Here is a 266767-nt window from a genome sequence, read left to right as displayed (position 1 = left end):
GACTTGAGGTTGCTGGAAATTAGGGGATTAACCCCTTGGTGAGCCCTGGGCCATGATCTGCAGAGTCAGGACAGAACCAGAGGGGTGTTTCCTTTGCCTCTTTCATTTCAGAAGACAGTTTGGGGTGCGCTGGCTATCCTGGCCCACGGGGCTGGGCTGGAGTTGGGAATTAAGAGGCAGCAGTATAATCCCAGCCCCTGACCACTCAGGGACATGCAGGGCTGGGCCTGTGGACCCCTGGGGTAAGGGTCCAAGACCAGTCCTGTCCCATTGGGCTTCCTAGAGCAGGAGCAGCAGCTTGTCCCTTAAACAAGGGATGGAACCCTGTGTTCTCCACAGCTTTCTCTCTCTCTGGCCCCTCTGTAACCCCTGCAGTCTGAGTGCTGTTAGAGTAAGTGGGTGAGCCCCTCAGACCCCCCTTCCAGAGAGGACAGCCCTAAGGCCCGAATATCAAATGTTAAATGGTGACTCAAGTGGCAGGGCTTGACCCCTAATGGGAGATAAGTCAGTCAGGATGTCATGAGGAGATTTCTGCCTTTACCAGGCAGCCTCTGGGGGCAGCTGTACCCCTGAGGTCCTGGGTGGTCCTTTGCGCACCGGGGTCTTGGAAGCTGCACGTTCCCCAGCCTTTCCACCTGTGGCTGGCACCCACTCCCCCCAACCCCCTTCTTCAGCCTGGGCCTCTGACAGCTGCACCTCTACCTTCTCCCCACCTCCCCAGACCACAGGCTCCGGTAGGGGCCTCCATGGGCTTCTGGAGAACACTGGGTACTGGCCTTCTTTCTGGGGCACACGGTGCTGGATCTGGCTGGGAGACACAGCCCAGGAAGCCTCATCTGGGTGGCAGACGGCCAGCAGCTGGGCTCTAGGCCTGAAGCACAAAGACCCTTGGCTTTCTCTTCCCGTCAGGGAAAAGGCAGCTGTTCAGGGCAGAAAAAGAAGCCCAGATCTCCATAAAAGCCTAGAGCTGGTGTGTGTGATACGGAAGCTCAAGTCTCTCTCAGGGCTCCAGGTCACCCAGGAAGTCTTGAGTTCCTTTCGGGAGAGGGAGGCTCAGCTTTGCAGGTGGTTGAGTTCCTCTAACTTGGGCCATATTCGAAGTGAAAATTCAGAATTTTATACTTTCCCCACCCGCTGGAGAAACAAGGTTTTTTTGGGTCAACACTGTTTATATGAAACTAGAGTCTATTTGTTAATAGTTCCTGCTAAACCGGTGAATAAAAACTCAAGGAGCAACTACTGTATGCTTAGTTTTTGTCTGCAACCCCCTAGAAACCTCCCCTCCAAGTAACATTACCTGATCCCCGTCCCACAGCGAAGCTGGTTTCCTGCCCTCAGGGTTTCCCAGCCAGGGTCCCTCCGATCCCGTGCAGGGGGTGCCCAGCCAGCACAGGTTAAGGCGTCTCATGCCACCTCCTGTGTCATCACTGCATCACCGTATTCATTCTGCAGCACGCCGCCCAGAGGTAGGCATTCCTAGCAAACCCACGTCACACATGGAGACCCTGAGGCCCGAAGTGGGATGGGAGTGTGGCCGAGGGCACCTGGCTGGCAGGTGGCTTCAGAGTGTGCCCCCTCCATCATCTGGCGTTTGTGCCCCTTGTCCTCGCCTGGTTCCTTCTGCTGCCCCTCCCTGCGTGTTGTCTGCAGTAAGCCTGGCACGAGGCAGGCGCTCGTGCAGTATTTGTCAGCCGGTTCAGTGACTGAAGTGAGGTGAGTGAATGAAGGGGGTTGGTTGGCAGAGACAAGCCAGGCCTTCAGTGGGTGCACGTTTCCCTTCACACGTCCCGTGAGGAGAGTTAACAGACCATCGTTTAGATGAGAGATCGTCCCCGCAGGAGCCCCCGGGATTGTCCCTGCAGGAGCCCCCGGAGAGGTCGTCCTGGGGTGTGGTCAGAGCAGGCGGTGGGGAGGGGGTCAGCTCTGGGGAAACGTCCCGATCAGGCTGAGGAGGGGGAGACTGCAGAAAGAGGTTTCTGGTGACACCCCGACACAAGACAGGCTGACCAGGGCGCCAGGAAGGATAGACCTGGGAGTGTGGCAGAGAGAGGAGACCCGTGCTCTAGAGGCTATTGCCTGGGCTGTGCAATGACTACATTTCCTAGAAAATAATACACGTAAGAACACATATAAATAAAAAGATGCGCGTGAGCCGTGTTAGGATATGTGCCCGGGAGGGAAGGTGGTAGAAGAATGGCTCTGTGGGCATCAAAGGCCGAATAATTAGTGAAAGCAAGGAGGGGAAGCCCTTTCTGGGCCATGAAGTTCCCAAGTGTCAAAGTGTCAGGGAAATGAAATAGCAAAGGAGATGGGAAGTGGGGGGAGGGGGTGGCGCGGGGGAAGGGGGAAGCCAGGAGAGTTGTGGGAGTGGGGAGCGTCCTTGGGAGCTAAGTGAAGATGAGCGCGGGTCTCCCACGTGGAATGACACCAGTGGCTTACGTGACATGAGGCCTCCGAGTGCCCAGGGACTTCAGCCACATGGAGGTTGTCGGTGACCTGGGGAAAGGAGACTCCTTAAAATGTAAATGTGGCCGTGTTTCACACCCCAGTTGTAATCCTTGAGTACCTCTAATACACCAGGTATTAGCTGTCAGTGTCCCACGTGCCTGCCCACTACCCATCTGTCTGCCCTCATTCTGGGCTCTCCCACCCACCCCACTCCAGACTCCCTGGCTTCACCAAACAGGCCCCACTCACTCCTGCCCCAGGACCTTTGCAAATGCCATTCTTTCTGTGATGCTCTTCTTCTGTCTTTGGATGGATGCTCTGTCTCATCCTGTAGGTTTCAGATGAAACTTCTGTGTTTCTGAAAAACCCCTTCCTTGATAACCTCCCCTTTCTCCTCCCATTTTTTGTTTCTTGTTCAGTGTGTATAATGTGTAAATATGTGATTTCCTTGTTTAACCTTGGGGCCCAAACCCCTTGTGTCTCCTTAGATACCCACCCACCCTTTCGTCTCTTCACAGGTGGTTCCTCCGAACTCTTCCAGTCTCAGTTTACTAATCACCCCCCAGAAAGACTCTCCCAAACATCCTCCATAAATGATGGCCATCTTACTCTGGTCCTGAGCCATCAAAAGCTGTAATTCCTTGTGGGTGGCAGTGCTTGCTTGTTCATGCCTGTCGCATCCATAGGACTCAGAATTCTTTTTATTTATTTATTTGTTTATTTATTTATTTATGGCTGCGTTGGGTCTTTGTTGCTGTGTGCGGACTTTCTCTGGTTGCGGTGAGTGGGGGCTACCCTTCGTTGTGGTGTGCAGTGGTGGCTTCTCTTGTTGCAGAGCACGGGCTCTAGGCACATGGGCTTCAGGAGTTGTGGCTCGCGGGCTCTGGAGCGCAGGCTCAGTAGTTGTGGCGCACAGGTTTAGTTGGTCCGCAGCATGTGGGATCTTCCCAGACCAGGGCTCAAACCCGTGTCCCCTGCATCAGCAGGTGGATTCTTAGCCACTGCGCCACCAGGGAAGCCCCGGACTCAGAATTCTTGAGGTTTTGCCTTGGCTGCTCTGTTTGCCATTTCATATCTGGCTCCAGTGCCGGGCCTGGCACAGAGTAGGTGCTCAATGTAGTCGTATCAGAATGAATCCTAGGTGTGCCCATCTCTCCTGCTCCCTGAGCTCCCCTTATCAAAGAGGTTCTGCAGGCGCTGAGAATCCTGCTTGCCCTCCGGTGGGTTCTGTGTCAGGCTCAGGTGCCCAGAGATGTAGATGTAGATTACCATCCTTCATCAGAGTTGTGTGGGGTTTTTTTTGTTTTTGTTTTGTTCTGTCTTGTTTTTCTTGTATGTGTGTGTGTGTTTTAGCACTTGTTAAGAAGTAGCACTGTAACCGTGAGTAGTTATACAGCAATCACTTGGCAATTTAATGTTTCAACATGAAGTGAACAGGGAATGAATGACACGATATGACAAAGCCCATTTCCCACAGAGGGTCCAGAGGAAGGTGACATCAGATGGGGAGGCACTCGGAGGCGGGTGTCGAGGAAGGGGAGTTGGGAGTTTGGTCTGAGAGGTGGTGGTGGATGGAGGGGTGGGGGAATGAGAGGCGATTGGGAGAAACAGCAGCCCAGCAGTGGGTGGCTGGTGTGAAAGGCTTGGAAATTGAAACTTCAGGAGAAATTTTGGCCTGGGACAAATTCCCCAGAGCAGATGTGACCCAGGCACAGTGTAAGAAGCGGTGACACAATAGCCAAGATATGGAAACCACCTAAGTGTCCACCAATGGAAGAATAAATAAAGAAGATGTGTCATATATGTGCAGTGGAATATCACTCATGAGCAAGAAGGAAGTCCTGCTATTTGCAACAACATGGAGGAACCTGGAGGTCATTATGCTGAGTGAGGTAAGTCGGAGAGAGACACACACTGTATGACGTCACTTACCTGTGGGATCTACAAAAGCCGAACTCACAGAAGAGAGTAGAATGGTGGTTACCAGGGGCTCGAGGGGGTGGGAGGGTGAGTGGATGGGGGAATGGGGAGATGTTGGTTAAAGGGTACACACTTCCAGTTAAAAGATAAGTTCTGGGGATCTAATGTATAGCATGGTGATTATAGCTAAGAGCACTGTATTATATACTTAAAAATTGCTAAGAGACTAGATCTTAAATGTTCCCACCACAAAAAAGAAATGGTAACTACGTGACATGATGGAGGTGTTAGCTAATGCTCTGGTAATCATTTTGCAATGTATCAGGTGTACCAAATCAGCACTTTGCACACCTTAAACTTATACAATGTTATATGTCAATTATATCTCATTAAGTCTGGGGGAAAAAAACTGAGACAGACACCTGGTTCCTGGGCTCTGAGGTCTACTGCCTTGACATCTTCATGAAAGAAGTTTTGGAGAAATAAGGAAGAGGGGCTGTGTTCTGAGTTCTGTTTGTATCAGCCCTAGATGCAAAAAAATGTGGGTAGGAAAATAATTCATTGGAAGAGGAAACCAACCAGGGGGAACAGGGGAGATTACAACCCCCAAAATCTGCATCAAAGGTGGCATTGGACGTCCCCTTACAATATGGGAGGTTACAGCAGACCCATTTGATGTGACTGTCACAGGACAGTGTGAGACTCAAAAGGCATAAGGGAAATAATTCGCTAAATCTGATGTCATAAAAAAAATTCTTTTGCATTAGGGGAAAAAACCCACAAAGATAAAAGATAACTGACAAATGGAAAATATTTACAATGTCAAATTTAATGAACCACAGATCAATAAGAAAGCAGCCAAAACCCCAGAGGTAAAGGGACAAAGTATAAGGACAGGAATAAACATGTAATTAAAGAAATGGAAGAAACCACAAGAAATGAAAGTTGCTCAATGGCACATATTTCAAGGAATAACTTTTTAAAAATGCAATATTGTATTTTGGCGAACAAATGGCTTGGGGGAAAATGTTCTTAAAATCCAGGGCTGGCAAAGATGTAAGGAAATGTGCATTTCCAAATACGGTTGGTGTTACTTGTTACAAACTTTCTGGAGGGTACTTCGTTCTTTTTTCTTGAACTTAACTGCCATGTTTGTCAGGTTTGACCCTTGGGTCAGAGGTGCCATCAAGATAGGGAGGGAGTGCTTTGCTCCCAGACCTATGGATCAGGAGGCCACAACCTGTCCTGAGGAGGGCAGGAGGGCAAGGTCGGTGTGGGCTGACCGGATCAAGGTGGTCGCGGGGAGGGGGGACTCTCAGGAAGCCTACGTCTGTTCTTGGCCTCCTTAGAGCAGGGCTCCCCGCCTTGCTGCCAAGGCTGAGGGGGCTACCTCTAGGGTGTTTTGTGGAGCCCCCAAAAGATGGCCCTGGGACACAGGGGCTGGGAGGAGCCCTCGTCCTGCACAAGCCAAGGCTGCAACTGCTGAGGCGATCATGGCAGCCTAAGAGGACCATTCAGATCCCCAGGTTACAGAGGAGGAAACTGAGGCTCAGGTGGGTGAGACCACTTCTGAGGATCCCCACTCAGTAAAGGGCAGACCCTGTCCCCGGGCAGGATGGGAACCACAGGTGTGGTGACATGATTCCCCTTCCCTGCGTCGGGAGAAGTGGCTGGATCGTGTCCTCACCCAGCACTGGGCCTCGTCCTGCTGCTCTGGAGGGGTGTGAGGACCCTCGGAGCTGTGCATGTTCTCCAGCAGGAGGGGCAGCCCCTAGGGGAGGAGTAGGAGACCGCTTCCCTTCAGTCCTGGACCCACCCCTCACCTCCAGGGCCCCTGACCCCAACCGCTGTGCTCACCTCACTCCTCCCGACAGGAGGTTGGATGGCTTGTTCTAGTCTCAACTCTGGGCTGAGGGATCCCCTAAGACAGTCCCAGGGGGAGCACCTAGCCAGCGTGACCCTGCCCCCTCCCCCTCACCTCCTCCAGGGCTGCTCCAACCTCCCAAGAGGCACTGTGGGTCCATCCATCTCCCTACACAGAACTCTGAAAGGCAGCTCTGAACATTCGCCCTTTAAAAAAAAAAAGAAAGAAAGAAAGAAGGAAGGAAGGGAAGAAAGGAAGAAAGAAGGAGAAGGGAAGGGAGGGAGGGAGGAAAGAAAGGAAAGAAAAGGAATATCACCTTGTAATTAGCTCTGATTTTGGCATCAAAGCATCCCGAGGTTATGAGTTCTAAGATATTTCATTTGTTTTGACCTCATTTCTATTTCTCTGCTTTCCTTGTGTTATATTTTCCATTTCTTTTTTTTCTTTCTTTCTTTTTTTTTTTTTTTTGCGGTACGTGGGCCTCTCACTGTTGTGGCCTCTCCTGTTGCGGAGCACAGGCTCCGGATGTGCAGGCTCAGCGGCCATGGCTCACGGGCCCAGCCGCTCCGCGGCATGTGGGATCTTCCCGGACCGGGGCACGAACCTGTGTCCCCTGCATCGGCAGGCGGACTCTCAACCACTGCGTCACCAGGGAAGCCCTCATTTTCCATTTCTAACTTTCTGAGCTGCATGTAGGCTCAGCTGCTTCTAGATCCAAAATTTACCCCAGAGGCAGTTCTAAAATTTCCACATGGTTGTTTTTGCTTGAATTTTTTCACTTGTTCCTAGTTTCACTGACAGGCAATTATAGAAAATAATCTCTGTTATTTGTACTTTTCAAAAATTTATGAGGTTTTTGTTGTATAACAGTCCAAAATGGTGAATTCTAATGTTATGTGGTCACCTGATGTTATTAGCATGTAGATTTGCATTTATTTTAACTTGTTGGATATTTAAATTTATATAACATGTATTTATATTTTAAATTATGTAATTTGTAATTCAGATACTCTTGTGGACAGTAATTTTAAGCTTTCCTTAGGGAAAGCCACAGACAAGAGAGGAGAACAGAAACGTGTGAATGCTCAGGAATGGCAAACGGTGGTTTCCTCCCTCCCTGATTTCCTCCCTCCCTCCTTCCCTTCCTCCCTCCCTCCCTCATGCCATCCAAGACTTGCATGGATCGTGGAGCACCGTGCCACGGGCCCTGGGGACATGGGCCGGGGAACCCAGGGGTTACGTGTGGGAACGTGCTCACAGCATGAGCAGTGAGAGGAAGGGCTCACCAGACAGAGGGGACAGTATGGGCAGAGGATGGGAGATGGGTCCTCAGAGACCACAGAAGCAAGGCTTCCGTAGAAGGCAGGAGGGTTGAGGGTGTGTGCCTTTATTGTTGCTGTCCTTCCCTGCCCCCCTGTAGTGCTGGTCTACCCTGGTTATCAGGCGCAGGTTTGTTCCCTGGTCTCCTCCCTGTTTTGGCCCAGCAGACCATTGAGGATGGGGGCCCTTCATCAGCCTGGGGAACTAGGGAGGACTTAGCCTCCCGTGAAGCTGTTACAGCGGCAAACCTAGGAGATGCTGAAGAGTTTCATGACAGGAGAACCTTCCGTATGATATGAGGCCAAGTCTAACTCTCCCTGGATCTCAGTGGGAGATGCTGGAGGGTGCTGTGGTAGGTGTCCTGGTAATAGTTCTCTTGTTTCTGATGGACTCGTTCAACCAGACGTTCTTTACAGGGAGCTGAGAAGCATGCCAGTAGCAGTTCAGCACTAATTCTAGGAAGATGTAAAGCCCTCATCAGGTTTTGTCCTGGAATAGAAGACCAAAGCGCAGAAAGGTCAGATGTCCTGGACATGTCCAAAATGGATCTGGAACTACAGAGAGTGATTCAAAGATCTTGGAACATCCCAGTGCAGGGTGCCCGGGCTTGATCCCTGGTCAGGGAACTAAATCCCACATGCCACAACTAAAGATCCCGCCTGCCGCAGCTAAGACCCGGCGCAGCCAAACAAATAATTAATTAATTAATTAATTAATTAATATTTTTTAAAAAACACACAAAGATCTTGGAACAAAAGCTGGAAAGATCCGTTTCTTCTTCTCAAAACAGGATTCTGTCCCTTGAACTGAAAACTCATGATCGTTGAAGGCTGAAAAGAAACAACATCACCTCCAGACAGGAGGTGCAGGCCCAAGACAAAGAATATCAGAAACAGTGATTAAACCAGAGTTTCCAGCAGGGAGATCAGGATGGTGGAGTAAGTAGGAGGACACTGAGCTCACCTCCCCCCATGAGCACATCTGTAATACATGTGGAGCAGCTCTCACTGAAAACTAACAGGACTTGCAGAAAGGCTCTTCCCCAATCAAGGCTGTAAAGAAAGATCCACATGGAGTTGGGCAGAAGGGAGAAGTGATCAGGTCAGGAGCTGTGCCCCTAGCAGGGGACACAGAAGAGGAAGAGGATTGCATGGGCTTGGAGATCCTCCCTGGGGAGCGAGGGGTTTGAGCCACACATTGGACGCCCCAGCTCTGGGGTCTGATGTGGGGAAGACGAGTACGCTTAGCTGGTTTGAAAACCAGTGGGACTTACTGGAGGGCTGTAAGAGACCTAGACACCACCCTTGAAGAGCGCACACATACTCGTGCTTAGTCCTGGGAACAAGGCAGAGGAAGCAGATGGAAACGTCCCCCGGGCTCTGGCCAGTTTCATGCGTACCCCAGCCCACAGTGGGAGCCTGCCCAGCCACTCTTGGCTCTGGCGCAGCTGTCCCCCAGGGCAAAGGCTGCCATTGCTAAGGAGAGAGCACACTTGGGGGGGATGAAGATGGCTTGAACCTGGCCCTGCCTGCAATAGGGTGAGGGCTCCTGTAGGTGGCGAGCGTGCAGAGACAGCAGATCAGCAACAACCAGGGCTCTGATGGGCTTGCTGAAACTGTCCCGGAGCGTACCCCAGCCCACAGCGGGCACCTTCTCCAGCCTGTCTTGCTCCAGTGCTGCTCTCCACTAGGGTGGAGGTGCTGTTGCTGGGTGGAGGGCACACACTTAGAGGGAATGGAACCAGCTCGGACCTGACCCTCAGGGCTTCTGCACCAGCACCTGGGGCCCTGACCATGCCCCCAATAGGGACTGATGGCCATTGAGCAGAGGAGACACCCCTGCTCACAGCTGGCTCCAGCTCTAGCCCCTCCATCTCCAGCCCTACCCCCCACCGAGGCGGTAGCTGCCAGCACACCCTGAGGGAAGATGTGACCCACACTCACTTCCACCAGAGCCACCGGGCACACGCAAACTGCTTAGGAGCGCTCTCACACAAGGACACACCTTCAAGACGGGGATAGGTTACTAACTTTCACCTAATTTTATAGAGACAGTTAAACAGAATGAGAAGACAGAGGAATTTGTTTCAAACAAAATAACAAGAAAAAAAATGCTGGTGAAACAGAGAGATTTACCAGATAAAGAGTTCAAAGCATTACTAATAAGAATGCTAACTAAACTAGGGAAAAGAATAGATGAACACAGCGAGAATTTTAACAGAAAATATAAAAAAGAACCAGTCAGAGAAGAATACAATAACTGAAATGAAAAACAGAAGGAATTAACAGCACACTAGGTGATACAGCAGACCAGGCGATACAGAAGAACGCATAAACAATCTGGAGGATAGAATGATGGAAGTCAACCGATAAGAACAAGAAAAAGAAATGTTTTAAAAAGGAGGATTGTTTAAGGGGGCCTTAGGGACAACATCAAGTGTACTAACGTTCACATTATGGGAGTCCCAGAAGGAGAAGAGAGAGTGAAAGGGGTAGAAAATGTATTTGATGAAATTATGGCTGAAAATTTCCCAAAGCTGAAGAAGGAAACAGATTTCCAGGTACAGAAAGCACAGAGGGTCCCAAACAAGATAAACCCAAACAGACCCACACCAAGGTATATCAAGATAATTAAAATGGCAAAAGTTAAAGAGAATTTTAAGGGCAGCAAGAGACAAAAAAAGATTCACATACAAGGGAACCCTCATCAGCCAATTTTTCTGCAGAAACTTCACAGGCCAGAAGGGAGCTCTTAACAACTCAATATAAAAAAACCCAAACAATCCAATTAAAAAAAAATGGACAGAAGACCTGAATAGACATTTTTCCAAAGAACACATACAGGTGGCCAACATTCACATGAAAAGATGCTCAACATCACTAAGCATCAGGAGATGAAAATCACAACCACAGTGAGATATCACCTTGAACCTGTCATAATGGCTATGATCAAAAAGAGAATAAATAAGGAGTTCCTTGGTAGTCCAGTGGTTAGGACTCGGTGCTTTCACTGCCATGGCCCGGGTTCAACCCCTGGTCCGGGAACTAAGATCTCGCAAGCTGTGCAGCATGACTGAAAAAAAAAATCCACAGAGAGAGAGAGAATAAATAATAAATGTTGGTGAGGATGTGGAGAAGAGGGAACCCTAGTACATATACCATTTGTGGGAATGTACATTGGTATAGCCACTGTGGAAAACAGTATGGAGGTTCCTCAAAAAATTAAAAATAGAACTACCATATGATTCAGCAATTCCACTCCTGGGTAGTAATCTGAAGAAAACAAAAACACTAATTCAAAAAGATATATGCATCCTAATATTCATAGCTGCATTATTTACAGCAGCTAAGATAAGGGGCAAACTAAGTGTCCATCAACAGAGGAATGGAAAAGAAGATGTGGTACGTATTTACAATGGAATATTATTCAGCCATAAAAAGGAATGGAATTTTGCCATTTGCAGCAACATGAATGGACCTGGAGAGTATTATGCTTAGTGAAATAAATCAAACAGAGAAAGACAAATACTGTATGTTGTCACTGATATTTGAAATCTAAAAAACAAAACAAATGAATATAACAAAAAGGAAACAGACTTACAGATACAGAGAACAAACTAGCGGTTACCATAGTAGAGAGAGAAGCGGGAAGGGGCAAGATAGGGGCAGGATTAAGAGGTAAAACACTATCTTTAATATAAATAGATGACAAGGGAATATTGTACAGCACAGGGAATATAGACAATATTTTATAATAACTTTAAATGGAGTATAATCTATAAAAATATTGAATCACCGTTGTATACCTGAAGCTAATACAATGTTACAAATCAACTATAGTTTAATTAAAAAAAAAACAAACAGAGCTTCTAGACTTGGGTCACACATCTGATGATCCAGATGGAGCGCTTATCAGGGAGCACATGCTACCCGAGCCCTGGGCCCTTGTTTTTCTCCCCCCACTTTTTTCCTCCATGGCTGCCATGCGTTCCCTGCCCCTCCTCTTCCTCCACGCTGTCCAGTGAATCCACATGTGGAGCTCACGGTGGGAGGATGTTCTCTTTCACCCCTTCCTCCAGGAGGGCCCCTGAGCTGGCTTTTTACCAAGGGGTCTTTGTCCTCCCCGTCATCCTCCCTCAGGGGCTGGGTCTTCCCTGAACACGCTCATCCAGAACGTGGAGATGAGTGACCTCCTAGCTTCGTGACCAAATCCCAAATCACCCCAAGGCCCACTATAATAGCTCACCTTTGTCCAAATGTATTTTTGAATTATCTATATTTGCTTTTAGTTTAAAGAACTCTTTTTACATAAGTCTTTTACTTTCTCTCAGATTGTGTCTCAATAGTGTTCTAAACAAACTTCTGGATAGTATTTAGTAAATAGTGGTTTGTTTTTTTGGTTTTTGTTTTTTGCTGTATGCGGGCCTCTCACCACTGCGGCCTCTCCCGTTGCGGAGCACAGGCTCCGGACGCACAGGCTCAGCGGCCATGGCTCATGGGCCCAGCTGCTCCGCAGCATGTGGGATCTTCCCGGACCGGGGCACGAAACCGTGTCCCCTGCATCGGCAGGCGGACTCTCAACCACTGCGCCACCAGGGAAGCCCAGTAGTGGCTTTTTAAATGATTCTCTTCATATTTTAATTTCTAGAAAATATAATGGGTTAAATTTAAGTTGATGACACAATTCACTATTTCTTAAACAACTATTCTCTGGGAGGAGTTCAACCACCAGAGACACTGGAGATATCAGAACACTTTCTCTCTGCCGATGCTTCTGTGTTGCTGGGTAATAAGAGAACGGTAGGGATGATGTCATGGTCTCTGTAAATAGTAGCTGATTAAAGAATGGCTGGGCTGTGAGCATTGTGTGGGGAGCAGGTGTGTGGAATGAGGGGCCCAGGGGGCTCCTGGTGTTCTGGGCCCAGTAGAGCTGCTGCCCTCTTGTTGTCAGGGCCCCTGGCCAGGGCTGGACTGAACTCAGTTACTCAGGGCTGCAGAAGGTGGGTACAGGTTGGGATTCTCAGCTCTGTTCCACCTCTCCAGGGCATAGGGGTCTTTTCAGCTAGAGCGAAGAGCCTGCTCCAGTGGCACCACCGGCTGTACAGTGCACCTGCTGAGGGCCTTGGGGGCAGCCTGTACCAAGCTCTGGGCCAGCAGCCTTGGGGCTGAAGGCTGGGGTATAAGTTGCTGAGCTCAGTCTAGCTGAGCCAGGATCAAGCATGTCCAGGGATGGATGTGGATTCTAGGCAAAGAGCAAGGCTGGAGCTCCTGGGGGATACAGTAAGCCGTCCTGGCACCTGAGGCTTGGATGAGGTCCACCTTGCCAGAGTGACAGTCCAAGAGGAGCCCATCCAGGGCCTGAGCCATGGCTGTGGGCAAAGGATGCACTGGATCGTCAGCGAAACCATGCCTAAGATGCTGTGGGATCAGATGGAAAGACGTTTAAACCAGGCTCTAGAACCTGCAGGTTGTGCCACTTCTAGTAAGTTATGGGAACCTCACTGAGACTCAGTTTCCTTCTCTGCTATAAGGGGGTAAAGATGGCCCTGTCTTCCAGTGAGCCTGGGAGGGATACGGTAGATGTAAAGGTACCTAGCAGGTGCTCAGGAATGGACACTGGTTTATATCAGCCTTCTCTGGGGCACAGCCCTGAGTCAGCCTCTGTGGACAAACAGGGATGGGACGATTAGCAAGAAGAGCCCTGACAAAGGGAGGTGCACAAGGGTGAAGACTCTGTATCAGACTAGGTCAGGAGGAAGCAGGGAATAATCCTCATGGATACATCCAGGGGAGTCAGAGGATTAAGTCAGGGCCTATCACAGCACCTGATACAAAGTAGCCCTCCGTGAAGGTGGAATCAATGAACATGGAGGGTGATGTGTGATGTTTGTCTGCACATCCTCTCCTTTGACTGCAGTTTTTCATGCAGCCACCGGAGGGCAGAGCTGACCTATACATTCCTTGTGGGATCGAGGCCAGGCTCCCTCTTGTGAGTTCTACTGGGGATGATAAACCTCAGAACTCAGGGACCACCATTCTTCTCTGTAGGCACAGAAGCCATTCACAGCCCCTGAGAGGTCCGAACCCTTTTCTCAACATTCCATCCCTCTAGAACAAAAAAGTCCAGTTGAGGCAAATGTTCCTGCGTCAGTCTGATCAGATTTCTCAGGGCTTTGGTGTGCCTGTGGCCCCTCTCATCCCAGGGAGTACCCCCTTCTTTCTCCTTTGTTAGGGGTGTACTGTTCTGGGGGGGGAAGGATTATGCACATGAGAAATTGACCCTCAGTTTCTTCAGGAAACCATGGGGGACACAGATGCCACCCAACATTTGTGTCTGCTCTTAAGTGGAACTTAGAAGGGAATGGGAATTCCTGATCAAGGACACTGAAGCCCTGGGCCCAGGAGCCATCCCCCCCCCCACCCCCCCGCCGCAGCAAGCCAGGCCTCAGGGGCACAGCTGGGAACCGCGGGCTTCCTGAGTGAGGATTCTCCCCAGGGTCATAAGAGTCTGAGGCACAGGCAGCAGCGTTTGTGGCACTGTGTCCTACCACTCCCTGGCCTTTTGTGACGTATACCAGCCTGGGTCTCCTTCCCGCCGTGGGCCCCTCTATTCCTCTCATGTGTCTCTCCCAATCTGGCTAACTCTCCTTGGTTCTCCTTGGTCCTCTGGGGTGGACCTCAAGCTGTGTGCAACGGCTCTCTGCTGGTCTCTCAGTTCCCTCTGCATCCGCAGGGTGTGCTTGCATCCTTGTGGGTCTCTGTGATTAGTCACCTGCTCCCTTCCCTGGTTCATGTTTATCCGAGACACTCATCCTCAGGTTACCCTTCCACACTTCACAGGCGGAGGCTCTTTCTCCTCCAGCTTCAGTATCCCTGTTGCTCATAGGCTGGATGCTGGGTCAGGATCTCATGCAGATTCCGTGTTTGTCCTATGGATGTCTGCAGGGCTGTGTACAGACAAGCCACGGCAGTGGGCACAGCCCCAGGACAGTACCGCTGGGTTGCTGGGACAAGGCTTTGTGGTGGAAGCAGATGCGGCTGGTGGCCAGTGGCCCTGCAGTGGTCACCTTCCATAGTTGCACTCCTGAAGGCCCTGCCTCTCTGAATGTCCCTGCAGGCCTGGCTCCTGACGTGGGGCAGTGTGGGGTCCATGGCCCAGCATGTGCCCTCTGGTCTTGAGTTGGGGCACAGCCATGTAGCTTAGGAGAGTCCCAGCTCTGGCACGTGGTGGGGCTGTGCTCGCTTTGCAGAGGGCTGAGTTCCTCTGGCTCGGGTCATATATGAAGCACAAATTCAGTTTTTTATATTTATATTCACAGTCATAATTTTTATATTAACACCATCTCCCAGTAAACCAAGACGTGTTTGGTCGAAGCTGTTTTAAATACATGTTGACTGGAAGCTGGAGTCTTTATTTGTTCCTAGTCAGTTTCTCCTGGGTCAGTGAGTAACAACTCCAGCACCCACCCAACAGATCCTCTGCTAGAAGGGGAATGGAAAGCAGCAACCACACACCAGGGGGTAGTTTCAGAAGGAGACCCTAGAGTTAGGAGTGAGGCAGATGCCAGGGAAGCCCTGCCTGCCCCCGCAGAGGACGGGCATTGGACGGGTGCCTGAGGAGCTGGTCCCTTCACCTCTACAGATGTGGGACACTCCAGCAAGGATCAGACTTTCCCCACACCAGTCACCCTGCCAGGAGCTCTACCTGAACTGTCATCTTTTATCATCTCTTCAGCCCAATGAGGTGGAGTAGCCTGTGGTCTGGCTGCCCTTCAGGATGCCGTGAGGGAGCAGGGTGGGCGGTGCTGAGACCTCCTTCTCGGCCCCATTCTTGAGCCACTTGTAAGCTGAAAGCTCCAGAGAATGCCCTCTCTTCTTGAACATTCAGGTCTTTTAGAAAATGAAACCCAGACCATAGCCAGTCTTAGGCCCACAACTTGGCCTGAGGGGACATTGCTCCGACATCCCAGATCACTGGGACAAGCATTGCAGGCCTAAATGCCGAGACGCTTTGGTCCCTTCTGAAATGTTTTCAAAAGTCTAGAATGAATGTGTTGAGGTATTCTTGCTGTAATCTGAGGTTAGTTAAATATAGGAGGACTCACAGAAGGGCACTGCACACGAGGGAGTAGAACGCATCCAGGCTGTAGGGCCAGGAAGAAGGAGCCTCTTTAGAGAGCTCTGTGGACACTCCCACAGCTGACTCCACGGTGTTCCGGGGCCTGGCTCCTGGGTGATCCAGGAGGGGGCCAAGGCTGTCACGGGAGGGTCATGTGGGTGTCAGGATGTGGACTCAGGTGTTCTCTGAGGACAGTGGAAGCCCCGGATGAATGTAGTGAATGTGGGGGAGGAATGGGGAGATCCATGATGGGGAAAGTCCCTTCAGTTCCAGTGTAAACACGAGGCTGGGATCAGACCAGAAGCTGGTTGTTCCGTGAAGCAGGGCGAAAAGAATCCCATGTTGTCCTGAGCCTGGAATTCCTCCCAGGGGAACAGCTGTGGCTGCGTAGAGCACATGCTAATGTACCTGTTGGATTCTGAAGACCAGGGCCTCCTTGATCCTGTGATGCACTGGAGTTAAACTAAAGTGTTGTCCATGAAGAAGCTTGCAGGCCATTGAAAGTTCTCTCCTCTCACAGTGTACGTGGCAGACGGTTTCTCTAGCTCCCTCAGGCTGGGATCCAGGTGCAGCCCATTCTGCATCTTTCCTGGGGAGAACCCCAGCCTGCTTGCTGCTAACCCCTCCCTGCCCCTGCTGTCTGCCTGTCCTGTCCTGTCCCACCGGCTGCTCTCAGCTTTGTCTCCACCAGGCAGCCTCATGTAAACAACCACCAGAGCCTGAGCCCTGGCTGGTGCCTCCTCTCTGGGCTTTGCCCGTGTGGTTTGCAAGGTGTCTGGAGCCCACTGCCCCAGAGAAAGGGACACTTAGACTCTGTGACAAGCCTCTGCACTTGGTCAACATCCCTGCTTTGATGGACACTCATCCCCAGGAAGGCTGGTCGGGACCTCCAGCCGCACTTGGTCCCTTCCTTTGCTCTGTCCTACTGTGTCTTACCTTGCTGTCCTCCCTCCCAATGTAGCCATGGAAACTCCCTCGAGAGAGTCATTCTTGTCCAGGTGGAGGCATGGATAAAGCAAATCCTGAGCTTTCTCACCCCTGGCTCCCGGATGTTCCCTGCCACTTCAGGAGAGCTGGGGTTTGTTTTAAATACCAGCCCCATTTGTAACCCATACACTCCACACTACAGCCCCTGCTCGATAGCCACACAGAGGTCAGGAAGACTTTTCATCTGTATCTGAGCCAAAAATCAGCAACTTTGACAATGTGGGCCCAGACTAAACCTATAAGATGACAACAAGCCAAAGGAGTTCTCTCCTGCCTCACCCAAAGCCTCTGCTTGATGGTCCCTGCAGGTAGGTTTGCCAGATAAAATATAAGATGCCCAACTACACCTGAACTTCAGGTAAACAATGAATAATTTTTTAGTATAAGTACATCCCAAATGCTGCATACTTACAGTAAAAAATTATTTGTTCCCTTGTGCACTGTTGGTGGGATTATAAACTGGTAAATGGGTCTAGCCACTATGGGTAACAGTATGGAGGTCCCTCAAAAATTTAAAAATAGAACTACTATATGATCCAGCCATCCCAGTTTTGGGTATATATCCAAAGGAAATGAAAACAGGTTTTCATGGAGCTATCTTCACTCCCATGTTTATTGCAGCATTATTCACAAGTATGGAAACAACCTAAGTGTCCACTGATACATGAATGGATAAAGAAGATGTGTATACATACAACGGAATATTATTCACCCACGAAAAAAAGGAAATCCTGTCATTTGCAGCAACATGGATAGTCCTTGAGGACATTATGCTAAGTGAGAAGTTAGACAGAGAAAGACAAATATTGTATGACATCCACCCTTTTTTGTGTGTGGCAGAAAAGGCAGTCAGAACACTCCAGACAAGAGAAGAATCATGCTCAGAGAAAGAGTGACATGGAAAGCACCCCTCAGTTCCGTGAACTTGGAGCATGCTCTTAGAAGCTGCAGAAGGAGAGTGGTGGAACACAGGATGAAGAAGGAGGTAAGGCCAGGTAAATAATTAATTAGTCATTTTATTAGAATTTTTATGACACACTTTAATATATTGGCATTAAGCCATGTGAGTGACTTAAGTTAAACAGGTGACTTCAAAGATTAAGTAAAATACCCCATGATACTCTTTCATGTTTTTAAATAAAAATAAGATCTGAACCAGTGTTAATTTCTTGATTTTGATGGTTATATTGGAAAACATCTTCATATGAAATATAAACTAATATACTAGGGTGATGGAGTATCATGTTTGCAACCTACTCTCATAGGTTCAGAAAAAAAATTTGTAGTGCACCTGCATCTTTCCTGTAGGTTTATTATTTATTTATTATTATTATTATTTCAAAATAATAATTTTTAAAAAACCCCAGAAAGCCATGGCTCAGGAAGTTATATAACCTGACCTTGGCCACAGGGAAAACAAGTGTCAGCTCCAAAGTGCAACTCAGGTGTGTCTGACTCCTTAGTCCACACCTTTCCCCACCAGCCATGGCCCGGACCTCCAGGCTGCCTCCTCCCAGACCCTTTAAAATCTGGCCAAGAAGACCCCTGCTCCCATTCCTTCACCTGCAGAACCGCATTCCCTTCAAGCCGAGTTGTGGTCCTTAAGCTAGAGCTGCTCCCTAGTTGCCCCAAACCTGCGCTGGCCCTGGCTCCCCATCCTGTGCCCCACAGAGTCGCAGGGTACATGACAGGCAGCAGCAGGGCAGCTGAAGGCACTCAGGGCTCCAGAGAGGCTCTGACGGGCTCCCTGCTCCTGGGAAAGGGATTCCATTAGCTGAGCTCCCACTCTCCCTGAGGATCTCAGGATTCTTCAGACCACTCACAGGTAAGCATGGCAATTTCTTCCTGTCTCTGTTCCCCATCGTTACCATCCCTACGTTAGAGATTCCCTCCTCATCAAGTGGCTTGAAGAGGGAATCTTATCAATTAAGGCTTCACGTGTCATTCCACTACTTAAAGAAATCACCACTGCAGGTCATCAGACATCACCAAGGCCAAGACAGAAACTGCTGCCCTCCTGTGACCTTCCAGCCCCTCCCTGCTTCCCCACCTCTGAGCCTGCCTTGGCGGGAGGAATGGAGAACCCACCAAGGGTTCACCTGTACCTGTGAACCATGGTCCATCAACTCAGCTGCAGGCCCCAGAAGCAAGAGCTGGGGGCTCAGTGGTGAGCCACGCCCCATGACAGACAGTTTGTTCCAGCTCAACCTGACCACCCTTTGGCTTCAGGCATGACCTCTGTACACTCTGGAGCCCTATGGACACTTCCAAGAGCCAAAGAGGCTCTGGAGCTGGAATGGCCCCAGGAGACAGCCCTGTATGTCACTGATCTGCCTCTTTGCTCCCCTGGGAAAAGAGTCCAGCCCTGGTATGTTCTCTCCAGCTGGTGGGCTTTTGGGGGATCATGATTCTGGGGCTGCGAATGTATCACTAGCCAGGATCGGGAGGCCAAGGCCCAAGAGGGAGAGGACTCCCTTTGCCACGTGCTTCCATCGGTTCCCGTGTAAGTGCTCTTGTCCTTCACTGCTTTTGGGAAACTGGATGGAGGGAGAGTGGGTGGCCGCCGGTCCATGGGAATTTTCCCTTCTTACCGATCTGGAGTTTCTCTTTAGTGGGTTTCCTAAGTGGCCCTCCAGCCTGAGTGCCCTGTGGGGAAATGTACTGGGTAAACAAGATGGCAGCTTCCTGCCTGGCTGTCCTGGAGTAGAGGCCCTTGTGGCAGGCCCCTCTCTGGGGTGGAGAGGAAGCCTGGTAGCCTACATCAGTATAAATGTTGCTGTCCACCTCGCCACCCTGATCTGGAGGCAGAGAGCCACACAGGCTCTGTTCGTGTGGGTGAGTTTAGCCCCATCCCCTGGGTCTTCCCCAGGGTTGCAGCAGCATGAAGCAGCCCAGCAGCCACAGGCTTCACTATGGGTCAGGCAGGGAAGGAGGGACCCTCCCTGGGTACCACTGGGACTTGTTCCACAGAACCCTAACTATGGGTGCAGGAAGATGGGCTTGCAAATATCCTCATACTTCACTGTGCTCCTGTGCCGGGCCCATTGGCCCCAGGGATTCAGCAGGGCCTGCAGGGTGGAGGCAGGGGGAGAAACAGCCTGCCAAAGAGTAAACCTCCCAAGAAAGCAGGGAGGAGGGGATTCCCTATCATTGACCACCGTGGGGTGGCCAAGATGTGGGCCCTGGTCATCTCTGCTCATCCTCAGGATCATGATCCCTTAGAACTCAAAAGGAGGGTAGCTGAGAGGATGAGGGACAGATGGAGCGAGTGAATGTTGACCACATCCTTCCTCCCAACAGCCTGGGAGGGACAGGCCAGGATTGCCTCCAGGACAGAAGTTTCAGCTGAAGCCAAGAGAGGTGAAGTGAGCTCCCCACGGTCACACAGCGAGGAACAAACAGAGACTCCATTAGAACCCAGGTCCTCTGACTCTCCAGAGCTCTTTACAACTCCTCACCTGCCCAGGTACCACTCCACCTCCAGCCAGAGGGATGGGGCATGAGGCCATGTTAGATACCAGATGATGCTGGGAGTTTCCAAGGATAGTCTGGGTCTTTCCAGAGCTCCTGTCTGTACCTGCCCTGGCCCTCAGGCTCCATCACATGCCTGAATCTTGACAAAGCACAGCAAGGGGAGACCTTGGCAAATGCTTCAGGTGGGCCACAGCCTTTCCCTTCTACAGAAGGAGCCGCTGGAGCAGACGCCATGCTGCTGTGCTCTTTGACCCTCACCCTCATCTGGCTGGTGGTTTCTGGCCTTGAGTGTGACATGAAGGAAGTTTGTCCTGGAAGTCCTGGCATCCCTGGTACTCCTGGATCCCATGGCCTGCCAGGAAGAGACGGGAGAGATGGCGTCAAAGGAGACCCTGGACCTCCAGGTACTGAGTGGGAGCTGAGGGACAGTGACCTGTTTTCAGAGGGACTTGCTGTCCAGGGTCCGGGCTGGGTTCAAGGGTCAGCTGGATGGTGGGAGTTTCCCGGGACTCTTAGACTGGAGCAGCCCTGGAGGGTCTACCCTCAAGGTGCCCGTGGAGTGACAGGTGAGTCAGCCTGGCTGATAATGGAGGTCCAGTCCCATCAGCCCCAACCCACTGTGGGTGATAGATAGCATACATCCTTGTCCCCTTCTCTCTGCAGGCCCCATGGGCCCCCCTGGAGGAATGCCAGGCCCCCCTGGGTGTGATGGGATGACTGGAGCCCCTGGCCTCACTGGAGAACGTGGAGAAAAGGGCGAGCCTGGTGAGAGGGGCCCTCCAGGTGAGCAGGATATGGCCAGTGGACAGAAGCAACTAGACACCGTGCCCATGTGGTCAGTTACATGAGGGATGATGGGGATCAGACGAAACCATGGAAGTCCCCAAAGGGTATATTTTTCAACCTAGATAAGAGAATATGAGGTTGAGAAATCAGAGGGGTCTGGGTCGTGGGTCACAGCGCAGGAACTGGTGGGTATTGGAAGTGTTCCATGCATCACAACCGCTGATGGAGAGACACAGGGCGTCAGGTGTGGGAAATGGGACAGCACTGCGAGGAGGGGAGGTACTTCCTAGTGCTGAGGCATAGGGGCATTCTGAGGGTGCAGGGGGTTATGTGGACCAAGGACCGTCTGGTCCTTGGTGATATCACTGGGAACCCCGCATGTCCAGGGGAACTCTGGAGCTCTGAGCAGTAATCAAGGTCCATCACGAGAGTCAGAGAGAACCAGATTTGCTCTTAATGGAGGGTGGGGAAGGGGGCCTTGCCCAGAAACTAGAAAACCCCACAGAAGTGGACAGAGTCATGAAAGGATATGGCAGGAAAGAAGAGCAGAGAGGGGGCTGAGCAAGTGCAAGGCTGCATTAAAGGACGAGTGTGTAGGGAGTAGGAAACACATTCCAACCTCGTGGACCCTTATGACCTGGGACCTGGACAGTGGCTCTAGACAAGTGAAGGGCAGAATGCCAGGCTTGCAGCTGGCCTTGCGCCTGCTTGGCATAAGTGGGTGTTTTTGTTGGCCTGCCCCTCTTCTTGCTGGGGATCTCTCTACAGGGCTTCCAGCTTATCTAGACGAGGAGTTCCAGAGCACACTCCATGAGATCAGGCATCAAATCCTGCAGTCGATGAGCGGTAAGGGGATCCCTTGGGGCCTTATAGGGTAGGGGGTTCCCATAAGTTCTCCTCATCCTCAGCATCAGGCTCCAGAATCTAGAGACTCGACAAACAAGTGTGGACATGGAGGTCCTTTTTCAGATGTTCTTGAACGGCTCAGAGGAGACCAAAGTGGATATGGATTATCTCCCTATATCCTGGGGAAGCAATGTTCCTGGCTATACTGCTTTCTATTGAATCCCAGGAAATTGCACAGTTTCATGCACATAATAGACAGTCAATAAGTATTGTTAAATGGGTGAATGGATAATTAAATGATGGGAGCATGGAGGGGAATCCAGAAAGAGTAGGATTGGAAGAGGGAGGGAAGAAGGAGAGAGAGGAAGAGGTGAAGAGATTGAAAAGCACATAAAGGCAGAGAGCATAAAGGGAAGGAAAAGGATTTGGAAACAAAGAGGCCTGTGGCCTGACCCGGATTCCTCTGCTGTCAGTCCTCAGTCTGCAGGGGTCCATGCTGGCAGTGGGAGAGAAGGTCTTCTCCACCAATGGGCAGTCGGTCAATTTTGATGCCATTAGAGAGACGTGTGCCAGAGTAGGTGGATGCATTGCTGCCCCAAGTAGTCCAGAGGAGAATGAGGCCATTGCAAGCATCGTGAGGAAGCACAATACTTATGCTTTACCTGGGCCTGGCTGAGGGTCCTACTGCTGGAGACTTCTACTACCTGGATGGAACCCCTGTGAATTACACCAACTGGTACCCAGGGGAGCCCAGAGGTCGGGGCAAAGAGCAGTGTGTGGAGATGTACACAGATGGCCAGTGGAATGACAAGAACTGCCTGAAGTACCGACTGGCCATCTGTGAGTTTTGAGCAGGCACCAAGCCCACAGGATGGAGAGGGTCCTGCCTTGCCTTTCAGCCCACGTCCTGGGGAATCCACCTGGTCTATGAGGTGCTGTAACACCTTTGTGGCTATAAGAGTTGGAGGTATCTTAGCCACTGCACTCCCAGGTGGGCCCTGACTCCTCCCCCTTGATTACTAATCAGTCTGACTCCCCCTGGAGCCCCTTCTCAGCTTTGCACTCTAGATAGCCACTCTAACTTCGCCCTTTGGCAAGAGAGGGAGGCTTCTTTCTTCCTCTTCTTGTCCAACTCCTTCATTTATAGATGGCAACAGTGAGGTCCTGGGATGGAGGTTCCCTCCAAAAGCACACACAGGGTTCCTGCTTCCTGGCCCCTCTATTTCTTTGCAGCCCACTGCCTGCCCAGCCTTATCAAGATTTAGCAGTGCTGCTCAAGCATAATGATAGATGGGTGGACTTCTGGGAAATTCCAAATGTGTGGAGTTAAGGATACATTTGGGATTATCTGGCAGCCTGAGGTCTGTGGGGCACATCTGCTCAGGCTCTCCATGAGGTCAGAGGGCTGGATGGTGCCCCAGCATGGTGGAGGCCAACCCACCCCTAGTGGGTTGGCATGCATTATCCACTCCCTTGACTCTTGGGGTGCCAACTCAACTCCCTGACCTAAAAGCAGCCAGCCTATGCCTCTAGGGAAGATCTCACCCCCCGCCTCAGACATTACCCAAGTAACTTCCTGCTGATGAACACATCCCCACCACTTCAGACCTCAGTGAGGTGTTTATTGAGCATGTACTATATACCAAGCACCTTGACAAGCACTTCTAAGACATCTTATAAACTATGATTTAATCTTCACACAGCGCCATGGGACAAGCATTATTTTCCCCATTTTTTATACAAGAACACTGAAACTTAAAGAAGTTAAATGTTTTGGGTTTTGTTACACGGAGCAAGGGACAGAGGCTGGTTTCAAACCCATCTACCTGAACCTGAAGCTTGTGCTCATCACCACCCCACCCTCTCACTGAACAGAGATGATTCAAGTGTAATAAATCATGAATATGTTAACATGAGTTTCCATTGCTTTGGTTTCAAGAAATATTTCTGTGTTTTTAGAAATCAATTTAACTCTGGCTCTGAGACCCCACTTATCTGAAAAGTGGAAAGTTCAATCTCAGGTTAAGCTTTCTTTGTTGGGTGGAAGGGGCAACCTGCTCCCATCCTCAGGTTGTATGGGCAGATGGGGAGTTACAGAAATGTCTGGAGGAACAGGTGAGCATTAGTGTTGATGGCTGGCATCAAGATAGCTCCTGATCTAAGTCTACATGTTCCATTTGAGGGTGGTGATATCATGCCTTCCGTTCCCCACTCAGCCCCCTGGATGTTTTCCATAGCCCAATAGTGGTGGCATTCAGGGCTCTGTGAGCCACCTCAGTCTCAGGTCTGCATGGAAAGGGACCATGGTCCCCATGTCCCAAGGCTGTGTGGGAATTGGATCATGTCTCTACTTGTTTGAGGAGGTGACCATATATATGTCCCATCTCCAGAAAGGTCCCCACTTCTCCCACCTTCACATAATGCTCTCCCTCACTGCATATACTTCCTTTTTGGGACAAGAGGAAGTTCTGGATCACAATCCACAAAACCAGATGGGAATGAGCAGAAATATTTCTCATTCTTTCATGAATGTCAATTTTTAATCTGGTCACCCTGCCACTTGAGCTTAGGGCCCAGCACACAAATTATTGAGTCTTCTCCAAAATTCAAAAAAGTAAGGAGAAACATATTTCCCATATTTTACAGAGGAACAGTCTAAGTCTCTGAAAATTGTTGTCTTCTCATTTCTTGTTAGGTTTATTTTTACTTCCTTTATGGTGTTATTTGCAATTGTTATTACATTATTGTTATCACATTTTAAATTAATTATTGCTGGTTTATAAGAAAACTATTGATTTATTTTTGGTTGATTATATATCCAACCATCATTTTGGATTCTCACTTTCCCCCTAATATTTCTAATAATTGATTCTCACATTTTATAAATATATGCTTATATTTACAAATGACAGAAATTTTGCCTGTTCCTCATGATATTTATATTTCTTATATATCATTCTTATCTTTTTATAGGGGCCAGGAGACCCTATATATTGTTGAAGACACTCAGTGATAAATGTTATCTTTCGGGGGGCATTGAATGTATAATGAGAACATTTCCAGTATTTCAGCATTGAGTTGCTTGTTTTAGGTTTCTGATGCCTTTTATCAAGGCAAAGTTCCCTCTTTTTCATAGTTTGCTGAGATTCATTTTCATCATGAATGTGTACTGAGCTTTATCAGATGAATTTTTTTGGCATTTCCTTTAAACTGTTAACATGAAAAGGGTGTCAAGTGTGAGTTGAGTCATTTCCTGTTCCTGGGCACTGCCATCTAGAGCCCACAGGTGAGAAAAAGGGTCATCTTTTAATGATTCCAGGGGGTTCCAGGGACCCCACCATGGAACCTGCAAGGTGAGGGCCATTCAACATGAGGGGTTTAGTAATTCGCATTCTGTTCGTCAGTATAAGGAAGACTAAAGAGGCGAAAGCAAGCTGACCTTCCATGGGTGACATCTGTACTCTCACAATGGAATTTATCCCTTCCTCTCCTCTCCCTGTGGCATGGGGGAGGGGACTGTCCTATCCTCCTCCTAATCTTTGCAAATAGGGATGCCCAAATTACTTTGCCTTCCTTCCCTGATTAAGTCACCTAAGGCAGGAATCTCCTGTTCTAAAATTGCTGAAGAGCTGAACCAGCAGAGGACCTGATCTTGCTGAGGCATGGGGAGATGGAGAAGGGGGAGAATAGAACTGTGAGCAGGTGTGTTCTGGGGCAATGTGGATTTCCACCACTTGGATGGAATTTCCCAGGGGCTGCCAATGTCGATGTCATGGAAGCTAGCCAGAGTTTAAGCACTACTCATGAGCAGATTGCTTCTTGGAACACAGGGACTTGAAGAGCAAGAGACTATGAAGTGAAATGTTCACTGATGTCATGTTGAGGGTAGGAGCCATGCAGCTGGAGGCTTTTACAGAGCCCCTTATCTGAAGGACCAGCTCCTGAGAGGAGCTGTCATTTATAATCAGTCATACAGAGGAACCCAACAACCAGTTAGGATGGGCCGAGAAGCAGCAGTGTTCCCACTGATATATGGTGCCTACTGTGAGCAGGTATTGCCACCCTGGGCACCATCACTCTCTCTACCAACTGTACATGCAAAAAAAATAAGAGAGAAGGCACTGTCCACCCTTCACTTCAAGAAGCCACCACTCTATGGCCAGGATGGTGATGAATCAGAGATAAAACAGATTTTAATGACAAAACTAAGGGACAGGGCTTCCCTGGTGGCACAGTGGTTGAGAGTCCGCCTGACGATGCAGGGTACGTGGGTTCGTGCCCCGGTCCGGGAGGATCCCACATGCCGCGGAGCGGCTGGGCCTGTGAGCCATGGCCGCTGAGCCTGCGCGTCCGGAACCTGTGCTCCGCACCAGGAGAGGCCGCAACAGTGAGAGGCCCGCGTACAGCAAAACAAAAAAAAAAAAACAAAAAAAAAAAACTAAGGGACAATAATCATTTGGACTATATTTTAACTCAACCCTAGAAAGTTTGTATTCCAGGGGAAGAATATGTATGAAGAATTTTGAGAGCATGTATTAGTTTTGAGAAAAGGGTGAGCTTCAAGCCTCAAGATTGTACGTATCTGCATTAAGATTCTTAAACTTGTTATATATTAAATTAGTGAGTTAACTGGACTATGTTTTGATGTTGAACCATCTTTGCATTCCTGGGATACCCTACTTGGTCTAATGGCTGATACTCTCATCACACTTACCACGTGCCAGGTATTATACTTCCATTAACTCATATAATCCTCATTAACCCTATTATGTAGACGTTATTATTATGCCCAATTTACAAATGAGAATATTGAGGCACGTAGAGATTAAAGTGATTTTCCAAAGATCATGCAGCCAGTTCATGGCAGAAGTGGCCTTGAATACAGGAAGTCAGATTCCAGGGACTGTGCTATTAACCATGGATGCATGGCTGACTTTAATAGCTATTTTTTTACTTCAAGCTTTCAGGGGAGTTCCTGTTCGCTCCACATCATTTCATTATTCTGATATTAGTGGCTACTAGGGACATATTCTTCCCACATTTAAAGCTGCTGCTCCCTTAGTGTCCGCTCAAGGTCACATGGCCAAGCCAAATATCAAAGGGGTTGAGGTGTTTACTCCACGTACTCTAGTGGGAGGCATTGCAAAGTACCATGGCAAAGAGCATGGATATATATTTCTACGAAAAGAAAATGTGGAAATCAGGACAGTAATTCAAACCACCAGGGTTATGTTTGCCAAATTTATTTTTGCAAAGAACGAGCGTTTCTGAAATTTTATTAATAGCTCTATAGTTATTTCCTTATTCTAGTTCGAGTTTCACTGTTTAATTTGTATTTAGTCCTTATTTATTTATTATTCCTTCTTTATTTATTCCTTATTTATACTGTCTTTTTTAAAAATTAAATTTATTATTTATTTTTGGCTGTGTTGGGTCTTCGTTGCTTTGAGCGGGCTTTCTCTAGTTGCGGCGAGCGGGGGCTACTCTTCCTTGTGGTACGCGGGTTTCTCATTGTCGTGGCTTCTCTTGTTGCAGAGCACAGGCTCTAGGCACGCGGGCTTCAGTAGCTGTGGCTCACGGGCTCTAGAGCGCAGGCTTGGTAGTTGTGGCGCACGGGCTTAGTTGTTCCGCTGCATGTGGGATCTTCCTGGTCCAGGGATCGAACCCGTGTCCCCTGCATTGGCAGGCAGATTCTTAACCACTGCGCCACCAGGGAGGCCCTATACTGTTTTTTTAAAACTATCAATTTATCTGTTGTCTAGAGTTGACAGCATTCCGAGGGCTATTTTTGAGTCTTGTGTCAATCAGATTTCACTCTACTTATTTTTTACTCTCTTCGGTAGTTTTTATAAGGTGAATTCAAATTTACCTGATCTCCATCTGAGAAAATCCTGAGGTCCCTGGGTTAAGGTTAAGGTCCTCCATTGCTTTTATGTCCCCATGGTACACTAGATTGTGATGAGCTGGGACACTTGAAAAACAATTTTTCATCTTGGCATGAAGGGAAAATTTTAAGAATAATAATAATAATAGCAAAATAATACTAATAAGCATAAATTCAAAGCCCAGATCTATGACAGGACAGACTTAATGGATATGCATCCTCAAAGGGGGTCTTTTTCCCACCAGAGTCAAGTATTTCTTATTGTCCCTTTGCTCACAGTGCATATCCCTCCCTCCTCCCGTTCTATCCTCTTCCCTCCTTCTAAAGCCGTCTTTCCTCTAAGTCTGTAGGACATATAGGGTCCTGGTTGTATGTAAATCTCTCAGCTTCAGATTTCCACCTTTCTGGAAGGTCTGCTCATTTGCCGTAGGGTTTGAGAGTTCTTTGTCCTCTGAGCCTATGGGCCCTTCGGAGTTGTGTCAATGGCATCAGGAAACACAGCCCTGAGAGGGGTCTTCTTTACAATGGGCCTCTCTCAGTGTGTGGCAGCCTCCTTGATAACAGGAATCTGGGAGGCTTGCTGAACAGGGCACAGTGACTTGAGTACACAAGGGCCTATGTCTCTTGAGGAACCAAAGCACCAATCACAAGGCAGAGTCAAAGGGAAGTGGCCCTACCCCTGCTCCACCGCAGGGAAAAAGCAAACCTCTAGAGTTGTTTGGTGAGACTAAGTGTTTTAAAGAGTGGGTGTAAGCTTGGGGGAAGGCAGGAATCAAAAGTTATATCAGGGACTTGAAAAAGGCCGCTTGATCAGGCTCTGGAGATAAGAACTGGACACTCCTGGAAACCCAGGCGTGGAGGAGCCGCAGACTGATCTGGTGTCTGCCCTGCTCAGGGTCTCTGCTTCCCTTCTCACTCTCTCAGTGGATCCTCCCCACGTGCCCAGCCCTGAGTTACACCCTGGAGACAAGGAGGTGAATCAAATGTAGCTCCTGCCCTAGAAAAGTATTAAAAGCACTGGGAGAGTGGGCACAGATGTTAGCTCTAGCTGGAGGCAAGTCAAGAGGGCCACTTTTTTTTTTCCCCAGAAATAACCAAATTTATTATTTAAGTGTTTCTGCCAGTTTTGGGCTTCAGCAACTTCTCCAGATAAACAGTCTCCGCCTTGACTCTCCATGTTTTCTCGTCTCTGCAGATTTCTGGGTGGTGATTGCCCTGAGACCTCAGTTCTCTGATGGGTCCAAGACTAGTCAGTGACTTTCAGTTAGTCCAGGCTTTTCTCATGGTAAAGATGGATGTGACAACTTCCAAGCTCTTTTCATGTTGGAGCTGAATCTGGAAACCCCTTCATATGCTATTTCAGTTACAGTTAGTGGTTAACAGTCAGGAATTTTTAAAGGTAGATGTCCTTGAAATTTGAAATGAAAGATTGGAAAGCTAAATAAATGTCATATGATCCATTTATTGTTGGAACCAGTGAGAATCTCAATGCTGCTGCCTTGAAGCATTCAGTGTGCTTGGTCCTTGTCTTCAAGGATGTTGAGAGAGTGATGTATCTAACCAGGAGGTATAAACGGTAGCTAGCATTTACTGAGCACTTACTATGTATGAGATACTGCTTTGACAGCTATATTCGTATATTAATTCATTAATTAAACCCCTAAGAAAACCCAATGTGATACATACCATTGTTCTCCTCATTTTTCAGATAAGGACACTGAGGCCCAAGATGCTTAAGTAACTTGCTCAAAGTCACATGACTCAAGATTCTAAAACAAGCGCCAGACCTCATGCTCTTAACCACTGTGCTTTGCCTCTATTTTTTTTTTTTACATCTTTATTGGAGTATAATTGCTTTACAATGGTGTGTTAGTTTCTGCTTTATAACAAAGTGAATCAGTTATACATATACATATATCCCCATATCCCCTCCCTCTTGCATCTCCCTCCCTCCCACCCTCCCTATCCCACCCCTCTAGGTGGTCACAAAGCACTTTAAGGACATGATGCTGGAGGATTCCTTTGTTCCACAAATGTTTGAGCGTTGATTCCGTTTCCAGGCCCTCTGAGAGGTGGGGAAGCAAGATGCCTGTTCTCATGAAGTTCCTGTTCTAAAGGAGTGAGATGGTCAATAAATATGCAACCAAAGAAATAAGACAGTTTTACATAGAGAAGAATTATAAGCAGATAACTAAAACAGAGAATTATAATTTTGTGATGGAATGGTTAGGGAAAGCCCTTTCTCCAGCAATAATATTTAAGATGAAATCTGAATGACAACAAGCAATTATGCAAAGATGGAGAGAAGTGTCCTAGGCTGGAAGAGCTAGTGCAAATGCCCATGTTCAGCTTTGAATTTGAGTTGTCTACAAACACTTCCTTTCCTTGTGCCTAGCGCTGTGATGTGCCCAGAGAGGACAGCTGATGAATGTTCTGAATGACAAGGGAGGAATGAAGTGACTCAGTGTTGTAGGTGTTTAACCCCTTCCCTCCTGCTCCTAGTAAATTAAATATGAATGGAAGGGGGAACTAGGCAGAACAACTGATACACAGGTGTGTTCCTGTACATGTGTGTCTGCATGAGCATGTGTTTGGTAGGATGTCTATGCACGTCCCTTCCAGAGACAAATATTTGGAAAGAACTATCCTCTGGGATTCTGATCTATGATCTGAGAATCTGTGATTCTAGAGTATCAGATAGCTGAGCTGTAGAGACAGATGCATGGAAGGGAGCAGTGGGAGGAGTCTGGGGTGTTGCAGTAGAGAGCTGCCCAGTGCTAAGCTGGAGACCCCACCAGCAGCCCTGGAGAACTGCCCAGGATACAGCGGTTCTAAGGATGGTTGTTTATTAATCTGGGGCCGAAGGCCAGTCCAGCACTGTCCCTAGTCACCAGACTAATTGGGGCTGACATTGCTGAGGCATCTGCCAGAGGCCTAGGTTGGAGGACCAGCTTCCCTGCCATAGCCTCTGTGCTCTGAGGAGGCCCCTAGTAAGTCATTTCTGAGAACAGAAGAGGAGGCCTCGGCCAAGAGTCTGGCCACTTGGCTTGATCCTGGTGAGTTCCAGGCAGGGGCTGTGGTGGGGTTGTCAGGCCCCCTGAGGGCCTCTGTCTCTCTGACCTGGGGCCTTGTGCCCTTCCTGGATCCAGGTTACCATCTGCAAACTAAAGGTGGTCTTTTCAGCCACACAGAAGAATGGAAGTGGGGCGTGTATGCCAGCAATATGTTTAGCTCTGGCTTTGGCCTCCCACATAATCAGGAGAGGTTAAGAAAGAGGGAAGGTGGAGATTTGATCAAGAAAATTCCCGTCCGGGACTTCCCTGGCAGTCCAGTGGTTAAGAATCCGTGCTTGGGCTTCCCTGGTGGCACAGTGGTTGAGAGTCCGCCTGCCGATGCAGGGGACACGGGTTCGTGGCCCGGTCCGGGAAGATCCCACATGCCGCGGAGCGGCTAGGCCCGTGAGCCATGGCCGCTGAGCCTGCATGTCCGGAGCCTGTGCTCTGCAGTGGGAGAGGCCACAACAGTGAGAGGCCTGCATACGGCAAAAAAAAAAAGAATCCGTGCTTCCACGGCAGAGGGCATGTGTTCCATCCCTGGTCAGAGAACTGGGATCCCACATGCCACACAGTGCAACCAAAACAAAATAAACAAACAAACAACAAAAAAACCAAAACAAAAAAGAGAGAGAAAATAAGTAAATTAAAAAATTAAAAATCCTAAAAAAAAAAAAGAAAGAAGGAAAGAAAGAAAATTCCCTCCCAACTTGCTACTTCTCACTGAGTCCTGGAGGAAAGGAAGGGTTAAGGGAGCTGACAGGCCAGGGTGGCCAAGGACAGATGCAGTAGTTATGCAGCAAAGGCAGGGACATTGGAATTAGAGGCCAAAGAGGAGCAGAGGGATAGGCCCATGGGGGCTGGGCTGTGAGGCTTCCTGGAAGGGGACCAGCTCAAGCAAAGGCTGGATGGGAATCTGATGGCTGGATGGGGGCACAGAGCCGGAGAGGCATCTCAGAAGCATGCAGAGAATCCTGCCAGGAGGAGGAGTGTGAGCTGACCCTGCTGGGCCCAGGGTGAACAGAAATTTTAGGAGCCTGGTTTCTGGTTGGAAAAATGGCCTCTCAGTGGAAAATCTCAAACCAAAGGAAGGAGGTAAATCTAAGTGTCAACTGGCCAGGATCAATGACAAAAGAAGGTTCCATTCTCAGGGTCAGAATAAGTTTCCATACCTCAGGGTACTCTGGGTCCCGAGTCCCAGCAAGTGCCTGTCACAAAGTAGAGACTTTATTAAACAGGATGACTGACGGGCTGTTGGGGAAACAGCTGTGATTCTGGGGGTGGTTGGGGCCCTGAGGTGTAAAACAGAGATTTTTATGTGACATGAGACAATGGATGTTGTAAAACAAGTCCCGCCAAGCAATGGGTCACATGCTATAGTTTGAGTCTACCTTTAGCGTCCATAGGAAGGAGAAGAAGAGGGAAATTTAGGCTACTTAGGCCCTCAAGAAAGGGAGTTGAGAAGAGAGCAGCCAAAGGTCATGCAAGAAATGAGCTCTTTTTGCCAGGCCATCAGGACCAGGGCTTGTGTGTCATTTGTAGACCCTGTGGGCTTTCGTGCTTAGGGCTGCCTGACCAACTACGCCTTGGGCCCACAGGGCATGAGAGCCCCAGGGAAAGTGGGCCCCTATTATATTACTCTTGCATCTATATTTGTTTTAGCACTGATGTGACTCTAATACATTTTGCTTGTGCTGGTAGTAGTTTTCCTAGTAGCCTGGGAGCAACTCAGGGCCAAAAGTGGTGATATCCCCCTCTGTGTCAGCTGCCCTGAGCACAGGGTCCAACACATCAGAGATGGTAGCAAACGCTGACTAAACCAAATGAGATGGAATTATTTTCTTTGACTTTCTCCACTCTAAGGTAAGGACCATGTTCCTGTTTTTGTCACTTCCGGTCCTCCTTCTGTGTGTGGTGACAGCATCCTGCCCGGAAACAGAAGCCTGTGAGGATGCCCAGAAGACCTGTTCAGTGGTGACCTGTGGCATCCCGGTCACCAACGGCACCCCAGGCAGAGATGGGCGAGATGGACCCAAGGGAGAAAAGGGAGAACCAGGTATAGGACAGGCCGCTCTGGCTTCTTAAATCTTTTACCCCAACGGGAGAGTGTTCTCTATAAGGGATCTAGCACAGAGACATGAGGAGGCTCACCTTTCATTTCGGTAGGTGATGATTCACTCAGAAAAATTCCTGTAAAAGGGCATTCTCTCCAAAATAAAGATGCTTCTCTGGCTCTCCAGGATCCCTCTTGGCCACCCAGGCATTGGTGATGCGTGGTTGTCCTTAGAGAAGGGGTGTCTTTTCTGCTCAGGGAGCTTGCCCTTAGGACAGGCCATCCCCTGAGACGCAGGAGGATCTTTCTGCTTTGGATCACGACTAGCTGAGTGGTGGTTTCTTGGGGTCAATCAAATATTGAGCTTTTGGAGAAAGAGAATGAGCGACAGACACTGGGTCACATTTCCTTCCTCTTCCAACAGGGCAAGGGCTCAGAGGCTTGCAGGGCCCTCCAGGGAAAATGGGGCCTCAAGGACATATAGGGAATCCTGGGCTTCCAGGACCAAAGGGCCACAAAGGAGATCGTGGAGACAGTTCGGGTAAGGAGCTCACCACAGCAAGTGATGTGGGCTGAGGGGACCCAGGACCTGGGAACTCCAGGGCCAGGTGGGAGGTGCCCCGTCTCCTGCTGCCCCACTGGAACGTGCTCAGCTCTGCTTCCTGACCCAGCGCCCTCATTCCTCTCAGTTCCTTGGGGCCCAAGGGGATTCCCACTGGTGCCCGGGTATAGACTTCCGAACCCTGCCCGCCTCGCCCTCAGTAGACCTCCGTAGGACATGTGCCCTGGCCCTTCCTCAGCTGCAACAGTCCAGTGCGTGGTTCCAGGCTGCAAGGGAGGAAACTGGTCCTCTCTGCTGTTGGATTATGTCTGTTGTCACAAGAGTGGCATGAAAAGGGTTGGCCTCAAAGGAGGGGGACATCACAGCAACTTAGTTCAGAGAAAAATAAATTCAGTAACAACAAAACCAAAAGGATGACCTCTTACTTATATTTGTCCACTGGCCTATCAAAATAATAAAGGTATTAAAGAGTTTGCCTAGAATAGGAAATGAAAATATGATTAAGAAAAATTTTCAAAAAGGAGAATAATTAGCTGGGCCTTTTCTTATAAATAATTATAATATTGCAATATTTAAGCAGTATATGAAGAAAAGGATCCAGAGTTATAGTTTTTTTTTTGTTTGTTTGTTTGTTTGTTTGTTTTCGGTATGCGGGCCTCTCTCTGTTGTGGCCTCTCCCGTTGCGGAGCACAGGCTCCGGACGCGCAGGCTCAGTGGCCATGGCTCATGGGCCCAGCCGCTCCGCGGCATGTGGGATCTTCCCGGACCGGGGCACGAACTCGTGTCCCCTGCATCGGCAGGCGGACTCTCAACCACTGCGCCACCAGGGAAGCCCCCAGAGTTATAGTTTATGGTATTATTATTATTATTTCCAGAGTTATAGTTTACAATAGTTACTAAGTATATCTGAGAAGGCAGGAATACAGTTTTTTCCTTTTGCTTCTTTTTGTTTTCTCATTTTTCTGGAATAAGAATACTTTTCAGTAAGCTAATTTTTGTTTTCAAAATACTCTGCTCTCCAATTGAGGGTCTTCTTCCAAATAAATATCCTCTCCCTATTGTTTTATAGTTGCCGAGGCTAAGCTGGCTGACTTAGAGGGACAGATCAGGAGCCTGAAATCACAACTGGATCACATCAGAAAGTGTAAGCTTTTTTTCTGTCCCCATGTGTTCTTGACTCTTTTTTCTCCAGAGTGCTCTAGGTTTTGGGGGGACGGTGGAAAAGAACTTACACTTATGACGACTTATTATATACTAGGTTGGAATTTTCTCATGGTGTGGTTTTATTCAATCCTCTTGCCATCCCTATGTGTGGGTATTACACCCATTTTATTTACAGGTGAGAAAAAAAATAGGTCCAGGAAGTATAGATAATTCGTTCAACAGCATACAGTTAGGAAGTGGGAAGGAGGATGGCGTGGAGGTCTGCTGACTCTGGAATCTTTGCTCCTTCCTTAGCACCCACGGGCCTCAGATGGCGGTCCACGCCTCTTTCTCATCCTGGTGCCCACGTCTGGCAGTGGGGCTCAAGCATGTTTCCCTAGGTCTACATGTACTGGGACAGTTTTTAACAGATATTTGTCCTAAGGATGGGATATGCCAGGTGAGCTCCGGCTTGCTGCCAGGGACTTGCCTTCCACCTTCTTACTAGGATCTCACCAGAGGTGGTAGAGAATGGGGCTCAACCCAGACTCCCAAGTTCCCAGAGAAGGGCTTTTTCATCTGCTGGGCTTGAAGCCAAGTCAACCTCACCTACATTTTGTGATTTCAGTGCAAAGCTTCTCCTTGGGTAAAAAGTCTGGAAAGATGCTCTACGTGACCAATGGTGAAAAGATGCCTTTTTCCAAAGTGAAGGCTCTGTGCGCTGAGCTTGGGGCCACCGTGGCCACCCCCAAGAATGCTGAGGAGAACAAAGCCATCCAGGACATGGCCCCTGACATTGCTTTCCTGGGCATCACAGATGAGGTGACCGAAGGCCAGTTTATGTATGTAACAGGAGGGAGGATGGGCTACAGCAACTGGAAGGAGGGTGAGCCTAATAACAGCGGCTCAGGGGAGGACTGTGTCCTCCTCCTAAGAGATGGGCTCTGGAATGACATCTCCTGCTCTTCCTCCTTCTTGGCCATCTGTGAATTCCCAGCCTGAAGAGGCAGGTTCCTCCGCCCCCTCCTTGCCTCCCTGCTGAGGTCCCTGCTGCTCTGAAAGAGAATTCAGTGCCAATTTCCCCATGTCCAGTGTCTATTCATTCCTTCATGGGGATGGGAGAAAAGTAAGGGGACATATTTGACTGTGGGAGGATGAAGTGAAAAGAGACTGACAGTGGGGCATGAGGGTTTCTGGTCCAGTCCAGTCCATGGCAAAGGACACCTTCTGTCCTGCCAAAGAGCACAGCATTGGGTCAGAGTCAATCTCAGAAAAAGCACATTCAAACCCTCTCCTTTTTTAGTGAGGACACTGCAGCCCAGCAGATGGATCAATGGAGGACCACATCCGTGTCCGAGCAGGCAGTGTCTCAGCTTCCAAGAAATCCAATTCCCATTTTTCCAAGTTGCCACTACCTGGTGCCAGAGTCTCCTTCCCATGGCTAGCCCAGCCCTGTCTACAACATGAGCGTTGTTTTTAGCTGTTCATGAGCTATACACTGAAACTGTAACACTTGGCAGTGTCCTACGTGGGCAACAGCAAATAGTCCTAGGAATCCCCTCACTTGCCCAAGTGACTGTGGCCTCCCGATAGTCACTAGGGTGTTCTTGAGAACAAAGGGCAGCTTTCTCTTCCCACATACTTTTAGGAGACTCTTTGGATATTGTGGCCTATGCCAGTATCGTGGGTGGAGGCAAATGGTCAGGCAGGCTGGGTCCTTCCTTACAGGGCATCATTGGTCTTAATGCCTCCATGTTCAACATCCCCTTTCTTCTGTGACATCCTCATCCCATTAGAGGTCAATGAGTCCATTATTCATAGAGACAAGTGGGAAGATCTCCCTAAAGGTGTATTTCATACACATGCAGCACCATCCAGTCAGCAAATAAAACCTCCCCTCTGAGCAGAGTTCTGACACCATCTTGACCCACAATCAAGCTCATGACTGTGGATGTTCTTGAGCAATCTCAGGGTGGATGGAGCTGGGATTATATGGAGCCCAGGCAGCAAACTGGGGGAAGAGAGTGAATTCCGGTTCCAGCTGTATGCCCATCACAAAATGAGATTGAAAATATTTCATGAATGGGCTAAGGGCCACTTTAACTTAATGAAATATCTTTGTTAAATTAGTTTCCATTTTATTTTTCTTTGTATCCGAACTACCAGAGGGAGCGCCTCACACTTGGTAAGTAAGTGCTTGATGAGTATTTGTTGCATGGGTGCACCAAAGAATTACCAAATGGACAAGTGGGTGGGATACTGTGAATTGAATATTATAGGGTACAGTTCTCTCTGAGGTGTGCTTCTTCTGTGAGGCTATCGGGTGGGGGTGGGATGTGCTGAAGACATTGGGGCTGGCAGGGTGAGGGGGACAGTACCTGTGTCCTCAGCCTCTGGCCCACCTAGACTGTCACATCACTGAATTTTCAACCTCATGAAGCTCTTCTTCAGACACTGCACTTGGGGGCAGTGAGAAGGGTACTTTTGTGATGTACAGCAGAACAATTCACTATTTGCACTTCAAATCCAGACTGCTTGCCAAAGGAATGGGAAACTGCCTAAAATTTAAAGGCACATATGAAACCTAGGTAACGTAGGTTATGGCAAATAGAAAAAGGAAAGACCAGAAAGTTTTTAGAAGGAAAGAAGATACATGTAAGACAACCCAGAACAAGAGAATTATCATGATCAAGCATGAAAGTTACACCTGAATTTTCTCATTGCCAAGACAAAAATGAGGAAATGGACAGGTAACCATTATATAATTCTTTCTATTTTATGTAAGGGGGGGCGGGGACCATATCTACCCTGAGATGATTGTCTCCTTTGTTTATACTGTGCATAAAGGTCAGCGTACAAGACGCAGTCCTGTGCTTCACAGGAATTGTTTCCCAGCATGTAATGAGTGCCCCCTCAGTCAGGGAAATGCAATAAAAATGTGTGGATGAGCTCAAATTCTTCCATTTCCCTTTCAGTCTTCTCCTTCTAGTTCCTTCCATGGTGCTCCCTTCTCCCTTCATCCCTCAATCACTAGAGCCTCACATTCCTACTCTGAGAGCTTTCTATGCCACCCAAGACCTGACCCTGCTCCCCTACCCTTAAGTCATCCCCAGTGGACATGAAGCTTTCTCCCCAGGCTCTTGGACATGTAGAGTTTGTTCTTCCCCTGATCTAGCACCTGATCGTCTTTTCAGATCTCCTCTCTCTAAATGTATCCCCTGGCCGGCATTCTTCCCTCAGTCTAGGATTGAGGCAACAACCTCCCTATATTTACTTCCCAATTCTTACCAGCAAGCAGTGGGGCCCCAGGCAAATCAGCTCAAGAGAAGGTGGAGTTAACCTAAAAATGGATTCTCATGAGAGTCCAAAGATAGAAACTACAGTTCATTCAGGCTTCCCAAGACCTAAAACAAGAGGGAAATTATGGATTCAAGAATACTGTCCAGATCATCTCTTTCACTCTCTCAAGGGCTGAGGGCAGGCTGTTTTCCTTTGCTAAGGGACATATGATGATCGACATCTCTTGCACAGGGGACCTAATGAAGCCAGGTGCTCCAAGGACAGACCTCAGGGGCCTCGGACAGCACATTCCCCTTGGGACTTCAGGACTCTGAGCAACTTCTTGAGCCCCGTTGTTTGTTCTCGTGAAATAGGAGTCTTCGCCATGGCATACTGGTTCCCTGGGCCTCAGTTTCCCTATCTGTAAATTGGTCAGTAATGGCTTCTCCCTTTTAAAGCTGGATGAATCAATGATCACACACAGATGCAGACCTGCAGGGCCTATTTCAGGGGCAAAGCTGCAAGATCCAAGAACTGTCTTCCGTTTTTGTTACCTGCCAATTTTTTCCAAACTCACTGTGCCCTGAACACTTACCACCAATTTCTCAGTTCCATAGAAAGTCAGTCTGAGTGAGTTAGAATGGCAAACACACCCTGCTCTTGAGATGGGGCCTTTGAGTTTAAATTATGTCTATAAGTCAACAGTCTCCCATGAAGGTATATAGATACAGCCAATGTGATTGAAATTTGCTTCCTGTACTAGAATGAAAATAACTACCAAAACTCGCAACATACAAGGCCCGGGCTCTGGCCTGGATTCTGGATCCTGGTACGGCAAGGCCTTGTTCCCACAGGACAGTCTTTCTTTGGAGTCTTCCAGCTCTACTGTTCTCACTTTTTAGCCATGCCCAAGCCAGAGGACAGGGGCTTGGGGTACCAGCTGAAGGCCTAGCATCCACACTCCTCAAATCCCCTTTCTGCCCAGGACCAGCCTGCCTCCCTTCTCTGGTTGTCAGAGGTGGGCGGGAACCAGGATTCACAGTTTGCTCATTGCTGTCAAGGTTTGCTCATTATTGTGTAACTGAACTATGCTTTAGAACCTGCCAGGAATCAGGGATTTGTTTTTTCTTTTCTTTTCTCATTAACCAGGAAGGGATTGAACATTATCATGGAGTGTGGGCTGGAGATGCCGGGAAGTGGACTTTGAAAATTGATGTTGTCCTCCTAACCCTAAGTGGCTGGTGGGGTGCTGGGAAACGAGGAGGATCTCGGGGGGTGGGGTCCACCTGGACTGGGTGCTCTTAGCCCTGGTGGCAACCTGTGTTGGGAGGAGAACAGTATCTCTAACTACGGAGCCGTGGTTTGTCTAAGCAAATACAAGTGTCATGCTCAAAAGCAGTGAAATGCAAGTAGCCATTTATCAGCCTAACAAACGCCTTGGGCTGGGCCAGCCACCACCGACCCCAAATCCAGCCTGCCCTGTCCTGGCAAGCACAGCGCTTATGCCACCTGTTGGCAGCTCTCAGAGCAGCAACCCGCAGAATTGCCTGGAATGCTAGCCAAAGTCATAGGCTCTCAGCTCCACCCTGCACCCAGTGAATCAAAATCTCAGAAATCAGTTACCTTCGCGAGCCCCCTAGGTGACCCGGGTTTTTTGTCAGTTTGGGAAAGGACTGCTCTAAGAAATATAGTCACCATAGCTGCTTTCTGCCTCCCCCTCACTTTTGCAGGAGGGCCTAGAACCAGGAAGCCAGGCTTCTCCTTTCCTTGCAGACCCTTCATGAGGTGAAGGGCGTCCTGCTTCACTCTGTATATTTTTTCTTCCATTTTTGTTGAGATATAACTGACATATAGCACTGTGTAAGTTTAAGGCGTACAGCCTGATGATCTGACTTACATACATCATGAAATGATTACCACAACAAATTTAGGGAACATCCATCATCACATATAAATAGTGCTTCACCCTATATTGTCAGACCTGAAATAATCTCCTGTCAGCTGATCGATGCCACTGGTAAAAAGCAGCTGCTGACTGAAATCCTTCCCTATGCATTTCCAGGGTCTTCTTGTGACCCTTGGGAGTGGGTCTGGGCCTGGAACAGCCCTGGGGAGCGTCAGAGAAGGTGAGGCCCTGGGCAGGTGAGACTCTGAGTGGGGAATTGTGTGTACATGGACTTGGGGGTATTCGCGTGTATTTTTGAGCATGTGTGAGCGTCTGTAGGAAAACCAACAGACCCAGAGCTTGAAGTTCCCAATATCCTGTTGTTAGGGGGCTCAGCCTCTGCCCCAGCCTGTGTCCAAGCTACTCTCTGCACACCCTTCACTGAGGACCACTGGCTCTGAGTGGTTCCAGGGGCTCTGGGTAAGGTGTGTGGGTGCTTGGTTATGGACTAAAGGGTCCACAAGTGGCTGTGAGTTGTGTGCTGGGGCCCGCTAGGGCTCAACAGAGACTGTCTGGGTGCTAATATGATCCTCCGCCCCTGCCAGGTTTGGATTGTATGTCACCACTACCCCCCACCCCAAAATCCTTATCTGACCACTGAATCAAGGTTGACCCAACCCCAGTCACCATTATGATGCCTTATTTTATTTTCTTATTAGCAATTATGGTCACCTGAAATCATCTTGACCATTTACTTGTTTAAGATATGTCAGTGTAGCAAAGTCAATGAAGAGCCAGACTGCCTGGATTCAAACCCTGGCTCTACCACATTGTAGCTGTGTGACCCTGGGCAAGTCACATACACTCTCTGTGCTTTAGTTGCCTTCTTGGTAAAATTGGAATAATAATAGTGCTCACCCCACAGGGTTGTCATGAGGGACAAATGAAGATACAAATAAGGCACTGAGGTTAGCACTGGCCTGCAGTAACTGCCATGCAGGCATTCATTCTTGCTGCTCTTGTGATTATTATGAAATTCTATCACTCACCTCTGCAGTCCCAGGGCCTAGAAAAGGACTGGGAACCACATGCACACTCAATAACTGTTGAATAAATAAAAGAATGAACAAATGAATGACTGAATCTAAGTCCTCCCCCGAAGTGTGTGTGACCCAACTTCCTTCTCTGGAGCTTGACTCAGCTCCAAGCTGGATCAATGAGAGAAGCAGCCAAATTTATTTTGGAATACGGCTGTGGGCACAGCCTCCGTTCTCGGGTTATTGGGTTCAGTGGCTTTGTACCCCGCGAGCTACAGCCTCCTGCTGCCCTCTGCTGGTGTCTCTAAGACAGGGCCAGCAAACTCAGAGATCATATGGCGAGCCAGGTGAGAGGTGGGGTCCCGTGAGCCCCTTGTCTGCGACTTCAGATGATCCTGTTTTCCTCCCCTCCCCCTTTCCCCTGGTTGCTACACTCCCTTGGAATGCCTTTCCCTAAAAGTCCCTACCCTGCAGGACCAGATGTCCTCGCCTGCTGGGTGACCACATGTCTCCGGCACCCTGGACCCAGACAGCTTAAGACCATGCTCACAGTTACATGGTCATTCTAGATCAATGCACTGAGGCTATGGGCTAAATTCCAGATAAGAGAAAAAGCATTGCCACTTTCCTCCTCCCTGGACTAGGGAGCTGTAAACCACCTAGAGCCCCGAGGCAACAGGTGTCAAATCTGACCCCAGGCCACAAAGTAAAGGTTAAGGGAGGGCTGAGGAGAGATGCCAAATTCCCTTCATCCTTGCCCTGTTTAATTATGACCAGTGCCTGAAAGGAGATGAATATATTGTTCTAAAGTTCTTTTAATCTTTTTCATGTTTGTGGTTATAGCACCTGTTTTATCTCTACTACTCTGCCTTTTGGTGTTGTGTCTTTTTGTTTTTTTATATATATTTATCAGGATACATTTTTCTAATTTGCCTTTTAAAACGTCTGGTTTCTGGGTTAGTTTATCATTTCTTTCTTTTATTTTTTAAATATTTCATTAATTTCACTTTTATATTTATTTGTTTTGGCCTTTATTTTTTGTTGTTTTTAAAATTTGTTTTAAAAAGATGAACACTCAATTCAATTATTTTCAGTGCACCTTTTTATGGTTTTTTAATTTTTAATAACAAAAGTAAAGTATATTTTCCTCTGACTATAGCTTTAACTATAGCTCATAGATTTTGGATACTTATTACTGATTAATTTGAGTTTCTTTAATTACTACTAAGATAGTGCATTTTTTCATGTTTCCGTACTATTGGCCATCAGTATTTCTTCTTTTATGAATTCCCTCTTCTCATTCTTACTTATCCCATTTTTTCTACTTAGATATTTTCTTATTGATTTATCTGTTATGTACTTTGCAAATAAATCAGACTTTTAATTTTGATTTTATGTTGTGTTTTACTTTTTGGCAGAGACGTTTTATATATTTTTTGTGTAGATATATCAATATTTTATTTGGATTTTCTTCTCTGACAGTCTTAGATAGCTCTTTTCCCTTCTAAGACTACATAAATCATTACTTACATTTTCTTCTGATTTTGATTTTTATATATAACTAAAAGAATCTGATTTCATTTTTCTTCCAAAAGCTTAACTTTTTAATTCAGCATTACTAATTGAACAATTCATTATTCTCCTACAATTTGGGTATTCTATTTCTATCTTCTATCAGGCATATATAAGATATATATGTATATTTGGACCCATTTTTGGAGTCTGTGGTTTTTTACATTGTTTTATCTAGTCCTGTGTCAGTAATACACTGTTGTAATTATGTTAGCTTTCTAAAACCCTTTAAAATAAAATGACCATGTCCATTCTCCTTATGTTTTTAAATTAATGTTTATGACTGTTCTAGGATATTTATTCTTTCATCAGAGCTCTGGAATCATTTGATGAAGTCCTCACAGCCTCAATCACTCTTTTTTGGGGGGATTGAATCTTTGGAGAATTCACATCCCTCTCAGACTCTCTGTAGCTGGGGACCAGGCATCCCAGGTTTGCTCAAAACCCACCACTGGTTTTCTTCCCTTTCCTGCCCTGGTCCATCCTTCTGGTTACAGGATGCGTTTGCTTGGCCTGAAGTTGTCATCTGACCTTTTGGCCCTGGCCTGGCCCCAGCCACTTACCCATGAAATGAATGAAGTATTCAGTGGTTTAATAAATGTGCAGAAAGTCTAGCAGTGAGGTCATGGCGCTATTTCCTCATATCAAAGAGCCTGGAAACATCTTGAAGGCGCTTTCTTCAGGCCTACGAATAGATATATAAGTAGGAATTAAGGATTTCATTCATTCAACTCTTCTACTTATTCACTTCATTCATTCTGTCTCCTTACTAAATAAATAGGAAAAGTACCATTTTGCTCAGGCAGGGCCCTCTTGAGTCCTTCTGTGGCTCCAAGTTGTTTCAGCCAGGCAGTCTGAGAGAGGCTATACTGCTTAAGTAAATGGAGATCAAATATGTGAGTATTCAAAATGTATCCAGTAAGGATGGGCTACACATGCTGCAGTAACAACCCCCAAACCCCACTCAAAATCCAAGTGGATCTGGGTGATCCCCAAGGGCAGTTGTTTTCCATCCATTTGCTCAGGTGTCCAGAATCCTGGATCGTCCAACCTTATAACCACCAACACTTCTGTGCTCACCAGGGCAGCAGAAAATTGGGCATTTCAGAAATGTGCACTTGCTCTCAACTGCTTCCATCCAGAAGGAATACATGTCACAGGGTAATGCCTGCCTCCACAAGGCCTCTTTTATTGAAACAGTGAAAAACAATAAAATCTACCAAAAGATACCAGTTATTAGCTATACAGAGGCCTAATAGTCACAGGCAATTAGATTGAACAATAATAAGTGTCTTGGTCTCTGAGTACTTGGTGCCTTCACAAGAAGATGGCTCTCCTCTATTCTCCTGGTTAAAAGGCTCTATAATCCATCCACTCATTCTCAATCTACCCCTTGAGCACCTTTACTGCCCGTTGCTGAAGCACAATTCTACAGCTGATCTCTAATGTTAAGGAAGTTCAGGGCTGTAGCATATGTGAGGGCATGACCAGCTGTTTCCATCTGTGTATCCAGTGCCTGGATAAGTATTTGGCATATAAATTAATATTTTATTTCTTCTGATAGGTACCTGGTATCCTTGCTCTACTATATAAAACACAAGTAACCAAAAAAGGTCCAGTACACCATTAAACTTGAATTAAGGACATCTGGAAGGTAATAGTGATCGAAAATGCTCTGAATGTAAGCAACTCAAATGCCAGTGATTTATTTGTTTGTTTTTTAAAGTTAAGTATTTTTAAAATTAATTAATTAATATATTTTTTGGCTGTGTTGGGTCTTCACTGCTGCACACGGGCTTTCTCTAGTTGCGGCAAGCGGGGGCTACTCTTTGTTGCAGAGCGCGGGCTTCTCTTTGCGGTGGCTTCTCTTGTTGTGGAGCACGGGCTCTAGGCATCTGGACTTCAGTAGTTGTGGTGTGTGGGCTCAGTAGTTGTGGCTTGCGGGCTCAGTTGTTCCACAGCACGTGGAATCTTCCCGGACCAGGGATTTAACCCATGTCCCCTTCATTGTCAGGTGGATTCTTAACCACTGCGCCACCAGGGAAATCCCAATACCCGTGTTTTATGTCAGTGGAATTCAGAGCAAAGATAGAATCCTAGAAAAGTAAACATCAGAGGGCTTCCCATAGGCTGTTCAGTATGGGATGTGGGCTGATCTGGTGACAGGAGGGTTGAGAACCAGGAGGCAACTTGAGAATATACTATAAAACAGGGACTTCCTTGTGTGGTTGTCCCCTCTCCAGGTATGGAAGGCTCCCAGCTTGCTCCCATGAGGTCACCTGGCATTGCGAGTGTCATAACATCTCTTGAGAATAAGGGTCACACAGCTCTGGCTTCATTTGGCACCTAGGCTACCAAACTAGGGACATGGCTACTATGGTTGGGGTGGGGCTGACATTGTTTAAGATCTATGTTGACCTTTGCCCATGAATGATGGTGTAGGAGAGACCTCTGTGCTCAAGAATGGGTAAGGACCTGCATTTTCTGAAATACTTGCCTCGGTCCTCTGCTTTAATTGGGTTGTGTCTGCAGAACCCAAAGGACCCTCCTTACTTATTCTCTGTGCTGGAAAGCAAACCAGAACCCCGTGGCCCATGGTGCAGGTTGATCTGAAGCTTCTTCCTAGGCTTTGGGGTCTCAGCATTCCCGGCCTTCACCAACACAGGAGATTTTTTTTTCTTCCTATGGAGTCACATAGTTCTGCCACTCTTTCCTTCCCTCTTGTCAAGAAATAAGCTTGGCTTACATATTGGGATGAGTAGTGATCACCCATAGAGCGTTGTCCAGACCACCATGACCTCGCAAGGATCCCAGTGGCCATATTGTACAATGTGGCTCCTCCCCAGCCCCCAGGGTGAGTTGACTGGATCAGAGGTGGGCATCTGAGACAAGTAGATGCATTTCTACATAGTTTTGAATTGATATCAAGCAAGAGTTTCTGACCTCTGGGACACACGAGAGACCTGGATGTGGAGGAAGCTGGTGTGTAAAGGAGGGAAAGAGGTGAGGATGGGCAGAGAGAGGCAGAAGCCAGGGAGGTGGCACAGCGGTGCCTGTGCACCCCCAGCCCTTTGTAAGTCAATTCAGAATTCTCTGTTCTTTAAAAACACCCTCTCTTTGGCTTAACTAGATCCAGTTGTTTTTCTTATTTGCAATAAAAGCAGTCTGTTCTAAGCTCCAGGCCTTTGTACTGGAGAGTTGTTTGCTCATTATTGTGTAACTGTTTATATTTCAGAGGCTACCAGGAATTGGGGATTTTTTCAAGTAACAGGGGAGAGATATGAACAGGGAGGCTGAGCTGCATGCTGTTGAGACGTGTGGCTTTTGTTTTCAGATGTGCTGTCCCATATATGAAGTGTGGCTGCAAGAGTGTTGGGAAGATGGGTAGGGCTCGGGGGTCCCATTCAGAAAGGGCCAGAGAGGGCAGTCCTCCTGGTCCCTGGGAACAAAGGAAAGAGTGGTAGTTTTCCTGTCTGGGGGAGGGGTATTTGTTGCCCCCTCACATGAGCCTATGGTTCATCCAGGCGTCATTCCAATTTTTTAAGCACAGACGTCATTTAAATCTTTCTTTGCAGCAGTGTGTCAATAAAATCAACTAAATGTACAGAGGCCTTTGGCCTAAAAATTTACAGGCCAGAAGTATAAGCTCTGGGGTCAGATGGCCTTTTTCATGAGCAAGCTGTAGCACCGGTACTACCTGTGAAAGGTCCCTCCCTCTCTGTGTCTTAGTTTCCATGTCTGTAAAATGAGAAGGGTTTGAGTAGATTATCTCTGAGGCAGAGTGGAGAAGACCATCCCCGGAACTGCCAGGCAAGAAGAGGTTTGGGGATGAATTTGAACATGGCTGGGCACTCTCTGTGCCTGACATTTCAGAAGGGATTAGGATTGTGCAGATGGTATGTTCTCCCCGAGCCAACCACAGTCACACTGTCATGGGTAGAGAGAGATCCTAGGCGGTCAAGGGTGAGGGGAGTCTACTGGGTGTAAGGCCACTCAATCTGGCCAGAGAGGCAGGTGCCCCCCTGCCAGGTCATCCTTCTGTAACTGTGCAGCTTCCTAGGCTCAGGGCTTGAAGCAAGAGGCAGACACTGAGACCTCCCAGCCCCGGGGCTCCAGCTTGCATTGGCTGGAGGAGCCTGGGGTTCGGGGAGAGGTCTTGAACAGGGTTCTACATGGGGGAGGCATCAATAGAAAGGATTTGAAGCCATGGGAGAGAATGAGCCCAAGCCTGGAGAGAGAATAAGGAGAGAGGGGAACTGGAGCTGAGGCTCCCGTGCTCCTCTGTGGAGCAGTCCAGGAGAGGAGGAGGGATGAGACTGATGCAGAGCAGCCAGAAGGATAAGAAAATTGCAAGCAGAAGAGGAAAAGGGAAGGAGGAGGCAGTGATCAGCTGGGTCAAATGAGGCCGATGGCTGGAGGAGGCGGAGGGCAGAGGAGGAGACGCTGGATTTTGCAACAGGGAGGTCTTGGAGACCTCATTTTAGCCCTTGCCCTGGGAAAGCAGGCTGCCCCCCTTTTCCTCTGATAGGTCTTCCTGGTGTGAAGCCAGTTTCAAACTTTATTCTGAGGGAGGCGTTCCATAGCAGCCCTGCCTTCTGGGCTCACCCATGGCTCTGTAGAGAAGCCCTGGCCATCAGAGGGTCACCTTATTTTTCTTTTTTCTTTTTTATAAAATTAATTAATTAACTAATTTATTTATTTATTTATTTTTGGCTGTGCTGGGTCTTCATTGTGGTGCGCGGGCTTCTCATTGCGGTGGCTTCTCTTGTTGCAGAGCACAGGCTCTAGGTGTGTGGGCTTCAGTAGTTGTGGCACGTGGGCTCAGTAGTTGTGGCTCACGGGCTTAGTTGCTCTGCGGCACATGGGATCTTCCCGGACCAAGGTGGGAACCCGTGTCCCCTGTATTGGCAGGCGGATTCTTAACCACTGCGCCACCAGGGAAGCCCGAGGGTCACCTTTTTATTGGGACATTGGCAGCACACAGCTCTGGGCAGTACCCCACCCTCCCCAGGGGCTCAGAACTCGCAGATCACGAGGCACTGGTCTCCGCAGGCCTTGTCGTTCCACTTGCCATTGGAATAGATCTCCACACAGTTCTCTGCGTCTCTGCTGTTGTTGGGCTCCCCGGGGGCCCAGTTAGAATACACCAGGGGCTCCCCTGTGGGGTAGGTGAACGTGCCTTCCTTCTTCTCGTCGGTCATGCTCAGGAAAGCAGCCTTGTTCTGGTATGCGACCAGCTGTCTCAAGGCCTCGTTCTCGGCTGCAGAGCGTGGGGAGGCCATCTGTCCCCCAGCCTGTGTGCATACCTGCTGTGCATTCTGAAAAGTTTTTTCAAAACCTCCCGTCTTGAAGATCTTCTCCCCGACACCCCGGCCACTGGGGAAGAGCTCCACTAGGGGAAGAGGATAGTCAGGTTGGGGTGTGGCAGCACCTGGACCTTTGTGCTCCAACCAGAGCCCCCCAGCCTCCCATGCAGGGTACCAGGGCACCAGATAGGATGAAAGCGAGGCACTGGTTCCAGAGCAGCCCTGGCTCCACGATGCGCCCTGTGAGTGGTGCTGTGGTCTCCAGTTACAGGTGAGGACCCTGGAACTCAGGGAGCTTACATAAGAGGCCCAAAGTCACACAGCTGTCAAATGTAGAGTGAGGATCAAACCTTGTTGGATGTAACACTAAAGCTTAGATGTGCACTTTCTGTTCCTCCCTATGTCGTATGCCAGAATTGGTTTTTCAATTACTGTGTAGATTGGAATGATTTTGGCCAGGGAAATGACACGGTGCTGCCCGGGGCAGTTCCTAACAGTGTGGAAAACACCACGCAGGGGGCTCGCTCTCACCCCTGCATGATGGCTGGGCATGTGGGGTTGTCAGAAGGGGGTCTGTGCTGTGTGAAGGGGTGAGGGGAAAGGAGAGGAGAGGGTGGGGCATCTGAGAGCAGCGACATGCTAATCTCTGCACTGGGGACAGCCCAGTGTTGGCCTCTTGATATGCTTACGGGTGATGCCCCAGCCAGTCAGCCTCCCTGGACCGCTGGGCAGGGGATGAAGGCATCTGAGAGGTGTGTGTGGGAATGGGGGGCAGGAGTGGGATGGGTGCTGGAGAGACCCCTGTTTGGGAGTCAGAAGGCCACGTGTTCAGCCCCAACCTGACAATGACGGTCCAGGTGGGCAAGGGAAAGTCACTTCCCTTTTCAGGGTTTCCCATTCCTTATTTCTAAAGTAGGTGTACACGACATAAAAGCATCACCTGTGTGACATGTTAAATATCTCTTATTACTCCATCCTATCCCCATCCCTTTGACTTCTAGGCTCATGCATGGAAATCTTCAGGGCTCCTAAGAGGGTTCACTGGACTGGGTAGGAACCCAGACTACACCCTGACCCACTGCCCTTCTCCTCTGAGTAGTTTCAACAAGGACTCAGAGGCCAGATTCTCCACGGGGTCAGGATGGCACCCAGAGCAGCCCTGGGCAAGGTCAGTGCAAGTTCATGTGCCATAATTGGGTTTATGTCCCATGCATCTGGGTGGGTATGCATGTGCATGCGTGAATATGTCCATATATCCATCTGAAGGTACGCAGGTGGACTTAAGGTCCATCTGGATGGGTGTGCATATTTGTGTGTGCATATGTGTGCATGTGTGCTCATGTATGTAGATGGTGTGGAGTGAGTGATGGTGTTTAAGTACCCACACATGTGGCCGGTGCATATGCCCATGTTCTCCTTTGTTTGCATCAGTGTGCATATGAGCAAGTGAATGGGTATGCAAATATGTTTATGGAGGGAGGAAAACATCAAATGCTGGAAACTCTCATCCTTACTACTTAGGTACTTAGTTGGCTTGAGTCCTTAGGAACCAACCCTATATCTCACCCCTTTATGCTCTATTCCTTCAGAAAAGTCTTCTTTTTTTGCATCATGAGGTTTGATGAATGATGTGGACTCAAAGCTGATGATGTCAGGGAGAGCAGAGAAGGGGGAGGGGCAGTTGGGGACTGAGGCAGAATCCCAAAGGCACCGGGCACTCAGGTGCGCACTCCAGGAGGCCTCTGCCTCCTTAGGATTCCAGGCTTAGGGAAGAATCTCTGCTTTAAACACCCAAGGAGATGCAGGGAGAGTCCAGCACTGACCAGAGACTGGAGGCAGCCTTCCCCTGCCAGACCCAGGGGCATCTTTAGGGTGAGATACTCAGTGGCCACACAGCAAGGTTGGGCCCCACCAGACTTGAACCCCATGAGCAGCATCCCAGCCCCTGCTCACAGGACTATGTCTGGATTCTCTGCTGCCTGGGCTGTGTAGCTGCATCTCTGGGTACTTGCATACCTGGCTCCACAGAGGGAAGAGATGCATCGTGGGTTGGGTGTCCCCTTGTCTATCATAGGGACATGCCCAGAGTAGGCAGGGGTGAAGGTCTACTGCACTGGTGACAAGGACTGCATCCTCCTCCTTTTCCCTTGCATCTACTTGCAGCTCCTGGAGCATGTGGCTGCACTGCTGTGCCCCAGCCCATCCTTAGCCCCACTCCCTGCCCCAGTTCCAGGTCCAGCCCTAAACATGGTCCCAGCCAAGTTCAATTTTAGACCCAAGCCCAGCCAACTCCAAGCCAAGACCCAGACCTAGTATGAGGCCCACCCTTGGAGTCCAGCTCAGGTTCAGGTCCAGGAACTCACCTTTCTTATACTGAGAGAAAGCATTCTGGAGGCGTTGTAGCTGCCCCTGTAAGGTCTCCACCTGCTGCCGGAGAGCAGTGATGTCTGCAGGGCAGAGAGGTCGAGTGAAGACAGGTCCAGCACAGCCTGGGATCAGCTCAGAGCCCGGGCCTCAAGGGAAGGGTGCCCAGTTGCAGACACATATTGGGGTGGGGGTAAAGAACTGGGATGGACCCCTAGGAAGCCCACATCTGCTGACATAGGTGGGCCTCTGCTGCCCACAGGATTTTCTGTGGTTCTGCTATGAACACTGTTCTCTGAGCAGGTCCCTGCACCACACTGACACTGAACCAGGTGACACTGTAATTCCAAATTCTAGGAACCTGATAACACTTCCTTTTGGGGGGTGGGAGTAGAGGAATACATGTAGCTCAAGTACTTCCCATCCACTGGGTTATTTGAAGTTCAAAGCTATCTGATGAATTGGGAAGGGAGGTGTGCTCGTCCCAAAGATCAGATGGAAAAACTGCTCAGGTTGCCCTCCAGCGAGTCATAGAGGCTAAGACCAGCATCTGCTTTGACTTCCAGCCCCCCACCTGTAACTAAGGGGGACACCTGAGAGGAGGGCCTGGGAGGGCCTCCTCCCACCCTCCGTCCCCACCCGCGCCCTGGTGTGGCCCCCAGAGCTTCCTTACCTAGGAGTCCACTCTCTCCCTTCGCTCCTCTGTCTCCAGGAGCACCTCTGTCCCCCTTCAGTCCTTGGGGGCCCCTGGCACCTGCAGGTCCCTGTGGACCCATGGCTCCAGAAGGCCCTGGGATCAGAGAAGAAGAGCTGGGTGAGTTCTGACCACATTTTCTAGCATTTTCACCTCCCCCAGTACATGGACTATCTTATCACCCAGCAGTACACCCTCCCCATATACATATGACCCTCTGTGCCCTGAACCCAGCCTTGCATCCTCTCTGTATCCTGACTGTCCCCATCACCCAACAACCAACCTTCCCTGTACATAGACGGTCCCTGCTACTCGCCCTACCCTCTCCCTAGAGACAGACAGTTCCCAGAGTCCAACACTGGCTGTCGCCCTGGAGTGCTAGCTCTGACCTGGCGGGTGGTGATGGGGGGCACAGGGGAACAGGAGCCCAGCCCGGCTTCCATCGCTCACCTGCTGCCCCAGCACTTCCAGGGGCTCCGCGTTCACCGGGGGCACCTCTCTCTCCTTTAAGACCTGCGGGGCCTCTTGTCCCTGGGGAGCCCTGCATGCCTGTGGCACCCACTTCTCCTGAGGAAGGAACAAATTGGGACGAAAAAGGCTGAGAGTGCGCTCAGCACTTATCATTGCCTCGGAAGTGGAGCTTTTCACCCACAGCTCCAGGTGAGAGAATGAACTGGGAGACGGTGCTCCTTACTGCCTGGCCTCCTCTGGGGAGGGTATCGGGGAAATACGGTCAGTGTGGGAATCTGCGGGGAGAGGCCCTGGCAAGGCCTACCCGCTGCAGATGGTCTGGGCTTTTCCAGGCACTGTGCACATGCCTTAGGCCCCATCACAGACTGCCACGCCTCCTCCCCACACCTGTCACATACCAGCCACCTACCACTGGGTCCAGTCTCGCCTTTGGGGCCTGGTGCACCTGCAGGTCCTATGTTCCCCTGCCTCCCTGAGGGACCGTCTCTTCCAGCTGGACCAGGTATACCTCGAGGTCCTGGAGGCCCTGGGGAAAAGGACCAGCCCAGTTAGTGACACTGAATCTCCTTGGAAGTGGGAGTGCGTAAACGGTGAGGGCAGTAATAGAAGTCTGAGAGGCAGCATCCTCCTAAAGGTGTTGCACCACAGCAGCTCCAGTCTTCCCTGAAATAACCCAGTGCCACCTTGAAAACAACCTTCTGCCTCCTTCCTGGGGTAGAATCTGTGCATGCCTACCGGCATGTCCTAGCGACAGCACACCACCTGCAGACATCTGCATTACATGCCCAGCTGCTCACCAGATGGTCCAGTGTCTCCCTTTGGCCCGGGTTCTCCAGCAGAGCCATTGTCGCCTTTGGGCCCAACTGGGCCAGCGGGTCCAGGCATCCCTGCTCCTCCTACAGGTCCTGGTAAACCTGTGGCAGCAGAAGAAATGGGCATAAACCTGGCCCCAGGCCCCGGAGCCAGATGACATTCCTTCAGGGTTCTATAAGGTGTAGACACTTCGCCTCCACAAGACCCGGTCCAGTGGTGATCCAGGAAATGGGCGTCCACATCCCCATTTTACAGGTGAAGAAACAGGCTTGCCAGATTTGGAGGCAGATGGAACCAAGACCTGCCTGACTTTCCATACAATGCACCTTCCCCTGCCCCAAGGCCACAGTATTTATGGCAGGCAAGTCTGTTAGCTTTTGCCCTTGATCATGGACTCCTTGCCCTCCCCCTTCCCAGAACCAAAGTTTATATCAGAAATGACACCTGATGCTAATCACCAGAGAAATATAAATAAAAACCACAATGAGCTATCACCTTACACCTGTGAGAATGGCTATTATCAAAAAGACAGCAAATAACAGGTGTTGGAGGATGTGGAGAAAAGGGAACCCTCTTGCACGGTTGGTGGGAATGTAAACTGGTACAGCCACTATGGAGAACAGTATGGAAGTTCCTTAAAAAATTAAAAATAGAACTACCATGCAATCCAGCAATTCCACTTCTGAATATTTAACCAAAGAAAAGGAAAACACTAACGCAAAAAGATTTATGTGCCTCCAAGTTCATTGCAGCATTGTTTATAGTAGCTAAGACCTGGAGGTGGCCTAGAGCCTAAGTATCCATGGATAGATGAATAGATGGAGAAAATGCAAGGCATATATACAATGGAACATTATTCAGCTGTAAAAAGGAATGAAATCTTGCCATTTGCAACAAACTGGGTGAACCTTGAGGGCATTATGCTAAGTGAAATATGTCAGACAGAGAAAGGTACCATACGATCTCACTTATATGTAGAATCTAAAAAACAGCATGCTCATAGATACAGAGGACAGATTGGTAGTTGCTAGAGGTGGGGTTGGGGAGTGAGCAGAACGGGTGGAAGTAGTCAAAAGGTACAAACTTCCAGTTATAAAATAAATGAGTCCTAGGAATGTAATGTACAGCGAGGTTACTATAGTAAATAATACTGTGTTGCATGCTTGAAAGTTGTTAACGGCATAGATCATAAAAATTCTCATCACGCACACAAAAAATTGTAGCTCTGTGTGTTGATGGATTTTGATAAGCCTTATGGTCATCATCATTTCACAATATATACAAATATAAAATCATTATGTTGTTCACCTGAAAGTAATATAATATTATATATCAATTATACTGTAATAAAAAGATGAGAAAAAACTATGTAACATGCTCTTAAAACTATAGAAATTAGACCAAATTATTATGCATCATTAAGTGATAAAAGTATGCTATAAACACTCTATTTAATATGATTCTGTTTCCTAAATATGCCCATGAATGTGTAGGGTGTGTGTACACATAAAACACATTGGAAAAACCACAAGAACAGCACATACAAAAGTGTTAACAGTTGTTGTTTCTAAGTGGTAAAATTAAAGTATTTTTAATTTTCTTCCTTTTATCTTTAGTGACCACATATTATTATTTTTTACACATATTATTTTTTATTGGAAAAATGACCAAATATTTTCAACTTGTTACCTCAAGAAAGACTGCCTAAGTCTGAAATTATATGAGATCTACCTCAATTTAAGAATTTTACACTCAATTCTGTGAGTTTGGTTATTTTTTCATTGAGATGAAATTCACATAATATAAAATTAACCTTTTTTTTTTGGCTGCGCGTGTAGCTCGCGGGATCTCAGTTCCCTGACCAGGGATCGAACCTGGGGCCCGGCAGTGAGAGGGCTGAGTCCCAACCGCTGGACCGCCAGGGAATTCCCTAAAACTAACCTTTTTAAATTTTACAAGTCATTGGCGTTTAGCACATTCACAACGGTGTGCAACTACCACCTCTATTTAGTTCAAAACTATTTCACCAACCCCAAAGAAGACCTCATATCTGTTATCACTCTGTTCCTGCTTCTTCCCAGGCCTGACTACCGCTATTCTGCTTCTGTCTCTATTACCTATTCTGGATATTTTATGTAAATACGTACAATATATGAGCTTTTGTGTCTGGCTTTTTTAACTCGGAGTGACGTTCTTTTTTTTTTTTACGGTACGCGGGCCTCTCACTGTTGTGGCCTCTTCTGTTGTGGAGCACAGGCTCCGGACGTGCAGGCTCAGCGGCCATGGCTCACGGGCCCAGCCTCTCCACGGCATGTGGGATCTTCCCGGACTGGGGCACGAACCCGCATCCCCTGCATCGGCAGGCGGACTCTCAACCACTGCGCCACCAGGGAAGCCCTGGAGTGATGTTCTTGAGGCTCATCCAATTCGTAGCACGTCTCAGCACTTCATTCCTTTGTGTGACTGAGCAATGTTCTAGTGTATGAACACAACGCGTTTTGTTTATCCATTCACCACGGATAAACGTTGATGGACACATGGGTTGTTTCCGTCCTTTGGCTGTTGTGAATAAAGCATTCATGTGCAAAAAGACAAGAGAAGAAGTGACACATGTCAGGTGCTGCTAACTATTCATTCACTTATTTGTTCATGTCCTCATTGTTTCATTTATTTGTTCGCTGGGAAACGAACTATGGAACATAACTTTCTGCTTAGCACTGAGCAGGATGTAAATGTTAGCACAAGGTCCTGGTCTGCAAGGGATTTGTCACTGAATTTTAAACTGTGAGGCATGGGTAACGAGCAAGGAAGACAGTTTATGAGATGTCCCTCATCCCATCCCAGCACCTCCAACCCCAGCACACACACATAGTCGGAGGAAACAGGACTTCAAGGCTGAAGAGGATTTAGAGAGACTTGGAGAAGAGAGGTGACATTTCAGATTTGGAAACCGTGCTCCAGGGTAAGAAAGGCCAGGGCCTGCCTGGGCCAAGCATGTGCTGGTGGTGGGAGACTGTGCATTTGATGGGTGGCTGAGAGCTTCTGTGCTGGGCATTGTGTTCTGCTTTTAGTTACGATCCTCACTAGGTGTGAAATGGAAGCATAGAGGGTGGGCCCTGCATCCCAATCCCACAGTGCGCCGTGCTCAGGCAGAGATACCCTGGTCCCAGGCCAAGCCTCTCTTGGGCTCCCCACTGGCCGGGGCGACAGCAGGTACATGGGAAAAAAGCCACTCCTTAGAGGGGAGCGTTAGAGGTTGCCCATCCTTGTGCACAAACTGTGGAGGCCATGAGAGCACCCTTTTCAGCAGCAAGCACCATGCCTCCCAAAGCACTCATTTTGCATCCTAGCATCCCCCGAAGTCCTAGCCCTGTACCTTACTGCCACCCGAAGTGAAGCTTTATGCACCGCCGATTTGGCCAGTCTTAACTGTATTAAAATTCCTCCTCTCTTGGCAATTTACATTCATTTATTCCACAAGTATTCACTGAGCTTCTACTAGGTACAAGGCACTGTCCTAAATGCTGGGATTTTATTAGTGAAAAAAACAGACAAAAACCAAATCCCTTCCTCACGGAACTTAAACTCAACTGCATAGAAATAGATAATCAAAATTAAAATGTACAACATATGATAATTTATCAGATCAGAATAAGTGCCACAGAGGAAAAATAAAGCATAGAGTATTGGTGGGGCTTTGCAGTGTTCTCTCTCCAATAAGAGGGCCAGAGAAGGACTCTGTCTGTGACTAAAGCCATGAAGGAGGTGAAGAGTGAGCCATGGGGATGTGTATGGAAAGAGCAAGGTCCTGAGGAGGCAGGGGGCCAAGCGTGCTTAGGGACCAGCGACAAGCCAGTGTGGTCAGAGCCCAGGGAGAGTGAGAGGAGTGGAAGGAAGTGAGATCAGAGAGATCAGCGGGGGTGGAGGGTGGCCTTGGGGACTGCTGTGGGGTGTGAGGTTTTACTCCAAGGGAGATGTGCACCCCTGGAAGGACTCTCTCACTGAATCCTTTCGGGCGGGGGTCTTGGAGGTGCTGAGGAATGAGGGAATGGTCCTTGGAAATTTAGCCCCCCAAGCAGGGTCCAGGTCTTACTGGCCCTGCATGAAATGTCTGGAGCATCACCAAGTGATCCAGCTCCACCCTCTACCTCTGCCCAAGGGTCTCTCCTCTCAGGCCCATCTTGTCCTTTACAGCAGGTTCTTGGGACCACGTACATCAGAATCTTGTCACCAGTGCAGACTCTGGTCCCACCCAGACCTACTGGGTCAGGATTCTGAGGATGCTCTGATCTCCAGGAAATCCTCAGACCCATAACAGTTGAATAACTAAAGTGCCTGGGACTGAGGAGCCAGAGCGGAGCCTGTCCTTGGTCCAGCTGTGCAGTGTTCTCTCTCCAAGCACCGACTCAAGGCCAGGCTTGGAATGCACAAGAAGCGGAGGGCTCAGCCACATCCATGCTGCTCAGAGGGCCACTGTAGGAAAGGCTCCCTACCCCACACCCTGCCCAGGATTCAATTCAGGGCCCCACTGGGAGCTAGAGAGAGCTGGCACCTTGAATACCACCCTTCTCCTGAGTTCACTTCCAGGCAACCTTCTCCAAGCCCCAGCCCAGTTATGTTGGAAACTACTTTCTGTCTGTTAAGGACAGACAGATAATTATCCCTTATCCTACAAAGCCTGGGGATGTTACCTATTCTCTCCAGCTTAAATGCTGTTCATTTTCTTCCTCCCCAGCCAAAATGCAAACTCCAGAAAGATAAAGACCTCAGTTGATCCCTGCATAACCCTGGCCTAGTGGCCCCTTGTTCTTGTTGCTGGTTCATTGAATTCCCACTTCTTGCCGGTAAGACCCAGATCCTCCCCAGTGGGGCAGTATTTCTCGGACAATTCCCTTAATAATCAGTACCTTTGGAAACCTCAGGAGAATTCACCTGATTGATTGGTACAGCAAGAAGATGCAACTTTATCCTGAAGACTCAACAGGAAAATGAAGCCTTGGCTCAATTATTTGTCACTGTATGGTAGATATTATTCCCATCTACAGATGAGCAAACTGAGACTCAGAGACACTGAGTGGCTTGTCTCTGGGGGTCCCTGCTGTGGAGCTGGAGCTAGCAGTCAAGCACAGATGTGTCTGATGCAGAAGCCATGTCCTTTTCATCTTCCAGTTTGGGTTTCACGTAGCATCTTTGTGTCACAATTTCCCTACCTATCAAATGAGATTAATACATCCCTTATAAGACTTTCGGTGAGATTAAATAAACCGCTCAAGTGAACACCCAAGCACGGGGCTGAACAAAGAAATGTCAGCTGCCTTTCCTTCTCTCCTCTCTCCATAATGTATTTAGGGAAAATCCTTTTGACCAGGCCTGAGTATGGGGCCACAGAGCCTCATCCTTTCCCACCCCTCATGGAGTACAGTTTAATTGCATATTAAAAATATTTAACATTCTGCAGAGGCACCATTTAAGCAGAATGAACAACAGTTAAGTTCTGGAGTACGGTTCTAGAGGACCCCAAATACCAGTCATTTACTCACTGTTTGCTCATTCTTGGGGTGGGTGGAGTCAAGATCCTAGGGGAGGAATCAGGGCAGCTGCTGATGGAGCTGGGGGCTCGGGGCAGCCCGTCTTTGCCAACCAGTAAGGCTGTGTTTTAAGTGGGCTGAATATCTGGGGGAAACCCCCCCATGCAGGATGAAGAAGACCATCTCCAAGGTCTACACAGCAGAAAATCCAGAGTTTCTGGGTTGGTTACAATTCCAATGCCCACCCCTTCCCACCAGGACAAGCCCATGGTCCCAGCTCTACCTGGATCCCCCTTCTCGCCCCGGGGGCCTTCTCTCCCATCTCGTCCATCACGACCAGGCAGGCCGTTCTCCGGGGGGCTACACATGACCAGGGTGCAGGCGTTGGCCAGTGTTTCCTGGGAATAGGTCTTCATTTCGGCCCCCAGAGACCTTGGGGGCTGTGAGAGCAGGATCAGCATTGAGAGAGGGAGGAGAAGCATGTCCTAGGCAGAGGAACAGAAAAAAAGGGGACATGCTTTTGGTGAGAGGATGTGGATTTTAGGGCTTGGCCTAGCTCCTGGAGGTGAGGAGAAGCACTTCCTCCACCTCCTCTCCTCTGCTCTGGGGCCAAGAGCAGCAGAGCTCTGAAAGCAGTTTAGGGACAAGGTGGGCATAAGGTCTGGACTGGGAGGGCATGAGTTGACCAGCTGGACTTCTGACAGGGGTGACCAGCAGCAAGAACCTATTCTTAGATGCTCTGTGTCATCCCTTCTTGTGCCTCCCCTTGGGCACTGCCTTGGGCAATGCCATGGGCACTGTGGCAAGGATGTAGAATTCCTCACTGAGGCCATCTGTCACACCAGGAAGGACTCACTGAGAGCTCTCGGGAGGGACCCTTCCCATCTCTGGACCTCCTTCTCCCTTTCTGTACCAGTAAGTTGGTTGACTTAATTCCAACAAGGCAAACTTGTTTCCTCTCACTTGCTGCCTTGGATGGACTAGTACTGGTGGTCTCAAGTGCTGCCTGAGAAAAAGCCAGAGTCCCGAGCACTGGATGGGTGCATGACTGCATGTTTGCCAGGCGATTTGCCATTCCCGGGCTCCATGAGGAAAGTCCATGGGGCACCTAGAGTCCTGTCCAGGCCTCCTGAGAGGACTTGGAACAGGGGCCTCATGGAGGAAGGGGACGTGTGAGACGGGCACAGTCAGGGGAAGGCTAGTCTGGGGGAGGAAAGAGCAGATGTCCAAGAGTGCATCCGGTTACCATCGGAAAGGGACTCAGGCACTAAGTGAGGTCAGGGTGGGTGCAGGACCTAGCTCACTCCCAATATTGGGCTTCTTTCCTCTCTCAGAAACTGTAAAGTTACGAGCATGGTAAGGGCTCATGGGAGTTGCAGAGGCTGGGAACAAAGCCTGAGGACCTGTGCAAAGGACAGGGGTTCACCAGGCAGGCTGAGGTAGAGGGAGGGGAGAGGCTTCCTGGCCAGAGAAGTGTCTCCTTCCAAGAGGAAGATGAATTGCATTTTCCACAGGGGCTTCCAGACAATGGCATCTGAGGTCTGGTTGGTTGTTACATCCAACTCACGCAACCTCTCCCAGCCCAGGAAACACATCTCCTACCGAGCAAAGGGAGCAGAATGAAGAACGCTACTTAGTACTCCATTGTGCCCTCACCTCCAACAGCTACCCTCCGAGACGGGAGCAGCTACACAGACCTGCCTTCCTCAACACCACTAGGGTAAACCACCCAGACAGGCAGGAAGATATTCACCAGACATTGGGAAAACAGAATGAGAGGCAAGGACAGACACACTCACGGTTGCTTCCTCTAGGGCTCCAGAATCTCCAGGCAAATTAGAGTTCCCTGGGCAGGCACTGGCTATTTATTCACGCCCTGTAACGTAAGCCTCCCAGCCCCGGTGTCCTGAGAACTCTCATCAAGAAGTAGGGCAATTTACTTTCTTGTTGACACACTCAATTTCACCCCACCTGGGTTCCGGACACCTGACATTCATGTTGATAAAACTACACACACATCACCTTAGAGTTCATAGTGCACCCTCAGCCCACGATTTCATCTGCACCTCACTGCAGCCCTGTGAGTTAAGTGGCAACATCAGTGTCTGTATTTCACAGATGTCCAGGAATCCAAGGTCCAGAGAAGACCAGCAAGTTGTACAATTACCTCCACCTCTTGCAAAAGCAGCTTGCATCTGCAGGGTCCAAGAGCCAGCACCTGCTGTGCCCACTCCTCTTTCTCCTTCATGTCCACATTACGTCTCAGATATTAGGAAAGAGGTGGGGGCTCCTTGGCATAACTGAGCAGTGGTGGGGCAGGTGGAAGGGCTGCCAAGGCAGCAGCCTGTGGGAGTCGGTGGCTGGGAGAGCTGCCACCCGGCAGGGGTCACTCTTTTGCTTCCTGCTGTAGATGTAGGACAGCCTCCCACTTGCCTTTTATGGGATGGCCTTCTCTTAACTTGGTTGCCCGAATCTCTCCACTTTTTTAGCCAGTGTTTGTCCATTACATGGCTCTAGTGGCCAGTTTGGATCCCTGAGCTGCTGATATACTGTTGTAACCATCCCCAAGGAAACTCTAACTTCCAGTGACTGTGGGGCAGTTGCTGGCATCTCTGCTTGCTTTTAGATCCCTGTGACTTTATCTCTTCCATCAACCCTTCGTCTAGGTCTACACACCAGCAACCCCAGGTCTCCAATCCTCTCCTTTGGCCACCCCACTGGAGGTGCTGACTTGCTCCTGGGTTTTGATGAGCCTTGTAGATTATGGAATCTATAATGCCAGCTTTCCTCAGTTGGTAGGGAAAGGTCTTCTCTTTTCCATACTGCAGTTTTTTGAAGGAGGATCCCATAGTAGAGAACCTGGGCCCCTAATGCTTGAGCTCTTCCATTATTAACACACAGCCCTCTGTATTCTAGGATGTTCATGTGCCCCCTAGAGATGTAGGTCAGCATGGAGGTTGAACTGAACATTTGCTCTTCTCTCCCCACAAAGCCTAATTGTCAAGTCTTATCCCGGTGGCTAGACAAACTCTCCTTATTTATGGTGACTTTTATTTCAGGAGTCCTATACTTTGTCTCTTCCTGCAAGCTGGCTTCTATTAACTGCCACCTCCTAGACTGTCAAATACATCCCTCATGATGCCCTCAGGCCCCATTATAGCACAGAATATGGTGTTTCCTTTGTCTAACTTCACATTCCAACAGAATCCAGTTCTATTTATGATCCAGCCCAGACACTCGTGTTGCAATGATAACCTTTGCTTTTCTCAGTTCCACCAACACAAGTGAGAAGAATCACAATGGCTTTCATGCAGAGGATCACTGGACCACGCTCTCTTCCCAATACAAAGTCCAGGCTGACTGCACAGTTTCTCTGGGAGCTGGTCACTGGTGCTGTACTGCAGCCGCAGAAATATCTGCACCCCATGGTGGACTTCACCAGCTGCACTTTTGCCAGAGCTAAGCTGTAGCCTCTGGTATTTTACCGGCTGCTTGTCCACATTACTGTTGAAACACCCAGCTCAGTGGGCCCATGTAGGGTTAGGCCATTCAAGATGGCTGTTCTCTCGCTCTCTCTACATTCCCCCTGCTCGACCAGTCCCTGCTTCACTCACATGACTATCCAATCCTTTTAATTATAGGACTTAATTAGGAACTGCCTACCCACTGCCCCAGCTGTTGGTTTCCTTGGTAACTGATGAGCCAACCTCCCCCTATAAATGGTAGCCTCCTCCCCCGAGTGAGGATTGTTACATCTTTCCTCCTCTCTGCCGAACACGGTATGTTGTTGCTCTGGGACCCTTCTGCTTTGGACGTGTAAGATCCCTTGTCCAATAAGCCACTGATGTTTTTGTCACTATCTCCGGGCACTTTCTTCGGTCACAAGGCTAGGCATCAACAAGGCTTGCAGGCCTGCAGGGTGCAGCCCAACAAATGGTGAGTCAGCCAAAACGCTGAGGAAACTCCCGGGAGAGCTGAGATGCCGGGGAGTAAGGACGGGGAATGGGGGCTTCCTTGGTGGTGCAGTGGTTGAGAGTCCGCCTGCCGATGCAGGGGACACGGGTTCGTGCCCCATTCCGGGAGGATCCCACATGCCGCGGAGCGGCCGGGCCCGTGAACCATGGCTGCTGAGCCTGCGCGTCCGGAGCCTGTGCTCCGCAGCGGGAGAGGCCACAACAGTGAGAGGCCCGAGTACCGCAAAAAAAAAAAAAAAAAAGGACGGAGAATGGAAAGTTGCGGGGGTAATCCTGGGGTGGCCGTCCACCAGCGTGTGGGGCCCCATGGCAGCTGACTGCTGTGAGAGTTGTCTTTCTGTTGCATCGTATTGATGACATCCTGTTAACCTTAGAGTCTCTTTCCAGTTTAAAAGCAGCAGCCCGGTGCTTGTGGTTCATCTGACTGCACGAGGAGGGCTGGTGCATACAGACAAAATGCAAGAGCCTTTCTGGGTTTTTTTGTTGTTGTTATCTACAAAATACAAACATACCCCTGATCTGCCACCCCCAAACAATTACAGACACAAGCTTTAAGGATATTAACTGAGGGACAGGCTTGTGAATTGGACGTGGCCAGTTACCCTGAAGGGTTTGTTTGGGACCTGTGACAATGGCAAAACAATAAGGGGCTCTGGACGCGCAGGCTCAGCGGCCATGGCTCACGGGCCCAGCCGCTCCACGGCATGTGGGATCTTCCCGGACCGGGGCACAAACCTGTGTCCCCTGCATCGGCAGGCGGACTCTCAACCACTGCACCACCAGGGAAGCCCCTGCTTGTGGTTTTTGGTAGGCCCTCTCTTGGGCTTCTGGTCCCAGCTATGGCAGGGTGCAGAGCAGCGATACAGGGTGATGGAGCAAAGCTATATGCAGCCTCCAAGGCCTTACAACAGGTGGAAGATGTTACAAAAGGCCTACCCGAGTTGTCAAGCAATGCGAAAACCCCCACTTTAGTGGCCATGCAGTTCAGGCCTGGGCTGATAAAATGCCATACACTGGCGTTTTCAGCTGTTCTTCAACCCCACTGCTGCCAGGCTAATTGAAGGATGAGCGGCCTACGTAAACAACATGTGAGACAGGAGACCTGCTGTCCCAACCTGTGGACCAGGAGGCTAACTCAGCTCATACAAACTTATAGCTAAACATCCCAGCAGCAATCATCCCAGTGCCTATGCCGTGTTAACCCAGAGGCAACTAGTCAACACCATCCGAGTTCAACTGTTGAGCACCCCAGGACCGTTGCCAACTAATGATCAGGACAGTAACTCACTTTTGCCCTTCCCACAGGATCTGCCCCCAGGGGAACATATTATAAATGGCCCTGGGACTGGCAGCTAAGTCCCCGGTGGTTTGGGTTTGCCGGCCCATGGAGATTAGGACTAGAAAGGAATTTATAGATTTCACCTTTCTTCTACCCAGCCCCACCTAAGACTACTAAGGTAATAAATCCAGGCCACTTACTGTAGAAAGGCGCCATTATATTAACCCTATGGTCTGTTAAACCCCCTCTCCAGTATTTGGCACCGGCCGTGGGGACTGAGGGTGGACAGGTGGTATGGTACTGCAGCTCAAGACAAAAACCACAAGCAGGGGCTTCCCTGGTGGCACAGTGGTTGAGAGTCCGCCTGCCAATGCAGGGGACACGGGTTCGTGCCCCGGTCCGGGAAGATCCCACATGCCGTGGAGCGGCTGGGCCTGTGAGCCATGGCCGCTGAGCCTGCGTGTCCAGAGCCTGTGCTCCGCAGCGGGAGAGGCCACAACAGTGAGAGGCCCGCGTACAGAAAAAAAAAAAACAAAACAAAACAACAAAACCCCACAGGCAGGGGTGCTGCTATGTCAGAATGCTGTTACCACTTGTATTTTGCTTAATGGTCGTGATCTTCCCTGTATCGAGTTGGTTAGACATCTTACATTTCGTCTCTAGTCTGAGCGGAGGGAATCTGTTTGCAGACTGGGTGACAACGGTGGCCTCACTGCAAAATGAGTCTGATTGGTGGGTCTACAGTGAGATACCACTGTTGTCCTCCTCTGGAATTCCATGAACAACTGACCCGATAAGCGCCTGGCCCCAAAGTTTACCCACATTTTGGGCTCTCAGTACTCTCTAGCTGCTGTTGTCTGTATCGCATTTGTGGTATCTGGTAGCAGTTCACCTCTATGTAGCTGACCCCAGGGATATTGTGGAAGAGGGGCGGACTAAGATTACAAGGGTCATGTGGGATATGTAGGGGGGGAGTGTATGGTCAGGTCGTTCAAGATGGCTGTTCTCTTGCTCTCTCTACATCCCCCCTGCTCCAACAGTCCCTGCTTCACTCACATGACTATCCAATCCTCTTAATTATAGGGCTTAACTAGTATCTGCCTACATGCTTGCCCCTGCCCAGCTGCTGGTTTCCACAGTAACTGATAAGCCAACCTGATGTCAATTCCCCCTATAAATGGTAGCCTCCTTCTCCCCCAGTGTCAAAGATTGCAGCCATGTCCTGCTGCTGTACATGGTGGGGTGTTGCTCTAGGACACTTCTGCTTTGGATGTGTAAGATCCCCTGTCCAATAAACCATTGATGTCTTTGTCACTGTCTCTGGCTCTTTCTTGAGTCTCAAGGCTGGGTATCTACAAGGCTTGCAGGCCTGTGAGGTACAGCCCAACAATGGTGGACAGGTTGCTTTGGTTTTGGTCCCAGGGAACAGTCAGGGGAGGTCTGGCATTGCGGCCTTCTGCCGGGGCATTCATGGACCCACTTCTGCTCTGCTCTGGGTGCTGAGCTCTTTGGTTCTGAAACCATATCTAGTGTAGAAAAAAGGAGACATGGACCTCAGAATAAGTAAGATTCCAGCTTAGTTGCCCTCTGATCTGTCAGGCAGAGGGCAATGTCTGTTAGGCCTAATCTTGGGGATCCTATTTATATCTTTCACCTGGTCCTTTCAAACTAGGTGCAAATTCAGAACAACTCTCCACACCTGGCTAGGAGTGGCTCCTACGTTGGTTGGCTAGAATGCCGGGCTCCTCATACACTATTACCTCTCTTGCCCTTTCGTTTCCTGAAAGTTGATGTCTTAATATCTCCCACTTAATGAGTCCTAGGGCAAATAGTGATCTGCTTCCCCTTCCCTACCCAGAATACTCAAGTCCTCAGGTATAGAAGCATTCCTTAAAACCTTTCCCCCGTCTGCTAAGAGCGGTGATCCAAATGAAAAATCACCTTCTCTGGCTCACATGGATGTCCCAGTTCAGGCATGGTTGAAATTCATGCCTTCAGTGAATGTGCCCACTTGATATGACTACAAGCCCATCTCTTATGGACAGACGTTCAGACACAGGCAGCCACCAAGTCCAGATGAAAAACAACTGAGTCTAGAATCAACACTCTTCTTTCAGGGTTGTATCAGGAAAGGAGCTCTCCTGATGAGGTTGAATTTCCTCTCCATCCATGGAGAACAGAGGTAAGGACACCTGGTCTTGCAAGCCAGTTGAAGCACAGTCACAGGTTCTTGGATACAAATGAGTCTTTCGAGACTCTGATATACCCAAAACCACTATCTTCATAACTTATGGAGAACAAATGTTCTCAACCAGGGGCAATTGTGTCTCTACCCCCAACCAAGGATAAGGTCAATGACCCTATATGATTAGGTTATTAGGGGTAGGGGAGGTTGGATGTGGGCAGGGTCTGTATGGGCCCCTAGGCCCCTCAGGCCCAAGATGCTGATAAACAAATATTACCTCTGCTTTTCATAATAACTTCAGAACTTACCAGAGATGCAGTCTTCAGCACAGGTAGTACCTTGGAGATGGACATATTTTTTATTTCTTTATTCCTAACGAGCCTAATCCTTCATTATTTCATGGACTTTCCTTTTGGACCATCCATTCAAATGGGCCTGGAGCCACTCAGCCACCTATGGCCATGTGTTCCCAAGGGATGCACATTCACTACTAGGATTTGAGTAAATGCTGTCTCAGACACCCAAAAGGGGAGCATGAAGAGAAATACGTCATCTTGGGAGTTCCCTGGTGTCCTAGTGGTTAGGATTCCGGGCTTTCACTGCCGTGGCCAGGGTTCAACCCCTGGTCAGGGAACTGAGATCCCACAAGCCATGTGGTGCAACCCCCGCCCAAAAAAAACAAAAACCAGAAATGTCTTCTCCCCAGCATGCCCTCAGATTGAAGTGTCTGTAACCTGTAGCTTATTGGGAACTATAACATTTGAAAAAACCCTATCTCTAATAAGTTGCTTTACTTTATTTGTTGGTAGTCTGAATATGGCTTCTCCTAGAATAACTATTATCTTTCTAGCTGTCTCTTTGATCTCTAGATGCATTGCTTTCTTTCTTTTTTATATTGATTATTTCATTCAAAATTATTCTACTGGTCTGTAAACTGTCCTGTGTCAAAAAAGTAGTACAAAAAAGGAATCCTGGTCTGAAAACTGGGAATATGGGTATTATTTTCATCCAGAGTCCTTATACTCTATATTGTTCATTATTCTGTAGTATTGATTGCAGTGATCAATGACAATGTACCATGATCAAGTTGACCCTATTGCTTACATTCTCTACAGTGTCCACATGTGACTTAATTTTCTGTTGTGAAGTGAATATCCAGTACAGTTCCCTTCCCCCATCAGTGAATGCCCCAAACCAAGTTTTCCTCCATTGGTAGAAGATATAGACAAATTTATTTTTTGTATTTAATCCTTCACATTGTATGATATAACATGCAAAAATTTCTTAGCAAAATACCTGATATAAGGTATTGAGTCAAAATTGCTAGCCCAGGTTGTCTCTTTATCTTGACCCTGAGACATAATGAAAGAGAAATTCAAGCACACCTGGATTCTAGTTTCTGGAAAGCCAATTTCTTTTTTTTTTAATTGGAATATACTTAACATACAGCATTGTATAAATTTAAGGTGTACAACATGTTAATTTGATACATTTATATATTGTAATATGATTACCATTGTAGTGGTAATTAGCCCCTTTAACATAAAACATAATTATAATTTCTTTATAGTGGATGGAATATTAGGTTCTAGTCTCTTAGCATGTTTGATTACAATATACTGTTGTCTATATTCACTATACTATGTATTTGATCTCAAGGATGTATTTACTGCTTGTTGCAAGTTTGTACACTTAAAAAAACATGTTCTAACTCCCCCCTCATTATCCCCTAGTAACCATTTACTCTGTTTTTATGAGTTAGGCTTTTTTTAGATTCCATGTATAAGTGATGTCATACAGTATTTGTCTTTCTCTGTCTGACTATGTCATTCTGTCTAATGTCCCCAAGATCCATCCATGTTGTTGCAAGTGGCAGGATATACTTCTTTCTCATGGCTGAATAGTATTTCATTGCACATATGTGTATACCTCATCTTCTTTATCCATTCATTTGTTGATGGGCACCTAGGTTGTTTCTATATCTGAGCTATTAAGAATAATGCTATAAAAAACATATATATATATGCATATATCTCTTAAAAAACCTCTTTTCATTTCCTTATGATATATACCCAGAAATGGAATTGCTATATCATAGAGTAGATTTGTTTATTTTTTTGAGAAACTTCTATATTGATTTCCATAGTAGCTGAACCGACTTGCATTCCCAGTGTACACGATGTGTTCCCTTTTCTCTTCATCCTTGCCAACACTTGCCATCCCTTGTCTTCCTGGTGATAGCCATTCTTAAAGGTGTGAGGTGATAGCTTATTGTGCTTTTGATTTATATTTCTCTTTTCGTGTACCTATTAACAAGTACATGTTTCATGTACATCTTTTCATGTACCTATTAACCATTTGCATGTTTTCTTTGGGGAAATGTCTGTTTCATCCCTTTGCCTATTTAAAAATCAGATTGTTATTGAGTTGTATGGGTTCTTTATATGTTTTGGATATTAACCCCTATACATGGTTTGCAAAAATTTTCTCCCATTCTGTAGGTTGCCTTTTCATTTAATTGTTTCCTTTGCTGTGCAGAGGCTTTTAAGTTTGATGTAGTCACATTGGTTGTGTTTTTGCTTTTATCGTTTGTGCTTTTGGTGTTATATCTAAAAAATCATTGCCAAGACCGATGTTGAGGAACTTCTATCCCATGTTTTCTTCCAGGAGTTTTATGATATCAGATCTTATGTCTATGATTGATTTCAAGTTAATTTTTGTGAGTATTGTAAGATAGGGGTCCAATTTCATTATTCTGCATGTGTTGGTCCGGTTTTCTCAACACCACTGATTGAAGAGACCATCGTTTGTCCATTGAGTGTTCTTGGCTCCCTTGTCAAATATTTTGACCATATTAGGAGGGTTTCATCCTGGGCTCTCTATTCTGCTCTACTGGTCTGTGTGTCTATTTTTAGTCTAGTACCATATTGTTTTTATGACTATAGCTTTGTAGTGTATTTTGAAATCAGGAGGTGTGATACCTCCAACTTTGTTCTTCTTTCTCAGGATTGCTTTGGCTATTCAGGATGTTTTGTGGTTCCCTACAAATTTGGGGATTTTTTTTTCTATTTCTGTGAAGAATACCATTAGAATTCTGATAGGGATAGAATTGAATCTATCGATGGTGACCTATATCTATAAATCTGTTATCTATATCTAAATCTATGACCATTCTAACAATATTAAATCTTTCAATTCATGAACATCAAATGTCTCTCCATTTGTTTTTGCCTCTGATTTCTTTCAACAAAGTCTTGTACTTTTCATTGTACAGATCTTTCACTTAAGTGGTTAAAATCTTTGCTAGGCATTTTATTGTTTTTAAAGCTATTAAAATGGGCTAGTTTCCTTCTTTTTTAGATGTTTCATTATTCATATATAGAAATGCTGATTTCTGTATGTTGATTTTTTTTCTTTTTTTTATCTTTCAACTTTACTGATTTTGTTATTTCCAACAGTTTTGGGTTGAGTCTTTGGGACTTTCTATATGTAAAATTATATCATCCGCAAATGGTGGCAATTTACTTCTTTTTGATTTGGAAGCCTTTCATTTCTTTGTCGTGCCTAATTGCTCTAGCTAGGACTTCCAGTGCTGTATTGAATAAGAGTGATGAGAGTGGGTACCCTTGTCTTGACAATGATCTTAGCGAAAAATTTTTCAATTTTTCACCATTGAGTAGATTGTTAGCTGTGGGTTTGTCATATTTGGCCTTTATTATGTTAAGGTGTGTTTCTCGTATACACAGTAGATTAAGGGTTTTTATCACGAAAGGATGTTATATTTTGTCAAATGCTTTTCCTGCATCTATGGAGGTGATCATGTAATTTTTATCTTTCATTCTATTAATGGGATGTATCATATTTATTGATATGCATATATTGAACCATCCTTGCATCCCAGGGATAAATCTCCTTTGCTCATCATGTATAATCCTTTTAATGTGTTCTTGAATTTGGTTTACTAATATTCTTTGCATCTATATTCATCAGGGATATTGGTCTGTAGTTTTCTTTCCTCGTACTGTCCTTATCTGGCTTTGGTATCAGGGTAATGCTGGTCTTGTAGAATATGTTTGGAAGTATTCCCTTCTCTTCAATCATTTGGAAGAGTTTGAGAAGATTTGGCATTAATTCTTTAAATGTTTGGTAGTATTCATTAGTGAAGCCATCTGGTCCTGGGGTTTTCTGTGTTGGGTTTTTAAAAATTACTGTTTCAGTTTCTTATTACTGGTCTGTTTAAATTTTCTATTTCCTCCTGATTCAGTCTTAGTAGGTTGTGTGTCTCTAGGGATTTATTCATTTCTTCTAGGTTATCTAATTTGTTGGCATATAATTGTTTATAGCCTCTTATGATCTTAAGTATTTCTATAGTGTCAGTTGTAATGTCTTCTCTTTCATTTATAAGTTTAGTCTTTTTTTCTTTAACTAAATGTTTATTGATTTTTTTAAATGTTTTTGAAAAACCAGATCTTTGTTTTGTTGACTCTTTTTTATTGTTTTTCTGGTCTTTATTTCATTTAATTCTGCTCTGATCTTTATTATTTCCTTCCTTCTACTAAGTTTGAGCTTAATTTGTTCTTTTCTAGTTCCTTGAGGTGTAAAGTTAGCTTGTTTATTTGAGATCTTTTTAATTTCTTAATATTTGCAGTTATCTCTAAAACTTTCCTTTCAGAACTGATTTTGCCACACCCCCAAGGATTCAATATGTGTGTTTCCACTTTCATTTGTTTTGAGATAATCTTTTATTTCCCTTTTGATTTCTTCTTTGGCCCATTGGTTGTTCAGAAAGCTGATGTTTAGTTTCCACATATTTGTAGATTTTCCAGCTTTTCTCTTGTTGTTGATTTCTAGTTTCTAACCACTGTGTCAGAAAATATAATTGGTATAATTTTTTTAACATCTTTATTGGAGTACAATTTCTTTACAATGTTGTGTTAGTTTCTGCTGTATAACAAAGTGAATCAGCTATATATATACTTATATGCCTATATCCCCTCCCTCGTGCATCTCCCTCCCACCCTCCCTATCCCACCCCTCTAGGTGATCACAAAGCACCAAGCTGATCTCCCGGTGCTCTGCAGCTGCTTCCCACTAGCTATTTTACATTTGGTAGTGTATATATGTCCATGCCACTCTCTCACTTCATCCCAGCTTCCCCTTCCCCTTCCCCCTGTCCTCAAGTCCATTCTCTATGTCTCTGTCTTTATTCCTGTCCTGCCCCTAGGTTCTACAGAACCTTTTTTGTTTATAGATTCCATATATATATATATATATATATATATTATATATATATATATAATATATATATATATATATATATATATATATATATATATATATATGTTAGCATACAGTATTTGTTTTTCTCTTTCTGACTTACTTCACCCTGTATGACAGACTCTAGGTCCATCCACCTCACTACAAATGACTCAATTTCATTTCTTTTTATGGCTGAGCAATATTCCATTGTATATATGTGCCACATCTTCTTTATCCATTCATCTGTTGGTGGACACTTAGGTTGCTTCCATGTCCTGACTATTGTCAATAGAGATGCAATGAACATTGTGGTACATGACTCTTTTTGAATTATGTTTTTCTCAGGGTATATGCCCAGTAGTGGAATTGCTGGGTCGTATGGTAGTTCTATTTGTAGTTTTTTAAGGAAACTCCATACTGTTCTCCATAGTGGCTGTATCAATTTACATTCCCACCAACAGTGCAAGAGGGTTCCCTTTTCTCCACACCCTCTCCAGCATTTATTTGTAGATTTTTTGATGATGGCCATTCTGACTGGTGTGAGGTGATACCTTATTGTAGTTTTGATTTGCATTTCTCTAATGATTAGTGATGTTGAGCATTCTTTCATGTGTTTTTTTGCAATCTGCATATCCTCTTTGGAGATATGTCTATTTAGGTCTTCTGCCAATTTTTGGATTGGGTTGTTTGTTTTTTTGATATTGAGCTGCATAAGTTGCTTGTAAATTTTGGAGATTGATCCTTTGTCAGTTGCTTCATTTGCAAATATTTTCTCCCATTCTCAGGGTTGTCTTTTCATCTTGTTTATGTTTTTCTTTGCTGTGCAAATGTTTTAAGTTTCATTAGGTCCCATTTGTTTATTTTTGTTTTTATTTCCTTTTTTCTAGGAGGTGGATCAAAAAGGATCTTGCTGTGATTTATGTTGTAGAGTGTTCTGCCTGTTTTCCTCTAAGAGTTTGATAGTGTCTGGCCTTACATTTAGGTCTTTAATCCATTTTGAGTTTATTTTTGTGTATGGTGTTAGGGAGTGTTCTAATTTCTTGCTTTTACATGTAGCTGTCCAGTTTTCACAGCTCCACTTATTGAAGAGGCTGTCTTTTCTCCATTGTATATTCTTGCCTCCTTTATCAAAAATAAGGTGACCATATGTGCATGGGTTTATCGCTGGGCTTTCTATCCTGTTCCATTGATCTATATTTCTGTTTTTGTGCAGTACCATACTGTCTTGATGACTGTAGCTTTGTAGTATAGTCTGAAGTCTGGGAGCCTGATTCCTCCAGCTCCGTTTTTTCTTTCTCAACATTGTTTTGGCTATTTAGGGTCTTTTGTGTTTCCATACAAACTGTGAAATTTTTTGTTCTGGTTCTGTGAAAAATGCCACTGGTAGTTTGATAGGGATTGCATTGAATCTGTAGATTGCTTTGGGTAATATAGTCATTTTCACAATGTTGATTCTTCCAATCCAAGAACATGCCATATCTCTACATCTGTTTGTATCATCTTTAATTTCTTTCATCAGTGTCTTATAGTTTTCTGCATACAGGTCTTTTGTCTCCTTAGGTAGATTTATTCCTAGGTATTTTATTCTTTTTGTTGTAGTGGTAAATGGGAGTGTTTCCTTAATTTCTCTTTCAGATTTTTCATCATTAGTGTATAGGAATGCCAGAGATTTCTGTGCATTAATTTTGTATCCTGCTACTTTACCAAATTCGTTGATTAGCTCTAGTACTTTTCTGGTAGCATCTTTAGGATTCTCTATGTATAGTATCATGTCATCTGCAAACAGTGACAGTTTACTTCTTTTCTGATTTGGATTCTCTTTATTTCTTTTTCTTCTGATTGCTGTGGTTAAAACTTCCAAAACTATGTTTAATAAGAATGGTGAGAGTGGACAACCTTGTCTTGTTCCTGATCTTAGTGGAAATGGTTTCAGTTTTTCACCATTGAGAATGATGTTGGCTGTGGGCTTGTCATCTATGGCCTTTATTATGTTGAGGTAAGTTCTCTCTATGCCTACTTTCTGGAGGGTTTTTATCATAAATGGGTGTTAAATTTTGTCAAAAGCTTTTTCTGGGGTTTCCCTGGTGGTGCAGTGGTTGAGGACTGCCAATGCAGGGGACACAGGTTCGTGCCCCGGTCTGGGAAGATTCCCACATGCTGCGGAGCAGCTGGGCCCATGAGCCATGGTCAATGGGCATGTGCGTCCGGAGCCTGTGCTCTGCAATGGGAGAGGCCACAAGAGTGAGAGGCCCATGTACCTCCCCCCCCACCAAAAAAAAAACAAAACAACTTTTTCTGCATCTATTGAGATGATCATATAGTTTTTATCCTTTGGTTTGTTAATATGGTGTATCCACTGATTGATTTGCATATATTGAAGAATCCTTGCATTCCTGGGATAAACCCCACTTGATTGTGTTGTATGATCCTTTTATTGTGCTGTTGGATTCTGTTTGCTAGTATTTTGTTGAGGATTTTTGCATCTATGTTCATCAGTGATATTGGCCTGTAGTTTTATTTCTTTGTGACATCTTTGGTTTTGATATCAGGGTGATGGTGGCCTCGTGGAATGAGTTTGGGAGTGTTCCTCCTCTGCTATACTTTGGAAGAGTTTGAGAAGGATAGGTGTTAGCTCTTCTCTAAATGTTTGATAGAATTCAACTGTGAAGCCATGTGGTCCTGGGCTTTTGTTTGTTGGAAGATTTTTAATCACAGTTTCAATTTCAGTGCTTGTGATTGGTCTGTTTATATTTTCTATTTCTTCCTGGTTCAGTCTTGGAAGTTAGTGCTTTACTAAGAATTTGTCCATTTCTTCCAGGTTGTCCATTTTATTGGCATTTAAAGCTTGTGTTTTCTTTTTTATTTTCAGTCTGGATGATCTGTCCATTGGTGAAAGTGTGGTGTTAAAGTCCCCTACTCTGATTGTGTTACTCTCAATTTCCCCTTTTATGGCTGTTAGCATTTGCTTTATGTATTGAGGTGCTCCTATATTGGGTGCATAAATATTTACAATTGTTATATCTTCTTCTTGGATTGATCCCTTGATCATTATGTAGTGTCCTTCTTTGTCTCTTGTAATAGTCTTTATTTTAAAGTCTATTTTGTTTGATATGTGAATTGCTGCTCCAGCTTTCTTTTGATTTCCATTTGCATGGAATATCTTTTTCCATCCCCTCACTTTCAGTCTATATGTGTCCCTAGGTCTGAAGTGGGTCTCTTTTAGACAGCCTATATACGGGTCTTATTTTTTGTATCCATTCAGCCAGTCTATGTCTTTTGGTTGGAGCACTTAATCCATTTACATTTAAGGTAATTATCAATATGTATGTTCCTGTTGCCATTTTCTTAATTGTTTTGGGTTTGTTATTGTAGGTCTTTTCCTTCTCTTGTGTTTCCTGCCTAGAGAAGTTCCTTTTGTATTTGTTGTAAAGCTGGTTTGGTGGTGCTGAATTCTCTTAGCTTTTGCTTGTCTGTAAAGGTTTTAATTTCTCTGTAGAATCTGAATGAGATCCTTGCTGGGTAGAGTAATCTTGGTTGTAGGTTTTTCCCTTTCATCACTTTAAATATGTCCTGCCACCCCCTTGTGGCTTGCAGAGTTTCTGCTGAATGATCAGTTGTTAACCTTATGGGGATTCCCTTGTATGTTATTTGTTGTTTTTCCCTTGCTGCTTTTAATATTTTTTCTTTGTACTTAATTTTTTTTTTTTTTTTGGTGTGGTATGCAGGCCTCTCACTGCTGTGGCCTCTCCCATTGCGGAGCACAGGCTCTGGATGCGCAGGCTCAGTGGCCATGGCTCATGGGCCCAGGTGCTCCGCAGCATGTGGGATTCTCCCGGACCGGGGCACAAACCCGCATCCCCTGCATCGGCAGGCAGACTCTCAACCACTGCGCCACCAGGGAAGCCCTGTATTTAATTTTTGATAGTTTGATTAATATGTGTCTTGGTGTGCTTCTCCTTGGATTTATCCTGTATGGGACTCTTTGCATTTCCTGGATTTGATTGACTATTTCCTTTCCCATATTAAGGAAGTTTTCAACTATAATCTCTTCACATATTTTCTCAGTCTCGTTCTTTTTCTCTTCTTCTCCTGGGACCCGTATAATTCGAATGTTGGTGTGTTTAATGTTGTCCCAGAGGTCTCTGAGACTGTCCTCAATTCTTTTCATTCTTTTTTCTTTATTCTGCTCTGTGGTATTATTTCCACTATTTTATCTTCCAGGTCACTTATCCGTTCTTCTGCCTCAGTTGTTCTGCTATTGATTCCTTCTAGAGAATTTTTAATTTCATTTATTGTGTTGCTCATCATTGTTTGCTCTTTCATTCTTCTAGGTCCTTGTTAAACGTTTCTTCTATTTTTTCCATTCTATTTCTAAGATTTTGGATCATCTTTACTATCATTACTCTGAATTCTTTTTCAGGTAGACTGCCTATTTCCTCTTTGTTTGGTGTGATGGGTTTTTACCTTGCTCCTTCATCTGCTGTGTGTTTCTCTGTCTTCTCATTTTGCTTAAATTACTGTGTTTGTGGCCTCCTTTTCGCAGGCTGCAAGTTCGTAGTTCCCATTGTTTTTGGTGTCTGCCCCCAGTGGCTAAGTTTGGTTCACTGGGTTGTGTAGGTTTCCTGGTGGAGGGGACTGGTGCCTGTGTTGTGGTGGATGAGGCTGGATCTTGTCTTTCTGGTGGGCAGGACCGTATCTGGTGGTGTGTTTTGGGGTGTCTGTGACCTTATTATGATTTTAGGCAGCCTCTCTGCTAATGGGTGGGGTTGTGTCCCTGTCTTGCTAGTTGTTTGGCATAGGGTGTCCAGCACTGTAGCTTGCTGGTTATTGAGTGGAACTCGGTCTTAGCATTGAGATGGAGATCTCTGGGAGAGCTTTAGTTGTTTGATATTACATGGAGCTGGGAGGTCTCTGGTGGACCAATGTCCTGAACTTAGCTCTCCCACCTCAGAGGCACAGGCCTGACAGCCAGTTAGAGCACCAAGACCCTGTCAGCCACACAGCTCAGAAGAAAAGGGAGAAAGAAAAGAAAGAAAAGAAAAGAAAAGAAAGAAAACATACAGTTATTAAAATAAAAAAATATTAAAAATAAATTAAAAGGTAATTAAAAAAAAAAAATGGACAGACAGAACCCTAGGACAAATGGTAAAAGCAAAGCTATCCAGACAAAATCACACAAAGAAGCATACATATACACACTCACAAAAAGAGAAAAAGGAAAAAAATATATATTTTTTTTAAAAGAAGGAAGAGGACAACGAAATCAATAAACAAATCTACCAATGATAATAAACTCTAAGTACTAAACTAAGATAAACATAAAACCAGAAACAAATTAGATGTAGAAAGCAAACTCCAAGTCCACAGTTGCTCCCAAAGTCCACCACCTCAATTTGGGATGATTCGTTGTCTATTCAGGTATTCCACCGATGCAGGGTACATTAAGTTGATTGTGGAGCTTTAATCCACTGCTCGTGAGGCTGCTGGGAGAGATTTCCCTTTCTCTTCTTTGTTCGCACAGCTCTCGGGATTCAGCTTTGGATTTGGCCCCGCCTCTGCGTGTAGGTCACCTGGGGGCATCTGTTCCCCCCTCAGACAGGACGCGGTTAAAGTAGCAGCTGATTCGGGGGCTCTGGCTCACTCAGGCCTTGGGGAGGGAGGGGTATGGAATGCGGGGCGAGTCTGTGGCGGCAGAGGCCGACATGACATTGCAACAGCCTGAGGCACGCCATGTGTTCTCCCGGAGACGTTGTCCCTGGATCATGGGACCCTGGCAGTGGCAGGCTGCACAGACTCCCGGGAGGGGAGGTGTGGATAGTGACCTGTCCTTGCACACAGGCTTCTTTGTGGCTGCAGCAGGAGCCTTAGCGTCTCATGCCCATCTCTGTTGTCCACACTGATAGCCATGGCTCATGCCTGTCTCTGGAGCTCGTTTAGGTGGTGCTCTGAATCCCCTCTCCTTGCGCACCCTGAAACAACAGTCTGTTGCCTCTTAGGCAGGTCCAGACATTTTCCCGGACACCCTCCCAGCTAGCTGTGGCGCACTAGCCCCCTTCAGGCTGTGTTCATGCAGCCAACCCCAGTCCTCTCCCTGGCATCTAACCTCCGAAGCTGAAGCTTCAGCTCTCAGCCCCCACCCGCCCCCGCAGGTGAGCAGACAAGCCTCTCAGGCTGGTGAGTGCTCATTGGCACCGATCCTCTGTGCGGGAATCTGTTTTGCCCTCTGCACCCCTGCTGCTGTGCTGTCCTCCATAGCTCCAAAGCTTCCCCCCCCCCCCACCCTCCATCTCCGCCAGTGAAGGGGCTTTGTAGTGTGTGGAAACTTTTCCTCCTTCACAGCTCCCCCCAAGAGGTGCAGGTCCTGTCCCTATTCTTTTGTCTCTGTTTTTTCTTTTTTCTTTTGCCCTACCCAGGTATGTGGGGAGTTTCTTGCTTTTGGGGAAGTCTGAGGTCTTCTGCCAGCATTCAGTAGGTGTTCTGTTGTTTTTCCACATGTAGATGTATTTCTGATGTATTTGTGGGAAGGAAAGTGATCGCCACGGCTTACTCCTTCACCATCTTGAAGGTCTCTTTATAATTTCAAACTTCTTAAATTTGCTAAGATTCGTTTTGTGTCGTATCATATGCTCTACCCTGGAGAATGTTACATGTACAATCGAGAAGTGTGTGTATTTTGCTACTGTTGGATGGAATGCTCTATATATGTTACATTCACTTGGTCTAAAGTGTGGTTCAACTCCAACGTTTTCTTGTTAATTTTCTGTCTGGATGGTCTATCCATTGCTGACAGTGCAGTACAGAAGTCCCCTACTATTGTGTTTGTTTGTTTTTTGGGGGTTTTGTGTTTGTTTTTTGCCTGCACCGCACAGCTTGTGGGATCTTATTTCCCTGACCAGGGATGGAACCCATACCGCCTGCAGTGGAGTGTGGAGGCCTAACCACTGGAATGCCAGGGAATTCCTCCCCTACTATTATTATATTGTTTTCTATTTCTCCCTTCTTTTTCATTCAGCCAGCCAATCTGTGACTTTTGGTTGATAAATTGAATCCATTTATATTTAGAGTGATTTTGATATGTAAGGACTAACTACTGCCATCTTATTGTTTTTCTTCTGGTTGGTTCACATCTCTTGTTTCTTTTCCCCTCTGTTTCTGCCTACATTTATACATTGGTGGTTTCCCATGGTGGTATGCTCTGCCTCCCTGTTTTTTTGCGTTTCATGAATCTACTCTACATTTTTGCTTTTGGTTACCATGAGGGGTAATATAAAACATCTCCTTGATAAATTGCTATCAGCATAAAATGTAGTTTTATCTTTATTCACCTATAAAGTCTCCATCCTTTTACTTCTCTCCATTTATATAATTGATATCAAAATTTGCCTCTTTATGTTGTATATTTGTTAACAAATTATAACTGTAGTTGTTAATACTTTTTAAACCTTTATACTATATACTTAAGATACCATTCTAATATAGAAAAACAGTTTTCAGATTCTGTCTGTATTTTTCCTTTATCAGATTGTTATGTACTTTCATATGTTTTCATGTTATTAATTAGCATCTTTTTATTTCAATTCAAGGAACTCCTTTCGGAATTTCTTGCATGGCAAATCTAATGTTGCTGAACTCCCTTAGCTTTTGTTTAGGAAAACCTTTATTTCTCCATATATCAAGGGTAATTTGGCCAGATAAAGTATTCCTGGGTGAAAATGTTCATTTTCAGCACTTTGAATATGTCATTTCACTCTCCCCTGGTATGTAGAATTTCTGCTGAGAAATCCACTGATAGCCTAATAGGGGTTCCTTTGTAGGTTACATTTCTTTTTCCTGGCTGCCTGGTGAGCTGGGGTAGGACAGGTTCAACAACTCCTTTGGATCCACAGTCCTTTCCGAGGTCTTATTTATTTTTGGATGCACAGGTAGGCTAGAAACCTCAAGGATCCATTGGTGTAATGTGCGGAGGCACTTTTGTTTCATTATGGACATTTAATGTTTTGCTTAAAAAAGAAGAGGGAAAATGATTTATGCCACATGATGCTGACATTAGTCCTTTGGAATGCCCATTTCTTTTTTTTTTAATTTTTATTTTTTAAAGGAATGCCCATTTCTTTGATCAATCATTCTCTGGTAGATAGCCCAGGGTAGGGGTTCTGTGAAATAATGCTGCAGAGTGCTCTTTGGTTAAACTTCAAAACAATCTTCCTTCATCAGGATCTTCTCGGGAGTGAGCCTGTTTTAAAGAAAAGGTAAGATTATTAGAAAGACTTCAGTTGATATCTATTCAAATTTGTGGTGTGAGCCCATGCCTTCTATTTATGCCATGTGGAAACCTTCAAACTCTAATGGAATCTATTTTTACTGTATGGATACACCTTATGTCATGCTGAATTGCACACAGGGTGTGATATATGTATATTAGAAAGGGTAACTATCAGTGAACTAGGTATTGATACCAACCACTAACAAACAGTCCATAAAGTAACATGGAAAGAAAAAGGGAAGCAAAAAGAAAAGCCATCAATGAAAGGAAAATGTAACAAGTTTAAATTTTTAAGAAACTATAAAATATGGTTTATGACGTTAAACTTGTATTTTTATAAAGTTTAAAATGTTGATAATCATGTCCTGTTCTCTGTATGTAGAGTACCAACTTCTAAAAAATTTATTTGTTTGTTTATTTTTGGCTGCATTGGGTCTTCGTTGTTGTGCGCAAGCATTCTCTAGTTGTGGCGAGTGGGGGCTACTCTTCGTTGTGGTGCGTGGGCTTCTCATTGCAGTGGCTTCTCTTGTTGCAGAGCTCGGGCTCTAGGTACATGAGCTTCAGTAGTTGTGGCATGCAGTCTCAGTAGTTGTGGTGCACGGGCTCCAGAAAATTAGAAAAATAACATGGTGTGTATACTTTTGCCCCAGAGAACTGAGAAACTCAAGTTACATGTACTAAGATGAATACAAGGAAACATATCCAGAATCAGTTGGGGATAGGACTAATTACACCAGGGACTAAATGTATTCCATTAGATTACAGTAATGCTAGGGGTGTGTGTGGGTGTGTGTGTGTGTTTAAGTACCAGAATTAGCCCCTGCTTTAACTAAAGGAAACATTATTAGTTTAAATAAAAGTATGTCCTCTGGGAGGGGGAAGGGTAAGCTGGGACGAAGTCAGAGAGTGGCATTGACATATATACACTACCAAATGTAAAATAGCTAGCTAGTGGGAAGCAGCTGCATAGCACAGGGAGATCAGCTTGGTCCTTTGTGACCACCTAGAGAGGTGGGATAGGGAGCGTAGGAGAGGGACACAAGAAGGAGGGGATATGGGGATATATGTATACGTATAGCTGATTCACTTTGTTATACAGCAGAAACTAACACAACATTGTAAAGCAATTATACTCCAATAAAGATGTTAAAAAATTTTTTTTAAAGTAATGTCCTCTGGAACCAGTAGGTCACTCTCCAAACTTAGTTTTCAGCTGGGGCTTGTTTAAATGATGTTTACAGCACAGCAAGTCCTGTGGGTGGGAGGCCTCTAAGCAGGTTGTAATAAACGTTTTTAATGGAAAATTTGAGGCCCCTCTATTAAGAAAAGAGAGATGTTGTGTAAGTTGTGTGTTGAGGAGCTGCATGATGGAAAATCTTCTCATTGTTTACTTTTTGCCAACATTTTGGGTTCTTTTAAAGCACTTTATTTAGGTATGTTTGACATGTAATTATATCTTCAATGTATTCAATGAAATAAGACTGGAGATAATTATACATCCATGGATACATGGATAAGTATACATCCATGGTGGATACATATCACCACCATCAAGTATATAGACATTCATCACCTGCCAAAGTTTCCTTCCACACAATTTTTTTTTTTTTAGGGTAAGAACACTTATTATAATATCTACTTCTTAGCGAGTTTGAAGTATACAATACAGTACTGTTAGCTTAACCGCTCTTGTTGTTTAATAGATCTCCAGAATTTATATTATATATGTGAAACTTTGTACCTTTTAACCATCACCTCACCTCCTCATTTCTCACTATCTCTATTCCCTGGCAACTACCATTCGACTCTGTTTCTTTCGTGTTTGACTATTTTAGATTCCATTTATAACTAAGATCATGCAGCATTTGTCTTTCTGTATCTGGCTTATTTTCACCTAGCATCATGCCCTCTAGTTCCATCCAAGTTCTTGCAAATGGTAGGATTCTCCTGTTTTTTTTAGGCTTAATAATCCATTTTATGTATATACTACATTTCTTTATCCACTTATCAATGAGAATTTAAGTAGTTTCTGTTTTGGCTACTGTGAATAATGATGCAATGAACATGGGAATACAGATATCTCTTCAACATCCTGACTTCAATTCTTTTAAATTCCCAGAAGTGATATTGATAGATCATGTAACAGTTTTTTAAATGTTTTGAAGAAACTGTTTTTTCCTAAAGGTTTTACTAATTTTCATTTCCACAAACAGTATACAAAGTTTCCCTGTCCACCACCATCATTATCTTTGCTTTTTGATAATAGCCATTCTAACAGGTGTGAGTTGATCTCCTGTTTGTGTGTGTGTGTGTGTTCCTGTTGATTAGTGATGTTGAGTATCTTTCCACATATCTGCTGTTCATTTGTATGTCTCCTCTGAGAAATACCTACTGAGGTCTTCTGCCCACTTTTAAACTGGGTTAAATGTTTTCTTTCATTTAGCTGTTGAGTTGTATGAGTTGATTACGTATTTAGGATATTAACCCCTTATCAGATACATTGTTTGCAAACATTTTCTCCCATTCCATAGATTGCCTTTCCCTTTTTTGATTATTTCTTTTGCTGTGCAGAATATTTCTAGTTTAATGTAGTCCCACTTTAGTTTTGCTTTCTTTGCCTGAGAGTTTAGCAACATAACCAAAAAATCATAGCCAAAACCAACGTCAAGGAAATTTTTCTGTATGTTTTTCCTAGGAGTTTTATGGTTCAGGTCTTATGTTTTAAGCCTTTAATCCATTTCAGATGATTTTGTGAATGGTGTCAGTTAAGTGTCCACTTTCATTCTTTTGTATGTGGATATCCAAGTCTTTCCAACACCGTTTATTGAAGAGACTATCCTGTCCCCATTGTGTATTCTCAGCACCCTTGTGAAAGATTAGTTGACCATATATGTAAGGGTTTATTTCTAGGCTCTCTATTCTGTTCCAATGGTCTATGTGAGTATTTTTATGACAGTAGAACACTTTTAAAAAATTTCTATATCTTTGTTACACACCTGAAACTAACACAACATTGTAAATCAAATATACTTAAATTTTTTTAAAAATAGGTTAAAAAATTACTATGGCTTTGCAATATAATTTGAAATCAGGAAGTGTGACGCCCCTGACCTTGGTTCTTTGTCAAGTTTGCTTTGGCTATTTGGAGTGTTTTACAGTTTCATATAAAGATTTAGGATTTTTCTATGGATGTGAAAAAATGCCATTGTAATATTGAAAAGGATTGTTGTGATCTGTAAATCACTTTTGGATAGCAGGGACATTTTAACAATATTAATTCTGTCAATCCAAGAACTCAGGATAACTTTTCATTTACTTGTATCCTCCTAAAACGTTATATAGTTTCCAGTTTACAGATCTTTCACCTCCTTGGTTAAATTTATTCCTATGTAGTTTATTCTATTTAAAGTTTTTGTAACTGAGAAAGATTTCTTAAATTATTGTTTATAATGTACATTTTAGTGTATAGAAACACAACTTATTTCTGTATATTGATTTTCTATTCTGCAACTTTACCATATTCATTCATTAGATCTGTTTTCGGTGGAGTCTTGGGTTTTTTCTTCATAAAACATCATGTCATCTGCAAACAGACAGTTTTACTTCTTCCGTTCTGATCTGAACGCCTTTTATTCCTTTTTTTCTTGCCTAACTTATCAAGCTAGGACTTCCAGTACCATATTGAACAGAAGTGGCTAGAGTGAGCATCTTATCTTGTTCATGATCTTAGAGGAAAAGCTTTCAGCTTTTCACTGTCCAGTATAATGTTAGCTGTAGGCTTGTTATACAAAACCTTTATTATGTTGAGGTGCACTCCTTATATGCCTAATTTCTTCAGAGTTTGTATCATTAAAGGATCTTGCATTTTGTCAAATGCTTCATCTCCATCTATTGTTATAATATATTCTACATTCTGTTAATACTTACTTACAAATGTCAATCCATCCTTGCGTTCCAGGCATGAATCCCACTTGATCATGGTGTACGATCCTTTTAATGTGCTGCTGAATTAGGTTTGCTAGTATTTGGAAGATTTTTGTGTCTATGTTCATTAGGGCCTATAATTTTCCTTTCTGATCCTTATACGGCTTTGGTATCAGGGTAATGCAGGCCTCTTAAAATGATTGTGGAAGAGTTCCTTCTCAATTTTTGAAGACTCTGAAAAGGATTGGTATTAATTCTTCTTTAAATGTTTGGTAGAACTCACCACTCTAGCCATCTGGTCCTGGAATTTTTCTTTGTTGGGAGGTTTTTGACTAATGATTCAAACTCCTTATTCTTTATTGGTCTGTTCAGACTTCTTTTTCGTGACTCAGCATTAGTAGGTTTCCAGGAATTTATCCATTTCTTCATTGTCCATTTCAATAAATTATTTCAATTTGTTGGAATATATTTTTTATTGTAGTCCCTTATGACCCTCTGTATTTCTGTGGTATCTGTTGTAATTTCTCCTTTTGTTTATAATTTTGAGTATTCTCTTTTTTAGTTCAGCTAAGTGTTATTTTTGTCTATTTTTTTAAAAAGCCAACTTTAAATTTTGTTGACCTTTTCTATTTTTCTAATCTTTATTTCATTTATTTCTCCTCTATTATTTCCTACCTTCTGCTAATTTTGGACTGAGTTTATATTTTTCTAGCTTCTTAAAGTGTAAAGTTTTTGTGTTTTAGTAAAAGTATTTGGGTTTTTTCTTAATGTAAGTGTCTATCATTATAAACTTTCCTCTTAGAATTGTTTTTGTTGCATTCTATAAGTTTTGGTATGTTCTGTTTTCATTCTCATTCTTTACAAGATACTTTTCAATTTCCCTTTTGATTTTTCTCTAACCCAGTGGTTGTTCAAGAGTATGCTGTTCAATTTTAACCTACTGTGAATTTTCAGTTTTTCCTTGTTATTCATTTCTAGTTTCATACCACTGTAGTTGAAGTTATTCTGTATAATATAAATCTTTTGAAATTTGTTAAGACTTATGTTATGGCTTAACATATGATCCATGCTGGAGAATGTCCTGTGTGTGCTTGAGAATATGTATTCTGATACTGTTGCATGGATGTTCTGTATAGTTTGTTAGGTCCATTTTGTCTATAGTGTTGTTCAAGTCCATTTTTTTCCTCATTATTCTGTCTGGATGATCTATCCATTGCTGAAACTGATGTATTTAAGGTCCCCTACTATTATTGTATTGCTGCCTATTTCTCCCTTCAGTTCTGTTAATATTTAGGTATTTTGGTACTCAGCTATTTGGTTTTTATACTCTCATGATGAATTGCCCCATTATCATAAATATAATGACCTTCTTTGTCTCTTGTGACAGCTTTTGACTCCTACTCTATTTTATCCAGTATAATTATGACTACCCTGCTCTCTCTTATTAACATTTGCTTGGAATAACTTTTTACATTCCTTCGCTTTCCCCTGGATGTGCCCTTCAAGCTAAAGTGAGTTTCTTATAGGAAGCATATAGTTGGCTCTTGTGGTTTGTTTTTTTAAAACCCATTCAGTCATTCTTTGTTTAGGTTGGAGAATTTAATCCATTTACATTAAATAATTATTGATAGATATGGACTTATTTCTTTCATTTTGTTCATTATTTTCTTACTTTTTTTTTGCTACTGTTTTGTTGTTCCTTTCTTGCCAGCATGTTGAGGGGTGATGAATTCCTTCAGTTTTTATTTGTCTGAGAAAGACTATCTCTTTCCTTTGAAAAGATTAGTTTCTGGGTATAGTCTTCTTGGTTGAAAATTTTTTCTTTCAGTATTTTGAGTATATCATGCCACTTTCTCCTAGACTGCAAGGTTTTGCTGAAAAATTTGCTGATAGTTTTATGGGGGTTCTTCTATATATGACACGTAGCTTTTCTATTACTATTTTCAAAATTCTCTGTCCTTGACTTTGACAATTTGATTACAATATGTCTCCGTGTAATCTTCTTTGGGTTGATTCTATTTGGGGTCATTTGAGGTTCATTAGTCTGCTTGTCCATTTTTCCTCCCAAGATTTGGGAAATTTTCAACCATTTTCCCTTTAAATAAACATCTCCTTTTTCTCTCTCTGGGACTCCCATAATGTGCAGCAGTCCTTTGATGGTATTCCATAAATCATGCAAGATTTCTTTTCTTTATTCTCTTTTCTCCTCTGCTTGGATGATTTCAAATTACTTGTCTTCGAGTTCACAGATATTTTTCTTCTGCTTGATTGAGTCTGCTATTGAATCTCTCCATTGCATTTTTCATTTTATTTATTGTATTCGTCAGCTTCAGAATTTCTGTTTGGTTCATGTTATAACTTCTCTTTGAATTTCTCATTTGGTTCGCATTGTTTTCCTGATTCCATCGAGCAGTCTGTGTTTTCTTAAAATTTACTGAACTCCTTTAAAAGAGTTATTCTGAAGGTTTTGCAAAGCAGTTTATAGATCTCCATTTCTTTGGGGTCAGTCAGTGGAAACTTAATGTGTTTTTTTGGTAGTGTCATATTTCCCTGATTTGTGTGTGTTACTTGTGTCCATGCATCTGAAGGGAGGGCCCCCTCATACAGACATTATGGTCCAGTTTCAGTACAGAAAGACCTTCACTTATGATTGGGTGTGAGGGAACCAGATGCGTGGGGTGCAGCAGCTCCAGGCCCAACGGGGGCACATTGGTGACTCTCACTCCTGGGGAGGTGCAGCAGTTAGACTCTGGGCATCTCCATCAGCTGGCATCAGCACTGGCAAAGACTTCACCAGTCCTGACTGAGGGGGGCCATGGTGATGACTAGGGCTTTTAAGTCCTTGGTGGCAAAGGACACTGAGAGTCTCCTTTTCTCCTTCTCCCTGCACGGGGAACTCACTGTGGAAGGGAGCTGTCTTTGCACTGGGGTCTGGGCACATGCGTGCCCTGACCTAGGCAGCACTAGGACTGGAGTGGATGGGTGTGGTGGCCCAGGCCCCAGGTATGCACAGTAGTGGCTCCAGCTCTCAGGAGAGTGCCCCAGTGAGGACTAGAGGGAATTACATTGGCTCAGGTCAGTATCGTGAAGGCATATGGGAGTCCTCAGTGGCAAAAGCTGTGGGTGTCCACAGTGATGCCATGGGTTACTGCAGGCCTATGTCATTAAAGGCTCTTTCAGTCCCCCTGTTCTCCTTTTCCCTCAAATGAGGAAGTAGTGGCTGAGGGGAATCCCTCATGGCACTGGGCAATACCAGCTTGGAAGACAGGTTGATGCTAGTAGAGTGCTTCCTACACTTTTTATATAACTATCCTCAATGTTTGTGCTTCATCGGTCTGATGCAGCATTTTAATTGTAATCCAGAGCTCTCCAAGAGAGATTTTTGACATACAAGAGGTATTTTTTGACCTACATAGTTATATTGTTTTCATGGGAGTATGAGGGTTAGGACCTCCTGGTCTGACATCTTGCTGACATCATTCTCTTTAATCATAATTAAGTTTCATGCCTTATGGTTATAAGATCTGTGTCATAACTGAATCTTGTTGTGTTGCTTGCTTTGTCTCTTCAGCTTGGTTTCTTGCCTTTGGGTATGCCCTGTTACATTTGGTTGAAAGACAAACATGTTCTATCAGATAATAGAAACTGATAAGTTCTCACACCTGATTTATGTTAATTATGTTAAACTGTCTAAGAGTTTGGCTTTGTTCATGTTTCCTGCAGACTTAGGTTCCATAAACTCCAAATTCAACCAGTGTTTTTTTTTTTTTTCTGTCTCCCCTCTTGACTTTGAGCTTCTTCAAATACTCCTCTTTAGAAAGTGTCAGTCTTTTGCAGCTCTTTCAGCTGTAATCCACTATTGTTATACTGAAGCTCTGTTGATGTGGTGGTAAGATGAATGGGGGGGAGGCACCCTATTATCTAATTAAATCCTTTCTTTTGTGTCTGTGACCTTCACAAGCATTTTTTCCTGTATAGCCCTCTACCCCTTAGGTGAGATAGGGATGCTAGCATCTAGAGTGAGAAAATACCTTTTTCTCAATTGGGATAAAGTTCTGGCAAAGTCTTTTACCCTGGAGTATAGACCTTTGTATGGAGAAGATTCTGGGTATATATCGCTTTCCAGAGCCATGAGAGGATCTTTCTCTGGTCTTTACTCTGAGAACCTGATGTGTTTCCCTAAGGTACAGCCCATGTCTATGTGGGAACTTGCCTGAGACTATGGCATCTAGGAGTTTTCTCACTCTCACTTTAGCTCACACACAGTTCCAGTAATTCCTCAACATTATCATTTAAGTGTTCCTACCAGTTTATAATTCCAGTTATAAATAGGCTGCATAGATATGCTCCAAGTAAGCATATCTTGGCTGTAACTCTGGATCTATCTTTCTGTCAAGATTCAGATTCTTGTTTCTCTGAATACTCAGTTCTCTGATGGGTACAAGGAAGTTGTTGATTTTCAGTTTGACTGCCTTATTTTTCTTGTGGTTACTTCCAAGTTCTTTACATGGTGGTTTTGAAATCAGAAGTCTTCTCTTTCTTCAAGTATTTTTTGTCTGCATTAGTATTGATCCTCTCCTTCTGTGACTCCAATGACATGAATATTAGACTTTTGATAATTTACCACGTGTCCCTTAGGCTCTGTTCATTTTTTTTTTTTTTTTTTTAGTTTTTTTACTGTTTGCTCAGATTGGATAATTCTTAGTAAACCATCTGCAAGTTAATTGACTCTTTCCTCTGCTATTTCCATTCATTCCCTCCAGTGAATATTTTTACTTCTGTTATTGCATATTTTCCCCTGGATTAGAGATGTCAGGTCATGATTTCTGTTTAGACTCAATTTGACTAAGTAGCGCTAGTTTACTTTTCAGAATGTCTATACCAATCTACGTTTCCACCAGAAGTATATGAGGATGCCTATATCCTCATATGTCTACCAACATGGGGTACTACAGATTTCCTATTTTTGCAAACCTAATAGGTATAAAGTATTATCTTTTTATTTTTTATAAATATTCTTCTTTCTTTTTGCCCTTTCCAAATTAAGATATAATTTATACACAATAAAATGAATACATTTAACCAAACAGTTTGTTTTGACATACATGTACACTTATGTAAGAAGGTCAGGCTCAATAATTAGAACATTTTTATAACCTCAGAAAGTTTCCTTAACCTTTTCCAGTTCATTCCCCATCCAGGGCAACCACTGTTATGATTTTTTTATTGGAATATATTTGATTTACAACGTTGTGTTAGTTTCAGGTATACAGGTATAAGTGAATCAGTTATTCTTTTCCCATATAGGTCATTACAGAGTACTGAGTAGAGTTCCCTGTGCTATATAGTAGGTCTTCATTAGTTACCTATTTTATATATAGTAGAGTATATATGTCAATCCTAGTCTTCCAATTTATCCCTTGTCCCTGCTTTCCTCTTGGTAACCATAGGTTTGTTTTCTACATCTGTGACTCTATTTATGTTTTGTAAATAAGTTCATTTGTTTCAGTTTTCAGATATAAGTGATATCATATGATATTTGTCTTTCTCTGTGTGATTTACTTCACTCAGTATGACAATCTCTACGTCTATCCATGTTGCTGCAAATGACATTATTTCATTCTTTTTTAGGACTGAGTCATATTCCACTGTATATATGTACCACATCTTCTTTATCCACTCCTCTATTGAGGGACATTTAGGTTGCTTCCACATCTCGGCTATTGTAAATAATGCTGCAATCAACATTGGGTTGCCGGTATCTTTTCAAATTATGGTTTTCTCCAGATATATGCCCAGGAGTGGGATTGCTGCATTATATATTAGTTCTTTATTTAGTTTTTTAAGGAACCTCCATACTGTTCTCCATAATGGCTGTACCAATTTAGATTTCACCAATAGTGTAGGAGGGTTCCCTTTTCTCCATACCCTCTCCAGCATTTATTGTTTTGTAGATTTTTTGATGATGGCCATTCTGACCAGTGTGAGGTGATACCTCATTGTAGTTTTGATTTGCATTTCTCTAATAACTAGTGATGTTGAGCATCTTTTCATGTGCTTTCTGGCCATCTGTATGTCTTCTTTGGAGAAGTGTCTAGATATTCCACCCACTGTTATGATTTTTGTCACCACCATTACCCTGTACTTAAACTTTATGCAAATAGAATCTTGCATTGTTCTTTGTGTGCAAGGCTTCTTTTGCTTAATATAAGGTTTCTAAGATTCACCTAAATTGATATATTTACCTCTATTCATTGCTTTTGATTTTGGAGTATTCTGCACAGTTTGCTTACCCATTCATCTGTTAATGGACATTTAGGTTTTTTCCATTGTGGAGTATTATGAATAAAAGTGTTATGAATGATGTACAGTCTTTTCACATTTTCATTTTTTATAGGCATCTTCACAGATTCATAGTGAAAGTGTACACTTAACTTTGGGATAGCTTCTTGTAAAGTTTTTCAGAGTGGTTGTAACACTTCATACTCTCAAAAGAAGTGTATGGGAGCCTCAGATGCTCTACACCCTCATCAACACTTGGTATTGTCAGTCTTTCTAATTTGGGCTATTCTATAAGCAGGCAGCAGAATTTCAGTGTGGTTTTATTTTCACTTTTCCTAATAATGTTGAGAACTTTCCATGTGCATATTAGCAGTTTGTATATCTTATTTATGAAGTATGTGTTCAAATTATAATGTTTCACTGGTTTCACCTATTTATTACTGATTTGAAGTAGTGATTATATATTCTGAATACATGCCCTTATAAAGATATATATATATCACAAATATTTTCTCCTAGTCAGTGCCTTGTTTTTTCATTTTATTAACATTGTATTTTCATGATCAGAAATTTTAAATCTTGATAAAGTAAATTTATGCAGATTTTCTTTATTGTTAGTACATTAGCATCCTGCTAAAAAAAATTCTTCGAGTACTCCAAGGTCACAAAAATATCCTTTTATGTTTAATTCTACATTATGTTGTTTTAGCCTTTACATTTAATTTTATGATCCATCTCAAATGAATTTGTTTACAGTGTGAAATATGGTGAAAGCGATTTTTTTTTTCTCAAATGGACATCTAGTTAACAGGTAATTGAAAAGAATTTTCTTTTCCTGCTGAATTATATTGGTGACACTGTCAAAATCAACTGGCCATGTGTATTTCTGGGCTTTGTATTATGTTACATTAATCCATATGTCTATGCTTACAAGTAAACCAGACTGAATTGATTCCAACAAACTTAAAAGACTGGAAATCAGGTGGTGTAAGACCTCTGACTTTTAAAGATTCTTTTGACAATGCTGAGATTTAAAATTTTCTATATAATTTTTAGAACAGGCTTGCCAATTTTTATTAGAAAGGCTGTTCGGATTTTATTCACTGAATCAATAGACTGGTTTGAAGAGTACTGACATCTTAACAGTACTGAGTCTTCCAATATGTAACCCTGGTATATTTCTCCACTTATTTAGATTGTCTTTAATTTCTCTTAACAATGTCTTGTAAATTTCAGCATCCAGCTTTGTTTTTAGAGTGACACTGGCCTCATAAAGTAAGTTAAAATACTCCTTTCTCATCTATTTCATGAAAGAGTTTTTATAAGACTGTTCTTTATTTCTTAAAACTTTTGATAGGTTTCACTGGTAAAAGGATCTTATCCTAGAATTTTACTTGTAGAAAGTTTATAAAAGCAGTACTTCTTATTGGTATAGGCCAATTCAGATTTCTTTTTCATCTTCTCTCAGTTTTCATAAGTTGGGTTTTCACAGAATTTATCTATTTCATTTAAGTTGTTGGATTTAATGACATGGAGTTGTTCAGATTACTCTTTTTTTTTTAGTTTCTGTAGAATAATTAATGGTTCTTGTTTTATTCCTGATATTACTAATGTTTTTGTCCTTTTTCTCAATCAATCTTGGTAGTCTTATAAATTTTACTAAACTTTTAAAGAGCCTACTTTTCTTTGATTCCCTGTTCATTTTTTATTTCATTGATCTCTGGTTTATCTCTACTTCCTTTGGTTTTATTTCATACTTGAAGTTCTTTTTCTATTTATCTTCTTTGTTCTTACTCCTTTATTTCTCCTATCTTATTTTGTATTGAATGAGCGCAAAAATTTTTCTAAGCATTTTGAACTTTGTAAACATTCATACAAAGTTGCAAGAATTTATGATTGAGGAGGAGGAAAGATGGCAGAGTAGAAGGATGTGAGCTCACCCCTTCTTATGGAAACACCAAAATCACAACTAACTGCTGAACAACCATTGACAAAATAAATGCTGGAACCTACCAAAAAAGATACCCTACATCCAAAGACAAAGAAGAAGCCACAACAAGATGGTACGAGGGGCACTATCACGATAAAATCAAATCCCATATACACCAGGTGGGCAACCCCAAAACTGGAAGATAATTACACCACAAAAGTTCTCCCACAGGAGTGATGTTCTGAGCCCCACGTTGGCTTCCCAGCCTGTGGGTATGGCAACAGGAGGAGGAGTCACCAGAGTCTGGCTTTGAAGGCCAGCAGGGTTTGACAGCAGGAATTCCACAGGACTGGGGTAAATAGAAACTCCACTCTTGGAGGGTGCATGTGAGGTCTCGTGCACATCAGAACCCAGAGAAAAAAGCAGTGACCTCATAAGAGATTGGGCTGGACTTAACCTGTGAGTGTTGGAGGGTGCCCTGTGGAGGCGGAGGGGGGGCAGCTATGGCTCACTGTGGGGACAGGGACACTGGAGATTCACATTATAGGGGTCTCAGAAGGAGAAGAGAAAGGACCTGAAAAAATATTTGAAGAGATAATAGCTGAAGACTTCCCTAACATGGGAAAGGAAACAGTCATCCAAGTCCAGGAAGCACAGAGAGTCCCAGGCAGGATGAACCCAAGGATGAACATGCTGAGACACACAGTAATCAAACTGACTAAAGACAAAGAAAAAATATTAAAAGCAACAAGGGAAAAACAACAAATACATAGAAAGGAACTCCCACAAGGTTATCAGCTGATTTCTCAGCAGAAACTCTGCAGGCCAGAAGGGAGTGGCACAATATATTTAAAGCAATGAAAGGGAAAAGCCTACAACCAAGAATACTCTACCCAGCAAGGCTGTCATTCATATTTGATGGAGAAAACAAATGTTCTGCAGACAAGCAAAAGCTAAGAGAATTCAGCACCACCAGACCAGCTTTGTAACAAATGCTAAAGGAACTTCTCTAGACAGAAAAGGTAACAACTATAAATTTAAAAATTACGAATGGAAGAGCTCACCAGTAAAGACAAACATACAGTAAAGGTAGGAAATTATCTGCCCACAAATATGATATCAAAACCAGGTACTGTGAGAAGAGGAGAGCACAAATGCATGATATTGGAAATGCATTTGAAACTAAAAGACCAGCAACTTAAAAGAATCTTGTTTATGTACAGACTGCCATATCGGAACCTCATGGTAACCACAAACTGAAAATCTACAGTAGGTACACACAAAAAAGAAAAAGGAATCCAAACACAACACTAAAGTTGGTCATCAAATCACAAGAGAAGAGAACAAAAGAGGCAGGGAAGAAAAAACACCAACAAAAACAAATCCAAAACAGTGAACAAAATGGCAATAAGAACATACATATCTATAATTACCTTAAATGTAAATGGATTAAATGCTCCACCCAAAAGACATAGACTGGCTGAATGGATACAAAAACAAGATCTGTATATATGTTGTCTACAAGAGACCCACTTCAGATCAAGGGACACACACAGACTGAAAGTGAGAGTATGGAAAAAGGTAGTCCATGCAAATGGAAATCAAAAGAAAACTGGAGTAGCAACACTCAGACAAAATAGACTTTAAAATAAAGACTGTTATGGGACTATCCTGGCAGTCCAGTGGTTAAGACCCCGTGCTTCCAACGCAGGGGGCAGGGGTTCCATCCTTGGTCAGGGAACTAGGATCCCACATGCCACACAGCACAGCCAAAAAATAAAATGAACGTTTTTTTTAAAAAAAAGACTGTTACAAGAGACAAAGAAGGACACTACATAATGATCAAGGGATCAATCCAAGAAGATATAACAATTGTAAATATATATGCACGCAACATAGGAGCACTTCAATACATAAGGCAAATACTAACAACCATAAAAGGAGAAACCAACAGTAACACAGTAATACTGGGGAACTTTAACACCCCACTTTCATCAATGGACAGATCATCCAGACAGCAAATCAGTAAGGAAACACAGGCCTTAAATGACACATTACACCACATGGACTTAATTGATATTTATAGAGCACTCCATCCCGAAGCAGCAGAACACACTTCTCTAATGCACATGGAACATTCACCCCAATTGATCATATGCTGGACCACAAAGCAAGCCTTCACAAATTTAAGAAAATTGAAATCATATCAAGCATCTTTTCCGACCACAGTCCTATGAGATTAGAAATTAACTACAAGAAAAAAACTGTTAAAACACAAACGCATGGAGGCTAAACAGTATGCTACTAAACAACCAATGGATCACTGAAGAAATCAAAGAGGATATCAAAAAATACCTAGAGACAAATGAAAATGAAAGCATGATGATCCAAAACCTATGGGATGCAGCAAAAACAGTTCTAAGAGGGAAGTTTATAACAGTACAATCTTACATCAGGAAATAAGAAAAATCTAAAATAAACAACCTGACCTTACACCTAAATGAACTAGAGAAAGAAGAACAAACAAAACCCAAAGTTAGTAGAAGGAAAGAAATCATAAAGATCAGAGCTGAAATAAATGAAATAGAAATGAAGAAAACAATATCAAAGATCAATAAAGCTAAAAGCTGGTTCTTTGAAAAGAAACAAAGTTGATAAACCTTTAGTGAGATACATCAAGAAAAAGAAGGAGAGGGCTCAAATCAATAAAATTAGAAACGAAAAAGGAGAAGTTACAAGGGACACCACAGAAATACACAGGATCATAAGAGGCTACTACAAGCAACCATATACCAATAAAATGGACAACCTAGAAGAAATGGACAAATTCTTAGAAAGGTACAATCTCCCAAGACTGAACCAGGAAGAAATAGAAAATATGAACAGACCAATCACAAGTACTAAAATTGAAACTGTGATTTAAAAACTTCCAACAAACAAAAGTCCAGGACCAGATAGCTTTGCTGGCAAATTCTATCAAACATTTAGAGAAGAGTTAAAACCTATCCATCTGAAACTATTCCAAGAATATCTGAGGAAGGAACAAGCTCAAACTCATTCTGAGGCCACCATCACTCTGATACCAAAACCAAAGATACTACACACACACAGGCCAATATCACTGATGAACAAAGACACAAAAATCCTCAACAAACTCCTAGCACACCAAATCCAACAATACATTAAAAGGATCATACACCATGATCAAGTGGGATTTATCCCAGGAATGCAAAGATTTTTCAATATCCACAAATCAATCAGTGTGATACACCACATCAACAAATTGAAGAATAGGCCCGGAGGAAGATGGCGGAAGAGTAAGACGCGGACATCACCTTCCTCCCCACAGATACATCAGAAATTCACCTACACGTGGAACAACTCCTACAGAACACCTACTGAACGCTGACAGAAGACCTCAGACCCCCCAAAAGGCAAGAAACTCCCCACATACCTGGGTAGGGCAAAAGAAAAACAGAATAAACAGAGAATATAGGATAGGGACGGGACCTGCACCAGTGGGAGGGAGCCGTGAAGGAGGGAAGGTTTCTACACACTACAAGCCCCTTCGCGGGCGGAGACTGCAGGTGGCGGAGGGGGAAAGCTTCGGAGTAGCGGAGGAGAGCACAGCAACAGGGGTGCGGAGGGCAAAGCGGAGAGGTTCTGGCACAGAGGATCGGTGCCCTCAGGCACACACCAGCCCGAGAGGCTTGTCTGCTCGGCCGCCGGGGCGGGCGGGGCTGGGAGCTGAGGCTCGGGTATCGGCTTTCAGTCGGAGCGCAGGGAGAGGACTGGGGCTGGCGGCAGGAAGAGAGCCTGAAGGGGTTAGTGCACCACGGCTAGCCCGGAGGGAGTCCGGGGAAAGGGTCTGGAGCTGCCGAAGAGGCAAGAGACTTTTTTCCCTTTTGTTTCCTGGTGCGCGAGGAGAGGGCATTAAGAGGGCTGCTTGGACTGTATGCTAACACATATATATGGAATTTAAGAAAAAAAAAATGTCATGAAGAACATAGGGTTAAGACAGGAATAAAGACACAGACCTACTAGAGAATGGACTTGAGGATATGGGGAGGGGGAAGGGTAAGCTGTGACAAAGTGAAAGAGCGGCATGGACATATATACACTACCAAACGTAAGGTAGATAGCTAGTGGGAAGCAGCCGCATAGCTCAGGGAGATCAGCTCGGTGCTTTGTGACCGCCTGGAGGGGTGGGATAGGGAGGATGGGAGGGAGACGCAAAAGGGAGGGGATATGGAAACATATGTATATGTATAACTGATTAAATTTGTTATAAAGCAAAAAAAAAAAAAAAGAGGGCTGCTTGGGGAAGCACCGGAGACAGGCGCGAGCCGCGGGTAAGGCGCGGACCTCGGAGACGGGCGTGGGACGCTGAGGCCGCCGCCGCGCCTGTGTGCGAGCACGGGTCCCTGTCCGCCCCGCCCTCCGGGGGGCCTGTGCACCCCGCCACTGCCGGGGTCCCGGGACCCGGGGACGGATTTCCCGGGAAAGCGCACGGAGCGCCATGGGCTGCTGCAACGTCACGCCGGCCTCTGCCGCCGCAGGCCCGCCCCACACTGCGCGCCCCTCCCTCCCCTCTGCCTGAGTGAGCCAGAGCCCCCGAATCAGCGGCTCCTTTAAACCCGTCCTGTCTGAGCGAAGAACGGACGCCCTCCAGCGACCTACGCGCAGAGGCGAGGCCAGGTCCAAGGCTGAGACCCGGGAGCTGTGAGAGCAGAGACAGGGAAATCTCTCTGTGCAGCCTCGGAGGCAGCGGATTAAAGCTCCACGGTCCATTTGATGTGCCCTGCGTCTGTGGAGTGCATGAATGGACAGCGAATCATCCCAAATTGAGGAAGTGGACTTTGAGGACAAGATTTAAGACTTTCCCCCCTTTTCCCCTTTTTACAACGAATTATCCCAAATTAAGGAGGTGGACTTAGAGAGCAAGATTTCAGACTTCTCGCCCTTTTCCTCTTTTTACAACGAATTATCCCAAATTGAGGAGGTGGACATGGAGAGCAAGATTTTTGATTTTTCCCCCTGCTCTCTTTTTGTGAATGTGTATGTGTAATCTTCTGTGTAAGATTCTCTCTGTATAGCTTTGCTTCCACCATATGTCCCAAGGTTCTATCGGTCCGTTTTTTTTTCAATAATTACTTTTTAATTTTAATAACGCTACTATATTTCATACTTTATTCTATTTTACTTTACCTGCTCTTTCTTTTTTTCCTACCTTCCCATCCTCCCTCCCACCCTTCTTCCTTCCACTTTCTGTTTCTTTCCTTCCTCCCTCCCTCCCTCCTGTCTTTCTTTCTTTCTTTCCTTCCTCCCTCCCTCCCTTCTTCCATTCACTCTTCCTTTTGCTTTCATTCCTCCCTCCCTCCCTCCTTTCTTTCCTTCTTTCTTTCCATCCTTCCTCCCTCCCTCCCTCCTTTCTTTCTTCCATCCTTCCTTCCTTTCTTCCCTTCATCCTTTCTTTCCCTCTCTCTTTCTTCTACTAATTCTTTCTTTCTACTTTTTCTCCCTGTTATTCTGAGCCGGGTGGATGAAAGGCTTTTGGTGCTGCAGCCAGGAGTCAGTGCTGTACCTCTGAAGTGGGAGAGCCAACTTCAGGACACGGGTCCACAAGAGACCTCCCAGCTCCACATAATATCAAGCAGTGAAAATCTCCCAGAGATCTCCATCTCAACACCAGCACCCAGCTTCAGTCAACGACCAGCAAGCTACAGTGCTGGTCACCCTATGCCAAGCAACTAGCAAGGCAGGAACACAACCCCACCCATTAGCAGAGAGGCTACCTAAAAACATAATAAGGCCATAGGCACCCCAAAACACACCACCAGACGTGAACCTGTCCACCAGAAAGACAAGATCGAGCCTCAACCACCAGAACACAGGCATTAGTTCCCCCCACCAGGAAGCCTACACAACCTACTGAAACAACCTTAGCCACTGGGGACAGACACCAAAAACAACGGGAACTACGAATCTGCAGCCTGCAAAAAGGAGACCCCAAACACAGTAACATAAGCAAAATGAGAAGACAGAAAAACACACAGCAGGTGAAGGAGCAAGATAAAAACCTACCAGACCTAACAAATGAAGAGGTAATAGTCAGTCTACCTGAAAAAGAATTCAGAATAATGATAGTAAAGCTGATCCAAGATTCTATTTCCAAGATCCATAATCTTGGAAATAGAATAGACAAAATGCAAGAAACAGTTAACAAGGACCTAGAAGAACTAAAGATGAATCAAGCATCGATTAAAAACACAATAAATGAAATGAAAAATACTCTAGATGGGATCAATAGCAGAATAACTGAGGCAGAAGAACGGATAAGTGAGGTGGAAGATAAAATAGTGGAAATAACTGATGCAGAGCAAAATAAAGAAAAAAGAATGAAAAGAACAGAGGACAGTCTCAGAGACCTCTGGGACAACATTAAATGCACCAACATTCGAATTATAGGGGTTCCAGAAGAAGAAGAGAAAAAGAAAGGGACTGAGAAAATATTTGAAGAGATTATAGTTGAAAACTTCCCTAATATGGGAAAGGAAATAGTTAATCAAGTCCAGGAGGCACAGAGAGTCCCATACAGAATAAATCCAAGGAGAAATACGCCAAGACACATATTAATCAAACTGTCAAAAATTAAACACAAAGAAATCATATTAAAAGCAGCAAGGGAAAAACAACAAATAACACACAAGGGAATCCCCATCAGGATAACAGCTGATCTCTCAGCAGAAACTCTACAAGCCAGAAGGGAGTGGCAGGACATAATTAAAGTGATGAAGGAGAGAAACCTGCAACCAAGATTACTCTACCCAGCAAGGATCTCATTCAGATTTGATGGAGAAATTAAAACCTTTACAGACAAGCAAAAGCTGAGAGAGTTCAGCACCACCAAACCAGCTTTACAACAAATGCTAAAAGAACTTCTCTAGGCAAGAAACACAACAGAAGGAATATACCTACAATAACGAACCCAAAGCAATTAAGGAAATGGGAATAGGAACATACATATCAATAATTACCTTAAAGCATTTAAATGGACTAAATGCTCCCACCAAAAGACACAGATTGGCTGAATGGATACAAAAACAAGACCCATATATATGCTGTCTACAAGAGACCCACTTCAGACCTAGAGACACATACAGATTGAAAGTAAGGGGATGGAAAAAGATATTCCATGCAAATGGAAATCAAAAGAAAGCTGGAGTAACAATTCTTATATCAGACAAAATAGACTTTAAAATAAAGACTATTAGAAGAGACAAAGAAGGACACTACCTAACAATAAAGGGATCGATCCAAGAAGAAGATATAACAATTGTAAATATTTATGCACCCAACATAGGAGCACCTCAATACATAAGGCAAATACTAACAGCCATAAAAGGGGAAATCGACAGTAACACAATCATAGTAGGGGACTTTAACACCCCACTTTCACCAATGGACAGATCATCCAAAATGAAAATAAATAAGGAAACACAAGCTTTAAATGATACATTAAACAAGATGGACTTAGTTGATATTTATAGGACATTCCATCCAAAAACAACAGAATACACATTTTTCTCAAGTGCTCATGGAACATTCTCCAGGATAGATCCTATCTTGGGTCACAAATCAAGCCTTGGTAAATTTAAGAAAATTGAAATTGTATCAAGTATCTTTTCTGACCACAATGCTATGAGACTAGACATCAATTACAGGAAAAGATCTGTAAAAAATACAAACACATGGAGGCTAAACAATACACTACTCAATAACGAAGTGATCACTGAAGAAATCAAAGAGGAAATTTAAAAATACCTAGAAACAAATGACAATGGAGACACGACGACCCAAAACCTATGGGATGCAGCAAAAGCAGTTCTAAGGGGGAAGTTTATAGCAATACAATCCCACCTTAAGAAACAGGAAACATTTCGAGTAAACAACCTGACCCTGCACCTAAAGCAATTAGAGAAAGAAGAACAAAAAACCCCCAAAGTTAGCAGAAGGAAAGAAATCATAAAGATCAGATCAGAAATAAATGAAAAAGAAATGAAGGAAACGATAGCAAAGTTCAACCAAACTAAAAGCTGGTTCTTTGAGAAGATAAACAAAATTGACAACCCATTAGCCAGACTCATCAAGAAAAAAAGGGAGAAGACTCAAATCAATAGAATTAGAAATGAAAAAGGAGAAGTAACAACTGACACTGCAGAAATACAAAAGATCATGAAAGATTACTATAAGCAACTCTATGCCAATAAAATGGACAACCTGGAAGAAATGGACAAATTCTTAGAAATGCACAACCTGCCAAGACTGACTCAGGAAGAAATAGAAAATATGAATAGACCAATCACAAGCACTGAAATTGAAACTGTGATTAAAAATCTTCCATCAAACAAAAGCCCAGGACCAGATGGCTTCACAGGCGAATTCTATCAAACATTTAGAGAAGAGCTAACACCTATCCTTCTCAAACTCTTCCAAACAATATCAGAGAAAGGAACACTCCCAAACTCATTCTACGAGGCCACCATCACCTTGATACCAAAACCAGGCAAGGATGTCACAAAGAAAGAAAACTACAGGCCAATATCACTGATGAACATAGATGCAAAAATCCTCAACAAAATACTAGCAAACAGAATCCAACAGCACATTAAAAGGATCATACACCATGATCAAGTGGGGTTTATTCCAGGAATGCAAGGATTCTTCAATATACGCAAATCAATCAATGTGATACACCATATTAACAAGTTGAAGGAGAAAAACCATATGATCATCTCAATAGATGCAGAGAAAGCTTTCGACAAAATTCAACACCCATTTATGATAAAAACCCTGCAGCAAGTAGGCATAGAGGGAAATTTCCTCAACATAATAAAGGCCATATATGACAAACCCACAGCCAACATTGTCCTCAATGGTGAAAAACTGAAACCATTTCCACTAAGATCAGGAACAAGACAAGGCTGCCCACTCTCACCACTCTTATTCAACATAGTTTTGGAAGTTTTAGCCACAGCAATCAGAGAAGAAAAGGAAATAAAAGGAATCCAAATTGGAAAAGAAGAAGTAAAGCTGTCACTGTTTGCAGATGACATGATACTATACATAGAGAATCCTAAAGATGCTACCGAAAAACTACTAGAGCTAATCAATGAATTTAGTAAAGTAGTAGGCTACAAAATTAATGCACAGAAATCTCTGGCATTCCTGTACACTAAGGATGAAAAATCTGAAAATGAAATCAAGAAAACACTCCCATTTACCATTGCAACAAAAAAAATAAAATATCTAGGAATAAACCTACCTAAGGAGACAAAAGACCTGTATGCAGAAAATTATAAGACACTGATGAAAGAAATTAAAGATGACACAAATAGATGGAGAGATATACCATGCTCCTGGATTGGAAGACTCAATATTGTGAAAATGACTCTACTACCCAAAGCAATCTACAGATTCAATGCAATCCCTATCAAACTACCACTGGCATTTTTCACAGAACTAGAACAAAAAATTTCAAAATTTGTTTGGAAAAAAAAAAGACCCCAAATAGCCAAAGCAATCTTGAGAACGAAAAATGGAGCTGGAGGAATCAGGCTCCCTGACTTCAGACTATACTACAGAGCTACAGTAATTAAGACAGTGTGGTACTGGCATAAAAACAGAAAGATAGATCAGTGGATCAGGATAGAAAGCCCAGAGATAAACCCACGCACATATGGCCAACTTATCTTTGATAAAGGAGGCAGGAATGTACAGTGGAGAAAGGACAGCCTCTTCAATAAGTGGTGCTGGGAAAACTGGACAGGGACATGTAAAAGTTTGAGATTAGATCATTCCCTAACACCATACACAAAAATAAGCTCAAAATGGATTAAAGACTTAAATGTAAGGCCAGAAACTATCAAACTCTTAGAGGAAAACATAGGTAGAACACTCTATGACATAAATCACAGCAAGATCCTTTTGGACCCACCTCCTAGAGAAATGGAAATAAAAACAAAGATAAACAAATGGGACCTAATGAAACTTCAAAGCTTTTGCACAGCAAAGGAAACCATAAACAAGACCAGAAGACAACCCTCAGAATGGGAGAAAATATTTGCAAATGAAGCAACTGACAAAGGATTAATCTCCAAAATTTATAAACAGCTCATGCAGCTCAATAGCAAAAAAACAAACAACCCAATCCATAAATGGGCAGAAGACTTAAATAGGCATTTCTCCAAAGAAGATATACAGACTGCCAACAAACACATGAAAGAATGCTCAACATCATTAACCATTAGAGAAATGCAAATCAAAACTACAATGAGATATCATCTCACACCAGTCAGAATGGCCATCATCAAGAAATCTAGAAACAATAAATGCTGGAGAGGGTGTGGAGAAAAGGGAACACTCTTGCACTGCTGGTGGGAATGTGAATTGGTACAGCCACTATGGAGAACAGTATGGAGGTTCCTTAAAAAACTAAAAATAGAACTACCATATGATCCAGCAATCCCACTACTAGGCATATACCCTGAGAAAACCATAATTCAAAAAGAGACATGTACCAAAATGTTCATTGCAGCTCTATTCACAATAGCCTGGAGCTGGAAACAACCTAAGTGTCCATCATCGGATGAATGGTTAAAGAAGATGTGGCACATATATACAATGGAATATTACTCAGCCATAAAAAGAAACGAAACTGAGCTATTTGTAATGAGGTGGATAGACCTAGAGTCTGTCATACAGAGTGAAGTAAGTCAGAAAGAGAAAGACAAATACCGTATGCTAACACATATATACGGAATTAAAAAAAAAATGTCATGAAGAACCTAGGGGTAAAACGGGAATAAAGACACAGACCTACTTGAGAATGGACTTGAGGATATGGGGAGGGGGAAGGGTAAGCTGTGACAAAGCGAAAGAGAGGCATGGACATATATACACTACCAAACGTAAGGTAGATAGATAGTGGGAAGCAGCCGCAGAGCACAGGGAGATCAGCTCGGCGCTTTGTGACCGCCTGGAGGGGTGGGATGGGGAGGGTGGGAGGGAGGGAGATGCATGAGGGAAGGGATGTGGGAACAGATGTATATGTATGACTGATTCACTTTGTTATAAAGCAGAAACTAATAAAAAAACAAAAAAAAACAAATTGAAGAATAAAAACCATATGATCATTTCAACAGATGAAGAAAAAGCTTTTGATAAAATTCAATACCCATTTATGATAAAAACTCTCCAGAAAGTGGGCATAGAGGGAAACTACCTCAACTTAATAAAGGTCATATATGACAAACCTAAAGCTAACATTATACTCAATGGTGAAAAGCTGAAAGCATTTCCTCTAAGATCAGGAAAAAGACAAGGATGTCCTCTCTCTTGCCACTTTTATTCAACATAGTTTTGGAAGTCCTAGCCATGGCAATCAGAGAAGAAAAACAAATAAAGGGAATCCAAATTGGAAAAGAAGTAAACCTGTCACTGTTTGCGGATGACATGATACTATACATAGAAAATCCTAAAGATGCCACCAGAAAACTTCTAGAGCTCATCAGTGAATTGGGTAAAGTTGCTGGATACAAAATTAATATATAGAAATCTGCTGCATTTCTATACACTGACATTGAAATGTCGAAAGAGAAATTACGGAAATGATCGCATTTACCATTGCATCAAAAAGAATAAAATACCTAGGAATAAACTTACCCAAGGAGGCAAAAGACCTGTACTCTGAAAAGTATAGGATGCTGAAGAAAGAAACTGAAGACAATACAAACAGACGGAAAGATATACTGTGTTCTAGGATTGGAAGAATCAATATTGTTAAAATGACTGTACTATCAAAGGCAATCTACAGATTCAATGCAATGCATATCAAATTACCAATGGCATTTTTCACAGAACTGGAACAAAATTTTAAAATCTGTATGGAAACACAAAAGACTCCGAATAGCCAAAACAGTCTTGAGAAAGAAGAGAGCTGGAGGAATCAGGGTCCCTGACTTCACACTATATTACAAAGCTACAGTAATCAAAACACTGTTGTACTGACACAAAAACAGACACATAGAGCAATGGAACAGGATAGAAACCCCAGAAATAAACCCACACTCTTATGGTCAATTAATCTATGACAAAGAAGGCAAGAATATACAATGGAGAAAAGACAGTCTCTTCAGTGAGTGGTGCTGGGAAAACTGGACAGCTACTTGTAAAAGAATGAAATTAGAACATTCTCTAACACCATATATACAAAAACAAAATCAAAATTGATTAAAGACCTAAATGTAAGACCAAATACTATAAAACTCCTAGAGGAAAACATAGGCAGAACACTCTTTGACATAAATCACAGCAATATTTTTTTGGATCCATCTCCTAGAGTATGGAAGTAGAAACAAAAATAAACAAATAGGACCTAATTAAACTTAAAATCTTTTGCACAGCAAAAGAAACCATAAACAAAATGAAAAGACAACCTACAGAACGGGAGAAAATATTTGCAAATGATTCAACCAACAAGGGATTAATTTCCAAAATATACAAACAGCCCATACAGCTTAATATCAAAAAACCAAACAACCCAATCAAAAAGTGGGCAGAAGATCTAAACAGATATTTCTCCAAAGAAGACATACAGATGACCAAGAGGCACGTGAAAAGATGCTCAACATCGCCAATTATTAGAGAAATGCAAATCAAAACCACAATGAGGTATCACCTCACACGGGTCAGAATGGCCATCATCAAAAAATCTACAAGCAATAAATGCTGAAGAGGGTGTGGAGAAAAGGGAACCCTCTTGCACTCTTGGTGGCAATGTAAATTGGTACAGCCACTATAGAGGACAGTATGGAGGTTCCTTAAAAACAAACCTAAAAATAGCTACCATATGATCCTGCAATCCCACTCCTGGGCATAAATCCAGAGAAAACTATAATTCGAAAAGATACATGCACCCCAATGTTCATTACAGTATTATTTACAATAGCCAAGACATGGAAATAACCTAAATGTCCATTGACAGAGGAGTGGATAAAGAAGATGTGGTACATATATACAATGGAATATTAGCCATAAAAAAGACATTATTTCAATGTCACTTGCAGCAACATGGATGGACCTAGAGATTATTATACTAAATGAGTAAGCCAGACAGAAAGGCCAATATCATATGATATCACTTATATATGGAATCTAGAAAAACAATACAAATGAACTTATTTACAAAACAGAAATATACCCACAGACATAGAAAACAAACTTATGGTTACTGGGGGAATAGCAAGGGAGGAGGCATAGCAGGGGATGGGGGAATAAATTAGGAGTTTGGGATTAACATATACAGACTGCTATGTATAAAATAGATAAACGAGGACCTACTGTATAGCACAAAGAACCATATTCAGTATCTTGTAATAACCTATAATAGAAAAGAATCTGAAAAAAATATATATGTATATATGTATGTATGTATAACTGAATCACTTTGCTGTACACCTAAAATTAACACAACATTGTAAACTAACTATACTTCAGTTTTAAAAAAAGTTTAAAAAAGTTAACAGGGAACTAGGTAAAGTGGGAAGATTTATACTTTAAAATTATTTTGAAAAAAAGGTGCTAATTACAATGATAAAACTAAACATATTTAGGTATAAATCCAGAACTGATGTTCTCTTCTATACTGAATACTAGGTAACATCACTTAGTAAGATTAAGGAAGACTTAAATAAGGAAGAGATATAACGAAGTACTGAAATTCTCAGTATTGAAGACAGGCTGTTCTGTAGCTTTCATAAACTTCCAGTAATTTTTATTGATATGGCCTGCACCTCTATTTTTCATCGTTTTCTGTTAAATTATCATTAGCTGTTAATTAAATCACTTATACTATGTGGTAGGATTAGAAAACATTGCATTGGTAAATTTAACACCAAAGCTAACAATTGATTCAACGATTTAAGGTAGTCTTTCATTGACATAAAATAATCACACCTTTAAATGTCTCATTCAGTTGCCTCAAAGAGTCTACCCAGACTCTATTGCTTGTACCATTCCAAAACTTTACCTTCAATTCCGTTGGTGAGTGAAAAATCTCCTGAAAACACCTCTACAGGAATTAGAGACATAAGAGAACAGGTATGTCTATTAAAATTCTGTGTGCTGAAACTTTCCTTATCATGATAAAGAAGAATTTTGCTCCTCATGGACCCCTTAGATGCAACTTAACTGATGAATGATATTCAAAATCTTTATCTACTTTTGAGGCTACCTTCTTCTCTTTGGAAGAGCACAGAGCACTTTGAAAACCCTGCTGTCACTATTCATCAGCACCAAAGGGCAGAGCACTGAGGATGAGAAAAAGACACTGATGCCCTATTGATTAAAATCTTTGTGATGTGAAAAGGAAATGTGCATAATGAGGAAAGAATTAATTTAAAAAAAAACAAACATGTCACCAGGTAAAGGATTGTTTGAGTGGCTCTCTACTCTGGGGAGATTTTCTGGGTTTTCTTGCTCTTGGACCAAACCTGGACTTTCTTCTGCTGTCTGTGTAGGAGAGTCACCATGTAAATACTGGTCCAGACCATAAGGAACACAAAGAGAATGTCATTAGTAAGAATAACTCTTATAAATGCAACACGAGGTCCAAATGTTGTACAGTATTTCAGAGGAAATCCATGCCCAAGAAAAGGGACATTTTTTGATGCCATACTACCTCTTATGATCTGGATGTTGAGCAAGATGTTGAAGGTCCAAAAGAAGAGGAAAGAAGATAAAATTAAACTGGATGCTTTGAGTTTGAGCCATAGCAGGATGCAGTGTCTGGGACTGATGGTGATGGCCTGGAAGATGCTCAGGAGACATGTGGAGCAGATAGAAAGTCCACATGAAACTCTATAATAATGAATAGCACTGCCTTACATCCAACATCATCTAGAATATGTTTAATTCCAAAATAAACATCACTTCTGGAATGCCTCTACAAATTATGATAACCATTACAAAAAGTCAGATCGATGAGAATATTATCTGTGGCCTTCTTCTGACATGTGTTGAAGAAAATGTAAGCATATGCAGTGAACAATGAGTTCCCTAAAACTCCAATGCAGGTTTGGGAGAGGAACAAAATTCCAAGGATCACATTGCTTGAAAACATTTTTTTGCGCCTTTGTTAGGATTAAAAACAATGCCCAAATACCTAGAAGTAGAATTAGATATAAGTTGATAAAATCAATTGATACACAGAAAATAAAATAGTGGAAAATTGTACTAAGGCTAAAGAAAACACTATCCCAGATCTTGAAACACTATATGCTACATAAGGGAACATATTTTTTGGCATTTGTGAGATCACTAGAGGACCAGATTATAAGATAATCAGAAATAACTAGATCTGTAAATATCACACAATTTTATTTGCTTCGACAAGAAAGCAGACTACAGAGAAAAGCAAACATTTGTGATCAATGCATGGATTAAAATAATATTATGTTCTAAGAGTTATTAAAATTAAAATTGTAGAAATTTGGGGAAAAAAGAATTACAATGTGATATTTTATTTTATTTTATTTTATTATTATTATTTTTTTAAATCTGATCCATGTCCTAACTTCACCAGTAAGTTAGGAGAGCTCAGTTTTTTGTTTTGTTTTGTTTTATTTTTTTTGCGGTACATGGGTCTCTCACTGTTGTGGCCTCTCCCGCCGCGGAGCACAGGCTCCGGACGCGCAGGCTCAGCAGCCACGGCTCACGGGCCCAGCCGCTCCGTGGCATGTGGGATCTTACCGGACCGGGGCATGAACCCATGTCCCCTGCATCGGCAGGCAGACTCTCAACCACTGCGCCACCAGGGAAGCCCTGATATTTTAAAATATACATAATCCTACCCATATAGAGGTAAACACATTTAACATTTGATACTTAACTGCAGCTTTTTATAATTTTTTTTAAAAAATGATAACATAACAGAATTTTGTATCATGTTTGTAATTGAGAACAGAAGCATTCTCCGTGTAGAGTGCCTTGTAAACATAATTTTAAATATATTTTTTAAAAAAATATTTAATATTTCATAATTTCTGACAGTGTTTTCATATTTGAAATTTCCTCACTAGAAATACTGCTGTGTTCTTCAGATACAAAGCTTTATGTATAAATGGCAATAATTGCCAAGTTATTTCCAGAAAAGTTATACCCAAATAAACTCGTATTCAACAAAGTATCTAACTAACTCTAAACAAACTGGCATAGAGTAACTTTTGATAATCTTTGCCAATTTTTCTTTGAAGAAAAATATGTCTTTGCTGCTGTAATTTGATTAATTTTGTATTAGGTTGAGCTTTTAAAACAAACTTGTTGATTTGCCTTGCATCTTGTTAAATGTCAATTCAAAGTGTTGATTTTAGAAGAGGAACCAAGATGGCAGAGTAGAAGGACGTGCTCTCACTCCCTCTTGTTAGAACACCAGAATCACAACTAGCTGCTGGACAGTCATTGACAGGAAGACACTGGAACTCACAAAAAAAGATACCCCACATCCAAAGACAAAGGAGAAGCCACAATCAGATGGTAGGAGGGGCGCAATCACAGTGAAATCAAATCCCATAACTGGTGGGAGGGTGACTCACAGACTGGAGAACACTTATACCACAGAAGTCCACACACTGGAGTGAAGTTTCTGAGCCCCACATTAGGCTTCCCAACCAGGGGGTCTGGCAAAGGGAGGAGGAATTCCTAGAGAATCAGACTTTGAAGCCTAGTGGGAATTGATTTTGACAGGACTGGGGGAAACAGAGACTCTACTCTTGGGGGGCACACACAAAGTAGCATGTGCATCAGGACCCAGGGGAAGGAGCAGCGAACCCAGGGGAGACTGAACCAGACCTACCTGCTAGTGTTGGAGGGTCTCCTGCAGAGGCATGGGGGGGTGGCTCTGTCTCACCGTGAGGATAAGGACACTGGCAGCAGAACTTCTGGGAAATTCTCCTTGGCGAGAGCCCTCCCAGAGTCTGCCATTAGCCCCCTAAAGAACCCAAGTAGGCTCCAGTGTTGGGTTGCCTCAGGCCAAACAACCAACAGGGAGGGAACCCAGCCCCACCCATCAACAGTCAAGTGGATTAAAGTTTTACTGAGCTCTGTCCACCAGAGCAACAATCAGCTCTACCCACCACCATTTCCTCCCATCAAGCCTCTGAGATAGCCTCATCCACCAGAGGGCAGACAGCAGAAGCAAGAAGAACTACAATCCTGCGGCCTGTGGAACACAAACCACATTCACAGAAAGATAGACAAGATGAAAAGGCAGAGGGCTATGTACCAGATGAAGGAATGAGATAAGACCCCAGAAAAAACAACTAAATGAAGTGGAGATAGGCAACCTTCCAGAAAAAGAATTCAGAATAATGATAGTGAAGATGATCCCAGACCTCAAAAAAAGAATGGAGGCAAAGATCGAGAAGATGCAAGAAATGTTTAACAAAGACCTAGGAGAATTAAAGAACAAACAGAGATGAACAATACAATAAATGAAATGAAAACTACACTAGAAGGAATCAATAGCAGAATAACCAAGGCAGGAGAATGGATAAGTGACCTGGAAGACAGAATGGTGGAATTCACTGCTGTGGAACAGACTAAAGAGAAAAGTGAAAAGAAATGAACACAGCCCAAGAGACCTCTGGGACAACATTAAATGCAACAACATTCATATTATAGGGGTCCCAGAAGGAGAAGAGAGAGAGAAAGGACCAGAGAAAATATTTGAAGAGATTGTAGTCGAAAACTTCCCTAACGTGGGAAAGGAAATAGCCACTCAAGTCCAGGAAGCGCAGCAAGTCCCATACAGGATAAACCCAAGGAGAAACATGCCAAGACACATAGTAATCAAACTGGCAAAAATTAAAGACAAAGATAAATTATTGAAAGCAGCAAGGGAAAAATGACAAATAACATACAAGGGAACTCCCATAAGGTTAACAGCTGATTTCTCAGCAGAAACTAAAAACAAGCCAGAAGGGAGTGGAATGATATACTTCAAGTGATGAAAGGGAAGAACCTACAACCAAGTTTACTCTACCTGGCAAGGACCTCATTCAGATTCAATGGAGAAATCAAAAGCTTTTCAGACAAACAAAAGCTAAGAGAATTCAGCACCAGCAAACCAGCTCTACAACAAATGCTAAAGGAACTTCTCTAAGTGGGAAACACAAGAAAAGGAGCTACAAAAACAAACCCAAAACAATTAAGAACATGGTCATAGGAACATACATATCCATAATTACCTTAAACGTGAATGGATTAAATGCTCCAACTAAAAGACACAGGCTTGCTGAATGGATACAAAAACAAGACCCATATATATGCTGTCTACAAGAGACCCACTTCAGACCTAGGGACACATACAGACTGAAAGTGAGGGGATGGAAAAAGATATTTCATGCAAATGGAAATCAGAAGAAAGCTGGAGTATACTCATATCAGATAAAATAGACCTTAAAATAAAGAATGTTACAAGAGACAAGGAAGGACAATACATAATGATCAAGGGATCAATCCAAAAAGAAGATATAAAAATTATAAATATATATGCACCCAATATAGGAGCAACTCAATACATAAGGCAACTGCTGAGAGCTATAAAACAGGAAATCGACAGTAACACAATAATAGTGGGGGACTTTAACATCTCACTTACCCCAATGGACAGATCATCCAAAATGAAAATAAATAAGGAAACAAAAGCTTTAAATGACACAATAGACCAGATAGACTTAATTAATATTTATAGGACATTCCATCCAAAAACAGCAGATTACACTTTCTTCTCAAGTGGGCATGGAACATTCTCCAGGATAGATCACATCTTGGGTCACAAATCAAGCCTCAGTAAATTTAAGAAAATTAAAATCATACCAAGCATCTTTTCTGACCACAACGCTATGAGATTAAAAATGAATTACAGGGAAAAAAATGTAAAAAACACAAACACATGGAGGCTAAACAATACATTACTAAATAACCAAGAGATCACTAAAGAAATCAAAGAGGAAATCAAAAAATACCTAGAGACAAATGACAATAAAAACACGACAATCCAAAACCTATGGGATACAGCAAAAGCAGTTCTAAGAGGGAAGTTTATAGCTATAAAAGCCTACCTCAAGTAACAAGAAAAATCTCAAGTAAACAATCTAAACTTACACCTAAAGGAACTAGAGAAAGAAGAACAAACAAAACCAAAAGTTAGTAGAAGGAAAGAAATCATAAAGATCAGAGCAGAAATAAATGAAATAGAAACAAAGAAAATAATAGCAAAGATCAATAAAACTAGAAGTTGGTTCTTCAAGAAGATAAACAACATTGATAAACCATTAGCGAGGCTCATCAAGAAAAAGAGGGAGAGGACTCAAATCAATAAAATTAGAAATGAAAAAGGAGAAGTTACAACAGACACCACAGAAATACAAAGCATCCTAAGAGACTACTACAAGCAACTCTATGACATTAAAATGGACAACCTGGAAGAAATGGACAAATTCGTAGAAAGGTATAAACTTCCAAGACTGAACCAGGAAGAAACAGAAAATATGAACAGACCAATCACAAGTAATGAAATTGAAACTGTGATTAAAAATCGTCCAACAAACAAAAGCCCAGGATCAGATGGCTTCACAGGTGAATTCTATCAAACATTTAGAGAAGAGCTAACACCCATTCTTCTCAAACTCTTCCAAAAAATTGCCGAGGAAGGAAAAGTCCCAAACTCATTCTATGAGGCCACCATCACCCTGATACCAAAACCAGACAGATACTACAAAAAAAGAAAATTACAGACCAATATCACTGATGAATATAGATGCAAACATCCTCAACAAAATACTAGCGAGCAGAATCCAACACATTAAAAGCATCATACACCATGATCAAGTGGGATTTATCCCAGGAATGCAAGAATTCTTCAATATATGCAAATCAATCAATGTGATACACCATATTAATAAATTGAAGAATAAAAACCATATGATCATCTCAATAGATGCAGAAAAAACTTTTGACAAAATTCAACACCATTTATGATAAAAACTCTCCAGAAAGCGAGCATAGAGGGAACCTACCTCAACATAATAAAGACCATATATGACAAACCCACAGCAAACATCATTTTCAATGATGAAAAACTGAAAGCATTTCCTCTAAGATCAGGAACGAGACAAGGATGTCCACTCTCACCACTGTTATTCAACATAGTTTTGGAAGTCCTAGCCATGGCAGTCAGAGAAGAAAAAGAAATAAAAGGAATACAAATTGGGAAAGAAGAAGTAAAACTGTCACTGTTTGCAGAGGACATGATACTATACATAGAGAATCCTAAAGATACTACCAGAAAACTACTAGAATTAATCAATGAATTTGGTAAAGTTGCAGGATACAAACTTAATGCACAGAAATCTCTTGCATTACTATACATTAATGATGAAAAATCTGAAGCAGAAATTATGGAAACACTCCCATTTAACATTGCAACAAAAAAATATAATACCTAGGAATAAACCTACCTAAGGAGACAAAAGACCTGTATGCAGAAAATTATAAGACACTGATGAAAGAAATTAAAGATGATACAAATAGATGGAGAGATATACCATGCTCCTGGATTGGAAGAATCAATATTGTGAAAATGACCCTACTACCCAAAGCAATCTACAGATTCAATGCAATCCCTATCAAACTACCACTGGCATTTTTCACAGAACTAGAACAAAAAATTTCAAAATTTGTTTGGAGAAACAAAAGACCCCAAATAGCCAAAGCCATCTTGAGAACGAAAAATGGAGCTGGAGGAATCAGGCTCCCTGACTTCAGACTATACTACAAAGCTACAGTAATCAAGACAGTGTGGTACTGGCACAAAAACAGAAAGATAGATCAATGGAACAGGATAGAAAGCCCAGAGATAAACCCACGCACATATATGGTCAACTTATCTTTGATAAAGGAGGCAGGAATGTACAGTGGAGAAAGGACAGCCTCTTCAATAAGTGGTGCTGGGAAAACTGGACAGGGACATGTAAAAGTATGAGATTAGATCATTCCCTAACACCATACACAAAAATAAGCTCAAAATGGATTAAAGACCTAAATGTAAGGCCAGAAACTATCAAACTCTTAGAGGAAAACATAGGCAGAACACTCTATGACATAAATCACAGCAAGATCCTTTTAGACCCACCTCCTAGAGAAATGGAAATAAAAACAAAGATAAACAAATGGGACCTAATGAAACTTCAAAGCTTTTGCACAGCAAAGGAAACCATAAACAAGACCAAAAGACAACCCTCAGAATGGGAAAAAATATTTGCAAATGAAGCAACTGACAAAGGATTAATCTCCAAAATTTATAAACAGCTCATGCAGCTCAAAAGCAAAAAAAAAAAAAAAACAACCCAATCCAAAAATGGGCAGAAGACTTAAATAGGCATTTCTCCAAAGAAGATATACAGACTGCCAACAAACACATGAAAGAATGCTCAACATCATTAACCATTAGAGAAATGCAAATCAAAACTACAATAAGATATCATCTCACACCAGTCAGAATGGCCATCATCAAGAAATCTAGAAACAATAAATGCTGGAGAGGGTGTGGAGAAAAGGGAACACTCTTGCACTGCTGGTGGGAATGTGAATTGGTACAGCCACTATGGAGAACAGTATGGAGGTTCCTTAAAAAACTAAAAATAGAACTACCATATGATCCAGCAATCCCACTACTAGGCATATACCCTGAGAAAACCATAATTCAAAAAGAGACATGTACCAAAATGTTCATTGCAGCTCTATTCACAATAGCCTGGAGCTGGAAACAACCTAAGTGTCCATCATCGGATGAATGGTTAAAGAAGATGTGGCACATATATACAATGGAATATTACTCAGCCATAAAAAGAAACGAAACTGAGCTATTTGTAATGAGGTGGATAGACCTAGAGTCTGTCATACAGAGTGAAGTAAGTCAGAAAGAGAAAGACAAATACCGTATGCTAACACATATATATGGAATTAAAAAAAAATGTCATGAAGAACCTAGGGGTAAAACGGGAATAAAGACACAGACCTACTTGAGAATGGACCTGAGGATATGGGGAGGGGGAAGGGTAAGCTGTGACAAAGCGAAAGAGAGGCATGGACATATATACACTACCAAATGTAAGGTAGATAGATAGTGGGAAGCAGCCGCAGAGCACAGGGAGATCAGCTCGGTGCTTTGTGACCGCCTGGAGGGGTGGGATGGGGAGGGTGGGAGGGAGGGAGATGCATGAGGGAAGGGATGTGGGAACAGATGTATGTGTATGACTGATTCACTTTGTTATAAAGCAGAAACTAATAAAAAAATTAAAAAATAAAAAAAAAATAGAGACCATATATGACAAACCCACAGCAAACATCATTTTCAATGATGAAAAACTGAAAGCATTTCCTCTAAGATCAGGAACGAGACAAGGATGTCCACTCTCACCACTGTTATTCAACATAGTTTTGGAAGTCCTAGCCATGGCAGTCAGAGAAGAAAAAGAAATAAAAGGAATACAAATTGGGAAAGAAGAAGTAAAACTGTCACTGTTTGCAGAGGACATGATACTATACATAGAGAATCCTAAAGATGCTACCAGAAAACTACTAGAACTAACCAATGAATTTGGTAAAGTTGCAGGATACAAACTTAATGCACAGAAATCTCTTGCATTACAAAAATTAATGATGAAAAATCTGAAGCAGAAATTATGGAAACACTCCCATTTAACATTGCAACAAAAAAATATAATACTTAGGAATAAACCTACCTAAGGAGACAAAAGACCTGTATGCAGAAAATTATAAGACACTGATGAAAGAAATTAAAGATGATACAAATAGAAGGAGAAATATACCATGTTCCTGGATTGGAAGAATCAATATTGTGGAAATGACTCTACTACTCAAAGCAATCTACAGATTCAATGCAATCCCTATCAAACTACCACTGGCATTTTTCACAGAACTAGAACAAAAAATTTCAAAATTTGTTTGGAGAAACAAAAGACCCCGAATAGCCAAAGCCATCTTGAGAACGAAAAATGGAGCTGGAGGAACCAGGCTCCCTGACTTCAGACTATACTACAAAGCTACAGTAATCAAGACAGTATGGTACTGGCACAAAAACAGAAAGATAGATCAATGGAACAGGATAGAAAGCCCAGAGATAAACCCACGCACATATATGGTCAACTTATCTTTGATAAAGGAGGCAGGAATGTACAGTGGAGAAAGGACAGCCTCTTCAATAAGTGGTGCTGGGAAAACTGGACAGGGACATGTAAAAGTATGAGATTAGATCATTCCCTAACACCATACACAAAAATAAGCTCAAAATGGATTAAAGACCTAAATGTAAGGCCAGAAACTATCAAACTCTTACAGGAAAACATAGAAAGAACACTCTTTGACATAAATCACAGCAAGATCCTTTTTCACCCACGTCCTAGAGAAATGGAAATAAAAATAAAGATAAACACATGGGACCTAATGAAACTTCAAAGCTTTTGAACAGCAAAGGAAACCATAAACAAGACCAAAAGACAACCCTCAGAATGGGAGAAAATATTTGCAAATGAAGCAACTGACAAAGGATTAATCTCCAAAATTTATAAACAGCTCATGCAGCTCAATAGCCAAAAAACAAACAACCCAATCTAAAAATGGGCAGAAGACCTAAATAGACAAAGAAGATACACAGACTGCCAACAAACACATGAAAGAATGCTCAACATCATTAACCATTAGAGAAATGCAAATCAAAACTACAATGAGATATCATCTCACACCAGTCAGAATGGCCATCATCAAAAACTCTAGAAACAATAAATGCTGGAGAGGGTGTGAAGAAAAGGGAACACTCTTGCACTGCTGGTGGGAATGTGAATTGGTACAGCCACTATGGAGAACAGTATGGAGGTTCCTTAAAAAACTAAAAATAGAACTACCATATGATCCAGCAATCCCACTACTAGGCATATACCCTGAGAAAACCATAATTCAAAAAGAGACATGTACCAAAATGTTCACTGCAGCTCTATTTACGATAGCCAGGAGATGGAAACAACCTAAGTGTCCATCATCGGATGAATGGATAAAGAAGATGTGGCACATATATACAATGGAATATTACTCAGCCATAAAAAGAAACGAAATTGAGCTATTTGTAATGAGGTGGATAGACCTAGAGTCTGTCATACAGAGTGAAGTAAGTCAGAAAGAGAAAGACAAATACCGTATGCTAACACATATATATGGAATTTAAGAAAAAAATGTCATGAAGAACCTAGGGGTAAAACAGAAATAAAGACACAGACCTACTTGAGAATGGACTTGAGGATATGGGGAGGGGGAAGGGTAAGCTGTGACAAAGTGAGAGAGTGGCATGGACATATATACACTACCAAACATAAGGTAGATAGCTAGTGGGAAGCAGCCACATATCACAGGGAGATCAGCTTGGTGCTTTGTGACCACCTGGAGGGGTGGGATGGGGAGGGTGGGAGGGAGGGAGACGCAAGAGGAAAGGGATATGGGAACACATGTATATGTATAACTGATTCACTTTGTTATAAAGCAGAAACAAAACAAAACAAAAAAAACCTACCTAGGGAGACAAAAGACCTGTATGCAGAAAACTGTAAGACACTGATGAAAGAAATTAAAGATGATACCAACAGATGGAGAGATATACCATGTTCTTGGATTGGAAGAATCAATATTGTAAAAATGACTATACTACCCAAAGCAGTCTACAGATTCAATGCAATCCCTATCAAATTACCAATGGCATTTTTTATGGAAATAGAACAAATCCTCTTAAAACTTGTATGGAGATACAAAATACCCCGAACAGCCAAAGCAGTCTTGAGGGATAAAAACGGAGGTGGAGGAATCAGACTCCCTGGCTTCAGACTATACTACAAAGCTACAGTAATCAAAACACTATGGTACTGGCACAAAAACAGAAACATATATCAATGGAACAAGATAGAAAGCCCAGAGCTAAACCCACCCACCTATGGTCAACTAATCTATGACAAAGGAGGAAAAGATATACAGTGGAGAAAAGACAGTCTCTTCAGTAAGTGGTGCTGGGAAAACTGTACAGGTACATGTAAAAGAATGAAATTAGAACACTCCCTAACACCATACACAAAAATAAACTCAAAATGGATTCGAGACCTAAATGTAAGACCGGACACTATAAAACTCTTAGAGGAAAACATAGAAAGAACACTCTTTGACATAAATCACAGCAAGATCTTTTTTGATCCACCTCCTAGAGTAATGGAAATAAAAACAAAAATAAACAAATGGGACCTAATGAAACTTCAAAGCTTTTGCACAGCAAAGGAAACCATAAACAAGACGAAAAGACAACCCTCAGAATGGGAGAAAATATTTGCAAACGCATCACCAGACAAAGGATTAATCTCCAAAATATATAAACAGCTCATGCAGCTCAATATTAAAGAAACAAACAACTGAATCCAAAATGGGCAGAAGATCTAAATAGACATTTCTCCAAAGAAGACATACAGATGGCCAGGAAGCACATGAAAAGCTGCTCAACATCACTAAATATTAGAAAAATGCAAATCAAAACTTCAATGAGGTATCACCTCACACCAGTTAGAATGGGCATCATCAGAAAATGTACAAACAACAAATGCTGGAGAGGGTGTGGAGAAAAGGGAACCCTCTTGCACTGTTTGTGGGAATGTAAATTGATACAGCCACTATGGCGAACAGTATGGAGGTTCCTTAAAAAACTAAAAATAAAATTACCATATGATCCAGCAATCCCACTACTGGGCATATACCCAGAGAAAACCATAATTCAAAAAGACACATGCACCCCAATGTTCATTGCAGCACTATTTACAATAGCCAGGTCATGGAAGCAACCTAAATGCCCATTGACAGATGAATGGATAAAGAAGATGTGGTACATATATACAATGGAATATTACTCAGCCATAAAAAGGAAAGAAATTCAGTCATTTTTTGAGACGTGAATGGACCTAGAGACTGTCATACAGAGTGAAGTAAGTCAGAAAGAGAAAAACAAATATCGCATATTAACGCATGTATGTGGAACCTAGAAAAATGGTACAGATGAACCAGTTTGCAGGGTAGAAGTTGAGATACAGATGTAGAGAACAAACGTATGGACACCAAGGGGGGAAAACCATGGTGGGGTGGGGATGGTGATGTGCTGAATCAGGCAATTGGGATTGACATGTATATACTGATGTGTATAAAACTGATGATTAATAAGAACATGCAGTATAAAAAAACAAACAAAAAACAGCTAATACTAAACTTTCTTTGGGTTATTTGTATGGAAATATGTTAATATGTTTCAGACATTACATGAAATTTCTAAAAATCTTATGTGTTCTGGTATAATAAGTTATAATTCTAGTTATTACTTTAAAATGTATACCTCAGAAATAACTAAATTTCCTTGTCAATTGCATTATTATGAACTTTCATCAAATCTTTAACCGTGGTCATTTTTAAGTCTTTTGGCACTTACAGACAGTTCTGGGTGTACTCTGATGTTTTTGAAAAAATGTTTCTATAAAAGTGTTTCATCTTCAAGGAATTGATGCAAAAGACTCTGACAAGTACAGGTTTCTGGTAACTGACTATACTGCTGAACTGAATGAATAAGCATTTTCAGAACTCTAATGGAAAACTGATGAATTCATAAAAGTGCTAACAAAAGATCAAGATGAAAAAAAATTAATTACATGGGACTGAGTGAACTGATGAGGATGATTATAATTTTTGTGACTTTCTGTTTGAATAAAAAAAAATCCCATAAGGACTCAGAGGCAAAAAATATACAAATCAATTTTACTGCAAAGTAAAGGAGCTGTTACAGTGGAGGATTACTGGACTGAATGTCAATATTATGACATAGTATGAGTGTGTTTCGTGTTTGGTAATTGCAATCATTGTTGCTTTTGTTGTGGTCATCCATTTACAATGCTTGGTGTCAGTTTATTTGTCTCTTGTAAAAATAAAATATAGTGTGTGTGTGTGTGTGTGTGTGTGAAAAAAATTAAAAAAACAGTGTTGATTTTAAATGATTTGCACATTTGTATGGCTGATATATTTTTGCATATTTAATAAAATAAATTTATTAAATATATTCAATTTATGAATATATTCAATTCAATAAATATATTCAATTCAATAAATATATTCAATTTATTGAATAAATATATTCAATTCAATTTATATATTTCAATATATGTTGCCATTAAATTTTGTTCATATATTTTTTCTAAGTTATTGAACCTAATCTACTATACACAAAATTATTTTGTCCTTTGGCATTTGTTGATTTTAAAATAAGAAAGTTACCTGCTAACTTCTGAGATTTATTTCTAAGATTTCTATCAGTTATTTAGTAACAATTAACCTGATTTTAATCTGGAATTATTAGTGTGTGTATATATTAGTATATATGTGTACATATACATACATATATATTTATGTGTATATATGTACATATATGTGTGTATGTATATGTTCATGTAAAATATCCCCTACCAAGAGTTATGCAATGGAAAATCAAAAAGTAGGAGACACAGTGAAATATTTGCAATGCATCCTGAACTGAAAATGTATTATTCTTATCTCCTCAATATGCTAATATCTCCTTTAAATCTGTAAGAGAAAGACAGGGTACCCAAAGACAACTGGAGAATCTATGGAATAATTCATAGAAGGGGTTACCCAATGATCAAATAAGCTCTGAAACTATATTTAACTCCAGTAGCAGTTAAAAAATGCATATTAGAAGAACAGGAAGATATTGTACTTCATCATCATGCTGACAAGAACATCAGTCAGATAATCTCAAGAGCTAGTGAGGATGTGGGAAAATAGAAACTGTCAGATACTATTAGTGGTGTAGTAAACTAGTATGTTAATTCTAGAGTGTAATTTGGAAATGTTTATTGAATTTAATATGTACATACCATCTGATACATCAGTTTTATGCTTGAATGTATATTCAGTATAGACAGCTTTACAAGGACATGAAACAACTATTCACCAATTCAGATATAGATGAATATAAGTGTGAATGCTGCAAATAAAAAAATGTGCAGAAGTTAGAATGATTTAGACTTAAATCATTAATATATAAAGATCTGAAAAAATAGCACTGAATAAAAAGACAAAATCAGACCAAGAATATCACACAAAATTCGTGCACATTAAATAGAATTCTGAATTACTATACAAGAGAAAAGGATTTGAGGAATGAATTTACAGGAACTGATTATGTATTAATATGTAGATGTCTGCACATACTTCTGGACTGATGAAAGCAGTGTGCTTTAAGTGGGGCATATGATGGTGAACCCAATACAAAGGAGATAGAGACACATCATCTCACCTACAATTATCTAGCACTGCACTATTCAATAATAAAATATGTAAGTTATATTGTCATTTTAAGTTTATACTAGATACATTTAAAAACATAAATAGAAACGGGGGGAGGGATAAATTAGGAGTTTGGGATTAACATATACAGACTGCTCTGTATAAAATAGATAAATGAGGACCTACTGTATAGCACAAAGAACCATATTCAGTACCTTGTAATAACCTATAATGGAAAAGAATCTGAAGAAGAATAGATTTAAATACATATGTATAACTGAACCACTTTGCTGCACACCTGAAACTAACATTGTAAATCAACTATCCTTCAATTAAAAAATAAAGGGAAAAAATAAGTGGAAATAAAATAATTTAACCATGTATTTTATTTGACTCAATATATCCAAATATTATTTCAACATATAATCAATATAAAAATAGAGATGTTTTAGATTCTTTTTCAATTCTAAGTCTCCAAAATTCAGTGTGTATTTTATACTGAAAGCACATCTTGGTTTGATTTAGCCACATTTCAGGTACTCACTGGCTAGTGGTTACCATTCTGGACAGCACACATATAGAGACTATCCTTTCCTAATACTTAATGCTAAATTATTATATACAGGTTGCTTATAATTCCTCTGATCTCCTTCTTAATGAACTACTTCTTTCCATTGAATAATTGAATTGTTAGCTAATCATCATTACACATGTTTATTTATTGTTGCTTAAATGTAGTCAAATATCTGGCAGGGTAAGTTATCAAATTTGAAAATTTCCTTTTAGTTTTTTAAAATGGTAATCCTCACATTTACATTTTACTTTCAAAGTTTTAAGAACAATACTGTATTATGAATTTCATCTCCTTAAAAAGTGTGATAATTTCAATTGTAACAGTAATTCACAAAGTCCTCTATGCAGTCTATAGAATATATCTTTATTTAGAATTTAGAATGTTATTAATATAAATTTCTATAGCACTATAGATATTCTTCTATGGAATAGAAATATTTACTCCTAGGGTAATGGAATATTTAATGGAAAAAAATAAGTATAAAAAAGGAAAATAAATTAGGTGAAATAATTTAACACTAAAAGTTAGAAACTGTTCCATGTAAGACTTATCTTCTTGAGGAATTTTCATCTATATTTCCCATAGCATTTATCACACTACTAAATGTATCTGGGGTTTCTGCTGCTTCTACTGGAAACTGAGCTCCATATAGGAAAGATCTGTTTCTGAGCTAACAGAGATATGATTATCCCATAGAAGATATTTTTTAACCTGTCAACATAATAAGAAAAAATATAGGTGATAATTTAAAACATTTAAGAGCAAATATTGAGAGCAAGTGGGAAGTCAAATTATAATGGAGAAAAAAGAGGAGAGAAAAGAATGTGAAAAATATAGGGGGAATATGGGTAAAGAATATAAGGTAAAGGGGGTTTGTGAGATAAGAAAAAAATAGACTCTCTAGAGAAACAAATTTATTGAATTGAAAATAAGATAGGATAAAGTGATCAAGAGTGATTTGGGGAAAAAACACAGCAAATGATAGAAGAAAACATATATTCAAAGAAATAAAGAAGATAGAAGTACTCATACATAGAAATATCTCAAGATAAATAAATGAAAGAAGAAAAACATCAATAAAAATGTAAAATAATAGAAGATATATAACATTATAAAACTATAAAGGGAATGGGAGATGGGGGAGCAGAAATGAAATGTAAAACACACAAGAGAATATGTGAAAAAATGTCACCTCTAAGGATAACTAAGCCAGATTACTAAATGATGGATAAACAATAAAAGAAGAGATTTTAAAACAAACAATATACTAAATGTAAAACCTAGAGAAGGCTGCATTCCTATGATGAATAAAATGGACTTAAGGACATTAAAGAGAGGTGAAGAATTAGAGAAAGGGCTTCCCTGGTGGCGCAGTGGTTGAGAATCTGCCTGCCAATGCAGGGGACACGGGTTCAAGCCCTGGTCTGGGAAGATCCCACATGCCGCGGAGCAACTGGGCCCATGAGCCACAATTACTGAGCCTGCGTGTCTGGAGCCTGTGCTCCGCAATGAGAGGCCGCGATAGTGAGAGGCCCACGCACCGTGATGAAGAGTGGCCCCCGCTTGCCACAACTAGAGAAAGCTCTCACACAGAAACGAAGACCCAACACAGCCATAAATAAATAAATTTAATAAAACAAACAAAAAACCCCACAAACCTGTTAAAAATAAATTAGAGAAAGGAAATTATAACTGTAAAAGTTTTCTGTGCACAGGAAAAGATAGAAATGAAGTAAAAGAGCAAAAAAGAGTGTAATAGAACACAAGTAAAAGCAAAGCAATTTAAAAAATAAACCCATGTTAGGCTATCAACAGAGGAAAAAAAGGTGTAGCTGAAGAAAATGACAGAGGTGCTGAAGAGAATTAAAAGGAGCTACAAATAAAGGGTGTAAAGCAATGAGAATATTAATAGTAGACCCTTATGGGACAAGCACACTTCTAAACAATTTATCTGTAATAATTTATTTAATCTTCACAACAACTTTAGGGGGGAATTACTGTTTTTATTCCTGTTTTACAGATAAGAACATATATCTTGCCCAAGGTCATACATCTAGTAAGTGGTAGAAGTGAGATTTAACCCAGAAAACCTGATGCTAGATACAGTTCTTCTAATATTGTGCTATGACACCTCAAAGAAAAGAGAATGAGATAAAATCAGAAAAAAAATTTAAAATGATGGAGAGATGTGGATGAGAAAAGGAAGCATGAAAGAGACTAAGAAAAGATATGCAATGTGGTAAAAAAAAATGAAATAAAAAAACGAGAAAAAGAGGAAAGAAAACAGGACACATCAATGATAACTGATGGTAAAGAAGATGACATATATAGAAAAAATAGAAGGAAAAATGAGAAAAACATGACAATAAGCATCAAAGGAGAAAAAAGAAAAAATTTCAGAAGAGTCTGTCTCTATCATTCCCTTTAAGAGCTGAGGCAGAAGTGACTCATCTGAATGGGATTCCTCTCCCCTGTGCAGGTGGGAAGTGAATGACAGGCTAGTTCTGGTGAGGAACCATCAGGCCCATGCTTATAAGGAATAGGTGGTGTTCTCATTTCCCATTTGGGATGCGATTACCATGTTACCTGCACTGGCCATGACAGACTCTAGGGTGAATCTCTGAGATGGTGTTAAAAAAAAATAGACAAATTATATTTGCTGCAGCAAATTATTCTACTAATGCTTTATTGTGACAATTAGCTGCCAAGCCAAAATAATCCTCTAGGGATACAAACTTTTCCAGAAATAAACATGGCATTAACAGAAAATCAGGGATATGAAAGAGGAATGGAAATCAAGTACTGAGAATTCTTCTGGTGAAAGAATAAATTAACTAGTAAGTTTCAGCATATCAACCTAATGGAATACAATGTAATATTTTAAATTACTATTTAAGAAGACAATATAAATGAAAATAAATGACATATTAGGGACTTCCTTGGTTGTCCAGTGTAAAGAATCTGCCTTACAAGGCAGGGGACGTGGGTTCGATCCCTGGTCAGGGAGCTAAGATCCCACATGCTGCAGGGCAATTAAGCCAGCATGCCACAATTACTGAGCTCATGCGCCTCAACTAGAGCCCGCATGTCGCAAACTACAGAGCCCACACACTGGAACCTGTGTGTCACAACTACAGAGCCCTTGCATGCTGGAGCCTGCACGCCACAACTAGAGAAGAGAAAACTGGCATGCCAAAACTAGAGAGAAGCCCACACACCACAAGGAAGAGCCTCTAAGCCGCAACAAAAGATCCCACATGCCTCAACAAAGATCCTGTGTGCTGCAACTAAGACCCAACGCAGGCAAAAATAAGTTAAATAAATAAAATCTTTTTATAAAATAAATAAATGACATATTAGTGTTAAAAGCAAAACATAAAATAGGTTCTAAAGTCTAAATGTTGATTATCATTATTTAAGACAATATACATCCAAGTTATTATAGACCAAGGAAAATGTATAATATTTCTGATTGTAGGTGATCCATGAATTTGTTCATTTAAAACTTTCTTTAGTGGGTGTGGGGAAGGGATGGAGTGGGAGTTTGGGGCTAGCAGATGCAAACTATTATATATAGAATGGATAAACAGCAAGGTCCTACTGTAGAGCACAGGGAACTATATTCAATATCCTATGATAAACCATAATGGAAAATATGAAAAACAATGTATATATATGTATAACTGAATCACTTGGCTGTACAGCAGAAATTAACACAACATTGTAAATCAACTATACTTCCATTAAAAAAACTTTCCTTAAATGATATTGTCCCTTAGATAAAAAATAATAGAAAGGAAGAAACAGTATTCTTGCCAAATGCTTCTGCCAAGAAAAATATTATATTTCTCTGTGATTTAATTGGTGGTACTTTCTAAATTACATGAGTAGAAGTGCCTTAGGTTACATATCACAAAGTCAGTAAGAAAGTTAAAATGAAAAATAAAATGGTAATTAAAAAAAAAGTAAGTAGTAAAAATATCTTCAACCGTGAAACTACTAAGTTTACTAGCATTACATTTCCTTTCAAAACTAAAGCAGAGGAGACGGAATCAAGATGACAGCATGGGAAGACATGGAGTTAGCGTCTCCCCATAACTAGAGCAGCTGCCGGCCACTTGTGGGGAACTCTAACGCCCAAGGAGATGGGAGGAACCCCAAAGTGAACCAGTAGACTGTAGGGGGACTGACAGGGGAGGAGAAGTGAAGGCCAGACAGAATCGGGCCCCCTGAGGCTGGGGAAATCAGGAGAGGCAGGCGGAAGGGACTCTCTGGAAAGAGGAGGAGAGGAGCAGAGGGCGATTGCCTGGCCACTCAGGCCGGGGAGTCTGCTGAGCTCCCAAGCCAGTACCCGCCACCCCCCCAAGCCCCATCCATGCTGCATGGGTCCTTGGGGGCACAGGAAGGAGGCCAAGGGGGGAACAGGAGAGGCAGGCAGGAGGGGCCCTCCGGGAGGAACAGGACATGAGCAGAAGGGGTTTACGCCACCCACTCAGGCCCAGGGAGCCTGCTGAGCTCCCAGGCCAGTTCCTTGCCCTCCAAGGCCTCCCCCCACCCTCCGGCCGAATTGGTTCTGGGGCATAGGCCGGGGAGATCAGGAGAGGCAGGTGGGTGGGGTGTTCCCAGGCCGGAGGAGCAAGAGAGGAGAGGAGGGCATTTACCCTGACCACTCAAGCCCAGGAAGCCTGTTGTGCTCCCAGGTGAGGTCCCCTGTCCTCTGAGACCAGGGGTGGGGGGCATGCCTGGGCCTCTGCTGTTCCTTAAGCCTAAGCTCCACACCCCACAGCCCCCAGGGCCTTTTCCAGCCCTGTGAGTCCTAAGCATAGGCCTCACCCACCACCCAAACCTCACCCTTGCTTAGGCACCACACTCCACAGCCAAGGTCTTTCCCCCCCTGTTTTTTCCTTTTTTGTTTTTTACGATTGTGGTACTGATGTACCTTTTGGCTGCGCATTCATCTATATTTTCATTTTTATATTCTTTCTAACACATCTGTTAGCTTCCTAGTCTAATTTTATTTTTTACTTTGTTATTGTTCTCTCTCTCTCTCTCTCTCTCTCTTTTTTTTACTTTGTTATTGTTCTCTCTCTCTCTCTCTCTTTTTTTCTTTGGCCAACCCACGCAGCTTGCAGAATCTTGGTTCATGAGCCAGGGGTCAGGCCGAAGCTCCTGCAATGGGAGCTTCGAGTCTGAAGCACTGGACTAACAGAGAACCTCAGACCCCAGGGAATATTCAATGGAGTAAGGTCTCACAGAGTTCCTCATCTCAGCACCAAGACCCAGCTCTACCCAACAGCCTACAAACTCCAGTGTTGGAAGCCTCAGGCCAAACAACCAGTAAGACAGAAACACAATCCCACTCATTAAAAAAAAAAAAAAATGAGACAGCAAAAAAATATGTCACAGATGAAGGAGCAAGGTTAAAAACAATAAGACCAAAGAAATGAAGAGGAAATAGGTGATCTGCCTGAAAAAGAATTCAAAGTAATGATAGTAAAGATGATCCAGAATCTCGAAAATAGAATGGAGGCAGGGATTGAGAAAATACGAGAAATGTTTAACAAAGAACTAGAAGAACTAAAGAACAAACAAACAGAGGTGAACAATACAATAACTGAAATAAAAAATACACTAGAAGGAATCAATAACAGAATAACTGAGGCAGCAGAACGAGTAAGTAAGCTGGAAGACAAAATGGTGGAAATAACTGCCAAGGGGCAGAAAGAAAAGAGAATGAAAAGAATTGAAGATAATCTCAGAGACCACTGGGACTACACTAAATGTACCAACATTCGAATTATGTGGTCCCAGAAAAAGAAGAGAAAAAGAAAGGGTCTGAGAAAATATTTGAAGAGATTATAGTCGAAAACTTCCTTAACATGGGAAAGGAAATGGCCACCCAAGTCCAGGAAGCACAGAGTCCCATACAGGAGAAACCCCAGGAAAAAAACACCAAGACACATATTAATCAAACTAACAAAAATTAAATTCAAAGAAAAATATTAAAAGCAGCAAGGGCAAAACAAACAACATACAAAGGAATCCCCATAAGGTCATCAGCTGAATTTTCAGTGGAAACTCTACAGGTCAGAAGGCAGTGGCAGGATATACTTAAAGTGATGAAAGAGAAAAAACTACAACCAAGTTTACTCTACCGAGCAAGGATCTCATTCAGATTCCATGGAGAAGTCAAAAGCTTTTCAGACAAGCAAAAGCTAAGAGAATTCAGCACCACCAAACCAGCTTTACAACAAATGCTAATGAAACTTCTCTAGGCGGGAAACACAACAGAAGAAAAAGACGCACAAAAACAAACACAAAACAAATAAGAAAATGGTGATAGGAACATAACCTTGAATGTAAATGGATTAAATGCCCCAACCAAAAGACACAGACTGGCTGAATGGATACAAAAACAAGACCCATGTATATGCTGTCTACAAGAGACCCACTCCAGACCTAGGGACACATACAGACTGAAAGTGAAAGGATGGAAAAAGATATTCCATACAAATGGAAATCAAAAGAAAGCTGGAATAGCAATACTCGTATCAGATAGAATAGACTTTAAAATAAAGACAGTTGCAAGATATAAGGAGGGACACTACATAATGAACAAAGGATCAATCCAAGAAGAAGATATAACAATCATAAATGTTTAGGCACCCAACACAGGAGCACCTCAATACATAAGGCAAATACTAACAACCATGAAAGGAGAAATTGACAGTAACACAATAATAGTAGGGGACTTTAATACCCCACTTACACCAATGGACAGATCATCCAAACAGAAAATAAACAAGGAAACACAAGCTTTAAATGACACAGTAGACCAGATAGATTTAACTGATATTTCTAGAATATTCCACCCAAAAGTGGCAGAATACACTGTCTTCTCAAGTACACATGGAACATTCTCCAGGAGAGATCACATCTTGGGTCACAAATCAAGCCTCAGAAAATTTAAGAAAATTGAAATCGTATCAAGCACCTTTTCTGACCACAATGCTATGAGACTGGAAATCAATTACAGGAAAAAAACTGTAAAAAACACAAATACATGGAGGCTAAACAGTGCACTACTAAATAACCAAGACATCACTGAAGAAATAAAAGAAGAAATTAAAAAATACATAGAAACAAATGACAATGAAAACATGATGACCCAAAACCTGTGGGACAGAGCAAAAGCAGTTCTAAGAGGGAAGTTTATAGCAATTCAATCTCACCTCAAGAAACAAGAAAAATCTCAAATAAACAATCTAACCCTACACTTAAAACAACTAGACAAAGAAGAACAAAGAAACCCCAAAGTCAGTAGAAGGAAAGAAATCATAAATATCAGAGCAGAAATAAATGAAATAGAAACGAAGAAAACAATAGCAAAGATCAATAAAACTAAAAGCTGGTTCTTTGAGAAGATAAATAAAATTGATAAACCCTTAGCCAGACTCATCAAGAACAAAAGGGAAAGGACACAAATCAATAAAATTAGAAATCAAAAAGGAGAAATCACAACTGACATTGCAGAAATAAAAAGGATTATAAGAGACTCCTACAAACAACTATATGCCAATAAAATGGACAACCATGATGAAATGGACAAATTCTTGGAAAGGTACAATTTTCCAAGACTGAACCAGGAAGAACTAGAAAATATAAACAGACCTATCACAAGTAATGAAATTGAAACTGTAATTAAAAATCTCCCAACAAACAAAAGTCCAGGACCAGATAGCTTCACAGGCGAATTCTATCAAACTTTTAGAGAAGAGCTAACACCCATCCTTCTCAAACACTTCCAAAAAAATTGCAGAGGGAGAAACACTCCGAAATTCATTCTACAAAGCCACCATCACCCTGATACCAAAACCAGAAAAAGATATCACAAAAAAGAAAATTATAGACCGATATCACTGATGAACATAGATGCAAAAATCCTGAACAAGATACTAGCAAACAGAATCCAACAATACATTAAAAGGATCATACACCATGATCAAGTGGGATTTATCCCAGGGATGCAAGGATTCTTCAATATATGCAAATCAATCAATGTGATACACCACATTAACAAATTAAGGAATAAAAACAATATGATCATCTCAATAGATGAGGAAAAAGCTTTTGACAAAATTCAACCCCCGTTTATGATAAAAATACTCTCTAGAAAATGGGCATAAAGGGAACATACCTCAACATAATAAAGGCCATATATGACAAACCCACAGCAAGCATCATACTCAATGGTGAAAAACTGAAAGCATTTCCACTAAGATCAGGAACAGGACAAGGTTGCCCACTCTCACCACTCTTATTCAACATAGTTTTGGAAGTCCTAGCCACAGCAGTCAGAGAAGAAAAAGAAATAAAAGGAATACAAATTGGAAAAGAAGTAAAACTGTCACTGTTTGCAGATGACATGATACTATACATAGAAAATCCTAAACATGCCACCAGAAAACTACTAGAACTAATCAGTGAATTTGGTAAGACTGCAGGATACAAAATTAATGCACAGAAATCTCTGGCATTCCCATACACCAACAACCAAAAATCAGAAAGAGAAATTAAGGAAACAATCCTATTCACCATCACAACAAAAAGAATAAAATAGCTAGGAATAAACCTACCTAAGGAGACAAAAGACCTGTATGCAGAAAACTATAAGACACTGATGAAAGAAATCAAAGATGACATAAACAGATGGAGAAATATACCATGTTCTTGGATTGGAAGAATCAATATTGTGAAAATGACTATACTACGCAAAGCAATCTACAGATTCAATGCAATCCCCTATCAAACTACCAATGGCATTCTTCACAGAATTAGAACAAAAAATTGTACAATTCGTATGGACACACAAAAGACCCCGAAAAGCCAAAACAATCTTGAGAAAGAAAAACAGAGTTGGAGGAATCAGACTCCCAGACTTCAAACTATACCACAAAGCCACAGTAATCAACACAGTATGGTCCTGGCACAAAAACAGAAATATAGATCAACAGTACAGGATAGAATGCCCAAAGATAAACCCACGCACATATGGGCACCTAATTTATGATAAAGGAGCAAGAACATAAAATGGAAAAAAGACAACCTCTTCAATAATTAGTGTTGGAAAAACTGGACAGCTACATGTAAAAGAATAAAATTAGAACACTACCTAACACCATACACAAAAATAAACTCAAAATGGATTAAAGACCTAAACGTAAGACCAGACACTATAAAACTCTTGGAGGAAAACAAAGGAAAAATCACTCTTTGACATAAACCACAGCAAGACCTTTTTTGACCCACCTCCTAAAGTAATGGAAATAAAAACAAAATAAACAAATGGGACTTAATTAAACTTAAAAGCTTTTGCACAGCAAAGGAAACCATAACAAGACAAAAAGACAACCCTCAGAATGGGAGAAAATATTTTCAAATGAAACAACAGACAAAGGATTAATCTCCCAAATATACAAACAGCTCATGGAGCTCAATATCAAAAACACAAACAATCTAGTTAAAAAATGGGCAGAAGGGCCTCCCTGGTGGCGCAGTGGTTGAGAGTCCGCCTGCCGATGCAGGGGATACGGGTTCGTGCCCCGGTCTGGGAGGATCCCATATGCCGCGGAGCGGCTGGGCCCGTGAGCCATGGCCGCTGAGCCTGCGCGTCCGGAGCCTGTGCTCCGCAACGGGAGAGGCCACAACAGTGAGAGGCCCGCGTACCGCAAAAAAAAAAAAAAAAAAAAAAAAAAAAAATGGGCAGAAAACATAGACATTTCACCAAGGAAGACATACAGATGGCCAAGAGGCACATGAAAAGATGCTCAACATCACTAATTATTAGAGAAATGCAAATCAAAACTACAATGAGGTATCCACCTCACGCTAGTCAGAATGGCCATTATCAAAAAATCTAGAAACAATAAACGCAGGAAAGTGTGTGTTGAAAAGTGTTTCCCTCCTGCACTGTTGGTGGGAATGTAAATTGATACAACCACTATGGAAAACAGTATGGAGGTTCTTTAAAAAACTAAAAACAGAACTACCATATGACCCAGCAATCCCACTACTGGGCATATACCCTGAGAAAACCATAATTGAAAAAGAGACATGTGCCACAGTGTTCACTGCAGCTCTATTTACAACAGCCAGGACATGGAACCAACCTAAATGTCCACTGACAGATGAATGGATAAAGAAAATGTGGCACATATATACAAGGGAATATTACTCAGCTGTAAAAATAAACAAAACTGAGTTATTTGTAATGAGGTGGATGGGCCTAGAGTCTGTCATACGGAGGGAAGTCAGAAAGAGAAAAACAAATACCGTATGCTAACGCATATATATGGAATCTAAAAAAAAAAAAAGATACTGCTGAACCTAGTTGCAGGGCAGGAATAAAGATGTAGACATAAGAGAATGGACTTGAGGACACAGGGTGGGAGGGGGAAGCTGGGGCAAAGTGAGAGAAGCATCAACATATATACACTACCGAATGTAAAAGAGATAGCTAGTGGGAAGCAGCAGCATAGCACCGGGTGATCAGCTCGGTGCTTTGCAATGACCTAGAGGGGTGGGACAGGGAGGATGGGAGGGAGGCTCAAGAGGGAGGGGATATGGGGATATATGTATTCATATGGTTGATTCACTCTGGTGTACAACAGAAACTAAGACAGTATTGTGAAACAATTATACTCCAATAAAGATCTATTTTAAAAACTGGCACAGAAACCAAGGAAAGCAAAAACAAAAAACAGGGACTTGAAATAATATTTGTTCACCCATGATTGTAGCAGCAATATTCACAGTAACCAACAGATCAAAGCAACCCTCGTTTCCACTGAAGGATAAATAAATGAAATGTCATATAAACATACAATAGTATATTATTTACCTTTAAAAATGAAGAAAAATTTTCGTAGGTCCTACTGTATAGCCCAGGGAAGTATCTATATTCAATATCCTGTGATACACCATAATAGAAAAGAATATGAAAAAGTATATATGTATAACTGACTCACCTTGCTGTACAGCAGAAATTAATCACAACATTGTAAATCAACTATACTTCAATAAAATTTTTTAAAAAAGAAAAATTTTCTATTGTTTTATTTGTATTTCTAGCTTTATTAAGATATAATTGACAAATAAAATTGTATACATTTATAAGTGATACTTTCATATGGGTATATATTACGAAATGATTAACACAACTAAAGTAATTAACACATCCATCATCCCACATAGTTACTTTTGTGTGTACTGTAAGAACACTTATGATTTACTCTTAGCAAGTTTCAAAAATACAACACACGGGCTTCCCTGGTGGCGCAGTGGTTGAGAGTCCGCCTGCCGATGCAGGGGACATGGGTTCATGCCCCAGAGCGGCTGGGCCCGTGAGCCATGGCCGCTGAGCCTGCACGTCCAGAGCCTGTGCTCCACAACGGGAGAGGCCACAGCAGTGAGAGGCCCGCATGTTATTTATTTTGTAAATAACAAAACAAAAAAACAGTATTATTAGCTATTATTAGCTATAGTTACCCTTTTGTACATTAGAGCATCAGAAATTATTTATGTATAATAGAAAATCTGTATCCTTTGACCAATATCTCATTTCCTCCATGCTCCCAGCCCCTGGCAACCATCATTCTTCTGTTTCCATAAATTCAATTTTTGTTTTTAGATTCCAGATATAAGTGATATCACACAGTATTTGTCTTCCTCTGTCTGACTTAAGCATCTGCTTCATCCATCTTGCTGCAAAGGTGAGATTTCCTTAATTGTTAAATTATGTGTGTGTGTATATATATATATATATATATATATATAAAACACATACACACACACACACACAATGGAATATCACATTTTCTTTATTGATGGACACTGGGGTTGTTTCCATGTCTTACCCTATTGTAAATAATGCTGTAATGAAGATCAGGGTGCAGATATCTCTTTGAGATAGTGATTTCACTTCCTTTGGATATATACACAGAAGTGGAAATGCTGGATCAAATGACAATTTTTAATTTTTTGAAGAGTCTCCATACTGTTTTCTATTATGACTGTACCAATTTACATTCCCATCTACCACATACAAGGGTTCCCTTTTCTCCACATCCTTGTCAAGCTTTATTTATCTCTTTTATTTTTTTTATAATAGCCATCCTGACAGGTGAGAGGTAATATCTCATTGTGGTTTTGATTTGCATTTCCTTGATGATTCATAATGTTACACATCTTTTCATGTACTATTGGTTACTTGCTCGTCTTCTTTGGAGAAACGTCTATTCAGGTCATTTGCTCATTTTTTATTCAAGTTACTCTTTTTAACCATTGAGCTGTATGAGTTCTTTATATATTTAGGTTACTAAGCCCTTATCAGATGTATGGTTTGAAAATTTTTCTCCCATTCTGTAGGTTGCCTTTTCATTTTGTTGTTTCTTTTGCTGTGCAGAAGGACTGTAGTTTACTGTAGTCCCACACACATATTTTTGCTTTTATTGCAATGTGCTTTTGGTGTCATGTGCAAAGATTATTGTCAAGACCAATATCAAGAAGGTTTTTTCCTATGTTTTCTTTCAGGGGTTTTCAGGTTTCAGGTCTTACAATAAAGTCTTTAACCCACTGAATTAATTTTTGTGAGTGGTGTAATTTAGGGGTCCAATTTCATTCTTTTGCATGTGGGTATCCAGTTTTCCCAAAACCATTTATTGAAGAATTTATCCTTTCCCCATTGATTTTTCTTTGCTCACTTCTTAAATACTAATTTACCTTATATACATGGGTTTATTTCTAGGCTCTCAATTCTGTTCCATTGTTATATGTGTCTGTTTTTAATGCCAGTACCATACTGTTTTGATTACTATAGCTCTGTAGTATATATTGAAATCAGGCACTGTGGTGCCTCCAGCTTTATTTTTCTTGTGCTAGATTGCTTTGGCTATTTGGAGTCTTCTATGGTTCTGTATTTATTTTATTTTAGGATTTTTTTTTCTATTTCTAAGAATAATGTCATTGGAATTTTGAAAGGAATTACATTGAATCTGTAGATGGCTTTGGGTAGTATGGACATTTTACCAATATTAATTCTTCTGATTCATGAACATGGGATATCTTTGCATTTATTTGTATCTTCAATTTCTTTCACTATTTTTAATAGTTTTCAATGTACAGGTCTTTCACCTCCTTGATTAAATTTATTCCTAAAGTATTTTATTCTTTTTGATGCTATTGTAAATGAGATTGTTTTATTTATTTCTTTTTCAGATAAAATGCATTTCTATAACAATGAAGTATATGATGATTTCATATCCTGCAACTTCACTGAATTTTAAGGGTTTTTCCCTCCTAGAAAATAAGTCATTTTCTCTGTAAAAGTTATAGATATAACAATTCCCATGTAACAGTGTGGGCTTTTGTTTTAAGTGATGAGACATTTTTCTGAACACTGGAGCATATGCAGAATCTTTTTTTTTTAATTGACATATATATCTGTATGTTGTATGTAAGTCAGTTATAACACAATGATTTGATATTTATATGCACTGCAAAATTATCACAATAAATTGAATTAACATCCTCTATAACACACAGTTATATTTTTTTTCTTGTGGTGAGAACTTTTGAGGTCTACTCTTGAATTTATTATTTTTTATAAATTTATTTATTTTATTTTTATTTATTTTGGCTGCATTGGGTCTTTGTTGCTGCATGCGGGCTTTCTCTAGTTGTGGTGAGCGGGGGCTACTCCTGTTGCGGAGCATGGGCTCTAGGCTCACAGGCTCAGTAGTTGTGGCACACGGGCTTAGTTGCTCCGCGGCATGTGGGATCTTCCCAGACCAGGGCTCGAACCTGTGTCCCCTGCATTGGCAGGCGGATTCTTAACCACTGCACCACCAGGGAAGTCCTTGAATTTATTATTGATAACAATTTTTTTGTTTGAGTCTTCAGGGTTTCCTTTATATAAGATCATGCCATTTGCAAACAGAAAATTTTACTTATTCCCTCCCATTTTGGATGCCTTTTATTTCTTTTACTTACCTAATTTCTTTGGTTAAAATTTCCGGTACTATGTTGAATAGGATTGGTGAGAGTGGTCATTCTTGTCTTGTTCCTGAACTTAGAGGAAAAACTTTCACCCTTTCACTCTTAGGTACAATTTAAGCTATGGGCTTGTCATATACAGCCTTTATTATGTTGAAGTACATTCCTTCTACACCTAATTTGTTGAGAGTCTCTATCAAGAAATAATGTTGTGTTTCATCAAATGCAATGTTTGTCAAATTTTTGTCAAATGTATTGAGATGATCATATGATTTTTTTCTTTCTTCTGTTAAGGTAGTATATCACATTTATTGATTTGTGTATGTTGAATCATCCCTGCATCCCAAGGACGAATCCTAATTGATCATGGTGTATGATCCTTTTAATATGCTGTTGAATTTGGTTTGCTGGTATTTTGTTGAGGGGCACCACAGTGTTGTGAGATTTACCTCCAGGAGCTCAGTCAGGTTCCCATAATAAATATAGAAAAATCTCCTTGTGCTTTTGCCAGGAGGATGGCAAAGGAAACCATTTTGAAATACATTAGAGCATTCTGTTATTCTTAATAAGGCCTGCACTCAGGAGAAACTAGTTAACCAGATCCTAGGCTGCTGAGGTATGATCAAAACCTAAGTGACCTGGGGGGAGACAAATCCCTAACTAAAGCCAACTCTAGCCTTCCATGTGGGAGAAGGGAAATACCAACTGTAGCCCACTCTACCCATCCTCTCCTACCGAAAGGTGAACAAAAGAAACTGAGAAATTGTGAAGCTCACAGTCCAGAGGCATAGGCTTACTAAAAGGTTGAGACCTTAGGATGATAGAATGCTTCCCCTAGTTCCATGCCCTATTACCACATTACTAAAGGTTTATCTACAGGAGTTCTTTTACACAGTACATCATTTCCAGCTATTAAGTTAAAAATTACATACTGTATGATTTCACTTACATGTGGAATCATAAGAAAGCTGAACAAATAGAAACATAGTGTAGATAACTGGTTGCCAGGGGCTGGAGGGTGGGGGCAATGAGGAGATGTTGGCCAAAGGGAATGAGCTTCCAGTTATGAAAAGAGTAACTTCTAGGGATCTAATGTACAGCATGGTGACTATATAATTAATACTGTATTATATGCTTGAACTTTGCTAAGAGAGTAAATCTTAAATGTTCTCGGCACAACAAAAAATGGTAATTATGAGGTGATGGATGTGTTAACTAACCTTATTTTGGTAATCATTTCCCAATATATACATGTATCAAATCATTGTATACCATATAATTAACATATAACTCTGTAAATTTATCTCAAAAAAAGCTAGAAAAAAATACAAAGGATACCAAAAGACCAAAACCAAACAACCCCCCTCAATTTAAAAACACAGAGTAAGCATCAGAATCAGACTTGATTCTGCCAATCAGGGGACACAGGTTTGATCCCTGGTCTGGGAAGATCCCACATGCCACGGAGCAACTAAGCCTGTGCACCACAACAATTGAGCCTGCGCTCAAGAGCCCACAAGCCACAACTATTGAGCCCATGCACCACAACTGCTGAAGCCCATGCATCTAGACCCCGTGCTCCACAACAAGAGAAGCCAGCACACCACAACGAGGAGTAGACTCCGCTCAACACAACTAGAGGGAGCCGGCACACAGCAACAAAGACCCAATGCAGCCAAAAATAAATAAAAATAAATAATTTTTAAAAAAAGAAAAAATAAACCAAAAGTCAAAGAGGATGTCAGCAAGAGAGAGGGCTTGAAGGTCCCAATGCTCATCTCCCCCAGAAAAAAACAAAAACAACATATAACTACAGGCCAAAGAAAATAGTCCAGAGAAAGCACTGAACTACAAAGCAGAAGCATCAAAACCCCTGTGGAGCTCAAAAATTGAGGAAGGTCACTTAGAAAAGTATAGGAATCATATTACTTTGTGTCATCCCATTATACAGTCAAAAGCAGCATGGCACCACAAGGGTTGCCCTCAGAGGAATTTCACATCAGGGGAAATGGAGAGCAGAAGACCCCAGAAGGCCTCACCATCATGGACATTTGCAGCCTTTGCTATAGAGGTCTCTGACAGTCTTCACCAACACTGAGCCCAACTGATGGAGCTGCCTGGTGTTCCTTTAACTGCATCTACTCCTCCTGACTAGAACCGACTCTGGTGAGATTTGCCTTCAGGGATCCCAGTCGCTGCTATGCCCCATTCTCTGGGATCAGAACACCACAGCACCTCACCATATATGGTCTGGAGCTGTCATGGTTTGGTACCCCATCCCCAGGTCATATCTTTGTCCCATTACAGGGCAGCCTCTGCTCCTTCAGCCCCACTCCCTGCATCCCAAGTAGCAGCTCTGAACCATCATTGCTGGGACTAGCCAGCTGCTGCCCTGAGCCCTACACCTAGGTCCCAGGTCATGGCTTTGACCCATCATTGCTGCAACAATGCTTCTGCTCCCTTGAGCTCCAAGACCCATCCCAGGTTGCAGCTCTTATATGTCATTGCCCAGAAGCACTCTTGTTGTCCTCTATCAAACACCAATCCATTCTCTGTATCTATGAGTCTGTTTTTGTTTTGTTTATTGTTTGTTTTGTTTTCTAGATTCCACATATATGTGAAATCATGTGGTATTTGTCTTTCTCTGATTTATTTCACTTAGCATAATACCCTCTAGGTCCATCCATGTTGTCACCAATGGTAAGATTTCATTCTTTTTTATGGCTGCGTAGTATTCCATTGTAGATAGATAGATCACATCTTCTTTATTCATTCATCCATTGATAGACACTTAGGTTGTGTCCATGTAGTGGTTACTGTAAATAACGTTGCAACAATTGATAGACACTTAGGTTGTGTCCATGTCGTGGTTACTGTAAATAACGTTGCAACAAAATGTTAGCAAACCAAGTCCAATGACATATAAAAAGGATCATACATCATGATCAAGTTGGATTCATTCTCAGGATGCAGGAATGTTTCAATATTTGCAAATCAATGGGATACACTATGTTAATAAAAAGAAAAAAAAACACATGATCATCTCAACAGATGCAGAAAAAGCATTTGACAAAATACAACAACCATTCATGATAAAAACTCTCACCGAAGTGGGCATTGAGGGAAGATATCCCAACATGATAAAGGCCATTTATGACAAACCCACAGTGACATAATACTAATGGTGAAGAGCTGAAAGCCTTCCCACTAAATTCAAAAACAAGACAAGGATGCCCATTCTCAACATTTCTATTCAACATAGTGTTGGAAGTCCTAGCCACAGCGCTCAGACAAGGAATAAAAGGTATCCAAGTTGGAAGGGAAGAGGTAAACCTGTCACTATTTGCAGATGACAAGATACTCTAAAGAGAATCCTAAACTCCACACAAAAACTATTAGAACTAGTAAATGAGTTCAGCAAGCTAGCAGGATATAAGATTAATATCCAGAAATCTGTTGAATTTCTTTACACTAACAATGAAATGTCAGAAAGAGAAAGTAGAAAAACCAATCCTGTTTACCACTGGGTCAAAAAAAAAAAAAAAAAAAAAAAAAAACCACAACCTAGGAATAAACTTAACTGAGGAGGTAAAAGATCTATAACCTGAAAACTATAAAACATTGATTTAAAAAAACTGAAGATGATTCAAAGAAATGGAAAGATACCCATGCTCTTGGATTGGAAGAATTAATATTGTTAAAATGGCCATACTACCCAAAGCAATCAACAGATTTAATGCAATCCCTATCAAAATACCCATGACATTTTTCACAGAACTAGAACAAATAATCCTAAACTTTATATGGACCCACAAAAGACCCAGAATTGCCAAAGAAATGCTGAGGAAAAAGAACACAGCTGGAGGCATAACCTTTCCAGATGTTAGACAACACTACAAAGCTACAGTAATCAAAACAGCATGGTACTGACACAAAAACAGACATATAGATCAATGGAATCCAATAAAGAACCCAGAAATAAACCCACACACCTATGGTCAATTAATCTTTAACAAAGGAGGTTAGAATATACAATGGAGAAAAGACAGCCTCTTCAGCAAGTGGTGTTGGGAAAGCTGGACAGCCTCATGTAAATCAATGAAATTAGAACACTCCCTTACACCATATATAACAATAAACTCAAAATGGTTCAAAGACCTAAATATAAGACACCATAAAACTCCTAGAAGAGAACATAGGCAAGATATTCTGACACATATGGCAGCAATATTTTCTTAGATCAGTCTCCTAAGGCAAAATAATTAAAAGAAAAAATAAACAAATGGGACCAAATCAAACTTAAAAGCTTATGCATAGCAAAGGAAATGATCAACAAAATGAAAAGACAACCTACGGAAGGGGAAAAGGTATTGCAAAGGATGTGACTGACAAGGGGTTAGTATCCAAGATATATAAACAGCTCAATAACTCAATGTCAAAAAAACAAACTACCAATCAAAAAATGGGCAGAAGGATACATGCACCCCAATGTTCATAGCAGCACTATTTACAATAGCCAAGACATGGAAGCAACTTCAATGTCCATCAAGAGAGGAATGGATTAAGAAGATGTGGTGGTGGTGGTGGTGTGTGTGTGTGTGTGTATGTATGTATATGTGTGTGTGTGTGTGTGTGTATAGTGGAATACTACTCAGCCATTAAAAAAGAATGAAATAATGCTATTTGCAGCCACATGAATGGACCTAGAGATTATCATTCTAAGTGAAGTCAGACAGAGAAAGGCAAATATCACATGATATCACTTATATGTGGAATCTAAAAAAATGATACAAATGAACTTATTTACAAAACAGATACAGACACAGAAAACAAATTTATGGTTACCAAAGGGGAAATGGGGAGGAGGGATAAATTAGGAGTTTGGGACTAACATACATACTACTATAAGTAAAACAGATAAACAACAAGGACCTGCTGCACAGGGAACTGTATGCTTTTAAAAAAAAAGGGGGCAGAAGACCTAAATAGACATCTCTCCAGAGAAGACATACAGATGTCCAACAGGCACATGAAAAGATGCACAACATCACTAATTATTAGAGAAGTACAAATCAAAATTACAATGAAGTATCACCTCACACCTGTCAGAATGGCTATCATCAAAAAGTGTACAAATAATAAATGCTTGAGAGGGTGTGGAAAAAAGGGAACCCTCCTACACTGTTGGTGGGAATGTAAATTGGTGTAACCACTATGGAGAACAGTATGGAGGTTCCTTTAAAAACTAAAAATAGAGCTACCATCTGATTCAGAAATCCCACTACTGGGCATATACCCAGAAAATATGAAAACTAATTCAAAAAGATACATGCACCCCAAAGTTCATAGCAACAGTATTTACAATAGCCAAGACATGGAAAACCACCCAAGTGCCCATCAACAGACGACTGGTTTAAGAAGATGTGGTATATACATACACATATATACATACATATATACACACACATATATATAATGGGATATTACTTAGCCATAAAAAAGAATGAAGTATTGCCATTTGCAGCAACAGGGATGGACCTAGAGAATATCATACTAAGTGAAGAAAATCAGACAGAGAAAGACAAATATTATATGATATCACTTATGCATGGATTCTAAAAAATAATACAAATGAATCTATATGCAAAACAGAAACAGACTCACAGACATAGAAAACAAACTTATGGTTACCAAAGGGGAAAGGAGGGAGGCAGGGGATGGATAAATTAGGAATATGGGATTAACAGATACAAACTACTATACATAAAATAGATAAACAACAAGGATTTACTGTATAGCACAGGGAACTATATTCAATGTCTTGTAATAACCTATCATGGAAAAGAATCTGGAAAAAATACATATATAGCTGAATCACTTTGCTGTACACCTGAAACTAACACAATATTGTAAATCAACTATCCTTTAAAAAAAATACAAAGCCCAGAAATAAACCAAGGCACCTATTGTCAATTAATCTACCACAAAGGAGGCAAGAATATACAATGGGGAAAAGACAGTCTCTTCAATAAGTGATGCTGGGAAAACTGGACAGCTACATGTAAATATATGAAAATAGAATATTTTTTCACATCATATACAAAAATAAACTCAAAATGGATTAAAGACCTAAGTGTAAGATATGAAACATAAAACTCCTAGAGGAAAGCATACTTAAAAGCTTTTGCACAGCCAAGTAAACCAACAAAAAGGTAACCTACTGAATGGAAGAAGATATTTGCAAACAATATGTTTGATTAGGGGTTAATGTCCAAAATATATAAAGAACACATACAACTTAATATCAGAAAAACACAACCTGGTTTTTTTTTTTTTTTTTTTTTTTTTTTTTTCTTTTTGCGGTATGCGGGCCTCTCACTGTTGCGGCCCCTCTCGCTGCGGAGCACAGGCCCCGGACGCGCAGGCCCAGCGGCCACGGCTCACGGGCCCAGCCGCTCCGCGGCACACGGGATCCCCCCAGACCGGGGCACGAACCCGCATCCCCTGCATCGGCAGGCGGACTCCCAACCACTGCGCCACCAGGGAGGCCCCCACAACCTGGTTTTAAGATGGGCAGAAGACCTGAATCGTCATTTTTCCAAAGAAAACATACAGATGGCCAATAGGCACATGAAAAGATGTTCAACATCATGAATCATCAGGGAAATGCAAATCAAAACCACAATGAATGAGGTATCACCTCACACCTGTCAGAATTGCTATTGTCAAAAAGACAAGAAATGACAAGTATTGGCAAGAATGTGGAGAAAAGGAAACCCTTATGCATTGCTAGTGGGAATGTAAATTGGTGCAGCCATTATGGAAAACAGTATGGAGGTCCCTCAGAAAACTAAAAATAGAGTTGCCATATGATCCAGCAATCCCACTCCTGGGCATATACCCAGGCAAAACTATATTTTGAAAAGATACATGCACCCCTATGTTCATAGCAGCACTATTTAGAATAGTTAAGACATGGAAACAACCTAAATGTCCATCCACAGATGAATGGATAAAGAAGATGTGGTATATATATATACAATAGGATATCACTTAGCCATAAAAAAGAATGAAATAATGCCATTTGCAGCAACATAGATGGACCTAGAGATTATCATACTAAGCAAAGTAAGTCAGAAAGAGAAAGACAAATACCATATGATATCACTTACATGTAGAATCTAAAATATGACACAAATGAACATATCTATGAAACAGAAACAGACTCACAGACACAGAGACAGACTTGTGGTTGCCAAGGTGTGTTGGGGGGGAGGATTGTGAGTTTGGGATTAGCAGATACAAAGTAGTATACATCAGATAGATAAACAACAAGGTCCTATATTCAATAGGGATACTGAACTATATGCAATAGCCTGTGATAAACTATAATGGAAAAGAATATGAAAAAGAATATATAGAGATCTATAACCGAGCCACTTTGCTGTACAGCAGAAATTAACACAACATTGTAAATCAACTATACTTCAATAAAAATTTTTAAAGAAAATATACTAATTAGACCAACATAAAAAATAAAATTAAAATGCCATCATTCAATCAGATGCTAGACTTAATCACATTTATATAAGCTGTTTCATAACTTAAAAGGTATATTTTATACCTTTGCTTTTCCTACTTGCCCAAATGCAACTGTCTAGTGAATATAAACTCAGTCTAATTTTTAAAATTTTTGCTGTGTATGTATACATGTATTTGTATCCAAGAAGAATCAGTATTATTTACTATTTTATCCCTTATTTGCATAATTATCACACTATAAAACTATTTAGGCAACTTGATGTTTCACTGAACATGATTCTGTATCTTAAAGCTCAAAATTATGAAAACCATTTTAAAGTTAGAGGTTCACAGACGCCAGGCTTTTCCTCAAAAACTCAGGTTACCAATGTGGTATTCAGATGCTCAACTAGGTACTCTCAGATCTTGTGACATATTGTTGCTCCACATCCACAGGTGACTTGGTCACAACACTTGAGTCCCATGCACCAGCTCTCAGCTAAAGGGATGCTGTGGGCTGCACAGCTGATCCAACATCCTCCTGGGGCTCTTTAGAGTGCAACAGCTGGGCCTGCAGCTCCATTGGAAGTTCCTACCTTAACTGGAGAAAGCTCAAGAGGCCTCAGTGAAGGGGCTGCTTCCAGATGTATGGAGACCAACTGATGTTGTTGGTCCTTCACAGTCAGGGCTTCAGTGAAACTGGCTGCAGGAAGACATGCAGCTGCTGCCCCGGCTCCACGGAGTAGAGAGCTTTGCAACAGCAGCCTTGTAGGCCTCTCATCCAAAGGCTACTGCAGTTGTTCCCTTCATGTTGCTTGTAATTGCTTTGGATTCAGCAACTTCTGTTGGATGGTTGTCTTGTTGCTATTGTGTTTGTTGGTTTTGTGTTCCATACTCCAGCCCAGCTTTCCACACATTGCTATAAGCTGTTGGTTAGGGGCTATAACACTGCTGGGCACGGCTACCCTACAAGAAAGGATCAACAGCTCTTGGAGCTTTCCCAAAGACGGTATTTGTGGGCTCTGGAGAGGCCTTTGCCTTCAGCTGCTGTGGATGACTGTGGGATGACCTATGGCTATTATTTCAGAAGCTTAGAATCATTTCCTAGAGCCAATTCTTGGTCCCAGCAGTTGACCTTTGTAGACCCTTCATTCCAAGGCTGCTGCATTTGGGAACGGGGTTGCTCTGCAGCTCCTTGCTGTATATCTTGCCCAAGAGGCATTGGCAGAGACCTGACCATTATTTGCCAAGGTACATGCTGAAGCTGAGAACAGAGAGGCTCTCCATTAGTCTGGGAACACACCCCCCCAGGCTGTTATGACTGAAGCACGGGCACCTGCTGCCCTAAACTCCCATGATTCAGGTGCATTAGACGCTGTCCTGGGACTACCGTTTCTCTTGGTGATTCTGAGGCTGTTGAGGCAGCTGTAGAGAACATAAGCAAACCACTTTGCTGCTGTCCTTGAAATAGTGAGTAATGACAATGGACCTTCTGCTTCTGTTGCTGCTGCCTTTCCTGCACAGTACAAACATGGTGAAGAATGAAGGGCCTTGTATGCTGGCTTTCCCCTCTCTCAGGCCAGTCCCTCTCAAAACACTGCACAGAAGATGTAGGAGGATGAAGAAGGAGTGCTGATTTGTAACTGGCAAATGGATAGGCAGGACCAAGTTTACTTCCCATGTCACCTTGGTAGTCCAAAGCACAGCTTGGTTCCTTTTTAATACCTGGGACCAGAGTGTCACATGAGCCATCCTGTTGACTGGGAACTCCCTGTGTCTCCAGAGAAGGATAGTCAGCTCTACCCAGCAGAGCCTCCTGGGTGGAAGAGAAGGTCTGTTCAGTGATGTAGTTGGGAGATTCTACCTGGAGGCTTAAAAGTGAATGACCTTGGAGAAGGAACTCACATGCTTTCCTAGCAGCAAACGTTCTGTGTCTCTCTCTAGGTGGTAGTTGGGCATTTTTGTTCTGGAACCAGTTCTGAAGAGAATAGTGTTTTATCAAATTTACTTATCTGGTTATATTCCACAATGTATTTCCATAATGTAGGAGAGGATTTTGTAGTTAAGCCTAGGCTCAGCATTATCACTGACTATCCTCCTGACCTTGAGTAAGACAAAAAATAATGGCAATCTTTCCTGCGGCTGCACATGTGATTATGGAAGTCATGTTGTACACAGTTCCAAAATCCCACCCCCTCCACCATATGTAGTGGTCCTTCTGTACTTGCAAACCTAGGCCTTTCAAAATCTCCCTTCAACCTGTTTGTAATCCTCTGAATTTAGACAAAACTGACTCTCAGCTGTTCTCTAAACCCAGCAAAATTTCCCCACAATTTTTAAATTTTACTCAGGGTGCTTCACCAGAATGAATTCATGACTGAATGTATTCTAAATTATGTTCTTAAATCCATTGTTTTCAAAGGCTACATATAAACAAGCAAGAGACTGAGTCATAATTTGACTGTTTATTTTATACGTGACCCTAAGTATTTCATTTAACATCTCTAGTCTCCATTTTTTTTTTTATCCTCCCTAAAATGAGGATGATTATACAGGCCAACCATAATCACTAGAACTTTGTGGGAGGTGGAAATGATAAAATTCTCTTTTGGACAATCCATCCCAATAAGCCATGGTTGCTATAAGGCAGTTAAGAGTCATGAAGCATAGGCCATAGTGTCAGGGGGCCTTTTGTAATTTGCTCACTCCTGGAACTGCACCCCCTCCCACCATCTCCAAGTTCAGAACTGCTTTAGGCCGGGAGTAGCACTGAAGCTAGAAGGATTTCCGGTACACTCATGATGACTGTTTAAGGCAAAACTCTGACTGGGAACAATGAACCAGACACCTCCAAACACGCTCTCATTTTCTCTTCACAACTCCACAACATAGATAATTTTACAAAAAGTTGAGTTGCAAAAGTTGAGTTGCAACCCAATTTATCAAATGTTACAGAGCCAATTAGAAGGTTGATCTCATGAGGACCCAACTGAAAAACACATGCTCACTTTTTCTGATCTAACAGGCTCCCATGATCCTCCCCCCAGTTGTGCTTGCTTCCTGAACACATCCTGGGCACTTTCTCTAAACACATGGAACTCAATTCAATTGAACATATTTGGACGGCTGTATCTGTGAACTTCCTGTTATAAGTCTCTCTCTCTAATAAGTATGGAGGATTAAGAAATGATTAAAAAAGCAGTTTGACCTTGCAAAACCCAAATGATCATAAATCTGAAAATGTATAGTATTAACAGTGTTTAAATACATTATCTTATTCAGATTTTCTACTTATTTGTATAAATTGTAGAAAATACCTTTAGACAAATGAAAATGAAAAACATAACACCAAAGATTATTTTCCTTGAAATGTTTCCAGCTCATGAAACTTTTATAATATGATTACATCATTACATACATAGTATTTGCCTATACTTTTATCCTCCAAAGCTACTCTTTCATGCCCTTTCTTATTTCCACTAAGATAATTTATTCCTATTGTCAAGCAACCAATTCAACGACCTACAAACAATTATAGAAGAAATATGGAAATTCGTAATTGTGTATATAATAAAAAAAAGTACAACTCTAATGAAATTTCATGTAGCTACTGCCAATCATTTCCAAAAACAATTGTATCAGAGTTCTCCAAACAAAGAGTCATGAAGCACATACATACTAAAGCTGTGAGGTATTGTGCCAAATGGTGGGACACTATCAAACCTAGTCCCTTCTCTAGCACTTCAGACTTGTGTATCCAACTGTTCACTTTCTATCTCCTCTGGGAGGTCTAACTGGCATACTAAACTTAGTATGTTCAAAGTGAAACTCCTAATGCCTCTGGTAAAAAATGACTCCATTCCCAGGCCACCCTATCTTAAAAGTGACTCCAATCTTTGGTTTGCTTAAGCCAAAATTTTGGGGCTCTCTTTGTTGGATATGCAGTGGGAAAATGCAGAGATCTCTCAGCAAGCTATCATCTCCACCTTCAAAATAATGAAAATCTTCCCAGTTCTCTATACTTCTACAGCCAGCACCCTAGTCCAAACCATGATTGTCCCTATCCCAGATAGTTACAATAGATTCTTAACTGATTTCTGCTTCCAGACTTGCCTCATAATAGTATATTCTCCCATAAAACTCATACATAACATATTCTACCCACATTGAGATGAACAAGGAAAGTGACCAGATATCAACCCTTTGTTCTACATGATAAAATGTTATTAAACTTCTATAATTCTTTACATTTTCCATACTGTCTATAAAAAAGACATATCCAGATGCATCAAGAAAAAAAGGCAGGGGGCTTCCCTGGTGGCAGAGTGGCTGGGAATCTGCCTGCCAGTGCAGGGGACACGGGTTCGAGCCCTGGTCCAGGAGGATCCCACATGCTGCAGAACAGCTAGGCCCGTGTGCCACCACTACTGAGCCTGCGCTCTAGAGCCCACGAGCCACAACTACTGAGGCTGTGTGCCACAACTACTGAGACCGCATGCCACAACTACTGAAGCCCACGCACCTAGAGCCTGTGCTCCGCAACAAGAGAGGCCATCTCAATGAGAGGCCTGTGCACTGCAACGGGGAGGGCCCCTGCTCACCGCAAATGGAGAAGGCCCATGCACAGTGACAAAGACCCAATGCAACCAAAAATAAATAATAACTTTTTAAAAATTAATAAAGAAAAAAGAAAAAGAAAAACAGAGAGAGAACCCAAATCAATAAAATTAGAAATGAAAAAGAAGTTACAAAGGATCATAAGAGTCTACTACAAATAACTACACCAATAAAATGGACAATCTAAAAGAAATAGACAAATTCTTAGAAAGGTACAAATTCACAACACAAATTCTTAGAGAGGTACAATCTCTCAAGACTGAACCAGGAAGAAATAGAAAATATGAACAGACCAATTACTAGTAATGAAATTGAATCAGTAATTTTTAAACTCCTAACAAACAAAAGTCCAGGACCAGATGACTTCACAGGTGAATTCTACCAAACATTTAGAGAAGAGTTAACATCTATCCTCTGAAACTATTCTGAAAGATTACAGAGGAAGGAACACTTCTGAACTTATTCTATGAGGCCACCATCACCCGCCCTGATACCAAAACCAGACAAAGATATCACAAAAATAGAAAATTACAGGCCAATATCATTGATTAACATAGATGCAAAAAGCCTCAACAAAATACTAGCAAACCAAATCCAACAATACTTTAAAAGGATCATACACCATGATCAAGTGGGATTTATCCCAGGGTTGCAAGGATTTTTCAATATCCACAAATCAATCAATTTGTTAATATGGTATATCATATTGAAGAATAAAAACCATATGATCATCTCAATAGATGCAGAAAAAGCTTTTGATAAAATTGAACATTCATTTATGATAAAAACTCTCCAGAAAGCAGGAATAGAGGGAACATACCTCAACATAATAAAGATCATATGTGACAAACACACAGCTAACATCATACTCAACAGTGAAAAGCTGAAAACATTTCCTCTAAGATCAGGAACAAGACAAGGAACCCACCCTCACCACTTTTACTCAACATAGTTTTGGAAGTTCTAGCCACAGTTATCAGAGAAGTAAAGGAAATAAAAGGAATCCAAGTGGGAAAGAAAGAAGTTTGCAGATGACATAATACTATACATAGAAAATCCTAAAGATGCTACCAGCAAACTACTAGAGCTCATCAATGAATTCAGTAAAGTTGCAGGATCTAAAATTAGTATACAGAAATCTGTTGCATTTCTATACACTGACAATGAAATATCAGAAAGAGAAATTAAGGAAACAATCCCATTTACCACCATATCAAAAAATAATACCTAGGAATAAAACTACCTAAGGAGGCAAAAAAACTTATACCCCTAAAACTATTAAGATGCTGATGAAAGAAATTGAAGACCACACAAACAGATGGAAAGATATACTGTATTCTACGATTGAAAGAATCAATTTTGTTGAAATGACCATACTACCCACAGCCATCTACAGATTCAACACAATCCCTATCAAAATACCAATGGCTTTTTTCACAAAACTAGAATAATTCTTAAAAACTATTTCCTTTTTCTAAATTATTTTATTATTCTTATTGTTATTTTATTTATTTTTATTTTGTGGCCGTGTTGTGCAGCACACAGGACCTTAGTCCCCCAGCCAGGGATTGAACCTGCACCCCCTGCATTGGAAGTGCGGAGTCTTAACCACTGGACCACTGGGGAAGTCTCTGGAATAATTTTTAAATATGTATGGGAACACAAAAGACACAATGATCTTGAGAAAGAAAAACAGAGCTAGAGGAATCAGGCTCCCTGACTTCAGACTATACTACACAGCTACAGTAATCAGAACAGTATGGTATTGGTACCAAAACAGATACATAGATCAATGTAACAGGACAGAGAGTCCAGAAATAACCTCATGCACTTACAGTCAATTAATCTATAACAAAGGAGGCAAAAACATACAATGGAGAAAAAACAGCCTCTTCAATAAGCAGTGCTGGGAAAACTAGACAGCTACATGTAAAAGAATGAAATTAGAACATTCTCTAACACCATATACAAAAACAAACTCAAAATGGATTAAAGCCTAAATGTAGGACCAGATACTCCCAGAGGAAAACATAGACAGAACACTCTTTGACATAAATTGCAGCAATATTTTTTTGGATCTGTCTCCTAAAGTAAAGGAAATAAAAGCAAAAATAAACAATAAGACCTAATTAAACTTAAAATCTTTTGCACAACAAAGGAAACCATCAACAAAACAGATTGAAAAGACAACTTACTGAACGGGAGAATATATCTCTTCAAATGATATGACTGATAATGGATTAATATACCACATTTACAAACAGCTCATACAACTCTACATCCAAAAAAAAAAGCAAACAACTCAATTAAAAAATGGGCAGAAGAACAGACATTTTTCCAAAGAAGAAATGCAGATGGCCAAAAGACATATGAAAAGATGCTCAACATCACTAATCATCAGGGAAATGCTAATCAAAGACACAATGAGATATCACCTCACACCTGTCAGAATGGCTATCATCAAAAAGAACACAAATAACAAATGTTGGTGAGGATATGGAGAAAAAGGAACACTTGTACACTGCTGGTGGGAATGTAAATTGGTGCAGTCAATGTGGAAAACAATATGGGGGTTTCTCAAAAAACTAAAACTAGATCTACCATATGATCTAGCAATTCCACTCCTGGGTACATATCTAAAAACCCAAGAACACTAATTCGAAAAGATACATGCCTCCCGATGTTCCTAGGAGCATTATGTACGATCGCCAAGATATGGAAGCAACCTGAGTGTCCATCAACAGATGAATGGATAAAGATGTGGTGTGTGTATATATACATACATACACACACACACACACACACACACAATGGAATACTACTCAGCTAAGAACAAAATTTTGCCACTTGCAGCAACATAGATGGACTTGGAGGGCATTATCCTAAGTGAAAGAAGTCAGAGAAAGACAAATACTCTACAATATCAATTATATGTGGAATCTAAAAAATACAGCAAACTAGTGTATATAACAAAGAATCAGACTCGTAGATATAGAGAACAAACTTGTGGTTATCAGTGTGGGGGAGGAGGGGCAATACAGGAGTAGAGGAGTGGGAGGTACAAGCTATTGGGTGTAAAATAGTCTCAAGGATGTACTGTACAACACAGGGAAGATAGCCAATATTTTGCAATAACTGTAAATGGAAAGTAACTTTTAAATTGTAGAAAAACTTTAAAAAATAGTTGCATATCAACAAAAACATATGAACGCATAGCTTTCACTATTTCACTTACTTCAATTACATACACTTTGCATTGTAGTTTTGCCAGTTATTTTCAAATGGTAAAACTAGGGTAAGGATTGTCTTCAAATGTCTGATTGGGATGCACAATTCATCATTAGTAAATGTACGTTCTTTTTCTTCTCTTCATTTTGTTCCTTTTATTTCACGATGACCACTTTCTTTAATTGGAGATCATGAAAAATGTATAAATGGAAAGAGAAAAGCATTGGGGAATACTGGTAATATCTAGAAAAAGATGGTTAACCATTCGTAAAAGATGTTTTTAAAGTACAGCCCTACCTCATACCTATTCATAATAAAACTAACGATGGGTTAAAGGTCTATCTTTAAAATTATGATAAAAAAATGAGATTTATGATCTTCAAAGTAGGAAAAGATTTCTTTAGTCTAACAAAAAGTCACACATTATAAAGGGAAAGGACTGATGAAAAGATGCTCAGCCTCAATTGTAATTGAAGTAAACCAGCTCACACCCATCTGATAATTAACAATTTAAATGTGTGGGGGTGAAATGGGAGAAGAATGACAAAGATGAAAGGAAACAGGAAACTAGTGTCAGGGTTAATATCAACTGTTAGAACCATTTTGGAAGTAATTTTATTATACAAAATCAAATTCAAAATGTAGCATACCCTTTACAGCAATCAAATAAAGGGCATTTGAAAACAGTAGGAAAGTTCTGTAGTGAGTTTATATATGAATGATAAAAACAACAAAAAACAGGATTCAACTATATGCTGTCTACAAGAGACATATTTTAGATCTAAGGACACACATTGGCTCAAAGTGAAAAGATGGAAAAAGATATTCCATGTAAATGGTCACCAAAAGAGAACAAGGGTAGCTATACTAATCAAATAAAATATACTTTAAGTTAAAACCTGTTGTTAGAGACAAAGAAGGACATTATATAATGATAAAAGGGTCAATTCACCAAGGAGATATAACAATTTAAAATATTTATGCACCAAACTTCAGAGCTCCCAAATATATGAAGCAAATATTGACAGAATTGAAGGGAGAAATAGGCAACAACATAACAGTAGAACACTTCAATGCCCCACTTTCAATAATGGATTAAAAAACCCCAGAAAATCAATAAGGAAATACTGAACTTGAACAACACTACAGACTAATTGAACATAACAGTCATATACAAAACATGCCACCTAATAGAGTATACATTCTTCTCAACTACACATGAACACATCACATGTTAGGCCACAAAACAAGGTTTAACAAATTCAAGAACCCTGAAATTATACAAAGTATATTTTCCAATCACAATGGAATGAAACAAGAAATCTAAGAATCTAAAAAGATGAATGGATAAAGAAGATGTGGCACATACATACGATGGAATATTACTCAGCCATAAAAAGGAACGAAATTGAGTTATTTGTAATGAGGTGGATGGACCTAGAGTCTGTCATACAGAGTGAAGTAAGTCAGAAAGAGAAAAACAAATACTGTATGCTAATGCACATATATGGAATCTAAAAAAATGGTACTGATGAAACTAGTGGCAGGGCAGGAATAAAGACGCAGACATATAGAAAGGACTTGAGGACACAGAGGGGGAAGGGGAAGCTGGGACGAAGTGAGAGAGTAGCACTGACATATATACACTACCAAAGGTAAAATGGATGGCTAGTGGGAAGCTGCTGCATAGCACAGGGAAATCAGCTTGATGTTTTGTGATGACCTAGAGGGGTAGGATAGGGAGGGTGGGAGGGAGGCTCAAGAGGGAGGGGATATGGGGGTATATGTATACATATAGCTGATACGCTCTGTTGTACAGCAGAAAACACAACATTGTAAATCAATTATACTTCAATAAAGATATTTTAAAAAGTAAAAAAAATAAAATAAAAGAGTGGATATATGTATTTGTATAACAGGTTCACTTTACTGTACACCTGAAACTAACACAACATTGTTTATCAATTATACCCCAATAAAATTTTTTTTAAAAACTACTAGGTGTAAGATAGGCTAGAAGGATGTGTAGTACAAACAGGGAATATAGCCAATATTTTGTAATAACTCTAAATGGAGTATAACCTTTAAACATTTTATAAAAAATTAAAAATTCAAAAAAATCATAAACTTTTTAAAATAATAAATAATAAATTCCCTTCTATTAAAAAAATCAATAGCGGAAGGACACCTGGAAGATCCATAAATCTGTGGAAATCAATCAACACACTCTTAAACAACCAATGGGTCAAAGAAGTTGCAAGGGAAATTAGAAAATACCTTGAGACAGGGCTTCCCTGGTGGTGCAGTGGTTGAGAGTCCTCCTGTCGATGCAGGGGACGCGGGTTCATGCCCCGGTCCGGGAGGATCCCACATGCCGTGGAGCGGCTGGGCCTGTGAGCCAATGGCCACTGAGCCTGCGCGTCCGGAGCCTGTGCTCCGCAATGGGAGAGGCCACAGTAGTGAGAGGCCCGCATACTGCAAAAAAAAAAAAAAAAAAAAAAAATACCTTGAGACAAATGAAAATGAAAAACATAACACCAAAAATTATGGGATGCAGTGAAAACAGTGCTAAAGGAAGTTTTATAGCTGTGAATGTTTATAGCTATAAATATTTTAAAACCTTAAATCAACAATCTAACTTTATACCTCAAGAGACTAGAAAAAGAACTAAACCCAGACTTAGAAGATGAAAGGATATAACAAAGCAGAGAGAGATAAATAAAATAGAGAATTTTTTAAAAATTGAGAAGGTCAACAAAACGAATACAGTCATCCCTCAGTATCCACAGGGGATTGGTTCCAGGAACCCACACAAATGTCAAAATTCGAGGAAGCTCAATACTTTATACAAAATGATGTAGAACAGCATGAAGCAAAACCCATGAATATGGAGGGTCAACCGTATATTTACTGAAAAAAATCCACAGATAAGTGGACCCACACAGTTCAAACTCATGTTGTTCAAGGGTTAACTGTAGTTGATTTTTGAAGGAATAAAATTGACAAGTCCTTGACTAGATAAAAAAAAGATTCAAATAAAAATCAGAAATGAGAGCATTACAACTAATGTCACAGAAATGAAAGTGATTACAAGTGAATGCTATGAACAACTGTACACCAACAAATTGGATAACCTAGAAGAATGGATAAATTTCTGGAAACACATAACCTACCAAGACTGAATCATGAAGAAAATCTGAACAGACCAATAACAAGTAATGAGACTGAATAAGTAATCAATAATCAAAAATCTCCCAACAAAGGAAAAGCCATCTCCAGACGGCTTCACTGGTGAATTCTACCAAACATTTTAAAAATTAATGCCAATCCATTTCAAGCTCTTCCTAAAAAGACCAAAGAGGAGAGAACACTTCCAAACTCATTTTAGAGGCCAGCATTACCCTGAAACCAAAACCAGACCGCCCCACCCCCCCAAAAAAACACTGGAAGAAAACTACAGAACAATATCCCTAATGAATATTGATGCAAAATCCTTAAAATACTAATGAACCAAATTCAACAGCACATTAAACAGTTTTACACCATGACCAAGTGGGATTTATAAGGACGGTTTAATATACTCCCCCAAATCAATGTAATACACCACATTAACAGAAAGAAAAAAACATATTATCATCTAAACTGATGCAGAAAAAGCATTTGACAAATTTCAACACCCATTCATCATAAAAACACTCAACAAACTATGAATAGAAGGAAACTACCTCCACATAAAAGCAATATGTGAAAAACCCACAACAAACATAATACTCAAGGGTGAAAGACTGAAAGCTTTTCCTCTAAGATCAGGAACAAGACAAGGATGCCTGCTTTCACTTCTATTCAACATAGTACTGCAAGTTCTAGCCAGAGCAATTAGGTTAGAAGAATAAATTAAAAAGGCATCCACATAAGAAAGGAAGAAGTAAAATTATCTCTGTTCACAGATGACATGATCTCATATGTAGAAAAACCTAAAGATCACACACACTCACACACACACACAGTGTTAAAACTAACAAATTCAGCAAAATTGCAGGATACAAAAATCAATGCACAGGGCTTCCCTGGTGGCGCAGTGGTTGGGAGTCCGCCTGCCGGTGCAGGGGACATGGGTTCGTGCCCCGGTCCGGGAAGATCCCACATGCCGCGGAGCGGCTGGGCCCGTGAGCCATGGCCGCTGAGCCTGCGCGTCTGGAGCCTGTGCTCCGCAACGGGAGAGGCCACAGCAGTGAGAGGCCCGCATATCGCAAAAAAAAAAAAAAAAAAATCAATGCACAAAAATAACTTGCATTTTTATATACTAACAATGAACAACCCAAAAACAATTTTTTAAAAATCTCATTTACAACAGCATCAAAAGAATAAATTATGAATAAATCTAACCAAGGAGGTATACACTGAAAACTACGAAACATTGCTGAAGGAAATTAAAGAAGACACAAATAAATAGAAAGATATACGTGTTTGTGGATTGGAAGACTAATACTGGTAGGATGTCCATACTACCCAAAGTGACCTATAGAGTCAATGCAACCCCTACTAAAATCCCAATGGGATTTCTTTTACAGATAAAGAAAAATTCATTTGGAATCTCAAGGGCCCCTGAGTAGCCAAAACAACCTTGAAAAATAAGAACTTGGAGATCTCACACTTTCTGATTTCAAAACTTATTACACAGCTTACCCTTCCCCCTCCCCAAAGCTACAGTGATCAGAACAGTGTGGTGCTGGCATAAAAACAGACATATAGGGGTTTCCCTGGTGGCTCAGTGGTTGAGAATCTGCCTGCCAATGCAGGGTACATGGTTCGAGCCCTGGTCTGGGAAGATCCCACATGCCGCAGAGCAATTAGGCCTGTGAGCCACAACTACTGAGCCTGCGTGTCTGGAGCTTGTGCTCCGCAATAGGAGAGGCCGCGACAGTGAGAGGCCTGCGCACCGCGATGAAGAGTGGCCCCCGCTCGCCACAACTGGAAAAGCCCATGCACAGAAACGAAGACCCAACACAGCCACAAATAAATAAATAAATAAATAAAAATTTAAAAAAAAACCCAGACATATAGACCAATGGAACAGAACAGACCGCCCAGAAATAAACCCTCACATGTATATTCAAATAATTTTTGACAAGGGTGCCAAGGCCATTCAATGGAGGAAGATTAGTCTTTTCAGTAAATGGTCCTGGGAAAACTGGATATTCACATGCAAACGAATGAAGTCAGACACTAACATCATATACAAAATCAACTCAAAAATGGATCAAAGGGGTAAATGTAAGAACTAAAACTATAAAATTTCTAGAAGAAAAACAGGGCAAAATCTTCATGTCATCGGATTTGGTAATGATTTCTTAGACACCAAAAGCACAGGCAACAAGAGAAAAAATAAGTTGGACTACATCAAAATTTAAAACTGTGCATCAAAAGACACAATCCTCAGATTGAAAAGGCAACCTAAGGAATGGGAGAAAATATCTCCATATATGATAAAGGGTTAATATTCAGAATACATGAAGCTCCTGCAACTCAACAACATTAAAACAAATAACCTGATTTTCTAAATGGGCAAATCACTTGAATAAATATTTCTCAAAAAAAGATATACAAATGGCTATTAAGTACATGAAAAGATGTTTAATATTACTAATCATTAGGAAAATGCAAATCAAAACCATCATGAGATACCACCTTGCACCCTTCAGGATGGCTACTATCAAAAAAAAAGAAAAGAAAATAACTGTAGTGTTGGCAAGGACATGGATAAATTGGAACCCATGTGCACCGTCACTGGGACTCTAAAAAGGTGTAGCCACTATGAAAAAACAGTATGGCAGTTTCTCAAAAATTAAAAATAAAATTACGATATGATCTTGCAATTCCACTTTGGGGCATATACACAAAAGAAGTGAAAGCAGGTACTTGAACAGAAATTTGTACACCCATGTTCACAGCAGCATTATTCACAATAGCCAATAGATAGACACCCAGGGTCCATAAACGGATGAATGGATAAACAAAATGTGGTATATACATAAAATGAAATATTATTCAGCCTGAAAAAGAAAAAAATCTGACACATGCTACAACACGGACAAACCTTGAGGACATTATGCTAAGTGAAATCAGCCGGTCACAAAAAGAAAATACTGTATGATTCAACTTACATGGGGTATCTAGAGTGATCAAATTTATAGAAACCTAAAGTAGAATGTTGGTTGCCAGGAGCTGAGGGAAGAGGACAATGAGGTATTATTGTTTAATGAGTGCAAAGTTTCAGTTTTTCAAGAAGAGTTCTGTAGATGGATGGTGATGATGGTAACACAACAATGTGAACATACTTAATGCCACTGAACTGAACACCTAACGGTTTGGATGGTAAATTTTGTTAATGTGTTTTATCATAATAAAGTAATCCAAGAAAATATTCCAGAAATAGAAGACCTGAATCTACTGAACGAATCAAGTGTACTGAAGAAAATTAACTCAGGATGATTAACACCAAGACATATCCTAAAAAAAACTATTAGACTGTAAAGATAAAAATTCCTCAGTGGGGGCTTCCCTTGTGGCGCAGTGCTTGAGAGTCCGCCTGCCAATGCAGGGGACGCGGGTTCGTGCCCGGTCCAGGAGGATCCCACATGCCGCGGAGCGGCTGGGCCCGTGAGCCATGGCCGCTGAGCCTGCGCGTCCGGAGCCTGTGCTCCGCAACGGGAGAGGCCACAACAGTGAGAGGCCCGCGTACCGCAAAAAAAAAAAAAAAAAAAAAAATATTCCTCAGTGCTTCCAGGAAAAAAAAAAATTTTTTTAAGGGAATTTATATAGAATATTGGATTTATAAAAAACATACAAATTAAGGCAATGTTAGCACAGGATTTTCAAGAAACTTAAGGAAAGAATATGTGAACTAAAGATATTATATTGAGCCGAGGGGGAATTGGCCTCCTTCCTCAGCTGAGGCTCTTCCTCAGCTGAGGTGCAGAGCAGAACACTGCCCCGTCTGGTCTGAAAGTTAGATTTGACCTCCAGCCTCTGTCTCTTTCTGCTCATGCCCTTGGGCGAGGCACTTAATGTCTTCCAACTTCTGTTACATCCCAAGGTAAAGGAGGTATAACTTATGGCACTGTCTCCAAGGGGTGAAATGACATGCTTATGGTCACAAAAAGACAGAAAAGATTTGTCCCAAAGAGATGGATTTTACAAAACTGGGGCTTCTTTCCCTAATTGTCTTCTGACACTTCCTGTTGATTGTGGGATTGGGCTCAACCCAGATGAGATTAACAACATTCCCTGCCACATCTCTGCACAAACTGGAGGGTTAACCTCCAGTTTGTGCAGAGTTCACTCTATACTATTCTCATTTCCTAGTCTTCATTGAGGAAACATTTACGGGGAATGGGAAGGAAATTACCATTATTTGTGTTTGAGACATTCCTTGACCACTGTCTGGATTTTTGTCCCCATACAGTAACTAATCTAATCTTCACACTCCAGCAAGTTGAAGTGTCTGAGTATTATTATAGGTTGTGAGCTGTTCTCACTGGGCAGTCCCCTCACTGCAGACTGAGAGACTCCAAATCTGGATCTCTGCTTACACAAAGTGAAGAGGAGCTCTTCATAAAGAAGTTTTAATTTGGAAATTCCAGGGTAACTTTTCCCATTAAGCAATCTTTAGTCTTTATCGACTGCTTTGGGATTATTTCAGACCAAGTTAGGGAGGCCTGGATCTTTTTCTACTTTGCTGAGCTGATGAAAATAATTAACTTGATGACCGCATCACTCAACTCTGATATATAGCAACACATGGCCAATTTCACTTCATCCACCCACCCATTCCACTCATCTCCTCAACAAACTCCCGCCCCCATTATTCTGAAGTGAATCCCAGACATATCATTTCACTCAAAAATACTTCTATATATATATATATATATAATATAGAAATCTTTTTTAAACCAGCTCCATGTTGTTGAATATTTAGGTTGGTTCTACTTTTTCTTTTTTTCCAGTTTTGAGCTATACTTGACAAGAAATCCCTTTTTTTTTTTTTTCTCGGTACGCGGGCCTCTCACTGTTGTGGCCTCTCCCGTTGTGGAGCACAGGCTCCAGACGCGCAGGCTCAGCGGCCATGGCTCACGGGCCCAGCCGCTCCGCAGCATGTGGGATCTTCCCGGACCAGGGCACAAACCCATGTCCCCTGCATTGGCAGGCGGACTCTCAAACACTGCACCACCAGGGAAGCCCAAGAAATCCCTTTTAATGTAACAGAAAGTTCATTTTTAAATCCCCGAGCCTCTCAGAAAGTCCTACTGCCAAATTCCACTGTACAGAAACCACAGACAATTACATCAGTGACATGAGCTGTCCCCAGCCTATAAATCTATGTTTTTTAAAGATGCAAGCTCAGACCCCTGCAAAACACTAGTACCCCAGGTAGGCCGCCTCCCACCAAAGAAACTCACCATTGGAACCCATATTGAATCTCTAATCCAGGGTCTTTTGGAGTGAAAAAGTGATGAGCTCTGGAGCAGCACCAATACACCCCTGAGGTGCGCACCGTATATAAACCTTAGATGCAGCCCCAGACATGGCTCCGCCTCAGACACGCCTCTCAATCACTTTACTGGAACCACCTTTTCAAAACCCCACCTAATCTACCTTTTCAAAACCCAGCTTCTGTTCATTGATAACCAACTGAATCTAATTTTCTTATTTAATCCCCATTATACCCTTATAAACTAGGTATTATTTTATCCCCAGTTAGACTTGAGAACACTGGGGGCAGAGAGGTTTAGGCAATGCTTTGAGATAACCAAAACCTCCATTTTACAGATGAGGAAACTTCAGGCCTTTGGGGTTTTCTTCCCAAATGTATGGGAGGTTATTTTATACCCTAGGTATGGAAAGAAAAAACCAAACAAACATCATATGCTTGACAGCTGTTTCACATTAATTCATCTGACTTCAGAAGGATTCACATGTCCCCCTTTCTACTTAAATAAATCACTACAAATTTATGTGGCAAGCCCAAAGAATAAATCTTTCACACATAACCTTACTTAAATCTTATAGCAGCCCTATATAGATATATAGCATTTATATCCATCGATTCTCAGAAGAGGAAAATTCCTAGAGGACCATAAAGCAGATAAAAGTAAGGTTTTTTAAAATAAGCAAGTTAATAGCTGAGATGCAGGTGGAGGGAGAGCCCGTGTTTCTGATTTGATTCCAAAATAGATCATGACTCACCAACCAAAATAAAGAAAAAGCACGAGGAACAGACTTGATGGGCAGATGAGATCCTGGGTGGTCACATTAGTGAGTTATGACTATAGTTGGGTCCTATGCCGTCTGTTTGGAGTCAGAGGCATTGATAGCCCAACCAGTCCATTTGGGCGGTACCAGGTGCTTTGAGGTAGTTGAAGAGAATATTCTGGGGGCTGGAAGTGTTGAAGAAGTTAGGAGACCAAGAGAGCAGAGCAAACCAAAATAAGGTGGACCTAACCAGATTTCTCTGGCTTTTTTTCCCCCAATAATTCAAAGTTCAGATCAACTTTTTTTTTTTTTGGTTTTATTTTTTCTCTCAGAAGCTTGAATTCACACTCGGTGGCCTCCTCCATGAAGCTGCTTCCAAACACCATTTTTACCAGACACTTTCACTTCCTTGCTTTACATTTTTTTCTCAATTCCAGTCAATCCTGCCTCCCTTCCCACTCCATTATTTAGAGGTTGCTGGCAAAAGCCAACAAATCAGTGCCTCAAATGCCCAAGCTTATGGTTAATCTTCCCCACTAAGTCATCAAACATTATTGGCCATTTTTTTTTATTCTTACACTCTCTTACTTCAGATTCTCTAAATTAACCTTGGCTTCAAAGGATATCCACTGAGACTTTTATACTTTTAAAAAACACCTCATAACAGTAAGAGCCCAACATATACCAGGTCCTGCGTAACAGCTGTGAACAGCACAAATGCAGTCTCTGCTCTCAAAAAACCAACATTCAGGTTGAACTTTTAAAAGTACTTACCTCCCAATGATCACTTGCAAGGAAATGTCAGAACTTTCTAGAATGCCTAAAAAGGAGTTTCATGACCTGGCCACAACTTCCATTTCAGCCTCACTTCTGAGACTCCGTGGTGTCCTGCAAACTCTTAGCTCCAACCAGGCTAGGCCATTTCCAGGCACTGAGATACCCTCTGCCCTCCTGGCCTATACATCTGCTTCAAGTGCTATGAAGAGCTCCAGGTGACTTTAGAAGAAAATAACCAAAAGCAAATTCATTTTTTTCTGTTTTTATTTTTACAAGGATGTTGCGTTTGCCTCTAGACAATACTTTTTTTCTTTCTCAATGTATGTGATCAAAGGGAAATTTTCAGACAATTTCAATTTCTCTCACCCCTTACCCTATTCTGAAATATTGGTTATTCATGATGAGAGTTGATCTCTGTCAAACTGTATGCCATGTGCAGCAATATTGCACAAAAAGGAGTAAAATTATTCACACAGACATGAGGCTGTCTGGGAAGGTTAATCACAAGGCCACAAGCCTAGTGGGGTCAAAAGAGAACAGGCCAAAGGGCCCCATGGGAGCCCCCAAACCAGCCCTGGAAGTCCACACCTCGATTTGTGAGAGCCAAATCTAATCATAATAACAAATACAATGTACTGTCTGAGAAATTGGTTTTAAAATCCCTTAAAAATTCTAAGTCAACAAAACAGGAAATGACATGTTAAAAGATTCACAAAATATTAGTATAAACAGAAAAGTTCATCTGTGACCAAAAATAAACATGTCTGACAGAGCTATCTAATGGCCCTATTGAAGTATTAAAGCCACATTCCATAAATGGTGAATTTGGCAAACTGATGATCAGCAAATTGGCTCTGAGCACACTGGGTTTTGTTGAGATGATTTTATGTAAATTGCCCATTGAATGAATTGGATTTTCTCAGACTGAATTCTAGCCATTTGCTTGCTTCTTTTTCTCATATAGAAGAACCAATAGATGGTTCACTGAACAATCAAAAGAAGAAGAATAGCTAACATTTATTTTTTACTTTACGCTACCTCTAAACTAACCACTTCCCAAGCACATAAAAAAATCAGTGTCCTATAGGCCAAAATCCTGCAAAAAAAATCTAATCATCATAACCACCACCATCATCATCATCAATCATCACCATTATTTGAATTTGAAGATTTTTTAGGTGAGGACAAACACACCCTGGCTCCCCCAGTGTTTACCACACCCTACTAGGTTACTTCTACCTCCTTCATTCAATTTAATGTCATGAGGATATTTCTGTTTGCAACCCTTGAATGCATGATCTCATAAGGTCAAAATGGTTGTACTAAAACATTAAATTATGCTGCTCATAGTACATCCCTATTGATTTGCCTGTCATCAGAACTACACTGTGCCCAACCTGAAGCCTGGACTGCACTTGTCTTGTTCACAGGTGTATCTCCAGGGCCTACCAAATGTTTATTGAATATTCGAATGAGCGATGCAAATTTTTCTCTATTCACTTTGTATTGCTCCATCAATCTTTCATCTTCTCTGCTTTCCCTGCTTCAAATTTTACCTCCAATGTACACCAGACATTTTTGCTCCACTGATTTAAAAAAAATCATCACTGACTCACCTTGGCTAAGGGATCAAGTCAAAACTCCTCAGTTTGACACCTAATGCCATTCATGATCAGACCCTACCTGCCCTTCCAGACTCACCTTCCTTCATTCAATTTCACATTGTTCCTTCTTGCAACAACAAACTGCTCCTAATTCTCTGGATACACAATACTCTATTCATATTTCCATAGATTTGTTTATATTGCTCTCCTCTGTTCCCCATGATCCTGGGAAAGTGTGAGGGGTTTCCTATATCAGCACATGCTCATTCTACCCTACAGCCATGTCATCAGAACTTGCTTAGGGGTACTATTATCTCTGTACCTTGTGATACTGCATTATTTGTGTATTTGTATTGGGGGGGTTAGAGTTTAAAATATTTTTTCCCAAATAGATAACCAATCAATAGTTTATTTGTTCCTCCTTAATTTGAAATGTTGCTGAAGGGGAGCAGAATTTGTCACCCCAAAATATGGCACCTTGGCACAAGGATTATTTTCTGCTAAAGGCAATCAAATTTCCGAAGATTCAGGAAAAGTTCTTTTCCTCTCCCTCAACTGCCTAAATTTACACTGGCAAGGCAGACTGTACCAGAAAGAGAGCTATTACCAGAGATATATTTTTACCAGGAAACTTACTTGTGTAACAGGGCAGCCTTGGTTTTCCAAACATCTCCTCTGCCTTCCTGTGAATGGCCTTCCTCACCACTGTATCCCCAAACCCCTGCCCCTTTCCTCATGTCAGGATGTTATATGAGTTTCAATGACCTGACTACCCTTTGAGTTTTCAAATCTGTACGGGGACTTGTATAATTTTGTTTGCTTTTTTATCCTGTTAATCTTGTTACCAATCCCCAACAGGTCAGTGACCCCTCAGTGGGTTCTTTCTTTGCCCAGAGTCACAAAGGCCAATCAAACAAAACCAGTTTCTGTATAGCAGAGGAGAAATTTTATTCATTGATCAGGGAATGGAGAAGAGAGAGCTCATGCTCTCAAAACACCTTCTCTCTCTAAGAGAGGGGGGGAATTTTAAGGGGTAGGAGGCAGGCATATCATCAGGGCTCTAGGAAAGGGGCAGAGATTTCCAGAGCCAGCCTGGGGCAGCTGGAGCATGCGCAGTCTTCCATGCTTCTTTGCACAATGCATGAATTGTGCCTAGCAGAGTATAGATCTCCCGCTTGGGGCAGAGATCTTAGCATGGTAATGAAGCAAAGGTAACTTTCCAGACACCTCCAGGTCTCATCTATGCAGATATGTTCCTGTGGTCAAGTCAGAGCCAGTTCAGGGTGGCTGACCACTACATATCTCTAAGCACAGCTGCAAAACATCTCTCTCAAATACCAGGTGCTTTTGAAACAAACACAGAGATAAATCAAGGCAAGGATCCTTTAGCCCTCAGGGGCTGATATGGGTGACAATCTGTTTTAAATCAGTTTAAATTATTAGATCAGCCAAAAAACCTAGAAGGGAAGAAGAGAATATTTTTCTGCCCGCACATTATCTTTATCATAAAATAAATGCTTGAGTATATATCAGATCTGTCTCTGGAGTATCATTTTCCATTGGTTTATTTGATTTGCATGTCGAATACCAAATGCTTTTAATTATTATAGTTTATCATCATGTGTCTTCATACCTAGTAGGCCAATCTAATGGGGGACAAAAGTATCTTATTTTTGCTTTATTTTGCACATCCCAAATTGCCATTAAGGTTGAACACCTTTTCATGTTCCTTGGCTGTTCAAGCTTCCTTCTTAAGGATTTCCAATTCATGTCTTTTACTTATTTATCTATCATATATATTGAAGAATTCCTCTTCCAGGTCTTTCAACTTTATTTATTGTGCCTTTCAGAAGAATGAAGTTTTATTTTATTTTATTTTTAATAGAAATTTCTTTAATATGTGGTTAACTATTAAAATGTTTAATTATATTTGTACTCTACATTATAATGTTTTCATTTTCATTTAGGTGATTTGAACTGTTACTCAAAATGTTATGACTTTTTTCCCCTTTCAGGTGTGATTGGGATAGGATACTACTGTACCCAAAGGGGCTTCTTAGAAGAAGTGAGAGATTCAGTGACGAAACTGGTTCCCCTGACGCTCCGACTATGGCAGATGACTAAGATTCAAATGCTCCCTATCCCTGCAAAATTCCATTACATTTTTAACCTTCGAGATCTTTCTAGGATCTGGCAGGGAATGCTGAACACTACTTCAGAGGTTATCAAGGAACCAGATGTAAGTGATACATAAGAGAGTAAAACAAGTAACTTTGTTATTTATTATAAACTCTAAATAAGGAATGAAGTTTTAAATTGAGAAGAAGTTAAATTTTTTCTTTCCCTCTACAGTGTATAATTTTAATATCTTGCTAAGAAGTCTCTTTCCCTATTCTCTAAGGTTGTAAAATTCTTCTCTCATATTTTCTTTATTGTTTTCAATGTTTAGGTCATTAATACACCCAAAGGGGAGAGAGAGAGAGAGAGATAAAATGTAAAGGAGTGAAAGATTTCTCTGCCAACCCGTAGGGGATGGAGGTCTAGGATACCTGGAGGATAAAAAAAAATTAGCTACTCCTGTTACATGGGGAGCGGGTGAGTTAAATACAAGAGAGAAACACCTTCTGAATCTCCAGCTGACATCTCCAGTTGACTGTGGGTTTCTTATAGATTGACATAAACTACTCACGTCTGAGTAAAGATCTTCTGGCTCCTTCTTCTGGATTCCTTATGTGTGCATGACGGGTTAATGGTAAGACCCTTTGGTCATGGGCTGTACTACTCTTCCCTTTCATAGTAAGAGGAGGCACAGGACGCTAAGTAACTTGCTGGGCTCAGAGAAAAGTGGTGGAAGATATGAAACCTAGCTTCCAATAGTCCTCTGATCCAAGCCATTTTGTCTTCAACAACTTTTATTCTAACATGAGTTACTTTCCAATAACTTCCTCACTGCAGATTTAACACCTGAAGAGAAATACTAAACAAAAATAGCTTGAAATTAGGGAATTTCTTGAAAAGTTTTGGTAAGGTAAAGGCTTGATCAGAACTGTACTTGTGGGGATTTCCCTGGTGGCGCAGTGGCTAAGAATCCGCCTGCCAATGCAGGGGACACGGGTTCGAGCTCTGGTCTAGGGAGATCCCACATGCTACGGAGCAACTAAGCCCGTGTGCCACAACTACTGAGCCTGTGCTCTAGAGCCCGCGAGCCACAACTACTGAGCCCACGCACCACTACTACTGAAGCCCGCTCACCTAGAGCCCATGCTCCACAACAAGAGAAGCCACCGTAAAGAGAAACCTGCGCACCACAACGAAGAGTAGTCCCCGCTTGCCGCAGCGAGAGAAAGCCCGTGTGCAGCAACGAAGACCCAATGCAGCCAAAAATAAATAAAGAAATAAATAAATTTTTTTTAAAAAAACTGTACTTGTGGAAGATTACCCTGTCACTTGTAGGACAAATTTGAAAAAGAGATTATTGAAGTGGTAGAACATACCTCACTTGGGATGACCCAGGGAGGCAGTAAAAATTAAACCATGGTTTTGTAACCAGCAAAGGCTCATGTGCCTGTGGCATAGAAAGCCAAACTCTGGCATCAGGTGTTTGCAGCAAGGTCAGGGTTTATTACAAGTCTCAGAACCACTCCATTTTTTTTTTTTTTTTTGCCATACGCGGGCCTCTCACTGTTGTGGCCTCTCCCGTTATGGAGCACAGGCTCCGGACACGCAGGCTCAGTGGCCATGGCTCACGGGCCCAGCCGCTCTGCGGCATGTGGGATCCTCCCGGACCAGGGCACAAACCCGTGTCCCCTGCATCGGCAGGCGGACTCTCAACCACTGCGCTACCAGGGAAGCCCTGAGTGACGGGTTTTTTAAAGGGGAAGAACAGAGAGGCTGGGATTAATCATCATTCTGTGATATTTCTGTGACATTTCTTAATCATAGTTTGGGGAATCAGGATGTCCCTGGCTTATGATTCTCAGACAAGTGGTCCATGGCTCTGGGGTGTATTAGCTTTTCTCACCCTGGAGAAACAACCTGAGTTTGTACGTTAACAGTGATATCTACAACAGCAATTTTAGTCATCTGACTCTGGTTGATTAGTGTTCAGTTAGTTAGTTCATTAGATTAATGGTCAGATGGGAAAAAGAAAAGAAAGTTTTGGATAGAGAGATTAATCATAAATTCAATTCAGTATCTTGTAATAACCTATAATGGAAAAGAATCTAAAAAAGAATATATATGTATAACTGAATCACTTTGCTGTACACCTGAAACAACATTGTAACTCAATTATATTTCAATAAAAATTTCAAAAATAAAAAAATCATAAATTCAGCAAGGTAACTTGATTTTAGGGGCACTTGGCTTCAGTTTAATCCAGAAAGATGAGATATCATGTTACTTAATCAACAGAACTCTTGACAGATGACTAGATATGAGGGCAGCCAAAGGGAAGAGTCTGGGTGCCTGGAAGAATGAAGATGATATTAATGTAAATAGGGGAGTCTTGGCGAGGACTGACTCTGGATAATAGTGGACTTCTTGTCTGTAAGGTGTGGTGCCGTACCTAGTAAAGGTGACCAGCAGGCAACTGAAGAGAGGCTGAGCCTGGAGAGATTGCTTTAGAGTCATCCGGAGGTGAAAAAGTTCAAAAAGACTGTAAACACAGAGAAGATAATAGGAAACACCTGTATGTAGGGGACAAGCAGTAAAAGAAAAGCTGAGAAAATAGAAGTATTCAGAGAGGGAGGAGAACCAAGAGGGTGATGTGATGAAGAAAGATTAGAACTAGGCAAAGCTGCTGAGCCCTGGTAAACCTGATATTGACAGGCACTGTGGTTTATCTGGGAAATGGACTGTGTCACACATTCTGGAAACCATTCTTTAAAACATACCCAGGGCCTCCCTGGTGGCGCAGTGGTTGAGAGTCCGCCTGCCGATGCAGGGGATACGGGTTCGTGCCCCGGTCTGGGAGGATCCCATATGCCGCGGAGCGGCTGGGCCCGTGAGCCATGGCCGCTGAGCCTGTGCGTCCGGAGCCTGTGCTCCGCAACGGGAGAGGCCACAACAGTGAGAGGCCCGCGTACAGCAAAAAAAAAAAAAAACATACCCAAATACAGTCATGAAAAAAATTAGGAAACAACTTTGGCTGTTTCCATGTCAACTGAAAAAGTTCTGGAAATATCCCATACGTTATATATAGAGTAGTCCTTAAGAGTACTGGAACACTCAGCTACCACCTGACTTCCAGTATACCTACCCATTTACATGACTTCGGGTACTTCTCTGTGCTATTTCCTGTCTTTCAAATGAAGGACAATAGTCTACAGCATAGAGCTGTTTTGAGAATTAAGTGAGCTAATACTTCTAAAACAATGCCTGGAACATAGTAAGTGCTCAATAAATATCAGCTATTGCTTTCACAATAGCTTTTAAAGCCCAGGTGAAACCACCTTTCTCTCCTGAAGTCTCATCAGAACACTTTGGCTTGATGTGCCTACCACCTAGCATTGATGATACAGCACTTAGCACAGGGGCCTGGCAAAGACGCCAAAGGCTCAGTAATATTAATAACCAAAACTTATAAAGCACTATGGGCTGGACACTTTTGTGAGTGCTGAAAGAAAAATGCACAATGTAAGAGCACTTTTGACTGAAAGAAAAATGCACAATGTAAGAGCTACGAGTTGAGTTTATGCAGTGCCTTACTGGGGACTACAGACCAAGAGACAACCTCTCAGATAGCTCTGAGGAGGTAGGGGGAGAGGCCAGCATATATGATTTTGGGTAATGAGCACATGCAATCAAGCACACCTCTCAGTAGAAGGTTACTGCTAGTCAAGAGGAACAGATATCTCAGATAATGATTGTAGTGCTTTTCTAAGTATGGGAAAATGCAAGAATCTGAGTTCATAAAATTTTTTTCCTGAAATATATCTAACCATCTAAGGGCCTGTTTTGCCTGTTTTCCCAAAGCACTGAGTGCGTCATGCTATTCTTCATCCTGAATTCCTTTCAGGGTGTCCTGTAGGTCAGCAACTGCAGTGGCTAATGACTTGCTCCTTGTACAACTGGATGGTGGGAAACATTCTTTGCTTTACAGCGGTTTTATTACAAGTACTAACTCATTTAATTCGCCCAAAAGCTCTGAGGTAGGAACCAATGTATCCCCACTTTACAGATAGAGAAATTAAGGCACAGGTGGGTAATGTAACTAGTGTAAGCTTACACAAAAAGTTACTGGCAGAGCCAGGAGGTAAAAGTAAACCCAGGTATCTGTTCCACAGCCCCTTCTCTTAAGTGCTGTACCATATCAGTCCATACATCTTTACTAATGAAGAGAAAGAGCACTATTTCTATTGACCTGAAACAAACAGACTGCCAAATACTTCTCCAGGAAAGATGGGTTTATTCTGCGATAAGCAAAGAATTACACTTTAGGGTCTGCAACCACAGTGAGCCACAGCACAAATCATGTGCCCCCCCCCGCCCCGCCCAGGGACATTGTTGTTCTTCTTACACTTGTAAGAAGAAAAGGAAGTTGGGAGGGCTATAAAAAACAAAAGGGTCCATGGGTCTTCTTTGGCTGAGTCGTTGCCAGTAAAGAAGACTGGTCTTCTCCCTATCAGCCTCTGCTAACGTCACAGAGTGTGAGAGTTCCCCCTTCCAGTATCCCAAGTCTGTTTAATTGCAGTTTCTATTTATTAATTTTTTTTACATTTCCCACAGAGCACAGCAGAGCTGAAGTTCAAAAATTAGATCCATAGTCATTAAGAGCATAAAGCACCATCTATTCCAACACCATTATCTTAAGCCCCAGCAAGTGACACTCAGTGAGGGCTCTCCCCTGCAAGGTGATAACCAGCCCACCAGGCCAGAGCCGATGGAGATTCGTTTTCAGAGTTCCAGGCCCACAGACTCTTCTTCCTCTGGGGAGGTAGGTGAGAGGAGGGAGGAGTGTTTTCCATGGCCCCGCCCCCATCCTTGCCTTCCTCCAGAGCAGAGGTGGCCTGCTCGGCATTCCCTGGGACGTGCTGCAGCGATGGGGAAGGCAGGAGAAGATGAGACGTACTTCCAGAGGAGCAGTCTGTTCTGGGTCACCGTCATCACCCTCTCCTTTGGCTATTACACGGTAAGGGTAGCGGGCCCTGGGCAAGGCCATGCGAGGGGATAGAGTGCTGCCTTGAGCCACAAGATCCGCACCTACGACCAAGGAGAGGTCGCGCAGGCGCAATCGCGGCTCTCGAGCGCTCTAAGCCAGGGGACTAGACCCAGGAAGAAGACGCAGGCGCAGCCGTCTGCCCGCGCCTTTCGCCTGTGTTGAGATCTTGAGAAACCGGCTGCCCACGCTTTCCCTATATGAAGGCAGGGAATACTCCCCACCCCATGACTCGGTGTCTAGATCTTTCAAGATGGTGGTAGCGAAGTCGAATGCCGGTGGGGCTGCTACCTCCTATTTCCGTACAGCCAAACCCCTGCCCTCGCTGGTCACGGTCCTGGGGCTGGGATATTTCGGGGTAAGGTGTAGCGCGGGGTGCATCTATTTTGGCCCGCCAGGCTCCCGTAGGGCGAGGGGCGCTGTTGAGGGGGGGCGGGGCCTGGCGCTTGCGCGCCTGGCGCTTGCCTAGGTTATCGGCGTAAGCGGAAGGTCGGTGGGCTTGCAAGCTTTCTGCTTGAAAATGTACCTGTCTTTGCGTCCGCACGGTTACTAGGGCTTAGCCAGGTTTGAGTAGAACTCAAAAAGAAGGAGGTCAAGTTGATGGACAGTTCTAGGCCTGCCAAGTCAGGATAGGGCTTACAAAGCAGAATGTTTGAGGCAGTTGGAATTGCTTGGAAAATGGGGGTAAACCTAAAGGATGGGTAGAATTTAATGGGTAAGAAGGGTTAGAGAGGATATCCATGTTATGACATAGATGTGGAATCAAAAAGACAGAGAATCTCTACTGAGAGGAGCAGCGACTTTTGTTTGGTAGACAGAATTCATTTAAAGGATACAGGAAAGATACCCAGAAAAGTAGGTTGGGGACTAAATTGTGTAATTCATTAATAACAGAAGTCAGCCAACCTGTGCACTAAGTCTGATAACCACAGAGTTTCCTCAGCATAAATCTCCCAGTAGAATCGCTTTCAGAAAATAGAAGTAAAGAATGGAAGCCCAGATGACTTAGTTCAGAGTTTCTTTGGTCTGTTTCTGTTTGGTCTGATTCTTATAGAATCAGGATTATTTAATAGCCTCGGTTAAAAATAGATTTAAGTGACCTAATAAGCATTCTGTGCTTCTGGTTCTCTTTCAGTGGATGATCTTCTGGCCTGAGGCTATTCCTTATCAGAGCCTAGGGCCGCTGGGCCCCTTCACTCAGTACTTGCTGGAGCATCATCACACCCTCGTGCACAGTTGGTAAGGAGAGCTGCAGAAATGGGGTGTGGACCCTGCAGCTCCAGTGTCCCTGTAGACCTGGAAGGCCCCTGGTTGCCTTCTAAGAGTGGTGCTAGTTCACATTAAAGCATCTTTCTCTTGGGGGTTTCTGTTTTAGATTTCATCAGCAGAGAACCATCACCTTGAACTAGGCTGACTTTTGTTTCAGGTATTGGCTTGCCTGGCTGATTCACGTGGGAGAGTCCTTGTATGCCATTGTATTGTGCAGGTAAGTGTTTTTAATAGGTCTTTGTCGCTTTTCTCTTGGTATCTAATATAAGTTGAGAGTAGCCACATGTAAATAATTCATGCGCTTGTAGGCCGAGAACACTCTCAGGTAGAGTCGAATCCCCACACCTAATACTGAGCCTCTCTCAGTACTCAGAGGGAGTACTCAGTAAATAGTTAATGAATGAATTCATTTGTGTTAATGAGTCAATTATTTAGTCATTTAATTTAGATGATTTTTCTTCTTTTTTTCAAAAGTCTCTATATAGCCCCAACTAGAAGAAAAGATTAGGAGGCTGGCCTTATAGTTTGAAAAAGAGCTGTATTGACCTAGCCCAATGATTCTCAGCCTAGTTTCACAACTGAATCATGTGAGGAGCCTTCTCAACATTCACTTGTCTGGTTTCCAGGCCCAGAGATCCTAATGTAGTAGCCTTGCTTCAGAGGTAGGAACATGTCATTTTTTCAAGGTCTGTAGGTGATTCTGGGATGCGTTGCAAGCTAAAAGTCCTGCGACTAGACCCTACTCTGCAGTTGCCAGTGCAGGATAATACAATGTGAGAGAACTGAAAAAGCTTTTCTTTACATTTAGACTTTATGTAAGCATACAGAAAGTATGGTGTAATGAAAGAGATGGTTATAGTAATGCCAGATTGCTTTGCAATTGATTTTTTTTCTTCTGGTCAAGATTAATTACCACCTCTGTTTCTGTGGTATTCTAAAAGTGGAAAATAAGATACTTTATTGTTTTAATAATAAAAGTAATTAATATTTCTTGGGTGCACACTATGCCAGACAGTGCTAACTGATTTAAATAGATTATGTTCCTCCACCTTCTGGTTTATTAAACAAGCTGGACTTTCTAGGAGAGGAGGAGAAAGCAGCTTTATTTTTTCGCCCGTCTCCACTCCCCCAAGGATTACTGTCTGTCTCCCACCCTAGCCCTGGACGATATCTGAAGCAGGTCCATAGATTTTCCAGTCACTATTTCATATTATCTGGTCAAGTCCAGTCTATTCATTAAAACTATGAACTTTTATCTAATTCAGAACATCTGTTCTCCTCCAGCTGGGGCTCAGCAGCCTGCTGTGGGGAAGAGGGGGTAGTTGATGGCTTCCCTCTCATTCCAGCTTTGTTCCCTGTTCACTAGCGACAGCTGCCTGTGGCCCCTTGGGGTCCTGGGAGTAGTTAGCGGAAGCAGAGCACAGTCTGCTGGGTGCTGTGGTGGTTGCAAACCCATTGTTGACTCTTTCTCTCCAAAGGAGCCTTGGTGGATTTTTGAGAAACCGCCCATCACTAGGGATCTCCCTTCTGCAGTTCCCTTGATGGTTCCTTCAGACCTCAGTCAGTATGTCACTTGCAGTTTTCCCTTAGGATCTGTAATGGGGGTCGTGGTGGGGGGCAGTTTCCCTTTTATTGAGATCTCTTCTACCCTTTAGTTAGGCCTCTGGGGCGGGGTTGCTTTTAAGCTCACCCATGCCAGTGCCCTTCCACAAGACCTGTAAGGGTCACGATGACAGCTTCCTTATCCGTCCAGCAGGATAAATGCAAGTGCGTGCAGTTCCCTGGGCAGCCATGTACCAGTAGTTAAACGTCTGAGTTAGCTATTAAGCCTCCCCCAAATTACTGGGGACTCTTGTTAGGCTGCGTGGTTCCGTTGAAGCTGTTCTTTGGGCTGACTTGGGATAGGAAGTGCCGCAGCAGTAGTACCTCTGTCTGACGACCTCTTCAGGCTCTCAGTGAGAGCTTAGCTCGGAGGTGTGTGGTCCAGCCCTCCACATTATAGTGTCGGAGTACTTTACACCTATTTTGTTATCGTCGTTTGCAGCCTCTAATGAAAACGAAAAGACTCAAATTGAACATCCTGCTCTCAAGTTCTTTGATAGGCAGTGGGAGAAAAGGCATAGAGAGGTTAGGGCACTATTCTCACGTTCCTGAAATCATTTTTTTATGGTCTAACGTGTTGCAGTGTATCATTGGTGACTGTAAACCAGAATCAATATTCCTTTTGACTTATGAACGTAATACATTTAAGTGAAAGAATCATGAAGACATGTAGAACAATTGGAAGCCCTACCCCACATCCCACTATCCAGCAATAAAAAGAAATTGATGAATTCCATTTAACCAGACATAAGACTGGACTGAACATTCGACTTTATAGCCACCATATCTATATACATATAGATATAAACTCTTGTATAACTTTTTTCTATTGTCATATATGCCTGTTTTCCTGTGTCTATACCTATGAATTTACCTCATTTCACTAGTACATAGTATTCTATTATATAGATGTGCCTTAATGTATTTAACAAATCCTCCTTCTGACAGACTTTTAAGCCTCTAGTTTTTTGGGTTTTTCTTTTTTTTTTTTTTGACTATTATAAATAATGCTGCGTAAACGTGAATTTCTTGTACATCCTGGCCCACTTTGATATATATTTCATTTTTCTATTGTTTGGTGGTAGAATGTATGAATATAGTTGATTCTACTGACCTCACACCTAGTGACCTTGATACATTCATTTTTTAGTTCGAATAGTTCATCTGTTCATCTAATAGTTCATCATTAATAATTTAAAAGATTCCTTTTCATTTTCTAGGTACACAATTGTCTCTAGAAATAAAGACAGTTTTATTTCTTCCTTTCAATTCCGTATACCTTTTATTTATGTTTTTTCCCTCGTTGCACTGGCTAGTACGTCCAGTCCAGTGTCAACCAGAAGTGGTGATAGTAGGCATCCTGGCCTTGTTCCTAATCAAAGGGAAAGCTTTCAGCATTCTGCCTCGTGTTTTTTCTAGAGTTGTGTAGACCTTCTCTGTCAGAATAAAGAAGTTCCATTCTCTTTCTAAGTTTTCTGAGAACTTGTATTGAGAATGGATGTTGAAATTTTCAAATGCTTTTTCTGCATTTATTAAGATGATTATATAATTTTTCTCCTTTAATCTGTTAGTGTAGAAAATTATATATTTTTTACATATATTTTTAAAAATTTTGTTTTAAATTAAAAGTCATCCACATGAGACTTATTTATATACAGATGAGACTGTAGCAAACCATTCACTTCATCTGGGCCATTTTCTTTTGAGCTTGGTGTTAAGCAGTTTAGTTTGAATGGCTGTATAAACAGGTATTTATTATTACCATGTGCCAGGCCCTTTACTAATCACTTTGGATAACTTATCTCAAAAATCATCTCAAAACTTGGTGAGATAAATATTATTATTCCTATTTTTCAGACGAAAAAACTGATTCTGAGAGAGAGTGAGTGACTTGCCCAAGGTCAAGCTGGTAGTTGGCCAAGATAGATTTACATCTGGTCCAAAACACTTGCTTTGAAGCCATCCCAGTGCTTTCTAACCCTATATGCTCATCAGAATCACTTGAGAAACAGTTTCACAATACCATGTCCTAGGCAATAGCCAGATTGCTTCCCAGGGAAGTACCATTCTAAATGCACAAGAAAAACGAAAATAAATAAACTAAGCATTCAAGTTAATAAGCTGGAGGAAAGCGCAAAATAAGTCCCATGAAAATAGATAGAAGGAATAAGTTTTTTAAAAACTATAGAAGACAATAACTCCTGTGAAACCATAACATTAAAATTCTGGTGGATAAATTTTTCTCTTTTTTTAGGTCTAAAGGCATCACGAATAGTTGGACTCAACTACTCTGGTTCCTGCAGACGTTCCTTTTTGGGATGGCGTCTCTCTATTACTTGATTGATTACAGACCAAGACACCATAAACAAACTTAAAAAAGATATCCAAAAAAGCCTGAATCACTATTTTGTACACTTGAAACTAATATAATATTGTAAACCAACTATACTTCAATTTATAAAAAAGAGAGAAAATATAGCATATAAAGTTCCTAGGAGAAAAAAAAGATGTTCAAAAGCTCTCTCTACAGTGACATTCAGCCTCACCTTTTTTGGGGGGTGCTGTGTTTATTTGCTCTTTCTAGAAAGTTATGACCCTCTAGTTATTCATTGTTTCTTCATCTGCTCTGGTTAAACTTGAGTAGATAGTAGGAAAAGATTTTAGCTTCCCAGTTCTGCAGACTAACCTATTTGGCAGAGGGCTTCCAGCTACCTTCTTGCGGTCCTTGGCTGTGTTGGCATTCTCCCTGTCACCTGGTTTAAGCCACATACTAAGTTTGCTTGTTGGGATATCTTTGCTCCTACCTTCTGATTAAAACACCTTACCCTTACCACCACCATCTTATCAGCTCTCCTTTCCCCAAATTTTTTTTCCACCCACCTGGACCAAAATAGAGTGACACTTCCATAACACATCAGTTCCACCCACATTTGTTAGACACCTGTGAGATGGGATCTTCTCCTCCCAGGCTTCCATTTCAGATTATGGAGAAAGATAAGACAAGCAGGTGCCTGGAATGGGGTGGGCCAAGAGGTGACACAGAGGCACAGAGGACATTCTGGGAACCAAGAAGGAATGACTGGGGAATGCTTTCTCTGCTGCTGCCAGCCAGAAGTGATGCTTCCCTCCACTCGGACCCTCCGACATAGTACTCTGTATGTGCAGGGTCTGATGGCCACCTTCAGGTCAGGACCACATCTTAAAGACAGCTTCGTTTTTTCCTCTAGCACCTGTCCCATTGCCTCACACACAGGTGTTCTCTCAGTGTTTACCAAACAAAGGAGGGAAACTCTGATTTCACTTTGCACTTGTTCAGCATCATTCCAATTTTTATCTGAAAGCTGCAGAACCCATTCAGTGTACCCTTGCATCAGAGAAAAGCGCAGGACGGCCCTTGACTGGTACCGCCATGTTTCTGTGGGTCCCCTGGTGGGAAACCCATATCTTTTTCACACTTTCCTATTCTTGGTCACTTTTTCCAGACACTGTAGATGTCTCCCTCCAGTTCTGACTCACTCAGCCATTCCTGTTCTAGAGAGTCTACACCATGGGTTCTCCAACTAGTTACTACCTCTCTCATTCACCTGGTTATAACTTAACTACTGACTGGTTGGGACAGGAGGGTTACTGACTCACCTCAAGGAATCTTTAGGGCTCCTTTCCTGGAGGACCCCCTGCTTGTTCACTAGGGACTAGACCTTATTTTCCTTCCATGACAGTAAGTCATGTTATTTATTTTAAGCAAACACGAGAAACAGTCCCCCTCCCCCCAAGAAAGAGGCCTCAAGTAAAAGCATAACCATGAATGATGATGGACTATGAATTGGTTTTGGTGGAAATCAACTTCTACACATAAATCCCAGTCTTTGTTTCTCTTGTGATTAAGGGGTTATTATTAATGGTGCCAAGGATAATACGGCAGATTACTGAATGAAATGTATTAACTTGAATAAAATGTTGTGAATTGTGTCTCCAATCAAATGCTTTTTTTGGTCAGTTTTGATAGTATTGTCACACATTTGATTCTACTCTTTCTCAAAAAGACTCCATTCTGGAACTTTGTATCAGGGATTTTTTTTCCCACTGATAAAGAAATGCAGAATGCCCTAGTTGTAGAACATATGGTCTTCCTCACGTTTCTAGAGCTGTCTATAGTCCACTTAAGTCCTCCACATACACCAAGTTGTGGGTGGACATGAGCATCTCCTTTCATTACAGGATTGGCCTCCTGTTTCCACTACATTTCATTCAGTGTTTGATGTAGTCTGCAGCAAGTGAAAGGAGTACTCTGATTTTTTTAAATGCCAAAAGTATAAAATGCTGTAATCTTATTTGGGGTATTATCATGGCTTAGAGCAAAAAAGGATCTTAGTGGGCAAATGGTGCAGGTCATTCATTTTATAGACCCATAAGCTGCATCCCAGGGAGGTGAAGTAACCCACAGAGGCCAGACTAACTGGATCTCATGTTCCCCCTCTTCCTTCCCCACAGTCCAGGAGCCTAGAAGTAAGTCTGAAGCAAAAAATAAAAAGAAACAGCTTAGCTTTGTGTTGCAGTCACAGTGGTGATACAGGGGAAACATCTGTGTTGAGTTTGGATGAGAAAAGGCCAGAGGCATCTTGTTGGAAACAACCATGGAGGGCAAACAGACTAAAACCCCAAATACATCAAGGGCAAGTATAATTTGGAAGAACAAAAAAGCAAGGACCAATGGCGGGAACAAAAACAAAAAACTAATGACCTCACAACCTAAAAACAGGCCAGATTTATAAACTAACACTATTTCCTACATTCAACATGTTTATGAGTCCATTGCAATCCAACTCCAAACGTTTTATAAGCCACGGTTTTAAAACAAGTTTTGAGTTTAAGAGGCTATACTCTAGATGTGTAGAGAGGTTCTTTAGCAAAACAACTGGTCATCTGGGAGCCTGTATGTATTTACATGGAGGGCCTGAAAACACCAAAGAAACGTTGGAGACCTGCCTTTAAGGTTAGAGCACAGAATGCAATCACATTGTTATTGTTGCTCAGGGCACTTGCTGGAACCTTAACTAAATCTCTTAGTTGAGCAGCCTGGGTTGTAAATATCATTTTTCCTTTCCTCTTACCAGCACAGACAAAAAAGAATCTAGGGCACCTGAGTAATATATTTGTAAGTCTACGAGACCCTTCTCTCTGCAAGGCTCCTTGTCCACATCGAATTGGAAATTATGGTTCCTTTTTTGTCAACGTTGGACAATGAGAGTGTGTACTTATCATTTCACATTTCTCTTTATGAAGATCTATAGTCTGATTCCACGGTGGACACTTGAAAATCCTATCCAAAATACTGTATTTGCAATTCTATCAACAAACATTTTAAGATGGCTCTTAAGGGACTTCCCTGGTGGCACAGTGGTTAAGAATCCTCCTGCCAATGCAGGGGACACGGGTTCAAGCCCTGGTCTGGGAAGATCCCACATGCCACAGAGCAACTAAGCCCATGCTCCAAAACTACTGAGCCTGTGCTCTAGAGCCAGTGAACCACAACTACTGAAGCCCACGTGCCAGAACTACTGAAGCCCATGCACTTAGAGCCCGTGCTCCGCAACAAGAGAAGCCACTGCAGTGAGAAGCCTGCGCACCACAACAAAGAGTAGCCCCTGCTCTCCTTAACTAGAGAAAGGCCGTGCGCAGCAAGAAAGACCCAACGCAGCCAAAAATAAATAAATAAATAATAAAATAAAATAAATTTATTTAAAAAAATGATGGCTCTTAAGCTTTCTGAATAGGATTGAGTATACTAATTGCTCCATTTCTGTTTATAGTAAGGCATAAAGTTGGATTATGGAAAATACTTTTGGTATACTAATACTGTTCAGGGAAATATTCATGAAAGAACTTTTACTTTTTCCTGTACCAACACATTGCACTGGATGTATGTAGTAAATAAAAAATTACTCAATATAAATTGTCACTGAAATTGAAATCTTGACATTGCTGTAAATAAGAGGAATGACATCTATAATATAAAGTAGAGAAATGTTCCCTGAACCTCGGACATGGAAGGACCACCCTCACAACACAAATCTTCTTAAGCAATAATAACTATGAAACGCCACACCTGGTTACTTTGTTCATTATATTTTTCTCTAATACATATGAGAATAAAGCATACTTTATATCGATACCTAAAATCATCATGCATACTAATGCTACATTCAGCACACTATTAATAATCAAAAGTATTCTACTATCCACTGAGACTGAAGTTGGGATTTACCTGGCTCCAGACACAGGATTTTAGGCACGTCTGTCACCTTCCTGGATCTCAATTTCATCATTAAAAAGAATAAGGGGCTTCCCTGGTGGCGCAGTGGTTGAGAGTTCGCCTGCCGATGCAGGGGACGCGGGTTCGTGCCCCGGTCCAGGAGGATCCCACATGCCGTGGAGCAGCTGGGCCCGTGAGCCATGGCCGCTGGGCCTGCGCGTCCAGAGCCTGTGCTCCGCAACGGGAGAGGCCACAACAGTGAGAGGCCCGTGTACCGCAAAAAAAAAAAAAAAAAAAAGAATAAGAATAATTTTACATTGTGGCTGGGATGAAGATAAAATAGTAAATTTAAATGAAATCATCTATGTAAACCAGCTTTGTAAACTGTAAAATTAATCAAGAGTATAGTTTTTACTGGAAGGTTGGTCATAGATGATGATGTATCCTGAATTTCTAAAACTTGACCATGCAGATGGATTCTGTGAGATCTTGTGAAAATTCAGGTTCTGATTCAGTGAGTGTAGAGTGGGTCCAAGATTCTGCATGTCCAGCAAGCTCCCTGGTGATCTTCAGACCACTTTGAGTAGAAAGATTTTTAGAGAAAATTTAGAATAAGAACCCAATTGGTTTGACCCTGATTTCATGAGGCTTGGGGTTGATTTCTATACATGACAACATGTTTGTGTCAATAAGAAGCACAGCTAAACACCCTCACTGGGAGCTCAGCACTCAAGTGTAAACAATACCTGGAGTCCTGACAATCAGCGAAAAGCACTGCTGTGGGGCTAAAAATGCTATGAATATAACAAAACAGAAACAGACTCACAGATACAGAGAGCAATCTAGTGATCACCGGTGGGGACAGGGAAAGGGGGAGGGACAAGATGGGATGGGGAATTAAAAGGTATAAACTACTATATAAAATAGATCAGCTACAAGGGTATATTGTACAGCACAAGAAATATAGCCAGTACCTTATAATAACTTTAAATGGAGTATAATCTATAAAAATTTTGAATCATTATGTTGTACACCTGAAACTAATATATATTGTAAATCAAGTATACTTCGATTTTTAAAAAGCTGATGAAATTAGCCAATTGGCATATCTGCATACTCCTCCCTCCTTGAGAATAAAAGTTTGGGATTGAGGTCTTTTGAAAGTAAAAAAGAACTCAATATTTTTCAAATATTTATTTTTATTCTAGACACTGATATGAAATACCTAACATCCACAACTCTTTGAGGTAACAATTTAAAGTTGAGGACACTGAGGGGAGATCCCTGCCCAAATGGCTGACTAGCTCAGGCCACTGACTCCTTCTCCAAAGATCAAACTTGAAGAAACAGTAAACACATGAGAGAAGTATGAATTCCTAAAACCAAAGGGAAAATGTAGGGAACGTTCCCCCCCACCATCCCGGACAGAAGACTAGAATTGGTGTAGAGGTGGAGAAAGGGGAGCCTTGGGCAGCAGGGAGAACTAGGTTGGTGGAGAACTTTTCATCTTCTGTTCTTGTCTCTCCCTCAAGTTGAGCAGACAGTTATGGGCCTGACCCTTCAGCAAAGAAGTGGGCAGTAGCAGGGTCCATGGCAGCTTCTCCTGATATTAGCAACACAAAACCCCACTGGGTGATGGGGGAGAGTTCATGAAAACAGGCTGACAGCCCTCAGGCAATCACTCCCCTACACTCCCAATCAAATCACAAGGACTGTGGACTACATTGTTATTTCTTCCTAAAGATTCAAAAGTGAAAACCTCAGGCAAAACAGTGACCAGTGGAATGGTATCAAACAGAGACTCTTAAAGGGTTCTGTGGTTCCTGAATTCTCATCTTTAAATCATTGATTTCAGTGTAGACTAAGGCCTGGCCTTAGCCCTCCCCCAATGCATTATCAGACCTGCTGGTTGATGCCCCAGGGGAAAAGAAGATCACAAGCCCAAAGAACTGGACAGCAGAGAATGACAAGCATAAAGCTGAGCCACACCTGTCATCTGAAACAGAAGTGTTGGAACATAAGGACCCGGAGTCTAAAAATCCTCTTTAAGTAGGACATAAGGAGTTAATAAGAGAATATGTTAACAATATGATATACAAATAAGAAATCACACACAAAAAAAGAACTAGGTGAAAATATTAGGCATGAAAAATAAAATAGTTGAAATAAAGAACCTATTAAATGAAAATAGAACAAGTGAAATAGAATGGATGTAGTTGAAGAAAGAATTTGTAGACTCAAGCTTGTGGATGTCTCACAGTAGGAAAATACAAAACATAAAATACAAAAGAAAAGCCTGGAAATGTGGATGATAAACATAGAAATGCCAACGCCTAGGGGTATTAGTTCCAGTTGGAGAGAAAAATAAAATGGAATGGAAGAAAAATTTGAAGAAATAATGGAGAGAAATTTCCCCCAAATTACCTTATTTGAAATGACTTATAAAGGGCCAAACAAAAGAGATAAGGCATACCAATCCCTAGGCATAACAATAAAATTTGAGAAAAATCAAGACAGAGAAAATTCTAAGTTTCCAGAGAGAAAGAACAGATCACCTCCAAAGGAATGACAATGAACAGACAACAAACAACTACACTGGATGCTAGAAGACAGTGAAAAATAGTTTAAAAGTACTGGGGAAGAATTACTTTGAATGTAGAATTTTATATTCAGCCAAATTATCATTCAAATAGGAGAAAGTGATGGGAAAAAGATTCCCTGCCTTCAAGGGCTCAGAATGTTTGCCACACAAAAAGACCCACATTGAAAACACTTTTGGGAAAAGTCCTTAAATAATAAAAGGGAAAAAAGTCAGGCAATGCTGCCAGAGATATAGGGTAGGGAGGGAGGAGAGGCATCAAAGAAAAATAAAAGGATATAAACAGGCCCAAATTTAAATTATATACATTCTAGCCAATTTCCATGATGGGTATATGTGTATGTGTGTATGGGGTGGAGGGCAGTAGGATAAGTGAACTGGGCATGAGAGTAAGTTGAAATATAGAGCTTCTTCAGTTATGTCGCAATAAACCCACTGTACATTGAACTGTAAATCGAAAATGTATTTAGGGGCTTCCCTGGTGGCGCAGTGGTTAAGAATCTGTCTGCCAATGCAGGGGACACAGTTTCAAGCCCTGTTCTGGGAAGATCCCACATGCCGCGGAGCAACTAAGCCCGTGCACCACAACTACTGAGCCTGCGCTCTAGAGCCCGCATGCCACAGCTACTGAAGCCCGTGCACCTAGAACCCATGCTCCACAACAAGAGAAGCCACCACAATGAGAAGCCCACGCACTGCAACGAAGAGTAGCCCCCACTCACCACAACTATAGAAAGCCCGCACGCAGCAACGAAGCCCAGTGCAGCCAAAAATAAATAAATAAATTTTAAAAAAAAGAAAATGCATTTAATACAACTAACCTACCTAGCCTACCTTAAACATGCTCAGAACACTTACATTAGCCTACAGTTGGGCAAAATCATCTAGTACAAAGCCTATTTTATAATAAAGTGTTAAATATGTCATGTAATTTGATGAATACTGTACTGAATGATTGTGTGGATATGGAATGGTTGTAAGTGTATCAGTTGTTTACCCTTGTGATCTCCTGGTTGACTGGGAGCTGCAGCTGCTGCCATTGCTCAGCATAACCAGCAAACTAGTGGTTACCAAAGGGAGAGGGTTGGGAGGAGGGGCAAAATAGATGAAAAGGATTAAGAGGTACAAACTTCTAGGTATAAAATGAATGTTAACAAGGTTGTAATGTACAACACAGGGAATTAGTCAATATTTCATAATAACTTTGTATGGAGTATACTCTATAAAAATATTGAATGATTATGTTCTACACCTGAAACTAATATAATATTGTAAGTCAACCATACATAAATTTTTCTAAAAAGAACCAAAGTTTGAGGAACTTTCCACTTTCTAACCCTCTAGAGTCCTCTAAAATCTCAATGAACTAGAATTTTTCACCTTGATACAACCTCAGAAAACCCGAGATGAATTAACCTTATCTTTCCTGCTACTAGGAAATGAAATCACCCCAAAAAGATAAGATCTGAAAAAGAGAAAGCTCCCTAAGAGGGAATCTTGCAGGTATTCTACTTTCTAAGGGAAAAGTAATAACATAGCAACCCTCTGAGAGAATTGATAAATAACAAGTCACATTTCAATCTTTTCTATAATGGGTGTTTCCACTTAAGAGCAAAAGGCAGCAGGGTGTAATGGAATAGCACCCTTGGCTTTTTTTTAATCTCTTTTTTTTAACATCTTTATTGGAGTATACTTGCTTTACAATGTTGTGTTAGTTTCTGCTGTGTAACAAAGTGAATCCGCTATATGTATACATATATCCCCATATCCCCTCCCTCTTGAGCCTCCCTCCCACCCTCCCTATCCCACCCCTCTAGGTGGTCACAAAGCACCAAGCCGATCTCCCTGTGCTATGCGGCTGCTTCCCACTAGCTATCTATTTTACATTTGGTAGTGTATATATGTCCATGTCACTCTCTCACTTTGTCCCAGCTTACCCTTCCCCTTCCCCGTGTCCTCAAGTCCATTCTCTATGTCTGCATCTTTATTCCTGTCTTGCCCCTAGGTTCATCAGAACCATATTTTTTTAGATTCCATATATATGTGTTGCACCCTTGGCTTTTGAGTGACAACTATGTTCAAATTGTTACCCATTACTTACTAGGAATATTACCCTAGATAAATCTCATGTCTTTGAGTCCCAGTGTCTACTCCCTTCTTGTTTTGTTTATTTCCTTTTATCTCCATCTCCCTGCTGCCCCCACTTCCAGGCAACAATTCCAAGGTGTTTGCTGTGCCTGTTCTTTGAAAATGTACACTGTTGTTTTGTGAGCAAGTATTTCTGATTTAAATGAAATTGCCATATGTCAGTTGCTACTAAACTTTGGCATCTTGAGAAGGACTCCCAGGACAGTGTGAGTTTGGTGACTTAATCTGATTTCCAGTTAATTTTTGACAATTTGCCAAAAAAGAGCTGAGTTGCCCACATTCCCTGTTGCTCCCTTGGAGGGGAAAAAAATAATCTCTAAGACAGTGCGAGAGCCAACTGGAACTCACAAGGCTTTTGAACAAGACAGGAAACAATAGAAAAAGAAAGTCCAGGCTGGCCAACTAGTATAGCTCATCTTGGATGCCTCCAAAAATCTGTCTTATCTTTGTTCAACTTAGCCAGAATTGCATTTAACTACACAGGATATGAGACCAAATGATGTCTGTGGTCAACTCGTAATTAGAATGCTGGAACGGACTGCAGAAATCTTCAGATAGACACCCCCCACCATCATTTTACACTGGGAGAAACTGAGCGCCTACAAAGAAAGGTAACCACCAATGTCACACAATCAATTTGCTGTCAGACCTGGGTCTCTGACTCCTTGCTATTTCACCAAGCTGCCTGTCAGCAGTATTGGATGAAACATCCAAAGTAATGTTCTCAACAGCATGGCTCACCTCCCAAATATTTTACAAATATTATCCAAGAAAGATGCATTAAGAGTGAGAGTAGTTTCCATCATTGTTGTTAGTGGCCCTAAACCCCTACATCCTGTTCATGTTACTGGCCCCTGCCTTTGATACTGTATCCATAGCAATGTACAAATATTGTAAACATTCTGCAGACCTAGGGGTGTTCTTGCCATTGGTTAAAGGTGCAGCAGTAATACATTGCACATGTACACCGAAAAGGTTATTTATAGCATTTATGAAGCTTTAACGTCTGCATAGCAAAAGAATTTGCTGGGCTTATGTTCTGGGTATTACAGAATATTTCCTAGGAAACTGAAAATAAATATATTATGAAATTTCAATTTTGAAACATATTTAGTATTGTCCTGGCATCCTGTAATGGCTGTTGCAAAACACACTGTAGGCCAGAGACAGGCATTCCTTGTGTAAACCCACTAAATCCTTTGAATCTGCAGGAATCCCACAGAATGTTGCTTCTATGTTAATAATAATAAGAGTAACATTAATTGAACAGTCAGTGGGTGGCCAGGCATTATGCTTAGAGCCTTGTTTGCATTCTTTCATTTAATCCTCACTTTAACCCCTAGGACGTATGCCCTGGCATCCCATTTTCCCAATTAGAAAACTGAGGCCTAATGAAATTAAGTAGCTCATTAACAATCAGAGCTAGTGAGGGGTAGAACCAAGAGTCAAGAGATAGCTGTGACTCCCAAACCTATGTTTGTTACATGTGTGTTTGTTGCCTATTGGTTGTAAATTACAGATGCAACCATAGCGTAAAATCTCTCTGGCATCCATACATTCACAGTGAAATATTTTGCTCTGTGAAATACCTATTTAAAGTGGACTCCACCATCTAAATCCTTGTGTAGAAATCATTTGAATTCTACTTCAAGTAAGCAATCCATTCAAATATCCCTTTGAAATGGCATCTGGAAGGAAAAGATGTTTCCATCTGAACGTGAGTCTAACCAGGGACTGGTTAGAGAGGCCTCCTCTGAAACCACTGGAGCTTGGCCTTAGAAAGATCACAGTGATGCTTCCTGATTAATTCAAGAGGGGGAGGGGAAGAGGCTAGATCAGGAGCACAGAGCTAGTGAGCTGGGTAGGAGGGCTGTTGTTGATGATGCTATGAGGCATCATCCAAGGTCAAGTCAGTGGCACTGAGGGCTTCTGGGGGTGGGGGTGGCCAGGCCCCTCGCCTGATCAGGTACACATGCTGTTTTTCTGGAATCACTGTGGGGAAGATAGCTCCATTCAGGACAGCTATAACTGTCCCCAGGGGTACCACTTCTGGTGTGACGATACATCCAGACTAGGTGGAGCAGGTAGGGAAATGGGCATTGGCCTTTAGGGCCTGTGAGACCAGGCATATTCAAACAGCATCAGGATGGAGATTAAGAGGCCAGTGGGACTAGTGAGGGCTGGGCAACCAAAGGGCTGTGCTGAGGAATGGGGCGGAGCTGAATCATCCCAGTGACATTGGGGTGGGGGGAGGGGACTGTCTTGTAAAATGCAGCAAGGAGAACTCAGCCTTCATTATTCGGAAGTTCTAAAATAGAGGTTTTTATCCCAGCATCCATGGGTGAGTCAATGAACCTTTAACATTATCTGGGATCCAAAGAGACCCAGCAACAGACAGCCTGGGGCCTCCAGGAATTGTTCTTTGGGGAGAGTGGGGGGCATTGGTGGATGCAGTATCAAAGCTCTCAGATGCACTAAGGAAAATGGACTTAGTGAATGAGATTGGAAGGCAGGGGACTTGCCTGGTGGTCCAGTGGGTAAGACTCCGTGCTCCCAGTGCAGGGCGGGGTGGGGGAGGGGGGCCTGGGTTCGATCCCTGGTCGGGGAACTAGATCCCACAGGCATGTTGCAACTAAGAGTTCACATGCCACAATTAAGTATTCCACATGCCGCAGTGGGGATCCCACGTGCCGCAGCTAGGACCCGGCACAGCCAAAATAAATAAAAATATAAATAAATCTATTTAAAAGGTTGGAAGGCAGAAGAAGGGAGCAGCTGCCACCTAATTAGCCATGCAGCCTTGAGCAAATCTTTTATTGATACCTCTTGAACTTGGGTTTCCTCATGAGGCAGTTAAACCTGAGATTTATATAAGGTACCAGCTTTAAAATTCCATAAAATTCCAAAAGCACTATCCACTCGTGAAACAATTTACTGGGAGAAATAGTGAGCTTCCTGTCACTGGAAGTATTCAAGAAGAGTGAGAATAGCCACTTGTCTCGTATGCCATAGAAAGAATTCCTATATTAGGTAGGAAGTTAAGATTTGATTTTGAGTAATAAAAACAACAAAAATAATAATAGTTAACATTGATTGAATACATAATATGTGCCCAGCACTGTTCTAGGCATTTATACACATCTCATCTGATTCTCTCAACAAGCCCAAGAGTCATGGGTAATATTAACATCCCCATTTTACAGAGGACACTCAGATCAGAGACGCAAGTTACCAGAGATCTCACGTCTAGAAAGAGGTAGAGCTGAGGTTGGAGACCAGGTTTCTCTGACTCCCCCAAGTCTTAACCACTGCCCAGTTCTGCCTTCAGCACCTGCTGCAGCCAGGATAGGCATGCCTTCTGCCGGCCTGGGCTCTGAGTACAAGGCAACGTGACTGCCTCCAACTTCATCTTCCTCCAAGGTGGGCAATTGAGTATGGAATGCAGACAGCCAGCTTGCCAACAAGGCTGCTTTCCTAAGGCTTGTGACGCGAGCAGAAAGGAGCTGCCATCACTGCTGAGGACCTCAGCTCCTCTGGTCTCCTTACACCCACCACTTCATTTTGCAGAAGAGGAAACGAATGCCCAGAAAGTGTGAGCTAACAACCCAAACAAACACAGCAAATAAGCAGCAGAGCTGGGAAACAGCTACCTTGAGCCTTAACTTCCAGGCCAGTTCTCAATGTCATTCTGTTTTTTAGCTTGTTAACTCACACACACACACACACACACACACACACACACACACACACACACACACACAAACACACAACATAAGAGCTGTGAGTTGAGTTTATTTACTGTCTTACTGAGGACTGTAGCCCAGGAGGCAGCCCCTCAAATTGCTCTGAGGAACTGCTCTGAAGAGGTATGTGATTTTGGAGAAGGGATATGTACAATCAAGTACACATCTCTGTAGAAGGTTGCTACCAGTCACAAGGATCAGATATCTCAGTTAATGATTTTAGTACTTTTCTAAGCATGGGACAGTGCAAGAATTTGGGTTCATAAAAATTTCTCCTGAAAATATGTAACTACCTGAGGGCCTGTTCTTGCAGTTTTCCCAGAGCACAGAGTGCCTCATTCCTAAGCTTCACCCTGAATTCTTTCCAGAGTGTGCTATACGTCAGTAACTGCAGTGGCTAGTAACTTGATTCCTGTAGAACTGGATGGCAAGCAACATTCCTTAGTTGGCAAGTTAATCCCTATGACCGTGGTTGCTTTCATGTCCCTCAGTTTTGAGATCTGATATATACACATTTTTTTCTGATGAAGGCCTATAGATCAGGCACAACAAATTAGAGATTCACAAGAGTAGCAATTATTTAAAATTAAATCAAAAAGATACATGCACCCCAGTGTTCATTGCAGCACTATTTACAATAGCCAGGACATGGAAGCAACCTAAATGTCCATCAACAGAGGAATGGATAAAGAAGATGTGGTACATATATACAATGGGATATTACTCAGCCACAGAAAGGAATGAAATTGTGTCATTTGCAGAGATATGGATGGACCTAGAGACTGTCATACAGAGTAAGGCAAGTCAGAAAGAGAAAACCAATATCGTATATTAATGCATAAGTGTGGAATCTAGAAAAAATGGTATAGAGGATCTTATTTGCAAAGCAGAAATAGAGACACAGATGTAGAGAACAAATGTATGGATACCAAGGGGGAAGCGGTGGGTGAGATGAATTGTGAGATTGGGATTGACGTATATACACGACTATGTTTAAAATAGATAACTAATGAAAACCTATTGTATAGCACAGGGAACTCTACTCAGTGCTCTGTGGTGACCTAAGTGGGAGAGAAATCCAAAAAAGAGGGGATATATGTATATGTACAGCTGATTCACTTTGCTGTACAGCAGAAACTAACACAACATTGTAAAGCAACAATACTCCAATAAAAATTAATTTACAAAAACAAAAAAAAGTTAAATTCTCTGGCTCTTCTAAAAATTCTAATCTAACCTTGCCCCACACAACCAAATTTCCCTCTTATTGATCCTGAATCGGCATTTCTCCCCCTTTTCGGCAAATTTCTTCACTAACATTGACCCAAAAGTACATATCCCAGCTACTAACCTTTTTCCGAGCCATCACTCTAGCAGAATTCCCTCCCAAATCCTCTCTTCTTTATCTGGGCAGATTGGAAATTCAGTCTCAAGTGGCAACCCTGAGGAGACAGCAATCATTTGAACATTTAGTTTACAAACTAAATTTATACCTCAGTCAGAAATGTGAAACCCCACTCCCTCCCCATTTAAGCTTTACAACAACATACAAAATTTTCATTATATTTTAGATTTACAAAGGAATAAAATCTGAAGACTGGTTGGAACAGTTTAGAATTCTGCACTCATCTATATCTCTTAGTCCTAGGAAACTGAGTTAAAGCAGAATTGTTCCAGAGCTAAGATATTTGCATATACCTTCTTTTCTCTTTTCCTTCCTTCCTTTTTCTTTTTTCTTTTCTGTTCTATTTTGGTTTTGTTCCTTCTTAGTCAAGTTCAGTGGTGTTCAAATTTTGGTTGCAAAATTCTCAATTTAAGTGTGGGTTTTTTTATAAAGGATGTTCAAGGCCTAGGTAAGTGTAGGTCACACGCTAGTTTGGGATAGCCTGAGGGACGTCCGCAGTGAAGAGCAGCCTTTGGAGTCCAGTGTGACCTTGGGCAGGTTTCTTATCTGTTCTCAATCCCATTTGTAAAACGGGGGCGATGAAGGTGGAAACAGTGGGTCCCAGGCTGTTCCACCTTGATCTCTGGCACCCACTCCCTATCTCACTCAGAGGCAGTTAGATTGTCCTCGGCATCATTTCCTCAATCTGCATCATGGTCACCTCCACCAGGTCCTTCACACTCAGGGACTGTGTCCTATGCTGGGTCTCAAAACTCTGTTCTCCACTTTCTCAGGGATGAGGGAGCTCTCAGAGTTTGGGGAGGCTAGGCCCAGCCCCTCTTCTCCCTTAACACTCAGCACGTTTTCTACACAGTCTCCCCAGCTGGGCCTTGTTTGCTCACCTCTGGTCCCTCCCAGTCTTGCTCTCTCGTCTGCTTCCCACCGCCCTGCTAACCTCCTGGCTGCTAACCTCCTGGCTGGACTTGGGCAAGGCCCTTTCTCTGGACGTCAGTTTCCTCTTCTGGACAAAGATGAATGTGGCTGCAACAGGAGTTGTTACTGCTATTACAAATGTATCCTGTGCTTGTTGTGAAACATCAAATCATTCAACAATGAGAATGTCTAACATAAAGTTCCCAGTTACATTAATACCCTCACTCTCATCCTAATCCCTGTGCATGTGCATTCTTCTAGATTTCAGCTATATATATATATAATATATATATATAAATAAACTAGTGTATAATATACATGCACACAGACTCACAGACATTCTGTTGTTCATGATGAGACTGTATTATGCACATCTTTCTGCAACTTGCTTTCTTTATTCAACAGTAAATCTTGGAGGTAATTCCATGCTGGTGTACATAGATAGAATTCATTCATTTAATTAATTTATTTATTTACTTACAGTAAGTATTTATTTACTTACAGTTTTATTGACATATAGCACTGTATAAGTTTAAGGTGTACAGCATAATGATTTGACTTACATATATCATGAAATGATTATTGCAATAAGTTTAGAGAACATCCATCATCTCATATAGATTCAAAATTAAATGGATAGAGAAAAAAATTTTTTCCTTAATGAGAACTCATAGGATTTACTCTCCAAACAACTTTCACACAATATATAACATACAGCAGTGTTAATTATATTTATCATGTTGTACATTACATCCTTAGTATTTATTTGTCTTATAATTGGGATTTGTACATTTTGACTACCTTCATCTAATTCCCCCTCCAACCACCCCCCATGTCTGGTAACCACACATCTGATCTCTTTTTCAATGAGTTTCTGTGATTGGGTTTTTTGAACTATAATTGACCTACAACACTGTATTAGTTCCTGTTACTCAACATAGTGACTTGATATTTCTATACATTTCAAAATGAACACCATGATAAGTCTAGTTGTCATCTGTCACCATGCAAAGATATTACATAATTATTGACTATATTCCCCACACTGTACATTTCATATTGTTGCAGTAAAAACAGAAATGAGACATTTCTTTTCTGATAAACAAGTAAAATAAGGAAACAATGAACAGGCTGGGGAAATAGCATAAACAGGCCTAAAAGAGTTAAGCAATCCTGGTTATTCTTTAGCTGTTACTACTAACAAACACTTGTAGCTAGATTTGTTCTTCACAAAGCTGATTACTCTCTGACTCCATATGAATCACCCTTTGCACCTGGCATTTCTTCTCCCCCTATACTCCCTTGTAGCACTCTTCATTTCAGAAAGAAGGTCACTGGCCAATAACTTTAGGGACACCAGACCCCAGTGATGAGCCACCTGACGCCAGCTTTGGCCATGAATTTGCTGAAGAAAAAAAATGCAAGTCCTTCATTGCTTTGAGCCTTATCACCTACCTGCACACCATGAGCCCCAGGATAGAAACCTCTCTTTATTCCTAGAAAAGGGGGGGGCGCAGTTCTTGAGGTGCTAGCCTGCTGTTACCCCCTTTGCCAGGCAAAGATTAAAGCCATTTTCCTCATTACTCCAAAACTCGGTCTCCGTATTTCTTTTTGGCATCGGTGCACAGAGAGCCAAGACTTTTGGCATCAATACCTGCCACTCATTTATTCTGCATCTGGAAGTTTGTACCTTTTACCCTCTCTCCTATTTCTTTCCTCCCCCAACCCCCATCCCCTCTGGCAACCACCTTTTTGTTCTCTGTATCTATAATTCTGCTTCTATTTTGCTATATTTGTTCATTTGTTTTGTTGTTTAGATTCCACATATACGTGAAATCATACAGTATTTGTCTTTCTCTGTCTGACTACTTTCACTAAGCATAATACCCTCTAGGTGGATCCATGTTGTCACAAATGGCAAGATTTCATTATTTTATGGCTGAGCAATATTCCACTGTGTGTGTGTGTGTGTGTATACACACACATAGATATATATCATATCTTCTTTATCCATTCATCTATTAATGGACACTTAGGTTGCTTCTGTATCTTGGCTACTGTAAATAATGCTGTAATAAACACAGGGGTGCATGTATCCTTTCTAATTAATGTTTTTGTTTTCTTCAGATAACTACCCAGGAGTGGAATTGCTGGATCATGTGGCAATTCTATTTTTAATCTTTTGAGGAATCTCTATATGGTTTTCCATAGTGACTACAGATTCAGTGCAACACTTATTAAAATATCAAGAGCATTTTTCACAGAACTAGAACAATTAATTCTAAAATTTGTATGGAAACACAAAGACCCAGAATAGCCAAAACAATCTTGAGAAAGGAGAACAAAGATGGAGGTATTATGTGCCCTGATTTCAAACTATACTACAAAGCTACAGTAATCAAAACAGTGTGGTATTGGCACAAAAACAAACACATAGATCAAGGGAACTGAATAGAGAGCCCAGAAATGAACCTACACAATCTATGTCAAAGGAGGCAAGAATATACAATGGAGAAAAGATAGCCTCTTTAAAAAACGGTGTTGGGAAAACCGGACAGCTACATTCAAAAGAATCAAACTAGACTACTCTCTCCCACCATGCACAAAAGTAAATTCAATACGGATCACAGACTTAAATGTAAGACTCGATTCTAGAAGAAAACATAGGCAATAAGCTCTGTGTCATCAGTATTAGTAAATTTTTTTTTTGGATATGTCTCAGGCAAAAGAAACAAAAATAAACAAATGGGACTATATCAAACTAAAAAGCTTTTGCACAGTGAAGGAAACTATGAACAAAATGAAAAAGCCACCTACGAATTGGGAGTAGATATTTGTAAATGTTAATATCCAAAATATATGAAGAACTCATAGAACTCAATAGCAAAAAACCAAACAAGCTGATTTTAAAATGTGCAGATCTGGATAGACATTTTTCCAAAGAAGACATAGAGATGGTCAACAGACACATGAAAAGATGCTTAACATCATTAATCATGAGGGAAATGCAAATCAAACCACAATGAGATATTATTTCCCACTGTCAGAATGGCTATTGTCAAAAAGGGAACAGGGGCTTCCCTGGTGGCGCAGTGGTTGAGAGTCTGCCTGCAAATGCAGGGGAAACGGGTTCGAGCCCTGGTCTGGGAGGATCCCACATGCCGCGGAGCAGCTGGGCCCGTGAGCCACAACTACTGAGCCTGCGCGTCTGGAGCCTGTGCTCCACAACAAGAGAGGCTGCAATAGTGAGAGGCCCACGCACCATGATGAAGAGTGGCCCCTGCTTGCCACAACTAGAGAAAGCCCTTGCACAGAAACTAAGACCCAACACAGCAAAAAATAAATTTAAAAAAAAAAAGGAACAAATAACAAGCATTGGCAAGGATGTGGAGAAAAGGGAAATTCATTTACTATAACATTTCCTTAGTACACCATATGTCATCTGTGTGTTTCATTGTCTAAGTGAAACTGTAAAGTCAAAGTGTATACACATATAAAATTGTTGTAGACATTGGCAAATGGCCCTCCACAAAGGCTGTACAAATTTGTATTCCCAACAACAGTCAATGAGGCTTACATCATGGAAAGGTAGAGCCGTCAGAAGAAACAAATTTGAGGAGATAGGTCATTTTAGGCCCACTGGAGCCTGAAAAGATGATCCTCAGCCCAGAGGACTGGGAGAAGGGCTACCTCCACCAGGCTGAGGATGGGTATAATAGTGACCTCCCCACAAGATACTCATTAGTTGCAAAAGGGAAAGCAGTAATTTGGCAATGGAAAAACCTGGCAGACATCACCTTTATCACATCGTCTTTTCAAAGGTAACATCACCAATAATAAGACAGAGCAATATCATAAGTGTCTTCTGATGTGGTGCACTGGAGGAACACAACATCACTCATACGAGATTCTCAACAAAAGTGCATAAACTCAAACTCTTCATGAAAAAGTTCAAGTTGAGGGACATTCTACAAAATAATTGGACAATATTCTTCAGAAGTGTCAAGGTTATGAAGACAAAACTCACTAGCCTGGACTCTTAAAACTGTCAAATTATGAGAGACAAAAAAAAAGACAGGAGCTGTTCTAGATTAAAGAAGCCTAAAGAGACATGACAACTGAATCAATGCGGGATCCTGGATCACATCCTGGGCCAGAAAAAGAACAGTAGTGAGACAACTGGCAACATATGAATAAAGTCTGTAGCTTCTTTAATAGCATTGTATTAATGTTAATTTCCTGACTTTGATAATTCTACTGCAGTTCATAAGATGTTAATATGTGGGGAAGCTGGTGAAAAATATTCAATAACTCGCTGTATTATTTTTGTAAATCTAAACTTATTTCAAAACAAAAAGTTTTTTTTAAAAAAAAGAAGAGGGTTGGCATGATTGAGTCATCCTTCAGCCAAAAACCCTGCCGGCACCTCTGCCTACGGCACAAAGGCTGACTCTCCTGAGAGTGGCATTCGAGGCTCTCAATAATCTGGCCAAACATCACCCCAGACTTATGGCTCCCCACTCTCCTGTAAACCACTCACACCCCACTAATCTCCATGGCACACAGTACCTCTTGCTTAGCAAAACCCTACTCATGTTCAAAGGCTCCCTTCATGGGGCCTTAACTCTGCACTTACTTCAGGAAGCAGAGTCAGCAGCTGGCTCTTACTTGGTCAGCAGTTGACTTTCCTGACTCCCTGTGTAATAGGGAACAACAAATCTGACTCCATACTGGATCTGTTTCTTTTTCTTTAACCTTTGTATTCTACCGCTTTTGCTACACGTTAATCGCTAAAGGGATGTGGGCTATACATTAAAGTATACATAATAGCCCATCTCTGAAAACCCTGCCTGCCATGCCTGAGGGTTAAGCTAAAATACCTTTGTTTAAGCTCACAGGAAACATCCTGACCAAGCCCACCTGTGAATGGCTCCAGGAATGAAGAAATGAACGCAGCCCCTCCAGAAGTCTGGCCAGAACCAGGAAATATATCTCCTTTTTTTACTTTACATCCTCACCTCCCCCTCTTTGTTCCATAAAAGAAACTAGCATCCAAACCTGGGCAAGATGGTTCTTTGGGAAACTAGTCCATGCAGTCTGCTGGCTTTCTGAATAAAGTCACTATTCCTTGCCCCCAACAACTCCTCTCTCGAATTTATTGGCCTGTCCTGTTGCGAGCAGTGTGAGCTTGTACTTGGTAACACCTGGAAACCCTTAACTCCACCTGAGGGCCTCTGCAGGCCTGTGCATTGCTCACACCCTTTCTACCCTCAGGGAACTCCCAACCTGCAGATAAATAAGGTGATGAAACAACAGTGACCACCTCAGGAAAGCTCTTCAGAGGCAGGCAAGGAAATTCACATTTTCTGCCATGAGGTAGGAGTTATTGTTACCCCCTCTTTGCAACAATGACCTGGCTGGGGAAACAACATAAACAGGCCTGAAAGGGTTAAGCAATCTTGGTTATTCTTTAGCTGTTACTACTAACAAACACTTGTAGCTAGACTCGTCCTTCACAATGCTGATTGCTCTCTGACTCCATGTGAATCACCCTTTGTACCTGGCATTTCTTCTCCCCCTACCCTCCGTTGTAGCACTCTTCATTTCAGAAAGAAGGTCATGGTGATAACTTCAGGGACACCAGACCTGGTTGCTGAGCCACCTGACGCCAGCTTTGGCCATGAACTTGCAGAAGAAAAGAAATGCAAGACCTTCATTACTTTGAGCCTTATCACCTACCCCAGACCAGGAGCCCCGGGCTATATAACCTTTCCCTATTCCCCAGGGAAGGGGGCACAGTTCTTGAGGCTCTAGCCTACTGTGTTTCCCTTTTGCCTGGCAACAGGATAAAGCTACTCTTTTCTACTGCCTCCAAACTGTCTCAGTATTTCTATTCGGCATTGGTGGACAGGGAGCCAAGATTCTGGCATCAACCACATTTAAAGGACCAGCTCGCCCTCCCTCAGGGAGTGAGCAAGGACACCCATTACTTGTTCTCACTCCCTCATGCTGCAGCACAAGTCCCAGTAAAGCCTTGCCTGCAGCACAAGGCCCAGTAAAGCCTTGCCTGAATTTCTTGTCTGCACTCTTATCAATTTCTATTGATTAAAGAGTCCAAGAACCCAGGAGTCCAAGAACACACAAGGAATGTTCTCAGTTTATATTTTACCCCAACTCCGGTCTCAAGGAGCAAAATGAGATCATCTCCCTAGAGAACATTGCAGACAAGGTTCTCACAGAACTAGGGGAAATGCCAATTGACTACCTACCCTCCCAAGCCCACAAAGATCCCGGAGTCATAAATGAACACATTCTTGGGAAATGTCTATGGCTTTAACAATGAACTGAATTAACACTGAGCAAAGTGAATCTGTGCAAAGATATCTCAGAACTGAGCAGGTGGACCCTGTTAGGCTGTTTTCCTCCACCTTTAATGTGGATTCATCACACTTCAAAAAACACTGGGTGGAAAACTGCTCTTGCCAACCTCTGGGATAACCACAGAACCCTGCTCATACAGTACCAGCCGAGATTAACTGAGAAACAAGCATGTGGTGCTTGGAACAGCGCCTGACGCAAAGTCGGAATCAATGAATGTCAGCATCAATGAATGTTGGCCTTTACGACTATAATTATTGATATAATAGTTGTTAACATTAGGCCTCTACCCCCATCCCCACTTCACTCCTCCCTGTACCCGGCAGATTTCCCTATCTTCCTACATCTTCCCCTACCTGGGAGAATTTGGGACTGCTTGCCAGAAAGGGGGTAGATTTTTTAAAAAAACAAAAACCTTCTTAAATCTCACCTTATTAGGTCCCCCACACCTTCCATCCCCTACAGAGGCATCTATAGCCACACTCCACTGGTTCACTCTCTCTGCCTGTAACTTGTGTGGCCCTGGGCTAGCAGCCCTGCTCCATCTGTGCCGAGAGGGGGTGGCCGGGCCCATGCGGGGCTGAAGGCTGCCTGGAACTGGTCTTATCTGAACCAAGACAAGAAGACAAGGAGGCTTTGTGTGGCTCCAACCCTCCCAGCCACTGAGGCCCTTTCAGTGGATGGCCCCTCTCTCCCGCCTCCAGCCCCAGAGGGATGGCCAGCCCCTACTTCCTGTTTGCCTTGGCCCCTTGCCTTTGGGTGTGGACTAGGAGAACAAACCCTGCCAGATGCCCTCTGCCCCCATTTTCCGCACAACACGGCCAGGCTGGGAGGCCGTGCACATCCTGCAGCGTTTCCTATGGGGGCACTGGCACCCTGGGAGCAAATCCCCACATTTCTATGTGACCTTAGGCCACCACCTAACTTCTCCAAGCCTCAAAGTGTGTGTGCTCACCGTGGATCTTGGTGCTACCTGCCAGGGTGACAGAAGCATTAGAGGAAAGGAAAGCTTGCACATTATGGCACTTCAACTATGCAGGCAGTTAGGGGTCATCTCCCCCTAACTGCTTAAGGACTCGCCACTCTGAGCCCACAAATACCCGATTTGTCCTCTTCCACCTCCACCTCCACCTCCCTCCAGATTTCCTCACTACTTAGTTACTCACCTGGGGCCTGATAATGCTTAAGAGAGTGAGTTTTAGAATCAGATCCACCTGCCTTCCAACCTGGGCTCTGCAGCCATCTGACCTAATCAAATATATCTTATCTGAAGAGGAGATAAAGACACCTTCCTTTTAGGTTTCTTGGGGCAATGATTAAATGAAATAACATATGGACAGCCTGAGCACAACCTGTTTCAAAGAAGTTTAGCAAATATCAGAGTAATAATAAATAATGATACTTCATTGTCAACAGCCCCAACTGGCCACCAACTTGCTTTGAGGCCCAGCATATGGTTGGCATATTTACCTAGTTTCCCCTATTTTTAACTTCATTGGTCATTTCTAGAGAACACTGGAAGGAGGACATTAGCAAACTGGATCCTTATCATCCTGCCCAGAAGTTTTCCTCCATATGTTTGGGCTGGCTTCTGTTGGTATCAGGAAATAAATTGATTGCCAAACACTTATCTTAAATCAAGCCCATTTATTGAGTAATTCAAGTAGTTCTTTTAGCTCTACTGGATTTTTTGAGAAAGCAATAGAATCTTCTACTAATATCAGTATTTTGTCTCCTTTACGATAACTATTCTTTTCACTAGTACTTTATTGCATCATTCAGACTACAGATAATTAATAGTGGTGATGGATGGTGTCTTTACCTCATTCCTGGCTTCATAAAGGATGCCACTCTCCTTTCTCCTGCAGGTATGTGCAAACCAGTTGTGTAAGGTAAAAGTAGTTATCTTATGAAGAAAATGTACTTTTATTTTCTTTATTTCTACCTCTTAGAGTTTGTTGTTGTTTTTAAGTCTGGGATGGCTACTTAATTTCATAAAATAATAGTTTCAGTATTTATTGAAATGATAAGCTTATTTTAGTTTTGTTTCTCTGACCTTATAACAGACATGATGGTGAGAGATTTTTTTGGACCTCCACTTGGGAATCAATAGCTAAACCAACAACTTGTTTTATGTTCAAATTAGTGGCTAAAGGATGGACTATGCAATAAAGAGCAGGCTATTTAGATGTCCATGTGGGAAAATAATTTAAGCTTGAATCGCTCCTTGGATCCACATAAAAATTCTAGAAGTATTAGAGGTTACATCTTTTAAAAAACTTTAAGCTATTTGAAGAAAATGTTGGAAAATACTTTTATAGTCCTGATGGGAGGAATCATAAGCAAGTTGTAAAATCTAGAAACCATAAAAGAAAATATTGAGAAATTTGGCTACCTAAATAAATATATAAAACTTCTGTATGATGAAAGATATCACAAAGACAATAGAAGAATGGAAGAAAACATTGCCAACATATCTATCAGGCATTACTGGATTAATAATCAGAATATGTAAAGAAAAGAGGGAAAAATAGAAAAAAGTATTTGACTAGGCAAATAAAGCTCATCTTCACTCAATAAATAGCATGTAAATAGAAGCAAAAGGGTAACATTTTTTTCATCATCAAACTGTAAAAATATCAAAAGATAAATATTCAGTGTTGGAGAATGTACAGGGCTGCCAGATCTACTTCAGCTCTTCCCACTCCAGATGTATTTTATGTAAATGGCGCCCCCTGCAGCACAACTGCAACATAAACTACAATGTAACTGGGTGCGCCTTGGAGCCTTGCTCTCAGTGCCCCGCCCCTCCTTTGGGCTTAGTAAGAGCCTTTGGCATATCTAGCAAAATTTAAAAGGCCCTCTGAATCACTGATTCCTCTTCCAGGAAAAAGGCCTTTCAGAAATACAGAATTATGTAATATATACATAAAGATATACGCAAAAGGATGTTCACTGAAGCATGCTTTACATTGGAAAAAAACACAAGGAAACAAACTCCATGTCCATCAACAGGGGATCATCTGGACAAATAATAGTGCCTTCAATCATGAGATATTTTGCCTGTCTCAGATTTAGGTGTACTAACAGAGAATGATCTTTAAGATTTGGTGTTATGACTGAGATGAACATGAAGGTGAAAGCAAATCCCAAAAATATATTATTTAATCCTATGTTTATATATTTGTGTCTGAATTTATATTAGATCGATAGGGAATGCACAGACAAGGAGCTGGAAGAGTCCACCAAGCTGAGGGAACTTGACTGGAATTGAGACAGGCTGGGAACTGGGACCTGGGACCCAGGACTCTTTGCTGCAGTGCTTGCACCTGGACGAATGTCTCCTCCAGCAACATAATACAAAGAAACTATACGGGACTAAAAATAACTGCACGCATGGGCAGTTGGGGCAAATTAGGAACAACAAAATACAAAAGGACCAAAACGCAACTGCCACGTCTGAGGAACCGGGAGCAAAAGCAGGGTACTATGCATGTGCCCTGCACTCAGCACCACCAAGGGGGTGGGCAGACCACCTGACCACCCCTCCAGCAAGACCCCTGGACCCACCGCTACCCTCACGCCACATAAGGAACCAGCTCAGCCTCCCCTCCCCCCCAGGGAGTACGCAAGGGAAACTGTTACTTGTTTTCACTCCCTTGTGCTGCAGCACCAGTCCCAGTAAAGCCTTGCCTGAACTTCTTGTCTGGCTTCTTATCAATTTCTGTTAAGAAGGCCAAGAAGCCTGGTCTGTAACAGAATCACCTGGTAGGGGGAGTTTGTGACAGGAAGGAGTTTTACCCTGCATGCTTTATTACATTTGTGCCTCTACCACAATAAGAAAGTATTGTATATATGTTGTTTTTATTGCAAATTCAAAATATTAGGCAGCCCACTCATTCTGAGCTGCAAAGCTGTGGGTTTAACTGTTCTTTGACAACTTCCTACTGAGGTAAACTACCAAGGAAGTCCTATTACCAAGTGTGAAAACTTCTTGGCATTTCTGAAATAAATCCTTCTTTTGAGCTAGTTCATGTGGGCATCCCAATTCCCAAGAGAGCTTTTTAAAAATTTAGATCCAAGTCTCTGTCCAAGATCTGCTGACTCAAAACCTGAATTTCTGTTCCTGAGGCTATTATCTGGAGGAAGAAGTGAGAAGGAGGGATTATTGCTTAGTGTGGTGGCTATATTTGTACAATTGCACAGCCACAGTCAGTAATAGAGAAGGCAGAGGTGCAGCCTTGATCTGCAAGGGCTCCAGTTAACCCTAAAGGGGCCCCTTGATGGATAAGAACATACTCCTGGGCTTGGCGATGAAGGGGCTCCACTGGCAGCCAGGACATGCACTCAAGGCTCTGCAGTGCAGATGTTAGGGCTGTGGCTTTTGCTTTTTGTTTTCCCAAATCTTAACTTTTTTTTTTTGTTCATGTGTTGAGTGGGTGTGTCCCATAGGTGAAGGTTCAACTACTGTGTTTTAAACTGGAGGGAGGTGGAGATGATTTGAAGTTAACTGAAAAACCCACCTAGCCCTTACTCTGGGTTTGCTTAGAATGGAGAAAGTACCCGGCTCTCACTAATACGTTGTATCAATATATTATTATCTACCAGTAACAGAACTGGATTCAAATCCTGACTCCACATTACACCAGGTGTGTGACTATTGGCAAGGGTCTTAACATCTCTAAGCCTCAATTTCTTGGTCTGCAGAATGGACGTAATGATGCACTCCTGATGGGGCTGCAGTGAAGATCAGAGAGATGGCGTATGTGGAATAAATCAAACAAAGCTTAGTTACTGTTCATTAATACTAGGGTGGTCACTAGACCACGTACTCCTCAAGTGCAGACATGTGAATATAAGAATTATTTCGTTTTCTCCCCCCTCCAAACTTTACCTAACACTAACTAGTACCGACCTTAAGTATGTGCTGAACACTCTGTCCGATGTCATGAGAGTTGATTACTTGTTCCTGGTGGGCAGAGAAAAGCTTCCACACTCCGTGCAGTCTGGAATTCAGACCCCGTGCCACAGGTGTGGGTGGCACTTCTCTCGAAACTGCAGTCCGCCCGTCTGTGAAATGGGCTCATAACGGATCACTGGACCCCCGGCTGCATCGCCCACTCTTCTGCGCTCGGGCCCGGGGGAGGCGCGTGGGCTCAGAGCGCGGCCCCTTCCAGGGGAGGCGCCCAGCCTGGCGCGTCGCCCCTCCGCCCGCGGGGTCTCTGGAGGGGGCGGGCTCGCTCGAGCCAGAAAGCCCGGAGCCGCCCAGGAATCTTGGCGGGGACTGCGAGCATTTCCTCCCGGGCGGGCCGGCGCGATCCCGGGGAGGGCGGGGAGGGCGGGAGCGGGCAGACACGGCGCTGCGCTCCGCCAGCCGGCAGCATGCGGCCCCTGCTCTGCGCGCTGGCCGGGCTTGCCCTGCTCCGCGCCTCGGGTGCCTTCACCGGTGAGTGGGGCCCGGGCGCGGGGCGAGGGTCGGGGAGACCGCGGACCGAGAGGAAGGAGCAGGAGAGAGGGAGGGAAGAGGGAGGGAGATGGGAACGAAGCCAGATGGAGAGGGATGGAGAAAGAGGGAGATGCAGGGAGGGAGAGAGATAAATAGATGATGAGAGAAATTGGAGAGAAAGATGGAGACAAAAAAGGCAGAGAGATAAAGGCAGAGGAACAGAGAGAATTACAAAGGAGAGAGGGAAGAATACAGAGAGCAAGGGAGAGGCTGGGACAGAAAGAAACTTTGGAGGTAGACAGATGGGTCTGAATTATGAATGAGGATAGAGAGAAAGAGGAGTTTGAGAGGCAAACGGAACAAGAAGGAAGGAAATAGAGGAACTAAAATGGCAAGAGAAAGGGGGTGGGGGAGAGAGAAAGGGTGAGAGGATACTGAGGAAGAGAGGCCGATTTGAGAGACACAAAAAGGGAGAGAGGGAGTGGAGAAACCCACTGCCCCAGGTCGACAGGAAAGAGAGGAGGAGACCAGGATCACCAGGTGGATGGTCAAGTCTGCAGGGTGGGGCAGCCCCGGCTCCCCACCCTCCAGACCAGCCCTGCCCAGAGGGCCTGCAGAGACACCCAGGCCTGGTTTTCCTGGGGGCATTTCCTGGGAAGCGGAGCTCCAACAAGCAGAGGACCCAGGCCTGGCCCAGCACAGCCGGTCAGGGCCCAGGCAGGCGGCCCCTGGAGGCTGCGGTTTTACCTGCCAGGTAGTCTGAGGGGCTTCTGCAGTCTGTGGAGGAGGCAGTTGTCAGCCTTTTGGAGAGCTTCCCTGAGGGCCCGAGCTGCCTTGGGTGGGTGGGAGGAGGCTGCGGGAAGGAGAGGCCCTCTGGGTGCTCCACTGGCTGGGTTCCTTGCTGTGCCGTCCCTTCTACCCTTCCCTGACAGCAGTCTTAGTGCTGCTCCTTCACAGGTGAGGCTCGGACAAGGTGGCTGCAGATAGACTTACTGTGTACACAGGTGTTCCTTCCACCACCCCAAGACTGCACTTTATAGGGCACTTTACACAGCACTTTACAAGCCACGTTCCCATTTACCCAAGGTCTCTTGCTGGCCTCAACCAGAGGTAGCTGATGCCCATCCCAGTTGTACGGGTGGGCGAGGGGAAGGCTCAGTCTCTCCAGGCATCCAGGGACCCTGCCCCCTCAGCCAGGCCCTTGTCCACACTTAAGGCTGCTCCCCCATCAACCTGGAGCCGGTGGCTATGAGTCATCCTGCCCTGGATTAAGATGGAAGCTCCCCTGACCCCTGGCCCAGCCCCTTTCAGGCACAGGGAACTGTGGGAGTGAGCATCCAGGGAAAGGGTTGAGGCCAGTCTTGATCCTGGGCAGCCCCTGGCTGAGTGAACTTGGGTGAGTCATGTCTCACCCAAATAGCTTCACCTCTCTGAAGCTATTTCCTCTTCTGTAACGTGGGGAGAATGGTACCCACCAGCAGAGCTGGATGAAAGGGAAGTACCCAGCATGGAACACCTGTCAACACACATTGGCTCCTTCTCTCGTCCCCTCGGACAGCTCCACTGAGCTCTCTGAGGCCCAGTTCTCCACTGAGGTTGGCTAAGAAGGACCAGCAACCCTTTCCTCACAGTCTTCGTGAGGAGCGTCTGGGACCATGCAGCACAGAGCCCCGCCCAGGTGCTGTCCTTTTTCCCTGCCTCCACGCCCCGCTCCATCTTGCTGGAGTCCCCACCTCCAGGAGCTGAGGGGACAAAGCCGAGTCTGTGCTCCCCCAGAGGGAGGAGCTGGCCACCCGCAGTGGCAGACTTTTTGTGGCCCCTTTAGCTATGACTGGTATATACATTTTAGCTTAAAGCCATTTTTAAACATTATTTTCCTCCTGATCATCTTCATTGCTCCAGATTAAGAAAAAAAAAAGAGGAGAGTATAAACATATTAATGTAATTTCACACTGAGTTCACACATTTTTGTGTATAACCTTTCAGACTTCAGACAATATACCATGGTTTTTCTTAACTGTTGATTATCAAATCTGTTGGATATAAGCACAGAATAGAGACCTAGAGATTGTCATACTGAGTGAAGTAAGTCAGACAGAGAAAGACAAATATGATATTGCTTATATGCGGGATCTAAAAGAAAATGATAAAAATGAACTTGTTTATAAAACAGAAACAGACTCACAGACTTAGAGAACTACGAACTTATGGTTGGGAGGTGGGGGAGGGATACTTAGGGAGTTTGGGAGTGACATGTACATACTGCTGTATTTAAAATGGATACCCAACAAGGACCTATTGTACAGCACAGGGAACGCTGCTCAATATTATGTAACAACCTAAATGGGAAAAGAATTTGAAAAAGAATAATGAAGAATAGAATAGTATAGTGAACCCCCATGTGCCCATCACTCTGTTTCAACAAGAATGGATTCCTGACAGATCTGGATTCATCTATCATCCCCACCTTCTCTCCCCTCCCTCAGATTATTTTAAAGGAAATTCCAGGCATTATATATTTTTATCTGTAAGTATTGCCTTATGTATTTCTAAAAGATAAATAATCTTTTAATAACAATACCATTATCACTCCCTAAAAATGGACAATAATTGTGTAATGTCATCAAATATCCAGTCAGCGTTCAACTGTCCCTGATTGTGTGATGTTTTTATATTTGGTTTGTTTGATCCAAATAAGGTACACACGTTGCTTTTGGTTGATATATCTGTTAAGTTTCTTTTAGTAAGTTTTAAATTTCTTTAGTAAGTTCTTTTTCCCCTCTATTTTCTTAAAATTTATTTCTTGAAGAAACTGGGTTGTTAGTCTTATAAAGTTTTTCCCATTTAAATTTTAGCTGATTGCATCCCCCAGGTGTCATTTAAATTGTTCTCTCCCCTCTATTGTCTATAAACTGGTAGTTAGATCTAGAAGCTTCAGCTAATTCCAGTTAGGTTTTTTTTTTTTTTTTGCAAGAATACTTTAAGATGGTTTATTGATTTAATTTTCATTTCTTTGATTACTACCAAGGTTGGATTTTTCTTCAAAGGCATATTGGTCATTTCTGCTAATTCTTGTGAATTGTCTTAGACTTTTCCATCGTGGTACTGGGATTTTTTCATATCGATCTATAAAAGTTCTTTATGTGTTGAGTGAAGCAGACTGTTTTGTGCTACTTGTAGAGAATTTTTTTTTTAAGTTAAGGCTTCAGTTAAGTTCCTTTCCTATTTTGCTATCAGAGGGATATCAAGTCCTAGAGCCTAGTCCTATTAGCCATTCTCACCCATGCCTTGGGGCCCACGGGGGGAAGCTCTCACTGTCCACCACCATTCCAGGTCTCTGTGGACGTCTGTCTTCCATTGGGATTCTGCTTTTTGCTTTGGGTGGAAGAGGAAGACGCTGAAGGGCTATGGTGAGGATCACTGCATTTCTTCTTACAAAAATGGATGGAGGGGCTTCCTTGGTGGCGCAGTGGTTGAGAGTCCCCCTGCCGATGCAGGGGACACGGGTTCGTGCCCCAGTCCGGGAAGCTCCCACATGCCGTGGAACGGCTGTGCCCGTGAGCCATGGCCGCTGAGCCTACGCATCTGGAGCCTGTGCTCCGCAATGGGAGAGGCCACAACAGTGAGAGGCCCGCATACCACACACACACACAAAAAGGATGTTGTGGGGAGTGAACCTCTCAAAGACAATTTGATCCAACGTACACAGTTGGGCTCTTGTCGGGCCTCAAGACAGGTACAAAGATGTCACGTGTATAGGTCCCCTTTGCCCCATTCCTGTCCAGCCCCTCATTTTACAAAGGAGGCAGCTGAGACCCCCAAGATAGGAGGCCCTTAACTCATCACAGAACTGCCAGAACATAGTATAGACAGTGTCTTGCAGGTAGGATTCAAATCCTGTCCCCACTACCTACTAGCAGTGTAGTCTTGGGCATGTTACTCAACCTCTTTGATCTCTGGTTTTCTAATCTATAAAAAACTGGTAAGAGTACTGAGCTCACAGATAGAATTAAATGAGTTAATGCATGTAAGCACTCAACAAAAAGCTTGGCCCATAATAACCGATCACAAATTGACAGTAGCTTCAAATATAGAGTATGGTTGTGCCCATTCTAAAGGTGAAGAAACTAAGGATCCAGCAAGTGGGATTGGCTTGTAACAGAGCCCAGAGGGCCCGGTCAGCCCTGAGCCCTCTGTGTGCTTGTTGGAGAAGCCCCTCCCAAGCATGCCTTGGACCCCTGCACAGGTATAGTCCTAGACCAGATGCCTCCCCATCTTGAGGAGACCTGGTCAGAGTGATCTAGCAAAGAGCACTGGCTCCAGGTGGAGAGGCAGGGCTGCAGGGGCTTTCACTGACCTGCTTAGTCTCCAGTCCACCTGGTGAATGACCTACGTGGCATTTGCACATCATCTGGCAGTTCCATTCCAAGGCAACTTCAAATGCAGGATCCCCTTGGATCAACACAGCAGTCCCACCAAGTAGACAGAGCAGGGCAGATCCCTCACAGACGAAGCTGAGTTAGAAGCAAAGAACACAGTTCAGTGGAGGTGGGACCGTGCCTCTGACTCCCAAACTTGTGTTCTGTGCACAGTGTGTGGAGAGAGGTTTATCCTGGATGGCTTCCTAGACCTCAGCATGGTGGGGGTTTAGGAATGTTCTAGTACTTTATAACCCAGTGGATTATAAAACACCATATTCCAAGGTAGAAGGAATCTGGTTTCCTGGATGGCCTTGGAGAGCGGAGCTGCCTGCCAGCCCTGACCATTAGCCAGTCCACCTCTGAACTGATATGTGAGAAAGAAATAAATACATGTGTGACTGAGGGGGGCTCTTTGTTGCAGCAGCTCAGCTTGTATCCTCACTTAACCAGATGCCGACTCTATTGGACTGACATTGGTAAGCTCTCAGAGTGATCAGCAAGGCTCAAATCCATATCTGGAAAATGACCAGAGAACAAGGGAGACAGAACGTATCACTCCCAAAACAAAACAAAAATGTTCCTTAGCATCTGAGTTCCCTCTTAGCGGGCTCAAGTGTCCTTCTCCTGTTTCAGCCAGAGCACATCCATAGACTAGAGTTCTTCGTATAGTTGTTTGAAAATAGTGTTCTTCCGATTAAAAAAAAAAAAAAAACACCTCTGATGGTTTGGAATGAAGCAAAAATTTAAATACCAATATCAAATGTGGTCAAAGTTAGGGCTTCCCTGGTGGTGCAGTGGTTGAGAGTCCGCCTGCCGATGCAGGGGACACGGGTTCGTGCCCCGGTCCAGGAAGATCCCACATGCTGCGGAGAGGCTGGGCCCGTGAGCCATGGCCGCTGAGTCTGCGCGTCTGGAGCCTGTGCTCCACAACGGGAGAGGCCACAACAGTGAGAGGCCCGTGTACCGCAAATGTGGTCAAATTTATTATACTATTATATTGACTGTGGTCAAATAGAATTAACCCCCAAGTGTCAAGTGTGGCTGGTCAAAGCAGCACCTTTCAGGGTCAGAAATCTTTTGAGTTGTGTACGCCTTCCTAGTATTCAGATCCAGAAACAAAAGGTCTCCTATGCCTGTCAGTGGGGCGGGGTGGGAGGGGGGAGGCCCAGTGGCCATGTCCCTTTAACTGGAGAGGTTAGCCTGGAGCCTGCACTGGGCCTCCCGTCTCCACTGGCAGCCTGCTCTCACCATGTTCCACCCACGCCCGCCGTCCAGGGTGCACATAGGCCCTGAGCGGAAGCCAGGCCAGAGAAAACAACCTTGCATCCAAGAAGGTCCATTTCCCAACTGGCCAGGTCAGGGAGGGTGGGATCGAAGGAGGGAAGGGAGCACCGGGAACCACAGCCTTGGCCGCCCATGGTCAGTCGTGATAATCCTTCAGCTTCCCCCACTCTGCCTCTGGTCTGAACCTCCCCAAAGCCCCGTGAAACTGGCGTTATTGTGAGCCCCTTTCTACTGGAGAGGAAGCACGAAGCAAAGGGAGTCCTTGCCCAGTTCTCGCCTTGCTGGAGCTTCTGGGCCAAGAAGCAACTTGTCCTTGACTCATCCTGGTTCGGTCTTTGTAGCTAATTTTTGAGGCCTGAAAGACAGAGGCAGACCTTGGATGAGCTGCATCTGGCAGTGCCTCCGCCCCCGCCCCCAAACCCCTGTTAGAGAGGAAGCAGCAGAGGCTCAGGGAAAAGAAAGTTCCCACGGGCCCGCACCAATTCATGGCTGGGAACGGAGGTGCGTTTTCTGCCATCATGCGCTGAGGTCAATGCCATGAGCACCCACGTGGGGGAGGGAGCAGCAGCGCAGGGTGGCCTGGCTCTGCCCCAGCTCTCTCTCAGCAGAGCTCCTCGGGAGGCCTGGATGAGCTCACAGACAGTTGTGCAGTGCAGCCCAGGGCGCAGTTGTGTCCAGATGTGATGGATTAGTGCCGTGTGATGTGGAGAGCAACCTCAGCCCAGCCTCTTCCCTGGAGGGGTTTGGGAGCCAAGTGAGACCTCATCGCTGACACGTAGAGAACAGGATGTTTTAGGCTGAGAGAGGGAGCAGATTCATGTTGTTCCTGACTTCGAGAGCTGGCAGGGCCCCAGTTGGCCGGCAGGGTCATGTTGCTTCCTCTTGGCCTAAGCTGGGAGGAGGGGGAAGAGTACTCTAGGGTCTGGGAGGGGTCAGGTGGGACTCAGGGGAAAGTCTTGGCCTAAGGCCCCTGGGCGGAGCTTGCAGAGGGTGGATGTGGGCCCTGACCTAGACCGGGACAGACCCCCTCTTCCCTGACAGCCCTCTATTTGGGTGAAAACAGCTCTGCCTGCCCCCTCGAAGTCTTTTCTCTCTAGCTGAGCACCCCAGTTTTTTCAGCTGACACAAAGGAGTCAAAATCTGGAGTCCCTTCACGGTGGCCCCCTTTAGCCCTGCCTCTGCCTCTGCCTGTCAAAAGCCTTCTCACGAAGAATGGCCCAGAATGGAGCCCAGCCCTCCAGGTGGGGTCTCTCAGACCACCCCCGCCCCCCGACACCCATCCTGAACATTTTGTATCAATGCACGAAGCCCGTGGCTTCTGCTTTTTGCTAACAACCCTATCAGAGAACTGGCTTTTATTATGGAAAATTTCAAGCCATATATACAAAAGTAGAGAGAATAGCAGAATTAACCCCATGTCCGCATCACCCAATTTCAACAGTTACCAATCTCGGCCCATCTTGTTTGCTCAATACTCCCACCCATGCCTCCTCCCACTCCCAGGCCTGGATTATCTTGAAGTAAAGCCAAGACATCATAGCATTTTACCTATAAATATTTTCAGTAGAGATCTCTAAAAGTCTCCCTTAAAAACAATAACCAAAGTTATAACATCCCCTCCCTCCCTAAAGTCAACAAGAACACCATTGTTGTTGTTGTTCTTGTTTGCGGTCCGCGGGCCTCTCACTGCTGTGGCCTCTCCCGTTGCGGAGCACAGGCTCCGGACGCGCAGACTCAGCGGCCATGGCTCACAGGCCCAGCCGCTCTGCGGTACGTGGGATCCTCCCGGACCGGGGCACGAACCCGTGTCCCCTGCATCGGCAGGCGGACTCTCCACCACTGCGCCACCAGGGAAGCCCTTTTGTTTTTTTAAATACTTATTTTTATTTATTTTCTTTCTTTTTTTCTTTTGGCTGCATCAGGTCTTAGCTGCGGCATGCAGGATCCTCGTTGCAGTGCACAGGCTCTGTAGTTGTGGTCCGTGGGCTCTGTAGTTTCGCAGGCTCTCTAGTTGAGGCACATGAGCTCAGTAGTTGTGGCGTGCAGGCTTAGTTGCCCCACGGCACGTAGGATCTTAGTTCCCCGACCAGGGATCGAACCTGCGTCCCCTGCATTGGAAGGTGAATTCTTTACCACTGGACCACCAGGGAAGTCCCAAGACCATTGGGTTTTTTTTTTTTTTTAAGTTATTTATTTATTTATTTTTGGCTGCGTTGGGTCTTCGTTGGTGCGTGTGGGCTTTCTGTAGTTGTGGTGAGCAGGGGCTACTCTTCCTTGTGGTGCGCGGGCTTCTCATTGTGGTGGCTTCTCTTGTTGCGGAGCATGGGTTCTAGGCATGCGGGCTTCAGTAGTTGTGGCTTGCAGGCTCTAGAGCGTAGGCTCAGTAGTTGTGGTGCATGGGCTTAGTTGCTCCATGGCATGTGGGATCTTCCCAGACCAGGGCTCGAACCCGTGTCCCCTCCAATGGCAAGCAGATTCTTAACCACTGTGCCACCAGGGAAGTCCACCATTGTTTTTTGAAGAGGTTTTTCTAAGTTCAGTGGATGGACATAATGAAGGGGAGAATGTAAAAACCCAAACTCTTCTCCACAAAAGATGCTCAGAGTGGAAGTTTTGCCCCTGCACTTGGTTCTCGCCCCTGAGTGGAAGAGCTGAGGTCCAGAGAGTTGAGACCAGGGACTCTCAGGGCATGGGGACTCTGGCAGAGCTCCAGAAGGCCAGCTGGCTGAGATGGGGCCAGGGGAAGGCCAGGGTGCCTGGGGTCCAGTCATTTGCTGACTGTGTGATCTTAGACAAGTCACTCAGCCTTCAGAGTTATACATTCATCACCAGCAAAATGGCTCACTATCCTTACCTCAAGACCTGCCAACCTCCTGGGCAACTTTATATGTCACCTCGGGCAACCCAGCCAACATCGAGGTCTTACAAGAGTTTTGCATCTACAAAGATCAAGTCCAATAACTCTTACCCCTGCTCTGCTTCAGATGCCCACAGCCTTGGTATTGTCACTGTGAAGCTGCTCTACCTCTAAAAGCTAAAATTGCAATATCCCTTATCACTTGTTCCTTCTGTTACTCCCATCATCTCACTGAGATCTCCAGTGCCTTCAGCTCCTCCATTTCTCCCAATTATTGGCCCTCTTATTGCCTTCTTCTTCGTTATTCAAGCTAGATGCCAGAGCTCGTCCCCTTAAGCCCTTGCTGGTCGAATCCTCAGTTCCTTTGCACTCTTGTTCTTCACCGCACTCATGCCACAGACTCCCAGGTTTCAGCTCGTCAGCCATCTGTCTTTGCTGCTGACACCCACCTGCTGAGCTGCTATGGGAGGGCTTCCTTGTGATGTCAGGTTGTTCTGCATCATCCTCCTAACTGCCTTCCTCATTCTCCTCATCCCCTTTTGGAGCCCCCTCTTTATTCAAGCTTCTGACCCAGGGGCGTGCTGATACACTGGCTCTCGGAAAACAAACAAAAAAAGCATTTGTCAGTTTCCATGGTAGAAATACTTTCATCATGGCTCCCATTTTAGTGGATGTGTCTAACAACCCACTCACAGAATTCCTGATAATACTTCACAACTCGCTTTCCTCTTTCCTAACCCTACATGAATTTTCAGCAGATGATTCCCCTCTTACTCTACCGAGTGAATAGAGGCCATCAGGTGGGGCTCACTCAACGTCTTGGCCCTTTTTTAAGTAGAACTTTTTTACGCATTTTTGCTGCGTTTCCTCTCTCTTCCTTCCACATGTGACCCCTACCCCCACCACCATTTCTGGATTCCGTGGCCTCACATCTCTTCGGGAAATGCATTCTTTCAGTTCTCCTGGCTTCTTCCTGTCCTCAAGCTATAAGCATGGTTGCGTTTCTTCAATGCTTAAAAACCTGGAAACAACAATAAACACTTATTTACACCTTGTGATCTGATCTCCCTTCCTTCACAGCCAAGCTTCATGGAAATGTTTTCCAGGATCTTAGTTTCCTCCTCCTGAAGTTTCCTTCCCTTCTCATCCCACTGCGACTAGACTTTGCTCTGTCGGCACCTCTTCACTAAAAGCGCTAGGATGGCATTCAGCATCGACTTTTCTGTTGCTCCAAGTCCTTATCTTGCTAGACCTCCATGCTGCTTTAGGCCATGCTGACTGCTTCATCCTTTTGAAAGCTCTTGGCTTCTCCTTGTTTCTGGGGCAGCATCCTCCTTTCTGTGTGTCCGTGTTCTCCAAGGACTCAGCCGACTCAGACGCCCTGCAGGTTATCTCAGAGCCACCAATACTGCAACTTGAGCTCAAAACCCGGGCTCTAAGACTTCTGGTGTGAAGGTTGGTGGTGTAAGGAACCAAGGAGGAGCCAACGTTGGGGAGGAAAATGATGTTGAACAAATTGAACCTCAGATCTTCCGCTTACTAGCTGTGTGACGTTAGACGTATTGTTTCGCCTTTCTGTGCGTCAATTCCCTTATGTGTAAATTGGGGGTAATAATTGGTTGTAGAGGTTGACTGAGTTAACACGTTTGTTTAGCACTCACTCGTGTCAGATGTTACTAACTGGTCACCAATGTCGATTACTATTACTATTGCTACAATAGCTCCATGCATTTTCTTCCTCTCTTCCTACGGTTACTGCCTCCTTTCATCACTTCTTACTCTGATTACTGCAGTAACTTCCTGCCTTCAAAGATGAATCTCTCCAATCCATTCTCTGTATTTTAAAAAATTCACATATGACTGCATGACTCTCCTGTTAAACCCCAAAACAAGCATTGTGATTGGTTTATTAGGGCCCGGCCTTGTTTCCACGATCCACCTCTCCAGTCTCATCTCCCACCCACCCTGTGCTTTCCAGCCACTTCAGGCTTCCTGAGGCTTTGTGCACTGAGCCATGCTATTTCATTCCTATCTTTGCACATGCGGTTCCTTCTGGCTGAAACCTTTCCTCCCTTCCTTTTCTTACCCAGTTCAGGCAGCACCTCCTTGAGGAAGCCGACTTGGGTCTGTAGGAGACCATGGCCAAGTGAGTGAGTGGGGCAACCCTACACTCACACCCTGATCCACACTGAGCCTTCCTCTGCTTCTCTTTGGACTGTTTTTAGGACCCACCTCCCTTGAGCCCCATGTTTGCAGGAGTCTGTAATGTTACAGAGAAACCAAGGGCCCCACAGTGACAAGACTTGTTTTCCTACAGCTGCTGAACCCTTCATCCCCTCCCGAGGAGACCCAGCTCGGACTGCAGGGTGTGACAGACACATGGCTGTCCATGGCCGGTTAGACATCATAGAGGAGGTAATGAGGGTGACCTGAGAGGGCATGCAGCTTCAGGACCACCTGCCAGGCTGGTGGCTTTGGCGGGTTCAGGCCAATCTTGCTTTGGAAAATTGGGGAAATCTTGGCCAATCCTGTTCCCTGGCCACTATGTTAAACATCTCCCTGCCCTACCTGGGCTGTTAGGCTGTCCAGCTCCCAACAGACCCTGCCTCCCCGGGACCTTGCTTCCCACCAGCCAGAGATCTCCCCATAATCACCGGATGAGAAGGTGGAAATTCAATTGCAGTGTTTTGTTACACAGCCACGGTTTGTAACCTGGGGTCCATAAACTTGTGTGGGGGAAAAAAATTGCACTTCATTTTCACAAACCTTTAGCTGAGATTTAGCATTCTCATTCTCTATACATACAGACAACAAACTGCAGGAGTATTAACAGTACTGTGACTTTGTCAGCAATAGAAATCACAGATAACTTCATCCCATTATAGTCATTGTGAATATCTCAATACATTGTTTACTCTAATCAGTATGTCAAAATTTCAGTAGTTGTTAGAACTGGTGTTACTTAAATAAGTTAATAAATACATAAATGTTTATATCAAAATTTAATTTTTAATACTTTAATAATATTTTAATGCAGTTTATACCCTTGGAAATCCTGTATGTTTTTTTTTTTCAATAAAAGCATTTTTCTGATGGTGGTCTGTAGGTTTCACCAGACTGCTAATGGGGTTCATTTGTGAAAAAAGAACCCTGAATGAAGAAAATTTCAAAATCCCAATACTGTCATTTGGCAGAATTGCCACCAGGGGGCGGGGCAACAAAAGGAATGTGAGCTCCCAGTGGTGACATCCTGAAAGGGAAAAAGGAATCCCAGAGTCCCTCCAAGCCCCAAACCAATGACTGGGTAGAACTCCTGAGTGCCAGAGCCAGGAGCAGCCGTAGAGAGTGAGCTCCTAGGATTTTGTTATCTGGGGAACTGAGAGGCAGGCAAGGGCAGAGCCTGAACCAAGAGGACCCAGGTCTCCTGGCACCCAGTTCTCTCCCCGCTGCACCCTACTGGATTTCCAGGTGCTCCTTAGGATGTGGCTGATTAAGTGGGACGTCACCACTCTTGTCCTCTCCTCCTCCTCCTCCTCCCCCAACTTCTCTCCTTGCTCTAGACGGTGGAGAAGACGGTGGAGCACCTGGAGGCAGAAGTGAAAGGCTTGCTGGCTCAGCTGGAGGAGCTGGCCTGGAATCTGCCCCCGGGTCCCTTCAGCCGGATCCCCGACCTCCTCGCAGAGGAGACGGTGAGCAGCTCAGGTAGCAGAGATGACAGCCTCCAGGGCTGGGCAGCAGGGTGGGGACGGCTGCTCCACCCCCATGGTGTAGCCTGGACAAGTCAGGGAGGCTCCAGCTCCTCCTTGGGACAGAAGTGGGAGGCATCCCCCGGGCTCACCCCAAGTGTTCTCTGCCCCCACGCCCGGGGTTGCTGCAGCCCAGCATCGGGTAAGGGCACCTGTTAGAGTTCCACTCTCAGCACCACCCTGACTCAGAGCGGCTGCCTCCTTCCCTGGCCATTTACACACGTCACAGCTCCTACCATCTCCCTTCTACTCCTCTGCCGCCACCAAACCCTATCAGGGAAGCCTGGCATCCCTCTGACTGGCAGCGGAGGGACTGCCACCTGCTCCCTCGAGCCCTGCGTCCTGGCACAGGAGTCCCCAGGGGACTGGGAGGGGAGGGCAGGCAGCCTTCAGCACCCTGTTTGCTCACTCCGAGGCCGCCCCCTTTCTTTCAGATCGCCTTTGAGCACCAGAGCAGGAGCCACCCAACAGCTGGCAGTGATACAACAGCTCTCCTCTGAGAACAGAGCCGTGCGTTCTGGCCTGCCTTCCTCAGCTTTGTGCAAAATGAAAGCTACTCCTTTGGTCCCCTCTGTGTCTGCTGACAGTGACCCCTGCAGCCACAGCCCCTTCTCCATCTGCTCCCATGCGCTGAGGCTCACACCCCCTGCAGGCTCAGACCTGTACTTCCGCCCTCCTTATTTATAGGGGTGGACAGGGCAGGAGTTAGTTCAAGAGGTGGGGCACCTGAGGCGCAGAATCGTAAGGCGACACAGTGGAAGGGCCCTTTGAGTAAACTTGTTACTCAAAATGTGGCCGTAGGTGAACAGAGGTGTCACCTGGAAGCTTATCAAAAATGCAGAATTCGGGGCCCTGCCCAGACCTCCTGAATCATAATCTACATTTTAATGAGATCCCCAGGGAATCTGTGTGCACATTAAAGTTTTAAAAAATGTTTCTGTTGAGATAAAATTCAAAATTTTAACCATTTAAAACAGTACAAATTCAGTGGGTTCATAATGTGTAGTCATCACCACCTTCTAATTCTCATCACCACCTTCTAATTCCAGAAATTTTCATCACCCCCAAAAGAAACCCTGTACCACTAAGCAGTCGCTTCCCATTCCCCCTCCCATCCTCCCTTGGAAACCACTAGTATTTCTGTCTCTGTGGACTTGCCTATGCTGGACATTTCATATAAATGGAATCATACAAAAGTCAGACACAAAGCTTTTTGTGTTTAACTTTTTTTCGCTTAGCATAATGTTTTCAAGGTTTGTCCATGTTGTAGCATGTATCAGTACTTCGTTCCTGTTTATGGCTGAATAATAATATTCCATTTTATGGATATATCACATTTTATTCATCCATTCATCAAATCAGTGGATATTTGGGTTGTTTGAACATTTTGGCTATTATGAATAATGCTATGAACATTCATGTATAAGTTTGTGTGGATATATGTTTTCATTTCTCTTGGGTCTGTAATTAAGAACGAAATTGCTGAGTCAAATAGTAACTCTGTTAAGTTTTTGAAGAACCACCAAACTGTTTTTGCATAGCAACTGTACCAGTTTACATTCCTACCAGCAATGTATATATAAGGTTTTCAATCTTTCCTTATCCTCCCCTACACATCTTATTATAGGCATCACACTAGGTGTGAAGTGGTTATCTTGTGGTTTTAAGTTGCATTTACCTAATGACTAGTGATGCTGAGCATCTTTTCATGTGTTTGTCGGCCACTTGTATGTCTTTTTTGGAGGAAGGTCTATTCAAATCCTTTTCCCATTTTAAAAACTAGGTTGTCTTTTTGCTGTTGAGTTGTAAGAGTTCTTTATGTATTGTGGATACTAGGTTTTTTATCAGATATATGATTTACAAATGCTTTCTCTCATATTCTGGGTTGTCTTTTTATTTTCTTTATAGTGTCCTTTGAAACAACAGTTCTGATGAAATCCAATTTATCTATTTTTATTGTTTTTGTTCCTTGTTGTTTTGGTGTCATATCTAAGAATCCACTGCCACATCCAAGGTTATGAATCATTTAATCCTGTCTTCTAAGATTTTTATAGCTTTAGCTCTTATCTTTAGTTTTTTTAATCTATTTTAGGTTAATGTTTGTATGTGGTGTGAGGTGGGGATTCAGCTTCATTACTTGCACTTAGTTGAAGAGAATATTCTTTCCCCACTGAACGGTCCTGGCACTCTGTCAAAAATCATTTGAGCATAACGTTTAGGTTTACTTCTCAATTCTATCCCATGGTTCTGTATGTCTGTCTTTATGCCGGTATCACACTGTTTGAATTACTATAGCTTTGTGGTAAGTTTTAAAATTAAGAAGTATGAGTTCCCTGACTTTTTTGTTCTTTTCCAAGACTGTTTTGGCTATTTGAGGAACAGTTTCTTGCAATTCCGTATGAATTTTAGGATCAGCCTGTCCACATCAGCAAAAGGCAGTTGAAATTTTGATATGGATTAGATTGAATCTGTAGATCAATTTTTAGAGTATTGCCATCTCCACAACTAAGTCTTCCGATCCATGAGCACAGGATGTTTTGTATTTTTCGTATTTTTCAGTGCATAAGTCTTACACCACCTTGGTTAAATTTATCCTTAAGTATTTTATTCCTTTTGCAATGATCGTAAATGGAATTGTTTTCTTAATTTTACTTTCAGATTGTTCATTGCTAGTGCATGGATATATAAATGACTTTTTTGATTGATCACATATCCTATCCTGCAACTTTGCTGAATTCATTTACTAGCTCTAATGGGTTTTGTGTGGATATTTTAGGATTTTCTATATATAACATTATGTAATCTGTGAATAGAGTTTTACTTCTTACTTTCCAATTTGGATGGCTTTTCTTTTTCTTGCCTAATTACCCTGGCTATAACTTTCAATACAGTGTTGAGTAGTAGTGGCAATAGCAGACATCTTTGTCTTGTTCTTGATCTCAAGGAAAAGCTTTTATTTTTTCACCATTGGGTATGCTTTTCGTAGATGCCCTTTATTTCAGGTTGATAGATTTTCCTTCTGTTTTTAGTTTCTTAGGTTTATTATTATTATATGTGAAAAGATTTTGGGTTTTCTCAAATGCTTTTTCTGCATCAGTTGAGATCATCATGTAGTTTTTAATCCCCCTTCATTCTGTCAATATGTATTACATTGATTTATTTTTTACATATTGAATGCTCTTTGTATTCCTTTGATAAATCCCACTTGGTCATGCTGGATAATCCTTATAATATACTGCTAGATTCAGTCTGATAGTATTTCACTGAGGTTTTTTGCACATTTCTTGTGGCTTTGGTATCAGGGTAATACTGGTCTCACAGAATGAGTTAGGAAGTGTTTCCCCCTCTATTTGGGGGGAAAGAGTTTGAGAAGGATTGGTGTTACTTTTTCTTTAAATGTTTGATAGAATTCATCAGTGAAGGCTCCTGGTTCTGGATTTTTCCTTGTTGGGAGTTTCTGATTACTGATCTCCTCTTATAGGTCTATTCAGACTTTCTATTTCTTCTTGAGTCAAATTTCAGACTTTGTGTGTTTCTAGGAATTTCCCGATTTCATCTAGGTTCTCTAATATGTTGGCATACAGTTGTTAACAGTATTTTCTTATAATCCTTTATTTTACTTCTATGAAGCTGTTAGTAATGTCCTCACTTTCATTTCTGATTTTAGTAATTGAGTCTCCTCTCTCCTTCTCTGTCTAAAGGTTTGTTAATTTTGTTGATCTTTTTGAAACTTTTGTTTCATTGATTCTATTGTTTTTCTAGTCTCTATTTTTCTTATCTGCACTCTAATCTTTATTATTTCCTTCTTTCTGGTTGCTTTGGGTTTAGTTTGCTCTTCTTTTTCTAATTCCTTAAAGTGGGAGGTTAGGCTACTGATTTGAGATTTTTTCTTTTTTAACGTAAGCATTTACAGCTATAGATTTCCCTCTGCGCACTGCTTTCACTGCATCCCATAAGTTTTGGGCTTTCATTTTAATTAATCTCAAAGTATTTCTTAATTTCTCATTAACTCATTGTTCTTTTTAAGCATGTTTAGTTTTCACCTACTTGTAAAATTTCCAGATTTCCTCCTATTTATTTTAAATTTCATTCCATTGTGGTCATAGAAGATACTCTGTATGGTTTGAATCTTCTAAAATTTATTTAGATTCTTTTGTGGTCTATCTGGAGAATTTTCCATGTGAACTTAAAGAAGAATGCATATTCTCTTGTTGGGTGGACAGTTCTATATATGTCTGTTAGGTCTAGTTGATTTACAATGCTGTTCAAGTTTTCTGTTTCCTTGTTTATCTTTTGTCTAATTATTCTATCCAATAGGGAAAGTGAAGTGTTGAAGTCTCCAACTATTATTGTTGGACTATTTCTCCCTTCAATTGTCAGTCTGTTTCAAACTTTCTGGGGATCTACTGTTAGACGCATATATGTTTATAATTGTTATATCTTGATGGGTTAACCATTTTATTAGGATATAACGTCCTTTGCCAATCTCTGCCTCTTAATTGGAGCATTTACTCCATTTATATTTAAAGTAATTACTAATAAATAAAGACTTGTACCATTTTATTATTTGTTTTCTATATCGTAATTTTTTGGCTCTTTAATTCCTCCATTATTGCCACATTTTATGTTAGATGGTTTCAAGTGTACCACTTGATTCCTTCTCCTTTCTTTTACTATTTTTGTTATTTTCTGGGATTACATTAACATCTTAATTTGTAAGTCCAGTTTGAACTAATACCAAGTTTCAATAGTATACAAAAGCTTTGTCTCTCTATATATGTCCTATATAGCTCCATCACCTGCCTTTAATGTTGTTATTGTCACAAATCACGTCCTTATACATTCTGTGCCCATCAACACAGTGTTATAATCCTTGTTTGGTGCAATTATCTTTTAAATCATATAGGAAAAAAAGAAGGGCTAAAAACAAAATAATATATATTAATACTGATGTTTATACTTACCTATGTTTATCTTTACCAATGTTGCATCTCTTCAGGTGGATTTGAATTACTGTCCAGTATCCTTTCATTTCAGTTTGAAGGACTTTCTTTAGCATTTCTCACATGAAAGGTCTACTAGCAAGAACCTGTCTCAATTTTTGTTCACCCAGGAATGTGTTAACTTCTTCATTTTTGAGGACTATTTTGCCAGATATAGGATTCCTGTTAACATTTCTTTTTGCAGCACACTGAATATGTCATCCCACTGCCTTCTAGCCTTTATGGTTTCTGACAAGAAATCAGATGTTAATCTTATTGAAGATCCCTTGTATGTGACAAGTCAGTTCTCTATAGCTGACTTCAGGATTCCTTGTTTTTCAAGTTTGGTTATGATGTGTCTCAAAGTGGATCTTCTTAAAAATATTACTTATGGTTCACTGAGCTCCTGAGATGTGTGGATTAATGTCTTTCATCAAACTTCTAAGCTTTCAGCCACTGTTTCTTCAAGTATTTCTGCTTTCTCTCTTCTCTTCTATGACCTCCATTATGTGTACGTTGGTATACTTCATGATGATGTCCCACAGGGCTTAGGCTCTGTTAATTTTTCTTCATTCTTTTTTCTTTTTATTCCTCAGATTGGGAAATCTCAATTGACCTATCTTCAAGTTTGCCAACTTTCTTCTACCTTCTCAAATCTCTTGAGCCCCTCTAAGTGATATTTAAAATTTTATAATTGTACTTTTCAACTCCAGAATTTCTATTAGGTTCCTTTGTATAACTTCCTTTTATTGACATTCTCTATTTGGTGAGACATCATTCTCTTAGTTTCCTTTGGTTATTTACACGTGGTTCCCTTTAGCTCTCTGAGTTTTTGTGTGTGTGTGTGTGTGTGTGTGTGTGTGGTACGCAGGCCTCTCACTGCCGTAGCCTCTCCCGCTGCAGAGCACAGGCTCCGGACGCGCAGGCCCAGCGGCCATGGCTCACGGGCCCAGCCGCTCCGCGGCACACGGGATCCTCCCAGACCGGGGCACAAACCCATGTGCCCTGCATCGGCAGGCGGACTCCCAACACAGCGCCAAAAGGGAAGCCCTCTCTGAGCTTTTTAAAGGCAGTTGATTTAAAGTCTTTTCTTGGTAAGTGCAGTATCTCAGTTTTCCTCAACTTCTATGAACAGATTTCTTGTTTTCCTGAGTATGGGTCATACTTTCTTGTTTCTTGGCATGCCTCAATAATTTTTGTTGAAAACTGGGCATTTTGAACATTATGTGAAAACTCTGGAAATCAGATTCTTCCCCCTCCCCAGAGTTTGTTATTGCTGCTTGTTGAATTTGTTGTAGTTTGTTTGGTGACTTTCTGAACTAGTTTTTTAAAGTGTGTATTTGGTGTGGTCATTGAAGTCTCTGTTCAGTTAAGTCAGTGGTCACTAGTGATTCAACACAACTCCTTAAACTCCTGGAACAACCACAAAACCCCCAATTTCCCAGTCTGTACAAATGTGTTGTGTATGTGTTGGGGCAAATCTTTTGATACTCTGCCAGGCAGTCTATGACTCTGCCTGCTTCACTTCCTGCATGTGTAGAGACTGAAGGTCAGCCAGAGGTGAGAGCTTATGGTCCTCTCAAGTCTTTTCTAAGCAAGTGCCCAGCCCTGGGCATGTGTGTGGCCTTCTAGATTCCCAGGAATTAATGGGAGCACTCTAAAACCATTATTCCCCAAAGCATCACATCATCGGCCTTTGCTCCCCAAACTTTTCAATTTGTCTCCTGTTTGCCCCAACTGTTATCCCTCTCTCCAGGCATCAGTGCTAATGAATCTGCCTTCAAATGTCCCTGAGGGTTACCACCCTCCTCCTTGGGAGAGTTCCAAATTAGGTAAAATAAAAGCAAGTCATTTGAGCCAGTCTTTCAGGGAACAACAAGAAAGATCAAAACAACCAACCATAATTCTTGAGAACAAGGTCCATTCTGCTCCATTCATTGCTAGGAACCTATAACAGACTGTGGATATTGTTTTTGAGGCTGATGCCAAGCTGGGGTGAAGAGGATAAGGCTGGAGTAAGTGAAAATGAAGGAAGATCCTCTTACCAAGACTCAGCTTTTTTTTTTTAAGCTTTTGTTTGGTTGCAAACTTTCATTTTCAGAGCTCTCATAAAGTTGATTCTGACAGTTTTTGCCATCTTATTTGTCACTTTCATGGAGGAACAGGCTTTTGGAGTTCCCTACTCTACCATTTTTGCTGACTACAATGAAGTTTAAGAAGCTCTGATCTAGTCTTCCCTTCATTTTAGGCCCAAAGAGGGGAAGTGGCTTATCCAGGGTCACACAGCAAACCAGTAGCTGAGCTGAGACCAGAATAGGGATGCCTGACTCCTGGACCAGTGCTCTTTCTGCTTCAGGGCTGCATCAACTCTTATTGCTGGGTAGGAACCAGGTTCAGAGCGGACACCAGTATTAGGCCAAAGCAAGCTTTCCAAGGAGTAGGGGTTGAGGGTAAGAGCCCCTTATAGAGTTGAGGCCCTGACTGACCAAATCCTTTGCTGAGAGGGAACCCTGTATAGGGCCAGTTGGAGGACTGAGTAATGATGTCCCTGTCCTTACAGGAACACAAGCAGAGAAGCTTTCAGGTTTGATGGGGTTAAAAATTTAAGTTAGTCTAGTATCTGCCTGGGGAAATGATTAGCTTGATTTCTGTTTTCATGTCTGACTCCACTCCATATCAGCCAGGGTAGGAAGGAGCTGAGGGCAGAAATAAGGGGCCAAGTCCTAGGCTAGGACTATACTCCCTGCCAAAGCACAAGGATGGACATGGCATGGCCATCCAGTTGTTGCTTTGACCATGGGCATCTGCAAGGCATCATTCAGATCCCTCTTGCCAAAGCTGGGAGTGGACTAGTCCCACCTCCCACCACCGGACTGAAACACTCTGCCACCTGCTCACCTGCCCTCTGTGTGAACATTTCTAATTTCAGAAGTTCTCTGGCTCAGTGCAGGAGTATTTAGATCAGCATCAGAATATAAGGCAAGCAGGTTACAGATGCAGTTTCTTGGCCCCCATGGCTACTCAGAATCTGTGAGGGTGGGGCCCAGGGACCTGCACCTTTAACAAGCTCCTCAGAAGATCCTGATGCACACTAGGGTTTAAGAACCACCACTTCAGGACCAGTTCCCTGTCTACAAAGTGAGCACTCCAAGGTTCCTTTCTTAAATTTTGCACCTGAGGCAAGTGACTCATTGCCTCACCCTAGTCCTGGCCCTGTCCCTAACACACAGTGTTCATTCCAATGTCCCCACAGCTGTTGAAAATGGACTCAGGGCTGAATTCACCTGATGCCTCATCCTCTGGTTGCTATTCTGGAAGTGACATTAGATGTGCGGCATGGACCGGCCTTGACTAACACCTCCAGGAGGCAGGAAAAGACCCAGTGTAGTTTCCTCCCAGAAAGATGACCTGTAAGGTCAATGTCTCCCTCATCTTTTTTTATCCTGAGCATCACCGTCAGTGTTAATAACCTTTTACTGATCTTAGAAGGCAGTAGGTGCCTTTCTTTGTCTCTGGAGAGATCTATGAGGCATTCTCACAGTCCTCCAGCCCATCCTTACTATAAGTTGGGTCCCATGGGCATGACCAAGAGGGAAGTCAGAGGGACAGAAAGGTAGAAAATAAGGACCAGGATGAACACAGGTGGCCCCCGAGTGTGTAGGCCAGGGGTCTCAAACTCAAAGACGTGTAAGGGCCCAACAGGTAACGTGCACATGGTATATCAATAGGGAGTAGTGGGGCCTGTGGCAAAATGGAGAGTACATACCTAAACAGGGCACCCGTGAGTTGGCTCTGGCAGCAACTGCTGTGCAGGAATTCTGGGCGTTACTGGAATTTTTGGCTTTTCAAGAGAATCCATTCTTCCAGATTTTTAAAAATATGAAATCGCTCAATGCTTAAATGTTGGCAACAAATTCAAATGTCTAAAAGGACTTTTTGGGGACCAAAGTGAATGCATGTACAGGTTAAATACTGCCTGCTGGGCACTAGGTTGGAACCTCCAGTGCAGACAATGGGACAAAGTAATGTCACAGAACATTTACAGTCACGTTATGGGAGGTTGAATCTAGGCCCTGGCACAGTGCAGGAGGCCACCAAAGTCAGCCTGGACCCAAGGCAAGTTGCGCAGTGCCACACAGTTCATCCCACCAAGCAGGTCCCACCTGGCACCCAAGGGCGAGGGGCCTGCCCTTGGGGAAGAGCAGCCAAGCATGCTGGGTCTTGGTCAAGAGCCTCCAGGCATGGTAACTAAAGCAGAGCTGACGTGACAAGCAAGGCCTGCCGTCCATTCCAGGGCCCACATCAGCCTTTCTGGCTGGGCAAGGCAGGTCTAGGTAGACCAGGCTAGTGTCCAGCTCACGGCTGCTCCACGCCCCTTGGGCCATCCCCTCTTCTATGTCCACAAGGCAGGGAGGAGTCAGGGTGGTGTCCCCAAGCACTACTCTGTGGACAAGCCACTCCCTGGGGCCCCTGCTAGGGCCCAGCAGGCTTGGGCTCCCACCATAATCTCTGATTCTCTCTTTTCTAAACTTTCAACATAAGAAACCAGAAAGGGAGTGAAGATCACTGAACAGAAAACGAGCTTTGGGCTTCTAGAAGTGACGACGACTTCTAGAAACTCTGTCCCTTCTGGACTTGCCTTCTCCTAACACCACCAACCAAGGGGCAAAGGGCCTGCCGGGGACCATAGCCAGGAGCTCCCTTTCAGACTGAAGGGTCCCTGAGGGGAGGAGCCGGCCTCACGCCTCTCTGATCCTCCTCTGTAAGGCCTCCCACGGGAGTCATGCACACCCCCTCCTTCCGGACCTGGGGGGAAGGACCACGCTCCTCCTCCTCTCCCTAGTGGGCCTCACCGTGCCCGCATATGATGCTTTTTTCAGCGTCTGGGCCCTGAGCACGAATTTCAGGAACCTCCATTTCTCATGTCCTTACAACCCAGTCCCTGCAAATTACTTATGCTCAGGGTTTCCTAAGCACAAGTTTCTATTTAAAGTCATGAAAATTTCCACCGGCTAGTAAGGCTGGACCCCTGAGCTACAGGGCAGAATCACGAAGCACAGGAAAACAAGCTGGCACCACGTAAACACTTCCAGAACGTTCCAGAGCTGGCTGACTTTAATTTGGAAACAGCTTTTGGCCATCAACATTCAGGTTTAAGGCACATTCTCAATTACAAGTAACCCTGTCACTGGCAGGGAGCTAGCTTTGTTCTCGTGGTTTTGCATGGAACAGATGACTTTCTGGCTTTTTTCTTTTCTTAAAAGGAGTGAGTTTGGCAATAACAAAGCTCATGACACATTCTCACCAGATGCAGAGTACCCTTAAAGGTTTTCCCTTTTACTCCTCAGTGAGGACATGGCGCCCCCAGTCCCCACCTGTCTCACCCAAACTGTGTATGCAGCAAAGACGTGTGCACATCTGTCTGCAACGACTATATATTAAAAAAAAAAAACCTCCAAATAAACATACAACATTATATGACTAAAACGAAGCCAGGAGTTTCAGCCAGAAGCAAAGGGGAATGACTGCATGAGTCAGGAAACAAAACGTCTACTTTAGCTGCAAGAGGCTGTGAGGAGTGGGGGTGGGGAGGAGGTATCCTGAGAGAGTTCAAGACCGACCCAGGTCCCTCAGCATGAGCACAAGACACGGATCAGGAGGGCAGGCGGGGGACGGGGCCAAGGTTCTATGGATGGTCCGCACTGGGACACCAAGGGATTTTTTGTGGATTTGTTAGAAACAGACAAACATTCTTTTGGCCTTTTCCTGGCATCGCTGTTGCCAGCAGGTGGACAGAAGTGACCCACCAGTCACCGCTCAGTCGTTGCCGCCACAGATCTTCAGCAGAATCTTCCGGTAGTCCCCAGAAGTGTCTCCCTGGTCAAAGAAACAAGTAAGGCACCAGTTAAGCGAGGCTTGGCCAATTCTGGCTTCCTGGCTCCTGATTTTCTTCTGCCCCAGGTGCCCTTACAGAGAGGCAGCCCCATCCTAGGAAATTCCCCACCGTGCTGGTGCCAGAGCAGGTGACAGGCTCACACGCTGGCCTCGAAGGTGGCACAGACCTTTGACAATGCAGTTCAGCCTCCTGAGCCCTCCCATTAACAGAAAGCTGGGGGCTTCCCTGGTGGTGCAGTGGTTAAGAGTCCGCCTGCCGATGCAGGGGACGCGGGTTCATGCCCCAGTCCAGGAGGATCCCACGTGCCGCGGAGCGGCTGGGCCCGTGGGCCATGGCCGCTGAGCCTGCGCTTCCGGAGCCTGTGCTCCGCGACGGGAGAGGCCACAGCGGTGAGAGGCCTGCGTACCGCAAAAAAAAAAAAAAACAAAAACAAACAAACAAACAAACAAAAAAACAGAAAGCTGTACTCACCCCAATGATCAAAGTCAGAATTTGAAAAACAAATACAAAAAAATTTTAAACAGCCAAAACCCCCCCCTACCCAGGGCTAACTACCAGTGGCCTTTGCCCAGTGCATTTTTGTTGCACTAAGTTGGGATTATACCATAATGCACTATTGTGTCCTGTACAGGAAGTGTAATGTACTATGATACGACCGTCCAGTGAAGGGGACTGTTATTATTTGGGCATCCCAGTTCACACTGATATCTCCTCTATCTGAGTCCACTGCACTTACATTAGAAGTAAGGCCACACTTAGCTAATTTCTCATCATTTCCTGCCATCGTTTCCTTCCTTGAGGGCAAGGCCTGTGGCTTCTTTCAGATGCCCACAACCTACTGGCACACATAAGATACTTTGTGAATAATTACTAATTCTCTGCTATCAACAGCATTGCTTTTATATCCAAGAAAAGAGGGAGAAGCCTCTCTCAGTGACATGCCCAACATCAAACTTTAGTGAGTCTGAAATCAGGACCTGGGCATGGTGACTTCAATTTCAAGGTTCATGTGAGTTCAGAAATTAAGTGTCAGACCCCCCCACCCCTGCCACGACAGGAATCAATTTTGTCAGACTGGCTCTGGCACAGTGATAAAACAGGTGCTAGTGTCTATCAGACACGTACATGTGTCACACAACATGCTTCACGTGGACCACCTCCTTTAAGACGCAACAGTCCTGGGCGGGGGGTACTATTATTATCCTCCTCTTAACGATGATGGAACTGGGGTTCAGGGAGGTTTAAGCAAGCTGCTGGAGATCACACAGTGAGCAAGGAGAAAAGCCAGAGCTGGACCCCAAGCAGTGTGACCCCCGAGCCCTCCCTCTGAACTGCCTTCCTGTGCTGCCTCCACCACAGAGCTGAGGGAGGGGACTCATCAGGGAGCTAGAGCCGCCCACCCTCCAGGAGGCTCAGGGCTTGATTTCTCACTGACGGATCACAGACCCACTGGGTGGCTGGACTCTGAAGGCCAGACACCAGGTGGGAGGTCCTGTGTTCTCTGATGCCGATTTTGGACCCTCCCCCCCAACCGTTTACTGAACAGCAGATGTGTTGGATGCTGGGACACAGAGAGGGGGGACAGCAGGGTCAAGAGCCACCCTGCCATCAGGAGCTGACAACCTGCTGTTGTACAACCGATGAACAAGTGAAAACTGAAGAGGGCAAGTACGAGGACCACAAACAAGATGCCCATACTTGGCTGAAGCCAAGCCCACGCGAGCTCTGAGGAGGGAGAGTAAAGGGGACGGTGGGAGTGGCCAGGGAGGTCCGTGGGTGAGCAGGACGCCAAGAGGCAGCCCAGACAGCCCCCAGAGGCCCGTACCGTGATGTCGTGGTACAGGGACTTGCCGTACAGCCGCTTATACTCTGCTCTGATGTCCAGGAGGTCGATCTCGCTGCGAGACACCATGATGCGGATCAGGGTCCGGTCCTTGGTTCCTGCTCCCTAAAGAGAGTGGGCCCAGGGGCGTGAGCAACGGGCCTCCTCACGGTCCATTTCCCCACCTTCCCTGGGCCCTGGGCCCCTCCCCGCCCCTGGGCCCTCTGTCTTCTTGGCTGAAGGGTGGCCCTCCTCATGCCTCCTCCCCTGAGCAAGGTCCCAGTCACGAGTGGGCTGAGACACCCCCCAACAAGACCCTGCACCTGGGGGTTACCTACCCTCATGGCCTTGCTGAGCCTTTCAGCAAAGAAGGCTGGGGTATTCTTAAGACATTTCACTAGAAGAGAGAAACAGGGCATAACTCGATCTGCAGAAAACTCAGTCCAGGGGGACATGACGCACACAGCATCCTCTTAGGAGGCCGGATGTCAATCAAACACACCACTGCATCCATCTTCTTCTCCCCTCATCTCCTCCAGGCTCAATTATCCTACAATCCTGGCTCCAGCCCTTTGGAACAGAAACATGCGGAGCCTGGACACCAACCCAACCCATTTCCTGACAACCAATGTGATGCAGGAAGCTGTGTAGGGAAGGAACGTGAATGGTGTGCGGAACCATGTTGCTGCTCAGGCAGGAGGGGACAGGCTGGAGATGCCATGACCCTCATGGAAAAGGATGGCCGAACGGAACAAACGTCTAACTAGGGTTCTCAGGCCACGATACCTACCATGGGGTACACAGGGAAATCTGTCCCATCCAGAAAGCTCCAAGAAAAGCAAAACAGAAGGGCAAACTGTGATGTTCCCAAGTGGGTATAAAGAGGGGCCAACCCCTCAGGGTTGGGGGATGGGGGAGGACGGACCTGGAGCCCATCAGGCCCTGCCCTGGAGGACATGACACAGGCACTGCAGGAAATGCACCAGTGTCCTGGGAGCTACGCCAGCTTTCCTTGACTAGGGCCTGTTTTGCTGCTGCAAGTAAAAAAATCTTTCCACGTGTTTCCATCACAAACATCTGACGACTGCCTGCAGGGATGTATTTTTAGAGGAAACTTGGCAGGATATGCGTCATCTTCCTCCAGGAGAACAGTTGGTCACGTTCCCACTAGTGCCCGCACTGCAGCTCCCTCCCCCAGGGCTGGGCTTGAAATATAAACAAGACACCTCCAGGACTGCTGGGGGTACAACTACGCAGCGATAGGGAAGCAGCCTGATTTCCCACCACGTAGGCAACTGGATTTAGCAATCTTGGACCCTTTCACTATGATCTTCCTCAACCGGAGGGTGGGTGAGCACCCTGAAAACTCACAACACATGCCAGCCCCCCAGCGGGCAGGCCAAGATACCTACCCACGGCCAGCATGCCCTGCTCCAGGTCCCCGGACATCTCCCGGCAGATGCTCTTCTCAATGTCACGGCCTGTCATTCGCTGATACTCGTTGAAAACTAGTGGCAAGACAGAGGGACATGTTATGGACTGAATTCTGTGCCCCCACCAAATTCCTTTGTTGAAGTCCTAGCTCCTAGGACTTCAGAATTTAACTGTACTTGGAGATAGTCTTTAAAGAGGTAATTAAGTTAAAATGAGGCCCTTAGCGTGGGTCCAAATCCAATCTGATGGTATCTTTATAAGAAAAGGAGATTTAGACACAAGGAAACACCAGGGCTGCAAACACAGAGGAAAGATCACACGTGGACACAGCAAGGAGGGGGTCGTCTGCAAGCCAAGAGGAGCGGCCTCAGGAGAAACCATCGCTGCCAGCACCTTCATCTTGGACTTCCAGCCTCCAGAACTATGAGAAAATAGATTTCTGTTGTTTAAGCCACACAGTCTGTGGTATTTTATTACGGCAGCCCGACCCGACTTGTACAGGACACGTGGTGAGGAGGCCTGTGCCCCTTCCCAGAGCCCACCTCTCCCACTCTGCTCCCGGCGCCCTGGACGGCCCCAGTGACCACACCTGCCCAGCTGTCAAGTTGGCTAGTTCTTTGCCCCAGGGAGAGTGCACTCCCCCCGCCCCCCAGGCCTGCTCACTGTCCCCTTACCAGCACTGCCCTCGCCACTGCTCACTCATCACACCTCAATCCCCGGTCCAGGAGCCCTGACACCGACAGTCTCTTCTCAGATCCCCACACCTTCAGTCCCAGCCCTCCTCTGTCATTCTATGTGCCAATCTTTCCCAGTCTGACGGTGAGCGAATGCCCATCCAGTGCCCCAGCTTACCCTGGGATGGGCCAAGCACCCACAGGAAGTGGGCTGTGCGTTCCAAGAGAGGCAGGTGGTGCCATGGAGACCGGGGTCCTAATATGAGCTCTGCCCCAGGATATAAACCTCCTCTTCCCCAACCAGGGTCTCAGTTTCTATCTGTGTTCTCCAAATTGCTGTCATTTGCACATCAGTATCATGATTTCTGCTACACCTGTATCCAACTTCATTACTTACTATTTTCTTCCGATCAGCTCCTCTTTTCCCCTAATGACATTTGTGAAATCGGGGGTTTGATGTGCTACAGATATATTCCATACTCATTAAAATAAGCAACGATTAAGATGAGCATATGCTCGCTCACGCTCCAGTACAGAATAGGGCAGAGGTTAAAAAGTGTGCTCTGGAGGCAGCTGAGTTCAAACCCTAGCTCTGCCACGTTACCACCTGGGTAGCTGACTTCCCCAACTGCCCTTTGCCAGCTTCCTCATCTGTAAAACAGGAGAATGCCTGCTATTTGCATGTATTAAAGACTCAGTGCATGCACAGAGCGCGTGCTGGTGATTTCACCCACCCACGTTGCTAAGTGTGGTCATCGTTCTCTGTCCTCACCTGCCCTCTCATATTTGCCGCTGACATTGCTGGTCTCCAGGATGCCCCTTTCTTTGGGTGCCCCTTCTAATTCTCCTGCAATGGCCAGGGCCCTGTCCTCAGACTGCTGGTCTCCCTCCTGTCTCCCTCTGAAGGGACCTCTTGCAGTCCCAGAGCCTCAAACTCCTTTGACCCACTCATAGTGCCCAAACTACCATCTCTAGCCCAGACCTCTCCTGGCCTCTGGCCTCGCAAACCCATTGCCTACACGGTATCTGTGGCTCAAGGCTCCTGACTTCCTTGCCTCCTAAAGCCTACTCCATGCACAGCTTCCCAGTCTTGGTCAAGGGCCCCTCCTCTCTTCCACTGACTCAGCAGGAACAAACCCTGTGTCATCCCTGACTCCTCTCTCTCTCTCTCACACTCCACGTCCAGTTCATTGGCAAACAGGGGCAGAATCTGAGCGCTTCTCGCCACCTGCCCCTGCCAGCTGGTCCCGGCCACCGTCACTTCTCCCCTGGATTTACTGCGGCAGCCTCCTAACTGGTTTCCTGCTCTGCCATTGATCCCTTCTCTCTTCTCAACACAACAGCCAGGACACTCACAGAACCTAAGTCAAATCACGTCTCTCCTTCACTCAAAGCCCTCCAATGGCCCCGTTTTATTCAGGGTAAACACCTAAGTCCACGCAGTTGTCATCAGGGCTTCCTACCGTCTCTGACCTCACCTCCTCCTATGCTCACTCACTCCATCTACCCCACCTCACCAGCCCCCTTCACTGTTTCTCGGTTGTGCTGGGAACACCATGCTCAGGGCCTTTGCACCTGCAACTCCTTCATTTTTTTTTTTTTTTTTTTTTTTTGCTGTATGCAGGCCTCTCACTGTTGTGACCTCTTCCGTTGCAGAGCACAGGCTCCGGACACGCAGGCTAAGCGGCCATGGCTCACGGGCCCAGCCGCTCCGCGGCATGTGGGATCTTCCCGGACCGGGGCACGAACCTGTATCCCCTGCATCGGCAGGCGGACTCTCAACCACTGCGCCACCAGGGAAGCCCCCTTCATGTTTTTAACTCAAATGTCATTACCCCAGTGAGGAATGCCCCCAGCACCCTCTGACACCTTTATCACTTCCTATCCCAGTTTCCAACTTTATAATTCTTCTCTAAAGACTTACCAACTGGTACAGATTGTATTTGATTTTTGTTTACTGCCGGGCTCCCCAAACAAGGTGAACCCCCTGAGAACAGAGATTCTGCAGTGCCGTTCCCTACACCTATTCCATGACCTGGCACGTGGCAGGAGCTCAGTTTATATTTGTTGAAGGAATGAGTAAATAAGTGTTACTTAGTATTATTAATTGTGATGTCTATTTTTTATGCCACACTTTGGAAACCACTGGGTCAGGTGCTCTTGAAGGCTCTCTCAACTCTACTATTCCACATTCTAGCAGGTAAAGGTACCAGCCAACAGGAGGCTCCCATTTCTCTAACCTCCTCCCTTGCTTTCCTCCAGAACTGGATGCTTGCAGACTCAGGAAACCCGCTGATAACATCTTTTAAATCTCCACCAGGGGTCTCTTTCAAGGAAGTGAAAGGCCCATGCAGAGCGGAACTGCTAAGTGTTCCTGCAAGCTGTTTCCTGCCATACCTCATCTGACCTCATTACCTGGCTGCAGGGAGGCCGGGACTGCCTTACCTGCCACCAGGTGGGCCCGGCTCCGGGAGCACAGAACTGCATTGAACTTGGACTCATCTGTTCCGAGGCGATTCTCTCCAGCTGCATAGAGTTCCTGGATAGAAGAGGGACAGATAGACATGCAATGCAGACCTCACCCCAGACTCTAGGCCCAGGTCACCGAGGAGAGCTGGGCAGAGTCTCTGGGCCCTACAAGCCCAGAGGAGAGGGAAAGGGGGGCAGGGCCCCAGCTGAGCTCCATTCATTGTGCTGAAGTAGACACCATCCATACAACCTCTCACTAAGCCAGGAGAGCCAAGGCCGCTGGGGCCCAGGACAGGCAAGGAACAGCTTTAACCCAACCCAGGGAGCAGCAGCACAGAGGAAAACATGGGCGTGAGTCCTAGCTCTTCTACCCACTTGCCACGGGACTCTAGGCAGGCCACTGGCCCTCTCTGAACTTCAGTTTCCTCATCTCTAAAACGCGAAGTTTGGATTAGATTCGGGGTCACAAACATGAAAGCCCAAAGGGGCCAGCTGAGTAACTTAAATGCAGGAATCAGGCCAGCTGTAAGGCCAGAGTGGTGGGGACCATGGGGACCATGCAGAGAGGCAGTTACTTCTCAGCCGAGTACATGACAGGAACAAGGCTCACAGCTGCCTGATCCATTTTTTAGGAGGAACCAGAAACCCAGAAATCTACGTGAAATTTCTCAATCTTTAAAAGCAGTTTCCCTATCTATAAGCAGGAACACATGAGACAATAATTATAACAACAACTGATAGATCGCAGTTATGGATGTGGGATTTTATGTGATAGGTGCTTGCCTGCCGTTTCACTGCATACACTGTTCTGTTTGCAAATGGGGAGAATTTGCACTTTCCTGTTAAGTTTTTGAAGGTTTGAGCCCAATCTATTTGCCAATCTGCAACCCTTGTACCAGATGGCTCAAAAGTGCCTTCCAGGCCTCAGATAGCAGCTCTTGGACCTAAAGGCACTGATAATTGAGGGCAGAAGGTGGCCATCAGGGGCTCAGAGACCCCACAGGTCGAGGTGAAGCCGAGCAGGTCCAGAACTAGGAAGACAGAGCAGTAGGCATGACACCCTGCAACCAAGGCAACTTCTGCCTCAGCTGGGAAAAGGCCTGAACAGGAAACAGAAACAGGAAGATCCCCACTGGGGCAAGAGCTGGAGCCCAGGACTTTGGGGATATCCAGCCCTGAGTCCAGTTATAGGAATGGGTGTCCCAAGCCAGGGAGACGTTAAGTGAGCGGTCTGGGACCAGGGCAGAGGCAGGCACCGTCTGGGCACAGAGAGTGAGCCCTTGCCCAGATTCTGCCTCCAGGTTTCTCTGGACACAATGCTCAACCTCTCTGAGCCTCAGTGTCCTTACCTGGAAAGCAAATGGGCCAGACCAGAAGAGTGGTTCTCTTCCAGCCCTTACAAGAGGGCACTACAGAAGTCCTCTGACATATGACAGAGACAAGGAGCCTACTGGCAGCTCCTGGTGAATGCAGTGCCCTGGGGGGCAGGAGCAGTGAGGTGGGGAGAGGCACGGCCAGCTCCATCCCATCAGGAAGCCAGGGCTCTCTCCAGCCAGAACTGCTATGGTCTGAATTCATTAGTGGGAAACCCAAACTCCTCTGGAGAGGCACTCGGACTCCTGAACCAAGAGAGGAAACAGCCAGAGACTGTTCCCCTGCGAAACTCACAGCATCTGGAATCCACTCCTTATCTGTTGCTCTTTCAATCCCAGAACCCCTCCCTTGTGACACAAGAAAGTGGAAGACACTCCCTTGCTCAGGAAGCCAGATGAGCGGCCGCCACACTCACCTGCACATCTCTCTGGACGAGCGTCATGTCCACGTTTGTGCTTTCATCCCGGTTTCCCTGAAAGGAAGCAGGCTGTGAGGTCAAGGTCACTCCTTGGAGTCGCACCCCTCCCTCCCTGTTCTTCCTCCCCATGGCCCAGAGATCCACCTCTCCCTGCTGTGGGCCCGATCTCTGCCCTGGGAAAGGTACCTGAGAGAGAGAGATGAGGAGCCGCTGGAAGTGCCCTGACGTGTCGTTCCGAATGGCCTCCTCCAGGGTCTTTTTGAATTCTAAAAGGGAGACACAGGAAAGGGCCACCCTGTAGCCCAGTGGACCAAGCTGCGCACTGTACACAGTTAACAGTGGGCACTGGCATGAGGAGACAGGTGGCCCACGCAGCCCCCAGGAACAAACACCAGGCTGACCTGGCCCCAACCTCGCCCAGGAGGTTTTCCCTAGCCCTCCCTTACCTCAGTCACCTGCTCCTGTGTAAACAGCAGGCAGGGCTGGGTTTGGGAGGGAATCCCAGTGTGTTGGGGGTGGCGGGAGATAAGGAGGCCAGGAAGGAAGAGAGGCCCTGGGAGAGGGTGTGGCCAAGGCCCTAAAAGCACAGGGATCTGCAAGGGGCAGAGGGCCCAGGGCCAGCCTAACCTGTCTTGTAGACTCTGTTCAATTCCCGGATGTGCTCATTGCTGCGGGAGGCCAGGATCTCGATCAGGCAGGCTTCATCAGTGCCTGCCCCCTGGGAGGCAGAGAGCACAACAAAGCACAGGCTTGTTACAGCCTCCTCCCTGGCACTCAGGATCCTCCAGGACACAAACCCCAGAGACAGAGGCCACAGACACAGACCCGCCCATCGTGCTGCTGCTGCTGCCCGGGCCTGAAGCAGCCAGCCTCCCCTCTGCAGTCCCAGCAAAGTACCAGTAATGACAGCAACATGGTGATAAGTAGAGATCATGGGAAGGAACATCCCCATTCCACCCGCCAGGACACTGAGAATTAGAGAAGTGTAGTAACCTGTCCAAGGCCACACAGTAAATGGTGGGGTTGAGAGGTGGACCTGGATCTGTTTTATTCCAAGTTCAGCCCATAAATGAGATGAGAAGCAACTGAGAAAATGGGTTTAAAGCGAGAGCATGACATGTGGGAAAACGCTGAGTCCTAGAGTGGACCATGGAGCATCTGGAGACACCTAGGAGAAGGCAACAACATAGAGGGTGGAAGAGATGACCAAGCCAGGGACAGTGAGGAGGGAGAGGACAGGGTCAGTAGCCTGGTTTCTATGTCAGGTTGAATCTTGGTTCTGCTGGTCACTAGCTGTGTGACCTTGGGCATGTCACTTCACCTCTCTGTGCCTCAGGTTCCTTGACCATAAAATGGAAGTGATACTGCAGGCAGACAGAGTAGGGTGTCCCCAGAGCAAGAGAACCAGGAATGGCTTTCTTGACATAAGAGAAACCATTTTTAGCCTAAGCTACCTTGTGATCTAAGCCTGGCCACAGTACTTGCCCTTAAAGGAACAAAAGAACAATAGGAAAGATAACAAATCCGATGTAAAGACTCCCAGCTCTGTTTCAATGGTAAAGACTAGCCTGAAGCACTTTCTTGAGCTGTTGGCAGAATTTAAACCCCCTTGGGCACTCAACCACCTAATCAACTGGAACCTAAGGGATGAAGAGGTTGACCCTTTTCAAGTTTGGACTCTGTGCACCACCCCAAGCCCCTTCATGAATATGCATGTGCCTTTAGCTTAAAACTTCCCCAATTTTGTAGTTCCGGGAGATACAGCTTTGGGAAAGATCCCCAATGTTCTTACTTGCTGCAAGTAATAAATCTTTCCTTGTCTCACTCTTTGGCTTGGCTGGGTCTCTTGACACCCACAAAAAGGCGAACCCAGTTTCAGGTAACATCTTCGTGGGGGCAAGAAAAGTCACTGTGCCTATCAGGCCCCTGAGGAATGTTAGATTCCTTCTGCGGCACCTGCTCAGTTCACAAGGACTCCCCTGTCTGTGGGTGCGGCCCCTCCCCATCCACAGGACACCTGCTGGGGGTCTTGGGAGCCACAAGACTGTATAAAACATGCAGGACACTCTTCTTGGTCATAACTGATTTAACTAGGGGGATATTAAACCCAAACGAAGCCCATCAGAACCTGCCCCTATTTGGAATTTGAACCAAGGGACAGCTGGCCTCTTCTGTAGCTGGATCTCTGACAGGTACATGGAGAGGGGTCGGCAGGGATGCTGTGCCAAGGAAGGAGAGGCACAGAAGCAGATGGAAGAATGAAGCAGACACTGAAGAAGCAGCAGAGACGAGGGAGAAAGTCTGCCCGGCCCGGCCCTGGCCCTCTCCAAGCCAGGCTGCTGTTCTGCTTAAGCTCCTCAAGTGTGTTTCTGTTATCTGCTAACAACAGTCCTAATGAATGAGGATACAATCCACACCTCCCACTCTTATCACTGCATCACTAGCTCCCTCTGCAACCCCAGCTCCCCAGCTCCCACTGTGTTTTTAAGGTGGAGAGACTTAGATGCTCCCTGATGACGAAGCCTCATTTGCCTCTTGAGGGAGCCACCAGAAGTTCCCCTTGTACAGCATTTGGACTCCAACCGGGAGGGTCCAGGAGCCGTGCTGACAACAGTAGCTAATAAACGAGCGAAGACACACCACGTGATCCAGGCCTTTCCCGGGGCTGTATGTCCACACAGGTGTACATACACACACACACACACACACACACACGTACACACCTTGATGGCTTCCTTTATCTCATAAGCATCAAAGAGGACCGGGGTCTTCATCAGGGCCAAGATTGTCTTCTCAAAGTTTCCTGACAGTTCAGATTTCAGATCTTTGATCAAATCCTGATTGGACATTCAGACAAACAAACAAAACCTATTTTGAGAATCCACAGGAGGTGACCAGTAGGGACAATATCCCAGATGCAGGGACCAGCAGCATCTGCAGAAGAGCCAAACCTCAGGCCCCAGCCAGACCTGCAGAATCAGAGCTTGCATTCAGACCAGATTCCCAGGGGACTCATGGCCATTAAAGTAGGAGAGGCACCTGGCCAGAACACTAGCCTATATGTACCCAGTGGTTACCTTTCTAAAGATCTGAAAGCCCCCAAAATCAAAATACGGCCACCGTGCATTTGTTCAGTACTTAAAGCCTCTTCCTTCAAAGGGAAATAACTTGCCCATGGTCTTGGTGAGTCGTGGCACAGCCAGGCTGGAACCCAGATTCCTGGGTGCCTCTCATCAAACCTCAGAGTACCCTGTGGACTCTGGAATTTCTCCTTCAGAGCATCCTTTGCTGCTAGAAGATGCCATCAGCTGAGAGACAACAGGAAATGCCCTAATGTGCCTTATGGTTTGTCCAGGAGATCTAGACCCACTAGGCCCCAAGGAAAAGCAGGAGTAGGGCTGTGCTAGAAGATACGCCTTAATTCAGGAGGGACGCCCCCCCCCCACACCATCTCACCAACACTCACCTTCCCATAAGCTGTCTTGAAGGACAGGAGGATCTGCTGCCGCTGCTTGTTGGAGCGACTCCCCAGGCAGTCAGTGATGGCCTGTTCATCAGTCCCTGGAGGAAGGAGGTGGGAGTGGGCAGGGCTGGGAATCGTGGGGATGCTCTGCGGCTACAGACTTTCCTGGCCTGGGTCTTCCAATTCTCCTGGGCATCCCAACTGCACTCCCGTATCTACCTTCTCTTCCTCCACCACTGGGGCCAGGCTGCCTCCACCCAGCGACCCCAGCCCACAGAGCTACTGTGTAACTGCCTAGGGAGTCGGGGGGTGATTAGGACTCGCGCCACCTCGGGTCTCTCACCAAAGCCCTTCATGGCCTTCCGCAGGACCTCGGCGTCTCGCAGGGGGTCAAACCCAGGAGCATCTGTGATGGTGCCTCGGTTTCCAAACTGCTCAGACAGACAGACAGTAAGAATGCTATATCCCCCAGATGTGAGACTGCCTGCCCCAGACTCTGGAAATGACCTTTCCTCTAAAACTTGGGGTACCTGAAGGAGCCTGCAATCAACAGCACAGGGGACTCGACATTGAGTTGGCCTAACATGACCCATTACCTGTCCTGGCACTGAAACGTCTGCCTGGCTCCCGTGGCTAGGAGCCCACCTAGAGCTGAGTCCTGATGCTGAAAATCTACCCTATGCCCGGGTCCTACAGGCCTGGGCCCGGGCTCCTGATGAAGGGGAGGCCTCGGGAACAGGGGTGCAGCCTCTCCTCAAGGCCTCAGCACCACAGCACACATCAGGGCTTCCCTAACGGGCCTGCTTAGTCCACCTTTGTGAACACTAGAAACAGGTGTTCCCTCTGGGATGCAGGTGTCCAGCCTTCACGATGGTACATGCAGCCCAGCTACCTGTTGGACTAGCTCTCGTTTCCCGGCACTGTTTTCTGGACTCTACGACCCGCTTGCCTGCTGGACTCCTTCCTGACATGACAGCTACACTCCAAGCAAACTTGATTTTTCCTGCCGAAACTCTCCCTTGGTGGATTATCTAGTACAAACTGGTTTTAACAGAGTTAAGGAGATAAGCTGAGAGAAAAGATAAGGGGGAAGGCAGAGAGGGAGATGCAGAGCAGGGCAGGGGTAGGGGGATGTGTGGGTGTGAGGGAGGGAGGGGAATGGACCCTCTGACTAAAAATAGTAGTCAACCACATACCACTAGCCCTGTGCTTGGCTGGTTTGGCTGTGTAACCATGACAATGAATTCTAGGCTCTGCAAACATGAACTGCTCTCCAAAACGAGCCAAGAGCAGCCCTGAAAGAACTGCCAACAATCTTCCCTACCCAAAGGAGCTGGTTTTAAGAATCCTCTGAAGCTAGTCTGGGAGGGCACATCCGGGGGATTGAAAACTAAGAGCCATTGGGCAAAGGCTTTGAGACCAGTTCTTACAAAACCCAGGCAGTAAATAACACCAGACGAATGAAGAGTACCCGGAGGCATTCAGACCCAACTCCCACAGGGACCATCTAACAAGCTGGGACAAAGAGGGTAGCTCCCTAGGTCCTCAGGCATACAAACAGGGGATGGGGTGTCTGTGAGAAAGTGACACTGAAAACTACAAGTTAGAGCTGGAGGACCTAGTCCTCCCCCGTCCCCTGCACGGTCGCCAGCCCTGCTGGCCGAGCACACTGGGCCACATGTCTCGGGCCCTTGGAGCCAGGCCTGGACAGAGAGTAGCACAAAGTTAGCACTCACCTGGGCTGGGGGCACAGCAGGGGTGACGGTCCCAGACCCAGAGTACCCTGGGTAGCTTGGCACCGGCTGCTGTCCTGGAGGTGGCATTGGCGACTGTCCAGGGTAGGTCATGGGCGGCTGTCCAGGGTAGGCCCCCGAGGGCTGCTGCCCAGGGGGCGGCATGGGCTGGCCTGACACAGGGGCCCCTGGGTATGGCGGATACGAGGGCATCCCAGAGGGTGGGTTTCCTCCAGGGGGCGGGTACATTCCATATGGAGGAACAGGCTGCTGGGCGGAAGGGGAATGCCCAAAACCCCCCGGGGGAATGGGAGGGTAACCGCCCCCAGGGGCCCCCGGGTACAGGTTTGGCACGTTGGCTCCTCCGAACGTCCCGGACATGTTGGCAGCCTGAAAGTCCACGAAGCTAGAGCCTTAGACTAACAGCCCCTGAGGGGGCACAGCCATACTCCATCCATCTGCCCTTCCCCACCCTGAGCCCTGCAGCAGGCACCCAGGAGCCACACTCAGCTCAAGCCAAGTCCGAGCACCACCGGCTTCTCAGCAAGGCCCACCTTGCCCACCCACCTTGTCCCACACGCCCTCTACCTGCACTGCTGACCCCCTTTACCTGCCCTGTGCCCAAAGAACCCACACTCACTCTAACACCACACCGTTTCCTTATGCTACTGTCTGTCTCTTCCCAGTGGATGGTAAGTACTCCCAAGCTGGGATTTTTCTATCTCCAGTGCCTAGAATGGGCCTGGCACAAATTAGACTGTGGAGTGGTTACACCATTTACACTGAGCATACATTTGTTTTTAGTTGATAAAATATGCTATTTTACAAGCAAATCAACAAGTAGCATGTGTGTCCGTGCTACCGGGCACCTGCTGCCAGGCCCAACCAGGAGAGTCATCCACGTGTACCAACAGCCCCCACATGCGTGTGGCCACCTGCACATGGCACATGCATGTACACACAGGTGCACACCCTCACCCCTCTATCCCTACGCTGAGCACACACAGAAGATGCTCGATGCATACTCCACGAAGGCCCTACCCCTACCCAATCCCCCAGAGCTGAAAGGGACCTGGAAGACCATGTGGCCCAATGCATTCCCCCACCGCTCATTTTATAGACGGGAAAATCAAGATGCAGAGAGGGACAGTGAGCCGGTGAGAGCCCTGATGGAAACCGTCATGTCCTAAGATATAGCTCAACACCCTCGGCACCCACAGATACACACGCACGCGCACACACGCTCCCCTCTGACGCCACAGAAGCCAGCAGCCTTTCTCCCTCTGGCCACGCCGGTGTGGCCCCCAGGGCAGCCCAGCAGGAGGGCTGGACTCACCATTCCCGAGAGGTAGTCCTGATTGAACTGCCCTGCGTAGCTGGCCACGTTATCCAGCCCGATGGGGGGCATGTTGGGTGGTGGGTAGCCAGCACCTCCCCAGGCACCGCCACCTGAAAGCAACACCAAGCCTGTCGGCGCAGCTCCCCAGCAGGACAAGGCAGAGACATCAAGCTCCCAGGTGGTCGGAGGAGAAGCCAAGCAGAGCCGCGGACAGTCCTATATAGACCACACGGCAAACACTCGGGCAACAAAGTCTAGCCAGGTCCTGCTGCCAGAGGAAGGGAGGTGGGAACCTTCAATTCGGTGTTCAGCAAACACTCCCAAGACCCTCTGTGGGTATTAAGGTAGGAGGGCCAAGGGCAGACCTGCCCTCCTGGGCTCACCCCCATGGAGTGGGAGTACAGACATAAAGACAGGTCAGTCGGGGACACTGTGCCAAGCCCAGGGCAGCGGCAAGCTCAGGGATCACTGAGAGTCCACAGTGATGGAGAACCATGGCGGGGGTGGGTGGGCGTCGGGGTGGGGTGTCCTGCCGATCTGGCTGTGTGCTGTCATCACAAGTCTGTAAGGGGCAGGGAGAGGCAGGATGACAGGACGGAGGGAGACAGGGTTCGGTTATGGAAAACAGACACCTGTCCTTGTCAGGGGGACAACAGGGGAACAGCAGTAAAGACCCCCAGCTCTGAAACCATCAGGACCGGGGTATGTGCCCTGAGGCAAGGCACTCAACTACCCTGGCTCAGTTTCCTCAGGTGAAGTGGGGACAATTAGTGTTTGCCTCAAATTGAAGTGAGGAGGATTAAGAGAGTTAATGCCGGGCAGGGCTTAGCTGGGAGCCCGGTGAGCATTCATATGTTACAGCTGTCACCATGACAAGCAGCACAGCAGCTAGGCAGCTAGCATCATCCTGCGGGCTGTTGGCCTGTTAGATGCAGCCCTGTCCATGACAGCGAAAAGGCCCTGAGGGCCTCGTGTTTGGCTTTCCAGCCCCAGGGCTCCGGGATACTCAGGATGGAGCTCTCCCGGAATCGCCTGCCTGCTCCCTCTCTTGCTGCTCAGGTGATGACAGAGGTGGCAGTGGTAGGACACGGGTGCCTGACCAGCTGGCGCAGCCTCCCTGCTATCGGGCCACAGGAGCAGCTGCAGCAGTAACATCTGACCCTTAGCGACTGCCTCCACTTCCTCCCACTGCAGGGGCCCTGCTGCTGGGAAACCACACACCTTGAGCACAGGGCAAGAGAAGTGACAAGGGGCAATCGTCACCTAGCAGTGCTCCAGAGGACACTGTGCCAGAGGTTTTACCTGGCTATCGTGTTCGTGTCTGGGCCAGCCCAGTGATGGAGATGCTTGAAGCCACGTGCAAAGGAGAAAATCGAGTCTCAGAGAACGGTACACATTTGTCTGCTGCTATCAGCTAATAAGGCAAGAGATCGGGGCCTGGCCTGGTCCTGGCTTTCCAGAAGTGGCTTCAAACCCTGACCTTGCCTGGCCCCAAGGTCCAAGCTCTTCTCCAGCCCCTCCCCCGCCTGGCTGCACTGTGAGGGTCCGAAGGGAGCAAGGAAATATCTGGAAAACACCATCGTTCCTCCCCTCTCCACTCCTGGGCCCTGAGCAGAGAGGGCGTTCCCTCCCTCGCCTGCCCCCTACCCTCTTACCTGGTGCAGCTGGCGGGTAGCCGCCTGCGGGCGGGGGGTAGCCTGGGTAGCTCATGGTTAGATCTGAAAGGAAAGAGGAAAGTGTGTTCAGGCTCTGCCGGGGGCCCTCACCAGTCTTACCGGAGAACAGTGTCAGCTGCGAGCTGGCCCTTGCAGGAGGAGCTGCATCAGGCCTGACCCATGGCGGGCAGCCCAGCTCACCCTGCACCTGCTGGGTCCCCGCCAGCAACAGCAACCGGGGGCATTATAGGATTCACCACCCATGAACCAGTGAGTTTCCCTGAAAACCCCTTTCACCCAAGCTCCATTCCCACTTCTGCTGACAAGGGATGCTGCACGTGTGAAGCTCTTCTCCCACCTCATTCTCAGGGGGGTCCAGGTCTATTTGCCTGTATCTTCTTTATCACCGTCCATCCAGCAACAGGGAAAGCCAGAGCCCCTATCTCCCTGTGCCCAACCTACAGACCCCAAGCTATACACAGCGGCCTCCAAATTGGCTCTGCCCCAGACTACGGTTTTTGTTCTCCAACCTCTGGTTCACCAGGCAAGGGAACCAGGTATGGTATCATCATTCCTAGAAACAAGAAGAGACCTCAGGAGGGCTCATCTGATCCAGGATCCGGAATCAGGGCAAGTGAGGGAGCACAATCCTGTCCCTACAGATGGGGCAGATGGAGCTCAGAAAGGGTAAGTGACTTGCAGATCACTAGTAAGGGAAGGAGAAAGGCCAGAACCTAGAGCTCTTGCCTATTGGTGATGGTGGGAATCTGTTCTCACAAAGTCCCTCTCTGCCGTGTCTCATGTTAGCTGAACTGCCCAGGAGGGACACAGATCTGCCGTAACACCACACACTGTCAGGCAACCTGCCTACTCTTGCTAATCAGTGGCTGCTGCCGGTTTGAGAGGCACCCAACAACCAGTGAGAGTGAGGAAACCTATAGGCCCCCTTAACAATCACACCTGCTGACCCTAGGTTAGCTGCTCCTCCTCCCACACTGGGTCCCAAGCTAGCTCTCAAACTGCAGTGTGCATCAGAACCACCTGGAGGGCTTGTTAAACACATTGCTGGGCTCCACCCACAGGGTTTGAGTCAGGAGAACCAGAATTTGCATTTCTAACTAGTTCCCAGGTGATTCTAATGGTCCAAGGACCCCCGCCCCCCCACCAACACACACTTTGAGAAACACCGCTCTAGACACTGTTATCCACCTACAAGGTTCTGGCTGCCTTTCACAGCTACACCGGCAAACCAGGAGTGCTGTTTCCAAGGGAGCTGAAGGGCTTCCTCAAGGTGCCACTGGTCCCCATGGCGGGGGGGGGGGGGTCTGGGTTCTCAGCTCTGTGGGCATGGTAATTTGTTTGGGTCAGTGGGTCCCACTGGTGACTGCAATGGGAGGCCAGATGATGGCCTAGTGACCTTGGAGCGAGCTAGAATTGGCGACCTGTGGTGTGGGCCAAAGGCCCTTTCCCAAACACGCTGTCATGTGGTGACTGAGGTCCCTAGTGGTGCTTTCAGTCTGACCCATCTGCCAGAACCCTCAGACTTCACTGGTGAGGAGACACCCTGGGGAGGCGAATGATGGATGGGCCAGGAACTTTCTGACGGAAGAAAGAGAAACCGGCCCTCAGAAAAACAGGGGGAGCTGCAGTTGTGTTCCTGACACCTTTGTCTCTGGAGACCACCTCCCAGGGGAGTGAGCCCAAAGGCCCATCCACAGTTGGATGGAAGAACAAAACAAAAAAGCTGGATACTACCCTGTTCCATATGCCAAAATAAAACTTCAGCCAGACCAAAGTTTAAGCATAAGAAGTAGCCCTTATCCCCAAAGATAAAATTAAATTTCTGCATAAGAAACAAGTAACAAAAACAACATAAAGACAAGGGAAGTGACAAATTTAGGAAAAATGTTTTATGATAAGAAAAAGACCAATAACCTTTATAGAAACTCAAATGATGCAAACAATTACAGAAAAGGAACTACAGATATTCACCCTCACTAATATGCTGACTTGCCAGTTAAAAATAGAGATGTAGAAATTAAACATGACACAGGCTTTGACTCAGAAGCTCTACTTCTGGAAGTCTGTTTCCCAGACACACTAAACTGCGGCATCTGCCACAACAGCAAGAAGGAACCCCCAAATATGCACCAGCAAGAGGCTGGTTAAGTAAATCAAACAGATCCACACAAGGGATACTCCGTAGCTTTTTTAGAAATAGCCAGCTCTATAAGTGGTGATTTGAAATGATCACCATTATTAATCAAGGTGTAGTTCTGTGTGTATGCTAAGCTAACTTCATTTTAAAAAAAGAAAATGTACAAATTTAGTGATGTACACACACACACACACACACACACACACACACACACACACACACACACACACACACTGGAATGTTAAACAAGAAACTGGGTAACACTGGTTGCCTCTGGAGGGGAAAACTGGAATAGAAATAAAGCTCACTTTATATTTGCATTTCTTGCCACATGCATGTATGCCAATTAAAAAAAAAACTTTAAAAAAGGCCCAATTCAGGTGGGGATTTCTGAGCTCACTTGAGGCCGTGCTGTTCTTCCAAGATTTGAATAACTCACACAGGGTCCATTCAGTGCAAGGCAGCCCAGCTCTGAGCCTGGGGTTGGCATTATTATATAAATATACCATGGGACTCGGACCTGAAGGGACTGCTAAGGTTCTCGGCCTGGGGCAGGACCGCAGGCCAGCCTCAGCCCGCTCACAGGGTAATGGTGCTCATTCCCAGAGTTCCCTGACGACGCCCCCAGGCCCCCCATCTTCACCTCTCCCCAAGAGGCCACCTCCAGGCTTCCCCTCTTCTGAAAGAACAGTCTCATTTTTCTCCCACCATTTCCTGCCTGAAATAGCTTCGCGGCTGCGACCCACTCCGTTCTCCTTCTGAGCTCTCTTGGGAACCAAAGGCCCCAGGGGTGATTGGAGGGCACAGGGCAGTAGCTGCGCCCCTCCCCCCCCACCTCCCCGATGGGTAACACTCGGGTGTGCTGGACAATGGAAACAGGATGCCGATTCCTGTTAAATTTCTCTCTTCCATTCTGCCCATCGTCCCTCTAGCCTACTGAGATCTCCTGCCATCCTGACCAACATCAAGCATCTTAGCACTCTCTCTCAGCTTTCTTTTATATCCACCGATTGGGAAAGCATGGCATTTGCATTCTTCCAGGCGACCGATACAGAAAGAGCACTCCTGAACTGTCGCTGCCGACCGCTTCCCAGCCTGTCGTCAGCCCACCCAGGACCACACGGGCACAGGCGTTCAACCAGCTACCAGGCCACCTAACGCTACCACAGCCTGTTTTCTCATCTTGTTCACAACAGTCCAAAGAGGGCCTCCATCAAAGGAGAATACTAACACGTCACCCCGGGCCTAGAGCCCTCCAGCTTATCCGTCTAATAATCCCCAGGAGAAAAGCAAAGGCAGCCGGAGAGCCTGGTTCAACCTTCGGATGCCCTAGTGCCCACCTTGGCCCTTCCCAACGACCACATGTCCCAGATCAGCACGCAACTCTGACTCCCAACATCTACAGTCTTCCTCGCTTCTTTGAAAATTAAGAAATCTGCTCATGGCCCAGTCTTTGGGTAACTCTGGCCTCCACTGTTTCTCAAAAGAGGCCACCAGCAGGGCCCGCTGTCCTTGGCAAAGTCGGCCTGGCACGCTGGGGTGCCATATCCTGATTCAGAGGGGAGCTCGGGCAGGGCTTGGGGGGCAGGGCCTCATCTTCCCCTCCCAACGCTGTCCAACCCTCACTCTTCACGACAGAAGGGAACCCTCTGGGTTATAATCCCACAGATCTGCTTTCTCTGTGGCATCTACGAATATCACACCTTCTGTGATGACCAATGCCTTCCTCCTACTTCTGCCCTTTAAGAAAGAAAAAAGGTGCCTGGGTGGGATGCTTCACACAGTGGACAGGCCGGGATTCTGACAGGCTGGGCACATCCCCGTTCCATGTTGGCTCTGGTCAGAGCGCTCTGTCTTGGGACTCCCTGGAGAGGGCCTCCAAGTGCCGCAGGCAGCTGGTCTCTTCGGGGACTGCTCCAGTTCCTAGAAACCAGCCTGCAGGGAACTTCCGGCCTCTGGTCCTGCTTCTCTTGGGGCACGATGCAGCACAAATAACACCCTTCCTTCCTCACTGGGACCACCTACCTGCACCTGTACGCCTGATTTCATCCAGCTGTGGCCCTCTCTGGCTAAACTGGTGCTTCTCAAACTTCAGTCTGCAAAACAATCACCTGCTGGACTTGTTTTAACCCAGATTGTTGGGTCCTGCCCCCATAGTCTCTGCAAGGGTAGGTTTGAGACTTGCCCAAACATGCTGATGCTCCTTGACTCTGGACTACACTTTCTGTAGCACTGCTTCACCACGCGTGAGAATCTCCTGGACAGCTTGCTAAAAATGCCAAGGCTTTGGCCCCAATCATTCTGGGCCCTTCAATCTGGAAAGGGTCCAGGAATCTGAAATATAAACAAGCATCCCATTCCCATCTCCACGGATTCTTTTTTTTTTTTTTTTAATTTATTTATTTTTGGCTCTGTTGGGTCTTCATTGCTGTGCGCGGGCTTTCTCTAGTTGCGTTGAGCGGGGGCTACTCTTCGTTGAGATGCGTGGGCTTCTCATTGTGGTGGCTTCTCTTGTTGTGGAGCACGGGCTCTAGGCAGGCAGGCTTCAGTAGTTGTGGCTCGCTGGCTCTAGAGCGCAGGCTCAGTAGTTGTGGTGCACAGGCTTGGATGCTCCACAGCATGTGGGATCTTCCCGGACCAGGGCTCAAACCCATGTCTCCTGCATTGGCAGGCGGATTCTTAACCACTGCACCACCAGGGAAGTCCTGCAGAAGTTCTGATGTAACTGATTCTGTGCTCCACACTCTAGGAAACAAACCTTCCTTTAAGGTACTTCGACACTTTCTAGCTTATTCTATCTAGCCTTTATTCCCAGCAGTAAGCTCTGAGGATAAACACCAAACCTGGGCATCCCAGGATCCCATGAGACCAAGCCTCAGTTTGCTAGGTGAATGTTGAAAGCATACAGCAGGTACATAGGGGGCTTCTCAGGGACTGTAAAGTGGCCTGTTCCCTAAAACTGTGTACATGTACACAAGAACACCATTCAATTTCAAGGGCTCCACAAAGGCCCTAGCCAGAGTCCCAAACACAGGAATCTAGAAATTGTTGTGTTGGGAGAAGAGGCAAAATCACCCAGAACAAGAGGCACCTCACTACCCTGACCTAGCCACACCCCCCCATAATGGGGAATCTTGTTCCCCCACCTCCACAGTGGGACATGGCAATAAGGGCTGGGCGATGCACTATGCACATCTTCTGGTGTCCTGCCTCACTTCCAGGGACATGGAGGAAAAAGGATGCTGGCAGGGCCATGCCTCACACAAGGATATAGCACTGTCCTCCTCAGAGGGCCAGGTGGGGACACAGCTTACAGCTGGCTAACACTGAGAGGAGGCAGAGACCTGGACGCATCTCCCAGGGCTAGAAGTTGCACGGCCGTGAGACCTCCCGCCCCAGTGCCCAGCAGCAAACCAAGAGGGTCTGGACTAGGGTGGACGCTTTCGTGGGATGACCCCTCCACTGGCCTTCCCAGTCTGGGGGCTAGAGTATTTATTTGTGCTAGTTTTTTAACATTAAATCCTCAATCTGTTTTTATGCGAAAATTTAAATGCAGAGTTTAAACCATGCAGCTCAGATGATCCTTGTTGATTTCTTTTTAAAAATAAAAGGAAGAGAAGACAAGCTACAGAATGGAAGAAAATGTTTAAAACGACACATCTGATAAAGGACTGTTATCCAAAATACAGAAAGAACTCTTAAAAACTCAACAATAAAGTACACCTGAAACTAACACCACATTGTAAATCAACTATACTTCAATTAAAAAGAAAAAAAAAAAAGAAAACTCAATTAAAAAATGGCAAAAGACCTGAACAGATATTTTGCCAAAGAATACATACAGATGGCAAAAAAGCATATGAAAAGATGCTCAACGTCATACATCCTTAGGGAACTGCAAATTAAAATAACAATGAAATACTACTACACACCTATTAGAATGGCCAAAATCCAAAACACTGATGACACCAAATGCTGAGGATGTGAAGAAACAGGAACTCATTCATTGCTGGTGGAAATGCAAAATGGTACAGCCACTTTGGAAGGCAGTTCGGCAGGTTCTTACAAACTAAACATACTTATTCTTAGCATATGATCCAGCAACAGCACTCCTTGGTATTCACCCAAAGGAACTGAAGACACACATGGACACAAAAACCTGTACATGGATATTTATAGTTGCTTTCTTCATAACTGCCAAAACCTGGAAGCAACCAAAATGCCTTCAAAAGGTGAATGGATAAATAAACTGTGGTACATCCAGACCATGGAATATTATTCAGCAGTGAAAGAAATGAGCTATGGGCTTCCCTGGTGGCAGAGTGGTTGAGAATCCGCCTGCCGATGCAGGGGACGCGGGTTCGTGCCCCAGTCCGGGAAGATCCCACATGCCGGGGAGCGGCTGGGCCTGTGAGCCATGGCCACTGAGCCTGCGCGTCCGGAGCCTGTGCTCCGCAATGGGAGAGGCCGCAACAGTGAGAGGCCCGTGTACTGCAGGAAAAAAAAAAAAAAAGAAATGAGCTATCAAGCCACAAAAAGACAGGGAGGAACCTTAAATGCATATTCTTAAGTGAAAGAAGCCAGTCTGAAAAGGCTATGTACTGCACGATTCCAACTATATGTCATTCTAGAAGAGGTAAAACTGGAGAAGTTAAAAAGATCAGTGATTGGGCTTCCCTGGTGGTGCAGTGGTTAAGAATCCGCCTGCCAATGTAGGGGACACAGGTTCAAGCCCTGGTCCGGGAAGATCCCACATGCCGCGGAGCAACTAAGCCTGTGCGCCACAACTACTGAGCCTGCGCTCTAGAGCCCGCGAGCCACAACTACTGAAGCCCGCACGCCTAGAGCCTGTGCTCTGCAAGAAGAGAAGCCACCGCAATGAGAAGCCTGCGCCCTGCGACAAAGAGTAGCCCCCGCTCATTGCAACTAGAGAAAGCCCACGTGCAGCAGTGAAGACCCAATGCAGCCAAAAATTAAATAAATGAATAAATAAATAATTTTTTTAAAAAATCAGTGACTACCAGGAGTTAGGGGGAGGAAGGGATGAATAGGCAGAGCACCAAGGATTTTTAAGACTGAAGCTATTCTGTACGACACTAACATGGTGGATACATTAGTCAAAACCCATAGGGTGTACCACACTAAGACTGGACCGTAAGGTAAACTGTGGACTTCGGGTGATAATGCTGTGTCAATACAGGTTCATCAGTTGTAACTCTGATGTGGGGCGATGATAGTGGCGGAGGTGGTGCTGTGAACTGCTGATTCAACTGCTGAACAGCTGGTGCTGTGAACTGCTCTAAAAAATAAATCACATTTAAAAATAAAAGGAATACAAACACATTGTAGGGAAATTCAAATGGAACAGAAAGGCACAAAGAAACAAAATTCATTCTCCCCTCTAATCCCCTACTCAAAGGTCACCACTGAGCAGTTTCCAAAGTATAATTCAAGACAGAACACACACACACATACACACAAATGTAAATGCATATATGTATGTATATATATACAGTTTATGTGTGTTCGTGTATACATGTATGTATAATTTTTAAAAAAACAAGGAAGAAATTTGCTTATCTGCAAACTCTCCTTGCTCCAGTGCAAAGCTAGGTTTGGGCAGGCTAAGGTGTAACCGGTCAGCCAGCCACATGCCTTCCTGGCCCACCTCCAGTACCTGGCTGCTGGGAGATGAAGGGTTAGCCAGCCCTGAGCCGGTCTGAGCAGCTCCTGACCGCCATACACGGCCCATCTCTCCAGGGTCACTGCTGGGAGGCAACAACCCAGAGCAGGGTGCGAATGGGGCCCAAAGCAAGACTATTTAAGGTAGTCAGTTCCAAGAATGTTAATATGGAAAAGGGCCCCGACCAGTGACCTGGAGCCAGGCCCTCACCTCCCCAGACCTCGGGTGTGACAGGGAGCTTCACCTCTTGGGGCTCTTCCTAGTTGGATTTTAGGACTCCTGAAGAGGACACCTCTTCAGGTTTTCACCCCAATCCTAGATTTACAGACTTCCTAAATGCCTACGCTGGAAGGAAACTTGAAGATTATCTAGTTTCTAACCACCTTGGTTTTGGAGCCAAAATATGCCAGGGACACCGCTTACTCAAGTCACAAACACATGGGGAGAGGGTCCAAGGTTGAACTCAGCCTGCTGGGAGCAAAGCCTGCCTGCTTTTCCCTAAGAGGGTCATACTGCAAAACCTGTGACCATTTCAACCTGGGCTGGGCTGGCTTGTTTGGTGGTCCCAACCGGTCCTGCCATTGGTGACCTACTTTAAGACCCCTCCTCCAAGGACAGTGCAATGACTGCTTTGAACTGTGGTCAGCCAAGGACATTCCTCATGGCCAGGAGGTTCTAGAAACCCTCAGGTGCCTCGGCTCCCACCACCTCCCTCTCCCCATACCTACAGGGACAGGAGGAGAGAAGCCTGGCACAGCCCAAGCTCTGCCACACACAGTCCTTCAAAGTCGTGCTCAGGCCTAGCCTGGACTCCCTTCTCCAGCTCAGCCTTGCCAAGCAAAAACAGGCAGCATGATGTAGACCTCAGTGCTTCCTGAACTGTGTTTCCCAACACCAACTTACATCTTATGAGTTGAGAATTTACCAGGTGCCCAGTTAAAAGAGAGAAAGAGATTAGTTATCCAAAAACTTTGGAAAATGCTGCCTACTACATCCCCTTCCGGAAAAGTGCCAATACTTAATAGCATAATAAAGGCTCCGAGAAGTCCTGTAACAAAGGTGCCTGCTTAACTTTTTCCCTCAATTTCCCAAACTTACTAGGCAATAATAATAGTTAACATTTATCGAATACTTATTACGTACTAGGCACTGTGTTAAGTGCTATACATGGAATAGAACTTTACAACTCTATAAGACAAATACTAAGATTATGATCTCTGTATTAGAGATAAGAAAACTGAGGTATGGAGAGATTATACAAGTTGCCCTACGTTATGACCAGTAAATGGTAAGCCAGGATTCAAACCCAAGCAGTCAGGCTCCAAAGCTCAGGACTTTTATCCCTACGCTATATTTCCTCACAGAGCCCACCGGCCCCAGACACTAGTATTTCAAAGACCAAAACTTTAAAAACACTGGTTGATGGAATACAACAGAATTAGGAAGCAGGACACCAGGTTTCACCGTGATCCCGAGTATTTCACTAAAGGCAGTCTAGGGTGGTGGGAGGAACATGAACTCTGAAGCCAGACGGCCCAGGTTCAAATCCCAGTTCTGCTCCCTAAGAGGTGTGTGGTCTTGGGCAGGTTATTTAATCTTTCTGGGCTTCAGTTTTCCACATCTGTTCAATGTAGATAGTAATAGTTTAACATCAAATATGTTCTCATGATATCATTTAACCTTTCATTGTATCAGTTTCCCCAACATAAAATAGCAAACAGGATTAGAGGGTCCCAGAGGACCCTGGGCCATTTGATAATACACAGGATGAGAAATGTGGGAGCAGGGAGGGGACAGGGTGGAGAGCTGGGGGTCAGAACAGTGTGAAGAAGGGCAGAGGACAGGAGCAGTAAAGTCAGCTGGCTCCTTCTCCCACACCAAGCCCAGTGCAGCAGCAGATCCTGGATAGGAATGGCTGTGTTGGATTTTCCAATCTCCCCGAGGAGAAACCACCAACAGGAAACTGGCAATGTTTTCTTTCCATCCCTGCTGCAGGCCTGGGTACCCTGGAGGCTTGGTCCAAGCTCCAGGAAAAAAAGGGGGTGGGAGGGATGGAGGAGGAAGCACCTTTGAAAAGGCCTTTGGAAAAGAAACCTGCCCGGGAGCAGGGCCTCAGCCTGCACAAAGCTCCAGCCCTGCCAGCACCCAGGAGCCTGCTGTCAGCATGTCCACTCTGGGCCTGGCCCTGATAGAAACCATTTTCTCTGCTCTCAGTTGCCTTTCCAGACCAGGTCGTGGGAATTGCGAAGGAGTGAGGAGGGAGCGAGGCAGGAGGGAACACTTTCATGGAAAAGTACCTGCAGGCAGACAGGGAGATTCACAGGAGGTCTCTCTACTAACTCCTCCACGGCACAGCCCTGGCAAACCTGAGTCACTCCAGCTCATCGGGAGAGTCCCCTGTGACAGGTGCCCATACCAAACAGGCTTCCAGAAGAGCCAACGCTTAGCCAAATGCCAACCCCGATTCAGGATTTCTGAGGAGTCGAAAGCGGCCACAGAGGAAGCAGGTGAACCCAGGTATGGTGGTCAGTATCTGGCTGACAACCAGGCCCAGGACATGACGGGGGCTCAGGCTGCGGTCCTTGTAGTCGCCAAGGTTCTTGTGACAGACGCAGTGGCAGTGAAAGAAAAATCCCCCCACCTAAGTCCAAGGTGTGGCCAGGACCTAAGGAAATACCCCCTTCCCCAAATACCCCTTTCCCCTTCCCCAAATACGGAAACCGTGGTTTGTTTCTAAGTGCAGCTCAGGCTGGGGGAGGCAGGTCTGTGTCTGTCAGTTTCACCACTTCCGCATGGGGAAGCTGCTGGCAATCACACCACCTGATCAGAAGGCGCTCCTCAGGACTAGCGGATGTAAATCAAGCACAAGTCCCAGAGTACTAGAGGCCTCCTGGCTGTCCCAGACTTAGCGCTCGAGTCCCTCCATTTCCTACAAATTGCAACCCAAGCGCTGTTCCTCCAGGATCGCCTGGGCCCACAGGGGTGCACCTCACTCCAAACTCGGTGGCAGGTACTGTCTGCACAATGAACCCGTCAGAAGCTCAGCTGGAAAGGAACTTGGGGAGCTCCTTCTCTGAACCCCTCCCTCGTCTGGGTGGGGAAGGGGAGGCTGGGTGGCTCATCCAGGTTACACAGCCTAAGCATCACCGACCCTGGGTCTCATAACATCCAATCCCAGGTCCTCTGTAGGATCTTCTACCACCTCCAATTACTCTCTTTCCCACACTCTAAACCAGTGCCCCCATCTTTGCACAACCGACGCTCCCCCATCAAGAGCTCTGTCGTATGAATTTTATCCATGGCCCATACAGCCTTGATAGAATCTTCTAACACTGCTGCAGGGCAACCAGGGAGAAACACAGGGTCCAATGACAATGGTTCCAATTCTAGCTCTACCACTTGCTGGCCGTTTGACCTTGGGCATGTTGCTTAACCTCTTTGAGCCTTTCTCCTTAAAACTGGGGAAAGTACATTCATCTTACTGTGTGGTGGTGAGGGTCTGATGCACCGATACACGCATATAAAGCCATCCATCATGTAGCTTATTAGCATAGAGTAGGTGCTCAGTTAATTTTAACTTACTCCCTAAGGAGCATTAGCTTGGTAGGTAGGGTCTGGGTCCTAACTTCACCACTTGCTGTGTGACATTCACAGGACAACTTAACCTCTCTGAACCTCCAAGCTGTCTGCCCACCTACCTTGAAGTTACTGTGAGGACTGAACGAAGTAAGAACAGGGAAGACCTTTGTAATATAGGGAGAGTTTTATCCACTCTGTGACCAATTCAGCCAGTGTTGTACCCTCCCAAGTGGTCAAAGAGGACAGGCTCTGATGTTTGGAGAGGGGAAAAAGGGTCATCAAAGATCCCAGACAGACACCCAAACTTATTCAGTGTCTACCAGGTGTCTAGCCCACACAATGAGGGTAGTACCTAACCAGTCGTTACGGTCATGGGTGCTTCAAGACAATTTTGAGAAAGGGAAAGGGGAGAGGGGAGGGCTTTTCAAAGCCAACGATCAAGGCACCATCAGGTTCCTTGTAGGTCTGTCAAAAATATTCCCAACAGACAGTCTGCACTCTGATCCCCCAGAACTGGTGACTATGTTGCCCTACATGACAAAGGGGCTTTGCAGATGTGATCAAGGTTACCAACCTTGAGATGGGGAGTGTATCCTAGATTATCTAGGTGGACCCATGAGTCCTTTCCTTGCTATGTTAAGGATGAAAGGAAAGGATGAGGAGAAATAAAGATGAAAAGAAAGAGATAAGAAGCTTGAGAGGGATTCCATCCATGCACGAAGGGCGCCAGGAGCCAAAGAATGCAGACGGCCTCTAGAAGCTAGAAAAGACAAGGAAACGGATTCTCCTCTAGAGCTTCCAGAACAGATATAACCCTGCCAACAAACACCAGGAGACCCGTGAGACAAAACCGTATGACGGTAAAGTCGTGTGCTAAAATGGGGCAGCCGCAAACAGTAGGGCAGTTCCTCAAAAAATTAAACCTACGACCTAGCAATTCCACTTCTGCATATGTACCCAAAAGAACTGAAAGCAGGACCCAAACATATTGGTACACCAGTGTTCACAGAAGTTATTATTCACAGCGGCCAAAATGTGGAAACAACCCAAATGTCCATCAACAGATGAATGGATAAGCAAAATGCAGTATATACATAACAGAAGAGTATTTGGCCTTAAAAAGGAAGGAAACTCTGACACAGGCTAGAATATGGATGAATCTTGAGGTCATTATGCTGAGTGAAATAAGCCAGTCAAACGATAAATACTCTACGAGTCCACTTCTATGAGGCACCTGGAGTAGTCCGATTCATAGACAGAAAATAGAATGGTGGTGCTGAGGGCCAGGGGGAGGGTAGAGTGGAGTAGGGGGTTAGTGTTTAATGGGGACACAGTTTCAGTTTGGGAAGATAAAAAGCTCTGGAGATGGATGGTGTGACAGTTACACAATAATATGAATGTACTTAATGCCACCAAACCGCAGACCGAAAAATGGTTAAAATGGTATTTAAAAAAAAAAAAAGCTGTGTGGTTTTAAGCCACTAAATATGGATAATTTGCTACAGCAGCAATAGAAAGCAAGTACATACAGTGACCACCGCTTCTCTCCTTCCCTCCGGATCTTTCCATGGTATCCTCTTTGAAAAGCCTCTCTTTGTATAAGAGACCAGTGCACAAGTCTATCTCAGTCAGCAAGAGAAGCAATAAACGAAGACCACAGAAAAAACCATTCCACCGAGAAGGGAGGGACCAGGTGCTCACGTCTCCTACGTGTCTGGAAATAAGAGCTCACTCAGTAAAGCTTTGCTTGCTTGTATTATTATCAGTCAACAAAGTCACCATGGTGAGACCCAGGGCTTGTGAGTGGGTTCCCTATGGCCGGCCAGGCACACCCAGCCAGCAATGCAAATGCTCTTGGGAGGGAAAAGGCGGGCACTGTGATGTTCCGGTTGGTGGGGCAATCACACCCAGCCAGCCAAAACCAAGCAACTGGGACACCAGAGATCATTCTGCCCTAGAGATGACTCAGTTCATTCCCGCCCACCCCACCTCGGCTCCTATTTCACAAGTGGAGAAACTGACAACCAGAGGGTGGAAGTGACAGGCCAAGGTGACACAGCAAGATCCTCCCAGGGCTGGCTCAGGACCCGCCCACTTCCTGCTCCCAAGCCAAGGGCCCACTGTCCAAAAGGCAGGACCCAAGCCAATTGGGGAGTTTTCACAGCACCTTCAGAGGGAGGTTCAGGTTTTGTTGAGCCTGAAGCCTATATAATTTTAGGGGCCCTTTTAAGACCCTGGATGCAGAACACTTTCTTGCAAATTCTACAAAACCATATGACTTTGTGAATTCACTGCCAGGGCCTCTCCCACAGCCTTGCAAAGGCCACACACAAGTGACTGGGGGGTGGTGGGGGGGGCTTGAACCTGAAGGTTAAGTTTCATCAGCTTCACACTAGTTCCACCTCTGGGCTCAGAGAGACACCCAGTGCTGGGCTAGACTTCCCGGAGCACAGGAGGGAAAAACAAAAGTTCTGACCTGCACCAGGCTTTCCCTCTAGCTGGGGAGATAAACACAAAAGAGCAATCACAGGAAAATACCCACAAAATGTTTAAGAGCCTCTCCCAGGCAGAATGGATACGGCTGAGAATCAGGAAAGGGCTCTGAGAGCAGAGAGGAGGGAGGAGAGGAGGGAGGAGAGGTGGGAGGAGAGGTGGGAGGCGTGGTGTCTAGGAAAGCGGCTTCTCTCTGATGGGTGGGCCTTGGCAAACCCAAGGCTCCCCTGGGCACCTCTCCCTCATCTGTTAAACAAACGAGTGAGCCTACGAGGGATCCGTGGTTGTCGATTTGTGCTGCCCAGGACCTGGGGCTCCCTGGAGGTTTTGTAGTTCACAAACATTTATTTTGTTGTGGGGAGGGGAGGGGTGAGGCCACAAAAGAGACTCTCCAACTTAAATTTTGTTTTAAATGGAAAAACAGGAAACCTGGCAACAAGGGTCCTACATTCCCACGTGGTGGCACACAGCTAGGGCTGCAGCAGCTGCCCCTTCATCCAGGATGCCTGTTTCGGCTGCCCACTGTCCCCACCAGGGCTGTCCCTGCAGGTACCCATATTTGTAATGAAAGGAACAAATGTTTATCCAGGGCCCTGCCAGGTAAGAGATGGGGAGAGGGATGGTGCACAAGACTAAAGACCTAAAGGCAGCAGGGAGTCCCTGGGCCTCTACAGTCCTGGGGCCTGTTCAAATGCCTTTGGAAAGGCCCAGTCAGTCCCTTCAAACCTAGAAGACCTGAGACAGTATATACTCCAGCTCCTAGAAGCCCCCAGGAAACCTCTCCTTCAAATAGCACTTATCAAGGGCTGCTCTTCTGATGGTGACCAAGTCCCCAGCCAGTCTTGTTCAGCTGGAAGCTGAAAAGAAAACCCCGTCAGAATCTGCAGATCACACTGGAGGAGAAGATGCTCTTTCAGATCTCAGGTGGGGCTGATCACTGTGCAGGTGGGATGCTAAAGCCTGCCAACCCGCCCTGGGCTGTGCCATGGCAAGAAAATGGAAGGTCCCTGGAGGTCTCCGTGTGATGGGAAGAATGCAGGAAATGCATGTCTGTAGCTCAGTCAAGCCAATACCTCAGCACTTTCCATCTTCAGAACTTCTGCTCAAACAGTCCCTCTACCTGGTCTGTCCTCCTGTCTCCTTTGTGCCTTCCTTAAGCCTAAGTCAATTCTGGCTTTCCTTTAAGCTAGATGGAGCCCCGCTTCTTTCATGAAGCCCACCCTGATCTCTCCACCCACAACGATGATCTCCCTTTCTGGAACTTACCAGCACTTGGCCTAAAATGTTTTCTATGTCTTCTTAGTGCTCTAATAATACTCCCCCTTTTCCAGTACCTATGACAGGTATTAATACATATATTACCTCATTATATGTCACCTCATTAACCTTAGAAACAATCCTGCAAGAGAGGTATTATCATCTCAAGGGAACTAAGGCTCAGGGATAATTTTTGACAAGCAAGGATCACACACCAGACTAGTGCCCGAGGCAGAATTACTTTTTCTAGGCCTCCCAGTGAGAAAGTCAGTGCCCGGGCTATAGGACAGGCCTCTCCTCTCCTCCTCCACTGGCCAGTATGGGGCAGGGCGCAGCAAGGTCCCTGACACACACCAACAGGACACCAGTGTACCCTGATTCATCTCTTTCACACCCTGGTGGCACCTGTCCCAATGACCTCTTCGGTCAGAGCTTCTGGTACAGAGGCTCCAGGAATTCTGGGGGCAGAAAGGACTGATCTAAGATATTCCCTTTCTCCCTCCCACGACAAGGTAGAACCTCAAGTTATGTGAGAGGGCGTATGAACATCCCTGACTCTGCTGGGGCACTGCCTCATCTCTGAGGTGTGGGTCACAGATGCCATCAGGCCCCAGGAGCAAGCCAGGGAGCCCCAAGGCCGCATTCCACCAACCCTGACTGTCCTTTCCCAGGCACTGAACAAAAAGCCCACAGAAAGTGCTGTTAAATATTCAACTCCTCACCCACACCCATGAATTAGGAATAGCTGGAGCCCATGTCAATCATTAGCCAGACAGTGCCTCAGACTCTGCCCTCCGAGGGCTGGCACCTGGGGCGGCCCAGCCTGGAGAAGCTCCGGGCAAAGCAGGCTGGAAAGTGGCCACGGACCAGTGTCCAGGCCTGACCAAGGGGTTGAACTTGAGCAAGCAGGCTCAGAAAGACACATCTTAGAAATAAAGCCAGGCCTTCCCTGGTGGTGCAGTGGTTAAGAATCCGCCTGCCAATGCAGGGGACACGGGTTTGAGGCCTGGTCCAGGAAGATCCCACATGCCGCGGAGCAACTAAGCCCGTGCGCCACAACTACTGAGCCTGAGCTCTAGAGCCCGCAAGCCACAACTACGGAGCCCGCATGCCACAATTACTGAAGCCTACACTCCTAGAGCCCGTGCTCTGCAACAAGAGAAGCCACCGCGGTGGGAAGCCTGCGCACCGCAACGAGGAGTAGCCCCCGCTCGCCGCAACTAGAGAAAGCCTGCGCGCAAAAACAAAGATCCAATGCAGCCAAAAATAATAAATAAATAAAATACATAAAAATTATTTTTAAAAAATAAAAAGAAATAAAGCCAATTCCCAGTGCGCTGGCATTTGGATTACACAGGAATCCTACGGTATTAGGGCTGGAAGGGGCCTTCAGGAGATTCTTTGACTCAACCAGCTTGTTTTACTGAGGTGGGAGCCGAGGCCTAGAGATCAAGGCCCGCCTGGGCTCTCAGGATCGGCTGGGACAGGACAAAGACTCAAATCATGTTTCTCGACCTCCCGGCCGATGCATCGCGGCCCAGGCTGGCTCCCCTCCACTCAGGCTTCTGGGCGCCATTCCACCTTCCTGGGCTGGAGAATGGGCTTGGAAATGTAAAGGCTACCCTGGGGAAGACAGAATGAGAAAATGACTCTGCTGCCTCCTAATACAGCCCCATATCGTCAAGCCACAGAGAAAGCATCCTCTGCCCAGGGACGCCTCTGTGACACTGCTTCTCCCCAGGTTCACCGCCATGAGTTAACAAGAGCAGAGAGCAGGGGTTGGCAGCCACTCGTTTTGATCTTTCCAGGGTATCAGGAGCCGCGCTGACCAACAGCTCAACTCAGTTCAGGGTTCAAATGGCCTCTGTCCCCAAGCTCTCCCAGAAATAGACACTGATGTGTCACACCTGGAGTTGATGAAGGTAAGTCGGGAGAAGGAAGCACAGTAAGACTCTCTCCATCCCAAAGCTGGGTCTTGGAGGGACACCCGCCCCCGCATCCCGAGGGGCCTCTAAGATCAGGAGGTGACTCCAAGCGGCAGAACGAATGGCTGCCAGACCTGACTGTTGGGAATGGCCTGGAAGCAGCGAGACCCTCAGAGCATGAGCAAACTAGCAGCAGCAACTTGCCTGTTTAGCCACCAGCCCTCAGGATCGGAGGCTGCCACCCCCTGCACTGCCTGCTGGCTTGTCCCTGTCACAAGATACCATTCCTACTTCCTAACCCGAGGAAGGCTGGCCTAGCCAGTGGCAAAACCGACAAGCACAGGAGTAGTTTCAGACTGAGGACACCAGTGGGTGGTGTTCCAGAAACTTCGGTCGTCGCCCCCCTCAACCATCTGCCCCCTCTTGCTTCCATGCACTACCTGCAGCCTGGCACGTGGCAGTCCCAAATAAGGACTACGTTTCCAAGCCTCCCTGGCAGCAAGGCAGGGCCCTGTCAGGGAGTCAGCTGTCCTGGGCCTCGCAGGTAAGGGAAGCACCCAGAGCAGCACTGCCCAAGTGTGGTCCCCAGACTGGCCGCATCAGCACAACCTGGGTGCCTGTCAGAAAGGAAATTTCTCGGGCCTCACCATAGACCCCCTAACTCAGAACCTTTAGGGGTGGGGCCCAGGAATCTGTGTTTTAACAAACCTTCCCAGTTATTCTTAAACATGCTCAAGGTTGAAAACCAAAGCCCTGGAGAATGCTGGGAGCAACTTTTCATAAGGAGCCTCATGCCTGGACAACCTCATGGAACAGACACTTATTAACTCTGGACTCCAATTTCTGGAGATAGAGAAACTCCTCTCTTAAATCATGGCCAAACCTGAATCCTAATGCAAGTGGGTGGGGAAGAGGAAGGAAGAGGAATGATGAGAAACTTAACCCAGACAGCAGAAATCAGGAAAGAAACAACATCCAAGTATAGTAAATAATAAACAGAAAACAAGACACAAGAAATAAAATCAAGACTATCTGGTATGCAAACAGTCTGAATTCTCTACCAAAGACAGAAATGACCAAATTCGGTTTGTTGCTATTATCACTGCCTTCTGCCATGTCCCCCAACCCCAGTCACATGCTGATTACAAGAGAAACACTTTTTTTTTAAATGAGAAAGAAAAGTTAAAAATTAAGGCAAAGACATAGTAGGTAAACACAAAGAAAAACCAGAAGTGGAAATATTAATATTAAAAACATGTCGAGGACTTTCCAATAATCCTGTCTCTGCAAACTGAGGGTTATTTCCAACCATTTCTCAGCCATCTGGAAACACAAGACTTGGAAAACTACTCCCTAGGAATCCATGGTACAACAGGGTTTAGGCCATTCTAGTCCCTTGAAATAGTTTATGTGACTTAAAACACAAGCATAGAAACGAGTGTAAAACTTGTGGCCCAAGTCTTTATACCTGACATTTGGCCCTGGGACATTTTTGTGTACTGTTTTGTCATATCCCTTGGGGAACAGAGAAAGTACGTCTTGCCACTTCAGGAGGAAGGAAATGTAATTGCGAGTCACAGCCGTCCACCTCCTTGGACCTAAGGGATGGGGGGGAACCAAACACAAAGGCAGAGGAGCGGTACTCAGGCCCATCCCTGGGCATTGCAGACAGATCTCCTTTTACCCATCCCTCCTAAAACCTGGCTATCATGGGGGCCACTGGGACAGGCAAGGAGGGGGAGCTCACAGTAATCCTGACTCAGAAGCAAGCAGGGGCAGCCTGATTACTACCTACTCTGCATGAGTCTGAGTGGAAACTAAAGGATGTGGCTTACCCCCTCCCTGACTGACACCTGCCTCCAAATTTCTGAGCCTTTCACTTACTGTCCTATAAAATGCACTTAGTTACTAATTTTAGGACTGTAAAGAAGAAGGGATTCTCCCAGATTCTTGGTGATATATGCTCCTAAAAGAGTTAATACAGAATTTAAGGCCTAAGGCCAAAGGCCAAAAGCACTGAATAAGCAACAAAAGACAAAAGGTACAATCCACAAAGGTAAGCTTGATAAACCTGTATACACCAAACATGAATGCCAAATTCATAAATCCAAGACAAATATAAGTTGAGCTTGACTCAAAAAAAAGATTCAATAAGCAGGGATGCAGAGGGCAACCTCAAGATCACAGATATATCTGAAGTCTGTATCCCACAGAGAGTACACGTCCATGAAACCTTTTCACATTGATTGTGCAGCTGGCCACAAAGAAAATCTTAATACAGTCCAACAAGAGATTTTGCTGAGAACATTCACTCAATAAAACTAGCAGTCAACATTAAAATATGACCATACCCCCCATAAAACTTACTCAAAAATTCAAGACGCTGCCTTCTAAAAAATCCTTGGATCAAAACTGATCTACAGAGTACTAGAAAGCAATGGAAAGGTGAGCATTTCATACAAAGGCCCATTGGCTAGAGTTGTACTCGGAGGAAAATGTTGAGCTTTATATACTTTTTTAATTAAAATAAAAGACTAAAAATAAATGAACCAATTTAGACGTTAAAAGTAGAGTAACAAAATAAGCCAGAAGTAAAAAGAAATGAGTAACAATAAAGGTTGAAATGAATGACCAACAAACAGAAAAAAAAAAGTAGGAATAAAAAAAATTATTTACAAATAATTTCCAAATTATATGACACATATTTTATGAGACATATATATATATATATATATATATATATATATCTATATCTATATCTCCAGCATACCCAATTAGAATCCTATTCTTAATATCTAATGAAGACATTCTACATCACAGGGCCTGTAACCTGTCCCTGATTTGGAAAACTTAATATCATAAAAATGTGAATTCTTCCTTATAAATAAAACATTCAGTGACATTCCAAACAGGATTTTATAGATTGTTTACTCCAACACCATTTCAAACTATAAAAACAGTCAACTGTCTCCATACCCAGCAATGGGGGAAAGGTTGAATAAATTATTTTACATCTGTACTACAGAACAGGCAGGGGACAACCTAGGGTGGGTAGGGGTGGCCTCTGCTTTTGTGCTCCCAGCACAGGGCTAGGCAAACAGTGGATACTCACTAACACTGAGTTCAACAGAAATATCCCTTGTCACCCGCTTCCTAAAATAGCATGACCTTTTAGGTGGACACAGCAAGCTGATGTCTGCTATCACCAGCCCCCCACATACACACCCTTTTCCCCCAGGGATGCCACTCCCCAGGCTTAATCTGCCATATACTCCCTCTGGCTCCCTGTTATCAGCCTCTGAGTTTCTCCCTGTCCCTCACACTGTCCTCTAAGCCAGTCTCTCCCCACGCTACAGGTGTAAGAGGCTGGGGGCTCCTGACTTCCCTCTCAGTTTCAGGAGTGATTCCTCCCCCTTTTTTTCTGCTAAGGCAGTGGGACCTTCAGGAGCAAAAGCCCCTGGAAGACTAGACACTCAGAGATCACAGAACCAGGAGTCAGCTACCTGCCATCTGCACACTCCACCCCCAGCTTCAAGATTCCCTGCAGGAACACAACCAAGATATCAACACTGCCATTACCACCCCCTAACTGATCTCAAACCCCTTTTGCAAACATCATCTCACCAGATTGTGCAAACTACCACGTGAGGTAGGCATTTTACCACCCAGAACTCCGGGACTCTGTGTGGCTATGTGGCTTGTCCCAGGATACCAAGCATGGATGAGAACTCTGTCTCCTCACCCCTCCATTGGCCTCATCTGTTACTTTCTCACATCAGGAGCAAAGTCAGCTGTGGTTCAAGTCACTGTTCATGCTGCACTGTCAGGATTCTCCCAAATACAAACCACCACGTGACATCAGACCTTTATTTCATGGGGTACCGGGCTCAGGGTCAGTAGGCTTAATATGGTATGGTTTCAGGGTTATTAGAAAGCGCCATGAATTTCATAACTCCTTTTAAAAATGCAAATTCCCAACAAGGAGACTTTGGTTTCTTCATTTCCCCTAAGAGCTTTTCTATTTAGGTAGCCCTCAGATTCCTGATGTTCTGCAGGCAATGGGCTCACAGGGTGCTGAGGAGAAAAACTCAGAGAAACCTGAGTCTGTCTGCTTGGCTGTGATTGTGAAATACACCTATACACAGAATCTTCCTCCAGTGGTCCCCATGGGACAAGTATCAGGGACTGCTTCAGGCTTAGCGGGAGGGAGAAGACGGCAGCTGAGAAGAGGAAGGAGCAGCAAGGAAGGGGAGCTCCACAAAGACCCTGGGTCCTCTGAACATCCAGCACTCGGCACAGATTTCATTTCTACATTCACCTCCTGCCCACACAGGGTTTCCCCCCACCCCCAGTGAATTCCCAAGAAAAACCCACACTCACCTATTCTGGCTCAATTCTCACTCCTACCACCTCAAACTACCCATCCTCCCAAAATCACGTGGCCAAGGCATCACTAATGGATCTTAGGTGCAGCGGTCCAGGATGAGCCCTGACTACCATCCTTGCCCTGGAGACATAAAGGAGTCCAAGGGGACTCCCACTTGGCCTCTCAGCCAGTTCCTAGGCCCACCTCTCAGTCTGGACTCACTTCCATCTCACTCTCCCAAGTTGTTGGGTTTTTTTGGCCTATCCAAATTCAGCTTCCAAAGTCAAATAGTTTAAGAACAGGGAAACCTTACTTCCCTGGCCTGCCTCTTTCACTTAGCTAATGTCTACTGAGTACCGACATTCGGCAAGGTCCCTTCTGGATGCTGTGAGACCAAGAGATGAGTGAGAAATACCGCCCCCCCCACCCTCCAGACACAAAGGACGGGGCAGAGAGAAGATTTGTGGCCATATAATTATTACTCCAAGGCGAGTTTTGAGAAGTGATGCCAAAGGAGTGGAGGAGGGCTGCATGGGCTCGCAGCATGTCTTGTCCCTTCCTCCTCCAGGCACCTGGATGGCTCCCTGGAGGGTGGTGAATAACAGGCAGAACTGGGGGAAGGAGGGCAGAACAGCATGAGCTAAGACAGAGGAACAGGCCAGAAGGAGAGTAATTCAACTCGGACCTTCAGGGCAAGAAGGGAGTGATAGCTATTGTTACTATTACTGTCGACTCTTACAGATGATTACTCATGCGCCAGGCCCTGCTGTAAGCTTTATGTCTATCCTGGGACACAGGGGTATGGTGCACCAGTCACCACCTGTTCAGATCAGTGCCTGAGCTGTATGGTTGTTAAGTATATTAACTCATTTAATCCTCACAATAACCCTGTGAGGTAGGTATTATTATTACCCCCCACTTTAAAGATGAGGAAATGAAGCCATAGAGACTAGTAAGAGGCGAGATTCGGGAGGGATGCAGGAGCCCGAGGTAGTGAGCACCCCACGCCAGGGCAACAAATAGCCCTGGCACCTCACCTGGCCTCTCCTGTCAGGGAACACCTGGTAGCATGAAGAGTGCCTTGAGGGAAGGGGCCCTGTTAATCCTCCTGGAATCCCCAACAACTGACTGAAACAAGGAAGGAATGGAGGAGCATAATGAGAGCCTGCGGGGGTGAGCAAGACAGCACGCCCTACCTGTCCAGCTCCTGGACTCAGCCTGGCACTGCCCTGTAAATTTTTGTCCCTGCCGTGGGGCAGGGCAGAGGCTCACCCCTCACAGGGCCACTCCATGCCCAGGTCAAAGCAGCAGGAAGTAAAGTGAAGGCAGGGAGGGAAGACAGAGCGGCGGGCTACCAGATACCCCAGGTCTGTCCTACAACACCCAATCTCCGAAGAAAGGTCACTGATTAGAGGGGCAGGGACAGAAATGTGCCAGGCAAACTGTTCCCAGCTTGGGCTAGAACTGTCTAGCTTAGCTTCTCCTCCCCAAAGTCTCAAGCTGATGAACTGCACAACTCTCCTTTAAGCCAACAGATGCGTTTCTACCTTTTTAAATCTGCAGGGGACTGGGTAGAGCCCAGCGGGAGGTAAGTCAAGAATCCCTCCCTGAAACTGTAGCTCAAGGTTGAAATGGGGGAAAGGCAGAGAAGGTAAACACACAGGTGAACACAGCACCTGGGATAGATCCCGCATTCTCTCAAATAGAGTGCCTTACAAATCAACTCCAACTGGCAGAATTTCCGTCTTTCCAGTTCCGGAGGAAAGTTCCTGAAGGCAGCCTCCTCTGCTAGCTCCCCTCAACATAAGCCCTTCCCAGAAGGGTACACACACTCCCGAGAACTCAGCGGGGTCTGAGGGGCCGTGGCCACCGGCCATCCCCACACCAGCCAGTCGCCTTCTTGTCGCAGGTTCACCCGGTCCCAATCCGGCACAGGCCCTGAGCCCCAGACTCCGGCGGAGCAGCACAATCACGTGGCCCTGGCCACTGGGGGCCCCGCCTGTGCACCCCCCACCCCACAGGGAGGGCTCCCCACCGTTGACCGAGCTGGGCAGCCAGGCCGACTCAGTCCGTCCGGGACCAGCCCGACACCCGCCCCCTTACGGTTACACGCCGTGTAACCAGGAAGCCGCAGGGCCGGACCGGGAGGGGGCGAGGAACAGTCCGGGGCCTTCCGGCGGGGGCCGCGTAACCCTGCCACCGCCCCGTCCCCTGCCCCCAGCAGGCCGGGGAACCCTCACTTACCTAGCCACTGGCAACCGGGGTGGGGGACCACGAGGGGCGAACGGGGACGCGGGCAGCAGCGGCTCTCTCTGCTGGCGTCCCAGGCGCGGCACCTCGGACCAGCCTCGAGTTATGTCCCACTCCCGCTCTCGGGGCTCGCTGGGCACTCGGGACCCGCGAGCTGCTCAGCAGTCAGGGAGAGTCTGGAAGAGGGGTGGCTGGGCGGAAAACTCCCCTCTCGCGCCGCCCCAACGCGCCCCGGGGCGGAGCCGCGTGCGCCACGGCGGGGCGGGCCCTAGGGGCGCGGTCTGCGCGCGGCCCCGCCCCCAGGTTAGGGCGTGCTGGGGCCGCAGGCTGCGAGCATCCTCCCCGAGCAGGGGAAGGAAGCTGCAGGGCCTTCCATCGCGGGAGGAGGATACAGCAGGCGCCTGGAGGTAGGCGGGGAGCCCGTTCTCCCCACCGCCTACCGCGACCGGTCCTGCCCTGCGCCGCACTCGTGTGGAGGGGATTTACCCAAGCCCCCTCCAGCCCAGTGTACCTTACTTAGTGACTGTGTACATTAAAAAGGTGACCCTCTCTACGTTAAAAAGGTGACATAACAGTATGGAAATGGAGATGGGGGTGGGAGAGTAGCTTTATAGTGCAGAAACCGAGACCAAATACCTTAGCCAGATGATCAAGGTCAACATCAAGAATGTTAAATCAACAGTGATAGTATGTACCGATTTTGGTCTTCCTCACAAGTATACATAATCACAGTTTAATCGTGAGAAAAACATGAGACAAATCCCAGTTCAGGGATATTTTACGGAAAACTTGACCAGTACTCCTCAAAATTGTCAAGGGCATCAAAACCAAGGAAAGTCTGAGACACACACTGTCACAGCCAAGAGAAGCCTGAGGAGATGCGAAAACTAAATGTAACGTGGTATCCTGGATGGGATCCTGGAAAAAGGGCATTAGCTAAAAACTAAGGACATCTGAATAAAGTATGGAGTTTAATTAATAATAACGCATCAATATTGGCTCATTCATTGTAGTAAAACACCATGCTAATAAAAGATAGTAATAGCAGAAACTGGAGTTTATGAGAACTCTATTTGAAATTTTTTGTAAATCTAAAACTATTCTAAAAAATAAAGTTTATTTTTTTGAAAAAGGTTCACCTACGCAATATATGAATATATTTATTTATATTGATATTATATATTAAATAAATATTTTTTAAAAACAGATTCACTCTTCATTCCCCCAGCCCACTTTTAGGCTTGCCTTTCATACATTACGTAGATGTACTGTCTACAAAACGGTGTTGCTGTATTTTTCTGCACCGCGCTTTTTTACTCGCTAGATCTTGGAGGGTCTTTGCATGCAAGCGCACCTGGATCAACTTGGTTCTTCCTAAACACTGCACAATACTAGCGGTCTTGTGCGTCACCATTCTTAATTACTTAGCTCTTTACGAAAGTACTTTTAGATTGTTGCCCGTTTGAGGCTGTTCAAAAAAAAAAAAAAAAAAAAAAAAAAACTGCTGGTCCAGCCTGCGTTTTAATAGTGCAAGGAGCGGGACTGGGCCGGGCCGCAGAGGAGGCCGGCGTGCGGGGGCTGGACGCAAGCCGTGCCCTGCAGCAGCCTTGGCCGCAGCCCAGCTACGAACCCTGGGGATCCAGTTATCTTCCGCAGCCTCTCCAACGCCCCTACCTCCCCCAAGGCGCGGCTCTTTCTCGGAACTGGACTGCATTTTTTGGAGATGACTGGGCGGGGGAGGATGAAACTCAGGCCAAAGGCTCGGGAGCTGCTCGGAGGAAACGCGTCCCGGAGCTGAAGAAGAGCCGAGGGTCAGAGGCACAAGGCGTCTCTCCCAGGGTTGTTGTTACTCGGGTGGGGACGCCTGCGGCGGCACAGGAGCAGGCGACAGTATGAAGCCCCCGACCGAACTGGCGGCGTTCCGGGGGGCTTCTGTTACCGGGCGCTCTCTCTGGGCTGGGAGTTTTGTCCGGGAAGGTCACCTGGCGCCCACCCAGACCTTTCTTTTGCCTGGACACCCTGCACCCGCGCCCTGCAGCGTTCCTTGCTCCCCCGCTGCAGCAAAAGCGAGCTTCTTTGAATGGCTCATTTTTCTCGTGGCTGAGCGAACGCTTCTTGAAATACCACTTTAAAAGATAATAAACAAATCATTTAGGGTGGAATTCCTTCTATTTGTAGCACAAACTTTTCTGCCTTAGAACTGAGACCCTCGAGGCCAGAATGGTGAATAGCTACCACTGTGCTTTTTATGACTCGGTAGGAACACCACGTGGGGGAAAAGACTCTAGATTTGGTGTTTGGGTTCTGGTTCCCATTCTGACACTCTCAAGCGATGCGTTCTCCAAACCTTGGTTTTCTCGCCTATAAATTTTTTCAAAACAATCTATAAAAATCTGGAAAGTAACCTCTGCTTCATTGTTACTCAGGGTTGATGCAAACATCAAATGAAGCAAGGGAAAGTAAGTGCCTTGTAAAAAGGACAAGTGCTGTAGAGCTCTTGAGTAGTACAGTACCGTCATCTTTCTTACATCGATTCATTCAACTGACAATGGTTGAATACAGCCAGCGTGACCCAGCCAACGTGACCGGCCCTATGCTAGGTGCCACAGGAAGAGGTGCAAAAGAAAATCCCTTTGCTCTAAACACAAATCTTTAATGGAGAAAAAATTAAATTGTAAATACCCTACACAGTAGAGGCTTGCAAAAAGGATACCTGGGGTAAGTGAGACGCAGGTGAGAGACTGGAGTGCAGAAAGTCTTCTGATCAGTCTTGCCAGACTTTGCAATGAATATCCTTCTAATTTTTAAAATCATGTTAATTCTTTTAAAAAAATTATCTATTCCTTTAATTTCTACTTTTATCTTTGTATCAATAGTTTTGTTCCTTCTACTTTCTTTGTGTTTGCTCTGCTGTTCTTTTTCTGGTTTCTAGAGTTGAATATTAGAGTTATTTATTTTCAGAATCTTTTGTTGTTGTTTTCTAATATTTATGTGAGAGCATAAATCTCCCTTGAAATCCTGCTTTAACTACATATCACAAGTTTTAATATGCCATGCTTTTGTTATGCCTTAGTTATAAATATTTTGGGTTTTTTTCCACTAGAATTTTATCCTTAATTCATGGACTATTTAGAAGTGTGCTTTCCAATTTTGTTTTCGAAGTTATGGCTTTTTAAAAAATATTCTGTCATAGATTTCTAACTCTAATTCTTGGAGATGAGAGATGTGCTCTTTTTAGAATTTGTTAGGACTTTTTGTTTTCTAGTAAACAGACTTTGAATGTCCCAGTTTTTGTAAATGTATATTCACTATTTACATGTGCAAGATTCTCTCTATATATCTCTCCATCCAGTTTGCTAATCTGGTTACTTAGATTGTTTTTATCCTGAGGTTCTTTTCCGTTCAATCCATTGATTTGTGAGACAGTTTAACATTTTCCACATTTTTGTAGTTTGTCAACTTCTGCCTATAATTTGGTCTGATTTTGCCTTATAATTTTGAGAACACATTATTAGGTTCATACAAGTTCATAATTGTTTTATCTTTTGGTGACTATCTCCTTCTATTACTTTTCTCCTTAAAAAATTATTATGCCTGCTCTTAGTGTTGCTATCTAAGATAGTGCTTGTGTAGTATATGTTTTCTCTCTCTCTTTTTCACTCTTTTTTTTTTTTTGCGGTATGCGGGCCTCTCACTGCCATGGCCTCTCCCATTGCGGAGCACAGGCTCCGGACGCGCAGGCCCAGCGGCCATGGCCCACGGGCCCAGCCGCTCCGCAGCACGTGGGATCCTCCTGGACCGGGGCACGAACCCGCGTCCCCCACATCGGCAGGCGGATTCCCAACCACTGCACCACCAGGGAAGCCCCTCTTTTTCACTCTTACTATATTGTTCTTTAGGTTTTTCTCTTGGAAATGACATACTTTTTTTTTCCACAA

The 266767-nt window shown here is 44.0% G+C and overlaps 7 protein-coding genes across 11 annotated transcripts; 4 read left to right on the top strand and 3 right to left on the bottom strand.

The window, feature by feature from the left end:
• Positions 1-20342: 20342 nt before the first annotated feature.
• Positions 20343-26002, top strand: LOC309798817 (pulmonary surfactant-associated protein A-like). The gene is given in 5 exon segments (XM_082611476.1): positions 20343-20535; positions 20795-20914; positions 21686-21763; positions 22237-22421; positions 22423-26002. Coding segments are annotated over 5 exon segments (747 nt in total). The 5' UTR covers positions 20343-20363; the 3' UTR covers positions 22615-26002.
• Positions 26003-26174: 172 nt separating this feature from the next.
• Positions 26175-35539, top strand: MBL2 (mannose binding lectin 2). The gene is made up of 5 exons (XM_082611464.1): positions 26175-30703; positions 32564-32756; positions 33178-33294; positions 34385-34459; positions 35087-35539. The coding sequence occupies exons 2-5, from the start codon at positions 32573-32575 to the stop codon at positions 35458-35460; spliced, it is 750 nt and encodes a 249-aa protein (XP_082467590.1). The 5' UTR covers positions 26175-30703; positions 32564-32572; the 3' UTR covers positions 35461-35539.
• Positions 35540-43984: 8445 nt separating this feature from the next.
• On the bottom strand, positions 43985-59385 carry SFTPD (surfactant protein D). The gene is made up of 8 exons (XM_082611463.1): positions 59207-59385; positions 57691-57892; positions 51864-51980; positions 51476-51592; positions 51046-51162; positions 50575-50691; positions 49901-49984; positions 43985-47623 (listed from the first exon to the last, which is right to left on the bottom strand). The coding sequence occupies exons 2-8, from the start codon at positions 57887-57889 to the stop codon at positions 47247-47249; spliced, it is 1128 nt and encodes a 375-aa protein (XP_082467589.1). The 5' UTR covers positions 57890-57892; positions 59207-59385; the 3' UTR covers positions 43985-47246.
• Positions 59386-78170: 18785 nt separating this feature from the next.
• On the bottom strand, positions 78171-204214 carry LOC309812881 (uncharacterized protein). 3 transcript variants are annotated; one of them, XR_014295411.1, is made up of 6 exons: positions 203909-204214; positions 200299-200404; positions 199021-199175; positions 186762-186852; positions 151282-151479; positions 78171-78337 (listed from the first exon to the last, which is right to left on the bottom strand). XR_014295411.1 is itself a non-coding variant. In XM_082637163.1 (5 exons), the coding sequence occupies exons 1-4, from the start codon at positions 203960-203962 to the stop codon at positions 186781-186783; spliced, it is 387 nt and encodes a 128-aa protein (XP_082493289.1). In that variant the 5' UTR covers positions 203963-204214; the 3' UTR covers positions 177207-177497; positions 186762-186780. The 3 variants fall into 3 exon arrangements, 1 of the variants encoding a protein (XP_082493289.1); XR_014295412.1 differs by lacking the exon at positions 203909-204214 and adding an exon at positions 188062-188155 and having other exon boundaries at positions 200299-201292; XM_082637163.1 differs by lacking the exons at positions 78171-78337; positions 151282-151479 and adding an exon at positions 177207-177497.
• On the top strand, positions 167612-174642 carry TMEM254 (transmembrane protein 254). Of its 2 annotated transcripts, none has more exons than XM_082637144.1 (4): positions 167612-167769; positions 168932-169035; positions 169223-169282; positions 172922-174642. In XM_082637144.1, exons 1-4 carry the CDS (start codon positions 167680-167682, stop codon positions 173040-173042), a joined length of 375 nt encoding a protein of 124 aa, XP_082493270.1. In that variant the 5' UTR covers positions 167612-167679; the 3' UTR covers positions 173043-174642. The 2 variants fall into 2 exon arrangements, with proteins under 2 accessions (XP_082493270.1, XP_082493269.1); XM_082637143.1 differs by lacking the exon at positions 167612-167769 and adding an exon at positions 167916-168154.
• PLAC9 (placenta associated 9) lies at positions 199169-216422 on the top strand. Of its 2 annotated transcripts, none has more exons than XM_082637183.1 (4): positions 199169-199551; positions 210431-210528; positions 211674-211802; positions 212294-216422. In XM_082637183.1, exons 1-4 carry the CDS (start codon positions 199488-199490, stop codon positions 212357-212359), a joined length of 357 nt encoding a protein of 118 aa, XP_082493309.1. In that variant the 5' UTR covers positions 199169-199487; the 3' UTR covers positions 212360-216422. The 2 variants fall into 2 exon arrangements, with proteins under 2 accessions (XP_082493309.1, XP_082493310.1); XM_082637184.1 differs by having other exon boundaries at positions 211674-211815.
• A 5512-nt stretch (positions 216423-221934) lies between these two features.
• On the bottom strand, positions 221935-263019 carry ANXA11 (annexin A11). Its single transcript, XM_082637129.1, has 15 exons — positions 262824-263019; positions 239119-239181; positions 237461-237573; positions 236128-236514; positions 234735-234822; positions 234395-234489; positions 233652-233765; positions 231556-231646; positions 231115-231194; positions 230926-230982; positions 229113-229206; positions 225972-226067; positions 224898-224956; positions 224563-224685; positions 221935-222718 (listed from the first exon to the last, which is right to left on the bottom strand). The coding sequence occupies exons 2-15, from the start codon at positions 239171-239173 to the stop codon at positions 222659-222661; spliced, it is 1512 nt and encodes a 503-aa protein (XP_082493255.1). The 5' UTR covers positions 239174-239181; positions 262824-263019; the 3' UTR covers positions 221935-222658.
• Positions 263020-266767: the final 3748 nt, after the last annotated feature.

Source organism: Mesoplodon mirus, assembly GCF_964341445.2.
Source record: "Mesoplodon mirus genome assembly, chromosome: 2".
Classification (NCBI taxonomy): Eukaryota; Metazoa; Chordata; class Mammalia; order Artiodactyla; family Ziphiidae; genus Mesoplodon; species Mesoplodon mirus.
Note: the sequence above shows the minus strand (reverse complement) of the source record. Positions and strands in the feature narration are given on the sequence as shown.

Bases quoted from the DNA above. Each gene is read 5' to 3' on its own strand.
- TMEM254 (XM_082637143.1), top strand. From the start codon at position 168,050: ATGGTGGTAGCGAAGTCGAATGCCGGTGGGGCTGCTACCTCCTATTTC. The intron at 168,155-168,931 runs GTAAGGTGTAGC...GTTCTCTTTCAG, and splicing joins TGGGGCTGGGATATTTCGGG to TGGATGATCTTCTGGCCTGA. The intron at 169,036-169,222 runs GTAAGGAGAGCT...CTTTTGTTTCAG, and splicing joins CACACCCTCGTGCACAGTTG to GTATTGGCTTGCCTGGCTGA.
- ANXA11 (XM_082637129.1), bottom strand. From the start codon at position 239,173: ATGAGCTACCCAGGCTACCCCCCGCCCGCAGGCGGCTACCCGCCAGCT. The intron at 234,490-234,734 runs GTGAGAGACCCG...TCCTTCCTCCAG, and splicing joins GAAGGCCATGAAGGGCTTTG to GGACTGATGAACAGGCCATC. The intron at 230,983-231,114 runs GTACCTTTCCCA...GCTTCCTTTCAG, and splicing joins TCCTCATCTCTCTCTCTCAG to GGAAACCGGGATGAAAGCAC.
- MBL2 (XM_082611464.1), top strand. From the start codon at position 32,573: ATGTTCCTGTTTTTGTCACTTCCGGTCCTCCTTCTGTGTGTGGTGACA. The intron at 32,757-33,177 runs GTATAGGACAGG...CTCTTCCAACAG, and splicing joins GGGAGAAAAGGGAGAACCAG to GGCAAGGGCTCAGAGGCTTG. The intron at 33,295-34,384 runs GTAAGGAGCTCA...ATTGTTTTATAG, and splicing joins AGATCGTGGAGACAGTTCGG to TTGCCGAGGCTAAGCTGGCT.
- PLAC9 (XM_082637183.1), top strand. From the start codon at position 199,488: ATGCGGCCCCTGCTCTGCGCGCTGGCCGGGCTTGCCCTGCTCCGCGCC. The intron at 210,529-211,673 runs GTAATGAGGGTG...TCCTTGCTCTAG, and splicing joins GGTTAGACATCATAGAGGAG to ACGGTGGAGAAGACGGTGGA. The intron at 211,803-212,293 runs GTGAGCAGCTCA...CCTTTCTTTCAG, and splicing joins ACCTCCTCGCAGAGGAGACG to ATCGCCTTTGAGCACCAGAG.
- LOC309812881 (XM_082637163.1), bottom strand. From the start codon at position 203,962: ATGATGTGCAAATGCCACGTAGGTCATTCACCAGGTGGACTGGAGACT. The intron at 200,405-203,908 runs GTCAGTGAAAGC...TCCTTCCCGCAG, and splicing joins GTGGACTGGAGACTAAGCAG to CCTCCTCCCACCCACCCAAG. The intron at 186,853-199,020 runs GTCGGTACTAGT...CTGTCTCCTCAG, and splicing joins GTGTTCAGCACATACTTAAG to GGTTGCCACTTGAGACTGAA.
- SFTPD (XM_082611463.1), bottom strand. From the start codon at position 57,889: ATGCTTCTCCTCCCTCTCTCAATGCTGATCCTGCTCTCACAGCCCCCA. The intron at 51,593-51,863 runs GTGAGCAGCTGG...CCTTTTCCCCAG, and splicing joins GGGAGACACTGGACCATCTG to GGCCTCCAGGACCTCGAGGT. The intron at 47,624-49,900 runs GTGAGTTCCTGG...CTCTTCCCCTAG, and splicing joins TTTCTCTCAGTATAAGAAAG to TGGAGCTCTTCCCCAGTGGC.